Consider the following 288,358-nt stretch of genomic DNA (forward strand, 5'->3'; position numbering starts at 1 on the left):
TGGAAATACTGAAATAATGCAGTGCAGCTCGAAAATATTTTCTAAAAATCTAAAAATACGTATTAAATTTGAGGCAATGAGAAACAATGGGATATACGTGTTTTTTTTTTTTTTTTTTTTAAGTTTTGGATAAAACTTTTGAAAAGTTTAAACTGTAGGAGGAATTCATTCAAATGTGTTTCTTAATCATGCTGTATAGCAGCCATTTCCAAAGTTCTTATTACCACTTCTTGTCCCAAACAGCTGCGAACTTTTTCTCCTAATTATTCTGGATGTGTTCAAATTTCAAATTTTAGATCTTGCGCCCCTTTGCTTCTAGGTGCTTTATCCCCCGTTGTGTTACATTAAAAAAAAAGAAAGAAAGAAACGGCCTTTTGTTAGTTTTTCTTTTCAACATACCGCACCCTATTATGAGTAAGCATATCATCATTTAGAAAAATACACGGAACATTTTACACCAGAATATTTTCAAAACTTGAAGTTCAAATGAAAAGGGGGAAAAAACGACTTTATACATACAGCACAAAACAAATCTTTGCAAGAAAAGTCTTTCCGTCGCCAACGACTGTTGTTTAGTACCAGGATTTAGAGTTTTTATGGCTCAACTGAGATTTAAAAGAGCGAAAATACCTGAATATAAAGACCCTAATGTCTTTTCATAGTACCACACTAAATCCTACTCCATGAAGCCAGACCTTTTTATTTATGTCTTTTAAAACTCGTTTCTCTTCAGATGCTAAACAGTAGAGCTGAAACTCTGGAGTTTCGTTTTGTGTTGTAAAACTTGTATAAAAAAATATCAATCCATCTGGTAGCATGCGCTCCTAGTACTACACAAAGGAGATAAAAGTTAAGCAAGCGTGATATTTATGAGAGGGAAACAGGTCTGAAATTCTCAGCTTTGATCGTCGATAAATAAATACCATTAATAAAAAAAGGGAAATTACCAAAACGAAACCGAGCATATAGTTGGAGTGAATTGCTAACATTAAATTATTATATTTCACTGAGTTTATTTTTTTATTTTGATAAACATCATAAAGTATAAGTTCTTCTAAGAACACACGGAAAATAGATCCATTAAACTATCACAGTAGACCCTCGGTTAAGCAATTCAGCAAGGCAGAACATATTTCAGTAAGTCAAAAAATAACCAAATCTAACAGAACCCATAAAACTAGCTCTCAAGAAACCAAAAATAATTTTAACTCTGGATTTAAGTTAGGCAAACACTCTAAGTATTATTTTCCTTCAACATTCATTGCACCTTTCTAAAACTTAAAGCGATATAAATTACACATTTGAGTATTTATATGTGTGGAATAATTTTAAAGCTTTTTTTTTTTTTTTTTTTTTTTGTAAAAAAACATTCTCTCCAACAGAAAACTACCATTCATTTAACACTCTGAGCGCATTCACTTTTTAATTTTTTCAATGTTTCGTGTCTAATCCTTCGTTACATTCCAGAGAATGATATGAATCTTTGGAGATAATTAAAGCAGGTTTTATGGGTAAAAGTTTTAAAATTTTCCCCGGAAAACGTCCATTGCGCCCCCTAACTTTAGTTGATCATTATTTCAAAACCACATTTTGCATCTACGCAAGTTATTATAGGTTTACATCACTATGTTCAATTACCGCTTTTAAAAGGAGCCGTTTGCGTAAATAAAAACGTCGAAAACGTGGTAATGAGAAAATTTAAATTATCAACAGACTTGAGTTCATTAAATTTCGTCTAGCTTTCTCAATTATTCACCGATTTATAAAAAATGGAAATAAAAAAAAGAATCTTAAAGCTTTCAATGTTTCAAAATTGCCTTTTTTTTAAATATAAAATCAATGTGTTTGCATACCTTAAACTTGTACACGTTCACAAAATGATTTGACTCAAAGAAAACAAATCAAAATGACCTTTACTCCTTCCCTGCCTGGGTCTCGAAAAGGAAGGTCTGAGATTGGTTCCCCTTCTGTTTTTGGACTTTTTAAGCGTCTTTGATCCCATGAAGCTGGTCTAGCCTATTGACTGTACCAATTAGGATAACCGAAGCAACAACAAAATAACTAATAGTAAGGGAACATGGGGTCAAGTGAAATAACGGGGCAAAGTGAAATGGTGAAATATTTACTCTGCTTTTAGCTCCACCTATTTGGTATTATTTTAATTATATAGTAACATATGTCGTCTATTCTAGTCTAGGAAACAATACCCCCGAAGATTAAAGCAAATGACAATATACAGTCAATTTTCAAAAATTGATACTCATATTGTAATATTTTGTCGTAAGTCACTAATTATTTTCATTACTATGAAATGATAAAGTTATTCAAATTAACATTTTAAACATTAATATAGACCTTTTAATATTCAATGAAGTATTAATTTAATTCATATCAAGCTTCTTTGTATTTTAAATAAATAGTACAATTAGTCAAGTGCATGCGGGACAAATTGGATGGGACAAAGTAAAATAGTTTGTTTCATTTACTCACTCAATCATTTAATATATATTACTTACGTTTTCATTTATTAATTTATTTATTAATTCACTTGATTTTCATTTATTCATTTATTTTCGTATTCATTTATTCTTTTATTCTACCATTTAGTTTTCCTTTTTTTTAGATTGATTTATTCATTTAATTATTCGTTTATTGTTTCATTACCTTTTCATTTTTACCTTTTATTTACTCATTCTTTTGATCAAAAATATGTTTTATAATCGAAAACAAAATATTTCATTTAAGAAATATTTGATTTTTCACTTTGCCAAACTAAAAAAAAAGTAAAAATTTTCCACCTTTTTTTTTGGAAGACTCAAATTTACCGCCCAAAATATTTTTAAAAAAATATTGTTTCAACGCAAGTTTTATTATAAAATTCAATGTTCTTTCTTGTACTGTGATTTTCAAAACATTCCGATTTGTTTATTTTGAAAAAACAGTCATCTTAACCATTTCACTTTGCCCCACACTCCTCATCATGCAATATTTTTACTAGATTACTATAATGGCAGAGTGACTGGCACATTTCGGTTGAAACAAACGAAAAAAACCTGATTTTTTCCAATGCTTTGCTTAAAAGTATATCACGTGACTTGGGGTCTTGGCTTCACGTATGAAAGCCTTCACTCCCTCCATTTTATCTCTTCTCAGTGTAAAAACCGTTGCTCATGATTCTATTTGATATTACTGAATAGTTTGTGCATAGGAGTAAAAGAGGCACATGTGAATTTTTTTTTTTTTTTTTCATTCCTTTACTTTTTCAAAAAATATTATAAATTTCTCAACGCAAAAGTGTCCCCATAATTGAATCAACTTTCTTTGTGGCGTAGATTTTTTTGAAAAATATTTCTATATTCTATGGCATTTTTGAAAAAAGTCTTCAGTTGTTCACATGTGCCCCTACAGGGGGGTACATGTGAACAGGCCTGGACACATATGAACACGGGTAAAAAATGCAGGAGAAGCATAATATTTTAAAGGAAAATTCTTCAATATGAAGCATATAAAATATGAAACATACGAGTTGAACAGCAATTATTTCACTTAGCAAATCTTGTTTTCCGAATATATAACTGCTCACTGTCAAATTATAAAGTCTCGTAGTCTGTTCCGATCACTGAATAGACTAGAAAAAACTTATATGACTACATAATACAAATAATTGTTTATTATGTAAGGGTTATTGTACATATCTTGCTTTTAAAATTCATACATTGTTTGATAATGTATTATAAAACGATTTTGAATTTCAGTTTTTAATTAAATGAAAATATTTTGTATCTTTTTATTTCCTCTGAGTATTATATAACAATAAATTATTGATCAACTATTTAGTAACAGAAAAAAATTTTGGATAAAAATAACAAACATAAATAAATACATAATAATATTAGTAACAATTAACAATAAATATACAAACTAATTATAGGAAAACAATAATTATAAATATTTAAACATTTTTTAACGCTTACAATATCCTACACTTATAATATTACGGAGAGCGACTGTGAGAACTGTTCACTTGTGCCCCTAGATGTTGTGTTCACAAGAGCCCCATCGACTATTTTAGAGCTAACTCGCAAAAATAAAGAATTTTTAATATAATTTAAAAAATTTTAAACATTGTCATACATTTACTTGAATGTTCATACAATGGTTCGTAATACTTGCACTTAGCACAGCAGTTAGTTTTGAAAATGTTTTCACGTGAAGAAGACAGTGATAAAATTTTATCAACACCTGCTAAAACAAAGAAGTTGCCACCACAGAAACATAAAATGGCTCAATACTCTAAATGTTTGTCCGAGAGGTACAACTGGTACTGTCCTTATTTGTGAATTTTTCCACATTTTTTGCTTGAAGTGCTCTTAGTAAAACATACCACGTTCACGCTTTCCCGTGTTCACATGAGCCCCCTTTTCCCCTACTTCAAAAACATGTATTTTGTGCGCTATTTTAAGCTTTAATATCAACCTTATATAACAAATGTACTAAAAATTAGCTTCAGTTGTGTCCTTGATAAACATTTTTATCATTTTCGCAACTGACTCTTTTATCTAAGTTCCATGTGCTAAACCCTCTTAACTAAATCATCATCAAAAGCAATTTCCAGTTCTTTTCTTTATTACATCTATGTAATCTCTGGCAGTGCTCAAAAGCAAAGAACAAACTCCAGGAACAAATCAAGTTCCTTTTTCCTCCGTAAATTTGTTACTTTCTTTGTCATTCGGGGGAAAAATTGCTCTGTGTAGTGGCTTTCTCTTTTTCAATCTCCTGTCGTGTTTTCTCCATATCAACTATAAATGTCGCTCTGAATCAGAAGTCCTCGACTTCCCCTTCGCAAGACGTGACAACAAATTCAATAAAGCTTTAAGGCCTTCCGTATGTCCTCTGACAAGAAGATGCCGATGCGAATCAAATTCCATTTGAAGTTAAGATACTGGAGATTCAGCACTACAGATCTTGTCTACGATTTTGATTATTGTATCGCTGGCGAAACTTTTCGTTAGAGTTAGGCTGCTTTATTTAGGTATTTGGACATAGTTTTATGGACTGAAATATTGCTTTTTCATTTTGCTCAGGAAGTAAGATGTGTGCATCTTTATGCTAAATCACTTTCAGTCACTTTCATTTCAAATGTTTGGGGTCAAAGAAGATTAACTTTTAAAGAAGAATTCGCTAAAAATTGGAGTACGAACTTGAATTCGTTAAAACTTTATTGAAGATTCAGCACTACACATCTTGTCTACGGTTTTTTTTTTTTTTTTTTTTTTCTTATATCGTTGCCAAAACTATTTGTCAGGGTTATGCTGTTTTGTTTAGGTTTTCGGATAACGTGATTTAGACTCAAATATAGCTTTTTCATTTTGCTTTGCAAGGAAGATATGTGCACTTTTGCCTTTATATATGATAAAATACTTTTGATTATTTTTATTTCAAACACTTTTTCACATCTATTTGATTTATAACGAATAATTCATTAAAAATAGAAGTTATAAAATGTATTCGTTCCTTACCTTATCATAGATTCAGCCCTATAGATCTTGTCAACGACTTTGATCTTACATTGTTGGCGAAAACTTTTTGTTAGAGTTGTGATGCTTTATTTAAGTCATTGGGCATAGTTTTCTGGACTCAAATATAGCTTTTTTATTTTTTCTTTGCAAGATACGGGCGCTTTTCTGCTAAAAGATTTTAGTCTTTTTTTTTTTTTTTTTTTTAATTTTTCAGGTCAAGAGAAATGCAATTTTATTTTTATTCGTTTATTTTTTATTTCCTATTGATTTATTCATTCTTTTTTTTTTGTACTCATTCATCTGATCAAAAACATTTTAAATAATCGAAAGGAAAATATTTTATTGGAAAAAAAAAATTATTTTCTGATTTGCCATATGAAAAAGTGAAATTTTCCACCTTTTTTGAAAGTACAAATTTACTGCTAAAAATGAAAAGTAATGTATCAGTGCAAGTGCAATTATAAAATACATTGCTCTTTATATGCTGTAATGTTCAAAGCAAAACTTTAAATTTGTTCAGTGTGAAAAAGGAATGCTATTTTTTTTTTTTTTTTTTTTTTTTTTTTTTTTTTTTTCCCCTTTTGCCCCACATTTCTCTATATTTTTCCCATTGTATGAAAAACAGCGGATCAAACACTTTTATAATTTTACTGAATTAATAGTCTCAAAGTTAAAAATATTACTGCGTTATTTGATCAAATATGCGTAAATAATTTTTCAAACAGCATTTTTCCCTAAAAGCTCACACACTTAAAATATTTGACTCTATTGTTGAATTTATGTTGGCTTCAAGTAAAAATTATAATGAAATTGAATAAAGTGAATTCCAGTTCTAGAACACTTTTAATGGAAAGAGAACACAGGTATGAGTTGAGAAATATTAAAAACAATATTTCTCAGAGGGACTACCAGCGCTCATATTTGTTTGAGTAATTGAATAAAAATGTTAAACGTCATTGCATAATAATTTAACTGAATTATTTTGTATAAAACTATATAATTAAACCAGTCAAATGTTCAAAAAAAAAAAAAAAAAAAAACAGAATGAGCAAGTTTAGATCTCATGATACAACGTGAGATAAAAAAAAAATGATTTATACTCAATATATATCCTTATATATTATTTCTGTAGCCTGTTTTTGGTTTCTATGCAAGATTTTCCTCAATTCTTGATCTATTTCTTTGATTTACACCTTATTTTAAAGCTTATCGTGCAGGTTAATGACGAAAAATAGACCCACGGTCTAAAGCTTGTTTTTTCGGGCAAACAAACCTGTTTTAAAGAACCAGAATGAGGTTGTCGGTTAAATTTATAACTTTACCTTGCACTGTTACCTACAGAGCTGAATAGCTTGATCGGCAGAGCGTTCGACTGGTAACCAGAAGAATGCGTGTTCGGGCCCACGTCCGGACAATCTGCATCAAAAAATTAGAAAAATATCGCGCATTACATGAATAACAAATATGAGGGAATACATGAGATAGAAACGCCCCTAGCTGTTATGAAAACTTGATGCAACACGGAGCTAAATTGGTACTCAATTGTAAGGCTTTTTTTTTTAAAGCTATGGCTCCGGTAAGAAAATTAAAGCATAATGTAAGCGAAATTATAAGTATCAGGTTTAACATTTCAGACTACAATGGAATTTTTTTTTTGTTCAGTAAAATATAATAAATCGTATTTGAAATATAGATTCTTCTGATGAGTTTTTGACTCTTTGTGCAAATAAAAAAATTACTACCTCAATTTAAAAGGCAATATATATATTTTTCTTCATTTTGCAAAAAAAAAAAAAAAAAAACAGCGTATCACATTTTTACTACATTTGAAAAGCTACGCTTAAAAAAGAACTTAATTCAAATTATTTTGTATTTTAACCGTGCTGTTAAATGATGAACACGTGCTGCCATCTAAGTCATAACGAATCAAACAGCCTGCGATAACAAATTGTAAAAATTTTCAAAAATAAAAACACTTCTAGGCGAGAAACAAAATTTAAAATTAACCTGTGGTTTTTTTTTTTTTTTTTTTTTTTTTCGGTAGAGCGTTCGACTATAAACTGTCTGAACTTCGGGCCAGTTCGGACTGTCCGACATAATAGCAGATTAACATTAATATTACGCATTACATGTACTCATAACATACAACAGATAACACACGTAATAAAATAAATGCAGTGGGAATGCTATTTGATGTTTTGACTCCTTTATGCAGGCTACAGTTATCATTCAGATAAATTGACTGCTAATCAAAGGGTATTCTTTCCTTTTTTTTAAAGCTTCGACTCCGTCCAGACCACTGAGCATAATGCAAGCATAAAAAAAAGTATTAGATATACCTCAAGGGAATCCTTTTTGTGCAGAAAAATATTTTCATTGTATGCTGAAATGTAGATTTTTCTTCTAATAGCAGTGTTCGAACTTTTTGTACAAATGAAAAAATGTTTAAATGCTTGAATGAAAAATGAATTAACGAAATGAATTAACATTTCGCTTCTGCTGAAGAAATAATGGCGCCTAAGAGTTTTAGAAACAGATTTTTAGTGCAAAACTTTTTCCGTTTTTTAAAATAAAACTAAAAATGTATCTAGAATCTCTGACAATTTCTACAGTTTTATTGCGAAAAAACATATTTAGTTTCATAGTTAGTTTACATGAAAAAGTTTATTTTCTCCGGTAATAGCAGTGTTTTTTTTTTCTTTGTTATTATTATTGTTAAAAATACCCTTGAAATAATCAAATCAGAAAAAAATGTACTTTTGCAGCGTTTGTTCAAAGCAAGCATGGTTGGAAAAATTTCCATAAGACTCAAATTTACCCACAGACAGTTATATAAATTCTGCTTGAACTGCCAAAAATTTCCCAACCAAGATATAGAATTTAGGAAGAAATATCTTTGCCGAAGATCGTTCTACCATTTTATTTTCTCAAAAATTGTTTCAGAAACAGAAATTACATGGACGGAATTGCAGGCGGATATAAGGATGGACGGAACTGCTGACAATCCACCATAATGATATATATTTCACCATCTGATAAACTTACTTTCAAAACTTTACAAGATTTTTAAGTTTAAATATTATAATTATAAATGATTTTTGATATTAGTTTTACAATTCTTCTTTCATGCATTCATTTATTTCTTATCATTGTTTTTTTTATTATTATTATTGGAAAGCAGACGTTTAAAACTAAAAACAAGCTCAATTTTATCACGATTACATCTTTTGAATTGTCGACTCAAATTTGTGCAATGACTGTCCTTTTATAAGAAATTGTTAAACTCTGATTATGCTAAAAGGAAATATATCTCAAGATACGGTTATCCCGGAAAGAAAATAAACACTAATGAGCCACAAAAGCTTAGCGTTCGAAATATTATTCATAAACATAACTAATTTCTTCAATCGTAAAATTTCAGGCTAACGACATTAATAGGCACAAAATTTCAATTTAAATGGAAGAATTGTTTTTAAATCTTATATTTGCATCCATAAAGAAGTTAGACGTAAATTTGTAAATGCTCCGAAATTCTTTCTTTGTGTGAAACATGAGACATAATCATGATCGTTGACTGCGTTCTGTTGTTTTTCACTAAACGAAAAAGACAAAATTACGGCTGAGTTTAAATAAAAAAAAAGAAACAAAATCAAATTAATAACCCAAAAAATAACTCTTAGAAAGAATTTCGGAAAATTCTGTTTCAAGTTACGTAAATATCATTTGCTTTTTTAAAGCAATAAGGAATTGCTTGTTATTCTCATGTGACCGGTTTAGGCGGCCTTCAGTCTTCCCTTTATTTCTTGGAGGTACTCCACCTCGGCAATCCTCTCCCGATAACGCTCTTCCTGGGAGCACCATCTCCATGTTGCGTCCATATCCTACACAAACATATGCCAACACACACATGCCTACTCACATACATACAGACACACATGCCTGCACACACACGCGCGCGCGTGCCTTCACACACAGACACACACGCGTGTGCCTTCACATACACACACACACATGTCTGCACCACACACACACGCATGCCTGCACCACACACACACGCATGCCTGCACACACACATACACACACATGCCTACACACATACACACGCCTGCACACAGATTCAACACACACAGACGCAACATAAACACACACAGGCGCACACACACCGCACAAGATTGCAAAAAACATAATTTGATTTCAAGACGTGAAAATTCAAATTACTTTACTTTATTGATTTATTAATTTTTTGAAAATAAATAATAGTTTCAACTGCACCTAGAAACGCTTAAACAATGAACCTCTTGCATTTTATTGCTATAAACTGAGCAAATTGCTATCTTAAATGTACGAATTTCACATTTTATCAAATAATAAAATCAGTATTGCAGGTGAATTGCTTTGTGTGCTGCTTTTTTCTTTCCTTAAATCTATTCAACGTCTTAAGAAAAGAAAGAGCTGCTTTTGATATAAATACCCAGCACCTCAGAAAACTGCTGATGGCAGAAACAGCTGTGCTAGCAATTTCAAAGCGATGTGGAACTGTTTCACGGGAAATAATACTACTAAAAATCGGGTTCTAGAGTAATCGTGAAAGCATGGCCTTGTAAAGATTCTAAGGTATAACTTTTCATCCTTTTTTGCAATATTGTCACTATAATTCCACAAAGCATTATCAGCTTTTGGGTTTTACAATATGTGCCTTTCAATTGTTTGAAGAGTTCCTTGGAAGAAATTTACTTATTTTCACCAGATATTTTCACTTAGTGTTTATTTGTACCTTTTAGATTAACTTGCTTTTATTTATTTTTTTTTGGGGGGGGGGGAGTGGGTACGAAATGTGTCTATCCATTGCTTCAAGAGCTTTTTAGAAGAATTTTACTTATTTGCACCTGATATTTTTACTTTGTTTTTATTTGTATCCTCTAGATTGATACGTTTTTATTAAATGCTGCTTTCGAAAATTAAAGGGGAAAGAGGAAAAGTCATATTTTTGAACTAAAATCTTTTAGAGAAAAGGACTATGTACCAATGCAGATAAATACAGATTAAACACAATATTTAAATTTAAATGCTAGCGATAGTTTCTGAAAATTACGTTTGTATCCACAAAGAAGTTAGACATAAAGTACGTACGTAAATACTCCAGAATTATTTTTTTGTATGGAATATATAACATAATCATGATCGTTGGAGATAAGCGTTATCGCAAAATCACCACAATAAATTTCACCGCTAGACATAATTACGTAAAATCTGTAACTTCTTTTAGCATTTTATCTGTACTTGAAAGCAAGACTAACGTAAATCCTAAAATGGCAATTTTCAGGTCATTACTGCAATATATATGGAATCCTTTTCCACATTGATGTATGGAAACGTAGTCTTATTTCCAGAAATAAATCTTTGAAAATTATTTACCAGTTCTGTGAGAGCTCGAGCCCCAACCTTTGTATGAACCATGCATATGTGTTCTCGCTCTTCTGCAAAGTGGTGATGATAAGACTTAAGTTAGTCTAATTTTGGGGTACAGGTATAATTACTTGAAATACATTTATGTAAATCCTTGCACTGAAAAAGAAAAGTTTTAAAAGGAAAAACCATTTTAAGATTTTTGCATAGTTCTATTTTTATTCTGATCCTTCTTTCATAAAGATTTTTATCCGTCAGTACAAAAACAGCTAAATTTACGTAGGGAGCGCTAGCATCGAAAACTGAAAACGGCGTCTGTGATATCAAAACCTAGCAGGGATGCCGTACTGTTGCTCATGAACCTCCATAATGTTAGTTCCGGCTTTGCTAGTGCCTATCGTGAAGTCAAAAATCGTCTAAATCTTCTCAGAGCTACGAAAAGTGCATGCCTCGAAGTGTATTAACACCTTGATAAAACCTTTTTGAGGTAAGGATCAAAACAAAACAAAAAAAAGGTTGTCTAAATTTAAAGAAGTTTTTTTTATGATATTTCTTTATTAGTTCAAATCTCCATAAACTCACTGTACATATAAATTTGGGCATTTCTGATGTCAATAGCGGTGTAATTAATTTTCTGGTAACAATAATCGAATGATATTTCATAGGTTTTGAGTTTTTGTTTGCGAAATTCCATTTTATGCCCTATTCACTCAGTTTAAAATGTCCAATTCAAATTTCAGAAAGTTGACATATTTGCATGGGCTTGTTTCTTATTTGAACAGTATTACAAATTTGAATTTTCTAAGGTATATTGCTTTCAAAATCGTCTTATATTTTGCGCTTTTTATGCTACTTGAGGCCCGTTCCGATTTTGTTCGGGTTTTAAAACTATCTACATTGAATAAATAATATGCAGGTACTTTTATATTTAAATTTAATAATAAGCAACATGTTTTGTTTCGTTTTAATGACTTTTGAAACAAATTGATTAATCTTATTTCCTGATCAAGAGAGATCAATATATAGTTCCCACTGAACAATACAATCTTCCCGTATGTAACAGTGTCCTACGTATCGTATAGTTTTACGTTTGAACTTCAGGTTTGATGATGGTGATGGCATAAGAAATTTTCATTGGAAATTGTTATCACCTAAATAGGAAAATGATGTATGCAGAGCCCTGGGGATGCAAGAAATATGAGTCAACTGATCTGCTGCAGGAACTGTAAGAATGATACTCTAAATCATATTGTTCCGTAGTGAATTTAACTGAGGTCCAATTCCATTGCACAGATTAGGCAAATTAAAGTTGCGCAATTTTATGCGGATATCGCCTCTTGCTTTCAAAGCATGAATAGAAGAGTCCTCTCGCCCATCCATTTCGGTTTTACATTTATATCAATAAAACGGTACAAAACATAAACTGGTGTCGAAGACAAACTATTGGTTTAAAAATCAGAATTACATACATATATGCATAATTTATAGCCTATGTCACTCAGTAAGAATGCACCTTTCATGTAGTAAAAGAATTTTTCAAATAGTCGCAATGGTTCCAGACATATAAACATACAAAAATCCGCCCTCTCTCTTTATAATATTAGTAGTATAGATTTAATTATAGCATCAACGGTCTTTTCAAAACCTGATTTTATTTTCAATTCTTGGATCCAATAAATCATTTAATTAGAAATGGATTCATTGGTGCCCTTAATTTCTAAAAAAAATTCTTCAAAACCAAACTAGAGTCATTTTATGAGTTCGATTTTATTCATTTTATTAACGGATTTTATAAGACTCACGTGACAAAATTCTTATTATTTTAATCCACGTGAGCATGTGACTACAGTGATACAGTTATCGTTTAGTTATAAACACCACAAAAAAGCTTCCTTGCTTGAAATATTATTTTTCCACGTGGGTTTAGATTGCAGTAAAATTTAAAGGCTCTTCGGTTTTCACATGAAAAGCAAATAATAAATGTTAACGCTAAAATATGTATTGCAGTGATTTTTTTTTCTGGAATAGACAGAACATGAGAAAACACCCACAGTAATGAAGCTTCTTTTGAACCACATCTTGCCACCCAGTCAAAGTTACTGCGAGAAGTGTGTTAACATGTCACAGTTTTCAGAAGTGAGTTTGGTCGCTCTGGGAGTACCCCTCTAAACCCTACACCCCTCCCCCACACACACCCTGACACACAGAAAAAAAATATTAAGAACATGATGCAGAAATGCAAAAAGTTAGGATGTTCTACAAGCTCGATGATTGTTTTTCTTTAGTAACTGGTCAATTTTCCACATCATCTGGATGCCATTAGAGTACAGATAGGTATTAGATTTAATCAGGACATCAACTAAATACATCCAAGATGCATCATAGTGTCCAGCGCTTTGTCAAGTAGTCAGAGAAGTCTGACCGTGGATGGGGAGATTCTGGGTTTGAATCCCGGCTCGAGCATGGATGTACTTTTTTCTGCACCTGTCCTATCTTTGTACGAATACGTTGTTGTGCTGTAAATCGTATGCCTAACATAAAAACGAGTATTCATGGCATGTGGGCACTGTGGAGGCCGGCCTTCACACCTAATTACGATACAGTTGGAAAAGTGAAGCAGTGCACTCCATAATTGTCAGTCTAGTTGGCACAAGATAACACCAACATGTATCATGGAAAGTGTACCACTTCGATGATAACTCTCGATTGCTGAATGTAGCCACGAGATGATCTTCCTTGATGAAATAAAACAAGAAACGTCCGACACAGTATCATAATGTTTTCCCAAATGAAATAAAATTTTTAAACTTTGCACGTTTCTTTACTAAAAGTGAATGATTCTGGCGTACCTCTTTGAAAATAAAAAATGAAAACATTCATTTGAAATACCCAAAAAACAAAAGACTTCCTTCAGGTCGATTTTTTTTTTTTTTTTTTAGAAATCAAAAGGTCAATTAGCTCCTAGCTTTCTTGTTAAGACCCTTCATCTGCTTGGCATAATATAATACTTAGTGTAAGCCAAATGAGAATACATTGTCAGAAAAAAAAACTTAAAGTATATTTAAAGTCGCTTTTTGTCAGTTTTTGCACCTTTCGAAATTAGCGATTTCCGAAAAATACAGACGAGGTGGTGATTTTTTTTTCTTTCGAAATCAGAGCTGAGAATAATGAACAGGAATAATTCATCAAGCGTTACAAAAATTAATACTGCCCGAGTTTTACAGATTGTTAATTTATCGATTTATTTATTTCGTTCCTACTTTTAGCACTAATTTTTTCTTGTTGGCAATGAAAAAAGCTAGCAATCTGCTTTTTATGAAATCAACAGTTACACTTTAGTTACACATTCCTTAAAAGGGTAAAGACGTTTGTAAAGTAAACAAATATTGTTTTCATTTATTGTTCTTTTCGTGTAGGGTCTGGTGGGGTAAAGTGGTCATAAAATCGTAGGTTTTCAATTTAGGTGGATAATAAATGCAACAAATTCTTTAAATACTTCAACTTTTTTTGTTGTTATTTTACATTGCATTATTAAAAAACACGGTACATTGAATTTTATGAAGAAAAGTATTGATTTTAGTAGTTTTATAGAACTTTCTTTTTCCTTTGTTTTTATGACCACTTTACCCCATGGGGTGGGGGAAAGTGGTCATAGCATGGGGTAAAGTGGTCATAGTTAAAAATAGATACAAAACCATTATAAAGAACCCTAATACTTGTATATTTCAGTTGTTTTTATAGTTACAAGTATATTCACGAGTACATGCGTGTATACACGAATATATAAGTGTCGTGTTATACACGAGTAAACACGTTCCTATATGAGTAGATACATGTATACATCGGTGGTATGCATGTATCTACTCATATAGGAACGCATATAATGCATGTATCTACTCATATATCTACACAGCAGATACATGTATACATCTGTCGTGTTATACACGAGTAAACACATACATGTATACATCGGTGGTATGCATGTATCTACTCATATAGGAACGCATAGGAATGCATGTATCTACTCATATATCTACACAGTAGATACATGTATACATCTGTCGTGTTATACACGAGTAAACACGTTCCTATATGAGTAGATACATGTATACATCGGATACATGCATGCATGTGCCTACTCAAGTATATACGTGTATATACGACTTTATATAAGCATGTATACGTGATTACCTACAGGAGTGTATACGTGTCTACATGAGTACATACGTGTCACATGTATATACGTGTTACGTATATGTACGTGTCATGTGTATATACGAGTATATACGCGTATAAACGAACATCATATGCGCGTATGCACTTGTATCTCGAGAAAATACGTGCATACTTGAGTATATATGTGTATAGTAGACGTATATACGCATATATAAGTGTACATACGTACATATACGAGTATACGTATATACGCATATATAAGTGTACATACGTACATATACGAGTATACACGAGTTAATTCGTGGATACATCCAGTGCGTCTTTGTACGTGTCTACTCACGTATATATAATATGGAAGCACGAGTATATACGCACGTATACGTGTAAACACGATTATATACCTGTATAGACGTATATACGTAAATTTACGTGTATACACCGGTATATGTATGTATTCACAGCTAAGTGGTGGGGTGTGTGCGGAGAAAAGTACATGTATGTATACACGAGAATATACGCTTATATACATGTCGTCCTACAGAGTGAATCTAAGCTCTTGGGCAAAAATCAAAGGGGTGTGAGAGGGGAGGATAAGAAGCAAAGAATCATAAGGAAGTTATAATCACTGACGCGCTACATGCACACGAAGCCTGAAACAGATGGATGCAAAGCAGGGCACAAATTTGTTGCACAAAGATGATTTCACCGAACATTTTAGTTTTTAAGAAATATTTAGAGTAGTTGTTGAAAGTTACGGTCTGTAGTAGCTTTAATACATGTATCGCAAAAAAGGCGCAGCGGCTGATGGAAGTTTTTCAAAAGTCTCGTTATTGCAACAGAGAGGGATCTGTGAATGCGACGCATGTATTATAGCTGAAAAAGGCCGCAAATTTCATCAATCGCTTCAAAACTTTCTTAAGTCCTAAAATGTTGTGTAAAATTGTATTTGTGTTATATATATATATATATATATATATATATATATATATATATATATATATATATATATATATATATATATATATATATATTTGTGACTTTTTTTGCATCCATCAATTTCTCACTTTGCGTGCATGTAGCGCGTCAGCATTGTGTTTGTGACCATATTTCCTTATTGATTCTTGTTTTTTATTCTCTCCTCTAACACCTTTTAATAATTTGCTCAAGAATATAAACTCACCCTGTATACCTTTATATCACATGCTTGTATGTATATGTCTACTCGAGTACGTACGCGTATATGCGTGTCTACCTGAGTATATACGTGTATAGTAGAATGTATAGCTGTATGGATAAAAAATACTTGCAGATACCCAAATACGTATTTATTGGCGCATTTATGTGAATACGTCTATGTACATGTCTACACGAGTATATATGCGTATATATACGCATATATTCGTATATTTAACCCCGTTTACTGTAAAAAAAATACATATTAAGTAAAATTAATATTTAATATGTATCTGCCTTATACCTAAAGATTAAGTGACATTAGAAGAACAATATTCGGTAAGCCTAATATTATGACCACTTTACCCCATCTTACTTAAATTGTTCTAAAAAATTATCTAAAATAGATTCAGCTAACTGCTAATGAGTAAGAGTTCTTGAGACATGCAGGAAGCTTCATGTACAGTCAATCTGTTCCAAATTCTAACAAACAAAATTTCCCAAGAATGTTAAAATAGGTGTTTAGATTTTAAAATTTTTCATGTTCACGCAAAATATTTTTTTTTCACCGAATTAAATTTTGCCAGTTGTAAAATTTCGTATTCAAAATGTAGTTTCTAACTGCCTTACTCTAAAGTAAAATTTTTACATTCATTTGAACATTTATTTCCAAGCTATAGCCATTTATTTGACGTATGACCACTTTACCCCATTGACCACTTTCCCCCACCAGACCCTATTATGTAAAGAAATTTTATACAGGGGGGAGGGGGTTCTGTTATTCAGTCCTACATTTTGTTTTCATTCTTCGGTAGGTGTTAAAGTGTTGAAAAAGCGTTTTAAATATGTTTTAAATATTCCACTTCAAAATGGCTAAAATTAATGGATATAAAATATTCAACAATTTGAAGAAATGAGTTTTCATATTAATTAATTATGTTCTCCTCTACAAACATATTGCTTTGTTTTGAAATAATTTATTTTTGAGATAATAATGGTTTTCATCTTGAAATGACACGTCTGAAATATTTTGGAATTGAACCCCTTAGTAAGGAAGGCATCTAATATAACAGAAGCAATGCTGGAAAGTAATATTGTTTAATCTGGACATTGTTAATAATTCTTTTTAAGTGATTCAACTCTTTAATTAGAAGTGTTACTTAGAATAATCTGAGTCAACAGAGTAATATACTGAGTCATAAGGTATGCATTGAAAACAACAAATGTGCTTGTTATTTGTAGGGTTTTAAAATGAAGGTTTGTTTAATATGATGTTCGAGACTGTTTACAAACTATGCCACACATTTTTCATTATGCCCTCTCTTCCCCGTTTGTCAAATTTTTATATTTCACCTAACACTTCCTTCACCCTTGCCACATGTATACGATATAGTGCATTAACATTTTATGATTAAAGTGAACAACCGATGTAAATGAAGCACAAATTCACAATTGAGAATTTATGCTTTATTTATGTTGGTTTTTCACTTTAATAATATCGTCGCTAAACAGACGAATGGGCGTATCTCACTTTTAAACATTTTTCAGAAAACCGATTTAAAGATTTCCAGTTTACTGTGTCGCTTAAGAACCGCCAACAGTGTGAGGGATTGTAACTTTATTACTATTTATTGTAGAGATACGCCCATTGTTCATATTATAAAATGGATTTTGGACATTTCTGTGGTGATCATAACTCATTTTTCGATTTTTTTCAGATACGCCCATTCGTCTTTTTAGCGACGATATTATAGCACAAAGCTTATTTGATCATTTTCCACTTAACATAAACATAATGTTATCAAAAATGTTTTTATGCCAACCAAAATTTGCTTTGCCACACCTTTTTTTTACGTCCTCCTTCTTATCACAATTTACTGAATTACATTCCCCTCGGAGCGTGACGTCATTTGTGGAAGACCCCTTTGGATTTTTAATATTTTATGACAGCATACTTTAAAATTTTTAAAATCACTTTCCTTAAAAAAGCTAGCGGTCACAGTGTCCTTTAGCTCCCTGTAAAAATAAAAGCACACTTTAGAAAATAATTTAAGTCACTCAAAAGAGGTTTTGTATATAACGCTCAATTACCTCTTCAATTTCAGCATCTTTTTTTTTTTTTTTTTTACAACTACTCATCTTACTGAGCAGTTAAAATGCGATGAAAAAAATGAAACATGGTGTAGAATCGCGGTAAATACTTTTCAATTTTGTTTCTGGAAAGCATTTAAGAAGGTGTTGTGCATCCTTGAAATCCGCAGTGAAAAGGAAATTGAACCTCTACAGCGCTGAATAGAAGTGAAAATCTTAAACGATTTTCCATCAACGACACTCAACTCTCTTCTAAAAGTCATTCCTATTTAGTACTGAATTAAACTTTCGATAGAGTCATCGATATAAAGTATCTAGCGGAAATTGGATTTTTCTCCTACTTTGAGAGTGCTTCTGGATTTAGATATCTATCTGAAAATTTATTTGGAAATATCTTATATTTTGGCACTCTGAAAAAGCTTTTGGATTTTTTTCCGCCTCGAACATACTTTCAATAAATTGAAAGTCTTACATATTTATGGAATTCGTGAATTGATACTTCATGAGAAATAAAATAGCTTATTTGATATTTCAATTTCCTCCCATCGAAATCTTAAACGAATATGATTTTAGAGCAAATAGAGTGTGCTGCACTTCTCGTGAAATAAACTGTGGGTTCAAGACTGAAAAGTTTAGCCTTAATTGAAACTGAAACTCTGAAAAAAAAATTTGAAAATGAACTTAGTTTGTATTTTTGTTTCACAATCACTATATTTACTTTGCGATAACCTTACATTATCAACTAACTGCATCCAATTAATTTATTCAATTCTAAACAATAATCTAAATACAAGAAATACACCGCCAGCTCAGTCATTTCCAGCCGAGGACTGCAGTTTCGTGCTTATTAGCACTCATCAGCCCGGCATAGGAAAGTGACTGAGCTGGAGATGGAAAACATCTTAAGGAAGCCAAGAGTGCGAAACAAACTGCGATTTCTGCTTTAGCCCTGGCTAATGGGCGGTAATTTACTGAATATAAATAATCTGAATGTATCCATTTTTTTCGGAACGTTATATTAAGCTTGATTTAGCTGCACTCGACTTCTGCAATTCCTCTTTGATAATTGAATGTGTTAGCAAAATTTCTCGTTGGTCATTTTAAATTTCAACTAACGTAAGTTCTTTTCTTCAGTGCGAAAAAAAAATCTTAGTAGTGTTACTTTGATCAAAGTCTGATGCCTTTGTTTTCTTTGACGTTGGCAACAACTTTGGAATTGGTTGTGCTTCACTATGTGCAATGGGGGATTGGCTCATTCTATTCAGTTTGTGATTGGTAGATAGTGACTCGCATGTTCTTTTCAAAAAGCAATTGTTTGTGTATTTGTGTTATCGCCTCGAGAATGGCAGGGACTTACGCGTCAAACCAAATATTTAAAAAATCAGTTTTTCGAGGAACTAATTTTGCCTGGTATGATCTTTATAGGAATATTATCAACGGATATATGAGTTAAAGATATAATTAGCATTCCATGTCAAATTTGGTGGTGACAAAAAGATGCCACAATTAAAGTATTGATGCAAATTGAACGAACAGTTTTTTTTTTTTTTTTCGTTTGATAAAATTCAGTTGGAATTTCTAAAGGCCGGCATTCAAATCATTAATATGCTATTTTTCTTTTACAAACGTTATCAATATTTTCCGTCTTTCATCGACAGATCTTTTGTTTTAATCATTTTTCAGATAAAAAACTTTTAACATCTTATCGATTTATGTATATGTTTCCATATTTAATGCCCATTAATTCCCATTTTTTTAAATCTATTTTAGCTCCTTCCGAGTTTAAACTTTTTTCTTCGGATATTTTAATTTAAAAAAAATATTTTCGACTTTAAGTGTTTTTCTTTAATTGTATCATAGTTGAAGCTCACTCTTTTTTCGGAAAAAAATAATGTATAAAGGTATATAGTGCCTGATCGTCCTACAGTTAACATTAATTTTAAAAAAAATCAAGTTTAACAAAATTTTTAAATTGCTAGATTTTTTTACTTTTTTTGTTTTTGTACTTTTTTTTTCGTTGGGTTTTTTTCTTTTCGTTTTTTTTTTTTTTTTTTTACTTATTATTACTTTTGTATTTCCCTTACACAATAAATATGAATGATTGTTTTTCAAATTAGGTCTGACTTCAAAATTTCCAATGTCGGAAAGAAAGAAATTCAAACCTAATATAATTTTCATTCTCAGTCTGTCTGCTTTAAATCAAGTTTTTTTGTATGTAAAACTTTTAGAAGTATATTTCACTTTTTATTACAATTGCGCACATATCTTACTGCGAAGAATTTTTTTCTTGTTAATTGCTTCTTGTAGTATGGTACGATCATTTAAATATTACAATTTATAAGTACTATTTTGGCATGATTACAAATAAAAAAAATACGAAAAACAAGTTTAAAAAAATAAACAACAGTTTAGGCAAAATTATAACTTTCAAAATCACGAATTAATCTCTACAGAGCGTAGAAAAGAATAGAAATTTTCGAAAAATACTGTGTTTCAAAGACAGACTGCATTACTTAATTTGCTGTAAACACATACTATGTTTTACTTTTGAGTTTATTTGCTAACTGGTAAACTATTAAGGAAATATTTTTTTTTTACTTTTCGTATTAGAGCACACACTTCATAACATTTATTTTGACACAAACAATCTTGAAAAAAGCACTAAAATTACTAATAAGTGTAACCCAAAAGCATATATTGTTTGCTTCTGGCCTTCATACGTGCAAAGGTGGCTTTAATGTAAGCTTGAAGTCAATACAAAAAAAAACGCTTTTTTTTTTGATTAACTAAAGTGTCAAGTTCCATATTCTTTTTAAGAAAAGAAAAAAAAAATGCATCGTAAAATTTTTATTAGCCTCTTACAACTGTCAAGATTTAAAGCTTAAGGATAAAAAATTTTCATGCTGAAATCTCATTAACATTTTTTCACAATTTTCCGAATCCTTTTTTTTCCCCGATCTAGTACGGATTTAATTATCATCAATTTATTTTTGTAAGATCTTTAAAGTGTTTTTTATACGGAATATGTTCATTTGAGAATGAAATCCAAAGTCAATTACTCAAGCAGCTGACACAGTTTTTTTTTTTTTTTTTTTCTAAAAAACTTGCAAGAAATGAACTATTTTTTAAGCAACAAACAAGTTTCGAAACTTTAAATTTTGAAAAGATTCTTTTGTTACTTTTCTTCTACGTTATTCTTACAATGAAATTCTAAAAAATTGATTTTCAAGAACTGCACTGTTTTATAAAAAAATTTAAAGTAGCAAATCTATTTTTACATTTTGTATGCGGCATACATTTTTACTTAGCACAATGAATTAACACATATTTTGGAGCTACCGTTTGGGATGTTCATTTAGTTTGATAGATAGCTTTAAATTCTAGATATATCTATCCTATCTATAGATTGATACAGTCAAGTATTAACTTACGTGAGGGATCCTTTCCAAGACCCCTCGCGTAAGTGGAAATGACGCGCTGTGAAAAAGGGTATGCATGCATCTTTTTCTGTTAACATGCTCAATTATTTTTTACATTTGCAAACACATGTAAAACTTTTTAACCCATTTCTTGACTTTATATTACCGTTCTTTACCAGGGTTGCAAGATTTGCCGGAGGCGGAAAAAACCATGGAAAAAAAACACGGTTTTTACCGCCCGGCAAAAATAGGTTTTTGCCAGTTTTTGCCAAAGTGGCAAAAATAGATTTTGTGTTAACAACTTACGGAGTTTTTTTTTTCCTTTTATATAAAAGTAAAAGCATGAAAAGATTTTGATAAAAGGCTTTGCCATTTTCTGTAGAGTGAGCTAGTATCAATAAAAAGTAGAGTGAATATAGAATGCACATATTGATCAGCTTTTTTTTTCTTCTTTTTACATTCTTCTCTTGGTTATCCATTTTCCCAGTAAGTGAGAAAAAATGCATTATTTCTTTAGTGAGGAAAGTTAATATTTTTCTATATTCAAGTAAATATTCTGTTATTAATTATATAGCTTAAAAATCTTAGTTGGATCAAAAAAAGTGATCAATTAAATATATGTATATATATAATTAGAATTCAATTTTTTTATTAATTTTAGCATTGAAGCATTTAGCATTTGTTTTAGCATTGAAGAAATTGGCTCATTCTAAAAAAAACAAACATTTAAAATCTTAAGTTTTGCAATCCCAACATTTGTTTTTTATTTATTTTTCACCTTATAAATTAGAAGTAACATGGAGAGACATAACTAAAATATTAAAGTGCATTATTTATATTATATTGTCACTATTTCTTGATTAACACTGTAATGCTACTTTATTTGCAATTAGGTTTTTGCCGTTTTTTCCATTTTTGCCATGGTTTTTTCCACTGGCCCGGCAAAAATACCTTTTTGCCGGAAAAAAACCCAACCCTGTCTGTACTTAAATTATTGAATTGTTACTGTATTTTAAAAAAAAAGCTGTATTAATAAACATAAAATATTGTTACGATGCACACAATGTAGGGGATTTTCTTCGTAATGGAAATCAATCAACGTAATGCAAATGATATCAGGACTGAAAATTTCTTTCGTTGAAGCGTATATTTCGTTCTGTCGGTATTCGTTGTAACGAGATTTCACTGTAATTATAAAATGCAGCACTTTTTAGTTGTTCACACATATCGAAAATCTTAACCTTTTCTTTAGAAACGTTAAAAACTTTCCCTTTTTATTTCCATTTTCAAACTTTAGGACAAGCAGCATGCGTAGGTGAAATTATATTTCATCGACTGCTTTAAGTTGTGAACAGTGCAAAAAGAAATTAGCATTAGGCACTATTTATCAGAAATTTGCTTTACTAACTTTAGTTTCGCTTTACTTAGTTGTCATTTAGTCTGTAACATGTATCTCTGTGTGTAGGTACCAAGTTGAGTGGTGAATTCTTTCTATGAAATAAATGGAAAAAAACTGATATTTTAACCGTGACCAGTAGAGTGAGGCCCTAGGTCTCTTACAGCTTTTGTTTAAGAAACATATAATACAAGTCATAAAGAGGTACCTAAGTAACCCATACATTTCAAAGTTACTGTAAACGACTAGTTATGAAAGAGTAATTTTTGTTTCCATAGTGCCTAATGCTAAGCATTTTAACTGTTCGCATTCTTTATGAATAAAACAAGGAATATACATGTGTGTATTTTTCCTATAAAAATCCACAGTTTACGTCGGACCTCGACCACATTTGGCGGGGATGTAGTTCAGCACACGAGAAGGAACGTAGGGGGGTTTTCCAACGCCAGAAAAGTACCGAACCGTTCGAATTTTAATTTGAGGATCTGAAAATGGCGTTTTTTAATATAAGGACGAAACAATGCTCGCAAAAAATTAGAATAAAATATCCGTGTAAACCCCTAATTTTTCTGGGTCAAATAAAATTTGTTCCACTGCTCCTAGGTAAGTAGAACGTGAATTATAACAATGTTTAACTAATTTCTTGCTAAAATGTCGGTAAGCCTTTAATTAAAAATTCATTGTTGATCACCGTCATTGTTGAACAATGTTTTTATTAAAATTTGTAGTGTGAAGAAAATCATTGAGAAGAAAGATCTGTTGCCATTTTTCTCGAATATGAACTCTGGCTTTTGTTTTGAGACTTTTCCTCTGTGACCAGGGGATTTAAAAATTTAACTTTTTGGTTACTTTCCCGCAAGCTGTAGGGGAATTTTACAGTTTTTTTTTTTTTTTTTTTTTTTTTTAAGTTTCATTGTTGCACACGCGTTACTAGACATAACTTTTGTTTTCAAGGTAGAAAAATTCGGGCGACGCCGCTAGTTTTATAAAAGGAAAGAAAAGCTTTTCTCAAATTAAAAAATGAAATTATTAAAAACTCATATTTTCTGGCAAATACTGTTCAAAAAAATGTCTGACCCAGTTTATTCACACAAAAGCTATTAGGAGCCAGATAGACAAATATACATGACCATTTTTCACTTATTTGCTCCATTTTTTTTCGTTAAATTTTTGTTTTATTTAATTCTATTTTATAGGTATACATAATTAATTCACTTCCACAAGTTATGAGCTCTTTCTTCTAAAAAGGGTTGAGAACTTGTTAGCTAAAAAGCGAGGAAGAATTTTGTGATCATCTGAGATAAAATTTGAAGTAACAACGTTATAATTAATTAAAAGAATTAATCAAGAAGCTGCTTTTTTTAAGAAACGTAAAACAAAACGACTTCTGCTTAAAACAATTCAAGTTAATCTATGAAGAATACTTCAATGCATGGTGTGCCAAAATTCAATAATAACATAGTATATTTACTGCTTATAGCATTGATGAAATTGCAAGTGAATACTGCGTAAAATAACATTTAAGCATCATAATGGATTTATTCTGATCAAATTCAGCACAGAATAACGTCTGCTTTCTGATATTTTTAATGCTAAATTCAGTAATTTATTTTCTTTCTAATGAGGCTGCCTTAGAGATTCTGTATTTGCAGACCTAGGACCCTCTGAAATAGCATTTAGCCTTTTGTGAGCTACCATTAAGGTCAGTATGTTAATGGCAAAAAGAATTTTGTCATCGAGTTTCCCGTCAGATGGACGCACCTGTACTCTTTTCGATGCAAAACTGCACTAAGATTTTTTCCGAGAATACTCAAAGCCAAAAAAATCCCCAAAGGATTTGCTTCATGCCGTTTAATCATACGACATGGGTACTAAAAATTTTCTGCACCTCGAAAATTCACTGACTGGACACTTATACCGAGGGTTAGATCCTCGGGATGAAGCCAACTCCTTACCCCCATGCAACGAAACCAAAAATTTATTTATTTTTTTTTTTTTGGCTCACCATAGATTAAAGCAGTAAGTAAAATTTAAAAAAAGATAGACACTAAAATTTTAATAGCTTTTAAGAAAAGTATACAAAGAAAAATCTATTGAATCGATGACTATTTTACGGATTTCTTTGAAATCTTTTTGATTTGATAGTAGCGGTACATGTCAATAACTAATTCAAATAAATTATCTTTATGCTTCATACTTAAACTACTGCTCTGAAATAGCTGTATTTAAAAGAGAAAACCATGAATTGAAGCATACAGCCAGATTTAGACTTTATCAAGCATATATGAAACATTCAAAAACGTAATAATGATAGACATTTGAAAACTGAAACAATCTTTGCAACAACAAAAAATGATGATCTCAAATATATTGCAAGAGAAATCTTAAAATAATGTTTCGAGAAAATGACCTACAATGACTCACCAAAGTATGGTGAAATGGCACTTTTTCAACAAGGGCAAAATTGAGTTACTTATTTTAAATTTATGATGTCATTTCTTCTTCTAGCTCGTAAGTACTCTTCATATATAACATATTTTCCGTTATAAATATGCCAACCACGTGAATTCCACACGCAACTGACATTTTTCTGATATTGATTTTGTATAAAAGGAAAATAACAAATGTAATGTCATATGTTGTCAAGTAATAATACCATAAAAGAACTCTCATAGTACTTTATATGTAAAAATACTCGTCTTGTGTACAAGATGGGAGACATTTTATTCTATTTTTTGCTTTGGTTACCTTTTTTTTAAGTGTTATACAGGGTGTTCGAAAATTTCTTGACATATTTTTAAAATGTGCAGAAAACCAGCACATTGTCATACGAATATGCGACAACTCTTCACAGGTTCAAGATTTTTTTATGGCATCGTAGAAGAATGGAAAAGGAAGTAAAAGTTATTATAAATAATCGCCGTATCGTCACAGTAAGAAAAACAATCCTCTTGGGTTGAAGGTGTTCAATCATTTTATTAAACACAAAGTAATATCTTACATTAGAAGAATTCTATGTGTGCACCATTTATTGTTCAAACCACATTTAAAGGGTTTTCAAGTTCGTCCCATGTCGACAAACGGTACACACATTGAACTCCGGTAATGAAAAATATTGCTTTCTGTTTAAAATGACTAAACACCTCACATGAAGACGTTTTTTGTGTGTGACGATACAGCGATTACTTTTTTCACTAATAAGTACTTTTTTCGATGATGTCATGAAAAATTCTTGAATCTATGAAGTACTAAGGCGCAAACCGCATATTCATTGCTTTTCTATGCTTTTAAAAATGTGTCAAGGACTCTTTGGACACCCTGTATATTATGCACGTAAAACATAAATACAATCGTGATTTGAACAGGTAAGCGGTCTCTTCTAAAATGATACAAAAATTACACCGTTATAATTATTCCTTTTTAGAAAAGTAGATTAGTCATCTTTATAGACTTTTTAAATATAGTATTCATATTTATGCAATAGCGACCAAAGATGACTATTGTATGGCTATTGCATGAATAAATACTCTAGACACAAAGCTTAAGACACAAAAACAAATCAAAATAATCCCACCCAAATGAAGCTGGGCTAAGAGCAGTGGTTTCCATCACACCAATAGTGGCTAGTGCTTCAGTAGTGGCCACTTCAAGTTTGCATATATGCTTTAAAGAAAGAAATTAACAATAATAATCTGATTAATATATTGGAACGTAATGTAACCATCATATTGAATCAATTTTATTCATAAGTTTTTTGGAATTTAAAGTAAGTCATGTAAATGTTTTGAATGGGAGAATGCCAGATGACAACTACTGAAATTTACAGATTTTGGAGTGGCCACTAATGAATCAGATTTGAGGTTTGTCAAAAAAATTTATTAAAAACATGCACAAATATAAATTCTGGAATTTTTAGAAAATGGGACGATTAAAGAAGAGTTGAGCTAAAATGCGTTCATTGAGTTTTGGGAGAGGTAATTAATATTGTACCGCAGTTTAAAAATATACTTCACTATGGTTACTAGGGTAACCTTACCAGTACGACACGGGTCTATTGACAAGACTGTTGTAAGTTTGGATTTTAATAATAAGAACTTTAGGCGGGTAAAATTAATGTTGCTGAGACCCATGACTACGGTGCAACCATCTAGTGTTAATCTGAGTCAATTTTATAAGCCTGTTGGTACTTACAAGGCAATAGTGGAAGGTTATAAATAGCCACCATGAGGTCTGCCGGTGTTCCGTGTTCATTTGACTTTAATAAGGTTTTAGATCTAAAAAAAGGAACTGTTGACCATTTTAAAGGGTAAAAGGGAATTTTGCTCATTACTCATGTCTGTTACTGAGTATCATCAGAACTGTCGGTGTCTGCTACTACCTAGGTTGGACCTATTTTCAAAGTTAAGCAAATAAAGATGGAATTAACTAATTCAGAGGATCCAGAAGCATACAAAGGTTAGACGAGATGTAGTTGCATGAGAGAAAAATAGTTTTAAAAGTCTAAATACATTAAAAGGCTCAGAAAATTGATTTAACCTGAGAGCGATGAAATTAATGGTGCCATTACCCTACTAGTGTGTTTTAAACCTTGAAGTGGCCACTACTGAAGCACCGGCCACTACTGGAGTGTTTACCTTATTTAAATATTTACTAGATAACATAGAAAATTAGGAAAAGGTGAAAAAGTTAAATTAAAACTTATTGTTATCACTACTACTGCTAACTTATTTTGATATGCCAAGTTAACATCGGTTTTTTGAAAGCCAATTTCTGTCTATTTGGCTCCAAATTTGAAACAACTAAATTTAATATCGAATGAAGATAATGTTTTGTGGTTGTTTAAGAAGTTTAATTGTTTTAGAAGGTTTCAAAGCAAATTTTTAGAACTTGAAATACACCGCCAGCTCAGTCACTCCAACCAGGACTGCAGTTTTGTGCTTATTAGCACTTATCAGCCCGGCATAGGAAGTGACTGAGCTGGAAGTGGAAAACCTCTTAAGAGAACCAAGAGAACCAAACAAACTAGTAGTTAAAATTGAATTAGTGTAGACCAGACGAGTGAAAGAAGCAATGGTTCGGTTCAACTCGAAGATTGAAGGCAAGTCATGGTATTTTCAGTAAGTTAAATGTATGTATTTCAGGTACTTCTGCCTTAGCCCTAGCTATAGGGCGGTAACTTACTGAAAACAAATTTTTAGATTCCTAATATTGAATGTAGCAATGAACCTCGTGGGTCAGCTTTGCTGGCTACATCTCGCCAATGTGAGAAGCTAGAAAAAAAACTTTAAATACTAGTTATGATCAGAAAATTGCTTATTCAACAACATTCAAATTGCAAATTCGAATTTGTATTTTCAATTGTAATATTGAAATATATCTTCGAGTAATCCTCATACATATCATTGCAAACTCACTGGTTGAGGGAAACTCACTGGTTGCCCCTAACGTCATCAACAGTGAAACTCGCGCCACGGCATGATAATTTGATAATATTTTTTCGCAAAGTTTGGCATGCAGGGAAATGCTTCATTTTGACAAGGTTGTATCTGAACTCTTTACTGGTAAGACTGTAATTTAAGGATAATGACTCTATCAGGGTTTATCCACTGGTGTAGTGTTCAAATTTCATTTATCAAAATTTTACCAAACAAGGCACTTGCTTCGTTCAAATGTAGAAGCAATTTTCACCCGTCATACGTTGACGGGCAATTTTCTAGTACATAATAATGTTCAAAATCACTTTGAAGGTATCCTTTCCTTCTAAGCGTTCTTCTATCACCAAAGTAGAAAAATTTTCTTTTTACCAAAGTAAAATCGATTAACTAAAACTAATTTAACTACCAAACAGAATCAGCTAATATTTAGAGAAGAATATATAAGAATTGATTTCAAAGCAGACATTATACTTCCAAAACTAATTTCAGCTACAATACTCTCCCACATTAAATAAACTAGTTTTAATTTCAGTCCATCATTCTGATGCTAATTATTTACTTTAAGCATGATGCCACTTTCAGTTGGATTAAAATTTCCCTTTATATGGATACTTTGAGTCAATTAAAAATATTAATGCATCAGTAAATTTATTAAAAGACTTCTCCCGAGATAAGAGTGCACTGAAAACACAAGATGAGATGAAATCTTTCAGCTCCACTTTATGTTTCAAATACGAGCTGCAGAAGCTTTTAACGCCTTAAAATGAGTAAATTTACTAAGTAACGTAAGATAAGAGTCAAACTGTTATCTCTAAAATAAATTATATTCATTTAATTTCCTCATGAACTGATCTCTTAAAAGTTTACAATGTATACGCTGCTGAAAGACGTTTATTAGATCTAGTTAAAACAACTGCTGATTTAAACCCGAAATTTAAATAGGGAAGAATTGAAAGGTGTCGGACAAATACGATGTTCTGGCTCTTAACTTTTTTTCGATATCGAAAAATGATAATGTTATGCAGTTAATATGTAACTTTAAGCTTATTTTGAAAAAGCATTTGAAAACACTCTTTTATAAAATGACGCAGGAATAGAATTATGAGCCATAAATATCTATAACGTTTGTAAATGTTTGAAACATAGAGGGTAGTGTAGTATGGCTATGATAAAAATGATTCAAACCATTTCCTACCCAATTAAAAAATAAATAAATACCTTTGTTCCAAATATCCAACGTTGTTTAGCACAAATAAGCAGATTACTGAATACATGTGTTTCGGGATATCCAGACACTCCTTTTTCAGTACAAAGTTGTGAGTTTTTGGATATAAAGGCATCTGGTAAAAGATAAACATCCGGGACCGGATGTCTTTACCGGATGTTTACCGGATGCCTTTGCAACTAAAACTTTACAACTTTGAATTTAAAAAGGGGCTCCTGGAAAGCCTGAAACACATGTATTCAGTAATCTGTTTATTTGTGTTAAAAAACGTTGAATACCAACCCAATTATTTGAAAATACGCAAAATTCTCAGTATGCCCTCTATACGTTACCTAGTCGTCACTCACTAAGAGTTTAGTTTTAGGAATTACCACAGGTGCTGTAATAGAGTTTGTTTTCATTTACCCCACGTTTCATCTTACCCCAACTAACCATACTGCATATTTGTTACTCACACATTAAATACATTTATATTAAAAATGAAAGAAAAAAAACTACAAAGGACGATTTTGCTATGCATTTCCTCCCAACATATTTTATAACACGAGTCTAAGATGTTTAAATACGCTGTTTAGAAGTCAGCAAAATTCTTTGATTTCGTCAGTTATCCGATGTCATTATCACTGAAAGTTTAGGTTCACGAACTTCGCTTGATCAGAGAAGCAAAATATTAAAGCTCTATTGATAACAAAAGAAAGTCGTAATTAAATATTTATTTTACCTTATTGAAAATCAATAAATTGCTTTCTATCATTAACCAGACATTTTAAACGATGTCAGATTTTGAAGATGCTTAGAATGTGAACTCGGTTTTAGCCGATTTTGTAACTAAAGTATCTAAGTTTATCTATTGTGTTATTATCGTAAAAATGTTCATTGTTATCACAATATTATGAGATTCAAATATTTAAGTAATCAGTTATAGTATGATACCGTTTAAGAATAAAGATTTGAAGAATATATATATATATATATATATATATATATAAAGTTTCAGCAGATAAAAAGCTTATTATTTCATCTTAAATCACTATGATGCTAATGAAGATTTTTAACTTCGCTTTTAAGATTATTTGAAATATTTTTTGCAATATTATTTGCAACATTAAAATGACACTCCGATATCCTATGCTCCAATATTGTATTTTCTGTTGCTAGCTATTCGTCCTCAAAAGCAAAGTTCATACTGAAAAGAAAAAAAAATACGCATAAAATTATCCCCCAAAAATTTTTTTTTGTTAATGCTATATTCTGCACTTCAAAGCCAATCTTATATAAGCCAAATTATCACTACTTTACTGGAGAGCATAAAACTGTTTGTATGGTGTATACAAGGGTTTGAACTCACGCTCTAACAGCTCTTGCATTTTCTTTTATTTAATTTTTTATAGCATTGTTATGGCTGATTGCAGAATAGAGTTCTACATACAAAGCAGTAATAACCTAAAAATGACCATTTTCGGACAAATTAATCTGGCACTGAGAGGCAATATTACTAAAAAGTAAAAAAGTTTTGAAACTGGATTCAATGAATCTCAATAGCACCCATATTAAAAAGTAAAATTTTCCAATATTACATCTTTATTTTTAGTTTTATTCACCGTAAAACTGTTAAGTTTTTCTCTTGATACTCAAAATTTTTAGTACCAGTTTTCTATTGATTTTTCAAATAGCAGCCTTGTAAAATGTTAATTTGAGATAGAAATATCCATAATGAAATGAAACTTTTTTGTGAAAATATCAATAACCTTACTGATGTTTCAACTGTTTTTGATATTTTAATGAAAATATGACTTTCTCAATAAAAATTGCAATAATACTTCTAATTATGTTTTTAATATATTCTGAGTATAATTCGTTTTGTTTTGATTATATTTCTTTGCAAATCGGAATTGTTTTGCTAAAATGAATTTCGCCCTCTTATTGTACTTCTATAACCAGAACTTGATTGGTTCCAATCTATACACAAGACCAATTTATTGAAAACCAAATTCAAAACTAGAAATTTTTCATATACAAGAAAGCTTAAAGTTAGCACTAGCTACGCTGCTTTGGCTAATAATGTGTCTAAAAAAAACTTTACGATAAAGATAAAAAAATAAATAATAATAATTATGTATGACTATAAATTAACGTTTTTATTTTAATAAATTATTTTCATCAGTGCTATACTTTATAGGTCCCTCTAAATCATCAATGAGAACTATTCAAACTTTTGGTGACAAGTAAATGCTATTGCGCAATGCTACAACTGAAGTAAGAATTGAAAACAAAAATCCTTTCCATCACGAAACACATTAAAAAAGTTTTATATTTGAGTTTATTTGCTGAAGATGCTTCGAGAAACCAAAAAATAGGCGTGCTTGTATGCATGCGTCGAAGAGGAAATTACAGTTTTTGTGAGAAATTCAGCACTAACATGACTTCAGATATTTTATCAATATTAATGTAAAACTTGTTAGTTGTTGATTTTGATTTTAAGACTGTATTCGATCTAATTTCAGAGCGATAAATTATTTTTTATCGCTCTGAAAATTTAAGCTTTCTGCTATTGCATTTGTATATAAAACTGCTAAAATGCAAAATTTAAAAATATGACACTGATTGGTACCAAGTTTTTTTTTTCTCTCGCGTTTTTGATCGGACTTACAAGTCTTGCTGAATTTGCATAAATAGATACAACTAGTAGACCCGTGCGGAACTCCACACTGTGCTTCGAATCGTTTCATGAGGCATTTCGCTCTTTAAAAATTTCAAGGAAAGAACATTATGAAGAAGAACCAAAAAAAATAAACGGAAAAATGTAAACGCACAAGAGAATGCATTTAAGTTGAAGACATCATTAACAAAACCTCGTTAAATACAACGTTGTGATAGTTTGATCATTGCTCACCTTTTGGTTGTACGCATTTTCAATGCAAACACAAATATCATTAAAATTGTGGCTGTGTGACTCGTAAAGAAGTAGTAATTGTGCATGTGAAAAAACAGGTTGTGGTAAATACAGTCCTGCCCATGTGAGCATCTGACGGGAAAAAAAGAAACATTAAAGAGATATTTATTGGCACGGGTTCGAACTGTCGCCATTCTGATTAACAGCGCGACATTCCAACAAACCTAGCAATTGCGCCTCCCTTTTTGAATGCTATTCATTGAAGGAATGCGTAATAAAAAACAAGCAAAAAAGCAAAATAAGATCATGCCTCTATGTTTTGTCATTAGCCAGTATGATACGATTTAAAATTATTCGTAAAACATGGAATTTGATTAAAAAATGGGGAAGATCCCCCGTAGCGATTGAAACAAACATTCTAGAGAAGTAATAAATTAGATTGAAAATTAGTGTTTTTATTTTTGTTGTTTTTATTTTTGAATACTGAACAATTTCCCATAGCAGGCTGCTTTAACCGTTACGGCTTAAACGCCCGCACATGTTTTTCTTTTATTCCAGCACTTAAAATTCGAAACCAAAATCAGTTGAACTGAGTCCTTTTTTTAAGTGTGATTTTTCGAACGTAGACAAAATGTTTTTTTTTTTTTTCCAGCCGAAAGCAGAGGAGTAGAAAATGATTTCTTACTAATGAAGTTGATAATACTTTTTATGTTTTATATCGTATTCAAATAAATAAAGGTTTACTGGGTGAAACTCGTAATTTCAATTTGGCGTAGTATTTTGTCATTTGTACAAAAGGTCGAACACTGTTATTAGAAAAATCTACATTTCAGCATATAATGAAAATGTTTTTCTGCACAAAAAGGATTCCCTTGAGGTAAATCTAATACTTTTTTATGCTTACATTATGCTTAGTGGTCTGGACCGAGTCAAAGCTTAAAAAAAAGGGAGCGGGGACGAACACCCTTCGATTAATAGTCAATCAATTGTAATATAAAGTAATATAATTAATAACAATAAATTATATTACTGTATATTACAGTTATATTAACTGTAGCCTGCATAAAGGAGACCAAACGCCAAGGAGCATTCCCGTCGCTTTTATTTTATTGCCTTACGTGTGTTATCAGTTGTATGTTATGAGTACTTGTAATGCGTAATAATAGTCAAAATCAGCTTTAATGGCGGACAGCCCGGGCTTGCCCGAAGTTCAGATAGTTTATTGACGAACGCTCTATCGAAAAAACTTATCAATTTAAACGAACAACTAAGTCCAGTGCTTTTAAGCTTTAATTACAAAAAATAGATAAAAAATAAAGAAAAATTAAAGAGGAAAAAAGGTTAATTTTAATTTTTTTCCCTTGCCGAAAGCGACGCAAAAAATTGGAAAATTGTGTTAGAACTTTTCTTTAAGAAAAAAAGTCTGCATAAGAACTACAGGCTGCATCAAAGTTTTGCAACAGCAAGGGGCCTTTCCGAAAACTTGATTTTTAGACCGTAAGTATATTTTTCGTCATTAGCCGGCCTGATAAGTCTTAAAATGAGAGGGGAATTTCTTTAAGAGATAAGAAAGATCTCGCATACTGACAGAAAAATAATCCACAGAAATAATATATGAGATAAGATATTGAAGCGAAGTGTTGTTATTTTTGAAAATTTTTACAATTTGTAATCGCAGGCTGGTTGAACCGTTATGGCTTAGATGGCAGCACGTTTAACAGCACGGTTAAAATACAAAATAATTTGAATTAAGTTCTTTTTTAAGCGTAGCTTTTCGAATGTAGTAAAAATGTGAAAGACTATTTGCTTTTTGCAGAAAGAAGAAAAAATATATATATTACCCTTCAATTTGAAGTAGTAATTTTTTATTTTACAAAAAGTCAAAAACTCATGAAGAAGCTATATTTCAATATACGATTTATTATTTTTCTCTGAACAAAAAACGATTCCATTGTAGTCTGAAATTTTGAACCTGATACTTATATTTTCGCTTACATTATGCTTTAATTTTCTGACCGGAGCCAAAGCGTAAAAAAAGAACCCTACAATTAAGAATCAATTTAGCTTGCATCAAGTTTTCATAACAGCAAAGCGTTTCCATCTCATTTCTTCTATTCCCTCATATTTGTTATTCACTGTTATTAAGTATTCATGTAATGCGTGATATTTCTCTAATTTTTTGATACACATTGTCCGGACATGGGCCGGAACACTCATTCTCCTGAAGCTTTAAAATAAGGTGTAAATTAAAGAAATCAATCAAAAATTGTGGAAGATCTCACGTAGGAACAAAAAACAAGCTACAGAAATAATATAAAAGGATTATACTACCATGCCGCATCTGCACTTTTTATCGAAATTGAGTTACGTTCACAAGGTGGTTCTTTGTCACATATTTCACCTAAATACAATATTTTATGCTCATGCAATTTTTAAAAGTCTGAAAAAGTACCATTTGAATCAAATACATGGAGACACAGAACATTAAACGGCAGTTTCTCATTTTGAACTTGGCTGCAGATACTTTTGCACTAACACATCAACATGAAAATACGTTCTATAAGCTTAATTGTGGTTGCAGCAAACTAGTGTTATTATTTTATTTGCAGAATATAAAAATAAAAATTTATAATAGTCTTTATTGTGTCTATGTATATGTAAAATTAGTACTTAACTCCTAACAATAACCCTTAAAAACTCTTCTCTTGCTGTGTTCTCCCAGCGACTTAAGAGTTGCCTTCTAATAAAAATAAGTTTACCTCTGGTAAATGCTTTTAAATAGTTGTATTTACTGATTTATTTTTTATGCATGCATTGTGAACAGTTTTTTTTTTCTATTATTATTATTATCTACTATTAATTAACATACTTTTAATTTCTTTGATATAATTGGAAATAACATAAATAATTCGAAAAATATTGGAAATCGTTACTATGAGAGGGAAGAAAATTACGTGTTTTCATTTTTTGAAAGTAAAACTTTGTAAACTAGTAGATCGAAAACCAACGTAGTACGGAAGTTTTCCAACAAAAACTCTATTCGTTAGCTTCCCACGAGGGTAATAAATTTGATCTATGTCATTATGCTTATATGATATAGTTTCTTTTCAAAATCCTACACTTAAAGTCAACCTCAGTTACTATGATATGGTTACACATTTCCCAAACTTAAGCAAGACCTACCAAAAATTCTGCTTGATGTCAATGGAATAATAACGATTTCTTACAATGTAAGCATATTTGGGGGGATATGCTCTATTATAGCCGAAAAACGTTACATGTTTCCAAAATTATTCCTTTTAGTAAAATTAAATAGATCACATTTTTCATTTGTCGGAATAGAGCATCTAAACAAATAAAAAACGTTACAATCCTTGCTTTATGTAAACACTCAATAAAGAGACAATTTTATGTCCAATTCATCTTTATTTAATTCAAGTTTGATTGTCTTAAAGATTTAAACATAGTAATGGTTTCCATAAATATCTGTTAAATTGGATTTTCAAATTAATTAAAATTAAGAAGGATATGTCTTTTGCCAAATAAACAGCCGATGAACACTTTTCATAGGATACTTTAAACAGTTTATCGAATGCTCGTATTTTCCTCTTTCCAAAATTCATTATTTTCCTTTAACTCTGAAAACGTGGAATAACAAACCTGTTGCCATTTCAAGCGGAAAGTTTTCTGTTGACTATCAACAGCAGTAAAGTACTAAATGCGATTTCGCTATCCAAAAGTTTAATTACTAATTTCAAATCATGTGAAACGACATTTAAACGTGATAAAGATGTGAAGTGAAGACAGCTCACTCTAGGTCCTTATCAGAACGTCACGCACTTGATAAATGCTCGTATGGGCTGGAATTAAAATTTCAAATTGAGGAATTGTAATATTGCGAGGCTGACATGCTTTGATATGCTGTTGCAAGGTGATTTATTGTCCAATGTTTTAACTATTGCAGTTTATTAGTTATGAAACAGTGAGCAATGGGGATGTTTCCAGCAATCAAAAGTACTACTTTTATTCACGAAAGTTGATAGATGGAGCAAAAAAAAAAAACATGCAGCGAAAAAAACTTTTATTTTCAAAACCATTCATTTTTAGATATTTTTTAAATGTCCGATTTCTTAAATAAGGCGTGGTCTTTATGACGTTGCAAGTGACGAACTTTAGCTTACTACTCCACTGGCGCACTGAATTTTTGTGTTTGATGTCTGCCACGTTTCCAGATTATGATAATTACATACTGCTCTCTATGCCTGCTATCAACCATATCGTTGCCGGTACACGTGAGTAAAAAAGTGAATTATATATTGTGCTCTGCGCTAATGGCATCAGTGAATAGCATTTCATCACTTGTGGTGTCATGTGCAGAAGCGTGAAAAATGAAATTGAATCGGCATACTGAATAAAATAATTGTTAAAAAATATAAAACTTTGTCAAATTATTTTTAAATGATCAAATCCTATGTTTTTAAAACCTGCTCTTTCAGAAAAAAAAACACTTTTAAAATTTCGGAAACGACCCATTTCTGCTAAAAGTGTAAAAAGTGTTCTTTCGTAAGCAGTTGAAATTAAAATTAAAGTCATTCTAATAAAAAGTAGGTTATTTATTATTTAGATAATAATTTTTGTAATTTTAACTGGCCTCTTTTTCCTCTAAATTTTGCAAAATAAGTAGTAAGAATATATGTACTAAAAAAAGTTCTTTATTTATCTTACCTTTCAACATTTTTATTTTCTAGAAAACAATGGGGAACACAAATTTTTATCTTAACTTTTGTATCTGTGGCACAACTAAGCACCAACAACAAAATGCAAATATGTTTAATTAATTTAGAAGTTTAAAATTGTTTTTGCGAAAGTTTCCTCTTTATTTTAAACGCACTTATAAAGAGTTCTTTTGCAGTATAATGGCTCCACTCTTAATGGCTACTGATGTTTGAAAGCTTTGTAGAACGTTTTGTTCCCTTTAAAGAATTTTTACTTGAGTTTCAGAAACCTGACTTAAATGTATGCAGATTTTTTTTTTTTAAACATGCCTTTAAAAGTGAAAGTGAATTAAGATTTTAACACTCTACGATTGAAGGAGAGAAGAAATATTCAGCAGTGATTTTGTTAAGGGGGTCCGGGACACATTTTGAAATTTTTTTTATTATGTACTTTAGAGTTTTGAAATTTTTTGAACTGATTCATCATTTATTTAATAAGCAAAATCATAACATAAATATGAAAAAAAATTATTTTTTTATTTAAATTTAATTAGTTTTTCTCAAAAAAAATGGGGTTGCTTTAAATTGCTATAACTCAAAATATTGTTGGTCAATTTTCAATTTTTTTTCAAAAAAGTATGCACAAATATCTAAGCTTTATTTTTTATTCGGCGATTTTAAAAATATTGATTCAATAAAAAATAAAAAATATTTGAAGAAAAATTTCGCAAAATTCGAAGATACTTTTTTTAAAAAAAATCATAATTTTTGCAGTAAACGTTTTTTTCAAATTCGCCGAATAAAAATTAAAGTAAATTGCTTGAAAAAGATATGCTCCAAGTTTCATTACTTTATCTCTATCGGTTCCTGACTTATAAGAGTTTGAATGCAAGAAATCGGGAAAAATTGCATCATGGAGAAAAACGCGTTTAAAGTTTTAAAGTTATGTACACATTCGTTAGATGCATGCAACAAAAATAACTATAACTTTCGTTCTATTTAAGGTAGAAACAAGATTCAAACGTCCTCTTAAGCAGAAAAAAAACGGAGCAATTTTTCAAATTATAAAAAAAATTGCAAAATTTGAGGATTTTTGTGTCCCGGACCCCCTTAAAACAATTTTATTCTACTGGAAATTCTCTTGGGATATCAATTTACCTTTTATATATAAACGCAATCTTTTCTAAAATCTAAATTTTTAACTAAGCAATTTTTCATGGAAAAAAAAAGGTACTGAAATATCCTGGGTAAAGTTCTCAAAATATTGGAATTTAAGAAAAACATATGAAATGAAAGATTTTGTCTTATTTAATTAATAATTGATAGGTTTTCCTTTTATAAAATTTCTATTATGGATTACGATTTTAAATTACTAAAATAATATCTAAAAGATAATTCTCAGCTTTATGACTCTTTATATTATGCTCAAACGTATAAGACATTAAACAAAGCAATTTTTAAATTCCTTCTTTGCTTAATACAGCTTATTAGTCCTTCTCTCACTTCACATTCTATTTTTAAATATTGTTTACCTCGAAAATCGCCCGTCAAGGTATGACTTTTGAAAATTCTTCTACATTTGAACGATGCAATCCCGTGTTTGGTTATAGTTGAAATTTGAACCCTAACTGTGTTGGATTAATCCTAACTTCAGTAGATAGCGTTCATTGCTGACCACTTTTCGTTTCTTCATTATCCTTAAATTACAGTCTTATCAGTAAAACAGTTAAGTGACCGGATTCAGTTCAGCCTTGTCGAAATAAAGCATTTCCCTGCATGTCAATCATTACCGATAATTATTACCAAATTATCATGCCGTGGAGAGAGTTTCATTGTTGGTGACGTCAGTAGCGTTACTCGGTCAGTGAATTCGCTATTATCTATATGAGGATGTATCAAATTGATGGGATGAACATGATTTGAATTCCGCATGGAGAAAAATATTTTTAAAATAATAATAATAAGTTAGAATGGTTTTCAATGTGCTCCTGTTACTTCACAATTTGAATTCCAAAAATAATACAGAAAAGAAAAATTCTCACCTTTATGGTTCTTTATATTAGAAACTATAACTAACTCAAAAAGTATGTAGTTGTAAAGCTTTTTTTTTTTTTTCAACGAATTATTTTTTGTAAATTCCAGTTGTGCAACAAACGTACAACATAGATGTCCATGACGAGTTTGTGATACGTGGTACTACGGCCGTCCTAAGGTGTCATGTTCCAGCCATTGTTCAAGATTACGTCACCGTTACATCGTGGGTTCGGGAGGATTCCTTCGTTATTCGGCCAACAGCTTTGGCTGGTAAGTATAAAATTATTTTGCACCTTCCGCAATGTAGCCCTGAAAATCGAATCCATTTCAAACTAACTCTGAAGCTTATCGTTGGTAAATGATAAGCTAACCGTTGGTACGATGTCTATAGGTCAAAATTAAAATTAATTTCTTCTAGCCCAAGACCAGTGTGATAATTATGATAGTGAAAAACATAACTAATAGTTTCTGTAAATATAATAAATAACATCTTATTTTCATGTATTGATACGAGAGAGAATTTTATAATAATAATTTGTTGTATGACTTTTTTATTAACTGTTATATATATATATTTCTTTTTAAAACACAAATAACCATTTTTTAACAAATCTATGAGCAAAAAAAGTATATAGTTGTTTGCTAATACAGGTTTTACCTAATACAGTTTTTTTTTTTTTTTTTACAAAAAACGATACATTTCCATTAAGTACCTGTAATTGTTATTTTAATAGCTTCATACTTTGCTGAATTCCAATAAATTGCAGAACATTTAATGTACTTACACTTTTTAAATGTATATGTCAACAGTATCCGATTAATTTATTTCCAAATTAAATCAAGGGAAGTTAAAATGACTTTTAAACCCCTTTTTAAACTTTCTTCAGTTTTAAAGGAAAGATTAAAATTATTTTTAGCTACTTTGGGATTGTGCTTGTTAATTCCTAATCAACCTGAAAAACTAACCTAATTGCTAAGACTAAGGTTGTGTACTTTCTTCAAACTCCTCTTTAAGGTCATTTTGATAGGCAGACACATTTGAAATCTGATAAAAAAATCCATAAACTATACTGCGGACTTTAGTGTTTCAATATTAGGCTAATTTATAAAGGTGTTCTTGGGATGGGATGAGTGATAGTGTCCGCTTGAGAAAAAAATAGTTCTTTAAGTTATTTCTGCTCAATGAACAAACTGAAAAGATCTAGAATATTGAACTTTTCATTTTTCGTTCTGCTTTTATAAGATAACCTCTATTCCTGCAATCATGACTTGGTGTTACCTTACTACAAAGCATAAAGATGGATTTAAAAAGCAAAGAACATCTTGAATGTTTTTTTTATTATTTATTTATTTATTTATTCATTTATTTTTTTACTATTTTTGCTTTATTTTACTACTAAGAGCAATGTTAACATATCGCTACTTGATGTATGTTCAAGAAGCATTTTCTTGCGGTTGCAGAGACCTGCTTTATTGTTTGAGATCACAATTAACTTGTCTTCATGAAAATAAAGAAGATAAGTTTTTTTTAAACGATTGGTGCACTACGTTTCTAACGATGAACTTATGAATTATTTTTTAGAAAAACTTCATTTATGTTCAAGGGACATTTTCTTGTGGTTGCATAGAGTTACTTCATTATCTGAGATCACCTTAACTCGACTTCAGGAAAATAAGTAAGAAGAAATGGTTTTTAAAACGATGGGTGCGTTACTTTTCTCACGATGAACTTATGACTGACTTTTTTTTTTAAAAAAAAAGCTTGATTTATGTTCAAGTGGTCTTTTCTTACGGTTTCAGAGATTTACTTCATTATCTGAGATCACCATTAACTCGACTTCATGAAAATTAGTAAGAAGAAATGGTTGTAAAAACGACTGGTGCGCTACGTTTCTAACGGAGAACTTATGAATGACTTTAAAAAAAAAAAAAGCTTTATTTGTGTTCAAGTGTCATTTTCTTACGGTTTCAGTGATCTGCTTCATTATTTGAGATCACCATTAACTTGACTTCATGAAAATAAATAGAGAGAAATGATTTTAAAAACGATTAGTGCAACTTATATGAATGACTTTAAAAAACAATTTAGACGAAATTATTCTTCCATTTTTATTTGTTTGTTCCGTACATTTACTCTTATTTCTAACGTTTTATTATTCAGTTATCAAGCCATCACGTATTGCTTATTGTTTTCACTGGACCGTTGAATGACGTCCGCGTTCGCCCGCGTCCTTTGATTTTTATTTTTTTTTATGCTTATGATGCAGAAGTTCATGTGCCTCAGAATCGAATTATTTTTAAACGACTTTTTGACTGCATCATCAGTCGACTCCATTTTATGCGGAAACAGTACCCAGCACATAACATCCAGCATCCGGCCCCTGGCATTCATTTCAATTTTGACGTCTTGAATTCAAATTATGGTTGCGATATACACCATTAATAGAAACAAAACACCCAACAAGTAGGGTACTGTCGCTAAAGTTTTAAATTAGCGGTCGCTAGTCGCCAATGTGCGACCATATCATTGAAAATGGCTACAAAAAAAAATAGTCTTAGTCGCCGAAAGTGACTATTATGTGCTTTTTTATTTGTTAAAATTCATGTCGTACATTGTGCTACGACAACATACTTCTAATCTCAAGAGACGCCCAGTGCATCAGTCGACTCCATCTTGGCAACTTTTAAGGTTACTTGTTTTTTACTTTAAATATATTTTTTTTTAAAAATGGCTACCAGAAGTCAAAAGTGGCTACCTTTGTTTGCGACTCTGGTAGCCAGTGGCTATTATTCAGACTTCGTAGCCTAAAGCTTGAACTGTCGTAATTCATAATTGCGAAAAACAAAATTTCAATTTAAGATCTCAAAATTCAATCTAATTTTGGTTACACGTTTAAAGTTTTTATTTCAATAATGTGCTCCCAATCTTTTCCCACAGGAGAAAGATTTAGCATATTCCCAACGGGAGAGCTTCACATACGAAGGACAGATCATGACGATGGTTTGCACAAGTACAGATGCGAAACCAGGAATCGTCTGACAGGAGAAACTGTACTCAGTTCCACAGTTGGCAGATTAGTTATCACTGGTAAAAAATGATTTTACATTTAAAATTTAACCGAATTTCCTTACTCGTGACTTTTCTCAAATTTAATTTACGGCATTGTGTACTAAATATTGTCCACATCCACTATATTCACAAAACACATTGACGGACTACCACAATCAATCGAAGTTTTCATTCTGATATTCTAAGATATGAACCAATCGAACATTTAGTAAAAACATCAGTAAACCTACTGGTGTATTTGGATGCTTGTAAAATATTTTCAGTATTTTGAAGTGAAACTTTTTACGCGAGGGCTTTGAAATTCTGACCCACAAGCTTTTTGTGTGACGGAAATGACGTAGTTGTTTTTTAATTCTTGCCAAAAACAATGGAAGATAACAGTAATCATAAAGTTCAATTACTTTCGCTCTGAGATTGCTAGCAAAAACAATGAAAAATAATAGTAATTATGAGGTTGATTAAAATGTCAGTAATCCAACGTTATTAAGCACAAAACTTGCAATTGATTGCAGACACGTGTTTCGGTGTTACAAGGAACACCTTTTTCAATGCAAAGAAGTGTGAGCTTTTGGATGAAAAGTCATCCGAGAAAAGCAACACGGTGGAACAGGAGGTAGTATAAATATCAAAAAATAGAAATTAAACAAAACAAAAAAGATAAAATGACACATGGAGACAAAATTTATTATATAATTCCATCAGGAAAAAAAACCGTTAAGTAATAAATTTTAAAAGAAAACCCATAAACAATGCAAAAAGTCCAAAAATGAAACCACTCTGAATAAATTAGCAATAAATTTACCAGCGGGAAAAACTATGTATGGAAGCAATGTATCAAATGGAGAAATGCAGAAAAAACAGAGTGAAGGATAAACATATTGGAATTAGTTAATCACAAAACGAAATAAGAAAGCAAAAAATGAAAAAATAAAAGTAAGAAATGTACGACGTTTCCATAAAAATAATAGAAAATCTAAACCAATTTTAACAAAGCAGTCCACACAGAGGAAAAATAGGGAATTGCAGTAAGATCGTTAACTAAATTAGAACGGTTCCTCAGGATGTGAAAAGATTCCCAAAAATCAAGATCCAACGAATTGGGGCATTTTTGGATAATTTGATAAGAGTTAAAATCAAAAGAGTGATTCGATTCCCAACAGTGTTGAGCAATACTGGATTTATTCAGCTGTTGTTTTCTCACATAGCTTTGATGTTCTTTTAACCGAAATTTCAAAGAACGGCGGGTCTGTCCGATGTATCCGAGTCCGCAATTGCAAACAATTTTATAGATCCCACAGCAATTAAGAGGGTGAATAGAATCTTTAAGAGAAGAGAAAGAAAGTTTATTAATAGGAGAAAATACCACTTGGAATTGGAATCGCTTCAGAATCTTAGCAACCTGAAAACTGATACCAGGGAAGAAAGGCAGAACAACTAAATTCTTAGTGTTAAAAGTTCTATTAAGAACAACATTTTGAGATTTTTTGCAAAGTTTTTTATAAATGGAATCAACTAAGGTGGGCGGATAGTCTCTATCAGCAGCCACAGCTCTTATATAGTTAAGTTCCGCATTAAGAAGCTCAGGTGAAGAACAAATATTCATTGCACGATAAACATATGTGTTGAAAGCTGAATATTTTTGATTAGGAGGGTGAGACGATAATCTATGTGGGGGTAAGGAAACAGCAAAAGGTTTACGATAAACCGTAGTTTCAAAACCGGACTCAGTTCGAGAAACGAGAACATCCAGAAATGGAAGGCAATTATTCTGTTCTTTTTCACAAGAGAATTGAATATGAGGATCAATGGAATTTAAAATGGATAAAGCATCATCAATGCTTAGTTGACCGTGGTTCATAAGAACAAAACAGTCATCAACATAGCGAACATAGAATTGAAACTGTAGTTTCTGAAACAACTTGACCTCAAAGTAATGCATGTAAATATCACTAAGGATGGGGCTAAGTGGGTTTCCCATTGCCAAACCATCCAACATAGTATAAAATTTACCATTAAAAACAAAGGAACTTTGCCTTAGACAAGTATGAGTAAGGAAAACTAAATCCTCAATTTCCTTAGAGGTAAAATGAAATTCAGACAGTCTACTCTGAAGGCATAACAATGAACCCTCGACCGGAACGTTCGTAAATAATGAGTTCACATCAAAAGAAACCATAAAAGAATTATTTGGAACGCAATTCTGAATTTTTTTGACAAACTCGATAGAGTTTTTTACAGTGAATACATTATTACTCATAAGAGGAGAAAACACAGAGACTAAATATTTTGCAAGTTTATAAGAAGCCGTACCAATATTGGAAACAATCGGTCTGAAAGGAATGCCAGCTTTATGTACCTTGGGTAAAGCATAAAATCTAGCGCAATTAGCAATAGAAGGAATAACAGAGCGTTTAACATTTATTGGAATAGACTGAACAGACTTGACAGCCGAAGAAATAGTCTTTAACTCATTTTCACTAGGATCTTTAGAAATCTCTAAGTATGGACCAGAAGAAATCAAATCATTAGTTTTGTCAACATAAGATGATTTGTCAAGAACAACAATTTGACCACCCTTGTCAGCTTTAGTAACAACAATATCTGAATTAGAAGTTAAATTCTTTACAGTACGCCGAACAGTATTAGTAAAGACGGGATTGGAAATTCTAGAATTAAAGTCCACATTAGAAGCAATAAGATGCCTAACACAATCTTTTTGATTGGATGATAAGGCACTAAATTTAAAAGCTTTCTCAATAGGAGCAATAAGCTTAGAAAAAGAAGGTTTGCTGGCCAGAGCAAAGTTATCATTGCATTTTAGAGCATTAATTTGAGAACTATTTAAAGGAACACTTGAAATATTAACGACAACATTTTTATTTACCACTGGTAAATTTTCCGAAGGAACAACTTTCGAATTTCTACAAAGTTTAGCTAATTTCTTTTTCAAAACAACTTGATGATTCTCCGTAGAACGAAGGGTTCTAGACCAAGAAGTTCTATCAACATAATCAAAATCAGAAATAGAATTTGAAATAGAGAGATGCAAATCATAGAGCTCACGTTCAATAAACGAGAGGCGTTTCCTAGTTTCTTGGATCGAAGCTCTAAGTAGAGCCAATTTCGACCGAAAAATAACTTTATCAATTTTTACAGAACGTGGTAAGTTACATTTCAAAGAAATAAAATTCGGAATAACTTTCCTGCGCCTACATTCTTGAAGAAATTTTAAGTGGTTCAAAAAGCGAAACTTCTTAATACGAAGATTGCAAAACCTATTGATTTGAGACATTCCAAAAACAAAATAACAAAGTACATAAGAACAAATTATTATCAAAAATACAAATCAAATTAAAACAGTAACAAGGCAAAAATGAAGCAAAATTCAAAACTACCAAATACAACAAATACAACCAAAATTCAAGGCAAGAAGAAAGAAAAAAGAAAGTAGAATGCAAACGTACGGCCCGTTTAAGCCAACTAAATAAAGAATAAATACCTTTGTGCTGAAAAATTAAAATGTCAGTAATCCAACGTTATTAAGCACAAAACTTGCAATTGATTGCAGACACGTGTTTCGGTGTTACAAGGAACACCTTTTTCAATGCAAAGAAGTGTGAGCTTTTGGATGAAAAGTCATCCGAGAAAAGCAACACGGTGGAACAGGAGGTAGTATAAATATCAAAAAATAGAAATTAAACAAAACAAAAAAGATAAAATGACACATGGAGACAAAATTTATTATATAATTCCATCAGGAAAAAAAACCGTTAAGTAATAAATTTTAAAAGAAAACCCATAAACAATGCAAAAAGTCCAAAAATGAAACCACTCTGAATAAATTAGCAATAAATTTACCAGCGGGAAAAACTATGTATGGAAGCAATGTATCAAATGGAGAAATGCAGAAAAAACAGAGTGAAGGATAAACATATTGGAATTAGTTAATCACAAAACGAAATAAGAAAGCAAAAAATGAAAAAATAAAAGTAAGAAATGTACGACGTTTACATAAAAATAATAGAAAATCTAAACCAATTTTAACAAAGCAGTCCACACAGAGGAAAAATAGGGAATTGCAGTAAGATCGTTAACTAAATTAGAACGGTTCCTCAGGATGTGAAAAGATTCCCAAAAATCAAGATCCAACGAATTGGGGCATTTTTGGATAATTTGATAAGAGTTAAAATCAAAAGAGTGATTCGATTCCCAACAGTGTTGAGCAATACTGGATTTATTCAGCTGTTGTTTTCTCACATAGCTTTGATGTTCTTTTAACCGAAATTTCAAAGAACGGCGGGTCTGTCCGATGTATCCGAGTCCGCAATTGCAAACAATTTTATAGATCCCACAGCAATTAAGAGGGTGAATAGAATCTTTAAGAGAAGAGAAAGAAAGTTTATTAATAGGAGAAAATACCACTTGGAATTGGAATCGCTTCAGAATCTTAGCAACCTGAAAACTGATACCAGGGAAGAAAGGCAGAACAACTAAATTCTTAGTGTTAAAAGTTCTATTAAGAACAACATTTTGAGATTTTTTGCAAAGTTTTTTATAAATGGAATCAACTAAGGTGGGCGTATAGTCTCTATCAGCAGCCACAGCTCTTATATAGTTAAGTTCCGCATTAAGAAGCTCAGGTGAAGAACAAATATTCATTGCACGATAAACATATGTGTTGAAAGCTGAATATTTTTGATTAGGAGGGTGAGACGATAATCTATGTGGGGGTAAGGAAACAGCAAAAGGTTTACGATAAACCGTAGTTTCAAAACCGGACTCAGTTCGAGAAACGAGAACATCCAGAAATGGAAGGCAATTATTCTGTTCTTTTTCACAAGAGAATTGAATATGAGGATCAATGGAATTTAAAATGGATAAAGCATCATCAATGCTTAGTTGACCGTGGTTCATAAGAACAAAACAGTCATCAACATAGCGAACATAGAATTGAAACTGTAGTTTCTGAAACAACTTGACCTCAAAGTAATGCATGTAAATATCACTAAGGATGGGGCTAAGTGGGTTTCCCATTGCCAAACCATCCAACATAGTATAAAATTTACCATTAAAAACAAAGGAACTTTGCCTTAGACAAGTATGAGTAAGGAAAACTAAATCCTCAATTTCCTTAGAGGTAAAATGAAATTCAGACAGTCTACTCTGAAGGCATAACAATGAACCCTCGACCGGAACGTTCGTAAATAATGAGTTCACATCAAAAGAAACCATAAAAGAATTATTTGGAACGCAATTCTGAATTTTTTTGACAAACTCGATAGAGTTTTTTACAGTGAATACATTATTACTCATAAGAGGAGAAAACACAGAGACTAAATATTTTGCAAGTTTATAAGAAGCCGTACCAATATTGGAAACAATCGGTCTGAAAGGAATGCCAGCTTTATGTACCTTGGGTAAAGCATAAAATCTAGCGCAATTAGCAATAGAAGGAATAACAGAGCGTTTAACATTTATTGGAATAGACTGAACAGACTTGACAGCCGAAGAAATAGTCTTTAACTCATTTTCACTAGGATCTTTAGAAATCTCTAAGTATGGACCAGAAGAAATCAAATCATTAGTTTTGTCAACATAAGATGATTTGTCAAGAACAACAATTTGACCACCCTTGTCAGCTTTAGTAACAACAATATCTGAATTAGAAGTTAAATTCTTTACAGTACGCCGAACAGTATTAGTAAAGACGGGATTGGAAATTCTAGAATTAAAGTCCACATTAGAAGCAATAAGATGCCTAACACAATCTTTTTGATTGGATGATAAGGCACTAAATTTAAAAGCTTTCTCAATAGGAGCAATAAGCTTAGAAAAAGAAGGTTTGCTGGCCAGAGCAAAGTTATCATTGCATTTTAGAGCATTAATTTGAGAACTATTTAAAGGAACACTTGAAATATTAACGACAACATTTTTATTTACCACTGGTAAATTTTCCGAAGGAACAACTTTCGAATTTCTACAAAGTTTAGCTAATTTCTTTTTCAAAACAACTTGATGATTCTCCGTAGAACGAAGGGTTCTAGACCAAGAAGTTCTATCAACATAATCAAAATCAGAAATAGAATTTGAAATAGAGAGATGCAAATCATAGAGCTCACGTTCAATAAACGAGAGGCGTTTCCTAGTTTCTTGGATCGAAGCTCTAAGTAGAGCCAATTTCGACCGAAAAAATTGATTTCTGTAAAAATTGATAAAGTTATTTTTCGGTCGAAATTGGCTCTACTTAGAGCTTTGATCCAAGAAACTAGGAAACGCCTCTCGTTTATTGAACGTGAGCTCTATGATTTGCATCTCTCTATTTCAAATTCTATTTCTGATTTTGATTATGTTGATAGAACTTCTTGGTCTAGAACCCTTCGTTCTACGGAGAATCATCAAGTTGTTTTGAAAAAGAAATTAGCTAAACTTTGTAGAAATTCGAAAGTTGTTCCTTCGGAAAATTTACCAGTGGTAAATAAAAATGTTGTCGTTAATATTTCAAGTGTTCCTTTAAATAGTTCTCAAATTAATGCTCTAAAATGCAATGATAACTTTGCTCTGGCCAGCAAACCTTCTTTTTCTAAGCTTATTGCTCCTATTGAGAAAGCTTTTAAATTTAGTGCCTTATCATCCAATCAAAAAGATTGTGTTAGGCATCTTATTGCTTCTAATGTGGACTTTAATTCTAGAATTTCCAATCCCGTCTTTACTAATACTGTTCGGCGTACTGTAAAGAATTTAACTTCTAATTCAGATATTGTTGTTACTAAAGCTGACAAGGGTGGTCAAATTGTTGTTCTTGACAAATCATCTTATGTTGACAAAACTAATGATTTGATTTCTTCTGGTCCATACTTAGAGATTTCTAAAGATCCTAGTGAAAATGAGTTAAAGACTATTTCTTCGGCTGTCAAGTCTGTTCAGTCTATTCCAATAAATGTTAAACGCTCTGTTATTCCTTCTATTGCTAATTGCGCTAGATTTTATGCTTTACCCAAGGTACATAAAGCTGGCATTCCTTTCAGACCGATTGTTTCCAATATTGGTACGGCTTCTTATAAACTTGCAAAATATTTAGTCTCTGTGTTTTCTCCTCTTATGAGTAATAATGTATTCACTGTAAAAAACTCTATCGAGTTTGTCAAAAAAATTCAGAATTGCGTTCCAAATAATTCTTTTATGGTTTCTTTTGATGTGAACTCATTATTTACGAACGTTCCGGTCGAGGGTTCATTGTTATGCCTTCAGAGTAGACTGTCTGAATTTCATTTTACCTCTAAGGAAATTGAGGATTTAGTTTTCCTTACTCATACTTGTCTAAGGCAAAGTTCCTTTGTTTTTAATGGTAAATTTTATACTATGTTGGATGGTTTGGCAATGGGAAACCCACTTAGCCCCATCCTTAGTGATATTTACATGCATTACTTTGAGGTCAAGTTGTTTCAGAAACTACAGTTTCAATTCTATGTTCGCTATGTTGATGACTGTTTTGTTCTTATGAACCACGGTCAACTAAGCATTGATGATGCTTTATCCATTTTAAATTCCATTGATCCTCATATTCAATTCTCTTGTGAAAAAGAACAGAATAATTGCCTTCCATTTCTGGATGTTCTCGTTTCTCGAACTGAGTCCGGTTTTGAAACTACGGTTTATCGTAAACCTTTTGCTGTTTCCTTACCCCCACATAGATTATCGTCTCACCCTCCTAATCAAAAATATTCAGCTTTCAACACATATGTTTATCGTGCAATGAATATTTGTTCTTCACCTGAGCTTCTTAATGCGGAACTTAACTATATAAGAGCTGTGGCTGCTGATAGAGACTATCCGCCCACCTTAGTTGATTCCATTTATAAAAAACTTTGCAAAAAATCTCAAAATGTTGTTCTTAATAGAACTTTTAACACTAAGAATTTAGTTGTTCTGCCTTTCTTCCCTGGTATCAGTTTTCAGGTTGCTAAGATTCTGAAGCGATTCCAATTCCAAGTGGTATTTTCTCCTATTAATAAACTTTCTTTCTCTTCTCTTAAAGATTCTATTCACCCTCTTAATTGCTGTGGGATCTATAAAATTGTTTGCAATTGCGGACTCGGATACATCGGACAGACCCGCCGTTCTTTGAAATTTCGGTTAAAAGAACATCAAAGCTATGTGAGAAAACAACAGCTGAATAAATCCAGTATTGCTCAACACTGTTGGGAATCGAATCACTCTTTTGATTTTAACTCTTATCAAATTATCCAAAAATGCCCCAATTCGTTGGATCTTGATTTTTGGGAATCTTTTCACATCCTGAGGAACCGTTCTAATTTAGTTAACGATCTTACTGCAATTCCCTATTTTTCCTCTGTGTGGACTGCTTTGTTAAAATTGGTTTAGATTTTCTATTATTTTTATGGAAACGTCGTACATTTCTTACTTTTATTTTTTCATTTTTTGCTTTCTTATTTCGTTTTGTGATTAACTAATTCCAATATGTTTATCCTTCACTCTGTTTTTTCTGCATTTCTCCATTTGATACATTGCTTCCATACATAGTTTTTCCCGCTGGTAAATTTATTGCTAATTTATTCAGAGTGGTTTCATTTTTGGACTTTTTGCATTGTTTATGGGTTTTCTTTTAAAATTTATTACTTAACGGTTTTTTTTCCTGATGGAATTATATAATAAATTTTGTCTCCATGTGTCATTTTATCTTTTTTGTTTTGTTTAATTTCTATTTTTTGATATTTATACTACCTCCTGTTCCACCGTGTTGCTTTTCTCGGATGACTTTTCATCCAAAAGCTCACACTTCTTTGCATTGAAAAAGGTGTTCCTTGTAACACCGAAACACGTGTCTGCAATCAATTGCAAGTTTTGTGCTTAATAACGTTGGATTACTGACATTTTAATTTTTCAGCACAAAGGTATTTATTCTTTCTTTAATTATGAGGTTGGTTTTTTTTTAATAAATTTAACGAACTCAATGCTGCCTACATTTGTGGATTTTTTGCATTTTAAACTTTTTAAGTAATGCAGGTTTACGAAGATTTCTTTGAATCATACCAAGTGATCAGTTTAAAAGCGTAATCCACATTGCTTTAGTTTAGCCTTGAAATTAGTCTGTTAACTTTTATTTACAAGTTAAATTTTTATCACTATTTTTCATTGTTTTTGGCAGCAATTAAAAACGGATTTAAGGTATTATTTACTTTTCTATTTTCTTATAAAAAATATTTGTTTCGTTAAAATATACAATTTTGTTGTAAATATGCCTAAGTCAGGCACAGAAAGAATAAGAGCTTGGCGAGAGAAAAAAAAGGTACGGGTGAAGGAACAATTCAGAATGTAAAAAAAAATAAAAGTTCAACTTCTATCATGTTTCTTTACGACAGACATTTTTTTATAACGATTCAAAAAGTTAAAGTAACATAAGAGCGCAACTAAAAGAGGTTCCGGAGATTACAACTCACTTCAAATTTCCCTTACACTTAAATAATACTGATAATCCTAATATGACAATAAACACTGCAAGGACTGTTCTAAACCAACCCCATAAAAATTCTGGTTATTCCACCGAAGTAACATACGCTCTTAAACAAAATATTTTGCATAAGTAATTTTTGTTTGACAACGATGATAGATAGATTTTTATAATATTTATTAGAAAATCGTCCGTCAAAATATGACGGGTGAAAATTGCTTCTACATTTGAACGAAGCTGTTGCTTGTTTGGTGATGTTTTTATAATTGAAATTTTAACCCTAACTCCAGTGGATTAACCCTAAACTCCAGTAGATAGCGTCCATTGTTGACCATTTTTTGGTTATTTCGTTCCCTTGAAATAACACTGTCTTATGAAAACAGTTCAGTTACCGCATCCAGTTCAGCCTTGTCGCAATAAAGCCTTTTCCTGCATTTCAATCATTACCCACACAAACAATGAAATTATCATGCCGTGATGCGAGTTTCGTTGTTGATGACGTCAGGAACGTTAATCAACCTTTGGCTATTATATATGTATATGATTATTTAAATATTTGAAGGGTATAGAAGAAAAATGCTATCAGTAGTTTTTACAAGGAAACGAAATAATGATGCAGTCTAGTGGTTACTGACTGGTATACTTTTCGAGTAGTCTATCATCTTTCCCTGGAACTCCATAAGTCAAGCTGAAATATTTGTTTGACAATAGGTGGTACTTGGAAAAAGCCCATCAGTCCAACATTCCAATAAGTTTTATTCAAAAATAACTTTTTTGACTGACGGGGTTATTTCCCCGTACCCTTCATTTATAAACTTCTTAAAGAGCTATTATGACACTTATGCGTCTAATTGGGTAAAGGCTGTCTAATACACTGTTAAATTGTTGTCCATTGCACGTAATCAGTACACATTTCGTAACATTTCTCCTCCTGTAACTTATCGTTCCAGATACGTTTAGAGATGTCCCCCCTCGCATAACAGACAGCAAGAGATACTTGAAAATACCGGAAGGTGAGACTCTGGAAGTTCCTTGCGCTGCTCAAGGATTCCCTTTGCCCACGTATGAATGGTCCAAAAAAGAATCACGCGACCGCACTTCGCCCCTTCAAATCGGCGATCGTTTCTTGCAGCTGGATGGAACTATGGTGATGAGGAAGCCTCGAGTTGAAGATTCTGGATTATACATTTGTAAAGTTCAGAACAAAATTGGCACCGACTCTACTGAAACAGAGATCCTGGTTACAGGTAATTGTAGTATATAACTTTCTGTTAACTAGTTTGGGAAGTTTTCTTCCTGGTGCTTTAATTGATGGATGAAGTTTTTAAATACCGAAAAATAATCTGTTTTATTATTATTATTACTATTTCTTTGATAAGTAATAATTTTTTTATCTACCAAAGATTGTTGTCTTTTTTTTTTTTTTTCAATTCGCTGAAAATGTGCCAATATTTTCTATTGTGAACGGTGGAATATGAAAGATATATTTAGAAAAAACTATTCGAAAGTTCTTAGTTTTATTTACAAAATTACATTAGATGGAAATTAAAGTCAGAATAAATACACACAAATGATGTTAGTTCAGTTTGACGTACTGTTTCTACAATACGACGAGTTTTAGAAATGGATTATATACATTTACATGACACTCTAGGTATTTTTACGCACATTTTTTAGGTCTTGATAATAGCTATTATACAAACTCACGTCAAATTATTCTGCTTAACAATTTATCCGAAAAAAACGTAACTACTATGCACTGTAATAAAAACTGCAGAACTGCTTTAAAAATCCATAGCGAACTGGACTTTCTTAAATATTTCTAGTAACGTTGTCAAGATTACTTAAGATGGAGCTGTATCATTACCAGAAACCTTCTGGAAGAACAGTTCCCGTGACATTTACTAGCAGTTGTGCAGCTCTTTTTTTTCTTTAACAGTGAGCTGCGGTTTGTTAACTTTTTTAATTCGTTAAGTTCTTTTTAAGTACCAAGTCCTTAATTTTGTGAAACATATTTTCACGATTCGAATTCAAGATCTTTTTATATAAAAACAATTCTATTTTGCAATAATGAGTAGTCTAACTCTTACTCGCATCACGTTGTTTCGTTTTTGCATTGCTTAAGCTTCCATGTTAGAGTCTTCATTCAACTCTTTTAGTGCAAGGTCATGACATGAGTTTTGACAAGGTCTGTATCGGTTTCAACATTGCGAACTATTTGAACAAAACTATGTTTAGTTTAAACTAAAGTTTAACATTTTGCAAATAAAAGGAAAAAGTGGCACACCCAAATCAATGGATTGAACATTCCAGATTCCGTTGCATAGCCGTCTTTTCTTCTAATAGCAACTTCTTCCTTTTATTATTAAAATTGTTGCTTTCTTTTTAACGGTGATGTAATGACCAGACCAGATAAAAAATCTGAATGCTCTATAAAATAGTAAAATACATTGATAGTAAAATACGTGATGTTAAATCAAAATTTAGGAAACATTTTGTTTTTCATTCAGCGATGATGCTTTTTCACAGTAAAAACAAAACAACAGTATTACAAGAAAATATCAAGAAAATTGGGATTGCCCAATTGTTTTTAGTAACTATACAGGTTATTCCCAGTAACGTTGTCACCACTGTTGTTGTCTTGCACCAGCTAGGCAGGCAATGCCGGGCGCGCTGCTTCACTTTTCCAACGGTATCGTAATTTCGTCTGATGGCCGTCTTTCACAGTGCACACATACCATAAGGACCCGGGTTATAGAGCATAACTCCATACACAACACATACGGCAACCTTTCTCAGCACCACAAAACATACACGCAGAGAAATGACCAAGACAGGACAGAGGAAGTACATCCATGTGCGAGGCGAGATTTGAACCCAGAACATCCCAATCCACGGTCCTACTTCTCTGACCACTAGACAAGGAGGTTTTTAGCAGTGCATGGAATAGCATGTAACTTTCCATTGCAGATCTTTGACCATGTGAGTCATAAAACTCAAAAGATGATGCCAATAGTTTTAATGTCTGAAATAAAACTATTATTTTCAATTAACGTGCTCAATAAAAAATACTCTAACAAGCCTCATTTTACTTTCACTGAGCTCTAAATCACTGAAAATATCTTTCCATTAATATCTGTATTTATACGTTCCATAAATATTGATTAGACGTGAATGCAAGTTCAGACTTTAAAAGTAATAAATAAAACATTCTAAAACAGCATTCAACCGAAAATAACACAAGTCAACTGAATAAACTTTGCAGATTTCTCAGAAATATTTTCAACTGATGTTCTGGAATGTAAATACCATCGTTTGCAATATTAATTTCACAGAAGGCCGTCAATGTAAAATAGCTTCACACTTTCGTAGTATTGACTTGAATATGCAAATGGAGCCGTAGGAGCAAGATATTCGCAAAACATATGTTACCTGCTCTGTGTATGTAATTAGATGCACATGAAATCCAATAAGCTTGACATGATTGATAAACAGAGTTTATGCTTTCTACAAGAAGAGGGAATTCAGCCTCGGAAAATGGATTTCCGATCAGACGCAAGGCTCGCATCTTACGATTTAATGAATTTAAGAAAATTATCACCAAATTACTAATTACATTACACTGAAATCTAGGGACTTCCTGTTCAGGCATAATTTGTGTTGCACATATCTGTTTTTGATGATAAACGTAAACAGTAGAGAAGCATCAGGTGCAGTGAAACTAAAAAAAAAATTAAACAATACATTAGCAAAAGTTTTATTTGGTATTCTTCCTGTTTGCAAGAATTTATTCTTATAACAGTTGGCAATAGTTATAGTGTCGTAATAATACAGGATTATTCATAATCCTGTATTATTACGATGTATTATTACCTCATGCCACCTGATTCAAAAAAAAAAACTGCGTGAATGGATGAAACATGCGTCAACATAATAACGTCGATCATGCGTTGTTGAGTGGAGTGCGGCATAAAATTAACTACCACATTAACCAGAGCTTAACTTGCATATAGAAGCTCACGGAAGTTCATTTCCAGCCCTTATTTTCAATTTAAGGTAATTCAAAACGGAATACGGATTATTTACTCATTGAAATAGGTTTGAAAAATCATAAAGCTCCTGCACTTCTTTCTTAATTTCTTTTGTTTATTTATGCCGTGCTAATAAGGTAACTCATTAAACACCTGTAAGATGCAAAAATAAACTTGTATTCTTTCTTTGGTATATATCATCGAAACGCCGAAGAAGTAATCCTGTACTGTAGTATATGCCCCGCAAACAACAAGAAAACACGCTTTTGCATCAAAAATATGCGATACACGGCCGATTTTAGCACTATATAAAAACTCAGTTTTATGTAATACTGAAAGGAAAATCATTGGTCATTTACAACTGAAACTTTCTATCATGAAAAAAACCAGGATCTATAATATTTCTAAATGTGTATGCTTGCATTTGCATCGCTAGCTGATAAGGCCTAGATATAAAAACCTTGGAAAACATTCTTCTGTGATAATACGCTCAAAATACCGTCATTTCAGTCTTTTGCACACACTAGAGCCGCTATATAAGGACCTTATGTAGGACAACTCCAACAATTTTCATTATAAAGCATGTTTTGAAGGAGCTAAACTGAATAAGTTTTATAGATAAAACTTTTATTTTTCATTATTGTGATAATACTACTTTTTGTCACACAGAATAATAACAAATATACAGTAAAAATAGGATTATGACTTTGAAACTAGCATTTATTCACTTACTTCTTCTGCAAATGAATATTATTTTGAAGCCTTCATTTATGTCATAACCACTTTACAAAAAATGAAATTTATCTACACTTGAAAATTAAAAAACATTTGGTGTGGAAACATACTACCACTCAAAGTCTAGTACAAGATTTCTCCCTACTTTTTTTAATTCTTATTTCCTTTTTATTGCTTCTGTTACGCAAAATTCTTGAGCAGGAGAAGCAATTTCTGGACTTCATCCTCTCATTCAGATTTGTTATACAAGTTGTTAATAATCAATCAATCAGAGCTGTCAAGACACACTTCGATTTCATATATGTTTATGGTCGCTGTTTCAAACTAGTACGCGATCCAAGTATTCGGCATTTCACACGGTATCAGCATATGTAATAACATCGAACGGTCGCAAAGTTTTCCTGTCACGAAAAGTTAAAATTAATGACGCTTTCAAAATCATTTAAATTTTAAATCAGCATTCAGATTGCTACACCAATTCGGTGCATTTTGACACTTACGAAAAATGCATTAATCAAGCTTTTTAAAATGTCGTTTGATTGTTTATATTTCTAAACAATGTTTTAGGAATGTATTAAAATCTTTGATATATGGAAAATTTTCAAGTATAAAAGTTATTCCATCAAATTGCAGCTTGTGACAATATGGGGGATTTTCACACAGGGTCTTTGAGAAAATGCTTCAGGCTGGAAATGTGTACATTAAAAATATTCCTTACTTCATTTTTTTTCTACTTCTGTTTTCAGCTGATTCTTAAAAAAAACAATAAATATTACAAGAAACTTTCGCGATTTTTTTTCTTTTTCGTCATCATTTAAAGCCTATAAAATAGTACACTATGTATGAAATTTATTTCATGATAACGATAGGGCAAAACGTCAAAAAGAGTTGTTCCCCTAAAAACCAAACATTTTTTGGGCAAAACTGTTTTTCACAATTCGTTTGTAAAAATTTGCAGACAATCAAGAAGTTCAAAAAAAAAAAAAAAAGGACAATAAATGAAAAAACTTGAAATTTTTTTTCCGCTTAGCAAAATGTCATCTACTTTTTTTTGTCTCATTATTGACCATTACTTACTTACTAATTTTTCAGAAAGAATGAATGTTCAAAATATAACTTCTTGAGAAATTTCTAAAATGTTACCATTATGCGAAGACTACCAGCTCAACCGCCAAAAAAGACTTTCTCGTTAGGTGAACTCCCAAAAAATAAATAAATTTTCTCAACGTCAGACATCATCTAATTGTAGCAGTAATACAGGAAGTCCATTGAGTGTCACTGAACTTGCAATGGCAATTAATAAACCAGTACAAAACTAAAAACTCAAATCGAATGAAATTTTAAATGCTATATACAGTCGAGCCTCCATATATCGAACTTATACATATCGAAATTTTCTATATATCGAAATCCCAGCAAATTTCAATGTTCATTACATAGAAAAATTGTTTCTATATATCGAAAAAATCTCTATGTATCGAAATTTTTTTCGAGACATTCGTAGATTTTTCTTTCCACTTTAGACTGTTTGTCTCATGAAAAATGAACGTTAGGGGAGAAAATTATGTTTACTAAAGGTTGCTAAGAAACTCATAAGAAATCTGGGTTTGAGGGGTGTGTAGATAGGTCGTTGTTCCCTTCCGGAGTTCTTATATTCCCTCAAGTTTATTTCAAATCTTAGTTGTAACCTGTAGCACTGTAAAATCAGTTTCAAGTTATCCTTTTTGTCTGTTGATTATCATTCTTAGTCTTTTTAGCTTCAGTAAAAATCATTCAAGTTATGTAGATTGATTTTTTACTTTTCTCTTGATTACATTGTCAAAATGAAAATCCCCTCATGTTGCGAATCAAGTTGAACTGCCGAAGAATGAAGATGTATGAAAGCACAAAAATGTGTAATCTCTGTTAATTTTTCAGTTATTAACTTTCGTTTAATCCGATGCTCGTATAAATTAGAAATTGGGTTTCATGCACGAAAATTAGCTTTGATTTTAATGTTTTAAGAGATTTTTATGATAAAATAAGATTGTTTCTATATATCGAAATTTCTATTTATCGAATTTTTTTCCGGCAATTTGCTACTTCGATATATAGAGGTCCGACTGTATTAAAACCCAACAATACAAAATACTGCTTAGGGGAAAAAATCTTTAAGTACGTTCTTAACGTCAACATTTCTTTACATATCTGATTATGAGAGTTCCAGAAATAGCTTCTATTGTGCAAGAACTCTGGATAACAGAAGCATGAAAAACAAATGATAAAAATAGCATGGAGAAAATATTTTACCAGCCTTCAAGTGCTAGTTTGTTTTCAAAGGAATTTTTTTTTTTTTTTTTTTTTGCAAGGTTAGTTAATATTTAATTATTTTAACAGGTATTTTATTTTTACAGAAATAAAAGCTTCAAAATAATATTCGTTTGGAAAAGAAGTTTGTGAATAAATGATAGTTTTAACATCATATGTAATTGAAAGGCTCGGGACAATAATGTGATGTGCCTCACGATGTGAATTTTCAGTAGGCCAATTTCAAACTTAAAAAAATTATTGTAGAATTTTTTCAAGGTATTATACATTCTGTATTCGACAATACTAAAATTAGATATGTTTTTCTCCAAATGACCTAATCCATTGTCACGTTTATTTCACTTTTAGTTACGATAAACAAAAATTTTGATCGAAAAGTCCTTTTTGTGGCTTGTCCATTTCTGCCCCGAGCTATTTAATTCTATTTTTCATACTGCTGTAGAAAGGAAAAAGGCATTATCTGAGATTTTACATTTTTAACGTTTTTTGCATTCTTGTCATCAATTGTACTTTAGCTTTATTGTACAAGCTTGCTTATTTGGTTTCCATTAAAAATAAAGCACGGACTAAACGTAAAATCCCAGAATTTCCCTATTGTTTGTATGGAATTAAAAACGCTGTTTTTTCAACAATTTCAAAAAATAATTTCTCCAGAAACTGCCCTTTACTTTCCATGGTTGTACTTTGTACTTTTTGCCCACGGTTGCATGGTACTTTGTAATACGAAAAAAAGGTTTTATCATATTAATGCACAATAAAATATTTACTCGTGTAACTTATTCAACTTGCCAAAACCTGTTTCTCGATAGTAACTTGCAGTGTTTGAAAATTAGTATAAAGATTGGATGAAACCTGCAGCAGTACTTAACAATTTCATTGGATTTTTCAGCTCGTTTAAAGCGTGTTTTATTGCGAAAATGCAGGAGTTGTCCTAAAGCTTGACCACGAAAAGAAGGCGGCTAACCTTGAAGCGAAACATCATTTGCATCATTTGTAATATGTAGAATCTGCCAGAAAGCACCGAATAGTTAGAGTCATGGTCTCACTAATCCTATCCAAAATAATAACAAACAACCTATTACAAATGATACAATGATGTTTTTGCTTCAAGGTCATCCGCCTTTTCGCGGTTAAGTTACACACTATGTGTAGAAACTAAAATGCCGGAATTTCGCACATACATGTGTTATCATTGAAGTATGTTAGTCATGATGTTTGTACCTAGGAAATACTAAACAAACTGGGTCATTAGCAATGCGTTTTTAATCAGTAGGCGAACACCTAAAATATTTTTTTTCAATATTCTTTGCACCTTTCTAAAATCTTGTTCGGTTATGAAATATGACATGAACAACACATTTTGACAACTTATTTTTTTTTTTTTTAAATCTGTAGGTCTTTTTTGATTAAAAAAATGCCATATTTATAGCAAAAAAATGCCATTTCCTTAACACTTCCAGTGCATTCACTTTTTCATAATTTTTAAAACCTATTGTGTTTATCTCTTCGGTAGATACCAGAGAGTGATATGACCCTCCAATTTTGAAATAATTAACAAAAAACAGGTTTTATGAGTAAATGTTTAAAAAATTCCACCGAAAAACGTGCTTTTTGCCCCCTAAGTTGAATTGATCATTGTTTCAAAATTACATATTGCATGTACGAAGGTCAGTCAGAAAGTTAGTTCCACTGCTGAAGAAAACAAAAAAAGGATTGAAATTTTACAATAACTTTTGTTATCCTAAATTTCCATTCAAAATCTACTTTTTAACGTAACCACCTCCGTTATTTAAACATTTTTCGAGGCGTGGTACAAGTTTTTCGATGCCTTCTGCAAAGAAATCCCGTCCAATGTTTGATAACCATTGGTGGGTTGCAGCTTTCACTTCGTCATCCGAATGGTATCATCGCTTTGAAAGTTCCTGTTTTATGGGACCAAAAACATCGAAGTAAGAAGATGAACGGTTAGGTTGACTAGTGAAGGCGATCCCACACTTCCCACCTAAACTTGGTCTTCCTTCGCGCTCAGCGTCGTCAATATCTGTACGTCTATTTTCAAACGTGTTGCACCAGTTCACGATATCTTAACGTGACATTGCATTTTCACAATACACTTCATGCTACTGCCCATAAATTTCTCTCAGTGCAGTTGCACCTTTTTGCCTACAAAATTGAATCACTGCACGCATTTCCAATTTGGATGCTACTTGCAGCTGTCGAGACATGTTTGCGACTGATAATCAGAAAAACTGAGTTTGTCTTGGGAAAGCCGCTACGTCACACGATAAAGGTACGTGTCTGAAGTATTACCACAGAATTTCATCAAAATTGTCTTAGACGGAACAGATTTACGAAGAAAAGCAACTAACTTTCTGACTGACCTACTTACATTAACTTTTCGAGGTTTATATCACAGTAATGTGTTCAATTACCATTTTTTTTTAATTTTCAAATCTTTAGAGTTAATACTTTTTTCGCTAGAGCTGTTGAAACTTTTAAAAGTGGTTATGAGAAAATCAAGAACGAAAAAGTCAATTTCAGTAATAATCAGTGCATTTGAGTTTAGTAAATTTCTTCCAGTTTTCTCAATAAATCATCGATTTGAAAAAAAAAATGTGGATTCAGAAAGAAGAACACTGGAGCTCTCTAAATTTTTCAAAACCTAAAAATCGATTTTTTTTTTTAATTAGTATGTTTGTTTACCTTACAAATTTGGTCATTCATACACATTTTGAAATGTTACAGAGCCTGGTTCTATTCACGAAAGAAAAATTTCAACTATAAATAAACATTGATTTTCATTTCACTATTGCGTAAAATGAGTTACTCTACTAATAAAAGTATCAATTAGTAATAAAATTCAGTTGCATGAGTCTGATTTCATGCGGCTTCAGCACTTGGTCTACATTCAACTTATTAGGACAAAATACACAAAGTTTAAAACCACACTGATAATATATAAACTGCTCTTGCAGAAATACATCTGCACAAACACAAGCCCAATATTTTCAACATTTAAAAGCATGCAATCGAAATATCTAAAGCGTATATAGTTTCCAGTCTAAAACTATTGTTACGTAACTCAATATCTAAAGGATAGTTGTCCAATAATAATGATTGGAAAGCATTTTGAGCTATGATCAGTGCAAATGCGAGCGCAGCGATTTAAATTTCAGCGTATTTCGTAAAACGATTTAGCTAACTTTTAATTGCAAAAGTTGGAATTTATTATTAAATCTTATGTCTAGGACGTGAATTCTCGTAATATTACTTTCATGGATATTGTATTGTTGTTTGGGTTATAGAAATGGGGTCGATAAACTTTGGTACGCACTTTTCTGTAAACAACTTTTAATGATATTTGCATCGTGTTTATAGCTGAGTTCTTTAAACTTTTAAAATGTTGTATTCAATGTTTACAAATAATGCTAATAAACTTAAAAGGCTGTTGAATTCAAAAATTTGGAAACTGAACACAGTTTTATAGCTTATACAATCCAAATTCAAAATAATAGAATACTAGACTTGTTTGAACAAAATGAACGCATGTAAAAGAGGAATACTCGTTATTCATCAATGGGAAAATCAATTTAAACAACTTTTCAGATATTAATTTAACAACTTATGGATCATTAACATATTGGAAAAATAGATGGATTTTTTATATGGGTCAAAAATTTAGAATAATCTATTCATTCGTTGTGAATTTTAAAAAGTAGGGAAAACATTTGTATACCTGTTAACCGATAATTTGGAACAAGTATGGAGCTTAGCGCCCCGGGTAATTTTACTCTCTTTTAAAAGCCTTTTATTGCTCAAAATGAATCTTCAAGGTGATAAATAGGAAAAAACGAAGTTACATATTGTATCCTTTCGTAAGGTTAGAAAAAAAACTTTCCAACTCAATTCAAATGAACGTTTTACTATCTATGGTATGTAAGACTTTAAAGGAAAATAGAAGGACTGACCAACTAAAAAGTAACCGAAGTAAAACGAGGTAGAAAAATTGTAACACCTGGCACAGATGAACCCAAATTAAAGTAAATCTTCCAACATAATCGTTGAAAAATGCTTCTAACGTCCATAAGTATCGGAAAGAATATATAGTAATCTTATCCACGTCAACTACACATGGACGATTGCATAAACTGCAGTTTTAATTGCGGATCTATGAAGTAAGACCAAAGATAAATATGAAGCAGAAGCGTGTACGACTCTGCTGGAGCAAAGAGAGGCTCACACAGGGGCAACAAGGTTGTTAAAGTATTATACTCAGTGATGAATTTTTTTTTTTTTTTTTTTTTTTGAAATATCTGAACAAAAAAAGTCCTCGGGTTTTACGTTTAAAAAGAAAAGCGTATGCAAATTCTTGTGTAAGACGTTCTCCCCAATTTGACGCATCCTTTTTGGTTTGCGGGGGTTCATAAGAGCTGCCGGAATTGGGAAATTATATATATCTTAATATAAAACAATGCATGACTTCCACTGTTTATCAATAATACTGCATGATACTTCATCTGAGACACAGCAGTTACACATTTAGTGACACATTTTATCTTTCAGCAAGATTCTACCCCGTGTCATTTCTCTAAATCGAATCATAGATTTTAAACAGAAAGAGGAATTTCAGCATTAAATTGGTCAAGCAACTCTACCAATCTCAATACGATCAAGAATTTGCAGTACCGTCAAATCTAAAGAAAGTGGTTCAAGAACTGGTGCCCGCCAACAAAATTGAGTTCGTTGCCGTATTGAAGAGGGTATGGAAACAGTGTCAGAAACGATTAATAAAAAGAGGTGGCCGAATCCGTGAGTGAAAGGATTATCCAGCAAAAAATAACGCATTCTAGTATTAATATTGTTTTTTTTTTTTTTTTTTTTTTTTTTTTTTTTTTTTGAAAGTGTCCCCCCCCCCCCCCTTTAATTTGAATATTCTAATTTTTTGACTCAATGTAAACCTTCATCACCATAATCTTTTGGATTATTCTGTCTAAGATTATTTTTAATTGAGTATATTTAAAATGCATAAACACTTTCAGGTCTAAGAAAGGTGGCACGTTCATTTAAATACCTAGTTTGCACTTATATTTGGTTAGAATTAACTTTTTTCCAAAAGTGAGAAGTATTCCATTATTTTGAATTTGGGTTGTATATTACGAAACTTTCTTGATAAGCTAAATATTTCAGGTTGTCTTTATTTTAATGTCCCAATTTTGGCCAGGTTTCTTCTCATCGGAAGAAAATTTTAGGCATGCACCAAGCGACCTCAGTTCTTTCCTCCATCAAGGAATAGTGTAACAATTGAAGTAACCTACACAGTGTGGAGCACATTTTGATACAGATTGGGATTTTTAAAGGCAGCGCTGACTTTATTTTAGAACTCCTCATTCATTTGAGGACTACTGTTCTAATTCAATGGGCATTTTTTAGGGACTAATGCTCTAATTGCAATGAGGTAATTGAAAATTGGTTGCCATTATTGAGAAAAAATGGCTTTCTGCTTTATTTTTCAATTATTTTCCCGAATCCATTCACGAGAAATACACAAATAAAAAAGGAACAATTTCTCTCACAATTTTTTTTTATACTTTCCGAAAAAGAAATTTTTCACTCCAGATGGTAGTCGACCGACGGTTGAAGTTCGAAGTTTCTATCTCAATTAGAAAAGTAGTTTACAAGTGGTTGAACTCGAGTTTAAAAGTGAAGCACTTTGTATTTTGCAAATGCCATAACTACCTTTCAGTCTCATCAGCAGCTCTCCTTATTGCTTTTGTTTATCTATTTTTTATTTACTTTTCAAGCAATAAAGCGTTTAGCTTTTTTTTTTTTTGCCTACGTTAATGTTTTAACGGGTTTTTTTTTTACGATGTACTTTTTTTCTTTATTTTTTTCAGAAAGATTAATTCAAATCATTAGTGCGTATTCTAGGTCACTAGTTTTTTTCAGCAATTAACAATGAGGTCGTTTTTGAAATTTTAAAATTATTTTTTTCCAAAAGAGCATGCTTTAAAAACATAGGATTTGAGCATTTTTTAAATAATTTGACAAAGTGACAACGTGCACTATTTTTAAAACATTATTTAAATCGGTGCACAGACTCGATTTCATTTTTTACTCTTCTGCTCATGACATCACAAATGATGAACTGCCATTCACTGTTGCCATTAGCTCAGAGCACAATATTTAATTCGTTTCTTTACTCATTGGCAACGATATGGTTGATAACAAGCGTAGAGCGCAATATTAAATTTGCTTCTTGATTATCATAACGTGGAATCGCGGTAGACAGTAAGCATAAGCATTCAGCGCGCCAGTGGAATGCGTTACGTGCCTATGTTCATCATTTGTGACGTCATGAAGACCACTTCTTGTTTGAAAAATAGGACATTTTAAAAAATTGATTAAAAAATAACTGTAGGAAAATGAATGTATTTTCTGGGTCCATTTTTTTTTTTTTTTTTTTTTTTTTTTTTGAGCAATCACGATTGCTTATTGTTCTCATTTGACAGTTTTTATGTCCTATGATTTTATTTTCCCCCCACCTCCCTCTGCAGTACCACCGTCGGCCGACCGCCTCACGATGCTGCTCCTTTAGCCAAAAAAGTCTCCAGGTTGCTTCACTTACTTGCCTTCCTTTACACATAGGGAAATACACACACATACTACACACATACACACATACGCATACATACAGACACCTACACATGCACAAACACATACACACAACTACCCAAACATACACATACCCCCCACACACATACACATACCCCCACACAAAAACATACCACTCCACACAAACAAACACGCCTTCATACACACACACACACACTCGTGATTGCGAAAACAATAATTTGAATTCCAGATGTCAAAATTCAAATTTTTTTTTTTCTCATTCTATCATTTTTAGTGACCAAAACAAGTACTTTTGACTGAAGGAAACAACCCCATCCTCACTTGACCGCAATTGATGTTCCTTTAATTTAAATAAGTGTAGCTGGTATTTTATGAAATAAAATGGTTTTACTACTATGATAAATAATTTTGACCAGAAATGCATTTCAGCGTAACTTTACACCGAAATACGTATATACAAATAAAAGAATGTGTTCATATATTAGAGAATTCATATGAAACTGGCGCTTTACACGATTTCATTAAATTTGTTGGGATTCTGTTATAGTTGTTCAGCAAACTGAATCAAATATATCAACTGGATGTTAGCTTGCTCCATTTTATTCCTTGCGCTTCTCGGTGCTTATGCGAATACTTTTAGTTAAATTGATAGCGTTTGTTGGAATTACTTTGCTTCGTATTTCATAATTGCTCTGTGAAAATTTGATTAGGAGAGAAATGCATTTTGTTTAAGTTTGTGATATTTTAGTTAAGAATTACTTGTCTTTTTGACCTGCCTTAACTGTTCTATTAGATTTGTTTGCAATGAGAGAAGTTGCATTTGATTCTATACAGATTCAAACTATTTTACTGAATATTTAGAATAAGAATATCGTTTAAAAGCTTTATTGTTTTGTTTCGGCATTAATTTTAAATTTTTACTCAGAAAATGCATGTGAAAAAAGTAAACTGAATGACTGATGCAAAAAAAAAAAAAAAAAAAAAAACTTCTTAATTTGACAATTGAAAGAATTTCATATTTGAACCAAAATATACATATATTTTAACTTTCAAGTGCATTTCGTTTATTTAAGTAATGATTTATCAGTGATATTTTTTGCATGACTACATAAAGGGGAGTGACATTTAGTCAAACTAAAAAGGAAGAACTAGAGGTTCTTTCTAAGGTGAATCGTTCATTTCTATAAAAAATGTTTTAAAGTCGCATTAGTGTTTAAAATTTATACAAGAAAATGGGTAAATTTCGCGCTTACCATCAAATATCTTATGTAAATCTTTCATTGATTTCCCTTTTTGATAAATATTTGAAGCAGACCATTTTCTCTTGGTAGGTGTTGGAAACATTTCAATCTAATTGTTCACTTCACAAATAATCAACACCCAGAAGTACAGGAACTTGAAAGAATGTTGCCTGATACTAAATACTAAATCTTTCGTGCCTCCAGCAACTCCCAAATTAATGGATGTTCGGATTACAAAAGCACGAATTGGTGACACAAATCTGAGGATCGGACAAGGAATCCAACTCTCATCTCCACTAAAGTGACACATAATTATAAAGTGGGGAAAAATAAAAATTAATTAAGAGCAACCGATTGAACATTATCATAGACCATATCATTAGTCACCCAAAATTAGCTTATAAATGCAAACCTCTTGTCAGATATCTTTACGAGAAACGTCTTTTTACAATGAAAAACTGGTTCCTTGTATTCCCGAAACATGTGAGGATTTGTGCATTTTTAACGTTGTTTATTTCGCTTTTACTATGATGCGTGATGTTTAATGTTTTACACTGGTGTGCAAAAATTAAGGACGAAGTCGAAAAATTAGCATATCAGCTGAACGAAGAGGCAGAGCGGACAGAAAGACCAATCAGGAGATTAAGTAAGGTGAAGTACGGTAGCACATGCGCAGATATGCAGGCAGACGTAATGGGGGAGTGTCTGAGTAGTATAAAACTTGCTCTCGGTGTAAGATCAGTATTTCTGGCAAAGATATTGCACGCCATATAGCAGTTAAAATCACACCGAGTTGCTGCGTCAGCGAGAAATGGCGAATGATCAATCTGTTAAACGACATCTGGATGCTTTTACCCGAGGTCGAATCATTGGAAAGTTGGAGGAAGGCCGCAATGTGACAAGTGTAGCTGCAGAGTTCGGAACTCACAGCATCGTTTCACGACTTTGGAGACAATCCGGGGGTTCGGTAGTGGTCGTCCACGAGGAATCACACCCGCAGATGACCGGAATATTGTCTTACAGGCCAGAAGAAACAGGCGGCAGACAGCGGGAGAAATCGCTAGACACACGACACAGGCGACTGGACGACCGATATCGCGTTTTACCGTGGCCAGAAGACTGCACGGTGGTGGTCTGTTTGCACGACGCCCTACACGGTGTGTACCTCTAACGCCTGCCCATCGGAGAAGGCGTTCTCTGTGGTGCCGGGAGCACCGGAATTGGAGAGACAATGAATGGGGACGAGTACTCTTTACAGATGAGAGCAGATTCAGTCTGAGTAGCGAGTCTCATCGCATACTCATCTGGAGAGAGCGGGGAAGCCGCAATCTTCCCTCGAACATCATTGAAAGGGAAGGGACAGGTATGGAGATCGCGGTGTTCTCGTTTGGGGAGGCATCATGCTTGGTAGTCGTACAGACCTTCACATATTCGCCGCAGGTTCAGTCAACGGGACCCGTTATTGTAACGAGATTCTTCTTCCATATGTGCGTCTTTTTAGAGGCGCTATGGGTCCGCAGTTCCTTTTCATGGACGGCAATGCACCATGTCATTGCACAGTAGCTGCCGAACAGCTCTTAGAGAGTGAGGATATTGAACTTATGGATTGGCCGACACGATCTTCGGATCCCAATCCCATCGAGCATGTATGGGATTTTCTAGGCAGACGCTTGGCAGCTCGTATCTTACCACTAGTAACGATTCGGGAGCTTCGATTGGCGCTGCAAGACGAATGGGCAGCAAAGCCTCAACAACTCATTGACAACCTCATTCTCAGCATGGGCAGACGCTGTGAAACCTGCCTAGCAGTCGAGGGAGATCATATCCCCTACTAAAGACCGGATGTTTCTTGCTAGACACCAGGGGCGGCAAATAGGGGGAGCGAGAGGGGGCGGTTGCACCCCCAAATATTTTGCACAGAATGATAAGAAATGGGCAAATTCAACTTACGTAAATCGCAAATCATTGACCATATGCACAAGGAAATTGTTGTTACAAAAAGCGCCCTCTGATTCTCAATAATAGTGAATGAATCTTGGGACATTTTTATGCACAAGCGTTTTTTGGCTATTTGGATGTAATTTAGAAAATTGTGAATCATTTGCAGCCCTTTTCAGAACAGAAAAAAGTGATGGAGAATCACAGTTTGTTTCAACTAAAGAAGTAATCTCCTCATGTCAACGAAATATTTCATACTTGTGTGCTTAGTGTTATGATAATGTATCCAATGTGAGAACACCGTGTAGTGGTGAGGCAAGAGATTTCTTGGTATTTTGCGTACGTTGTTACGCTCATATTTAAAATATATGTTTAGTTAGTGAGTGAACAACGATTCCTTTTGTTAGAAACACATTTCAGCAACCAAATACTTTAGATACATTCATAGAAAATTATAACATAAGACACGCTTTTTTTTTTTGAAAAAAGTCATGCATAAACAAATGCCTTTTCTGGGAGCTCTTTAACTTTGTCATTTCTGAGTAACACAAGATAGTCTTCAAGAGTCAAAATAAAAGTTCCCCTTGTCAATTTTGATTTGTTTGGAAGCGATTCTTTCAATGTCGGAAAAGCTGACGCCTTTTTACATGTATGACTTTGTTTTAACGTTTATTCGCTTTGTTTGTATGGTGGGGAGTTTTTAAAAAAAAATCTGTACTCTATCAAAGCGTCTTCAATCCGCTAACCTTAATTTTCCAACTGTCCAAGCTTCAGCTAAATCTACAGTTAAAACAGTTTACAAAATTTGCATGGATGTATATTTTAACCAAGAGCGAAACTTTAAAAAACTCTTACTGCAGACTAATTGTAATAGAGCACAAAAAAAAAAAAAAAAGAATTTAGAAAGCGACAAAAATCTAAATGATAATATACAGCCATAACATTGAATTAATATTGTTTTATATAATAGATTCAGTTTCTAATGAAATTAAAACAAGATATGATGATAAAGATTTATCTGTACTGTTGACCTTAAGCTCAATGTTATATTGATAGGTTATTGAAAAGGAGAAATAAAATGTTTCAATTATAAGCAAAATTTATAGTACTAAGTAAGAAGAATTGTTTTGCGAATTGGAACTATACTAATCAATAATGAAAAACGAAGACTGGCAAAATTTTCAAGGTTACCTGGGCTATTTTAAAGAGAAAAATCTAAGAGATGTGTTTTCTAACTTAACTATCTCAAAAGGTAAAAACTGTAATATCAAAATATTTGTGCTATAATTTATGATTAAATAAATTAAAACTATAGTAATTAAAATTTACATTCTTTTAAAAGGCTTTTTTTTTATAAATATTTAATCCATTTTATGATCCCATTTTGTTAACCAATATGTATTTTATTCCAAACTGAGGTAACTCATACTTAAAAAACTCGACCCCCCGAATGAATTGTTGAAATGCCGCCCCTGCTAGACACCCATCACAGGGATATTTCGGCCTTCAGTCGCATTGCGCTCCATGCTACTTTTTCAATAAAGCTTCTTTTTATCCCTCTGATTTCTCTTTTAGAAGTGTTGCTTACATTACACATGTCCTTGCATATTGGGGATCTTACGGTATTAAATGTGTTGATTTTGAAAGCTATTGTACAAAGTTATATTGAAAAAACCGTCTCGTCCTTAATTTTTGCACACCAGTGTAGAAACAAATCGTGAAAGGACTTACAAAAATTGTCATCCTAAAAGTTGTAATATTTACTATAAAAAGAAAAGGTAAAGCATGAAATTCAAAAAACAGATAATTCTTATGCAAAATCAAAACCAGAAATTTCAAACGTTTATAAATTTTAGTCAACAAAATATTTTTACAAAATTAAGGAGAAAAATAGACACAAAATTAGGAAAACGTTTTCGTTATTATTACCAACCATAAACGAATAATAAAGTAAAAGTGTCACTTTTACTGAAAACCCATTGAAATATAAGCTTGTCGTTGTAAATAGGTAAAGAAACATAAAGTTAATTAATTTCTGACAGATTGGTGTAGTGGTTAAGGCACTGACCTCTCACGCCCAAAGATGTATGATCCAAACTGGCTTCAGTCAGTGGATTTTCGAGATGCAGAGAATCGACAGCGTCCATGTCGAATAATTATGCAGCATGTAAAAGATCCATTGTTTGGCATTGAGTATCTCTGGTAAAATTTTAATCCCTAGTGCTGTTTCGTGTCGAATAGAGCCCAGATGCCTTCTTCTAGTGGGGAAAATGGACGTCAAAATTTTAGTAGCAATGGCATCTCAGCGATAGTGGGGACACGTGAAAGAGTGGTTACTATGCACCACTCTTGTTCTACGGGTGTCGCACTACGTCTGCAAAAAGCAGTGCCTCTACTGCAGCCCCATTAGAAAGAAGAAAACATAAAGTTAATTGAGAAAGTTTTATAGAATTTTATAACTTGATCAAGGTTATTAGAAAAATTATCTTTGTAGCGCAAGTCGTAAAAATGTGTTTAAAAAAATATTACCATTCCAATTTCTGTGCATGCATTTTTAAATTTAGAGAATTAAACATTAATTTTTAATCATATGAGGCGGTGAGAAGCAAAGGGATGTAAAAACATTTTCAAGTTTTGAGTAAAACGACTTTAAAGAGGTCCTAGGTAGGCTTTCATTGATATTTTTTTCTAAATCATGCAGCACAGCAGCACCTTTCAGGGCTATTAGTACTATCTCCTGTCTCAAGACAGAGGAGGGATTCGCCTACCATTTGTACTAGTTATCTCGAAATTTTTGATTTTGCCACTTGCATCCCTTTGCTTCTCACTGCCTCATATCATCCATACAAAAAAATCGTTTCTATTATTTTTTTACTATTAATGTTAATCTTATAAAAGCAATGCTGTAAAAGAAAGAACAGAAATATAATGTATTAGGTAAAAAGAATTTCCTAAACCAAACACAAGAGTTAATTAAAAACAATTCCAACTACTACATAAACGAATAAACTACACTCCTAGAATGGTAGCTACACCAAAAAGAAGTAATATTTTTGTAACATTTAGACAAATTCTAACAAAGAGGGAAGCATAATTTATACTCAAAGAAAAATTCGCTCCCACTACTAAACCAACTTTACGCGGTCTAAATCGGAATTTCAAATTAACTAAATGTATTAGCATATACAACGGCGGACCAAAATTAAGAACAGAATTCTAAATTGAGTCAGTCTTCGGTGTTAGAGTGATACGACAAAGATGTTGAATAAATCTGGCACTATCCGTCCCCATTCTTAAATGAAAATTGCGAGATTAAAGTCTGCAGCATATGAACTCGCACGGTGTTTTCTTACCGGGCTGTGTTTGATTCTAAGGCTCGTTTTAATTCCTTAGAAATACACTAAATAATTCTGAATTAGAGCGATGTAGCAGGAATTTTTCTGAGAAGTGAATCCAGTGCACCGCCTTTTCTAAAGACAGTAAAACTTTGTTAATTTATTGTTTTGACAAAGTGGGGTAAAATTAAGAATTACTGTTTTAATTACTTAGCGAAAGAAGAATCGAAAACAATCTTTTTAAAACTCATACATTGTTGATTTTCAAGAGCTAATGAGAAAATTATGCATTCAGAATGTAGCACTGTATTTGAAAGTTGACGATTGTTGATCCTTTAAAACATTAGATAAATTTAATAATTGATGCATTTGCATGTGTTTTAGAGACCACTTTCCAAAAAAGGGTTTTTGCCATGTTCATCTTTTGAGCTAAGGTACTTACTGTTCGCAAATGTAAGTCACTAAAACATCCAGTTTCCAAAAAATTTCTCAGTTTTATAACTTAGTTCGTAATGAGTGTTCAACGTTATGATAAATGTCAAAGAAACTATAATTTAAACTGACGTCGTATATTTTTTAAGCACAAAATGTAAAATATCGTATTAGAAAATACGTTAAACTATTGAGAAAAACGCTAGTTGGCAATACAGGTAATTAACATGGAACAAAAAGGAACTTTTTTTCAAAGAAATACAAATTACAGTAGAACCACGTTTTTGCGAAACTGTTTAAACCAGAACCTCGTTTAGTGGGCGATTTTTTTTTTTTTTTTTTTTTTTTTTTTTTTTTTTTTTTTTTTTTTTTTTTTTTTTTTTTTTTGTAGGTAGACCATATCGATCCAGGCTCACCGGAAGCATTTGTTCCTACTAGAAGCACCGAGTTTTTCATGAATTTCTATCGTTTTTGTCCCTCCCTTCCCTATTCCCTTCCTGACAATATTTTTTTAGAATACAGTAATTAACTGCAGTTTTCAAATTGCTATTGAATTCGAAAACAATCGAATCTGATAGTAATATGATTTTCCTAAATGATTTTTTAGATACGCTTTTATGTTTAAAATTAATGATAAAAAATAAGGTTAACTGCTTACTATTAACACATATTGAATTAAAATTTAATATATCATGTTGTATCATGAGACTTTAGTGAGAAAAATGCTTACAAAGGAAGACACCTACGTACACCACAGTAAGTACAACTATGTAGACATAGGTTCCTCCATATAAGAAATTAAGCTAAAACCTGGTGCAGCCAAGTCAGCATTTTAGAACATCATGCGACGGACAATTTTTGAACATGGACACGTGCTCCCTTTTTTTAGAACACTTTGAAGAACACTTTTTTTAACAATTTTCGGAACAATTATTTGACTCCGCACACTTTTTAACACTTTTCGGGACATTTTTTGATCACTGAACTGTAAATTCTTTAAGAACACTGTGTACCACACTTTTTATTGCTCTAATAGAGCTCTTTTTTGATTATGCCAGTAGCTATCTCTGTTAACGTTGCAGCAACCTTAGGCAACCGCAGGGCCAACATTCGTGGAGGATGGCGTGCTTTCGATCAAAGATTCCATAATTTTTTATGGTTCTTCGCTACACCAGCAGCAGCAAAAGATCTAGTGGTATCATATTGAGAAATTATACTTACTGATAGTTAAAAGAAAACTGTTAAAAATTATTTTTGTACAAAAAAAATCATTTCACTGCCTTATACAAAACGCAAGTTTAATTTTAACAAATATACATTCACAACACAATTGGAGCCCATTTCAGTACACCTATTTTTTAATGGAGCACATTCGAAACACGTTTTTATGCACATTTACGCAAGTCTAACTTTCCTGAATTAAAGTGTTTTAAATGTGTCCAATGTGTGCTTGGAATTTGCAGAGTCATCTTCCAAATTACAAATGTCAAATATTAGGTTTTTCTGCTATTGTTTAAAAGTCTGCTTCTAAATTCAAACCTACCACCCTCTATGTTCCCCTCCTCCTCCACTTCGTCCGTTTGAGACAAGAATTTCAAAAGCCTCCAAAACGTTTAAAGTTAAATACACGAATTGCTGTTACTGTGCTCCAAACAATTAGGCCTAATTTTCTTCATAATCGTTTTCTGAGCAAAGTTACAGTATAAATTTATCCATAGCACGATAATGCATAAAACTGTTCAATGATTGCAGTATTTTGGTTTGGGAAAAAGGCATCGCACTTTGATTTTTCGTTTTGGAGCAAAAATTCATTATAAAAATACAGAAGTGAAAAAAGTGTGCAAAGTGTTTCAACATACTTTGTTGTGCAATCTACTTAGAATTAAACGTGTACAAAACCCGGAAATTGTTTCACATTGATAACTGTTTCGAAAGTGTTACTAATACGACTAACACTTTTTATTTGATGTAGGGATACTTTCCCGGAATTTCTCAAAAATATTATTCCAGTTGAACAAAAATTAAAACGTTTAATTTGTTTAGATTACATTCAAAGTTGACCAAAATAATAATTTTTGAAGATTTCCCATATCTTTTTTCGTATTAAGATGATTTTTCAACTTTTTATTTCATTATCATCTTTAAAATATCTACAAAATTCATCAATATTTGGTATGGAAACCTTGTAGGGTCATAAGAGGTTAATAGGAACAAAGTTTTAAAGTCTTTTAACTTGCAATCTAATTTTTCTTTTAGATGAATTGAAAGACTTCTGCACATTTTATCCACAGCTACTCGTTGAGAGTAACTGAACATACAAATTTGACCTTATGACTGTTTGTTAGTGTATGAAACAATGTTTACGTTTACCCAGGGTGTTTTCTATTACCCCAAAGCCAAGTTGGTAAATGGAAATAGTGATTTTGGAAACAGTCATCCCCACAAGGTTGAGGTAGACTGATAATTGTAGTACATACAATTAATTTAGAAGTTTAAGAAGTTCTGCAACAGCGATGCTAAATTTGTGGCTCATTGGTCACATTCGGCATGCTGAATCTTCCAAATGTAACTTAACATTAAAAAATAAAAATCATGCAAAAAAATTAAATTTTGCTAAAAAGTTATGTGAAATGTATCTACGGGCGTAATTTACATCAAAATTTAATAGTTCGAAAAAATTGGAAGAATGCCACTTGGTTGTTTCAATTTTCCCCAGAGTACAAAACGTACAGAAACACCTCAATGATATTTTTATTTAAAAAAATGCAGGAAAGGTGAAATTGATAACCAACTGCTTTTATTAAAATTCCATATGACTTAATAAAAATAATTGAAACCAGTTACTCCGGAATTCTGGTAGCGATAAAAATGTGAGATCACTCAACTTCAAAAATAAAAAACTTTTATTCAAAAAGCTATCTACAAACAAGGATTGCTTTCACACATTTGTTTGGAAACAAAAGAAACTCTAAACAAGTCTTCTTTATGTTGCCTTGTTTTCACTGGCAAATAGTTTAGTACTAAAAATCACCACAAGGTTGGTAATAGAGTTGGTTTCCATCCATCCTAAGTGATCCCACTACACTGCCACTGAATAATGAGATATTCTGTGTTATGACCAGTGTTGGAGAGGAAGATTAAAAATTTAAGAAATAAATCTATGTTGTACATATTAATTTCGACATCTCGGAGGTATTTCAGATTGTTTTAGTGATGATTATGCAGAAACAAGTTTTTCGGTTAGAAATATGACTTTCTATTCTAAGGTATCAGCAAAAAAACTTTAATTAGAATGAAGCCTTTCAACGTATTGCAAAACTTATACTAACCAGTGTCATTTCCTCCCACTTAAATAAATTTATTCATGTTATTCATCTCAATCAAATTTTATCATGCATGACTTCAAGGTTTCGGAAGTTGTTGCAAACACATGTTCCCTTTATTATTCTCTCAGCGGCTCAAGTGAACAGAAATTGCATTGAATAAATTTACATCTTAAAAGATATCTGAAGTAGTCATTTAATTGAATTCTTACAAACAGGTTTAAGGAGACTTCAAAGAGTGTTGTCAAATGTAAATAAATTAAATCACGATACTATACTGTTCTTTGATGAATATTCGCATTTTGTACGTATCAATTATTTTTCCTATAACGAAATATATAGTATATTAATGTATGAAAAAGTAATAGATTGCTTTGATTCTTTACATTCACATATCATTGGAATTTATGTGATAATATTATTATTCAGAACATTTTATCAGATATTACGCATTAGTTATTTGGAATTAAATATACATGATGCAGTTAACCATATCAAATTGCTACAGCAACCCAAAATGCGAAATATGTTTTGAAATTACAAGTTATTAAGAAATATTTGACCTTTTGTAGTTCTTATAGTACGTTGCAAAACTGCCATGAATTTTTAAATGCTTGACTTGACATTGGGTTAATATGAAAACATGATTCTTGCCCCGTATAAAATAAACAGATTTCATACACGAAAATTTTTTTTGCTTGTGGTGGATCTTCGCCAACAACTTAGACAAATCAGATAAAACCACCGTAGGTGCAATAATATGTTAGTAGGGGAGACCGGGGATAGTTGGCGAACTTTTTAAACTTTGTTTTTTAAAGGTTCTAAATAAAGTAGAAAATTTTTTGTTTATTGCTTGGGTAATCTGTGTGGTATCAGCAATAAAGTCGCATTTTTGTTTTGACAGTACTAAGTATTGGCTAATTTTTACTTAATGTTTTGTGAACCTTTGCAGAGTTCGCACACTTTCCCCGTCACGGGATAAGTTGGCGAGCTCTATGGGGTTAATATGAAGGGGAAGAGGGACTCAATTGTGGACGAATTGGAGGGACGAATTGAGAAAGACTCATAATAGACACAGAAATTTTCACATAAAGCCTCAATAATGTTTTAAATAAGCAAGTAAAACTTACCAATGAATGAAAAAAAAAAGCGAAATTAGTATTGTAATTTCTGTAAAATTAGGTATATTACACCATACAAAAGGTTTACCTGATTTTAGAAGTAAATGCTGAAAAATGCAAACATTATTTGAAATGAATTACTTTATTTGTCTCCGTTCTTCTCTTTTATGTTTCTTTTGGGTTTACATTACTTTTTTCTTGGATTCAGAGATTTCTTGTATGTTTTTGGGACTTTTTATAATGATTTGCTTTTTCTGATAAGATACTTTCTTCCTAAAGAACCTTTTTGACTGGAGTATTGAAGAGTATTGCTGTAGATCTCTTTCGTTTCATCTTTTTTGATCTGATCCTCTCCAGCTTTAGGATAAGTAATGCTCAGAGACATATGTGGGTTTAGCTGAGACATAGCGCTATCTTCAGTAAGAAACTCTAAATATGAATTATTGAATGAAGTAGCAACTGAACCTGCTCCAGCACAGGTACAACCAGTTTTATTACTTTCTTCCTAATATGGTTGCTGCTGGGACGAGCAGATTCACTCATAGATCCAGTAGAATGAGAGTCTGACCGATCAGTGATATAATTTGGCATGAAGTCAGTCCTAAAAAACATTTGAATTGCAGGGAGACACACCAGTTCTTTTGAAACCATTCATAATATTTATGGGACTTGCTCCTGGTGGAAAAGCAACTGTTACCACCGTTGGTACGTCGTAAATTGTCATTGGCTTTCCTGGATTATTCCAAGAGTCACAGGCGGAATTAACATACTCTTTTAATGGGCCATGTAGACTCTTATCAAGAGGCAGCAACGTATGACTACAATGTGGTGGGAAAGAGAGTAGTAATATTATTATTTTCAGTAGTGTAATAGATTCCTCACAAAAATCAAGCCTTTCTATTGACGTGGGAGTCGTAAATGTCTAGTAAGAGAATCAGAGGTTTTCTTTGAACATACAGTGTTTTTAGCAAAATCCTTTAAGAAATCTGGAAACATTTCAACTGTCATCTATCTACCCACTAGGGAATGTACCATACGTGCAGCATTACATCGGGTACGGTTTCCCAGTTGTTGTTTTTTCTCTCGTATTTTCTCATTTCCGAAAAGAGCACGTATCTTGGCAATTGTATAAGCATGTCTATAAGAAATTATAAGTTCAAGAATAGTGTAAAAAATGCAATTACTTCATTAAATTGGCAATTTACAGAAATTAAATTTCAGTTGTTTAATGTTTTGACTCTAAAAACTTAACTTGGGGCAAGTAGGCGAATTCGCACACTTATCCCGAAAAACGTTCGCCTACTAGCTCCAACTCGCCGTATTGAAATCAAGTTACACTGGTTTAAAAATGGTTTCATAAAATAATCGAATAAGACGTCTATTGTTTCGTAGAGGCATGGGCTATTCAATATTAATAAGTTTTGGTAAATTACTATACTATTATATGTTTTATAAGAAAATAACTAAGGATGAAAAAAATTACTTAACACTGGAAAAACCAACTTTCTCTCGTGCAGCACGTTTGGTTTGGCAGATTTCACTGAAAATACACTGACGTTACATCTACGTGGTTACGTGACAGCTCACTCAGGGCTGTCAAACTAAAAACTAGAAAATTATTTAACATTCGCACATCACTTACCCCTTCGCGTACTAGTCCCGATCTCCCCTACTTCTAAATGCATGAAAGCACTTGCGGTAAAAGCACAGCTCACAACATGTGAGCCTCGGCAAACAGCTCACTGACTACATTATGCAGGAAATTTTCAAAAATTTTTGATTCTGGTTTGAGGTTTTACTTTCTTTTTCTGGAAATCCGATTTGGCTGGCGTAATACTGTTCGAGATAGAAAAAACGGTGTCTGGGTATCGAACGTCAGAGCCACAGGTGTACTGTACTGAAAAATAAAACGCCTGGTCAACCTCAGACCTTTCCAACGCTGAAAATGCGGCACTCGTGAGAGCGTCCATTCAAGAATCTCCAAAGTATTTAACACTTAAACATGCAGCTAGATAGCTATTTTCTTATTGGAATGTAAGAAAAGTCCTGTACAGTGATCTCCACAACTCGAATAGTTTTTTTAGTCGAACAGGATAGGGTTGCCGAAGTTGGAACTGGATGCGAAAATCTTGCAGAGTAATCAAAACACCACCATTTTGAATATGCTCCTTTACAACACATGACGATGCTTACCACGCCATGACATTGCTGATACTCTAAATGGCACATATACTGCTACAGTGCGACGCAAAATTTTAAGCACAACCGAAATCTTTTGATAAAAAGAAAAGTATACACCGAATTGCTTTGAAATTTTTGCTGTATTTAAATAATCAGCTTACAGATTCGTGTTTCGAATTTGGAAACAATTCATAGAAATTAAAATAAGATTTCACAAAAAAATCAACGGTGTTACCATTGCATCTGATGAGCTCGAATACGCGTTTTCCATTGATAGAACGAGATATTGGAATGTTTCGGGATTGAGTCTGTATCAGGCTTCCTCGATTGATGATATAAGCTCTTGTACAGAGGAATACTGCTTCCCATTCTGGTATACGTCACGTGAGAGAAGTCTCCCGATGTTTTCAATGGGATTGAGATCTGGGCTGAGTGCAGGTCAGTTCATTACATTAATATTTTGAGACGCAAGCCATTCTTTTGTACTACGGGAAATGTGTATCGATGCCTTGTCTTGCTGAAAAATCCAATTAGTACCCCCTAAGACTTCACCAAATGGCAACAAATGTTCGCTTAGAGTATTTTGATACGCTTCTGAGTATTGACTGCCGTTTAGAAAGCTAAGGGAAGTTTGTCCGTTGAAGCAAAAAGCACCTCATACCATGAGAGATCCACCACCTTGTTGCCTACTGAGTATGTACTTCGGATCTTTCCTCAAATCACACCAATAATATGAGAATCCATCTGGACCGTCTAAATTCCACTTCTTTCTTTTTTTCCATCTGAAAATATAACACTAATCTATTCGTCACTGTAATGCATGTGGTGTTTTGCCCACTGCAGTCTTGCTTATTTGTGAGTTTCAGAAAAGGTTTACGAGCTAACTTTTGTTTTTTGATAAATCCTGATTCGGTTATTTGTCTGCGTATGATGTCACGTGATATTTTTGATCCAAGTCGAGTTTTTGTCTGATTAAGAGACAAATTTCCAGTTAGAGCCATTCTTTTAATTCTTCTATCCTCACGAAAGATAGTTTTTCTCGGCATTCCAGAACGATACGCAGGTTTGAATTCTTTTCCACCTTTCAAAACATTATAAATACCACGTTTAGCCCAATTTAAAATCACTAAAAATTTCCATAACGGATTTACTTTCAGCTTTCAGAGTTTCGTAACTTCTTCAGATAAAAACTGCAGAGACTTCGGCATCTTGATAACACGTTTGAGTCATTGCTACATTTGATAATTCGTTGAAAAGAACCGCACTGGTACTTTACACATCACGTTTCAAGAGATATTTGCGTAAAATATGATTCGTGCATAACCTTTTGCGACAGCCAAAAAAATATCATTTGTACTTCCTGATTTTTGTTACGGTTATATTTTTCGAAATTTCAGACACATGTTTAAGATCATGCTAGCCATCTACAGCAGAAATTTGAAATCATTCCGTTGAATAGTTTTCTTTTTATTCAAAAATTTGCATTGTGCTTAAACTTTTGCGCCGCACTGTATCTGTCGATTCCACTTTCACCATATCCCCACCACAACTCACACAGTGCCCCTTCCAAATTTGCCGGATCCTGTATTGGAATTGATATAGCTACCATATACCAGAACACACAACAGAAGTAAAGAGTACTGAAAAAATATAGTTTTGTGATCCACAAACAAGTATGTGAAATTTTCATTCGAATTAATCTGTTATTTTTTCTCAAACAAAACTGAAATACTTAACTAGAACCAAAGCAGCATATTTATTTCAATATTAGCTACACTGCCCGACCGTGCCCGGTATACCTCGAAAATAATAGTTATGTCAAGTGACGCATGTGCGGTAATCCAGCTTAAATAAAAGAAAAGTCTAAAACTTCCTGTCACATTAATGACAACAGTCCCTAAAAATCCCTTAATTTGAACATTAGTCTCCATAAATGCCCATTCGAATGAGAATACTTCGCAAATGAAGTTAACGCTCCCTTAAATATTCTAATACTCGAATAAATAAGAATAAATTTAGCTAAAGGGTCATTAAAATAAAGGCAATAGTCTCACAATTCTGTCAGCAAACATTGCAAATCCTCATTTGAGTTGGGAGAAGAGTCCTCAACAATTCCCAATATAAACTCGACATCAATCTCTAAAAAATTCTTACTTATGTAAATACAACAGTTTTTAAAATTCCGATCAGAATAATGACAACAGTTGGGCATGTCCATGAAACTAGGGACACCACAGTAAAAAAAAAATATTGTATCAGTAATTTTTTTCTTTTATATGAGGTAAAAAAGACTATGCGAAAAAATTTATAAACAATTTTTTGTACGTTTTATAGGCAAATTTTGACAACACTATCAGTGCCCATGTGTCGTCGCATTAGCGATTCTAAAAGTTAATCTTTTTTCTTTTTTTTTTCACTTAGGAAATTAATTGCTTTGTCTACAATCTTATTTTTTATTGAAATGTGGTTTATCTAGAAAGAGATTAGACCAACAAAGAAACTTTAAACTGTTATAATTGTCTTGCAGCAATTGTTTTTAAACTAGGCTTCATACTAATGTTACATCAGTCACAAAATTGTATAAAAGTTTACACTGCTTAAACAAAAACAAACCCGAGTTTATAAAATGTCATATTTTCTTCATTTATGATGAATATCTTTAATATTGATCCTTTAAATGTTTAGAAATAGTTGAATTTAATTATTTAAAATTTATTTAAAATATGTAACATCAGTCACAGTAACATCAGTCACATTTCTCTTTTCGTTAGTAAACCTCAAACAAATTGCACAAATAGCATTGACTGCTGCAGAAAGGCAAAAAAAGGAGGCGATATAAATTAAGAAATAAAGGAAAACACGAAAATTACAAAAGGTAAAACAAAGTAGAAGCTGAAAAGAGCGGATGATAAAAAATAAAGTAATTTTTAAAAACTTAGCATAATTACCAAAGTAAATTTACAATAAAATTAAAAAGATAAATTAGGTGAAGAAATAGAACACGTATAGAACAAATTTAAATTATTGAAGTCCCAGGTTCAAATTAGCAGCTGCATTGTCCCTCTTTAAAATAATGAAACCTTGGTAAAATCTGTTAGTCATTCAAAGCACTCTTTGCTATATCTTCACAAAAGAAAACTGCTGCTGTAAAAGTTTTTCTGCCATGAAATTTGATAAACAGATACTCCTAGTTCTCCATATATTACATTTGAATAAAAGTGCTACATCATCGATACAGAAATATTTCTAAATGTCATAACTTCATGCAAATTTCATAGCTATCACCATCCGACTTGCAGTCATGTTATAAAGAGTTATATTTAATTAATGTTTTTTTTTTTAATTCAAAAGCTGTATTAGGTGTTTAGCAACACGCCTTTTTTTACAGTAAAGGAGGGAATCACTTCCATCAGAACATGTTCCGAAATTGTTGGCTGCCACTGGAGAACGGGTTCTTGAAGAATATGACATACAATTGAATCACGAGAAGTTAGATGCATTGAAATTGAAAACTAGGAGTATTTAGTAACTGTCAAAATTCAAGCAGTAAAACACTAGAAATAGTCTGTCAATGAGGATTGGAAATAGCCTGTCAATGAGGATGAAATTTACTATTCACATGAGAAAGGAATAAAATATTTAGCGCACTAGATATAGTAAAGGCAAGAGGACTTTTTATTTTATGAAATACATCAAAAATATAACTTTTAAAACTTTTTAAATGAACTTTTCTAATATTTTAAATGCAATTTTACAATTTTATATGCTAATTTTATTTTTAAGGAGAAATAATTTATAATTACAGCAATTTATTGCAAATGTAACATCAGTCACAAAATAATGGTGTTATTTTGTGACTGATTTTCTATTTTAAGGGTAAAAAATCTGTTTAGGTTTTACGTTATTAGTTTGAAGAGAATTTCAAATTTTATCTAAGTCACTTTTCTCAATGTCTTTTCTGCGTAACATCAGTCACGTTTTTTTGTTCCCCTTAATTTCATACAATTTTTTTTCCTCAAGTCTGAAAACAAGTGTGGGGGCAGTGATGTACTACATCATGATATTTTAGATCAATTTCAGAAGAAACAAAATTTAACTTCAAGACAGTGCTGAATTTATAAGTTAAAATTAGAGTCAAATTGTAACGTCAGTCACCGTGGACACACACTCAGTTGTATGCAAAATTTGATGATGATTGGTTGAGTAGATAAGGCGTGAAAACATTATGAACAAACAAGCAAATTTACTTTCGCATTTTAATAATATTCAGGATTTTTAACAAATAAAATGTCCTCCTAAACGAATCAAATGATGAAATAAAACTACATAGTAACTATTCTAAATAGGCTCCTTTCTCAAATCTTCACTCTGTAACTGTATTACTTCTAATATGATGTTTTCAATGAATCGAGGTCAATACATTTCTCTTCATCAAGCTAAGATACAGTTTGTCGAAGAATGCATGAGCTCCAGAACTGAAATTGTGAGTTTAATTACACATCTCCGAGAGAATATTTAGTGATGACATGTTGGTTCTTGCAGACAGGGACGCGCCTCATGTATATTAGCAAACTTAGTTCAACTTTTGAATTTGCTCATCTCTCTTGTCGGCAAACATATTAGACATTTTGATGGCCATATGAGGTTTATTAACTTAAAATTTTCATGCCGGAGCACTTCTCTTTCCCTATCTTGAACTTGGTTCTGTAGTCTGCACAAAAATGTATGTGTGCAGAAATTTTACTGAAATATTTAATCAGAGGTCTGAGACTTAAAGCTATGCCAAACATGTTTTAAAGACATTATTTAAATGTTGATAATGTTACAAAAGATTAAAATATTGTTATTTAATGCTTTGTGAAAAATTTTAAATTCAAAATTTATACGTAGTACTTTTAGTTACGTGGCATTTAAGTAAATTGTATGTACATTTTTAAAATTCGTACATTTAATAGCATGTTGTGTTTACTTGCATAGATTATTTGTATGTGTAATGTTTTCAAATGCATTAGGTTTGAAAGGCAGTGAATAAATTTCAAGAGAAAACATATCAAATACATTTTGTTTAAAGAAATACTGAACACTTATTGTATTTCTTTGACTGGTGTAGGAAGAATTAGAGATTAAGAGAAGGGAAACAAATCGAAGTTTTTAAAGTTTATCAGCGATCTAATGAGCCAAATTTGATAATGAGCACAAATAATCCGTTCTTATCATGAATCACTCTGCAACGATAACAGGGAAGTGTTTCCGGTTTGCGAACGACCCCTTACCATTCGTCGCCTATCCAAGAATCATAGTAATTTGGCTCATTAGATCGCTGATAACTTTTTAAAGATATCAAGGTGGAATTTTTTTTTGTGAGTTGTAGGATCTATCTGGGCTTTCGATTATGAAGGCTATAACTTGTTATATTTTGCACATGCGCAGAGAAAAATTTAATTGCTTTAAACGTTCACATTTCAATTAATTTTCAACATTTTAACTTAAAATTTTAATATGATGTTTCTCTGATATGCTGTCAAATATTCTGAAAGTTTAGTAAAGTTTTAAGGAAAACTCTGCGTTATACGAGCCAAAAACCTTCAAAAAAATGTATTTTTGAAAGAAATGCTTTACTTTCACGAAAATATAAAAACAAATTCTAGATAGTCTTTAGACTTATTTCTGAACTGTATTGCTTATTGCCAGCTATTTACAATGAAAAATGATCAAAAACCTTTTTTTTTTTTTTGTTTCCTCAACTTTTTCTGGTCCTCCAAATGAACAGTAGACTTATTTTTTATGAAATGGAAAATGACATTTGGAGTGGACCCATTAGGTAAAAAACATTACACAGCAATTGCTCTTTTATTTCTCGAGAAATCCGTAAAAATGTGATTTTTTTAAATTGTCCCAATACTTTTGGTCATGTAGTGTATGTGTGTATGTATGCATGTTAACAGATGTTGATAGACTAATCTGCTCAAAAATTTGAATTTTTTTTAATTGCAAATAATAAAAAGCGAGCGTTTTAACTTATCAAATGAGTGTGAAGTTCTAAAAAGAAAGTTTTTCGTGAGATTAGGTACTTAGAAAAAGTTTAAGACATTTTGTTCTAATGATACCGTCGCAACACATCAAGACTTAAAGATTTGAATGACGGGCTCTGGTAACGAATCCGATGCATAATAAATAAATGTTTTAATTTATTATAAAACAGCTGCCTTTATTGCGAAAGATTTAATTTATTATAGAACAGCTGCCTTTATTGCGAAAGATTTAATTTTATCAGGGAAAGGATTTAATCTTGTTCTAGAAGCTGCCTGAAATGTTTTTTTGTGAGATAAGAAATTACTATCAATTTTTAAAATCGTAGCTGCATTGACTTTGTAACTTAAAGCTCGTGAGAGCTGGGCTAATTAGTGCCTGCAACCAAATTTAGGAGAGCGAATTTTAAAATAGAAGCCTAGGTTTGTAATACTTACATTAGTACTTCTTGTAGATTATGCTAGAAATAATAACTGCAGTTTAATCATTGCATGATAAAATAATATAGTCGAAATTGTGATCAAGAATAATAAAAAATATCTACTTTGTGATAGAATATTTAAAAAATAAATTGGTCACAATTTACTTCAATATTAACTTTAGCAAAAGTTTGTATTTCATAAATTTAGCTGGCTGAAAGTTCAAACACAGAAAAAACGATACAAATATTTTTTCAGCTCCAGCCAGTAAGGAGTAACAACGAGGATAAGGAAACGGCGCTAAAATCGAAATTAATGCAACAGGAAAATGTGATAAAAATGTCCTTTTTTTTCTTTATTTATTCCATTTTCAAGAAGATGCAAGTTTCCACACATTTTATAATTCTGTCTTCCAATTTAAGTCTTATTTACATTGATGAATTTTTAAAGTCTTGAAGTATCAAATAAAGGTAAATATGTACTATTTGTGCTGAAGCAATTTTAAATAGGTGCTCTTATTCCAAATACAATTTCAAAAAAAATTAAAAATAAAACTAAGGGTTCTAAAAATTTTTAAAACTCTTCTTTATCCGAGATCAAGGCAGAATAGAATTAGAAAAATGATTTTCTTACTGTCTTTAGTCTGTCGCTAGGCCAAGGTACAACAGGTTTTTGTGAGGTGGTTGGCAAATTTGTTAACAGTGTGAAAAGTACAAATATTACCTTTTACACCTCGAGTGAAGGGTACCTTGATTTTAATTTCACTTAATGGGCCATTCCACCGTCACGTGTAGGACAAAAAGACGATTAAATTTCATTAATAGTTTCTCATCTCTCTTAATATTTTAATTAAACAGGGGTAAGCAATTTTTTAATTGCAATATTATATGCAATAATATATATTGATTGCAATAACAATCGATACAAAAATTCTCCCGACACAGTTATATTTTTATTAAACAATTTAGTTATTTAAAATTAAATTTATTTGCATGCGTCACGTGCGAGACATCCAAAGTCGACGTCTTGTAGCTTGCTTATGAATTAGTTAATATTTTTGCTCCATTACTATATTAATGCGAAAATAAATTGTAGATTTTGGGAGCAAAGGTTTCCGCTTTAAGGAAACATAAGTCATTTGTTGATAAACAATAATTTAAACCATTGAAAAAAAATATGCATTGTGCCCTTGCGCGAAAAAGTATTTTCTTGAAACTTGGTCCGGCACGTAGCGGTTCATACATTTCATTAAAAAGTAACTATTTAAAAAAGGAATGACGAAATGTTTTTCTTAAGGAATCACACACTCATTTGTAATTTGTTAAACAATAAATTTTTTATCATCATTACCTTTTTAAATTATTATTTTTAATGAAATATATGAGGCGTAACGTGCGAGGCAAAATTACTGTTTTTCGTGGAATGGCCCATAACATAGCGCAGAACTTATGCTTATTTTGAGACAGAACTCATACGTCAAGTTCAAAAACCTTTTTTCGTCCACAGGACGTAGATTTCTTTCCTGCTTCATTTAATCACTGTTCTCATGTAAAATTAAAAGTAATAAAAAGCTTCTTTGAGTATTATACATATGAAGTAGTTAAAAATTTTTTTAAAAAATGCTCAAACAGTGCACACTTCTAAACTCAACAGGAGATAAAACAGAGACAATTTTTCCACTTTAAATGAACAAAACTGAAAATAGTAAAAGACAACTTACAAAAACAAATGCTATATTCTTGACTAAGTTAGTCACAGTTATTTTCCTCAAAAAGTAATTTTATGTTTTTTAAAACCCTCAAATACTTATAAAATAAATTTTATATATCCCTCCTTCACAAAGAGATATTCTTCTTGTTTATACTATACATTTTTCCCGTTTTCTTGTTAAATGCGAAGGTCTTTTACCTACTTCATTTGATTACTAAGAGTAGTAAAAAGGTTTCTAAGAGAAATATAACATGTAAGTAGTAAATGTGCTCAAACAAGCACTCAATTCTAAACCAAAAACAAGATAACTTGGAAACGAGATTTTCTAGGATATAAAAATTTCAATAAATAAAACTGAAAATAACAAAAGAAAACTGCAAAAACAAATGCTTTATTCTTACTACATAACTCAGTCTTTTTAATCAAACTTATTTCATTTTTAAATCCCCCATAATACTTATTAAAAAAAATTTAATATCTCCTACCTTCTAAGAACTCTTTTTGTTTATACATTTCTCCTTTTCTTATCTTTTTTTCTCGTGAGTCGTTTAATAGTCGTTTATGAACTGTGTGCGTGAATGCGTGTGTGTGTGGTTGCTTTAAAGTACGAAGTAGGGATGCACCGATTAATCGACAGTACCGATTAATCTTTCATAATCGACCACGCCAAAATCGGCGGAAAAATAATTTTCAAAATAAACTTTTTTAAGCATACCTTCAATAAGAAACTACGATAAATACATCTGCGAACAAGAAATTAATGAAATTTGCTGCAAATAATTCTAATAAAACTATAGTGTGAAAGTGTGCAGAGTAAGAACAAATAGTTGAGAAAGTGCGTAAAACTGAATGAAATATTAAAGAATAATTCTCTCGTCTTATATTCACTTGACACTACTAAAAATAATAAAATTCCAGGACCTTTGAATTGGAATGCGAAAAATATTAATCTCCTCTATCCCCCCGCCTCCCCACCTCCCCTTCACTTTTCATATCACCTGCCTTGCAGCTACTTTTTATACTTATGTTATTAATGTTAGTTCTATTTATCTTTTGAAGGACAGAAATGTAACAAAAAAAAACAAATGTGCATATGATCCCGCTGGAACCTCCCCTCAATTCCTCCAAAAAAAATAATAATAATAAGAGTTTCCAAATGCTTTTGTTTCATTTCTTAATGAAAATCAGAATCATTTTCTAAAGTGTGCGATTATACCCTAGCTTTTGGCAACACAACTTGATTTTTTTTTCAATTATTTTGACCCTTGTAACTATACATTAGGGTGGAGTGAAAAAACCTTTTTTTTTTAATTCTTATAAGCTTGTATGTGGAAAACATGCCTTTTGTGTATAGTAACAATTGTGCATAACCACAATATTTTCTAACAATTTTTTGATCTCGCCTTGCCTAACTGAAAAACTGATGGCTTTTTTCGCGCACGCATCGCTTCGTGAGAGCTAATGCCCAAGTTTGAGCCAAAACATGAATTATCACGTTTCCCTTAGTAAATATTTTTGCATTAAGTATTTGTGATATTTTACTGCATTAAGTATTTTCGATATTTAATGCATTTCGTATTATATTTGATATTTTGTTGTGCTTAAAAGTGGCTAAACTGAAAAAGAGTTTGCCTAATGCATAGTCAATTTTTCACGTAACGTCACTTGTCAAATTAAAGGTTGCGAAGGGAAATCAAAATATTTTTTAAAGCTACTGAAAATTTCACTGTTTTAGTGATCAAATAGCACATTTTAACTCATCAAGCTTTTTGAAATTCAAACAAAAAATTCGGCCAATTTTACTCCACCCTACTATACATATTATTACACTACACATTTTACAACTTACTATTTGATTTATCAATTTTTATTCAACAAAAAGAAAATTATTTTTTAAATATTATTTGATGTAAAAAATGTGCATTATTATTTTTTTTTACAAACTGATGGTTTAGAAATATTTTTTTCGTTTATTCTTTTTTATTTTGAATAAATAATGCACATATATACAATGTTGCACAATGTTCCATGAGTCAAAACTTTCCTTCTTTAAAATAGTGCTTTTAGATAAAATTATAATTTTTTTAATATTTTAAAAAATGCTCCTAAATTTGCCTGCAGACCACAGGCTGCCCCGTAATATTTTTAAATTTTCATGCCTGGTTACCATTATGTAATTATATTAACATTAATATAAAAATTTGCTGAAAGAAATTGCATAAAATTTTGAAATTATTTTTGTAACATCAGAAAAGAGGAGAAAAAAATCGTCTTTCAGAAATAAACTGTTAACTATTTTTAAACTGGAAAGAGAAATTGACAGAGGAATTGGTAGCATTAAAAAAAATCATTATGATCATCAATCGGCCAAAGCCGATTAATCGGTAATCGGCCAATTTGCTTATCGGTGCATCCCTAGTACGAAGACATTTACCTACTTTGAGTACTAAAAGTAGTAAAAAGGTTTTTAGAGCAATCTTTACATGAGAAGTAGTAAAAATAATCAAGCAAATACTCAAATCTAAACTAAAAACAAGATAAAATAAAAACGAAATTTTCCATGAGATAGACATTTAAATAGGTAAAAACAGATAAAAGTAAAAGAAAAGTGCAAAAACAAATGCTTTATCTGACTAAGCTCAATCTTACCACAGTTGTTTTCCTCAAACTAATTTTAACTCTTTTTTTAAAAACCCCAAATACATATAAAATGAATTTAATATCTCCCACCTCCTGAGAACTCTTCTTATTTATACATCTCCCGTTTTCTTGTCTTCTTCTCTGCGTGCATATTGCTTTAGTCGTTTTATGAATTGTGCAAGTTCATTAGAAATCGCATCTGCCGTTGAACAGGCCCATTACTGAGCGAAAATGAGGTCTCCCAAGCATCTCAGTTTCGAAAATGTCGAATCTAGGAGACCATGATGTGTTTGTATGCCTCGTAGAATAAACAGTCTGCGAGGCGCTCTGGGCTTGTAAACAAGCCATGTATGCTATTAGCTATCTCGTCAGCTCGAGCGTTAAATGAGCATTTCGCGTATCGGGCGCTGTGCGCCACATTCGTGACGAAGCATACTTGGGGAGGAGAGTTGATTGCGAGTTGGGACGCATTCATTAAATTCGATTCTGCTTCTTAAATTATGGTGAAATTTCTGAACGTTGTGGTGCTCCAAACTCATTGAATGGGCGTCTAACGCGCGGTTCGAAGGAAATAGTCGGTGATAATGGCATGACTCTGTCGTGAGCTTAGTTTCTGTTTTGAAACACAGAAGGAGTATGTTTTCTGTGTTGGATTTTGTCGGAAATTATAGCTCTGGTAGTTGTTACACGCTTTTTTGAATAGTTTCAGAAAAAAACATTCTGATCAAAAACCATAAAAATTATTATTTTAACTCTTTTAAGACAATAACCCATGCAGTAGAATATGGAATTTTACGGTGTTTTAAGTAGGGGAGGATATATATATATATATATATATATATATATATATATATATATATATATATATATATATATATATATATATATATATATATATATATATATATATATATATATAAATTTTTTATGCCATTATTAGATGTCTCATTAATCAAACAAATAATTTAAAAGATATTTGTATTTAATAATTTATAAAATAAATTTTTATTTTGGTCCTTTCAGAGTCTACAGAGTTTCAGTGCAAAAGGAATTTTGCACGCTTTAAATAACTTAAACAAGAGACTTTAAATACTTTGTGAGAAATATCTGTTCAGCCTACTTTCCCGTTAAAATAAAAGAAAGGAAAAAAAAGTATGATAAAAGGTATATAATCGCCAAAAATATCGCTAAAAAGGTTTAAAATAAACAAAAAATAATATTGAAAAAATTGAAAATTGTAAGGGTTTCAAGGTTGGGGAAAAAGTGGCTGTCGGTTGGTCTGTTGGTAAATTCTGTTCAGCACTGGTAAGAATAGCTGTGTGGAATCAACACTACTGCTTTGATATAATTTTCGATATTTCTCCTAAACTAAAATGTGTACAATTTTAAGTAAAAAATCAAGTTGGGTGGGGGTGGGGTGAAAAACACTCAAAAATTACAGTTTTTGGATTTTATCGCAACAATTTCGGTTTTAGTTTCTAGCAGGGTTCTTGAACTTCAAAAAAAAGTGGCTTTCGTATTATTTCAAACCCAATATTTATTTATTATCAAACTTTACAAACACTTGAAAAACCCGCTTTGCTCTGCCAGGGAGCCCAAAGCGGATAAGCTTAACTAATTGTGATTTGATACATTTGCCAATCAAATATGAATTTATAAATGATTAAGATAATTGACTAGCTACCTACCATTATAAAAAATATATATAAAACAGTTGTACTTATCCAATTTAAAGTCAGCACATTTGTTTATAAAACATAAAGAAATAACTGACTAAACTAATAAACTAATTAACTGCCATCCTAAAAAATAACTTTTTAAAGTTATACTTATCCTATTGAAATCGAAAATCTAAATCGGCAAACGAATTAAGAAATTATAAATAAATATATGATTAAATCTTGTACCCACTTTGCCCGACCCGCTTTGCCTAAAGGCAAGTTTTTTACTTGAATAATTATAACCTTAAATTTAAAAAAGAAACAAACGAAATGGCCATTGTAGTTTTTAGTTGAATGGTGTCAGAATAACGTAATATTACTGACAATCAAAAAACTAAGCAAATCTTAAACTAACCACAAGTTACAAAACTTCTTTTTTCTTTTCTTTTTTTTTTTTTTTTTTTTTAAGAAATGCATCATTTTTTAAATTTTAAGCCTGATTGCGCCATGCCGCTTCGCCGGGACTGATTAAAACTCGGGGGTGTTCATGCAAACACGACATACGTATGCATCGCTGCTTACACACCATGGGGGGGCATACGAAAGCCTACCCGCTTTGGACCACCCTCCCTAAAATCCAGAAGAAGATAGATTGCAATTTGATCAGTAATTGTCCGGTAACTGTGTGATTCCCGCTCAGATTGAATTGTATAAATATATTTGTATATGTTAATTAATACATTAAGTCAAATTACGTTGTATGTAATGCATATTAGCCAGCCTGGTTTAATTTATTTTACTTTATATTTTAATGGTGTTGGCTTCCGAAAACATTTTAAACACGATATATCTGCCTGCAGTTTTGTATGTGTAAAATTTCAAACATTATTTTTTAAACTATTTATCCATCTCATTACATCTTAGTAGAACTGTGATGACAACACATGATTATGAGATTACATTCATTCAACAATAACTTTCAAAGATCGTGAAAAAGTTAGTCTGTAGTAGTGGGCTCGATTGAAAGATTGTGATCAAATTTTAAGATTATTTAGAATCATTTGAGAGAACAAGTTTTTAACATTTCGGTTTCAAATTATTCTTACTAATTATAAGATATCAAGTAATCCTAATGCTCTAATAATTGTCAAGTCTGAAATCATGTATGAAAATCGTCCAATAACAGATCATTCCAAAGACTCAATCAGTAGATGGTTATTCAATTTATTGCAACAGCAGGAAACCCTTATATTCGATTCTGATCATCTTCCAATTATGACATCAAAAGTACTGTAAGTAACTGCCAATTTCCAAACATTGGTTTATATAATCGAAACGATAATATTGCAAGGGTAATATACTCGTGGCTTTTTTAAATATATAGGCACTGGAAAACGTCATATCCTCCTCACACCATTACCTGGTTAACTTGAGCCCTTTCTTTTCCAACAGCTCCTCTGTCAGCTCAGTTGCTTCCAAAGATTCAAAGTGTTGATGTGGGGAAATCCGCAATCTTCAACTGTTCTTCTTCAGGACATCCAGTCATGAAAGTCGATTGGATTAAAGATGGTTTACCCCTTAGACCTGGTTCCAGGGTCGATTTTCCAGCACGGGACATCTTGCGAATCAATTCCATCCAACGAGAAGACAAGGGAATGTTCCAGTGCTTTGTTTCAAACGATTTTGATTCAGTTCAAGGAGCCGCACAACTAACTCTAGGAGGTAAATTTTCTCTGTTCACGTCATTTTTCTGAATGAATATGACTTTTCAATTTCTTAGTTCTAAGACTCTCTTTACGTAACTGTTATTTTATTACTATTACACACTGCAGAAAATTAATAATAGAAAGTGAATTCCTTTCCACTTTTGCCCACCCTTTTCAATAGTTATAAAAGGATAAATTTAAATTTTCATTTAAAACTTGGTTTTCATAGTATGAGGACTTTAAATGTATTTGAAAAAGCAGTAAAGTTGAGGAAAACATGGCTAAAATATTTTTTATACATTTAATTATACGCTGAGCAAGCAACGTTTTCAGTTAGCTGAGCGAAGAGAAAGTATGTTTCAGCTAATTTTGAATAAGCTCAAAAAGAGTGAAAGTACCTACGCTGCTAAATATGACTGACAGTTTTCATTAACAAAAATCAAAATACTGATTTTTTACAAATAGTTAACACCAATGTATATTAAAATTTTATTTGTTGTAATGAAAACTGGTTTTATACCTCATGAAGTAAGAAAGTGTAGCTGTTTGAAGCTACACTTAGTGGAAAGTTACAAAAATGTGATATTACGCATTTCCTACATTTATAATTTGTTTTACACAATACTCAATCATGACTGACTATCAATAAAAAATTCAGTTGCAACGGGCTTAAGACGACATGTAATGCATTTAAACCTGTTCACATTATTTATTCCTACGCTTTATGCATGGTACACTGTAAGGTTTTTTTTTTATTTCAAGTTAAAATATCTTTGAATGGACTTAAAAGCTTAACTTTAATGTTGAAAAGCGGTTACTCATAGGGTAATGCCTAAATTCAGTCACTGCTATGAATACTTAATGATATAATAAATCCGCTAAACTTTGCTGCCTGAAACTAAACCAGTTCATTTTTCGTCGAGTAACTAAAATTCTAATATTTCATGCAAACGCTTCACACTCGAGATTAAACTTCAGTTCCAAACTTTTTAAAACAAACACTGCACAAAGTTTGCGCAATCTGCTTCATAAAGAGTTCGATTATTTTTTTTTTTTTCATATCCCCTTAATGCATAGCTAGATGCGTTAAACCAGACACCCTTTGCTATCAAAATACCATCTTGCACTCTTGATCATCAGTTCAATCATCTGCACTCGCACTCAGGTGATATAATGACCTTTTCAAGGATGGATGCACTCGGATTAGCTGTGATGGATGCCCATGATTTAATCGATATTATCTATCATAAGTTTTTATCGGCCCATTTTGTGCTTCCAGATTTCATATGGTAAACTGCCCAGTCGATAAAACTAACTGCCTCCTAGTAACTGAATATATGGACAGTCGCTTTTATTAATGGTATAAAAAGATACATTTTTCTTTATACCTTGTCTGTTATTCAGGCTCGAACTTTTTTATTTATTATATTATATTGTACTTAATAAATAGGATATGCAACGTACGGTTCAGCTATAAAAAGGCAATGTAATCGAATGGAAACAATTTCATGTTCCATGCTTTTAAGTATTACTTTGGCTAGCAGGTCTTATTACTGCGCAGTGTTACCATCTACTTGTTTTTTTATGGATTACTTATTGCTCACAGGTGAACATAGTGACACATTTCATAAATTTAAAAAATTCTTATTGATTTCAAATATTAATTTAATGCTCCTTTTTGTCAAAAAAAATCACACCAAGTCGTTTTACATAGCTGGTGTAGGGAGGAGTATAAGCATTATAATCGATAGTGGCTTATCATTATGTGTCATAATTTAGAAGAAAAAGTTTATATAATACATATTTTTTTTCTCGCTATATAGCCTTTAGCAGACCTAGTGCGATCCCCCGATACGGCATTCAGTCTTTCATGTGCCACCATTAAGTCGCAGGATGTCAATGCCACGGATAATTTGGACGCCCAGTTTCCACCAGATGGGGGCACCTGGACTCTCTTTCGATGCGAAATTGCAATAGAAATTTAATTTAGCCGAGGAATATTCTAAGCCAAACGAATACCCAAAGTATCTTTTACCTGCCGCATAACCATACGACATGGGCGCATCACTACCTAGTATTTAGATTACAAAAACCAGCAAGTAAACATAACATCATTATTTTTTGCGCGTATTCTAATATTTGAGAAAAAATTCGGTAAAAAGCAGCATTACGTTTTTCTTTTCTGAGATGTAGTACTATGGTTACCAGTGAGTGATAGTATTTTTAAGAAATTAACAGATCCTTTTTTTGAAAATTATACACGTTTTAGGAAAACTTAAAAACAACCATTCGATCGCATTCACGAAGATTCCATATTTTAAAATTATAAGTTTACAAACTGATACTGAATTTAATGTTCTGCTAATGTTTTTTTTTAACATTTTGAGTTATTATTTGGTTAACTACTTTTACCTCAAAAAGCTAGTTTTGTTGAGAATTAAGATTGTTAACAGCAAACAAAACAAAACTTTTAACAGCAAATAAAACTTACTTGTTACGCATGTAAAAATAAGAAATAACAACACATAATAGTACGAAATTACAGATTACTGCAGAAACGTGTTTCGGGGTTACAAGGAACACCTTTTTCATTGCAAAATAAGTGAGCTTGTAAAAGAATAGACATTCGATAAAAGCAAAGAGGCAGGCAAGCAGCTTAAAAAGTTAAAGTAACGGATTAATCAAACACCAATGGGAAAATTATAACCAATCAAGAACCAATAGAGAGGCAAACAATGAGCAAGATCTTTTTCACAGATACGCAACAAGTACAAGAAAATATCAAAAATCGAGCAGCTTGCTTATCTATCTCTTTGCTTCTGTCTGATATCTTTCCATCCATAAGCTCACTTATTTTGCATTGAAAAAGGAGTTTCTTGTAACACTAACACGTGCCTGCTGTAACCAGCAATTTTGTGCTGTTATACGTTATATTTTTTTTTATACTTTTGTCACGAAAAGGTATCTATTTAACTTAATATTACACAGGGTTAATTTTTATTTTGAGTCTCGTGGCGAATATCACTTGTCTGTTTAAAAAAAAATCAAGGTCATCTTTTTGAAGTGTGGGAGAGTTATAATTCAAAAGTACATAAGAAATGTATTTAACAAAATTTATGATTTAAGGACCGTGAATAAATTTTTGTTCTAACTCAATTATGATTAATTTTCAGGAAAACAGATCTTCGAAAATATTTTTTTTTTTAATTTCATGAAATGATATGAAAAAATGAAAGAAATTTCACGAAAGCCGTTTAAATGGTCGCCCTATGCAAAATGCAAAAATGCGTACCTATTTTCTCATTCTTTTTTTTTTTCTTTTAATAAATACAAAAAGCGCCGCTGTTTGTTACAGCATAAAAGCTCCGAATTATCACCTTTCATGGCTGTTGTTCAATCAAAAGTTAATTTTACCAACACAATGTACAATAAATGAATTAAACAATTCATTTTACAGAAGCTTAATTGTTCCTCAAATATCTTAACACCTGATTTATATAATTTAAACAACTGAATAAATACTAATCTTTTGAACCATAAATATCGATGCAATAAAAACACTAAAAAATATATCAAAGATTCAAATATCATCACTTGCATTTTCCAAAATCGAAGCACATAATCTCCCCGCCCTAACACACCAATAAATAGACACTTGCATGCGCGTGATCCATGGCTGGCTGACACCAGAGCGCTATCAAAATACCATCATACACGTTGATGGAGTGCGTTGATGGCCGTTCTCATCCCCAGCCTGGCACGCAGGTAACGTAATGACCTCTTTTCCGGTAGTAGACTCATATGAGAGATGATGGATCGACTTTGAGCAATCGATACCATCCATCATAACTTTTTGTCCTCTGCTGTTTTTTGTTGATTTTTGGTTGTCTATCTCTCTTCTATTTTAAGAAGTTGTTTCTCTTTAATCTTTGGCAATTTCAAGCAAAAGTTTAAACCAAAGCTGAGGAGTCGGAGCGAAAATGACCGGCTCCGACTCCGGAAATTTCAGAGCGTTAAACTAGGAACCCTTTACCTTAAAATTAGTCTGACTCTGTCTCCGGCTTTGACCCTACAAGCACTGGCAGAGTAGCGGACTTTGTGGGAGAATGACAGACTCCGACTCCTGAAATTTTAAACCTTTGACTCCCAACTCCGACCCCTTTACTCCAAAATCAGTCCGACTTCAACTCTTGGATTCCGACTCCCGTAGCTCTGGTTTAAACCTACTTAGCTAATTGAGTCTTCCATTGTGAATTTAAGTCAAAATTCTGAGTTGAGATTCAAAACTTGTTCCGCAGTTGCAAAGAACTTCTTTTCCCTTTTATATTTCTGACCATTTCATGACACAAGTTTATATTTACTTTGCTTATTGTATTTCATTGATTATATCTGCATCACGACGAATGTTCGACTTTGCTCTATGCTAATAAAGGATACCATTCATCATAACTTTTTTTTTTTTTTTTTTTTTTTTGCAGTATGCCTCTCGAAACTGTCTATCTTAATCTCTGGTGATCAGAAGCTAAAGCCTGCACAAATAGTTAATGCCACTTTTTGTGAAAGTATTTAAGCCAAAATTTGACATTTTTCCCAAAACGTGGTCAAACAGTTACGAAGAATTAACTCTTTTACATACATGGAGTTGTGTGATAAATTTTGGAAGGGTAGTTTAGCACTGAAGAAGAAATATCTATTTCAACTCAATCAAAAATAAATGCATGTTTCGAAGAACTTAGGTTGTTGTTTCTTCAATTCCTCCTTTGGTTGAACTAAGAGCTCTTGAGTTTTCCCAACTCCCGCGTACGGGAAAAATTTGCATTTGATTGTCTGCATTGCGGTTAATGTCCGACTTTGCTCTATGCTAAGATGGGAGATGTTTTCCTACAAAAATAAATGTATCAACGTTGTGTGAGTTTTTATCATGTAAACATCACTATCCTTTAGCTTATTAGTGCAATATCTAAATTCGTTTTAACTATAACTTTAGCTTCTAGATTTCCAAAGTAACATCTGTGATGTAGATGTTTCAGCCCAGGTTGTGTTGTTGAAAACGATATCCGTGTGCTGTTTTAAATAAATAGTGTTATTTCACCTTTTACTAGTATTCTACAGAAGTTATGAATTCATATTTTTACAATAACGGTCGTAAAATGTTTATGATGGAATATAATTCGAAATATACTTTAAAATTATTATTTTCTCATGATCTCAAACAATCAATTCAATGTTCATTCGAAAAAAGCATTAAGGCAACTTTTTCTTCTCACGTATAGTATCTATTTAATTTATGCATAAAAATACTAAAATGTAGTGTCCATTTCTATTAACTGAAATATCCTCATCTGCGATCGTAATAAAAAACCAATTTGTTCCGTTGTTATAAAACGCCGTTGCTATTAAAATGTGATCAAGCAATATTCTCTTCAAATGTCTTTCACATTTTTTGGTGCTTAAATGATCTTTTCAGGGGAAGAACGATAGAGATGAGAAGTGATAAATGGTAGTTTATGATGCGAACCATAAAAGGTTTACTGCTTTTTTTTCTTTACTTAAATTTTTAATGCTAGCGTTTTCATTTACTTCAGCAATATCCTTCTCTAAAAGTATACATGCAGTGATACATTTTGTGTATTTACCTTTCTTTCTTTGTTTTAAACAGAAGCAAATGTTCTTGAAAAATCTTTTCTAGTAAAGATCTAAAATATTTGCTTTGTTTGCTTCTGTTTGCAAAGAAATCTCCAACAGCAAAAGATGCAGAATTGTTTAAAATTTGGCGATCCTTTTTTTTTCGCATAAATATTTCAACTTTGGACAGATTAGTTTCTTTTATTCAATCCCAACTAACTTGTACATTCATGTTTCCTTTGATGCTGGCAATTTTTTACTAGGAAATTTGCACATAATTATTTTATTCAATTTATTTTATTCAATCCCAACTAACTTTTACATTCATGTTTCTTTTGATGCTGGCAATTTATTACTGCGAAATTTGCACATAATTATTTTCATAAATAGTATAGTACAAGACATATTGCTGTAAATTTTTAACTTTGTATCCTAATGAACATGTTACAAAAGAGATCTCGACTTAGCAAATTGCACAGACCGATTTGTTTTTTTTTTTTTTTTTTTTTGGTGTGTGTGTGTGTGTGTGTTTTGAATTATGTCCTTAGCTAACACGAGTACACTGATTCTGAATATGAATTTGGTTTTAACCCATTACGTCAAGAATTTTCATAAAATTAAAAAAAACCTTATGAGATATTTTGTACTAAAGCCAAAAAGTACCTCATTGATATTTCATAATTTGCATTGGAATTGTTTCTTTAAAATGTCTTACCGCCAAGAAAACCAAATGTCGGCGACCAACAAAAGCAAATATCCACCCCCAAGAAAGACGAAAGAAAATAAACACGCGATTAAGGACAGTTTACATGACAGAACAAGTTGGGTTTTTCACTCGTTTGTATCTCAGTCCCATGAAGACCCCCGGAGTTGATTTTTGGTATACTCAATCTCTAGTGAACCCTGACGAAACCTTGATACATCGATTAAAATATTTTAGTAAATTATCATGTTTATTTCATTTCAGTGGCAACACTTTTTTATTTTCACAACTGCGCTTCATCAATAGGCGCTAATGTTAAGGGATTTGAACTGTTCAAAATTGAACGGAAAATTGTTCAAATTAAAGAAATATTTTATATACAAGTTTTTTATCAAAAGCGTTTTCCTACAAAGTTTGAAGCAAATTCGCCTCACAGTTTGGAATTGCTTGAATTTCCCCGTAGGCGCTAATGTTACGTTTTTTTGAACTGTTCAAAATAGAACAAAAAATAGTTCAAATCAAAAAAAATGAAATATAGGATAGGTGTCATATGAGGTGAAATATAGGAATGAGGAACAAAAAAAAATGTGTTCGAATCGGACTATTCACTCAAAATTTATTAGGGGGAAGAGGACAGACAGACAGACAGACTGACCGACAGACATTTTTTCCCCATCTCAATACCCTACTTTCCAATTTTTATTTTTTCAATATTTATTTAAATATTTTTTTTATTTTTGACTTTTTTTTGTTTTTTGTTTTTTGTAATATTTTCAAGATGCATTAAGCCTTCTTTCCTGCTTCTGTCGTCTTTCTCTGACTTTTACTGGGAAAGTAGGCTAAAAAGGATAGCCCATTGTTATAAACTGATTACACACACAAGCGAGCAAATCGTGCAAACAGAGTAACTGAAACAGATCAAGCAAGGTTACATGTAAAATGCATAAAGAGGGGGGGGGGTCGAATAAGAATGGTTCGGTTACTTGTTTACACGCTTAAGTACTATAGATCGAAAAATCAGTTAGTACACTGTTAAAAATTCAGGAAGATTTTCTGGTAATTGTTACTGTAAAATTGCATCGCCGACGCATCGCTGATTTTTACGGTAATTTATACCGGAGAAATAAGCGATCCCAGCGCCAACTGGTTGCTGTGGCCTACCGAGGAAACCGTAAAATTTTACAGTAACATTTGATTTTTACGGTAATAGTTACTGGCAACATGGATGCCAGTAACAATTACCGTAAATTTTCCGGAAAATTTTTAACAGTGTAGTACAAATCTAAAACGGTAGAGTAGCGTAATCTAAGATTATTACGTAGAGATTATTAGATATTACGTAGAGTAGTAATCTAAATCAGTAACTAGTGTAGTTTTAAAAAATAGTTTTCAACCACTCAGATTTAAGTGACCATGGAAGGTTTGATGTCACTGGAAAGGTGGGAGAAGAAAGAAAAAGAATTGTCAAAGAGAAGATTTAGCACTTATTAAGTTGAAATGTGGTTACATCTATCTATATTCAGTTAATCACTGCCAAAAAAAAGTGATAGGACGCAGATAAACCGCTCGCGGATAATCGGGAATTAATTGTGTATGATTTTATTAGCTCCAGAAAAATACAGTGCTGGCCAAATTATTAGACTAAAGAGGTTTTTTTTGTACACTATTTGTACTAAAATACTATTTATTTTACTGTTAATGTACAGTACATACTGTACACTGATTATTACATTATTTTAGCATAATTTAATGTTTGCAGGTGGCAGCACTGTCTGCTTTGTTTATGTTCTTTGTTTATCTACCTACCAGGAACATAACCTCAATCAGCTTAAACAGTTTACTAGCTCTTTTTATTAGTGTGTTCTGTTATATTTAAAGTTAGATTTAGGTTATTAGTGAGTATGTGTATGTAAGTATATACAATAGTGAGTATAAACAATTTTTTACCTCATTTTTTAAAAAGTTAAGAAATGGTGTAAACCTTGTGAAAAGTATGCCAAAAAGACTTAAAATGCTCATCAAGAACAAGGGAATGCATACTAAATATTAGATATTTATTTCACTGTTCGTTAATGTGTTTATAGTTACGTAATCATTAAGGAATTTGCTTTTAAAACAGTCTTAGTCTAATAATTTGGCCAGCACTGTATTTCGATAAATTTTGGGATTTTGTTCTATATTTCATGATAGACAAAATACATTCACAAAATCACCATACAAAGTACATATCTACATATTTCGATATATAAATAGATAATTCGATAAAGAGAAGGATATACCACAAGCGAGAAATATTTTAATAAGTTTAGTAAATATATCGCATGAAACTCTACCTCAGAGAGTTTTGTTTCTCCTAGCATGTATCTCCAATTAAACTAACTGAACTAGACATACATTGCATGTAATACTCTTCTTCTTTGAGAAAAAGTCTGGTACGTAATCAAGTTATAAAAGAGATAATGTTCAGACTATAGCAGCAGGTTTAAGACGAGTCAGACATGATTAGAACGACCAAAATACATGTTACTTGAAATAAATTAAATACGTTCTGATAAGAGTGTTCTCTAACAATATAAATTAAGATATAACTGGTAAATTAACAAAAGAGGGGGGGGGGGCAAAAATAAGATGAGATAAAAGAATGGATTAGTTTTGTTTATCTAGTTCTACCTCCCTTACTATCTTCTACTACTATATATTCGTGAAAAGAAATATTGAAAATAAAAATTATATATAACATTAAAGCAGTAAAACATTTCTAAATTAGAAAAATACAACTAAGTTCAAATAAACATTGACTGGTGACCAATACTAGTTGTGACATATTTTTCAATATTTCTTCTTGCAATAACTAGAGCGACTACTTTGTGGAACATCTTATATAATTAAAAACTGAGCGTATGTATCTATGTATGTATGTCCAAGTAACTTCTCCCGAACGCCGATGAACTGACCATCGAGTCAGATATCGATGGATTCGTAATCTTCCCGTCTTCATGTTTGGCTATTTAACATAATCCTCCGATAATAATTAGCAGAGATATCAATTAAAAACTATTAATTATGACTCTTAGGTTTCAAAATAAAATCCCCATTTTTCGAAGGCTTTCCTCCATTCAAATCATTATTCAGTGCTTCATCTCAACTTTCCGCAACAACGCTTTTATTAAAATTTGTAGTTTGTAGCGTGAAGAAAATCGTTAAATGAAAGATGCTTTGCCTTTTTTTTTTCTCGAATATAAACAAATAAAATTTTGGTTTTTCTTTTGAGGCTTTTCCTGCAATCGGGGGATTTAAAATGTTTACCTTTTGGTTATTTTCCCGCAATCTGCCGCAAAATTTTACTGATTTTTTTTTTTTGGTTTAAGCCTAATATTTGAATACGCGACACTATACATAACTATTATTTTCGAGATACACCGTGCAAAGCCGGGCGATGCAGCTAGTACTTAAAAGTTTTCTGTAACTATTGTAGATCCCTAATCTATTTTTTTAACTAAAGGATTTCGTAGTATAAATAAACTGTATGCAGAGTGTTTCGTTTTATCCTGCAAGACCTTTATTTTACCAACCGTTAGTCCTAGATGTATACTTCTATTTGCAAAAATGTTCAAAATCAGATGCAGAGTTCAGATATTGAAAGTTTGAAGTAAAAATTAAAATGAGTCAAAAAACACAAAATGTTACTTTTTATACGGGCCTCAGGTCCCTTAACTTATATTTAGGGAAATAATCTCAGTTGAAAAATAATTCCAACACAAAAAGTTTGAAAATAATACGACCAATACTCACCGAGCTATGAAACACAACGTTTTGTGTCTTACACATCTTTTCGCTCCCTGTCAATAACACCTTTTGAGGGAAAATATAGCAGTTCACAAGTGTTTAAAATTATATGTGTGTATAAAGTGTGGTGTTCCAAATTGTTCGAGGTTTTGTAGTGTATTTTTGCGTATCACGACATAACATTTGCATTTATTTTTGAATAGCAATGAAAAATATTAATATCTTGTTTTTCTTACTTTGACGATCTGTCCCTGTGGTCATTTACAATATTCTATTTTACAGGAGCTTTAGAAAAATGGTTGCAGGGAAAACTTTGATTGCAGACAAAAGAGATGCGATTCTTTAAATACAGAGCCTACAATGCTCAATAAAACAATCCCCAGATTAAGCACATTGTTATATAATTTTTCAGCAGCTGCAGTTTTGGTACACAAAGTGACATGCATTTTACTTAACTTTAATATTGGAAAAAAGTAAAAACTAATTTTGTGTGACCTCCAATTTCCCTTTTTGGTTCATTCAAAACTAACAATTTCGACAGGTGAAAGTACTTGCTTGTTCACATATTAATATTAAGCGCACTGAGGCCCAAAATATTCCCTGTTTACACACTCAGACTGATCAGGAATAAAGTGTGTTGAGTTAAAATAATCTTTTTTTTTTCAAACTCACGCGCAATTTAGTTCACTTTAAGTCGAACATTTTTGCTTTTACTGATCAGCATAATTTAATTAAGAGAGAAAAGCTTATTCACTGAACAAAAGATAATGAGAAAACTGGGAACAAAACTCAATGAAGCATGGAGCTTGAATGAGCAATGAAGCGACTGTAGGATGTTACACTCCCCAGAAGAAAAAAAAAACCAAAGAAACCCTAACTAACTCCAACTGCATTTAAGAAAGTCGGAAGATCTTGATTGGACCTATTCCTTTTTTGTAATCAACCTCCCGCTTAGAACCGACCTAAAATTGTTGTTTGGTTTCAAAGTTTATATAACAGCGAAAGAGAAATGTCGAATTCTGTTGTTGAAAAGAATTGTTTCTTCTAGTTGCGGCGGAAAAAAAGAGATGGAAAATCTAAGGAATAATCTACGGATTTCTTTGGAACGGCTAAGTCTTTGTTAAAAGAGGAAACCAGGAGAATTTGTGGTAGCTTTGTTCGAACGTGTTTCATCCTTTTCTTTATTTATACCAGAATCGTAGTATTTTTTTCGGCAAAAATCCCTCTACATTGTAAATAAAAGTATTTAGTATGCTCCTGAATAAAGTGAATAGTAAACATTAGTAAAACACAAGAGTTTTAATAAAAAATAGAAGACAACCGTTTCAGATCTGTTATTAAACTTCGTCATTTAGTTAAGAAAGAACACATTGCACTTTAACTCATAATTTAAGAGTTAATAACTTAAGTATGCTTTGTGGTAATTAAAAACTTCATTCAGTCATAAAGCATTTTTTTTTAACTTGGTATTTTTTAATTTAATAGTATAAATTAGGCTGTGTTTGGCGAATAAGCGCTTAATTAATTTTTTTTTCAGGTGTACAACATAACGTGGTAAATACTATATTGTTGATACACTAGAATTTCTTCTTGAGCTAATATAAAAATTTGGTAATTTCTAGAACACTTAAATAAATGAGAAATAAATAAATACTTTTGTGCTAAAAAGAAATATGTAAACAAAGTTAAAAGAGCAAAAATTGCGAGATATTCCAGTCACATGTCTCACAGCTTGCATAATCTCTTTTTAATTACAAAAAAGATGTGAACTTTTACAATCATAAGCATTGAAAAGGGGTTTATTGTAACCCTGAAACATGTGTCTGCAATTTTTTGCAAACTTCTACTTTTTTAAGGTTAATGCGTTTATTTTTACTGAAATAAATGGTGTCTTATTTAGTCCTTTAAAACCCATTTCAAAAAAGGTAGGAATGGATTTATCAAAATTTGTTTCGATAGCTTCTAAACAAGTGTTGCTAAAAAAAGGTTTTTCAAAGCATTTTAACTAATTTTTTCGAGTTTCTTTAAAATGTTTGAAATTTGCTCATTTTTAATGAAACAAATATTAGAAATCCGTAAGTCTACGGCTATAATTGCATTGTATGCGTATTAGGGTGGAGTAAAAACGGCCGATTTTTTTTTTTTTTTTAAATTTCAAATAGCTTGATATGTCAAAATGTGCCATTTGATCACTAAAACAAAGTGAAATTTTCAAGAGTTTTGAAAAATATTTTGATCTCCCTTCGCAACATTTTATTTTACAATAATGAGTGACATTGCATTAAAAATTGAATATACATCAATCTTTTATCACAAACACTAAACAATAAAATAGCATAAATGCTAAATACAATGAAATATCAAAAATATTTGCAAAGTGAAATGCGAAAATTCACGTTTTGTCTGAAACTTGGGCAACATGATGTTTAGAATCACCTCCGTTGTGACGAGATAACCAAGTTTAGGGTGTCATATCTTTGACTATGGGAGGTGATGAGATACGGCATACATCCCAATCAATCATGTCGAAATATTCGAAAGCGTCGAAGTTAAGCTTTTCAAGAACTTTAAAACTCCACATTTGTCTCTAGGGTTTGTAGAAGCTCTGACTTTCAAAACCCGTCGCAAGCCCACTTCACGTACGTGTGACCAATGGTCCGTCATCATCGCTATGAGAATATTCTCTGGGTGAGCAAAGAAGGCATTGCAAAGAATGACAAAGTCAAAGTGTTTTTTTTTTTTTTTTTTGTGCGTGTGTGTGTGTTTTAGACTAAGGTAAAGTGACCTGAAAAGCATCTGGTGAAGCAGCCTATCTCCATCTTTGCATGACGAGTGGTGTTTTACGACAAACCATATTAGGGCACACACACGAATGATGAATTTAACTAGCATTTTCGAATTTTCCGACGGTTCCAGGTCGCTAACATATAATCTTTGAATTTGATTAGCTGTAGTGGCCACCACGAGTGATTTAAGCAACCTGGGTTTCGATTTGCTATGGTAAAGATACATTTACTTTTGCTGATGCTATTGCACATTTCTAGAAGATAACGTTGATCTTAACTTGTTTTCTTCGGGTTCACATTAGACATTTCATCGGTTAAATGTATGGGTTCAAAGGAAATAACAGGTTGATTAGTACACGTCAAGAGTTCTGGACGTCAGACGTTCTGGAGATATCGGAAGCCACTTTCCGATATCTCCAGAAAGCCCCCGTGATCTTGTAGCTTTGCCATCCATCGCATGGAAAAGATGGCGTATGGGCAACATATTAGCGAGGAGCTGACATACTAGTATTCGATTGTTCTTCCAGTCGTCGTATAATGCCAGCTCTGTAGCCTGTGTTCACATTTGTGCCCCCTCCCCCATCACACCCTATAACTTTAATGTTCTCCATTTATGCATTCGGCTCTATGGAACTAGAGACTATTGCCTTAGCAATGTCTTTGCTGGAGTTTGATATTGGAGAACTGTGACAGAAGTAAGAAGAACCTGGCTTTGCAACGATGATTATATTTTTTTGGTAAAGGATTTTCTGTGGTACTTGCTGTCATTACCGACTACTGGTGTCAAAGTGTGATTCTTTCGACTATCAAAATATATTCCCTCTATGAGACAATGAGCTTGATCAATCTGATCATCATTTTGTTGGAGTTCGTTACGAGTTTTGCTTTGTTCTCTGCGGATTTTGCTTTAATTGATTACTTTAGATCTGTCGATTGGCGGCACGAGACCAACATCGTGCAGAACTGAAGTTACTAATATAGCAGCCGATCTATCCGAGACTCCGATCCGATCGCAAGTTTTAACAAAAGTGCATAGAGAGATTGTCATTGTCCTATGCTTCATATTTTTCTTTCCCTTAATCTCAACTGGTTTTTCATCAGGTATGTACGCATCATCTGTCACACTGTCCAACGAATGAGAGTCATCTTTGACACTGTCTGCAAAATTGATAGTAAGCTTATTTACTCAACTGAGAACGGTTTCCTCTCTTTTAACTTTTCCCTGAAATTTCGCCGTCTCCTCCTTATCTATACTACCGATTATCATTTTTCTTGATCCCCTTTAATCTTGCAGAAAAATGCGTTCCTTTGCTGGAACTTTGAATTATTTTGAGCACTTGCAATTTGAAATCATGTCGAAGCACTTACATTTGCTGGTATCAAATGGGCTGTTGGCTACGTTACGAAAGTCAGTTACTCACCGTTGGTAGTTGAGATCATCTTTTTTTCCTTTGTAAACCATCAGAATTGTACTGCATTTGCGGGGGAATTTTGTTGGTGGTCTTGCTTGTCGTAGTTGCATATATTTCTTCATAACATTGGTGTAAGTTGGGAGAGTATTGACCGGGAGGTTGGGAGATTAGCGGAGGGTGGGAAAGTATTGGAGCGCAAAATATCACTCATCGTACTTGATCTCTTGTAACTGCCATCAATTTGATTTACATAATAAATATAATGTTTATTATTTAATAAATAATATGTTTTTAATATTATTATTCATACGGTAGGAAACCTCTCTCGGAAAAAAACATATACGAAAACCAGATAACTGAAATTAATTTTCAGCTTAAATAGTTTGATCCCATTCGAATCGAAACCCGAAATACTTATGGCTTCGTACTGTAACTTAATAAGATATGCTAAATTCAGGATGAAAGTGGCTACAAAATCATACATGATAACCCATTAAATCCATAGAACAAAACTAACCTTTTAATATCCCCTAAACTCACCGGATGGTTGCTGCAAAACTAATGATAAAGGCGGGAAAATTACCTTTTATTTTTCCGATAACTACTAATGCCATCTTTGGAAAATAAAATGAAATATTTAACAATATTAATTTTAATAACCATCGACACAAAAAATGAAAAAAAAAATAATTCTAGGACATTAAAAGTGCCCTACAAAGCCTTTAATGTAGCATTTCGATATAAAATCTCAAAATGTCAATTTTTTAGTAAGGCGAAGTGAGATGTAAAAATTATCAAAAAATATTGTGATTTTTCAGAATTGTTACTTTACACAAAAGGCACGTTTTCCACATACAAGCTTATAAGAATTTAAAAAAAAAAAATTTCACTCCACCTTAATGAGTATGCGGAGCTTACCTCTATTGAAAGATATAAGATGTAAGTTCCTACCTTATACATTCAAAGACATATTCCACGTAGTTTAAGTATATTTTATAAATTTATCGATAAAAATAATTTTTAAATGATCTTCTTTTTATTTATTTATTTTTTTTAATTATTTTTTTAATGAAACTGTGACATTAGAATCTTTATATTAGCAAAAAACGTTACTGTTTAAAAAACTATAATGTTCTTTTTATTTATTTATTTTTTAAGCTCTGCTAACTTAAATAGTTTACTTCAAAGCTGTATTGATCATCCAAAGGGTTAAATAAAATTTAAAGATCATCATTAATCTAACTGTTAATCGCTCAAAGGAGAACCTTCATAGAAAACATGGTTAACGAGGGTAACTGACTTGCTGAAAATGGGTCTGTTTACCTATTAAAACTTTTTAGTTTCTCATTAAGCAACTAATTTATTACCAAATGTGCGCCCTTTTAGTGAGAAACCTTAGGATGTTCGAAGCTCTGTTATATCTCGATGCTAATTATTACCATAGAAATACACCTGTCTATTAATATTCGCTATAAAACCATTAGGTATAGACTAAATAAAGATTCAGTAAGTTAATAAAGATTGTTTGCCGGCGATCTAGTTTAAAAAAACTGAAAATAGTGAATGATTTGAAGATGAGGCAGAAATTTGGACAGCAATAACAGAAGTTATAGTTAGTCAAGTTTACTGTTTTACAAAATTTATACATTGAAAATAAAACTACTATATTCGGGGATGGGTGTCTGTGCACGTGAGAAAAACCATTTAGGACTGAGTGGCGGCAGTTACTTAAAAAAAATTATTTATTTATAACTAATTGTCTTGCTCAGGAGGAAGTAAAGTAACAAATTTTCAACTTATGTCTAGCAATCTGTTAGTACGACACGACTTGAACCTAGCAGAGGCTTCATAGTTATACAAACCTTATTTCCAGATGTTTGGAAATTTCTTGCCCTTCCATTATTGAATCATGCTTGCGTTTAAAAAACATATATATATATATATATATATATATATAATATTGTAGCAAATATTATCTTAAGGCTCAACATTGCCGTCCCTTAATATTTATCAACATGGAGTAGTACGAATTACATTTTTTATCCAATGTAAAAAAAGAGGATTGATTTTTCAAATAAACACTCTTGTAACGTTACTGATGACCTATCTGTAGCTTCATAGTCGAACCTTAATCTAGCATTTGAAAATTTCTAACCCTTCCTTGATTGTGTCATGTTTGCATTAAAAAATATCTATGTGTATGATATATACAGAAAATTTTTCCTTAGAGCTTAACATCGCCGTTCCTTCAGCTACATGGAATGGTACAAACTGTATTTTTATACAATGTAAAAAAAGGCATGATTTTTCGAATAAACGCCATTGCGATATTGCTGATGACTTAGCTGAGGCTTTATAGTCATGCAAACCTTAATTCCTGAAACTCGAAAATTCCTTTCCCTTCCATCATTGCATCATGCTTGCATTTGAAAAAAAATTATTAAAATAGAAAATACTCTCTTTGAAATTGTCATCTCATAAATTACTCTTATACACTGTCGTTCTTTAACATTATCTACACGGAGTCTCGTGAAATGGATTTTTATCCAATGCAAAAAAAAAAGGAATGATTTTCCTTAAAAGCTCGTAAAATGTTACCTGACAATCTGTTCTACAATGTTTTATGAGGGTTTTTTTCTTTACACACAAGGGTTTTTCTAATAAATTCTATAATCCAGAAAACGTTAGTTTTCCTTCTGTAATAATTTCTTTTGCATTAACAACGTTTTTTTTGCATACTTTTATTTAAACAATTTTATGCATAAAAATAATTGCACAAGCACAATACTAATGAACTACATTTTAATCATGTTTTTTGGACCCAATTAAAAGTTACGATGTTTTATTTCAGTCATTACATTTTCATGGAAGCTATTACAATGCTCCAGAAGAATTCGGAAAAAAAATCTAAGGAAAAAAGTAATCATTAGAAATGATGTTTCATTCTTCAACATTTCTAAAGAAGTTTTTCCATAAATAATTTGTTTCACATAAATATTTATGAAAAGAACTTCTGCCCCTTAACTTTTCATTCGAATTATTTTTAGAAGATACATTATTTTGATCATGTATGTGCATGGGTGTTTTCAATTATTTTCTAAGGAAATGTTTTCGGCGGAAAATTATTTTTCTTAATTGTAATGCTTTCTACTGCACCGTGAAATCCCTTAGACTTGTTTAAGTTGTTTCCGCAGTAATCGAACTTGCTGAAGCATTTCTCCAGCCAAAATGCACCGTATTTCTTATTGTACTTCTTAATTCATTTATATTTTCTGCAGTAATCTAATAAAAGAATCTGTCTAAATTATATTTTATTGAAAACTATTTTTACCTCAATTATGAACAGTATAAATTTTCCAACCTGAGTTTTTCAATAACTCTCTCTCTGTTGTTAAATTTAATTAAAAACGAATTTCATTTTTGGGTTTTATTTCATGAACATAGACCAGCACCAAATAGTGACTCGGTGATGTATCATTGGCTTTATTTTTTTATTTAAAATGTGGTCCGAGATGATGTTGTAGTAATAACACACAGAAAGCTTGTGTGTTTGAAACAGTCAAAATATAGAGATATATGTCTTTAAATCAGAAGTTGACAAATTCTTCAAAACAAGGTCCTTGCAGATGTTATGGCCTGATTAGTGATATATTGTCACCATAGAATGTTTTCGCGAAATCCGTCGAATTTCAGTGTTTCCTAATGCAGATGTTTCTCTTTAAATGATTCGAATTGAATTCCCTGCAAGGGAAATGTACTCAGCTTTTTTTCTTTACTTTAGTTCTGAGACACGTGTTCTTTGTTACTTAAGTTTTCAGTTACATCAAGTTAAGTTTTTAGTTACTACCTGCTCAAATAAACGAGTTGACTCAATTCTTAGTTGTCATCTGCATTCATTTTTTGTCTGAAATCGATTGGTAATCTTGGTTTTCCTTTCAAGTTCATTTATATTTCACTAGAATAGTCTGAGCATAGTAGGTCACATCATCAGTCATAGCTGACGTAACGGATAGATAAGTAACTGGAAAACTTAAAATTAATGTACGGAAAAGTGGTGAAAGAACGATGGGGGGAAGAAAAAGACCAAGGCTATAGTTTAAATCGAATTGTATACAGTTGAAAATTACTCATTTTCGATAGAATACAGACTTCAAATCAAACTTTATTAAATAATTACTTTTCTTTCTTAACATTTAATCGCTTTTCTATTTAGTTATTTGATAATTTATTAGCGATTTATTTACTATCACTACAACTATTTTCACACCGGGAGATCTGAACAGATATGCACTATGTCCACTATAACATTGTAGTGAACCTAATACTTGCTTGGCGGACATTCCAAAATAATGGGTCCGACTGTATTTCATCAAACTATAAAAAAGTTGCACTCCTTGTCAAGGTTTTCTTTTATAATAATTGCACGGTATGCATCTTGAAATAACTAAGTTTTAAGCATCAATGTGCAGATTAAAACTTGTGTAGAAATGTAAGCATTTTTTAAACTTTTTTTTTTTTTTTTTTTTTTGTTACTGTAGATTATCCTCCATCTTTGCTGGAGATTTTCAACGATCAAACTCTTGAACCTGGACCTTCAGTGACACTCAAATGCGTAGCACAAGGAAATCCACTTCCTCAAATCACCTGGACCTTGGATTCTAATGCCATACCTGAATCCACAAGGTTTCGCCTTGGCGATTATGTTCGTACAAGTGGAAGTAATTCGCCGGAAGTCGTAAGCTACGTCAATGTCACTTCCGTTCGTCCTGAAGATGGCGGGCTGTACGAATGCATGGCTTCGAATGAAGTTGGACAAGCACAACATTCCGCAAGAGTAAATATATTCGGTCCTCCTTTTGTTCGATCAATGGTTAATATGTCTGTCGTGTCTGGGGAAATGATGAAGCTTCAATGTCCAGTTGGTGGATATCCAATTGAGAATATTAAGTGGGAAAAAGGTAAGTTTCATTTATGTTTTTGAAAACTGGTTGAAATGTACGGAAAATTTTCATTTTACAAATGATTTTATAATGTTGCTGTGTTTTTATGCATTTTATGGAACTGAAATTAATTATTGAAATGAAAAGTGACACTATAGTTACGGGAAAAAAAACGCTATTCATTTGCGCAAAATAATACTATATACAGGTTGGCCTCAAAAGAGTGATGGCCCACCTTTTATCAGATACGACAGAGTCCTCCAAGCACCTAAACCTTCTCCACTATCCCCTCCCCCCTCTCCCCCCCCCCCCAAAAAAAACAGTGACACGTTATGTTTACAAACTAAAAACTGTATCCGCAGATGTGGCGACAAAGAAAAAATAACTGAAATAGAAAACGTGGCTAAGGTTTCAGCAGCCTGACTACTTAGCAACTTTAAATAAAAAGTGCCAATAATCATCTTACATATATTTTTCAAAATTTACTATTACATAGTCAGACTTCAAATATCTTGACTACTCATCATACATAATAACACATTGCATAAATAAAGGGGAAGAACAAAGGCACCAAAAGGGTAAAGGCATCTAAAAGTTCAAATAAGGCAGTGGGCAAAAGTTCAAATAAGGCAAAGGGACCTAAGTGAACATTTTCAAGTTTTTAGTAAAACGCTTCTAAAAATAATGTGCTAGGTATGGCTTTCATTGATTTTTCTTTCAAATCATGCTGTATAACAGCACCTATCATGGCATAAGGCTCCTTGCCTCTCAATGTCTAGATGTGCAGTCCCTCCATGGATGGCAGTAAAGGAACGCAGGTGGTCTCTATTCAAATTTTCATTTTGTTCAAGAATGCCGTCGCGGTTAAGATAAACGGAATGGTTCTTAATCAATGGTTCAATGCTCTTCAAAGTGAATTCAATGGTTTACGGATGGAGACAAATTTTCAACTGCAAGTTTGTCTCAGCCGAAATAATTATGTAAAACTGATTGTTCTAATAGATATTAACTGACCACTCGATGCCGATAGTCGAGTATTTCTATAGTTTTTAGCCAGCAGACAGAGACTGAGTACTTTATTCGATAATACTTTGAGTTCAGACATAAAATCAGAAAATTACGAATATATTTTCACTAAATACTTTTTTTTTTTTTTTTGAAAATGCACAATATTGACTATAACTTGATCGTATTTACTTCGTATAACTTACGAGTGACTTTTTTTTTAATCGTTATACCAAACGTAACTAAAATATTAATTTCTTTTTGTGTAGTTAAACTTTTGTCGTTATTTGGTTTTTATAAAGACTAGGATAAAAGTGCATTTTGCGCTGCTTTTCTTTTGTGCAAAAACTAATTAAGTTAAGCTTAAAAGCTGTATTTGTTATGGTACTTGAGATAATTATGCCGGTACTTAATCATAAAACTTTACACTGGGGATTTCCTCTGTAGTAACTTTCTATTGATTTACTAAAATTAGCATTTTCTTATAGCTCATAACAAATTTAGAAAATGTACAGAACTAATTTAAAATTAATAATTATTTTTAAAATTCTAAAATTTGAAAGGGATCTAAATTTTTCTAAAATCCAAATATAATATCAAAAACTAAGCTCAAGTAATTTTCTTCTTATTATACTTTTTTCTAATAACAATGAAAGACATTTTTAGTTCTAAATTTATTCAAATATTTTTTCCCTAGGAATAATATTGTCAGATAATTACTTAAAGGAAGAATTTTAATTTCCCGAATGTTTGTTTAAATCATATATATTTTCATAACGACGAGGAAAACTTCTCATTTGCTTTCATATTTTACTATCATAAGGCATAATTAGATTTCCCACAGTTGTCTGCAGTTTTTTAAAATCTAAACTTTTTTTTCCTATCTTCATTACGCATTAAAATTACTTTTAATTAAAAGAATTTTTTCATCATCAATATTCGAGACACGTTTACGTATTTCCTTTGATTTTAAGATTTATATTTTTGCCTGTTTGCCAAATAACTCATTTTTTATTTCTTTTTGTTTCTTATATAGTTTTAGCTTTACTAAATTTCGAATTAACTTCGGAATACTATTTATGGTTTATTGTATGCTGAATTGGTATTTAAGAATTTTAGTACTGATCCTTGAATGCAACACATTGTTAAAAACATCTTTGGCGTCCTAAGATTTTTTTTATGTATTTATTTATTTATTTATTTATTTATTTTTGAACAAACGAGGATTGATTTTTTATTTTATTTGCATTTTGACGAGCATTCATGAAGTGTGTTCATGTGTATAGAACATTTAAACTTTTTTCAAAACCAGACGACTTTTATCGCAGGCGACAGTTAAATTCATGAAAATTAAGTTATTGATAAAAAAATATTTTCCCGCATAAGGTAATAAACAACACCGTCTTTTATTATTTTCTCCTTTTCTTTCGTGTATGAAAAATACTGTTTCTTTTTGATGGGATCAATTTGCCTTGTACTTTGATATTCTTTGTACTTGTTTTTTACTTCTGCATATTTTGGAAATATTACTTAACTTTAAATGCCTGCTTACGATAATTATAAATTACTGTTTTTTCAATCATATATAAATTCAGAATTTATTTATAACAATATTATTTAATGGAATTTAACTAGAATACGATTTTTATTCTGCTAGTTTAAAAATGAAATTGTTTTTAAATATTTTATGATAGAAACAGATTTTTTTCTGAGGAACTTTCCGCAAATATTACCATAGGTTTCCTTTGATCTCTATTCGATCCCATCACTTCGTTTGACGACGAAACATCAAACAATTTTCAAACCGTGTAAGTGCCAATAATATGAAAGGGTTTGGTTGGCAGAAATGTCATTCGTTTTTTGGTGGGAAATGCCAAACAGGGATATTGTCTGCACAAAACTTCCCCAAAGGTGTTGCTAAAGTTCAAAAACATCATCTGAAAAATAAGTATTTTCCAAACCTCAAAAACAATGTTCAACGTCAGAGATTGTTCTCGGAATTTAAAACACTGCTCTTTGTAATGGTACAAATATTAAAAATGAAATATTTTCTTGCTCGTAAAATGTTTTTTTTTCTGTAAACGAATTCAAAATCTTTTATTTATAATTAGTTATTTGAAAGACAGGCTAACTCTTTAGATCAATTTTCATTAAATATGTTTTACATATTTTAGTAATTGAAATTTGTTAAGCGTGGTTGAAACATCGGTTAAGTGAAAATACTTTTTTATTTTTTTTTAATACTCCTTAAAAACGACAAAATTTCATAAATTTTAAAAACTTCTTACACGCAAAAATCACACAAAAATCTCCAAGATTTTATGCTTTTTTATCAGTTTCAAAAAACTACCAATTACTATTCTTTTTTATTGATATTCCATTAATTGGGTGTAATCAAGTGGCAATTGCTTGAACACGAATAATTTATAAAGGAATAAAAAATATATATTTTTCCTTTTAAGAAGAAGAAAAATAATTCGTGGCAGTGCTTTAAAATATTGGACGTAAAATTTCGATTTACGATTGTACTGAAATGCAACAACAAAATAAATTATCAGTTATGGTATATCTGTTGCGTTAAAATTATGTCTCAACACTACTTAAGAAAGAAGAAAAAAACATTTTTCCCAAAAAATATGCGTCTTTTTTTTTTTTTAAATATCCAAGCATTTTCTATTTTTTGCATTGTCTACTCAGCTACAGCCGTTTAGAAAATTAAATTTCAATTACAATTAATCTCTGATAATATTATTGAGAAAACTAAGTAAGTATACATTAGTCGCAAAACTTCCCTAGTTAGTTAGCTACTCTTAATTTTAGTCAACAAACAAGGTTAGTCTACTTTTTTTCATTACTAGAGGGCTCCAGCCCCTGCTCGTTGACGCTCACCAACTCCCAAAGATTGCTTCGCAATCTTATTTGATTCACAAAGATTTAAATCGTCTATTTCAACAGAAACAAATTAAGAAACGCGTTACGAGTTCCGTTTCGAACAAAATAAAAATCCCTCAATTCCTCCTGTAGAAAATAGAATTTAAGCAAAGAGCATATATAATTAGAAACGCAATCCTGTTTCCACCCGCAGACAAAAGAGCTTGATAGAAATATGCATAACTGAGATACAGTCGGACTCGGATTTAACTAATCCACTGGGACCGAAACTTTTATACGTTAAATCGAGGTTATTCGTAATATCGATGTGTGAAAAAAAATTTAAATGCACTTACCTTACGTAAAACTCCTGATAAGCAACTGCTCAAAAATATTCATTAATAGAAAGTGTGCACTTTTTATTCACTATGCCACAACTTATTACACGCTAGTTAATTTGAAATTCTAAACTACTGAGTAATAGATGTTTGACAATTTTCTTGATACTTGACTCGAACGAGTTATCTTTCAACTTTATGGGGAGAAGAAAATACTGTGTCTTTTGCAGCCTGCTGCATGAGATATGTTTTTAGTTTCCAGGTCATGTAAAGCATTTGAAAAAGTACTTTTTAATGGGAGTTTCACCATCGCTTTCTGCATCAGAATCACTATTCGTTGATTGTCCCGTCGCCCTCGCCCGTCAAAAAATGGCTGATTCCAAGAAAAGTATTTTTTCTGCTTAGGACAATATGGTTGTAACATTTCGGAACAATACAATGTTCCCTAACTGAAATCAACAGCAAAAAAAAATTTCTTCCGGCTCTTAAATTAATTCGTTATTTCGGGGTTTATTATTTGCTAAATAGGAGTTATTGCCTTCATTTCAGTCGGGGGGAAAGAAAAATTCGCTAAATCGAGAAATTCGTTAAATAGAAGTTCGTTAAATTGGGGTCCGACTGTATTTTTTTTTTTTTTTTAAGCGCTTTGAAGAGCGCAGCTTTCCCGAGCTCCAAACTAACTTGTACCAATTTGCACAGCTATAGATGCTAAGGGGCTCCTGAGCATTTCAAAACGACAGTTTTGTACACTTGAAATGGCGCATTCAAGTTCGTGGTCTCTCATAATATATTTTGCTCTTTGAATTGAGGACTTAGGAGCTTAGGACTGTTTGCTAAAATAGAAACACTCTAATTAATTGATAAAACTGGAACGAGCTTTATTTGGTGAAGAGAAAAAAATCTCTTTCGAAAGACATAGCATGTTAAGGGGCGTGAGGAATCTTTAATCTCTTTAATAGGCTATTTACATGAAATTTTAGTTAAAAAAATAATTACAAAGACACTAATTTCAAAACTTAAATAAAAACCCCAGGTGCAAGCTCTCGGGGCTCGAATTCATTTTGCACAGAATTTCAAGGCTGCAGGTGGTATGGGGTGTCCTTTAAGCAAACCCGCCACAGACTTCCTTTCACAATTTCTTGGACGTTACTTTTTTTTAATATATAGAGATAATTAATTAGAACTGTTGAATTGTTCTCTGTTACATTTGTATTAATGATTTTATTAAATATTATTTTTCCTACAATTAAAGGCCAGATTAAGTTTTACAATCATTTCTTCATTTTTTGCTTATTCTGTAACTAATTTTTCTTCGTGATTAGAACAATTTTTTTAAAGGCTTATTTGTCCACTCTGCTGTACAAAGTGGTCAAAACAAATTAAAAACTGTTCATAAATTACCTATGTTAAACTCATTCATACTTTATTACACAGAAATTAATGAAGAATCAAACAAAAATATATGATTTTTTATAATAACAATTAAAATTGAAAACCCAAATTCAAAACTGTTGGACATGATTCGCAATTTTTTCATGAGAGTGACCCCATAATTGTTCGATAGAAATTACATCGAGAAAAAAAAACTGTTGATGTATCATTTAATGAGAAACACATTAAATGGATGCCTCAATCACCAAATCGATTAACTCCACTTTAAAAAAAAAACCCTCATTTCTGCTTTAATAGTGTTTTAGCAATGCTTAGCATGTGAATTTATATTAAAGTTTTGGTTCAGTACATTTATGACCATGGGATGGCAGAAAATGTAACACGAGTGCCTATTTACTCCTATGGATAACACCATCTTCTTTATAACAACTTTTCTCTACTTTTTGTTTTATGTAGTTAGTCGATTTGGCAAGTGAGGCATCCAAGTAAGGAATATATAAATTTTGAAAATTTTAGATAACCATAATAATAAACAAAATAAAACCATAATTCTGCGCAGTTCAAAATTTGGAAAATACTTTTCCACTTTTTTTCTCTGCGAAACCATCATTCTCCCAGAACTCTCAAAATTTCACTCTGACCATCGATTTTGGTGCAAAGTTTTGTCCCCCATATTTTTCTCCTGGGGTCTCTAGTTATTGCATACATGGAAGGAAGAATAAATTCTTGACTGATGTCAAAACCGGAGCTGACGAAGATAAAGATGGAATGCAATGGAATGCCGAGTCGGGTAAAAATACTGGTTCAATAGGTTCTTCCGCGAAATGCGAAGTAAATGCTTTCTTACGACATAACACGTGATTTGAAAAGATGCTTACTTTGCTTTTCTCCCAAGTTTGGAAAACATTTTGAATGCGACTTATGACAATTCTACGCTTTCACGATTAAGATTAATGTTTCATTCGTTTGAACTCATAGCAGACAATTTTGTTCCCCTTTTTTCTGAGCCGAGTGCAAAAATTAAATTTCGTATGCAAAAGAATTACTTTGAAATTTTTATTTCAAGTTTTCATAAATAATAAGTAACTTTTTTAAAAATAAAAGAAGGTAAAATATAATAAAGTGCTAAAATATATATGTTTATGTTAACGCGTTTATTTAACCCATTACTGCCAAACTTAATGTAAACAAGAAGTTCTGTCTAGAACTAGACGAGCCTACTTTCCCGTATAACCATACTACTTTCTAGTACCTGATCAATATTCTCAAAAATAGCTAAAATCGCAAATTTTTTCAAACATATTTTTTAAAATATTTTAAGCTGATTTCTAGGAATAAAATATTCCTTACTTTTCTTTAAAAAAACGAACAAATAAAATAGCAGCACCTTTTAAACAAAGCAGCTAATACACTTCTTTCCATTAAAAAAAACAGCTTTCAAAACGAAAAAATAATAATAATAAGTTCATTAAAATAAATACATCATATAAAAAAAATCGTTTCTTTTTCCCCTGTTGCCAAAAATAATTTTTTAAACGAATTAATGCATTTACCAAAATAAATAAAAACAATAAAATGTCAACTTAAAAAAGTAATTTTCATTGTCAAAAAAAAAAAAAAATCGTCTGCGCATATCTTTAACATAAATGACTTCGAGTTTATTCGCCGAAAATTGAATACCTAAATTAAAACTTTAGCGTGAAAATAAAAACGAGTCATATCAACAATAATTATTTCACAATTAAAACCAGAGCAGCGGAGTCGGAGTCGGAGTCAATCTCATTTTGGGATAAAAGAGTCGGAGTCGAATATCCAAGAATCGGAGTCAGTCATTTGTCCTCCGTGTATAAATGTTTGCCAAAGTTACGAAGTCAGAGTCGAAGTCGAGGAGTCGGAGTCCGATTAATTGTCGGGCACAGGAGTCAGAGTCGGAGTCAGGTGCCCCTAAATTCTCGGAATCGGAGTCAGGAGCTATTTCCAACAAAGTTTGTTTGAAGTAAATCCGCCTTTAAGTTCGGAATCTATATTGACTTTCAGTTTCCCCTTAGGCGCTAATGTTTAGTTTTTTTGAACTGTTCAAAATTGAATGAAAAATTGTTCAAATCAAAAAATGAGTTATAGGAATGAGATGTCCACTCCGAGATCTTTCTAACAAAAAAAAATTGTTTGAATCGGACTATTCATTCAAAAGTTATTAGGGGGGGACAGACAGACAGACCGACAGACATTTTTCCCCATCTCAATACCCTACTTTCCAATTTTTAATTTTTCAATATTTATCTAACTATTTTATTTATTTTTGACTTTTTTTTTTTTTGTTTTTCGGGATATTTTTAAGATGTATTAAGCCTTCTTTCATGCTTTTTTCTTCTTTCTCTGATTTTTACTGGGAAAGTAGGCTAAAAACATAGACTTAGTAAAATATTTTTAGATTATACTTAAGCTGAGATAACTATGTCGTGGTGTTCTAGTCCAAATGTGGTGCAGAAATACATTTACTCTAAATATAATTTGCAGAACAGAAACATTTGTTGTCTCATTATAGTAAAAATCTGACGTAAATATGCTCATGGATGTTAACAGACTGAAGACTTGCACATTGAAGAATGCATTCACTAAAATCACAAAACAGCATTTGTATTTTAATTTTTTATTTATTTATTCACTTTAATTTCTATCAGTCAATTTTTTAGAAACTAATTTTGTTTTCATAATAAAAAGACGGCATAACCTTATCTTCAGTTCACTTTCGTAATTTTTCTTGCATAATTATACACAATGCTGTAGTTGGAGAAAATTATTTGAGGGAATACACCACAAAAAACTGTAGTTTGAAACCAACCAACTTACATTGCCTTTGCGTCAGTTTTACGATAAAGAATACACAATATTTCGTAGGCCACCGTCCCCACGCTCCCCCGCCCCTTCCCCAACTGCAGCACTGATTGTGCACAAATCTTTTATGTAATAGAGAAGACATTTTTTTCGATGAGAATGATTTTAATAATTTCCTCAATGCTACTTTAATAATGCATTCCTAATGCTAAATGCTATACTTTTAGATTTTTTCTTCAAATGTTCTTAATCTAATTATCAAAATTCTGGAAATAAATGTACAAATGAAACTATTTGAGCTAAAAATTGAAAAGGAAAAGCTTATAAGTTTTGAGAAAAGTTACCATTCAATTTAAATTAACTATTGAATTTTTCCCTCATCTTCCTCTCATGAAACTTTTGACCATGAAACAAAACATATAGTGAAGTTACAATTAATACAATTTAAAAGCGTTTGTTTTGGGGGGGGGGTGCTAAATGTTCAACGTTTGTTACAGCAAAACACATCAATTGCTCATTTGCAACAAAATACTAATGAAAGGAATATCCATGAAGAGAAACATGCGTAAATATAGGCTGAATATCTTGAATTCCTTCAACCTCAGATTCAAATTTTGTAACTTACAGCTAAATTCAATTGTACTGTTTAACGATTTTGTTAAGACATACCCTGTGTATCATTAACTCATTACATGATACACAGTACATGATACTCTTATTAGTACCTAAAATACATGTACATGGTAATAAATAAAACTTAAAGAACAATTTTTTTTTTTTTTTTTTTTTTTTTGCCAAAAAAAAAAAAACGGTTTGGTCATTCCTTAAATCTTAGGAGCAGTCAATCAACCACAAAATATGATTCAATCGAGCTTGAAATCTTTGGCAGTGCACATATTTTTCGTCTCTCTCTCTCTCTCTCTCTCTCTCTCTCTCTCTCTCTCTCTCTCTCTCTCTCGTGTCAGTAAAAGAGGTTGAATGAAACTTTGAAAGAAGTTTCACATTCAAATTAATAACGTAAACAATTGAAGAAAGTATAGTACCTACAATACCTTACATTCCATGGTAATAAATAAAGCTTGAAGCGTTTTTTTTTTTTTTTTTTTTTTTTTTTTTGCAAAAAATCCGGTCAGTTCATTTCTTAAATCTCAAGAGCAGTCAATCAGCCAAAAAATATTATTCTATCGAGCTTAAAATCTTTGACAGTGTACATATTTTTCACCTCTGTCTCATGTCAGTAAAAGAGGTTGAAAAAAGCATTGAAAGAAGTTTAACATTCATTGTAAAAACATTAACAGCTGAAGAAAGTATAGTACCTACAATGCATATGCATATTAATAATAAAAACTTAAATCACTTTTTTCTGAAAATAATCTGGTTAGGTCATTCCTTAAATTTTAGAAGCATTCAATCAACTACAAAATATGATTCAATCGAGCTTGAAATCATTGATAATGTACATATTTTTCGCCCTCTCTCATGCCAGTAAAAAGGAGTTTTACCGATAATAGTCTTCTTACCATCGAATCACTTCTGGTAAAATTATATCAGAAAAACTTATTTATTTTTCTTCTTCTTCATGCACCTGTCCAGAACTTTCCCCAACTTCTACCAATTTCTTGGAAAACTTTCTTGTATTTTTCCCCGCGAGATCTGAAATCATCGATTACGCGACAGGAAAAAGAATATTTTTGACTGATCTTCAAAGCGTAAGTAAAGAAGATGAAGATAAGATTTGAAAAATGTAAGGTTAAAGGTGAATCTCAGAAAAGTTGTCAATGCCAAGCGTTGAGATCCCTTTGAGATCATAACTCAGTGCATGTTTAGAGAAATCCAAAATCTTTTTAAAGAAAAATGTCGTAGAAAAACTTACTTGAAATTAAAAAGAAAAATTCGATACAGAGTTGTAGTTTTGTGCTTTTGCATTGAGGAAATATTTTTCTAAGTCGTCGCAGTGTCAAATATTTTGGATAAATTTTATAAAGGAATATTAATTGCATGTTTTAGATAACATTCAAAAGTTTCATTTTCGGTACACAAAATAATTCACTTTTGAGTAGTTTCATGAAATTACTTCCCACAGTCCTTATATTTATCTTCAATAGCATCTTAAGAAACTTCAGTTGAAAAAATCCAATTTATCAGTGTATTTATAAAATCACGTACAAATACTATGGAAAGAGCTATTTTTGAACCAAATGTATTTTTGGTGTTGAGTAGTGTTATCATTCGTACCTTTAAAAAAATAATAATGCATTGGAAAATTTCAAGTAAACTAACGGAAAATGCAAAAAATATTAGAAAATTGTTAGAACTGAGTGATAACAACCGTTTCATTGACTTCTTTATTTAAATGAGAAATGGTTCAAAAACTTGTTTTCTTTGTACATATCTAAAATTAATCAAAAGTACACATTATTTACTCTTCATAAATTAAATAAAAAGTGCAATAGCTAATTTATTTTTCCAACAAAACTTTATAAGGGGTATTTACTAATATATATAACCTGTTTTATGGGTTTATAGCCTTAAAAGGTTGGGAACTGCTGGTCTAGAGCAAATAGTGGCAACTCTCCCATGGATGTAGTAAAATTGTCTAGCATAGCATACCAACCTCACCTAGATCCTAGATTACCTCAAAGTAATTTATATTAAGTTCGTTGTTTTTTGAATTTCATGTGTCCTTTTTAAAGGAAGTATTGTAGAATATTTTTTTTTTTTAGAAGTAATGCAACTTACATTTATAACCTGCTTAAGCTAATTTAACCAGCTATTGTTTCAATTCCGATTGGGCAACTTGTATTGACATATATGGTAGTAGTGGTAAGAAGGGGAGTGGGGCGCGACTTCACATCAACACTCAAAGGGAGGAGCAGATTCTGAAAGGTAGAGAACCCATCCTCTAGGTTGAGAACATTTAAGTGCAAAACGTTTGCGGGGTATGTTCATTACACGGAATTTCCAAGGATCATTTCCTTCAGGGGTATCCAGAGGGTTCACAATACTGAAGTCAGTAAGTACCATTCTTCGAGTTCCTACAATACACAACTACTTCTCTGAAAAAAATTCAGACCTGCCGATTCAGTGTATAAAGACTATACTTTATTGTATGGTATGTCTTACCTCAGATTGTTGTTATAGCTCTTCCCAAGAAAATTTAGAGTCCAGAGATAAATTTATCTGAAAAAGACTCCGCCGAATTTTTGTTAGAATTGCTCTCTTGCTCTCTTTTTTCAGTCACGTCATATTTTTTATGCACATCTCCTCTGTATAGAAAAGCAGCAGTTGATTTAGGGAAATGTTACTGAAGCTCTCCTATAACGAATTCTTATGAATTTGGTTCTTAAGACTGCGTTCTTATAAAAAAAAAATTTCGAGTTTGAATGAAACGGTAATGGTGTAAAAATGTCACAGAGATCTCAAAATTTCGGTACAGTACTGAAAGGAAGAGTGAGTCTCTAGCACCCTGTACTCAAGGTAAATCAGCCTCAGTACTTTTGAACCCACAGAATTTTCCAGAACGTACTCCTTATGTATTTGGTGGGAATTCGGCAACGCTGGGCTCCGAACCCGGAATCCGACTGCAGCGCTTTATCCACTAGACAAGATTACCTATGGTCAGTTACTTTCAACTGACTAACAACTTTCCCAACTATTCAAAAGATTTCAATAAAAATCTGTAACATTTTATATTGTTGTACAGGAAACCAGAAGCCTTTTTTTTATAAATTCGAGAAAAAAAAGAGAACCATTGAAATGCGAAATAAATATTTTATTAAAGTAATTCTTCGCATTTCTTGTTCGAAAATATACTTTCAACATCAAAACTTACAGTTTCGAGATTATGTAGCTCCTAAATAATCCATATTGTGAATATTATTGTCCACATATTTATAGGTCTCACAAAGAATAAATATTCAGGCTTAATATTAGCCAGATATCATAACACTAGATTCTTATGCACTTAACTTCCTATCAACACAATCCCAATGCATCGTACTCCATCAAATGACAACCAACTGCACAGTGAAAACTTTTTATATTTCGTTCACCGTATTTCTTTCCTAATTCGACGTTTCAGAAGAAATTATGTGACCTTTATCTTTCCCTCACCATTGTCTCTCATTGATTAAAACCGCCAAAAAAAAAAAAGAAACAAATGAACAAATGTAGTACATTTGGCCGGATGCTTCGTACCGGATATTTAGCCGAAAAAACAACAACAAAAAGCTAAAAGGATTTTCATATTTTTTTTCTTTTTGTCTTCTAGGTTTTGATTTACATCTTTGCTTTACTATTATTGAACACAAAAAGAAAAGGGAAGAAAAGAAACATATGCCATAATACTTTTTTCTTTTTACCCATTATACATGAAACTTTTATTCATGAGAGATTGATACACCCTGTGGTTTATAATGCTCAGTTCCTCTTTCTTATTTCTTATAAAAACATTACTAAGTAATCAAAGTCCATAAAATATTATTTTGTCCTAATTTTTCTAACATTTTTTTTTCCTTTTGTAAAAATCGGGATATTTTTATCATGAAATGAGTAGGGTAGACCGGGGAACGTTTTACGCAGTGCCCTTTTTTCTAAAACGAATTATAACTGGAGAGTCAACAGTCATAACATATTGATGCTGCTCTCTAGCAAATATCCTCACAAGTTTTCGAGTATCGGTCGAACTTCGGTCTAGCATGCAGAAAGAATAATCTATTTTCTTCCAAGTCGAGTAAATTTTGAGTGGAACGTTTTGAAGCTTATTGTGAATAAATAATTCTTAGTTAAGAAAGTACAAATGTATAAAATTAGCAGAATTTTATCTTTTTCTTTTTTGAGAATTGCATTTGTATGGACTGAAATGATATTAAATTTTTTGTACGTTAAAATTAAATCCAAACTTGGCGACGGGGCAAGTTTATGCGTTGACGTCTGAGCACCTTTACGCACGTTCTTACTGCGTCTTACTTCTAAACTAACCCTGACGCTGTTTTCGCTCCGAACTGTTTCAAAATCTTTTAGTATTTTCGGGCTATTTAATTTTGAAACTTACCATTTAATTTTTTGATAGAGTTACAAATTCGTATCTTATAGCTTAAACTTGCAACCATGTAGTGCTGTTCTTCATGCCCGTTTAGCTTTTACTTAATAAACAATATTGTCTATAATAAATTTGCTTTATTTTAACGATGGTAAGACATTATGTTCAAAACACTAACAGAACCACGTTAGGTGTCAAAATAAATATGCGTAAACGTGCCCTGTTTCTGGGGCAAGTTTACGCAACCGACTTGGACTCAGAAATAATTTTTTAACGGTTAAAAACACAAACTGAGCAACAACTGAATATACCAATTTTGTTTCCATTAAATGCTTTATAAAACCGCAATGTCTAAAATTTCCTAAGTTGAAACATGAAATTTAGAAAATTCATTGAAAAAAATCCGCGTAAATGTTTCCCGCGTAAATGTTTCCCTACAATATCAGGATGTTTTTCCTAGTTTTTACTTCCGAATATCAAGTACAAAGTCATGAGGCCTTAGTGAAATATAATCTACTACTATATTAGAGGCAAAGTGAATAGGGCAAATGGAATAGCTTATTACATTTACTCATTCATTCAATTGAAAAATCATTTGCGTGGTCGTTATTTGGGTATTTCTTAATAACTTCTTAAACATTTATTTATTAATTCATTCATTTATTTATTTATCATTCAATAATTTATTCACACATTTTTTAAGTATTCATTAAGTCATTTATTTTTTATTCATTCATTACTTATTCCTTTATTAATTCTTTTAGTCGTGTGCTCATACGGTTTTTTATTTTTCTCAAAGAAAAATATTTTAATTAAACACAGAGCATTTTGCTCCATGGAAGAGGGCAAAAAAAAAAAAAACTCCACTTTTTGTTGAAGGTAAATACTTACTGCCAGGAATAAAAGATAACATTTCAATACAAATTCACTTGCAGAGTACACTGCTCCCTCTTTATGTACTGTAATTTTCGAGTTGAATTTCCAGTTTGTTCATATTGAAGAAAATGTAGTTTATCTTAACTCTTCCACTTTGCCCCACGCTTTCCGACCTAATTTTTGCTCCAACTGATGTAGAACTTAATTTTGAAATATGTGACACCTCAAAGTCATCTGTGTCGTGTAACAAATGTTTAAAAATTTTTATTATGCCTCGAATTAAAATATTTACTGTTAGAAATTTTTCAAGCTTTGTCCTCCTAAAGCTTGAACTGGTCTTAGTTGCGAGTTCTAGATTTCATTACAATATTTATCCTGTCTGTAGGACTGTCTATAAACGATAACACATTTTTCTCTATTCCATATTTGACCCCCACCCCCCACCCCTCCCTTCCTTTGTTACAAAGTCTCAAACTTTATTTTTTTCACTCCTCTCCCCTCTTGTCTCATTTCAAGTTATATTACATGAAATTATTGTTATGAAAATGTGTGATGTCACTCTTCTTGTTACCCTCTTATTCTTCCTTGACACAAACTGTCACAATTTTACAAAGCCTTCTCCCCCCTCAAAGCGTCACATCACTTGTAGACGACCCCTTTCGACAGTAAAACGTTTTCTAATGTTTCCTTTTTTTTCTTGGATGTGCGACAACAGGCTGATCTGTCAAAATGACACCATAGAACGAAACCAAAATTCATGCTTTTTGTTTTGAAACTTAGCGTTAAAATTAAAGTCAAATGTACCAAAAAATTATATTTTAAATTTAAAAGTTCAGAAAACTGGAATCTCTACAAGTTACATCTCTACTACACATATAAAATGGATGACCTCCAAACAAAAAAAAAACAATAGTATTCATATTTTGTGTTTCTTGGAAGTTTATTGACAGTGAACTGAAGGGAAAAAATAGATGCTTACAATCTATTAAAAATTGTTCTTAAAACAACTTAAGTGTCATGCATACATCATCAAAAATATAAAAAGATTAATTATTTAAAATAAGCGAAAGAACAACACAGTTCCTTTAATCATCACGGATCCTTGATCTGAAGTGATCTTGCACTTATTGATTTTCCTCAAAACCTTGAAATTTTTTCACAAAAACTATTTAAAGTTATTGCGCAAAGAAGAGCCGAAAATATGTTTTTGACTGACGTCAAACGCAGAAAGATAATGTGTGCGGGAGTGTGAGGCTAGGTGAAAATTTGGTTCAAAGGGTTCATTGAGAAGCAGAACGGTGCTTTCATCTCCAGATGACATAGCGTGTGATGGAAAAATTTCTGCCGCTATATCTAGATCGAATTTTCTTTAAATTCTCTTAAGATGAATTCTTTTTAGTAAAACAAATAGTCCGTTACGTACTTTTATACCTTCATTGATTACATTTCGTGATCATTAATATCCCATATTTTGTCTTTTTATATTCATTTCTTGAATTTTTCGCTATTATTTTTTTTTAACATTTTTATTTCTTTAGTTTTTACATTTTTGTCCTTTGGTAATATTTTTGGATGCATTTCATGCATCTTAATAATGTTTAAAACTATTTTTGTTCCATTTCATCAATGGAATTAATTTTGTATAAGTTTGTGAGCAGTGCTACTTGTATTTTGAAAGCTCAAATTCTTTTGTTGTTGTTACTAATACCACTCGAATGTATGCAATTGCTAGTAGTCCATTTTACGCAACGAGGGACGGCTTCCGTTTTAACGAAGACCATTTAGGTATAAGTCCAAATTCGTTCAGACAGCATACGATGGATGGAAGCGCCATCTATCAACATTTCTAAGTTTAGAACCAAATCAGAAGTCGAACAACTCCTAGTTCAGCAGAGGTATACTCTCAGAGGTAGTGATTTGGGTGGAGGACTTTATGACCACGACATATTCAACTTGACCCCGTCATCATGAGTGAACACGCAGGATCTCCGACTGAATGGCATCGAATCCGGAACTGTCCCGTAACTAGCCCGGCTCCTTACCGATCAGACCACCTCCACTGTACAAGTTATTTGCTAGTTTCCTAATTTACAACAGTCCTCGCATGTATTTGACTTTGGTGTAAGTCATTAAAAGTTTCTTTAAAAGAAGTTGGGGGTAAATTTTGGTTAAGTTGATTTAAAAAAAAGAATGGATGGTTTTCAAAAATATTTTTACATTGTACGCATTTTCTCAATTGCTGAACGTATGAAAACTGAAACCTCAAATGAGAATACCAATTCATTCTGAGAAAAATATACTCTATTTTTATTGTTTTTTTAAATGGTAAATCCACAGCTTACTTTATGAGACACAGAGTTTTTCTTGCTCTTCCTGCAGGTATATGAGGAAGGTGATTCAAACTTCAGACTTCAGATTATGCTTGTGAAAATAGTCGTTTTATGAGCGTCAAAAGTTGGAAAACGTTTGAATGGAAAAAATTGTGGGATCAGAAATCCCGCGGAATTTTGCTCTTAATCCCGCGGGACTGATCCCGCGGGATTCGGAATCGGGATTTTGGGACTGGAAACCCTAATTTTTATGTCCGTCCCTTTGCTTTTTTATTCAGTTTAAAGTTTTATTCAGTCTTAAGTTCTTATAACATTTACTCTAAGTCTTGTAAGTTATGCTTAGTTTTTAGGAGGGTTACATCGAAAGACACAATCCCCATCTTAAAATCCCTCTTTACGTTTCAGTTGTAGTTATTTTGAAATCTATACCATTAATTTCTGTGCGCGTCTGTCTGTGCGTATGTAACCCTACTACTCCGGACTGACAATGTCTACCAAAGCAGTACTAGTTCTGTTGGATGCAGATTGCAGAGCATCCAGAGGAAGCCATTCCGTTTTGTCTCAGCCCTCTAAGCCCTGGTCGGAGATAAAGGGCCGGACATTCATGGGTAAAAAACATCTCTAATCATCAATTATCACCAGTCATCAGGCGATCGAAGTGAGCAGAGAACGGAGCCCCCAAGTATCTATTTAATTAATGTATTTTTGACTTTTTTTCCACATTCAGAGACCCTTTTTTACGGTACATAATGATTTCTTTCATGCTTTTATTTTTACTTTTACGGAAGAGTAAATTTAAAAAAAAGCAATGGGGTGGTTTCCTTTAGTCAAAAGTACTACTTTTAGTCATTAAAATTGGTAGAATAAGCAAAAAAAAATAACATGGACCCAGAAAATACTTTCCTTTTCCCAACAGTTTTTTTTTTTTTTTAATTTTTTTAAAATGTCCGATTTTAAAAAAATCGGACATTTTAAAAAAATGCGACAAAGTGCACAAATGATGCACTTTGCCGCATCTTTCTATTACATTTCCACGTTATGATAATCAAGCAGCGAATTAAAATTGCGCTCTACGCTTGCTATCAACCATATCGTTGCCAATATACGTGAGTAAAGATGCGAATAAATATTTTGTTCTGTGAATGGCAACATTGAATGGCATTTCATCATTTGTGATGTCACACGACAGAAGTGTAAGCAATAAAAGCGCACCCATTTAAGTCATTTTTTAAAAATATTAAACTTAAATAAATTATTTAAAAAATGGTCAGATCTTGTGTTTTTAAGCATGCTCTTTCAGAAAAAAATACTTTTAAAATTTTGGAAACGACCCCATTGGTACCGGTTGAATCGTATTAGAGTATATGAAATTCAGATGACTTATTTTTTCAGGTAGTACAAGATTACCCACTAATCATAGGCAGAAAGTTTTTCCGAACGGCACTCTTCTTGTTCACAGCGTAGATAAAACTGCCGATGCTGGGATCTATAAATGTTCAGCATCTAATATTGATGGTCTGTCTGCTGAGAATTCTGTGTATGTAGCAGTTCTTGGTAAGATTTCTTTCAGTTCCAACTTCTTTAATTCCATTCTACTTGCATTTGACATTACATCAAGATATTAGAGATAACTGATTTGTTAAAAATTAATTTGGATTTGGAAAATGAAATTAAAGCGTTATTGATGCTAAATGCAATTGAACTGTAATTTTTAACATTTATGAAAACAATGATATCTTAAGGAGTTAAAATGTAAAAAGCTTGATTTTTAAATATTTGCTGTGCTTAAACTTTTGATGCGCACTCTATGAATAGCCTTATCAATAAATCAAAGAATTCGTTAATTATTAGTCAGACAAATATAATATTCTTGGTCTCAAAAAAGAAAAACCTCAACATTTTCAAATTTATGTGCACCTGAATTACATCAGCAGAGGTGAAAAAGTATTTCGTTTCATCCGAAATTAGTACGAATTTTTTGTACATTTCAAAGTTTTTCCTTTAGTAAATTCTGCTCCTAAAAGTTGGTGTAGCTTCCTAAATATGAACAATTGAAAAGATTTTATGAAACCATGAAATTTAACACTGTCAAACTGAAAACTACATAGAAACAAATTATAGTAACTGAAAAATGCAAATTTAGCTCTCTATAGTAGGGGGGCAAACCTAACCTTATGAAGGCTATGCAGATCCTAATCACAGCATTACGAGGCTGCCGGGTTAGGTTTACCCCAACTATAGTTTGTGTTAGTATATGAAAGTTAATTGAGAAAGTCATATTAACTCTTTTGTTCATGTGTGTGTTATGCGTGTGTGTTTTGTTCGTGTGTATGTGTTGTTGTTTGTGTCATTGTGTTTTTGTGTCATTATTTTATATGAACGATATTTAACGCTCTCCCTCGTCTCGTCTCCCCCGAAAAATATCATAGCCTTATCTTTTATCTGATTACTAAGCCAATTTTGATTACTGATCGGTTAAATGTGGTGCCTCTGCATCAGTGGTGCAAAAATTTGGCATTTCTACTTTTTATCAGATAAATACATTTTTTAAATACAGTAGACGCCGGATAATCGAATCAGTGCTTAATTGAATCAACAGCTTTAATGAATCAAATCCTCAAAAACAGAACAAAATCCAGATTTTTTGAATCAGCAGCTTTATGGAATCGAAAGTGTTTAGAACAAATGTGATTCATATAAGCGGCGGCCACTGTATCAGATTTAATAAAAAGTTTGCAATTTTCAACTTGAATCCTTCTTTTCCTTTGCAGTACGTCCTGTTATCGATCCTTTTACGTTTCCACAATCCCTCCAGCAAGGACAACGCTACAGTGTCCTATGTACAGTCACGCAGGGCGATCCTCCTGTACGCATGCAGTGGATAAAAGACGGAGCTCATTCGTTCATCGCCGGCTCAAGTCATGCTTCCTCTTCTGTAGCAGAAGGAGTTCGCGCCTTAGCGGTCACTCCTTACTCCTTGACTTTGGTATTCGAATCTCTCTCTCCGGAACATCGTGGCAACTACACGTGCATGGCCTCGAATGCAGCAGGGTCCGTCAGCCATACCGCTACAATGGTAATTCACGGTATGGCTTACCAAAATACAACGTGCCTAAATGTTTTTTTAATTTATCGGTTAAAAAGGTAGCAGTCACACTAAATATGCACATTTTTGTTCAATTTGGAAAGAAATACCTGTGCTTATACTTTTTTTTTTTTTTTTTGGTATCAAGCTATTAAAATCCCAAAATTTTATGCATTCTAATAGGTTAAAAAATGTATTTAAAATGTTTCTTCTCTCTTCGACAGTTTTATCAAAAAAAAAAAAAAATTTTTTTTGCTTAATGTTTTAGAGCTCTATAAGATTCCAAGTTTTTGTCTTTATTATTTATTCATTTAAATTGCTTTTTCTCATACAATTTTATCAAAAAATCTTTTGCCTAAAATTTAGCTATAAGGCTCCCAGTTTTATATATATATATATATATATATATATATATATATATATATATATATATATATATATATATATATATATATTTATATATATATATATATATTTATATATATATATATATATTTATATATATATATATATATATATATATATATATATATATATATATATATATATATATATATATTTATATATATATATATATATATATTTATATATATATATATATATTTATATATATATATATATATTTATATATATATATATATATATATATATATATATATATATATATATATATATATATATATATATATATATATACATTGCATTGCACCCCGAAGCCTCCCGTGCCTATATATATATATATATATATACATTATTTTCCCATGACAACTGAACCATGGTTGAAAAATGTCTTCGGAACGAAGCATGTCTTCGAAAAAGCAAAAACATGAAATTAAAAAACAAAATCTTGTGATAAAGAATTTCAACTTGAGCAGCTATTGTCTTGACACAATGATACTGTGGAAAACTTAAACCGACATGAGGGAACGAAAGAGAGAAAGAAAAAGCATACAAGGTTGTTTATAACTAAATTGGAATTGACCGAATCCAGTAAAATTCTCATTTATTTGATCGCGTTAAGGATGTAAATTAACTGTGTTTCACTACAGTCAACACAATTTGATTTCTTATTTTGATTGATGATCATACTGTCATTTTCATTGAAACCGCAAACATAACCATATACTAACTAAGGTAAACACACCAGTAGTGGGCAGTGCTTCAGTAGTGGCCAATTCAAGGTTTATGTTGGAAAAAATAGGGCTCCAGGTTTCCCAATGGATTCAAAAGTGCATCACATGTAGAAGAAGTATTACCTCCTGCACGTTTGAATCCATTGGGAAACCTGGAATCCAATTTTCTCCAAATATAAACTTTGAAGTGGCTACTACTGAAGCACTACTAAGCAATGGCCACTACTCGTGTGTTTACCTTGCTATAATAGCATCTATATTTAATACCATTTTTAAAAACTGCTAATCATTGATTGTGTAGACGCAAAAAGAGATCATGAATAAAGAAGCATATTTTAAAGAGTAAAGCTAACAATCGATAAAGAAGGTTATAAGAATATTTCTTTCATTTCAAAATTGCCCAATGATTTAAAACAAACTGATTTGCATATTTTAAAACGTCTTTTTGCGAAAAAGTTTTACAACGGTAGTCTAAAAATTCCTTCCATTTTAACAACAATGTAGTTTCTCTAAACGGTAACATAAATAATGAACGTAATAAAAGTGTTTTCCGTAGCGAGGTTCAAATTTCAATTCTGCTCAGAACAATTATTAGAATGTAAATACAAAATACGAAGAAACTGCATCGGACTACGCAAACGCCATTAGTTAAATAATCAAATTATGAAAAAGGCATTAACGGTTTTCCTATGATAAAACCGCTAATAATAGTTATCGGAATTGAAACGATGCCTCAAAATGCCTCCGGCTTATTAAATAGTAATGGCCCATTGCTTAATATAAAACTGAATCAGCAATAAACGATCATTTTCATATTTTCAATTATCTCGAAATGTGGAGAATAAAGTAATCTCTTAAAGTATATTTACACGTTTTAATAGAATCAATCTGCTGTTTGCCGAAGCAGTGAAACGATAAAAATGCGTTTCATTGATTCATTAAGATTTTGCGATGAATACACATGTTGAGTTTTTCATCTTCTTCAAGGTCTTGTTCTACTATATCGAGGAATGATAGGTGGGAGTTAAAGGAATTTTTGTCCCTCCAGAACCCCACTTACCTAAATGAGATTATCTCGTGGGACATATGAGATAGTGCACTGAGTGATTTATGGCGGCATTTACCTTCCTGGACGATTTCAAGAAACAAGTGCATTATATTTTCACATTAGATTTACAAATAGAAGATAACTAGAAAAGCTCTTCAACGAATTCGATGAGAGTTGGTTAACCAATGTCAATTTTCCAATAAGACAAAGTTGGAAACAGACGAGGATGGAAAAAATTTTGTCCTTTACTACGGTTTTTTTTTTTTTTTTTTTTTTTTTTTTTTTTTGCACAAAAATTATTAATTTTAGTTTACATTGTTCAGAAAATGTCTAATCGCTACTGTTGTGAATAAATAATATTCCTAATAAATTTGGTGAACAATTTATTTTCCATCAAAAACCACTACATGATATCAATTTCTTATTCATCTTTTTTAAAAAAATGTATCAACAGCACCTTTTTCTTGTTATTAAATAATATTTATCTTCATCTGTCTCAAGAAAAGGAAATATTTTCCAAGTAAAATGACAAATTACTTCAAAAGTAAAGGAAGAAAATTCAGTTTAGCCTTTAAATGGATATTACGGAGCTAAACTCGAGGCTGTAGACAACATTTCGTATAATCATCTTCTAGTTTCATTTTAAGTGGTGACTGCAACTCAGAGATAAAAACAAAAATCCGAGTGTTGGAGAAAATAATGTGAGCACAGGAAATATAATATGGAGTAACTTAAAAACTACTGAGCAAATGCTTTTTAAATTTTGACTATAACAGAAACATGCAAAAAAGTCTTAAAATTCGTGTTTTTTTTAAATTGTGACAAACGTTTCGCTCCTTTAAATCTGTCACAGAAAAAGGTTGCAAGTGTTGCCCACCCCAAGAGCCGCACCATCAACGACTCGATAATATTCATTAAATCATTATTTGATTCCTCATTTTAAGCAAACTAAGTCGATGATACACGTGCTCCAGTTCAATCCAACTGAAGTTGCTTACTCCTGTCCTCTGACACCGTAGTATCATAAAAATGCGCGTGTAAAGAGCAACTTCTGGCTCGCCCTCCCCCGCCCCCCATCCAGCCCCTGATTAAGAATTTACAACTGTCAATAAAAATGAGCGAAACCATTAATTAATTTTAATATTTAGTAAGATGGCCACGATCAAGTCGGAGTGCCAACTAAGATTTTCAACCTCTTTTCAAATTAAATTTTCATAAAATAATTTTCACACTTTATTTTTTGCATATATTATATTTCTAACGCTAAACACTTAGAGTGTTTTCCCGAATTTCTTAGAATGAATCTATTTCTCCAACCTACAGCACCACACTTGAATTTTCAGCCCCCAATGGAAGTGCCTAAAGAGCCGCCCCATTTCGCATCTCCTTTTGTACTGTAACAAGGCACCCATTGATCATTGCTGTCGCGAATTACTAAAACGTGTCAGAACGTGCTGTCATACAGCTCAATAATTGCTTTTAAAAAGAAGGAAAGAAAGAAAGAATAAAAAAGTAAATTAATTCGAATTCTGAAATTTTTAATTCAAATTATGTGTTTCGCAATCACGAGTTGTAACAGGACCCTACTCATTGGAGTTATTGTTTCTAGAAACGGCTTCTGTCCCCTAAGCCTGCCCCTCCTCCTGAGCGGTTACGTGTGTATAGTTGTGTAGGCGTGTGTGTATGTGTATGAGCGTGCGTGTGTGCAGGACATGGACGCCACCGACCAGAAGAAGCAGATTCTGGGGGACAGTGCTCAGAACCGGAGTAGCCGGGGCTGCAGAGGACGGTGGTTGGTAATGCTGCAGAGGGAGGCGGGGTGGGGGGTAAATAAAATCAGCGTAACGTTAAAGACAGTCAAATGAGAACAATAAGCAATCTTGATTGCTCAATAAATAAATGAAATAATGAATAAATAAATAAATGACATAATGAATAAATAAAATTTTAAAAAATAAATAAATAATATATTAAATAAATTAATTAAATAAATCAATTAAAACTAAAAATTGAACTTTTAATAAATTTAAATTTAAAAAAATAACAAAAAAAAGTGATTTAGATGCGGGTGCACTCCGTTGTATGTGATTCTGCCGTCACCCTTGGGTACAATAAAATCTTATTGGAAATTTAGCTTTTAAGCTTTACTTCATGCTTCTTGAAACTTTAAATTCAACGCTGTTCGTAAGTTATAAATTAAAGGCACAAACACACCTTAAGTGACGGCGGTCATAAATGAATTTGTAATCAGATGGATTTCCAGAAAATAATTTTAACTGCAGTACGTTAACGATGGAGCCCATGTTAATTACCATAATAACTGCGTCGTAAAGATACTGAATAATGTTTTGGATTTTTTTGCCTCATTTGCCTAATTACGTATAATGTGCTAGTTTAACTTCGTTACCATGTTCATATTGAATTTGTTTTGCTCCAAGCGGTTTTGTTAGACTCATTACATACAAAAATTAATTTTCCTTGATTTTTCATGCATCCGTAATCGAGTAAACCATACTAATGTCCATTATTTAGCAAAAGAGTGTTTAAGACTCTAATTACAAAGCATTTTTGGGCATCTAGTTATAAGTAATGCAGAGTTATAAGATCTTTTGTTAGTTTATAATTAATTTCAATATGGGAAATATAGCATAATTAGCAGCCGTTTCCCCCCGAAGGTACGTATCTGAGTGAATTTTAATTTTTATGAAATTGTAATTAAAGAAAATCGATAATAAGCAGTTACCTTTAAAACGATTAAGTTCTAAGGCAGGAAATAAAATATGAATTTAGTTCGACATTCAATAATTGACATTTAGGAAAAGATTTTTCATATTTTAATTAGTAATTTTTTTCACCAATTCAAATCATCAGAAGAACGTTAATATCATTTTATTAACAAAATTACACTGTTTTAAATATTTGAAAGACGATAATGTTGTTTATATTTTCCTTACATTACCAAAGTACAATTAACTCCCGATTATTTGCGAGGTGGTTATCCGCGAGTCAATCAACAATCAAGAACATGTATTTTTGCAAGAAAAAGCAAATACTGGTCTTCTTTTTTTTTTCCTTTGTCGAACATTGTAAATTTAAACTTTTGTTTATTTATTTATTTATTGCGCTTTCTTCTTCGTACATACACTCGTTCTTTATTGATATTAGGTTCTGTTGTGTAAAAATACAAAACATTTTTGTTGTTCTACGTATATTTTCACTGTTTGTAGAAAATTATGCATTAATATATACAGCTAAATATTTGAGAAAGAGCAATTTTTACTTATTAGTCCCGCATTTAGCCTTTTTGTGGATTATTCGCTATTTTTTTTAATCTGCAGCACTTCTGCCCAAGAATATTGTTGCTTCTGATACCCAGTTCCGCGAATAATCGGGAGTTTACTGTAGCATAATATCGGTCGTATATCCTCGAAATGTCTCCCATTTACATAGAAAGTGGAAACCAGTTTTACCGCGAATCTTTACAAATAATAAATAAATAAATGATTTAACAAATAAGTAAATAAATAAATTATATAATAAATAAATAAACGAAATAATATTCGTTATACCGTGGATGCTCTCATGTCTCTCGTCACTTAAAGACATATATTGAATAAATCTTTTTTTTTTCCCCTTGTCAGAAATCTATTTAGTCTATCGCGTCTAACTTCTCTTTTACTCAATATCTTCTTATGCGTTCTAAGCTCTTTGCGTAGAGGAAAATGCAACTACTTGCACTCTAGCCTGAGTTTCTGTTGTACTCTGTTCTCTTCTGCTGTTCGTTTGCGCATATTTTTATGTAATTACTGTTGTTTAAATTCTGTTACATTCAGTAACACGTTATGTAATTTGATAAACACTCCCAAACTCCTATTTATATCAACGTCTATTCTCCTTGTCCTGTAATGTACTGCTGTTGTTAAAGTTAAATTCGGTTACAATTTGCCACGCTTATGTTGTAACGCGGGTGTGAAACGTATCCCCATATCCCACATTAAAACTTTGCTGTACTGCAATGCGTTTTCTGAAGTGTTGCTACAGATATAAGGTTTCCAATTTTTCTTTATAAAGTTTTTGGTGTGTTGATACATTTATGTGGTAATATACGCATGAAGCAATTTGTGGTGAAAATCCTTTCCTGTTTTTACACCTAAAATACATTAAAGCTGGGTCAATTTTCCATTAACTACTCCTTAGCTCACAATTCAGTCACTTGACATCAACAATAGATATGCATCAAACTTTCGTTAAAAGTACCTTAAATGGAAGAAAATAGTTAAAAAGCACAAACATTTTTCAACTAACAAAATATGTTGTAACGTGATACATTGTTTTTCTTATAGTTCCTCCTCGTTGGAGAATCGAGCCTGGAGATACAAGTGCCACAAAGTCTCGCTCAGCTGTCGTGGATTGTCAAGCAGATGGATTTCCTATACCAAGGATACGATGGACTAAAGCAGAAGGTAATGAGAAAAAATCCTACTATACATTAAATAAGCTTTGGATGCTAGAATGACGAATGATAAAATGTGTTTTCCAATTCGATTCTTCTTTGCACGTTATTTAATACAAGAGACGTAAAATTTTCCCGAAAATTTGAGGCAGTGGGAAAAAAATTCCCGAGGTTTTTCAGGAAAAGTTGGAGAAAAAATTGAATTTTACGAATTATGTATTAAAAAGCTATATTTTCCTAAAAAACATAAAAAAATTTAAACATCCGATCCATGTTATGGTATTTTTCTTTTTGACAGGAATATACACTCCTGTTTGTGAAAATTGCAACACCACGAAGGACTAACGCGAGTGAGCTGAAAATTGCAGGAAATGTAAGGGCATGATATGCAAATGATTTGAATTGCAGACCGGTAGCGAATGCGTATGCTGAGCAGCGCCCTCTGGACGGCGGATCGAACCGAATATAAATACACGGCTGTAGCAAGGCGTGTATGATTATCGGTGGTTGTATGCTAGAGTAAGCATTAACTGAAGCTTTACAATGCCTCTTCGACAAAAGCGAAATTTGAGCAAATTTCGAAGTTTGAACATGGAAGAATCGTCGGCCTTCGGGAAGCTTGATTGTCTTATCATGCAGTAGCCGCTCGTGTGCAGCGTAGCAGCAGCACAATCATTCGTAATTGGAAGCAGCGGACGGACGAGGGTCGGATAGCTCGGAAATCCGGTAGTGGACCCCGAAATGTGACGTCAGCTCGCGATGACAGACACCTGGTGTGTATGGCGCTGACAGACCGCACAGCTTCTTCTAGACAATTGGCAGCACAGTGGTCAACAGCTACAGGTGTTTCATTGTGTGCTTCATAAGTTCGGAGATGTGTGCTGCAGCGTGGGCTGCGCACAAGAATTCCTCTATACAGGCTTCCACTACGCAAAACATCGCCGCCTGCGGCTACAATGGGCCATTGTGCATAAGAACTGGTGTGCTGATTGGCAGCAGATCGTCTTTTCTGACGAATCCCGCTTCAATTTGTGGCCCCATGATGGCCGAATTCATGTCAGGCGCTATGCCGGTGAACGGCACATTCCGGAGTGCAATATCGAATGCCACAGTGTTAAAAAACACCAAAAATTATCTAAAATAGTCAAATCACCAATCGACTATTGATTTTGAGTAAGATGTGATTTTTGTAAATTGTTTAATCATTTTTTTCCCCGATTTTGAGGTTTTACAGAAAGTTGCCCTTTTTTTTAAGTTTGTCACATGCATTTATGAGTAGGAATTAGGAGTACACTACATTAAATGAAGATGCAGTAATTTTTTTTTAATACTTCCACTAATTGGTAGTACTGATGCACTACTTATGTTCTGTCCACACGGTTAATGAGAAAGTAGCAAGTAACACTTTGGTGTACAGGGGAAGTAAATTACCTTAAAACTTGCATCATACATATTAGTGTTTTCATTTGGGATGCTTTTTTTCTTTTTAATTCTTCATTTAGATCTCGGAAAATTAGCAGCTAGAAACAGGACAAAATAAACGACAATAAAGTTGGTTTTAAAAGATAAATTTGTGGCTCGATCGAATTTGGAGCCATTGGACAGTTCCTATTTTCCTCAGGTGATAGTAAGGTCCTGTGCCAAACGTAAAACACACTAAATCAATTAACTAATTTTAACTTAAAATGCCTGCAATGAAACATTTTGCGCGAATTAATTTCTTCTCATTTCACATTAGCCTACATAATAAATGCACATTAAACTTACAATTCTTATGATTAGAAGCTTAAAGTTTAAGACTTGCTTGAAACTATTTTAATGCATTTCAAGACCGATCTGAAGTATTTACGAAAAGTTTCTATCTAGAAACAAAGTTCTTTTATTTTAATTCTACTTTTACTCATAAATAACAAAAACTTTTAACGTCGAACTATGTTACCCTTTTTAGTTTTTACTCCATATCACTTTTTCAAAGTAAATCCAAAGTGTTTCTTCCAAAATAAAAAAAAATAGAGCTTTCAAATTTTTCCATAATCTAAAACTTCACCGTCATACTTAACAAACCTTCAAGTGCTCCTTTTAGATTTCTACTTTTTTTCCCTTGCCGATGGTGCGCATTAGAAAAAATGGCGATTGTGTAAAGGAGCTTATCTTAATCTTTCCTAAAGTACTTAGACGCGCACAATAAATCAGAAATTAAATATTTCCAAAAGAAGAAGGTTTTGTGTTGTTTTATTATTATTTCAAACGAGATTATGAAAAAACACTTAAAAGTGTTTTGATAGATGGAACTTCTTCTGAAGCTAAGTATCATTCAACTTTACCCTTCAATGCCAGTAAAAGCTAATTTTATTCTTGATTAAATGAACAAATTCGTTTTCCACAAAGCAGTTACATAATAAGCTGTACTTTAGTTACCAAGAAAAATTATACAAAGACGGCTTTTTTCTGTATATGCATGGGCTTGGATTAATTATTTTTAACTTATGTATCAAAACTTATATTGTTAAAGATTTTTATAGTTGTAGTTTCTTAAATGTACCGTAAATGCGGGCTACTTTGGCCTTATTGTCCTTCTTTGGCCCAAACGGATAAAAAGATACAACGTCCTCTGTCAACCTTCAGGGCGCAGTTTTTTCAACATATTTTGACATATTCTACTAGAGAGCATCCCCAATCACTCAGTTATGTATACGAAGCAGTTGTATAGCTATGCTCAAGAAGCAACACTAGTGGTTCTTCATTCCTTGTACTAACATGTGCCTTCATAACCTCTCAAACTTCTCCATGTAAAATCAGTTCTACAACAGCTAAGAGTTTTATAAGTACCTATTTACGAGCACTTTTTAATACTCTATGCTGTAGTATAGTTGTACTCCGGAGAGCACGATGGCCACGGAAGAAGGTGATGTCAACATCAGAACATCGCCAAATCCAAATACTAGGAGGCTCGTTATTGAAGAAATGGGGGACGTCTGTCAGATAATGGGGGAAGGGGATGCACCACCTTGTTGGAAAATAAAAACGATCATTGATCGTGACATGTTACAGCGAGTGACAGATGAATTAGTTTTAAGACTTGATGTCTGCCATATTACGAAAGTGTACGTATCAAAGATTTGGGAAACCAAACTTGCAAAGTTTCTTTCTGTAGTCAACATTGTTGCTTTATTGGTAATATTTTTCTCTAATAAACCTTCCAAACCCTGGATAGAATTGACACAAAATTCGGATACTTCACGGCACCCTTCGCCAATTCTTACGGCACCCCGTGGTGCAGCTGGATCCAGTTCTTCTTCTGGGACACATTTTTTCAGAGTTACAAGGACCAACTTTTCTTTAATGAGAGCCAATAATGCTAAGCAAAAAAATTAGTCATTGAAGTAAAATTTATGTACCTTTCTTGACCACGATGCCACTTCAAATGATGTAAGTAAACATTTTATCGCGAAGTAACAAAATCTGATAGTGATATCATGAGTGCAACGCAAATCACTCTCTATAGTTTTAACCCCAAAAAACATGTCATCAATTTAAACTGCCTGAAATTCGATTATTTTTCATATATTCAAAAGCAAAATGTATGTATGTGTGTGAGTTGAGGACCTGAGAGCTCAAACAAGGGTCCTAGAAACTCGAAATTTTAACTTTGTTATTAATTATGAAGGTCCAATCCCTACTTTCCAAGACTATTTTTTCGCATGCTTTGACAATGTAATGCTTTTCATTTTATTGCAGGAGATGTAGCGTCAGATTTCCGACCAATCAGTAGTAGCTCAAGACTTCACGTTTTTGAAAATGGTTCTCTTGTTATTCATAGCGTCGAAGAAGATGATGATGGGCATTACTTGTGTCAAGCAACAAATGGAATCGGACAAGGTCTTAGCAAGGTTATACAACTGTCAGTCCATGGTAAAAGAAAATTGAGTTAAAAAAAAAATTATTGATAAAATGTATCCAGTAAAATGTCAACATAGTTCTTGAAACGAAACTATGTATGTTTTGTTCGTATTCAATACAAAATATTAGTTTAAAATAAACTTTTAAAAAGCTATAAATAGCCGATCTCATTTCCAATTTTTCTTTTTTCACCTTGCCTATATTCTAATTTAAAAACATGTTTGTATCAAGTAAAACCTCCCAGCAAAGAACATGAAGGGTTGTTACATTTTGTCCCTTAAATCGAGTGCACCTTTCTCCTTTAATTGACGCATGCATATACAAGGTTCTTACTTAGTTTAACTTAAAAGCAATGATTGCATCTTCATTTAAATACTGAAAAAGTTTTATGGATATTATAAAGAAAGAAAGGGGTATTCTCCTCAAAACAGTCACTTTGAGCTTATTAAGTTCGGAAAAATTAAAGTGGGGGGAATCAGATGAAACCTTTTATATAGATAGATATACATATGTAAGGGCTTCATGAAAAAGATATTGGTTCTGTGAAACAAAATTATTTTTTGAATAGCATTATACCCTCAGCATTATAAACTCATTTAAGTATCATTCCCTCACTCGAGTGAGAATATTCATTAAATTTGGAACTGAACATACATTTATCCATATTTACGAATATATTTCTTGAAAACTACGCTAAACAGCAATAATTATTTCATACCTTTTTCTGTTGCTGTTATTTTTCATATTTGAAAATATAAACTTTGAAATTTTTTTCACTTTGTTTCTTTGACAATCAATTTCACTATGAGAAGCACATACCATTGTTACAAAATGACGAAACAAAATTTGTTGTATTTACGCTTTACACCTATGAGTAATGTACATCTAGTTTCAAAAATTTCAACTCTTTTGAATGAAAGTTAAATACTATGTAAATATACGTTCAATTGTACTTAATCAATGAATGATTATTAAATGTCTCGCATAAAAGAAAAAGAAAAATTGGTAATTGAATATTAGCAGTTTCTTTTCTTATGCCCATTGAGTTTTTTCACAGCAGTTTCTTGCTGTTTCAGCTAACGTTCAATTATCAGTTTGTTGTACATTGAACGTTAATTATTTCACTTTTAACGTTGAGGATTTGCCTTTTACAAAACTCAACCTTTGAAAAATTGAATGCTTTGGTAGAGTTGCAACCGTTTCAACAAAATTTTTAATTTTATCTTTAAGGATTCCCCTGCGCCATAACTCTCACGATACCAATTTCTTACAAATGTTTTCACCAATTAATGTACCTCTGGTAAATAAATTCTAAAATTTCAGGCATAATAAACTTTAATAAATTTTGGAAACTTAAAATCCTTTTAATGGAAAATAACTGTGGAAAATAATATGAAACAAGCATGTTCAAAAAAAAAAAAAAAAAGTTTTTTTAGCACATTTTATTTTTTTTTTTCCAAAAATTTTCAATTTTAATAGTTTTTTCTTTTTTATACAGTGGCAGCACATTTCAAAAGCAAATTCAAACCTGAGACTGTTCGGAAAGGTGAAGATGCTAGATTAGTTTGTGAAGCGATTGGCGACAGACCTTTACAGATTACATGGCTCAAAGATAAACAAACTTTTGAACCACAAACAGACCTAAGGTATGAAATATTTTTCGAAAGTCGAAAACTCTTGCTTTCCCAATAAGTGAAATATTTGACTTCATTTCAATTCTTGACAGTACAGAGCAGTGACGCAGCAGGAATTTAGCTTTACGGGAGAGGGGGGTGGAAGTTTCAGATCAGAGTAAAAATTCAAAAAAAAAAAAAAAAAAGCCTAAAAGATCCTTAGTGCATGGGAGATAAAGGAGCTCTGCGCCGGAAAATTTCAAGAAATCGCCCTCTGAATTTATCATTTTAAGTTCATTAGTATATTTAACACTTTAAGGACCATAGGACATGCCCTAAGGTAACAACCTACTTTATAAAAATTAGGGAATACAAATAATTTATAGATTAAATTTTTCTCATGGCTTTGAGATATGAGGATGATAATCCTCATATAAATAATGGCCGATGATCGAGTAACCCGCGTGATTCAACAATGAAACTCGCGCCACGGCATGATATTTTGATAATATGTTTTTGGTAATGTTTAACCTGCGGGGAAAGGCTTTATTGTGACAATGCTGAACTCGGTTCGATCACTTAACTGTTTTACTGGTAAGACTGTCATTTCAGGGGATTTTTTTTTTTTTTATTTAAAGGTTGAAACCTCCTCGTGTACCACAAAGTATGCCACGAGGCTTACAGAAGTAAGTGGAATAAACAAAATAAATTAACAAAAATGCTTAAAAAATTAAATTGTTAATAAAACCAACAAAGAAGACAAAAGTCTCGGATCTTTTAACAAGATCCGAAAGAACAGGGGGCCAGCGAACGGAAAGGCTATCCAAATTCTTCCTGAAGGCTGACCTGGGGCATGCATGCATGCAAACTTCAGTGCAGAAGAACGTGTTTTACGCTCTGCTCACCGGCACCACAGCTGCAACGCGCACCAGGTAAAATGCCAAACTTAAGAGGTAGCTTTTAAAGTTCCCGTGGCTACTAAGAACTTGAGTCAATTTAAAATTGGTCGAAAAATAGCTGCACTTTAAGCGATGAAAAACAGTATGGAAGAACCTCCTGACCCACCGTGCATTGGAAGAGGTCAGGTACTCAGTGTTCCATTCCACAAATGTCTTTTCACTAGCCATTAACTTTAAGTGCGATGAAAGAATACTCATCGAAAGATCAATTCCACGCTTTGTAGCTCTTTTAGCTAGTTGGTCTGCTCTTTCGTTGCCGAGTATGCCACTATGACCTCTAACTTTTCAGGGGAATGAAGAAACGAAAAAGCGGTCAACTATGAACGCTATCTACTGGAATTTAGGGTTAATCCACTGGAGATAGGTTTGATCACCAAACAGGCAATGGCTTTGTTCAAATGTAGAAGCAATTTTCACCCGTCATACTTTGACGGGCGATTTTCTAGTATTAACTAAACAATATAATAGAATACAATATAGTTATCACGAATAAACAATATAGTTATCACGATTGATGATGGTTCACTGCGAGCGATTATTATTGGCACGTGAATTGTTTATTAAATAAAATATTATTTTCTGCAAATTTGGCGAAACCCGACACTTTGCTGGGGTAACCCTACCAGCGCAACAATGAAAAATCCGATCCAAAATGGCTAAACTTAAGCTGATGCGCCGGCCTGTATATCGGCTCTAACAAGATGTTTTCATCAGTTTTCATCAACCGATAACTCTATCAGAACGCGCTTGGTAAGTCACCGGTTGATCGGTTACTCTATTCGAACATAACCCTAAATGTGTTAGATAACATGGTGTAAAAATTTCATCTCGTCATTGACTAAAACGTTGGATGAGCCTAGATTTGGGCCACGAGTGAGGTGTGTAGCTAATTATAGTTACAGGGTAACAGCACTGTTACCCACTTCTAGAATAAAAATGCAGAGATTTCTACTAATTAAAATGAATTTTTGATAATCATACTATAAAGTTATTTTCAAAATTTAAAGTCAAATCTGCAAAAAATCACATGCAAAAACATTGCATAATTTGGACACACCTAAATGCATATCCTGATAAGCTGATTTGTTATCATCTTAATAATAAGTTTCCAAAATTACGAACATTCGGGTTCTTTATTCCATGATAAAATACGACCTTTCAGTAAGATTGATGATATGAAGGAGGTTACAGTAAATAACTTCAAACTGCTTTGCCATTAGACCTTTCATCCTGATTTGAATAATGTACTAAATTAAAGACCAAGAACAATCAATATGTCAACAGTTCGACACTGCCTATGTTTATTGAGGCTGAACGCCAAGTCTTGATAAACTGATGTTTTGAGTTTTCTGAAGCATACTTATTGCAAACGTTTTTTCTTATAAAACATTGGAAATATTTCTTCACGTAAATTTTCTCAAAAAACGAATGCAGTAACATCTTTAATAACATTTATATGTATTAGATATATCCAGTCACTAAACTGCAAGGTTTTTTCAATATCTAGAAAAAGTAAATCACAGTAAAAGAAAAAAAAATGGAAAAAGAAAGAGCTAAGTTAAATGCATATAGTGGAATTTAAATTTTCCCTGCTAAATTGCTTGGTTTTAATGTTTTATATCATTTTCTGTTCTGCTCTGAATTTCAGGTACGAATTAACTGACACTGTTTTGGGTAGCGGCACCACCTCCGAGCTTACCATTAGAAGAGCTGACCGTAGAGACTCTGCTCTGTATACGTGCATAGCTGCTAATACCTTTGGACAAGATGATACTAATATTCAACTAATAATGCAAGGTATTTTACTTTATTAAGAGTAATTTTTACGGTTGAATTATTGAGTCAAATTTTAAAAATATCTTTTTCTCAATTAAGTACAGGTGTAACGCACACATATAGTGTAAAAAAATACGCAGATACTTGTTAATATAAATTTACTGTAATTACAATCATATTATCATAAGTATTTATTTCAACGTAATATGAAGGATTTTGGTTTCAGAGATATTGATTCATCACCAAATTTGACAAAAACTCTGTTATGGAAGTTTACCCTATTAACATCTTGCGTTTTCAATTATATGCGAGGTGTATTCCAAAATAAAATTCAGAAACCAATATTTTACTGGTGGACCCGAGTAAAATTTCACGGTGCGCTATTTATCGTTACGAAATTGCTCTATCGTTGTTTGAATTCATGTGTCCTCTGCCTGTCGGTGAGAGCAGATTCCAATGAACGAGACAACCATAGATCCACCAGTTTTAAAGTGGGCGGTTTCAATTTTTGATGGGGCAAAAGGATCTTCAGCTTTTGAAGTCCATTTTGAGATATGCCAAGACCAACAACGCACGCTCTCAGACTACTACAAAACCAAGGAGAAGATTAAAGATTTTCGTTGGCAATTTGCACAATCCCGACCTTTCACCAAGTGACTACTTACTCTTATTGCATCAGAAAAAACAATGGCTTGAGTGTCAATAATTTCAAAATGGCAATGAATTCATGAGTAGTTCGACCACCTGGATCAATTTCCAAGTGGAAGATTTCCATGCAGAGGAGTTAAGGAAGTCGCAGCAGCTTTGCAAAAACTGTATAGATTTTAACAGCGGTCTCGTGGTAAAATACGCTGTAGTTTTCGCAAACCTAACCAGGAAACATTGTGAAAGCTATGCAAATCCTAATCACAGAATTACGGCGTTTCCAGGTTAGGTTTGTCCCAACTATAGATATGAAGCGTATGGCTGCAAAAGTAAGGATCTCCAAAAAAAAAAAAAGTTAGGAAAAATTCACATATCTGTCGCTGCAAAAAGTTATGAATTCCAATAACTTTTTTTGTTTTGTCTCAACTATTTAGAGGATCATTTTGAAACTCTCTGGATGTCTCAGGTTGTTGGTCTACCTAAACATTGCACTGAAAAAACTGAAAAAAAAAACTCATTTGTAATTGAAATTTTAGATACCTACTTTTGCAGCTACACGCTTCATGTGTGTTAAAATATTGCTGGCAATAAAAATCTTTTCTTGTGAGCTTATTTTGTTTTGACTGAAAGAACCTTAGTTTCTGGAACACGCCTTGTGTGCAAAGACACATTTTATTACAGTCGACGCTCGTTATAACAACCCCTGTTGCCCAAACGAAATCGGTCGCTATAACGAGAGGTCGTTGTAACGTATTGCGTGATATTTTATCATTTTTTTAAATGCAAGAATGATTGCTCAAAGTTATGCTTCGTTTCAAAAGAGGGTAAAAAAACAACTAAATAATAAAATAATTTAAAACATGTTTAATCAATTTCTATCTCTTTTCGAAAATTTTATAAATCAATACTGTCCATAAATTACACATAACTTTAAAATACGCTCAGCGACAAAATGCACTGAAAATAACCGAGAGAAATCAGTTATTTTTAAAAGTAGATATTTCTCCTTTTAGATTTTTTTTTCTCTGTTTGAGATTTATTCCAAGTGTATTTTCTCCTCTCAGACATTGTAGAAGTTTTCCGTATGCAAATTTTTTTTCAAAAAAATAAAATTCTAACCGTTTATGTTTGGTTTTCAACACTTGTTTAACCATATATCAACAAACAATTCCTTTCATTGGAAATATTTTACCTTTAGAAATATAAAACGTTTTAATATTACTTTTTGAATAGTTAGTCCTGGGGATATTTTAAAAAAATGAAACTTGATTTTGGACCTTATATTGGAATGAATTGCTCAATTTGGTCTTTATAATGGATGTTAAAAGTAGCATTGCATATATTGAATAGGGAATGGGACCTTATGCACCAGTCGCTATAATAGCAGTGTCACAGAAATAGGGGGTCGTTCTATAGAACGTTGACTGTATTTATTAAAGAATCATATGCAAGCACTGCTATGTTTTCAATGTTTATATGTTATAGAGCCTCCTGATGCTCCACAAGATTTAAAAGTTTTGGAATTTGGAAGCCGCACTGCAAAACTAGGGTGGTCTGCCCCCTACAGTGGAAATAGTGCGATTTCTCAATACATACTTTTCTATAAAGAAGAAGCAGGTATCTAATGAAATCAATTCTTTGTTATATATTTTATTATTAATAAATATGAACATTAATGAATATCAACGTAATACAACAAAATAAGAATTTGAAAAATCTTATCTGAGTTATAATATATAACACTATAGATGACAGGTGCGAAGTAGTCGAACTCGAATAGGCTCCGTTTCTGAAAGGCGTACAAGAAAAAACCCTCGAGAATTATATTGTAGAACCGTGACTAACCGAAGTGATCGGGACCAGACTACTAGACGGACTTTCGGACGACCGGACTACTAGATTTCCTTTGACCTGACTACTTTTCGGACTCTTTCGGTGAATTAAAAATTCTGAGTAAAAGAAGTACTGACAAATATCCATTAAAAGACTTAACTATGATTTTAAACATGTTCACACTTACAAAATGCTGACGACATATGATGTTTTCAACAACATTACTGTAATTATAAACAAGTTTGTCAAGTCAGAAAATGCAATGCGAATTTAATAAGACAATATTGTTAACTTCAATCTTTTTTGTGTGGTTAACTGTACAGCCAAATTTATTTTTTTGTTCATTAACTTTAAACACAATAAGTGGTTAAAAAATAATGACAAAGTCAAATGATACTTTTATTTTCCCATTCAAATGCGTTCGAATTGAATGACATTTTAAAAATTATAATTATTTAAAGTTCAAATTTTTTTCCGATTGGTTTGAGAAAAAAAAACCGGAAGCGATAGAAATGCATGGATAATTTGTTTGCTGTACTCAATTGACCATAAAATATTATTTACTTCCCGAATAAATAAATAGAAATTTGGTAAAAGACGTCGGTTGCTTAAGCGCGGTTTCGCTTAGAAGAGTTTAGGACAATCAAGATTTCAGGGTCCATGACAATATGTGATTTAAAAATGATGAAATACGTATTGAGATTATTTAAATAAAATTAACCTAATTCTAACGCAATGTTATCGGTATTTCAACTATCAAGAAATATGAAACCATTTCTTTTGGATGAAGCGTCACAATAAAATACTTTTTATTGCAAAATGATCACAAGCTAAACAAAAACATTTTTCTTAGAGTTCGTAATGGATTGTTGAGTGGATGACATTAGTTTAGATTTTTACTCACAGATGAGAGCACCACTCGTTCAAGTGAGGGATGGCTAAAAGCAGAAATTCAAAAATGCTGCTTTTTTGGGCTTCTTTTTTTTTTTTTTTTTTTTTTTTTTTTTTTTTTTTTTTTTTTTACCGCCAGTAGCTGGCGAAAGAATCTTTAGAATGAAACCTTACTTATAAAATTTGCTAAAGTACTTAAAAAGTTATGGAGTATTCACAAACAAAAGACACCTTTGAGAAATATTATGTGATTGTTTGCTTATTTTTCGCCACTTTCCCGGAAAGGAGTCGTCTTTAAAATGATGTCTTGTTTATAAAATTTGATGAAGTATTTAGAAAGTTATGCCGTACCCACAAAAAAAAAAAACTTTGAGAAATGTTATGTGATATTCTGGATTTACCAACTCTCCTACTTTAGTGCAAAATATTTTCTGCTTATGGAAGCAAAGCAACAGTCACAAAGAACTAGGACTTTTTTTTCTTTTCATCTGTTTAAGCATGTAGTCATGTTAAGCACAGTAATTGCATTTACTTAATCATATTGTATTATTCTCAGATAGGTGGCAGCAAAAGGCTTGGAATGCCACTGTCTCCGGAACAGAAAGTACTGTCATCGTGCGTGGCTTACACCCAGTCACCTTTTACCATTTTCGTCTCTATGCAGAAAATCCCCTGGGTAGAAGTGAGCCGAGTAATGTGGTTCATCTCAGGACAGATCAAGAAGGTAGATACAAACTTTGTATGTTAAACACCACTGTATATTGAACACTTATAGTACTACATCATGCATCAGTGGAGGCATGAATATGCAACGTTATCTAACATTAACGAGTGAATCGTAACTATCCTATATATATATAAATTTGAGAAATTTCTATAATGTAATAAATTTATATTACAATTTTTAAGTCTATTCCTATTTCTGAGCAAGCGAGTGAGATAGAAAGTGGACGGGGATACCCATTTGTACATATTGTCATGCGCACACAATGATACATAGGCAGCTGGTGCACCAAAAAAAGGGGTTAGTCAATGGAAGTATGGGGAGGGGGCAGGTTAGGTAGGCAACGCAACTAAGGCTGACTGCTTTAAAAACAAATAGCGCAACTGAATTTTAGCGTCATTAATTATCATAATACCTTCTTTAAAAAACTCAGGATGGCCGAAAATCGTAGGGGATAGCCACAGTAAAACTCCTTCCTTTCAGTTAAAACCCATTTTTATTTTTGTTAAATAAAAATACACATAACACATGTGAGAAGAATGTAAAGCACGCTTCTCAAGTCAGTTCTTTCATTCTTTTAAACACGTGAATCGCTCAGTTTCTTTTTTTTTTTTTTTTTTTTTGGACGAATTGTTAATTTCGAACTTTGAAAAGTAGAGGGCTCCCCTTGCTTTTGAAAGTGAGGGGGCAGTTCCTTTCTCCCCCCCCCCCTTGCCCCTATGTACCAGCCGCCTATGCAATGATAAATAAAAATAATTTTAATAATCGTATAGCCTGTTTTTTTTTTTACTTTCAGCTCCAGGTGGAGCTCCTCAAAAAGTGAAAGTTCGAGCTACTGGTGCTCATGCAATCAAAGTTACTTGGAAAGTGAGTACTTGAATGAACCATAAATATGTACATGTATGGGATACGACTAAAAATCAATTCGCAATTTTTTTTATCTCTTGTGGTCGCTATAAATGAACTTTTGTGTCTTGCTTTTTGTTCGATGTAAAACTTTCCAATTTAGGTATTACCGATTAGAAAATTAAAAAGTTGATTTGTTATTGAACAACACTTTAGGTTTATTTTTTGTCAGCTTTGACTGCCTGTGCAATGAAGTGTTCAGTTTGTGATCGTTCTAACTTGGAAAGTGTACTAAACACAAAATGTTATCTAATCAGAGGAAAATATTGTTGGTGTTCCTATTACTCGTTGGTGTTTTCAAAATCATCCAAACATAGCTATGGTTGGTCCATGATGAGATGGTACCTGTCAAACATGTAGGACGTAGGCAGAAACAAATCCATTACCTTAAAATCGATAGAGTAGAAATAAATAAAGTTTTCCGTATTTACGAGTTTAGCAATATTTTGGAAACATGAATGTAATTTTTAATTAGTTTTATAGAAGTAGAATTTAAATCTTTTGCTATCGTCTGCAACATGTTTTGATACGCCTTAATTTATTTCAGTTGAGGTTGCAGTAAATTTCTTGCTAGATTTTTTAATTTTTCGTTTGCTCATTACAAAGTTAATTGATGTTTGCTATAATAAGAAAAAATAAAATGCGATGTTTTTATCATTAATACTTAAGATTTTCAGAATGAGTTGAATAAAAAACATTAAAGACATCCAGCATCCGGTCTCTGCATTCATTAGAATTTTGACGTCTTGAATTCAGATAAAGTTTTTCTCATTTATGAGTTGCGATATGACCCTATTCGTCCGGTTTCTTGTTTCTACAAATGGAATAGAATAGACAAGGAGAAGAAATTCGTACCCGTATATTATGACTGGTGATGGTCTAGATTAGATAACTCGAGGCATATTCAATAAGAAGCAATACTTTCAAAAAATTAAACCAATTCTTACCTATATTCAGTAAATTACCGCCCAATAGCCAGGGCTAGAGCAGAAATACATGAAATACACCGCCAGCTCAGTCATTTCACGCCGAGGACTGCAGTTTCGTGCTTATTAGCAAATCTATATTAGCTACCAGTTTGTTCGGCACTCTTGGCTTCCTTAAGAGGTTTTCCATCTCCAACTCAGTCACTTTCCTATGTCGGGCTGATGAGTGCTAATAAGCACGAAACTGCAGTCCTCTGCAGGAAATGACTGAGCTGGTGGTGTAGGGGAAACCCGGGTAAAGTGAATACCTTAAGCTTTTCTTGATTATTGTCGTTTAGTTATAACTTTAGAAAATGAAACACATGTTTATAATCAGTCTTCATTTAATGCACTTGCGTAATGCAATAACAATTAATTGTCCTTAATATTAATTACTCTATTAGATATAAGGCCAGTTTTCAACAATGGCATGAATATCCACTTTGCCCAACACCCCGGGTAAAGTGGATTTGTTACTAGGGCAAAGCGAACAACAATATTATTTGTCATGAAACTAAACATTGAAAATAAAATAACCATCGAAAATCAAAGGAACATATCCAAAAAACATTTTTTTGCTACAATGCTAATTATTGTAGTTATTGCAAACAAAGAAATTAAACTTAAAAATAAAATAAACGTAGAAAATAAAAAGAACACATATAAAAACATTTTTTTTTTCTGCTGTGCTAATTGTTGTTGTATTACAAACAAAGAAACTGAACTTCAGAATAAAATAAGCATCGAAAATTAAAGGCTTATATTAAAAAGCATTTTTCTACAACATTAATTATTGCAGTAATTATTGTAACAAGCAAAGAATTTAAAAAAAAAAAATGTCAACATCCAAAATTCAGGAGCATATTTAAAAAAAAAAAAAAACATTTTTCTACTACAATACTAATCACTGCAGTTATTACAAACAAAATCATTACCATTTTCGAATGCTGAACAGTATGACACCACTCAGTACAAATATGACATTGTATCCTGTTTTCAATTGGTGATCAGCTTCTTCAATGAACATTTTATCACAGAAAATGCACCTTACATCATCAAATTTCTTTACTTCCTTCTTCTTATCATTCTTTAATGCAGTCCTATGTTTTGAAGCAGAGATTTTTGATTAGTCTTTTTGGTACTTGGTCTTTTTGATAGTCTTCTGAGAAGGTTTAGTCGAAACATCATCTAGTTACTTCAGTCTAGTACTAGAAAGTCCTTTTTGATTTTTCAAATTTTTGTCTTTGATTGTCCTTTACTGGAGTACTTACCTGGAGTGTAGATCTCTGTAGTTTTTATTTACGTGTTGTTATTGGTTTTACAGGATGAGGAATAGGTAGTAAAACGGAAGGACTGTAGTAGTTCGTAGAACTTTCAGGTTTGAGTGAAGCGGCGGGAACATCATTGCCTTGGAATTATTCTGTTGTTTCAGATCCCATGGGAGTATAAGGACGGTCTTCAATGGTAGTATTGTCTTGAGATCTTAATATTGAAGGACTTTCAGGCTCGAATGAAGTGACGTGTCATGACCGGGCAAAGTGAATATGGTATTCACTTTGCCCAATCCGCTTTGCCGTTCAGGTACATTTTTGAGGTTACTAAAAATTACTAGAAAACCAGAGCATCTAAACTCGTCATCTACGGATAATTGAAAGCTACATAATCGTACAATAAGTCCTACGCATAACAATGAACATGTCACAAATAGTATTAAAGTTATAAAGGAAACACTAATCTCTGTAAGCTAATATTTTTTTCTCCAAAACATACTTTGTTCGCTCACTGGCGTTGTATTAGGTAAACTTGTCCCGACGTGTTTGCCGCACGCGGAGCGGCAACAGGCGACCGTGGCTATGACAACGCGGCTGCTGGCCAACTAATTATTTAGGAGTTATAGGCACAATTCGCTTTGCCCAGGGTACCCACTTTAGCCGGGTTTCCCCTATTTCATGCAATTCTGACCTAGATCAACAAAAAATAATAATTTAGTAATATACTTTCTATTAAATAACTACAATTAATATGAATATGTGTATACTTATGACTGAATAACAATATTAAGTGTCAAAATATAAATTTGGTTTTATTAATGAATTAATGTTTGAAAAAACTGTATTAACACCAAGTGTCATCACATCTTCTACAAGTTTTGTAAATGTATTTCTGAAGTGGATGAATAAAAAGTATTTTAGCAACGATTGAAAATTTGAACAAGATGCATAAATATATATAAAGAGAGTGTGAGCTAATAGTAGGGGAAGGGGTTATTGAAAATAGAAATGGTAATTAGGATGCGGTTACAAAGATATGCTTATTATGCCCGATTTGCACTCATACACTTATTAGAAAGATTATATTTACAGCGAATACCGTTATGATGTTTTTATTTGTAATTACTCTTAAATGAGGGGGATCGGTGATCTAGAAATTTTGTTTTTAGATAAGGTTTTGCTCTTTAAATTCGTCTATATAAATGTTTTTTCTGAAAAAAACATGATTTTAAGCAAAAACAAAACCCGTTTCTTAATGAAAAATCTGCTTGAGTTATGTCTTTAAAAAAATGAACGTAAACCGCAGACACATCATAACAATGACGACGAAAGTTAGTCTCTTTAATTAAATACTAAAAATTGCGAGCTAGACTTGTTCTCGCTATCATGGTGATCTCAAAAGTCAAAGAAGTATCAACTACAGTCAAGTGAGGAATAATAAGCAATTCGTGATTGCTCAAAAAAAAATAAATAAATAAAAAATCTGGATATGTTTTCGTTATGTCTCCGTTATTTGTTCTTAATAATGAATGTTCAAGTTTCGGCAATAACTGCTTTTAGTTGGCGAAAGAGGAAAAATTGACTGCATCTTATGTAGTACATTTTTATTTTCCCCATTCCGTTTTTCATTTTTTGTTTCTCTACCGGTCCTCATGAAATAACCGATATATTTTATGTTTTACAATATTTCATTTAGCCTCCCAGACAAGATCTTCAGTATGGAACAGTTGAAGGCTACTATGTAGGTTACAAAGAACTGGGTTCAAAAGAAGCTTTTATATATAAAACCTTGAGAGCCAAAGGGGCGGAAGGATTCATAGAAGAAACACAGTTGTCAAGTCTTCGAAAATTGACGGAATATGCTGTAATCGTTCAAGCCTATAATGCCAAAGGAGCTAGTCCACCATCTGATGAAGTTATAGTAAAAACTCTTGAAAATGGTAAGAATTCACTTTAAGTATTTTCATAGTTAAGTGGAGTTCCAATTACAGGAGATACTATACTTCACTAGGTCTTCAAGAGGGAAGGCAAGCCTGTGAATTGCACAGTGGCCCATGAGAAATTTGGGGGGGGGGCGAGTTTTCAATCTTCCTAATTTTATTTAAGATGAGAAATTCTGTTTGTCCTTATCTGTAAAGATCCCTATCGACGTCATCAACCAAAAATGAATATGAATCTTTCTTTCTTTTTTTGCTTGAATTACAAGGATAACTCCATGTTTGCTTATATGATTGAGATATGTTAGTTTAGCAGAGAGACCTACAACAACGAGCAAACAAAAGAAAATCCTCTTACTCAAATAACATTTGATATTTGACCAAAACATGAAAAATAAAACTGAAAAAAAAATGCTATCTGTAAAAGTGATACGAATTGTCCTAACTGCTTTAAATCAATCTTCTTTTTCATCATAGAACTATAAAAAGGTTTCTATATTTTAGTATACTACCATCCGATTGTTCTCAGGAGCTTTTTCAAGAATGAAATTCTAACAATTAAGTTCCATTAATTTCTAAAAAGATAAGTTGTTTTAAAATTTATTTTCTTTTGGCGCACAAAAAATGCTTGTAGTAACTTTAAATTTATCTTTTACCTTGAAAGTTAAATTCATAAAATACAAAAACGAGTATACAGTAGAATCACGTTTATCCGGCTCCCATTCATCCGTATCTCCGGATTATCGGGATCAAATTTGTGGGACTAAAAAAATCATATTTACATAAAAACAATTTAAAATCATGATAGCAAAATGCGTTACTATAAGTACGCCAAACAGTCGATTTTTATTTTAATCAAACGTACAGCTCTTTCATAGAAGTTGCAGTAAATTACAGCAATCTAACAAACATCGTGGCGTACTTGAACCGTAAGCCCCACACCACTCTTATTAACTTTAAAGCGTCAGCTTGAATATGCGTTATTCAAACACCAAACTTGTTTGAAACAAAAGACAGTAGACCAATGCTTTGTTATTAAATGAAGTAAAAAGTATTTTATATTTTTAAGATCTTGTTAACATTTCAATGAAATTTTGCCGCAATACATTATTTTAGTGTAATAAAAGGTAACTCTGCTTATTTAAGGATTTTTCCCCTTATTACCACAATTAACTGGATTTTCTTTCAATTATCCGGATTGCTATTGGTCCCAGCTAGTCCGGATAAACGAAGTGGTACTGAACTAGCAAAAGCCTACTTATTGGAGGTTCTAATTACACTTGCCTGACTTACTACAGCAGATGAGCTATATTTTTACAAGAAATCCCACAATACTTATAAGTAAATAAATAACTTTTTTTTCTTAGAGTTAAATTCAAATGTTCTTCTTGAATTCAGTAGTCTATTCTATAGTCTAGGATGTGGTGTTGAAACAATTTCACCAACATCCTCCTAATCATTTCTAATAACCACAACCAGAAAAACAAAACTAAGAAAAATAATTTGTTCTTGGGAGAACAAGTTTAAAATCTAATCATTACCAATAATCTTTTTTTGTTCCATCTGTTAAGAGTTTTTAAACTAACACGAAACGGTAACTTTCTCTTTTTATCCACATCCAGATCCACCAGGAAGTCCAACCATTAAAGTTGTATTCAAGAACCATACATCCATAGGAGTTGCCTGGGAACAATCCGAAATTGAAAATCCTGTCCAAGGTAAGAAGCACTTCAATATACAGTCGAGCTCGCTTAGTGGAATAGCTAATTTGCCGTGAAAAATGATTCTAATAAGCGGGATATTCCATTATGGTTTGAATGGTCTGAAAAATTCATTATATAAAGCGGGATATTTTTTGACCGATATTCCAATAAGCGGGCTCGCCTATGTATTTATATTTGAGAGCAAAATGTACACTGTCATACATAAAGTTCCATGTTTCCCCAAAAAACGGTTAAATCCCATAGATATAGTATTGACTAAGGTCACTATATATACGAACCGACGCATCAGCTTAAGTTTAGCCATTTTGGATCGGAGCGCGTGCTTGTGTGGTTGTCTTTTCTGGCGAGTTATCGCGTTTGGTGATTGTTCACTGTGAGCAATTATTAGCGACACGTGAATTTTCAGCAAATTTGGCGAAATCCGAAACTTTACTGTGGTAACCCTAGCTCCGCAACAATGAAAAATCCGATCCAAAATGGCTAAACTTAAGTTGATGCGTCGGCGTATCTATACAGCGGCTGTAGTATATTGACTAGAAAGACAACGAGAATCCTGTTCCATGGGCAATTGAATAGACAAGCAAGCTTCCGAAAAGCGTACGGGCGCAAGCAACTTTTGCTGAAGAAGCAATCAGCATCATTTACTGGAGATCAGTGTTGTAATTGCATCCTGGGTAGGTTACCTCGTTTTATCCAAGATCCGCGCTTTCAACGGCAGCCCAGTGGCTGCTACTATGGAGTTAAAGTACGGAGGCTGCTGTTAAGTTGTGTATATAGTAATACCAGATTTATGTTGAAATCCAGCAGCAATTTAGATGGGGAATTTCTCTGAGGAAAGAAAATGAGGTTTTATCACTTTCAGAATCAATATAACTGATGGACGCCGGAGTGTAATATCCGTTGAGCTCCATCACTTATCAAGTTTCCGAAGAAAATGTATAAAAGCGAAATACGGGAGCTGGGCTCCCGTGAGTTCCCATTCAAATAAAGTCATAGGTAAAAGTAAACCAAAAAAAATCATTCTGTTCGGTCAAAAAACTAGAACTTTTTCACTGAATTGAATATTAAAACATGTAAGATAAATAAATACATTTGTGCTAAAAAGTAAAATAAGATATAACAACATCAAAAAGTATAAATTCCATATTACTGCAGACACGTGTTTCGGCGTTACGGCCCTTGGGCCGGATGTCTTTTCATCCATAAACTCATTTCTTTTGCATTGAAAAAGGCGTTCCTTGTAACGCCGAAACACGTGTCTGCAGTAATCTGCAATTTGTGCTTTTTAGCAGTTATTTCTTATTTTATTAAAACATGTGTTTCTTTTTCATTTATTCAAAAAAAAAATTCATTCTAGGTTACATTCTCCATTACAAATGGGAACTTGGAGATTGGCAAGAAATCAGGTTGTCTGCCGCGGACACAGATTATGTAATTTACGACCTGAAATGTGGATCCAGATACCAGTTTTACGTCACTGCTTTCAATGCAGTAGGGGACGGACCTCCCAGTGAAATAATAAGAACACAAACAGAAGGAACAGGTAACTTGACATGAAATTGTGTCTAAACTGGTTTAAATATTTCTCTTCGGTGAGACAAAACAAAATAAGTGTTTTCAAACTTAGTCTCAGGCAAAAATAAAATGTTTCAACTCGTTGGAAGAAAAAAAAATGATTTTTTTCCCTTCTTCTTTAAGCGCAATTTCAATTATGATTTAAAGTAAATCACTTTAGTTGGCGCTTAACTTGAAGTTCACACAGACAAAAATCAACAAGAGAAACAGGCGCTAAAAGATTAGGCAAATTTTCATTGCCAAGCTTCATAATTGTGTCAAACTATCGGTTAACAGGTATGCAAATATTTTCGCTACTTTTTAAAATTCACATTGAATGAATGGATTATACTAATTTTTTGACCCATGTAAAAAATTAATATAGTTTTCCAATGTGTTAATGATCCATAAGTTGTTAAAATAATATCTGTAAAGTTGTTGAAATTGATTATTCATTCATAAATGGCGCATTTTATTCTTTTTAAGTTGCATGCAATCATTTTTTCCGACTCAGGGACAAGTTCTGTTTAGACAGTTCAGATATTCTATTATTTTGAATTTGGGTTGTATTTTATTATAAAAAATATATCACTTTTTTCACATTAAGTTTAACTGTTAAGAGATGAGTTTATTCGTTACGTTAATAAAATGCATTGTATTGAGAAATTGAATGGTTAGTGTTTTTTTTTTTTTTTAATCTGTTATCATCATCTACAGCGCTCCACTCTTCTTTCTGTCAAAGATTTCATCCCCTCAAACTTACAATACAAACTAAATTTTTTAATTAACAACTCAAATATTCACTAGAAAATATTTATATGGCGGAACAACGTTTGCCGGGTCATCTAGTTATTTATAAATTTATGTTAGATTCTTCAATGAGTTGTAATAGCGCAATACTACTTTTATGCGATCACGAAATGACAAAACAAAAATTATTTTAAGGTGATTAAAGAAAAGTTTTATGTTCCAATCTGAGTGAAAACATTTTAGAGGGATACAATGCTTCCTTTACTTCTTATTAAGAAGTTGAAAGAAATCAAACCACATGAGCACTCTGTTCTCATAGATCAGACATATAGAATGAAAGAAACACTTCTTCAATTGGATAATGAGGCTGTTTCCTTCAGGCAAAAGTTCTAGTTGTAGTCACAGAAATTGATAGAACAAGCAAACAAAAATAACATAATGACAGGAAATTATTTTATTTTCAACTATTTTTTTTAAATGTCAGATTCTTAAAACAAAAATGTTTCACCGTGTGACGTCACAAGATCGCATTAAATTGCAGCACGTGGTTGTTTTTTTCTGGCAAGATATCGCCTTTTAATGATTTTTCACTGCGAGCAATTAGTTAAGTGAAATATTCATTTGGTGAAGTTTGGCAATGTCCTGAAACTTTATTCTGGTAACCCTAGCGACTTGCTCACTTGTGATGTCAGCAGTGAAAATGAAAACAACGTCTGGACTTTTTTAAGTTTATTTTTTCAAGAGAGAAAAAATAAGTCCAAATTACGCAAAAAAGTAACTTACCATATGTTCTCGACCATGTTCTTTCCAAAAAAATATTTCTGAAAAATGGGAAAAAAACAAACTAATAATTATAAATGGGAGATTTTTACCTGACATTTCACAATTCGACACATTGATAAGGGTGCTCCATTTAACACCGTAGCACGTGTCACCAATGTCATTGCTTTTATTTGCTATTAATTCCTTTCGTTTTCTATTTTAACTATTATCAAGTAAATATTTAATAATTGCAATTAACTGTTATTCTGAAAGAAATAAGATGTTTCCGTCTGTCACAACTCTACATTTTGCTTTATCTTAATATAGATAATCAATACATTAAACCTTCTAACCTTATCCATTCTGAGCTCATATGCTGACGAGAAATCAATTGCACATCGGGGAGCCTGACAGAAGGCCTTTGAGTGATGGCCGAATTGCACCTGCTCTTATCGCATTAGTTTGAACTGGGTGTTGTTCCGGACGCACTTGCAAATGCCGGATGGGTCGCCTTACCGGATATTTCGCCTGATATTAGCAAGAAAACCTTCAGACTCTCGAAGCTTTCAAAAAGTTACATTCTGAAGTGTAGTTGAGTAAATGATGAACTGCGTAGTTGATTAATTGTACTCTTAATTAAACTATATGAATAAATCTCAATAATTGTATTCAGCGGCCTTTAAAAATATTTAAGCATTCTATTTTTAATTACTAATTTTTAAGCTATGATTAAAAGTTTTACTTAATGTTTTCTTTCGCAGAAATATGTGGTATTTATTTGGAAGTAACAGTAAAAAATCAGAGTGTGCAATTATAAAATAATTTCAACTTTGATTTAAAAAAATCTGATCTGCGCACCATATTTTATTCCTAGTACGCTAACTAAATAATCTGTATTTTTTAATTACTAAAATGAAATCGGTGTGTGTATCCGCAGTTGCTGTTATCAGGGCGTGCGCAGAAATTTTGGGGCCCGTCACAAATGACTTTTCCGGGCCCCCCTCCATATTGTTTACCCTATATTTCACCCCTAGTTTTAAAAATATTGGGCCCCCTTCAGGCTCGGGCCTGGACCAGCAGGTGTCCCTTCTCACTCCCTGTGCACGTCCCTGGTTGTTATCGTGTCCAAAGTTAATAATCACTCTGAAGAGATGCGGTGCGATTGCCTCGAGAGACTTCTTTGTTTGTGTTTTTAACAACAAAAACGTGACAAAAAAAACTAGTCAACTAGTCCTCCCAGGGTACTGGCGGGAATTGAACCCACAACCTCCGGCATCCGAGGCGAAGCTTCTACCTCATAGCGACGGAGACATTTGTTTGTACTCATGTACGAGTGTCAAAAAAAAACTTTTTAAATGCATTTTTTATGAGTTTGAAGTTTTGTTGTGAATCTTTGGAACTTTCCTACACGCATAATGTAGTAAAAATAATGGCCATGGTGGCCTGATCGGTAAGGTGATGGGTTCGTAACTAGAATGTATTGGCCCCAATGCCTGCCAGTCAAAGATTTTCCGTATAAGCTGATGGTGGCTGGTACACGTTTAACTTGTCGCGTGGTCACGAAGTCCTCCGAGTTCTTTTTCCAAATCAATACCTCTGAGGGGGGGTACAGTTATGGCTCGGTTCCTGGTCTGATTCAAAGAAGAAAAAAAAAACGAGCTGTCTTTAGGGCTCCAGAAAATTGATTAAACCACGTGTAGTGGTAGGTATGGGAATCCTTGGAGTGTGCATGCTTGTGCAGTATGGTCATTAATTATGCACAGGCAGGTTAGATTAGGTTAGAGGCAGGTTATTATGGAGAGTAACTTTTTCAAATTTAAAGAAACTTCATGCTTTTGTTTCCATTTGAAATCTGAATTGCATCAGCAAAACGTAAATGGAATGCATAAAAGAAGCAAAAATATAATGTGAAAGTGCCTTACTTTACTTTAATACTTAATTACTCTAGGTTATTGCTCACCAATTCAGGATAGACAGTTTTGCACAGACTCATAATTGAACTACTGACAATGTTTGACACAGGAATATCGTCAGTATTACCAAACTGACACTACATTCGATAATATTTTTCAGCACAAAATTGTTCATCCACTTGGTCATATACCGCCTAGTAGCCTCCAATATTTGAAGTTACTTAAATTTGCATCAAAGTTAACATTGATTTTCCGAAAAATACGAGCAAATAGTCTATCTGGATCATCTAATTGCAACCAAAAAAAAAAAATACGTAACTAAATCCTATACAGACACTACATACGATATTTCAGCCGTCTACGGCATAAAGTTTTTTATTTCTATATATACATAATACATATGCATGTGCAGACTTCACCACAAAACTCGTCGTAATCAACTCAGAAATGGACAAAATTTATTTATCGATCGTCTTAACGTTCGCACGCACAGATGGAAGTACAAAAGTGACAAAAAAAAAGATTCAAAATTTGTTCAGGAGTAGTTTAAATCAAAATTCGAATTGAAAATTTTCATGAATGCATTACAGTTGAGTCCCGAACATTCGGTTTAATACTGTGTCAAAAGGTTGGCCAAGTTTATGAAAATGTCGGATTATCGGGGATGCGCAGCAATGGATCAACACATTTTTTTTTTATTTTATTTTTTTTTTCACTTTTTCAAGTTGTGGTCGAATGTTTGAGTTGAGGGGGCTGCTAGGAAAGGTGCTTACCGACGCCGAGTTTTGGGAACTTAACTGTATTTTCTTTACCTCGTACGAAGAATAAAAATGTGCATTAAAACTAATACAATCCCCTTCACAATACTTTTTTCTTCAAAAACTACCGCTAAGATACGAGTTATAAAAGAATAATTATAATTTATCTCGAAATTAAACTCATTAGTTATTTCGACCATACATTTTGGAGCTGTATGCTTAGAGACTTTAATTACTTTCCTATCCTTTCAGCTCCGGTTGCGCCAGACAAACAGTCCATGCTTACTACGAACCAGACCACTGCTACAATCCATTTGGACGCCTGGCACGATGGTGGATGTCCCTTGAATTCTTTTGCCGTCAGGTACAGACAACAGAGACAACAAGTTTGGAACTTAGTGACCGAGGGAGGACCTGAAGGCAGCACCAGGTCTCAGGATCCTCTTCGGCGGCAAGTAGTGTTCGATGATTTAGTGCCTGGCACCTGGTACAGACTCCAAGTCACTGCTCACAATGCAGCCGGATCCACTGATGCGGAATATACATTTGTGACGAATCCAGTGATCCAAGGTAATGATACAGTTCGTTCTTATAGCAAAGCAGACACGAATCCTCTTCAGATTTACACCCAAATTTCAGTTTTATTAGCAACAAACTTATTAACATTTCTTAATGTGAACTTAAAATCGTGTTAGCAGACGAGTCATTTAAGGGGATCAGTGATGAGATCAAAATTGATCTGACATGGAATTGTACGTATGTGGACATAAACAGGCATTTCAGCTTTGGTAATATGTGTTAAAACCAAAAGTTTTGAAAGGTTTATCCTCAAAAGTCCCCACGCGGTGCCCCTGCGTGTTTTTTCTTTCACTGACGTCATTTTCAGTTTTCGATGTTCGCACCTCCTACATGCCTTTAGCTGATTGTACCAAACGGACAAAAAACTTGATGAGATATGGATCAAAAAAAAATTATTATGTATGAATCTTAATTTTTTTTTTTTTTTTTTTTTTTTTTTTTTTTTTAATTTCTTCATCAGTGCAAGACTTTTTGAAATTTCAGTCAGTTTCAATGTCAGTTATGGATTCAAAATCATGTCCCTATTGCTTTTATCCTCAGAAATAATTCAATCAAAAGTACTCCCATGACGTTTGATTTAATATATTTCTATTGTTTCAGATTTCACTACGCATTACCCACTGCCAGAAGATATTCATCATGACCTTCCACTTTATTTAGACATCAACATTCTTCTTCCAACTGCTGTTTCATTAGCAGTCGTAGTAGCACTTATCATTCTTGTGTGTGCCATCGTTTACAGAAAAAACTCGCAGGATACAAACCATGCAGGTGAAAATGTTTTACGATATCCTACTCTTTAACAGTTGTCATATCAATTTTAAGATAAAATAATTTTTCAATTTGTTTTAGTTATGTGAATCAATATTACATAAGTGCGAATTATTTCCTTTTCAGTGTGTGTGTGTGTGTGTGTGTGTGTGTGTGTGTGTGTGTGTGTGTGTGTGTGTGTGTGTGTGTGTGTGTGTGTGTGTGTAAAAGCCAGTGATTCCAGTCCCACAGCATCTTTGCCCTTTGTAATCACTTGAAAGGATAGCTTTGAGTGCGTTTAATCATCTAGCAAATTTTTAAATGAGCCGTGGTGTCCCTTTTACAAGGTGAAAAATTGAAAAAAGTCGCTTGCGCAGTATTCTAACAAAGTTTAAAATCAGCTAGATACTTGCGAGATAGCAGTGTAAAGGATGCCGCGGCATTGAAATTGAACCACCTAAAACGATCCTAAGAAACTGGAAGCGTGTGTAACCTAGTCTCTTCCAGACTATCGATGTCTACCAGATCAATACTGTCCGTTGAATATAAGACATCCAGGGGAAGCCATTTCGTCCTGTCTCACTCCTCTAAACCTTAAGATGCCAGAGATCCAGGATGTACTGGGGACATCCAGGGGTAAAAGCATTAAAACAATCGTCACCCGGCGCAGGTGCAACTGAGCAACCGCAGATGACGAATGGGGATTGGCGAGCGAAGTGAGCAGGGGGCGGAGCTCCTAGTGCGGGTATAAATCAGTTAAAAGTGGTGTTGAGTAAAATCTTGATTTTCTTCTACTCTATTTTGTATGTGCCACTATTGTTGCCGGTCAGTGAAATAAGTGTTGTTCAAGGCGAATCTCGTATCAGTCAAACTTCTCCCCTGCCATTTTCTACCAGTCACTTGACAAACTCGAATCCAATTCACAAATCTGATATCAAATTCGACTCATAGCTGAGTCAAAAACATCATCGTAAGTTAATACGGAATATACAACAATCGGACTGATTGTGTGCTCCAACAAATCGTTTTTACATTCGTTATTTTTTGCACTACAAAAAAAATCATTAATTCAATTCTTATTGTGTAGGAGGAGGTAGTGATACGTACAGCAATCGCAAATGTCAAGTCCATGAAAATGTGCAAATGACTGAAGTCGAGAAAAGTTCTTTGAAAAAAGCCTTATCTGGTCCTGTACCCAGAGGAGATTATTATCCTACACCTTATGCTACGACGCGCATAACTGCCGAAGAACAAAAAGAAGCTGCAGCGAGGCAAGTAAGTAATGAAAAATAGTGATGAATCTGTACTAAATGCGACCGATACAAAATTTTAATCAAGTAAACTTTCTATTTCTATGTACATTATTGGTTTTACATAGTTTAATTAATACGTTCATTTGTTGCCTATTGCTTGTTCGTGTGCATATTTTATCTCCAATCCTTCAGAATTACTTTTACCCAGAGGCCCATGATTTGCTAATAGGGAAGTTTTCGGTTTTTCAATTTTATTTTTATATGATAGAGTAACATGTATGAATATCATAGGTGAAAAAATTTTTGCGATACGATAAGTAGTTTTTTTGAACTAGTTTTTGAAGTTCAAGCGCTTGTGATGTCAATAGGCACAGGAAGTGACGTCATGCGCTCTTCAGCCGCGGGAGAAGCCGAAAGACGTGCAATTGGCTTCGAAGACGAAACGTAAGGCTTACCTCCTCGCATTTAACTCCTCGCGTTTCTGGAACATTAAACCTCTCATCCTCCCGGAAATATTCGAATACCATCATTGATGTTACTTGAGGAAGGTTATTAGATTGTACTTTAACGAATCCGGCCTCCATAGTGTGTTCAAAAAGATTATTGAACTTCTAAAAAATAAAAATATCAGCGCGCTCAAAATGTCCGTAGCGAAAACAAGGGATCTTCGGCGGAAGGCTGCCCATTAGTGCTCTGTGAAGTAAGCTCGTGACGTTTCAGAAGAGCGCACTTTTGCGCGTGAATTTTTGAAAATTCATTAAAAATCAATTACGGTGTTTTAAAATTCGGCGATGGTGAATTTTTTAGTTTTGAGGGTCAATTAACAATGTCCAATAGTCAAAATATGAAAATTTAATAGGTTGCAACTTCCCTAGTGTGTGGTGTCATTTAGAAAATCTTCATTGTTAAGGTCGTACCTGTAGCGACTCCAAAACGGGAGGCCTATTTAGTAGCTGTGGCAGTAGGGTGAAATCCCTGCATGTTTTTCGCGTTTAATATCAATCCTACCATTGTGAGAAATTCATAGACTTTTTAAATATACTTCATTTTATGTACTCTTTAAGCAGTCTTACACTTTATACGATGTGAGAAAAACAGAATAAACACTAAATTGTGTGATGTAACAAACTGAAAGAAAACTTTATACATTGTCTGCAATACCTGAAGCAGTCTCTAATACTTAATAAAATACTTCAAAACAGAAATCACAAAAAATAAAATACAAACCTCAAAGTCTGTACGTGTGTGTGCGCATACGTTTTTCATTGCAAAAAGAAAAACCAACTCTTTGGACAAGGAATATTCAATCATCAAACTTAAATTCACTTCGTTATTGGTGGTGGTTTTTTTCTTCACATTGCTTTCTGAGAGGTTTATGTAGCTAGTCTTAGAATTATTAATGGTTTTGTTTGTCATTTAATACGGTTTTATGAAAAATCTCTGGAATTGCAGGGCAGTGGTAAAATACCTTCTAAAAAGCTTATGTTCTCTTCATTCCTATACTTTTGGCACCTTTATCCGGTGTATAATTCAAAAACTACATTCCACTACAGAAGGGTATTATTCAATGAGAAAGGTGTTCAGGAAACACCGTAGTAAATATTTCTTTAAAAGGAAGAACAAAAACTTACAATACTAATATCATAAACTCAAGTGTAAAAAAAATATCATCATTCTCTTGAAATGTCATACGTATTCAAAATGATCTAATTAATTTGAAAAAAATGTCTTAAACGTGCAAAATGTCATTCTAAGTAGGTCTGATCAATAAAGAATGAACACAAACTAATAAAAAATCATTATGTGAACTAATCGTCCAGTTTTGGAGATGGGAAAGCAAACATTCGATTTGCAGGTGGAAACGTATGCATCTATATTAGTTTGCTGGGATGCCGTTTGCCGAACTCGAAGCCCGGATTCTTCGAAATGAACAAAACACGGGAGTCATACTTTTCCTCTTACCTTGCTAGACTCTTATTGAGCAATCACGATTGCTTATTGTTCTCATTTGACCGTTTTTGAGGTTCGTGCCTTTTTCAGCTTGGACCAGAAGCCTTTGCAACCACCGCCCACCGTTCTCTGCAGGCGGCGCGGCTGCTCCGGTCCTGAGCTATCCGCTTCTCATGATCGGAGGCGTCCATGTCCTACACACACGCACGCTCACACACATACACGCCTACGTGCATACACACAGGTCTACGCACACACACAAGCCTACACACTTACACACACAACTATGCACACGTAACCGCCCAGGATTAGGGGCAGGCTTGGGGGGGGGGGGGCTGGAGCTGTTTCTAGAAACAATAACTCCAATAAGTAGGGTCCTGTCTCAGTTCGTGATTGCGAAAAACATAATTTGGATTCAAAATTTCAGAATTCAAATTAATTTTCTTTTTTATTTATTTATTTCATTTAGTCATTAAATTCATGAAATTTTGCTTAATTTACAAAACTTTCTGAGATTAGTTGGAACAGAATTCTTAACTGAGTAACATTCTAATACAACTACATTTCTTATTAGTGTGAATAAAAAAATCAGTACTGAAGAAGTTTAATTATTATTTTTTTTTTCATTTTTGATAGGCAGCGATGGAGGAACCTCTTTACGCAACAGTAAAAAGAACTCCAAGGCCACCACGCTCAGACTTCCATGTCTATCACTATCCAGGTAAAACACGACTTTTGCAACTAAAATGCAATTCTATTGGTATTTTTAAAAACATCAATATAATTAAAACTTATTATTACTCTAAATCAGTGGTTTTCAAACTTTTGAGCCTATCGCCTCCTCTAGAGGTTGACCGACACCTATCGTCCCCTCCCCCCCCCCCTCATCTTCTTCCAAAAGAGAACTATAAGTTGGCGCTAGTGAGCAGCGATATTATATCATCATTGTATATAATAGCCAAAAATCGAGAAACGCTCCTGATGTCATCTTCAAGGAAACTCGCGCTACGGCATGATAATTTGATAATATGTTTTGGTAATGTTTAACATGCAGGAAAAGATTCTATTGTGACAAGGCAGAACTGAATCCGGTCACTTAACTGTTTTTCTGGTAAGACTGTATCATTTCAGAGGAATGAAGAAACGCAAAAGTGGTCAACAATGAACGCTATCTACTGGAGTTTAAGGTTAATTCACTGGAGTTAGGGTTAAAAGTTCAACTATCAAAATATTATCAAACAGGCAATTGCTTCGTTCAAATGTAGAAGCAATTTTCACCCATCATACTTTGACGGGCTATTTTCTAGTAAAATATAAATACCTAGTTTATTTTCAAGTAAAATGTATGTAACACAAAATAGTAGTTTTGCCCAATCACTCTTAAACTAAAAAAAAAAATTGATCAATTATAGTACTTTTTTAATGTTTCTTCTTTAACTTTTCTTAAAAAATCGGATAGGTATTTGAAGGAAAATACAGAACAAAGATCATTGAAGTACTTTTTAAAAACAGTAGTACATTTTGCATGAAATTGTTTCTTTTTTAAATTGTATTCTGAGAGAATTAAAAACACTGGCAGTTAAAATTAAGAATAAACAAATAAATAAATACATACAATTTGAAAATTTATAAATTTGACGATAAATGATGAAATATTCCTTAAGATTCCACTTAGGTATGATTAGGAAACTCCTAAACTTCAATTTATTATTTTTTTTAACTTATGATCAATTGTCTGATCTCTTAACAATCACGAGTTGGCTTTTTATTATTATTATTTTGTTTTTTAAATACTCATCGCCCCTCGCGAATTTTCCGTACTCTTTAAAAGTCAACCCCAGGATGGGAACCACTGCTATAATTCATGTTCATTAAATAACGATATTTTGAAATTTTGAATTTCATACTTTACATATACGAAATAAAGATCTAAAACTTTTGTATTGAAATTCCTTAAATGAAATTACGTGTATTTTTCATAAAGATAATGATAGCTTGGTAGGCAAATATGGATCAAATTGAAGTGGTAAAATATTTCAGTGTTTGCAATGCCACCAATCTAACAAAATTTTAACTATGTTAAAATTAATTATTATTAATGTTATTAAGCGAGCAGATCAATCTAACAAAATTTTAACTATGTTATTAAACGAGTAAATGAGTCCAGTCAGAAAATAGTCATCTCTGAAGATCAAGTTACATGATAATGAAGGCCATCTTCACAACTTGTTTCATAATATTTTGTGGTACTTCAAAAATAATTTTTGTTGTTTTAATGATAATAAAGTTCGTGTTATTAACAATTCAATTGTTAATTAAACCTACTAATGTTCAGTACAGTATTTTTACTTCCTTTTACCAAAAAATAAGTATTGTATTCGCTGTAAAAACTTTTCACTCAAAAATCGACCTTAATTTAAATTTTGCTGTCCCCGAATGAATGTTGAGTGTTTTTTTTTTTTTTTTTTCCGACTCGACCACGCGTGGATAAGTGCCTAAGAACGTATAGACACGCGAAATATCCATTTTGACGATTCCCTGTTAGTTACAATGAGTTTTCTCGTGACATCTGTATGTACGTATGTATGTATGTGCGGATATGCATATGTACGTATGTATGTCGCATAACTCTAGAAAAACTTTAAAAAAAAAGAAAAATAACATTTCAATATAAGTTTTATTATTAAATGCACTGTTATCTCTTAATGTACTGTAATTTTCAAAACAAAGTTATATTGTTCATTATAAAAAATATAATTTATTGTGACTTCTTTTTTTTTTTTTTTTTTTTTTGTGTGACTCACCTTTTAAGTATTTTTCTCGATATTCTTAAAAACGTTCGTTCTTGTTCTTAATATCAAAATTTGCACACTTAAAAAAAAAACTAGAACTTTGACAATAAGAGAAATTTTCAATCGATGATTGACTTCAGAACTCAAAAATTACATCGAGCTATATATATTTTTTTCAATTCTTCAATCCTAATGAACTTTAAAATTTTATATTATAAACAACTGAAAGCAATATTTTATTGCATAGTTCTAAAATTCTCTTTCATCACTTTTTTTTGGTAGTTTTACTCAGAATTAAATTCTAAATTTTCTTTTTCAGGTGAAATGCCAGAATTTTTACTACAAGGTAAGTTAATATATTTTGACAATGATAGTAAATAAATGTTATGTATTTGTTTATTGCAGCCACCCCGTCGCATATTCTGTAAAACTGAAGACGCTTATGCCGAGAAACCAATTTCAAATCCTGGCGTAAGGTACCGACAAGTTGCACTTGCGATAATCAAGAATAATGAACCGGATGATACTTGTATATCTTCTCCCACGTTCATTCAACTCTATTATATTCTAAACTGCAGTACTACTAGAATCTATCTTCTTGGAGGGACTCTTTGGTTATGATATTCCTTACTTTTAAAGGAAATAGCGGACCAGGATAGGCAATGTGGTTCAATGTGGATAACCAAAGTTTTGAAGCAAGGACGGATACAATGGAGGGGCAATCGCCCCTCCCTTGAAGGTCCCTCTGCCGACAATTCTGTAAAGCTGAAGTTCTAAACGCAAGTTTAGGTCATCTTTGACGACGTGAAGGAAAAGAATGGTTTTCGGATCCCCCTCCCTGACACATTTCGGAATTGAAGTTTCCAAAATGCAATTGCAGACGATCTTTGCTGATGTTAGGAGGCTTCCCCCAGGCATTTTGAAAAATGCGCGTCTTAAAGATGCAGTTGTAGACATCTCAGGTTGTGTTATTAGGGAAGGGAATGGGTTCAGTGACTTTCCTCTGGTAATTTTTCGAAACTGAATGTCCAAAAACGCAATTTTAGTAGACTTTCGATCATGGTAGAGGGAAAGAGTTTCGAAACATTCCATGGAATTGCTACGAAATTGAAGTTCTAAAACACAATTTCACCACTTCCAACGGAAAAGAAAAGGAGTAGGTTCGGGGATCTGCTCGGAAAAATCTCTTTATTTTAGCTGTAGTAGATAAAAATGATATGGCATCCCCCCCCCATCCTCATAAAATATATGCAAATCAGATACATAGTAAGAGGTTAGTTAAAAATCAACCGCCCACTCCTTGAACAATTTCTAGATCCGTCCATGGTCCTCGTGAAAAATTGATAATTGTGACATTTCTTTCACATAATAATGTAATTGGGAATGTATTTTTATTTTTAGTCATTTATTTTTTTTTTTTTAACTTTTTTGTATGCTCAGTATGCCACGTGAAAATACTAACTTTGATAGCTCAAGATTTAAGATAATTTAAAATTCCTGCACACCAAAGTAATGTATGCTACTTTTTTCAATAAAACTAAGTGTATACAACACAGGGCAGCATTGTATCAATAACATCAATTAGTGGAAACGTTTAACTTAAAATTTTAAATTTAGTTTTATGCAATATGTGTGTCTACACATGTATGTAAATGCGTGTAACAAACTTTTATAGAGAAAGAAAACCAATGTCTTATTTAACTGCTCAAAATTTACAAAAAAATTGATTTAGCAGTTTTAAAAATCCCATCCTACTAAAATTAACTGCAGAAGAATTATTGGATCAATTTAAATAACTTTTGGCGTTTTTGAACATTGAAGTCAAGAAATAGAAAGCTTTTTTTTTACAGCAAAAGTTTTATGCATATTTCTCAGAAGGAAAAACAATATGGACGCGCACATTATTCAATATTTTGCCTTTTTCTAGTTTTTAAGCAAAAAAAACTATAAAACTGCATTTTAGCTGTAAAAATTGATTTTTCCATTTTTTTCAACTTTAAAATTAAAGAAAAAAGGAAAACAAAATGCTTTTTTCCATTACTTCAAATCTTCCGGAAATTTTACATCTCTTGCCTTGCAGTTATTTTACGCTTAATTTTGTTGGTATTACTTCAATGGAAATACAAATTCAAACACTTAACAAAATTTACGGGTTATAATCCATCAAAAATTTAAATTATGTAAAATTTGTATAAGAAATATTCTTTCTGCTTGCTTTTTGAGATTAGAAAACAAACATTTATTTTAAAAATCATGAATGTAGGTTCATGAATCTATGGTTACACTGATTCCTAGTTCCTAATCACTCAGTTTCGTTTTAGAATTAGCATCAGGAAAAGCCTCTTGCTTAGAAGATATAGGAGCTTCATCGAGCAATGTTCTTTGGAAAGAATCTATAGAATCAAAAGTAAAAGATGAATACCACATGGACCAGCCACTTCAAGGTACAGTTTACTGATTTTAATAACCAAAAAAAAAAAGTTTCAGTTTTTTAAATTCTGAAGACGCATGGTGTATATCTAATGTTCAATAAAGTTCTTTTCAAAGTACTGGCATTTATCCATGATTAAAACAACAAATAATTCCGTTTATATATCGTTCATAGCTTGACGATCACGAGTCTGCTTTCAATGTTATTTTTCGCTTTCTTTTTCAGATTGTAATCGATCTGGGGGACAAAGAAAATCCTATCGATACTCACAAAGGTGAAGACGCGTAATTTATGAATGAAGAAGGTGAGAAAACACATTTTATCAGTACAACATAGTAACCACAAAATTTAAAAGGGTTAGTTTCCTAAAATTCTGTAACATCGTTATCTCTGCGCATAAATTGCATTAGCCATCAAGAATCTTCTGTAAATAAACCTACTGTTGAAAAAATTGACTCTTTTTTTTTTTTTTTAATAAACGTTTGCTTGTTTTTTAATAAAGCAAAAAAAAAAAATAATGAAACACAAACTTAAAAGACAGTAATATTATCTTACAACAGCAATCAAGCCAAACCAAAATCAATTCCTGAGCAGAAAAATACAGCTTCAACTTGAGCTTATTTACCTCTTTTCAACTAATGGACAACTCTTGTCTCTTACTTGAATATTTAATAGGGCAAAGATCTCAAGGAAACGCTCGAATATTTCATCAGAAAGGTATTTGTACCTAAAGTGTTTTACGTGTTTGTCAAAACTGGAATTTGCACGCATAATTTTTAAGTAAACACTAGGGAACAGTTGAGGCCTTTCGGTTAATTTTCGACTAAGCTCTTAAAATATTCATTCCTATTTCCTTTTTATTCATATTCATGCACTTTCAAGAACTCAAACACATTAGATAGAAACTATGGGAGCTTTTTTTTTCTTTTAACATTTCCCGGCAATCCTGTGTTAAAGCTTATTAGTTAAGAAGACAATAGTAGGAAATGCAAAGTGCTTCTCTTATTAAATAAACTAACAGTAGTGAAACTATTAAAAAGAAAAAAAGTATTAGAATGTGAATATGTGTTAATGTGTAATGCGTATGTATGGGCTGGTTTTTACATAATTATTAGATAAAAATATCGAGTAAATATTCAAACAGTTCTGTTTGATCAGTTTTCATTCATTAGTTTCCGAACCTTACATTCAGTATTGCCCAGAGTATTGCCGCCATGCGTTTCACCCGCGCACCTACAATCACCCACTTATTTTCTTCAGTTTTAAAAAATTGAAAGAAATTAGCAGAAAAAATGCAGTAAATTCTCAACGATCCGTTTTAATGGAACGGAAAACCAAACCTGAAACAAAAATCAGGATAGTCCATAGTTCCATGTAAATATTTACTCACTTCCTACCCTGCTATGGTATTAAAATTAGATGTAAGATAAATTTGATACATATAGTTGCAAACTAAGCAAAACATTAACGTAAAACGTGTGAAACATATGTAATCAAATGAGTAAATCTTATTTAGCTATTTAGTTGTTGTCGAGACTTATGTCATTTTTTTAGAATATATTCTACCACTCCCCCTTTATTACAGTTCACCTTTACTCTCCCTTCCCAGTGTCACATGTCCCACTTACATTAACATTGTTACATAAAAAAAAAATTCATCGCCACCTCATCTGCGAAAGTAGCTAGATTCTGGGCAAGATGTCCCTTCCTAAATCAATTGGAAGACACTGAAGAGCTGTTCGGAGGATTCTATTCTTTTGGCACATAATTGACTCTGTTGGCTTACAGGAACTGAAGTGTCTTTAGTGTGAAGGTGAAGTATCTAAATCAACGTGCTGTGGCAAGATCGGGCAGAACAGAGTAGGACATCCTACTTTCTCACAAATGGCAGAAGACTCTTCTTCAGACACTCTTTAACGTAAAGTTCTTTCTTGGTCTCTCAGGAATGAAAATTGAACTTATATCTTTGCACTCACAAATCGCCTGTCATACAAGATATGTCTCATCAAATTTACTACATTCAGCTGGTGTTTCCGAAATAGATAGTACATGAAAGACAGCTCTTTCTGCATTAACTACCAAGTGCTGTATTACCCTCTTACAAGAAAACGTCATAGTTTCATGTTTTCAAGCTCGTGTTTTGGGGGTTTCATCGTACGTTTTCGGGACTTTTGCCACTTTCTTTCCTTTTCTTATCACTCATCAATTCTACGAGCAAAACTGTTTTTGGGATCACCCACTCATTTGTGTCTTCTTTTTTTAGGGGGGAGGGATCAAGATGTCTTTATGCTTTGCGAATTCACCTGAACCAACTTTTATGCAGACTAAGATTATTTGAACTAATTTTTCGTCCACTGCCAAGCTTTCTTGTCAATGAACAAACATTCCTAATATCGCTTTAAAATAGAATCGGCTAGTTCTCGAGGCATTTTGTGATTTTTGGCGATCACAGGTGTTGCACTGTTTTCATTTATAAGTCTAAAATAAATTTATTACTTCATTTTTTATCAACCGCTGTGAATTAGTAGTACTTCCGAATGAATCAGTTATTGCTCCAGAAGTTAAAAGCTCTAGAGGCTAGAAAATCTAAAAGTAGCCAATTTTCAGAAACACCAGCTACAATGCTTCAAAACTGGCAAATATATTTTTATTTATTTTTTTAATCATCTATTTATTTCATTAGTCCTTGCAGTTTATTCATTATAAAACTTACCCCCTTTTTTTCCTCCAGTTCATTACAGGTATTTGATGCCATACTCTCCTGATAGAAGAATTTTGTGAAAGAACATCGTCTCAACGCTAGAATGTTGTCAAGTGCTCTTCGGTCAATATTGTGAGACACAACTATTAAGTTTGTGGAAGTTAATTGTTGAAAGTTCTGAACATTGGCGTAATTATTGTTGAGTTTGTGATGCTTTATTTGATGTACAAATTTTTATGCATCGCAGAAACTTCGGGTAACACATAAAGTATATGTTTGTTAAAGCATATAATGTCATAAAAGAAAGAAGTCTGTACTGAATATGTAATGAGTTTTGCATTTATTTTCAGTCGTTCTCAAAAGGAGAGGAATTATAAACAACGAAAATGAACAAAACCTTTTTGAATAGCATAATTTTATGCATGCTATCTCCAGTCAAACTTCTCTAAGGTCATCTATTATTTAAGACAGTGAAAGTTTTGATTTAAAATAATTATATTGGTACAAAGTTAATTTTGTTCAGTGAAATCAGTTAAATGTGTTTTGTTTCATCTACGGACAACTTAAAGACCTGTCCTAAAACGAAAAGTTACGGATGAACTTAATTTTTCTTGATTTTTGAGCTATGACGATATAGAGACTTCGAGTTGAACGGAAAAGTTTGATTTATTAACACTAACCAAAAGTAAATGCAAATTAATCACTTGTCAATTTTCAGTGATGAAAATTCAGTCATAAAACATCAACCACAAAGCAATATAATGTCCAAAAACGAAAAATTCAAGACAATTTTACGTTATGCAGTACCAACAGTTCAAAAGTTTATTTTCTATTTTTAATTCGATCTTGAGATAAACTTCATTGCACAGAACATGTTTAAAATCAAAATGAAAAAACTCGTTTTCAAAAAAAATCTTCTTTGTTTTGAAATTTTTTTATCCATAATTAATTCAATCAAATTTTACTGCGCACTAAACAATTCGTGCAGCACCAAAATTATATCGACTATCGTGCCAGCGTCGTTGTAAAAAATAATCTAGTCAAGGCAAAGGTGAAAGTGCAATATTATACATAGTATTAGAAAAACGAGAAGGTGCAGGGCCCGATTAAGAGATTGGGAGGCCTCAGGCCTGATACTTTTTTGGAGACTCATCTGTAGTCAAACCTAACAATTTTAGTCACTGACTAAAATATTTTCAGCCATTTGGTGACCCCTAAAGAGGCCACGGCCTAGTTGGCCTATTCAGTAATCAGACCTTGGGAAAGAGTAACTGAAAACTGAGCCCTTTACGAATGTTGAAAAACCAGGAGTATACCGGAAAATCCATAAAAGTTTGTCATTATTAAGTAAACAAAAAAAAATATTGGAATAAAAATAGCAATTTTTATTTTTTCTTTTGACATGATACAATTCGATAAGCAGAAGCATAACGATGTGCTTGCGTTATCATGGTCTGTTAAAAATATTTGAATTGCTTACACACAAGTTTTGCGGTCTGTTTAAATAAAGTCCTAGATCGTAGTTTAAGTAGCGACGCGTCCGCCATCTTGGGGCTAAATACCGTTTTCTTCCTTTGCTAGCTGTAATGAAGTAGCGTGTTTTGCTTCTTGATTGCATAGGCGCCCATATGCAAAATTGTAAGGGGGGCGCAAATATTTTAACCATGGTTTAGCAGGATATTTTCCCCATGGAAGCTGATTTCAGGACAGATTAGAGTCATTAAAATTTAACATTTTTAATAACTTATTCATTATAATGGCTGGAGGAGAAATGTTTTTACATTTTGGCAAGGAAAAAAGTACTGAAAGCAAGGAAGTTCTCATTCTAGGGTGGGGCTAGAGCCCCCCCCCCCCCTGCCCCCTACATGGGCGCCCTTGCTTGATTGTAGATTAACATGAAGTTAATAAGAAAATGCAATCAAGAACACGCTACTTCACCATAGCAGACATAGGAAGAAGGCATCGTTTAGCCCCAAGATGGCGGACGTGTCGCTCAGTATTCTACGAGTCAAGGTTTTACGCTTAAAGACTTCCATTCTTCCTTTTACTATCAGGTTAATAGAATGCTGAAGCAAGTTGTGATACTACAATGAAAAATATTTAAATATTCAATCAACTGCTGAATATTTCCTGAACTTACAGAGGTCAAATTTTCCGCCAGTTTACTGCATTATGTTTTAAAATGCAAATAAATGTCAAGGGGTACAATTGTATGATAAATTTGTTCCCCTTTACAAAATGTCCCCTTTACAGAATGTCCATTACATGAAGTTAGCTTCTGAACTAAAAGTTACATTGAAATGGTAAATATTTTTTAAAATTAGCACAAACAATTTATCTTGTGTTTCATTTATTTATTTATTTTTTAATTTTAAAGTTTACATGACATAAAAAAAAACTGTATTGAAACTTTCGAAAATTACTCTCCTTGTACACTGGGATGTTATATATCTCTCACAAGGTAAAAAAATCTGGAAAAAAATTAAAAAATACTTTTCATGAAATCTATTCTCAGTGTTCCAAACTTTATGAATGAGTTAAATACTACTTTTGTTTATGTATTGGGAAGTTATAGATCTATTAAGGTAAAAATTTGGAAATTTTAAGTGCAAAAATACCAATCAGATGATCTAGTCTCAATGTTTCAGACTTCATGGTCTGATGAAATCTTAAAATCAAAACATATTAACACGCTTGATTGTTTTGTATGTATTTGTTACATTTTAATATGTATCAATATGCATCGATGTTTTGTAAAATAATACTTACTTCTTGAATATTTAAAAAATATAACATGTTGTAAATTTGTATAAAAATAAAACTTTACATTGCAGGTGTCTTTTCATTATTTAGATACACATGGAATTGTTGAGTAGAGGCTAGGTTTGGGTACAAAATAAATGAGGTATCTGAAAGACACCAATAATAGAAGCATGGGCTTTTCGAAATTCTATCACATTTATTTTTTATTCCGCTCACATACCAAGAAAAATTGGTTAATTCGCTTGACTGTTTTGATGTATTTCCGTCCGTCTGTCCGTCCTTTGATTTTATTTCTGAACCCTCTTCCTCTGCAGCAATACCGAGCAAATTACCATAAAATGGACGAGCAAATTACCCTAACATGGAGGTGCAAATTACCATAATTTATTGACGAGAAATTCATCATTAAATATTTTTCATTGAGTTAACCTTAACGACAAATATTCTTGTTGTTTTTCCCTATTTACATTTGGCATATTTAAATTTTACACTATTGTACATTTTGGCAGTAAAAAGATATTCAAAAATTAGCATTTTTTAAACAATCACAAATTACTTACTGTTCTAATTTGACCGTTGAATGACTTCCTTCCTTTGAAGTTTGGACTGAGACTGGACGCTCCTTCTTTAGATCTGAACTGAGATTAAATGCTATTGATGAATTTATCCTTGCCTTGATTAAAATTCTTAATAAAAATTTGAAAATGTTGAGACTTAAATGAGCATTAAGTTTGAAGCTCGAGTCGGTAATATTGCATGCGAATAGCATTTTCAAAAATTTTGTGTCTTACTGATTCTAAAACTTGTCGATTAGTATCAATCGTAATCATCGCATCTCCAAAATATTCAGACTTCACCTTAAAGCAACAATTATGGAATCTGAAAATGTAAAAACGGTGCAAAACCCTCCTCCTTCTCTTGAACTTAAGGAAAAGATAATAGAAAAACCACCAACTTCTCATAAAGTTGTAGAAAAGACTGGATCAACTAAAGGTCTTGGTCGCCTGGTGATGAACGCCATCCGCAAACTACAAGGACGAAAAGGGGCACACGGTACCACTCTAGCTAATATCAAGTCATTCCTCAACAGAGAGAAAAATGTGGATACGATGCAGATGGATGCCGAAATCAAGATGTACTTAAAGAATGCTTTGAATCGTGGCCAACTGACTAGGGAGGCAGGAAACTATAAAGTGGCAGAAAGAGCAAGGAAGAAAAGTAGTGGAGGACGCAAGAAAAGATCTGTGAAGACATCCAGCAAACAACGCTCAAGAAAATCGGTGGGTTCTGAAGCTACGAAGAAATCTGGAAAACCAAGAGCCAAGGATGGCAAGAGAAAAAGTTCAGCCAAGTAAAGTCAAATGTAACTTTCATACAGATTCAGGACTTTATGTTTTGCAAAATTCCGGTTTATATTTTCAGGCCTCGGTATTTGCATTTGTAAATTGTCCCGAAATCTTGTATAATTAATTCTGAATAGAATTGTAGAATAAAATTAATACATAGAAATAATGATTCGACAGAAAATGGAATAAATCCATGTCTCTCTTTTAAAATAACTGCTAAAAGTACTTTTTTTTTTCTTTTTACTCATGTAGGGACTTTTATACAATGAAATTGGTGATAGAATAATTCATCCAACTACAATGAGATCAATGTCGTAGAAAGCAACATAAAAATTTAGAATAATTTCCACGAAAGTTATTTCTTAGTTTGGCGACCATTTTCTGGAAAATTATAACAACGGAAAAAAAATGGCCGAATCGGCGAAATATTTTGCTATCTGTCTGTTTTGCCGTTTTTGCTACGTAAGCTTTCATTTTATGATTTAATGAAATAGTTCATGTCTTTTTCTTACACTATTTTAATGGCAGATTTCAGGCTCGTGACCAGGATTCCATAAAGGGAGGGGTTTTTACAGGCCTGTCATTTCAAAATATTTTTTTTTGAGGGGGGGTGCAAAACATTTGTTTATTGGTCACAATGAGGGGCTTAGCGGTTCAGAGGGCAGAGGGGATGGTTCAAATCCGCAGAAGATTAGATTTTAAGTTATATTCTACCTATTCTATTAATATATTTTATACACAGCAGAACCTCGTTTATCCAGCCCCTATTTATCCGGATCAAATTTGTAGAAAAAAATATATTTACGTAAATAATCATTTAAAATTATGATTTTAAGAAGGGAAGTTTAAAAACGCCAAATACTCGGTTTCACTTCGATCAAGCATACTATTCCTGCAACGGACATACAATAAAGTATAGTACTAATTTAGCAAACAATATGATATACTTTGGATGTCAGCCCATTGCTATTGCAGCTGAATTATAACTGATGAAATAATTGAGAAAAAACGGTATGATATTGTTTTGTTAGAAAACATTGTTTTTTGGTGCAATAAAAGATAAGTCTGCATATTTAAGAATATTATTGATTATTATCAGGATTTTCGTTTTTTAGGATTGCCTTTGGTCCCATCTAGTACGGATAAATGAGGTTGTATTGTGCATACATGTAAGGATCGCTATGAACCCCACCTCCCAGAAGGAAATTTCTGGTTGCGCAAGAAAACCTCAGTACAGTTATCTCTCGTTTATACGCGACCTCTGTTATACACGTTTTTCACTTATGCGCGTTTTTCTCACGGGCCCGGCCAGCGATATAGGAAACAATGTTATAACTCTTATTCATTTGTACGCGAAACCTAAAATCCACCTTTCACTTATGCGAGATAATTTTTTTTTCAAGCTTTAGTTTAATCGCTTATTCACGCTTTGCTTATCGGAAAATTTGTACCCTTCTTGTTCTGTCTCTTAGAATCCATTCACACGCCTTTATTCCATTGTTCAGATTCTTCCAAGAACGCGTTCTTTTTCGCCCAAGTGTGCGATTGGGGGTGGAATTAGTCTTGTGATTGACACTGAGAGGGGAGAACGGGTTACATACGAAAAGGTTGACGTCACTAAAAGTAGTGATCAAGCGGTAAGCATTGACATAGCCTATCGAGGATCTTTTGCATCCTTGTAGACTATAGCTCTGATCACGCGAAATTTTTTAGGTTTTGGGGAATTCGCTTACGTACTGTACAGTTTATAAAAAATGACTGTTATAGAGAAAAATTACAACCTAATTAAGGCTTTAATACACAAAACTACACTAATACACAAGAACAAGATAAGAGCCGTTATTCAAACGGAAGAAAAAGGAAAACGACCGAGTTGCCATCGAGCAAACAGAAACTAACAAATATAATTATACAACAGTCACTCCTCCTTAAAAAAGTCAGTGACATAATCAGACAAATACTGGGGTTTCCGTTTGAGGCGAACTGGGCGGGGAGTTAGAGTTGGACCTTCGACTGGTGCAGAATGAGGAGCTGGATCTCCAACTGGTTCAGAATGAGGAGCATCTAGATTCGAAGAGGGTAAGTCAGGTAACTGTAATAATGCATTGTCTTCTTCAATTCTGTTCCCAGCAACGTTTGTTGGCAATTCCCCTCTAGGAGCCAGACGTCTGGTTGACACAGTAGATTCACGTCCATCGGGAAAGCGTATATGGGCGTAATCAGGATTAGACTCTATTAGTTGAACCTCCTGCACAAGTGGATCAAATTTACTTGTTCGGAGATTATTTTTCATTAGGATTGGACCTTCCTCCATTAACCAAGTAGGCATTGACCGACCATTTTCAGTTCTTCTGGGGTGGTTGAACATTCGCTCATGAGGAGTTACATTAGTTGAGGTGCAAAGAAGAGAACGAATGGAGTGTAGAGCCATATCCAAAACATCTTCCCATTGATCGATTTTCATATTATTTGATCGAAGTGCTAAGGTTATGGTCTTCCAAATAATGCCATTATATCTCTCTATTTGCCCGTTTCCTTGAGGCTTATAGGGAGTAGTTCTACTAGTAACTACCCCTTTGGAATTTAAGAAACCTCTGAGCTCTTGTGACATAAATGCAGCACCTCTATCAGTATGTACGTAAGCAGGAATTCCAAAAATACTGAATAAGTATTTCGAATGCTTTATTACAGTCGTTGTAGAAACGTCAGAGCAAGGAAATGCAAACGGAAATCGAGAATACTCATCCACAATAGTCAAGAGATATTGATTTCTATTTCGCTTAGGCAAAGGCTCTTTAAAATCCAAATTCAGTCTTTCAAACGGAGCCGTTGCTTTAATTAGGTTTCCTTCATTTCTGTGAAATCTGGGTTTTAATTCTGCACAAATATGACAAGAATTAGTGATCTTTCGTATGTCTTCAACTGAAATAGGTAAATTTTTCGCTCGTATCCAATGAGTCATTCGAGTTATGCCAGGGTGGCAAAGAGCGTTATGCAGAGTTTTAAGGTCACTTATAGGGCTCAAAGACGCACAAATTCGAGAAAATGTATCAGCAGCTGCATTTTGACTTCCTGGACGATAAATTATGTCAAACTTGTAACAAGCGAGTTCTAAACGCCATCGCATAATCTTTTCATTTTTGATTTTGCCAGAGTGTTGTTGATTAAACATGAAAGAAACTGAGCGCTGATCAGTTATCATAGAGTGTGTTCCTATAAGATAGTGACGCCAATGTCGCAGAGATTCCACTAAGGCATATGCTTCTTTCTCAATCGAAGAATGCCGTTGTTCTGACTTATTTAATGTCCGCGAGAAAAAGGCTACTGGTCTGCCAGCTTAACTTAGCGTTGCTGATATCGCGAAATCAGATGCGTCTGTTTCAACAGTGAAAGTAACGTCATCCTCAATAGCATCCATAGACGCATTAATCAATTCTGTTTTTAATGCTTGAAAGGTTGAAATTGCTTCTTCAGATAGAGGAAAGGGTTTTTTCTGAATTAAAGGTCGTATCCGCTCCGAAAATCTGGGTAGCCACTTGCTGTAATATGAGAACATTCCTAGGGCTCTTTGCAGAGAAGAGGTATCTTTGGGAATGGGTAAATCTAGGAGTGGCTGTAAACGGTTTGGATCAGGTCTAATGGTTTTGTCAGAAATTATATAGCCCAGTAATTTGACAGTTCGAACAGAAAAGGAGCATTTGTCATTGTTCAACGTTAAATTATATTTCTTAATTACCGATAAGAAATGTTCCAGGTTTTTGTCGTGATCTTCTTGATTTCTCCCGCAAACTGTGATATCATCTAAATATGGAAAAACGCCGTTGAGCTTTTCTTCCTGAATTATCTGATCAATAACCCTTTGAAAGCTGGCGACACCATTAGTGACCCCGAATGGTACACGAGTAAACTGATAAAGTTTCCCAGAGGCTTCAAAAGCTGCATACGGTTTCTCTGTCTCCAAAATTGGTATTTGATGATATGCGCTTTTTAGATCTATTACACTAAATACTTCAAATTTTGACACTTTAGAAATTATTTCGTCGATTCTTGGTAGCAGATAAGCATCTAACAAAGTGAACTTATTTATAGTTTGAGAATAATCTATTACCATTCTAGTTTTTTCGTTCATTCCTCTCACAACAAAAGCCTGCGCACGCCATGGAGAATTACTATTCTCTATAATTCCTTCACACAGAAGTCTTTTAATTTCTGCTTCCATATTACGGTTATCCGCACTCGAATGTCGTCTAGATTTAGTTGCTATAGGCGTACAATTCTGGGAGAGATTGGCAAAAATCGAAACGGGTATAACCTTTGCAACCGCTAAATTGCAGATTTTAAGTGCTGGTTGAGAGCCACTAAATGTAATTTCAACGGCAGAATGGTTTTGAAGTACGTCATGTCCAATTAAAACATCCGAACAAAGATTTTTCATAATTAATATAGAAATATTGTAAACATAGCCTTGCATTTTAATATTCACTTGACCCTGACCAACGACATCAGAAAATAAGGATGAATTAGCCATGCAATTTTTCCAAGGTATGGTAAGATCTGAATGCCACATTTTTTTCCGAAGGTATGATCGATGAAACTTAGAGAGCTTCCGGTATCAATTAAAGCATTCGCTTTGATACTATTTATTTCGATTTGAATTATAGATTTTACGAAGACAGTAAAGGGATGCGGCAGAGACGGTCGCGATACAATCAGTAGATGCAACTGGGTATTCTTTAGCTGATACAACCCGAGAGAGACAAACACGTTGAAAATGTCCTCTTTTTGAGCATAATTTGCACAAGGCATTTTTAGCTGGACATAAGTTTCTGGAATGGCGATTACCGCCGCAAAAATAACACTGACCCTTTTTTGAAATTGGCGCAGCAGTCGTTGTCGCAGTGTCAAAGGCTTCATTCATTTTATCGTGTCTGTTGGTTGCAGAACCATCTACAGACGAGGACTGGCAAGCAGCATTTTGGTTAAACGTGATAGAATAATCCGCATCTGAATAATTATCCGCTTGTACTTTCGCCAACTCTAAGGAACGAGCTTGGTTGTAAGCACCTTCGAGAGATATAGAAATGTTTTCCAACAGCCGTTGACGAATTTGACGGTCATTTAATCCAGTAATAAATGAATCTCTGATGTAATCGTTTTTATTTTGGTCGGCAGTGACGGCTTCAAAATTGCAGTCCTTGCTCAGTTGTTTCAAAGCAGATAGATATTGATCAATAGATTCTCCAGACAATTGGCGCCTTGTCGCTAAGCGATGTCTTGCGAAGGTAACATTTTTAGGCTTAACGTATAAGGCATTTAAACTATTAACCGCTTCTTCAAAGTCTTTATACTATCTGCTATGTACAGAAAAACATTTGGAGAGACATAATTTGTAAGAAGTTGCATTTTACCTGTATCGGAAACATCTTTTATATGCTCTAAAAAATTGTCAAAAGTGCTTTTCCAGTGTGTCCATTGTTTTCCGCAGTTGAGCTGGAAGGATCCAAATCTAGCCTTTCAGGTTTTAAATATTTTTCCATTGCGTTAGGGGGGGATGGGGTTTGGGATTCAAGAGTTCCGATTCCGTTGAGCTAGAAGGCTCCAAATCCAGACTTTCAGGTTTTAAAAGTTTTCCATTGCGCTAGGTATGGGATTCAAGAGTTTTGTGTATTAAATTGTTATAGAGAAAAATTACAACCTAATTAAGGCTTTAATACACAAAACTACACTAATACACAAGAACAAGATAAGAGCCGTTATTCAAACGGAAGAAAAAGGAAAACAACCGAGTTGCCATCGAGCAAACAGAAACTAACAAATATAATTATACGACAATGACAAAACGTGCAACTTCAAATTTTGCATTTTTATTAAATTACAATGCATAAACGGAAATTATGTGCGTATTTATTCATTAGTATTAGTTGTGTACTATTAGTGTTAGTATAACTGATGTTAACTGGATGCATTTAAGCTTATTTTTGGGTTTTTCACTTATGCGAGAACCTCACTTGTGCGCGAAAATTTCGTTGTCCCTTTTGGTCGCGTATAAGTGAGAGGTCACTGTATTTATCCACTAGCAAAAATACCCGGCGTTGCCTGGGTCAGTAATAATTATGAGAAAAAATCGTTACTTGCTTTTGTTTTCTGGTTTAAGTGAAAGAATTTAAAACACATCTTTTTGACGTGATTAAAAATCGAGTTTCTTCCTTACCCATAAAAGTAAAATAGCAATAAGTATAAAGAATAAAATAGTATTGATTTAGAAACGAAAGCACTATATTTAAGCATATACAAATTTCCAAAACATGAAATTACTCTTCTCATGTTTAAAAAAATTAATCTGTTGATACTTTTTTTTTTTAACATGGAGTCTAAAACCTTCTCTGTATTGCTATTGAAGTTGCTCGTAATCCCCTTATATTTGCTTTAGTTATTTTGGGAAATTTCAATCATTGTGGGCTCTTGGTGCGTTTTTACCGAATTTGCGGGAATCGTTTTGGGATACCTTCGATGATGCTCCCTTCTTCTTTCCTCACTTTGTAAAACGATATGATATTATTTTTCGTTACAAAGATATTATCGCCAGGTGCTGAGATATACTTTTGGTCACCATAAAATGGCGCTGAAGAGTTTCTTCCAAAATGTTTCCAAAATAAGTAGTAAAATTTGGCGATTGTTTGAAATTGTGCAAAAAGGAAAATTAATGGAAGTTTTTGTGCTGTTTATGTATTTGCCTAATTTAGTTGCTGGATTATTTAACACACAGTAAAAAAAGTTTTTTAAAAATTCTTTGATTTACGATATTTTGTTTACATGGTGAAAGCTGAGAAACATTATGACGTAGTCTTCGGCTTCAAAAACAGCGACGTTGAAGAAAACTGCCAAATGCATCAGCTACAGAAATCTTTCTGCAAAACGTTTGGCGATCTGCTGGTTGATTGGATAATGAGTAATTGTTCAATCAGCATAAATAATAATAAAAACCATCAATTACATTAAAGTTCCGTTTAAATGGAAAATGATCAGCCAAATCATATATTATTTGCCAATCTTGTGCAAAAATCTTACTTCAAGATTTGACTTGAGAAAAGCCTTGAACAGTCACGAAAAGCAAAGATAGTCAACAATACAACAATTGTCGCTATCGACAGGGAGTTGAGATGATACACTAAACACTGTATTGAGTTTAGGAAAGCCTTCGAACATGGAACTAAAAAGCTCATTACTCGTTTTTTATTCCACTTAGAAATTTTGAATAGGGGCCATCTTCAGCAGAAAAATCAGAGCTTTCGATGGACATATAATGTAAATATGTGCAAGTATTTTTTCATCCCTATATTAGAGAATTTATACGAAAATTGTATTTTATTGCTCCCCTAAGGGGGGTTTGCCCCCCATAACGGGACGAAAACTACCCTATGTGTTATTCTGATGCATAAGCTATATTATTGTAAAGTTTCATCAAAATCCGTTCAGTAGTTTTTGCGTGAAAGAGTAACAAACATCCATACATCCATACATCCATACAGACAAACTTTCGCATATATAATAGTAGTAAGATTTTACTGCTTGTTTAGATTCCAGCCTGTTATCTGCTTAATGTGCATTATATTGCAACAAATACTGAGAAAATTTCACAAATTCTTTTATGACATCTGTTTTCAGGTTTTAATATTCTAAGATAATGCTTAGCAAACTAAATAGGAAGAGTTTCGATGCAGATGTAAATTACATAAACAAACCCAATTACTATGCATCTACAGAGCGGCAGCACTCATCGCTTTTTGTGACATGCCCCAGATCAAAACCCCTTATGAGAAGCAATATTAAACGTGTATTGACAGCTTATTCAACCATTCCTAAATCTCTGTTTTTCCAAAATATGATTTTAGTTGATTAAGAGAAGACAATCGCAAGTTGCCTGGCAACTTCAAAGAGAATGCTTTTTAAAAAAAAGTTCTGCACAAAATTTCCACATTAAAGCTAACTGTTAAACATGCACAATTCATTTATTTTCTTTTATTATTTTTTCTCCAATGGGAGGGGACTAAAACCCTCCCCTTGGACACGGCTCCGGCAGATTTAATAATTTCGCTGAATGATTTTCCTGTGATATTTCATTGAAAACTCATCGATTTTAACGGTTTGGCGATATCTACAAGTACAATAGGGCAATCGTAGAATTTGCTGGAAGTTGTTGAAAGCAGCCAACACCCCTTTCCCGGATTCCAAACTAACTTGCACCAAAACTTGCTCAGCTATAAGTGCTAAGGGTGTCATTAGCATTGCAAAACTGGCAGTTTTGTACGTTTCAAGTAATATGTTATGTTCTTTAGCTCTGGGCTTGAAATGAGTTGAGCCTATGACTTTTCATTAAAAGAGAAAAGTCATAGGCTCTAATAGACTCGCTGCTGTTCTAATTAATTGAGAAAATTGGAACACGCTTTATTTGATGCAGGTAAAGAAACTCTTCCGAAATACATGGAATGTTATGCAGGGTGTGGAAAACCTTTCATCCCTTCCGGCAATTTACGTGAAATTTTAGTTTAAAACATTAATTACAAAAATAAAACTAATTCAAAATTTAAAATAAAAAACCTCAGATGCAAACCCCCCGGCGCTAGAAGTAATTTTGTGAAAAATTTCAAGGTTGCAGGTGCTAATGGGCGTCCTGCACACAGGTCTGATACAAACATCCTTTTACAATTTCTTGGACGTTACTTTTTTTTAATAGAGATTCAAAAAAAAATTTCAGCAAAAACATATGTGAAAACTGATCAACGTTATTCGGAGAAATCATTCAATTAAGCGGGTATCTTCAACAATTCTTCTATGGGGATAGGCGTGCCCCCCCCCCCTAAATGTTGCGAAGACCCTCCCAAATCAATAGTCCCCACCCATAAAAAAAAGTTTAAAAATACCCATCAAAACAACCCCCCTAAAAATGTCAATGGCACATTTAGCGCCATGACTTTCCCTTTCCAATGAGTTCCCAGAGAAGATGTATACACTTTCAAACTTAGAAACAAGTTATTACATCTGAATTCTTTAATAAATTTAGAAATTGAAGCAACCGTCAATTATTATCATTATTTTTTTAATTCTAAATATTTTTTTATTTTCGAAGTTTTGGGGGGGGGGGGGGGTGAGCTGCCCAACCTTGCCCCCATCTGAATACGCCTATGCGTAGAGCTGGCTGTCGCCATCCCTGTCGAACGAATATCCTTGGTAAAGCGCTTTCATTCTAAGCAATCTTTAACAGCTCGCAACCCCCAACTTGCGGCCATTTTTGCATAGGCAACTTTAGTTTATCACGTTCAGAAAAAAATTAGCTTTAATTTGATATATAAATGATGACTATACTTTATGAGTGCATAAATATGCACCAATAGTATCCGTTTAAATGTGGCTGCGAATAGGTAGCGGCCAGTTGCGCAGCGGCAACCATAATTTTTCAAGTTTTTTAGGTATATATTTCTTTGGAATAGAGTATAGTTTATTTCAATGACAAATGCGTCATTTTAACCCCAAAATGTCAAAAAATATTAATTTGATAAAAAATACTTGCGGACACTTCTTGCTAGGTAACCTAGGCAAAACACATTGTCCCTTTCATATTGTAATATAGAAATTTGATTTTGACTTTATACTCTACTAGCAGTACTCGCACAGCGATGCCCGTGCTAAAAATTTAATGGAAGTCCGTTGAATAAAAAGAATTGACGCCCTCTCCGCCTCTGATGTGAAATGATCGTTTTTCTTTGTATAAAATGCGTACACACCTTTTCAAAAAAAAAAAAAAAAAAACTATTTAAGTTTCTTTAGAGTTTAAAACTTTTCGTCAAATCATTAAATTAGATTTACAGTTGCTTTAAAACTCTATTTAGCGAGTAAAGCAGTTTTTATTGCAATTTAAAATATTTTGCCAAATAAACAAAAAAAGACATCAAATATCTTTCAAATGTAAAAATAATTCTGCAGCTCTAGTGTTTATCGCCAAACTTGCCTAGCAACCACATTATCATAATCCACATGGGCGGATTTATGGGGGGGGCGAGGGGGGTCAATGCCCCCCCCAGTCTTGGGAGGACTTTATACATGGTAACAACACTCCTTCAAAAATGTGAAAAGAAAAAATCATGATTTTTTTTCTTTTTTTGAAAAGTTCAGAAGTGAAAATGACGAGAATAGCGACGGTCCTTTTCTGATGGGGGGGGGGGGGGGCACCGTACACTGGTATTACAAGAGTAAAGCTGTCATCGGGTTGTTGAAATGTGTTGAAAACGACTACTTTGAATTAAAAACCATTAGAGCAAGTATATGAGTGAAAATATGAGTAATCAGCCGCTATACTTAAAATAACCAACAACTGTTTCAATAAATTGGAAACTAAAACAAAGATTTAAAAAAAAAACGGATTTACCTATAAACTAAACAAGCTATAATTGAGGGCACCCGCTTTGTTGAAGGCCCCCAACTCCGGAAAATTTCATGATTTGTTCTTTAAAGAAAAGAAGAAAAGTACTTGAAAAAATAAATTCCATTTTAAAGTGCTCGAAAACCTTGAAAATTTGGAAAAGTGTGGATACAAACCATAAATTTAAAAATTTATAACAAATGATGGGAGGTGGAGGGAGAAATGCCGAAATGTGTCAAATTTAGCTCTTTGCCACATCCTGCATCAAAAATATAAAAATCATGGTTCTCATGTTTCAGTAGCATATTAGTTGAGATAAATTTTTGTGACTCACATGTTTCATATATTGCTGTTTATTTAATCTCGAATGCAGTAATTTTAGAAATTATTTTGTATTACGTGCGTTTATCTTACTTCTTCTGCATATTGTTATTCTGTGCAGCCCAGAAGGGGGGGGGGGACACTACCTCTATTTTTTTTTTTTTTTTCGTTTTCTGCATTACTTGTAATTGAAAATAAAAAGTTGTTGTATTGAGAAATCAGTAGTTTTTTTTTTTTTCTTTTAAACTTAAAATGTTGTTGCTCCTGATGCCCCTTGGAGCACCCAAGGTAATGAATAACGAAGGCGTTAATCCGCTTTTGAGTCTAATATGAGAGGCTTTCGTTTGATTGAGCCCCATTTTAGGTGGAAGTCCGACTTTTGCTCAGACACATAAGACAGATAGCACAATTCAGATTTATTACAATACAAGGAAATCAGAAGAGCACCCAAGGCAGTAGGCGGGAATCAAACCCGTGCCTCTCTGCATGCAAGCAGTTGCTGAGCAATACCGCTCGGCCACCGAGTTCCCAAACTTAAAAAAGTTGTTTCTTACAAAGTTAAAACAATACTGTAAAACAGTACAATCAAGTACTAAATTTTAGAGACTGGAAAGTACAATTTAAGTGCCTTAAATAATTTTAACTGTTCTCGAGTCCTTGAAACGGATTAGATGAGTCTTTGAAACTCCTAAGCAAAGTGTGCTTCAACTTTATTTCTTATCAAGTGTATAAATTATGAAATGTCCAAATGGGCCTATTTTCTAAATCTATACACCATTTCTTTTAAAGCATTTTTTTACTATTCATCATTTTGTATTTAATTCATTGTTGTATTTGTCGGTGGGTTGGAGGCGTGATCAAAAACTGATTGAATTGAACCGACAGCCAAAGTAAGCAAATAACAATGCATAATCTTCTATTCTTTCTCGCTTTTTCTCTCAGAACTGCTGTAATTGATTTGTCAACCTGAAAACAATTTTTACTGAGTATTATCGTAATTTGCAAAAGAGTGTTTTGCTATTTGTCTCCGAGATTTTAGTAGTTAAAATTACCCCTTCTAAGGCTTCAAAATGCAGAATTTCATATCTATTTTACAAAAATTTCCCCGAGGTAGAAACCCCCGGACCCCCTAAAATTGGAGATATTCTATCCCCTACTTAAAAGGGACTTAATTTTCCACCTTAGACCTTATGTATAATAGATGGGGAGGGGGGGCTTTAAAAATGGCCTTTTTTCGCCACCGATAGAAAAGTTGACCACACTACTAAAGAGATCCAAACCCTGAAATAGCTTAGGGGCACGCTAAGTCTAAATCCAACCAGTTGTAATCAATACAACTGATAGTGCTAAAAAAAAAAAAAAAAAAATGCTGCCCCCCCCCCCCCAGGAACTCAGTTCTAAATCCGCCTATGATAATCCATCCGTCTAACGAAAAAAAAAAAAACATTCCGTGGAACATTCAAAAATCATCGTCAGAAAAAAAAGAAGAAAATGTCGCACATTTCACTCGGATGAAAACAAATCAAAAGTTTATTTTCTTTCAAAACAAATCGCCAAAACAATGAATTACATTAACGGTTGCCTTAAAACAATAATCCTAGACTGAACCCCCCCCCCCCCCCCTGCTCAGCGCCTAACGTGCGAAGCGACCACGTTACCGGAACCCAGCCCTTTTGCGAGTGAAGCGGATGTTTTTTCCCTGGCAATAATAAATGTTTCGCCAAACAAACAAAAAGGAATGAAATCACATTAACAGTAGCTTTCAAATCTTTTTATATTAGGAGCTGCTTTGCCCGGGCTACCTTGAGAACAAAAATTGTGTCAAGTGACATATATTCAACAATTAATTTAAAGAATAACTCAATAACTTTAAGAATAACTTAAATAAAAGAAAAAAAATCCATGCAAAATTACTCATCCTAGCAATGACGCCAGAACTTAAAATGCGAAAGATGGATTTTAAAAGCGTAACCATGGAAACATGAAATAAAATAAGTTTAAGAAATCAGATGAAAATTCGGAACTCCAGCGCTCGAATACGCTACCTTGCAGAGATTTACAAAACTGCCGACAAAACTAAAACATTGCGTTCCATGTGTTCATTTTGGGCAAAACAAATAGTTTGCTATGTGTATTTTTTTATTTGCGTAATTCATCATTTGGAATCGTCATCCGCAACAGCGTAACATCAAAAATATCTGATATAAACTGTGAGTACACATTTTATTTATTTTGTTCTGAGTGAATTTGAATAAATATCAGTTTTTCAATTCGATGAAAAAAAAAAAAAAACGAACTTAACAACATTGACTGGATCCCCTTTGTTACTACAGTATCCTACTGAAATAGACAGTATGCAAATAAATTTTCTTGAAAATATTTATTGCAGAACAGATTGAAAAATCCAGAAAGAACGTTAAGAATTTGAACAATAAAAAATAAAAGTTCGCCAAAAATCTGTTTATAGGGTTATGGTTTTAAAATTGTGTGAAAGAATAATGTATCTTGACAAGATTTCGCATATCAGGTAAATCATTTCCATGACGAATGAATTAAATGCATGATTTCTTTTGATATCCAATCATATAGTCATAGAAATAAATTATCTAGTGTTAAACGTTACTCTTGACAGTCTGCCACGTATGTGCACTATGTGACAAAAATGTCAACAAATGCCGGAAGTGTCACGAAACTGAACTTAATATGTACTAATGTATAGAAAAAACGGTACAAAATGAAAATGCCGTTCGAAGCGAACCAAAAATTTATGAATTCCGAATTCAACATCGTGAAAATGGCTGCTTCAGAACAACTTACTGTGTGTTCTGCATAATTTTTTACTTTCGTAAAACTTTTTGATTTCTAATCTCTTTCTACATGGGTCAGAATAACCAAAAGACTTTGAAAAATCTTTTCAAATGAATAAAGAACAAAAAATCATACATGCGAACAAAAATATCTATCATTTCCTAAGTTTAGAAGCAATTTATATGTTACAGCGTGCGTTTGTTTTAGTTTTTTCATCGGCCTTTAGACAGTGGCTGCAGCGCCCCCTATAGTTTGTTGGAGTTACGAATAAGAAAATGTACAGTGGATTCAAAAAGCGTAACCATGGAAACGCGAAAATAAAATGGTTGATAACCTGAATCAAAATGACGTATTTCGAAATTGATATAAAAACGCTTGTAACTTTTTTTCCTTTGAATACAGAAGCTAATTTTTCGACCAAAGGTCGAGAGAGATCTATAGTAAAAAATGTTGCTTTTCCCAATGCTGTCAAAAAGAAAACTGTGGGACAATTTCACTTTTTGTTGATTGATTTAATAAAGATAGTGCCTAAATTTCAGCTAAGCCTAAAAAAGTTCGAGCTAAAACCGCAAATTACTCCCGCCGTAATTAAGTTAGAGCATTGAAATAAATTGTTTAGAAAGCAGAAAATTCTACCCTTTTTAACTATATATAATATTAATATGTGCAAGTAATTTTTTACCCCTTTAATAGCCAATAATAGGGAATTTACGTGAAATTTGGGCCTAAATTTGAATAAAAAAGGGACTATTTATTGGATTTTTTTTCGAATTATAGCCTATGTTACTCAGTAAGAAAGCACCTTTCATATAGTGAAAGAATTTTTCAAATAGGTGCAGTGGTTCCGGAGATTACCTCGAACATATAAACACACAAAAATCCGCCCTCTCTCTTATAATATTAGTAACTAGTGGCACCCGCACGGCTTCGCCCGTAATAGAAAAATTAAAGGTCTTTTGGTTCACTTGTATATTTACAAATAATGTATGGTGAATTTTCTCGCCAATTGGCTTGTACCGACGTTACAGTTCCACGTTATGATAATTTCGTTGGATCTCGCCAATTGGCTTGTGCCCATGTTACGGTTCCACGTTATGATAATTTCGTAATTTATGATAGTTTTGTTCTTAAAATTGGAATAAAAAAAGAACTACATCGAATTTTCGAAAAATCGCTTCGAGGTGCACACCCCCATGCTGCAAACTAACTTTGTGCCAAATTTCATGGAAATCGGCCGAACGGTTTAGGCGCTATGCGCGTCACAGACAACCTACAGACATCCTCCGGACAGAGAGACTTTCTGCGTTATTATTAGTAAAGAAGATGAGTGCAGAAATCTGCAGCCGGATGTCGTACTATCTATAGTAGGCTTGCCAGACATCCCGGTTTGACCGGGACAGTCCTGTTCCCGGCCGGTTTACTTCACGTCCCGGAAAAAATAAATTTGATAACAAAGTGACCAAAAAGGTCTAACAATCGTTAACTGAATACCTATTTAGGATAAATACTTTATTATTTGTATCATTGACTTGTAAAGTTAATACCGGATTAGCTTGCGAGGATTTTTACAAGATTAAAACCAAAAGAGACTAAAAAGGTCCTCTAATAGGAAAAGTAGATCTACATATTGTTCAATATTTTATTCCTCATTCAAAGTGTTTTCATGGCATTGAATTAAACTGCCCTATAAATCACTCCAAAAATCAGCCAGGGATGTGTATCCCTTTGAATACTAGGGACGAGAGGGGGAGGGGTGTTCCGGTTGAACATTTCTGAAATCTGGCAAGCCTATCTATAGCAGGGATTCCTAAACTTTTCTGATTCGTGACACCCTTTGAAGAATTAGAATTATCTCACGCCATGCTACTCGATCCCTGTTATATATGCTTATCTGATTTCTGAAATGTTCAACCACGACACTGGAGTGCCCCCCCCCCCCCAGTACCACGAGTATTCCAAAGGGCACACCCCAGTAGGTTTTAAGAGTGTTTTAGAGGGTAGGTTCTTAATGCTATGAATAAACGGTTACTAAACCAGGGGATAACATTTTACTTCTTACATGTTAATATTTATCAGTTACTTTACTAAGAAGAAACACTTTGAATGAAATAAAAGTTTGAGTAATATTTGCATGTGCTTTTCATTCGCTATGACCTTTTTCAGAAAGTCTTTTTTGGTTCAAATCTTGTAAAAATCCTGATAAGCATGTTTCATATGACAAGTTAATTGCTGAAAATAATATTTCATAGTAAATTATCTTTAAACTTTCATGGGCATCTGTTTTCAAATTTATCTTCTACCGGGACATGAAATCAACTGGCTATGTCACCAGGATTTTAGCTGAAAATCGGGAATGACTCGTTCAAACTGGGACTTCTGGCAAGGCTATTGTTACATATATGTATATTGATACAATGAATAACTCCCGACACTCAGTTTGGGAACCCCTGCACTATAGTCCAGGCGTTCCCAACCTCTTTGAACCTATTGTTCCTTTCTAAATGTTGACTGACCACCTATCACCCACCCCTCTCCTCTTTATGAAGAGAGCATCAATTGGCACCAGTGAAGGTCGATATTATTAAAAATACAAATACCTAATCTCTATACTTCAGAGCCAGACTGACATAAGCCCAAAAATTGTGATTTTCTGTTAATTAGCGGATTGTATGCAAAAGCTTATTCCGCATCAAGCCATGTGAACGAGATTCTTTAAAAAAATACTTTTAAATTTTTTACCAGGGTTAAAAGAGTTTGCGTTCTATCCTTTGCATGCACCTGAAAAACTGCATTTCACGTAAGTAAAAGTATGTTCTTCAGATTTTTCTTTCCAAACCAAATAGGTGGGCATTTGAAGGCAAACCTAAGATGATTCACGTACTTTTCAAAATCGATAGTACATTTTTCATGATTTTTTTTGGGGGGAATCTGAGGGGCTGACACTTGAAAATTGAAAAACAAAAAAGAAAACTGAGTGTCATAAAGACACTCAATAAAAGCGAAACTTCTCTTCTTCTTACATCTTGAGCAGTCACTTGATCCACACATTTTCCCTCACACCATGCTCTTGTTCTTTCTGCACCTGACTTAGGCATAATCACAACAGAATTGTATATTTTAATGAAGAAAATATATAATAAACAACAAAACTGAACAATACTCTAAATCCGCTTTTCAGTTATTGCCAAAAATAATGAAAAATATTAGCATTGTAATCATAAAGTCAACAAGAGGGCTCCACTACCTGCTCACTTCACTCACCAACAACTGTTTGCCGCCTATCGTGGCTTAATGGCGCCTGCGACGGGTGACAATTGATATTCAAACGACTGCTGTCAATTGAACATTAGTTGTCACCCTATCTACGTTGAAAATTGGTTTGCCATCAATTTTGTGTAAGATATACTGTCGCCGAATGCCGAGATACTTTTGATAACCATAAATACAAATTGGTGCTAAAAAATTTCATCCAAAATAAGTAGTAAAATATTGTGATTATTTGAAACTACAAAAAGACAAATTAATGAAAATTTTTATGTTGTTTAAAGACTTGCCTAACTTAGTTAACAAATTATTTGACATGTTAACAAGAGTTAAAATGATTTTTTTTAATCGCAATATTTTGATTACATCATGAAAGCTGAGAAACATTATTACTTAATTATTTCATCTTTGACTGCAGAAACAACAATATTTTGTTTCTTTTTTAACTTGCGATTTCTCCTTTGAACTCTGAACAATCAGTTTGTGTTTGTTTGCGATTTCGTTATTCTCTGACTTTTTATCATGTTTTAAAAAACTTTTAAATACTCATTGCCGCCTTGAGGAGCGTAATTGCCCCTTTTGGGAACAACTGCATAGTCCATCTATTTAGAATCAACGAGTCAAGGCCAAATAACTTTCCCACTCTCCACTGGTTTCTCTTGATAGTTGTCATGGTAACAGCACTATGAACTTTTTCCACAGGTTATTTTAAAATGTGGAAAAAAAATTCATAGTGCCATAACCATGACAACCAAAGGGGAAAAGGGTGGAGTGTGGGAAAGTCATTTGGCCTTGACACATGGACTACAACAATATTTACCTATCTTTTATAAAAGCAATAGCAAAGTACAAAAAAGCAGCAGCATATGAAAGGCCAAAACACTTCATACTTTAAAAAGGAATTTATTGAATCATTTTAAACATTTTTACTTTATTTTACCATAATTTTGCAAGATACAGTATATAAATCTGCTTATAAATACTTCATTACATATATAATTTAAATAGAAAAGTTTTCACAAAAAACTTTACAACTGTTATTAAATATTGAATTAAAAATTAACTGTTTCTTCATGTCATTCAATGTCAATTTAAGTGCATGTTTTTGATTAAAGAAGTTTCAATACAAAAATATTTTTGTCTGTGAAAATGTTCAAGTAACTTTTGATATAATGCTTGAAACTGGTTTCAGACGCTTATAATTTTTTATATAAATGCATTGTAAAACATAAATTTACAATGATGAAATGATTTTGGCATATAATGAAGTAATAAGAAAAAAAACGAAGAGATTTTAATTGTTTTAGAGATTAAAAATCCTACTTACAGAAAGTTCTTTAAAATTTCATGTATGTATAATGTGCTTGAATTAGTAGCACAAAACATAAACACAGTATTTTTTTAACAATTGAAAAAGCTTTGGTGAATACACAAGACTAAAAATTATGGATAATTATTACAATCTTATAAAATTAATGCATTCAAATAAACGTAGATCAATTTAAATAATTTATAATTTTTAAGTTTACTCTGAAAAATAAATTAGTTTGTGTATCTACTGAAATAATTGAATATAAATTCATAACCATTACAAACAACTAATTACTATAGTTTTTGTCATACAGTATAGCTTATAAGCAACAAAAGTTAGCAATAATAGTAACATACATACACAAGGTGTAGAAATATTTTGATAAGTGAAAGGATATTGTAATTTAATTATACAAAAACTTATATGCAAATGCAAATATTAATTTTATTTTCAACTGTTGTCGACTGCATCTTAATGAAATTTTTACCTTATTTTATTCATGCAGTAGCTCGAAAGTTTTAAAATTTAAGTGAATATACAAATTACTAAAAAGTAAAAGTGGAATGATTTTTAAACAAGGAAAACATATACCAGTCAGAGATGTTCCGAAATTTTTTTTAAAGGGTGCAATACCCAGCATGTTTTTCTTTTTGATAAATGAAATCCTTGCTTTTTACTCCTAAATTTGTCACCTTTTGATCAGAATTAGAAAAAAAAATAATTTACATGTCTTTCTCACTAAAAACACATTTGAATTGGGAAGGAGAGGGGGAATGACTAGAGAAGTCCCGAGTACAGTAATTCTTTTAAATGCTTTCTTAAAAACGAAGCACATATCTGATTCATGTTTATAAAGCCCTATCTTTTAATAAATAGTTCTTAGCTATCCCTTCTCTTAATTAGAATCTGCAGAAGCAAAAAAAAAAAAATCCAAAATTTCAACCTTCTAGCAGTTAGCATTTATGAAGATAGAATTTAATTCTGGTCAAGTAATTAAGTGCTCATTTGAACAAAAACTTTTCTTAAGTGCCCCCCCTTTTTTTTTCTTTCTACTCCTTAAATATTATTTCATTTCTCCTTTGCATCATTTTTTTTTTATTTCTCTGTCAATCATTCAATCATTTATCTTTGCAAATGAAAGGCAAAATAAAAGGAAAGAAATATCATTCAATTGCTAAAAATCCAATCAATTTTTTAAAAAAATACCAATGACTGCACACAAAATTTTATAACTGCTCTTTTTCCTTATCTTTAAACAGGACATTTTCAGGACCTGAAGACAGTCTGAACTAACACCTCCCCTCTCCCTCATTACAGAATTGAAATATGAATATCACTCTAATTTCTAAAGAGAGAAACATCAAACATGAACATGTATAAAAAGAATAAATACAGGACAAAGACTACCTCATGAATTATAAAACAGTTCATTAAAAACCAAAATATGCCATTAAAACCATGACAAAATGATATAAAATTAATGATATCTTTGCTTTTTACAATATTGAGTACAAAAAAAAAAAAATAATAATAATAAAATAAAAGAGCTATGTAAACTCTTTTTATAGCTACAACTCTTTTTTTTCCTTGACTCGTAGTCCTAACGCATGGTTAGGACCTCCCAACATGGTATATTGCTGCAACCAGTTGTACTTGTCATTTAAAATCAAATGGCAGGAACAAGAACGTATTCATATGAGTTAAGATTTGAAGAGATAGTTAGCTCAAGATCCTGTAGGAGAATCACAAACTCTTAAGATAGGACCAGTCTCCAAGAACTCACGAAGTTCAGTATCTAAATCTTGGTGATTCATTCTGTCGTCAGATGATACATCCGGAGGAGAGTGATGATCTAGAATAGTTTCATCTCTAAGAACTGATACATCACCAGCAAGTCTGTCTGCATCATTGCTTCGCACATTTGCTTCAGACTTCTTAATGTTTTTCAAATTCGTAGTATTGGGAGAACGATATGTTATACCCATTGCCTTTCTAATTCCTTCGACACTGACAATGTTGTCTGGAAGAAGCTGCAAAATGTATAAATGAATAAGAATTGAAACATTTTAAATTACTTTTTTCTGAAATCATAATGACAGAACTAATGCAATAAATTTTTTTCTGGATGGAAAAAGAACATTTGATTCAAATTTTAGTACAGTAGAAGACCGTTACAATACACAACTTGGGACCAGAGCTTTTGCGTTGCACAGGTTTTGGCATTATATAGATCATTTCACAAATTTTGAAAATAATATTAAGAGTATATCTGTATATTTGCACTTTAGTACAAGTTTCAACTGCAATGAATATAAAAGCACTAAGTATACAATGCTCGAGCACCGGAGCACCCCTGGAGTTGGCGACCCTGGTGAGAACCCTCGATAGGTGTTACAATAGGCCTAGCAAGCGATGTCGAAACTATTTACATTGAGTCTTGCACATTTATACAAGCCCCTTAGCAACCATACTGGTTCATTGTTAACTCTCCAAAAAAATTTTAAAGCTTAAAAATTAATATTTCAAAAATGTATTCTATCATTCACTTTAAAGCCATTCAAAACAAGATTAGTACATGTCCAGCGTTTAAAAGAAAATATTATTTATTCAAAAAACAGAGGGAAAAATAATGAAATCATAGAATTCCTTAAATTTCTACAGAAAAGAAAGAAAAACATTTGCAGAAGCTTACCTGAGAAGAGACATCTGCAAGCTTTTTTGTTACTCTGTCAGCTGAAAAATTTAAAAAACATTTATAGCATAGCGTAACGTATAATACACGACAAGAAATGTATCATTAAAATTTGAAGTCAAAATTTTTATTTATTAGACATAATAAAATTAACTGCTTTCTTTAGAAATGCTTCTCAGCTTCATTAAAAGCTATACTAGCTCTATATTTTAGAATTATATGAGAAAAGTAAAATCATCAATATTTCAAGAAATAATGCTCATATTTTTGCTTTGTTGTCTGAAGAGATGTCGAAAACAGTCTTAAGCGTGCACGAAAATTTTCCAATTAGGGAATTTAAAAATAAAATCCAAAATAAAAGTCAGCAATGTATTGCTATAAATACTGTAGGCGCCGCTTAATGTGGTCACTTTGGGACAAATACAATTTGATAATAACCCATTGATAACAATAACAGAAAAGAATCCAAGACTAGACACAACATGATTTTTTTTCAAATAAGAAACATTCATTTTTACAACTGCAAATTAAAACAGCAATGAGTCAACTAAATGCAATTTTAAATACTAAATTAGTAAATTAGTAGAAAGGAAAAGCAGTTTTTTCCATGGATTAAAATGTCTGTCCGAGCCTTACAAAGCCTTTTTCCCCATTTTTCAAGCAAGATTGTCTTTTTTTATGCCGTATTACACGGCTGTTGACTTGCGTATCCTTTTCCCTGACATTTGTAAATCAGTTTCAAAGCAAATTCAGTTTCACCATCTTTTCCAGCATGGTTTTGCTTGTTGTTTAAACTTTTATTCAGCTTCACTTCATTTTCAATCTCATCGCAATTTTTTAGTAATTTACCAAATAAAGACTGAGAATTTTTTAACTGTGCTGCAGCATTTCCTTGATTCATCATGGTGAAATTGTCAAAGTGCTTAAAAATGTCAGTCTTTTCCTTGACAGTTAAATCATTGCGTTTTTTTGTCTATAGCAGGGTTTCCGCTACCGAAGATAATAGAATACTAGTCAAGATTGGACACTCGAGGAGCGATTTTTAGGTATGGCAAGGAAAACAAGTGTAAATAGAATGAAAACTGGTGCTTCAAAAAAAAAAAAACTGACATTCAGAGCTATGGTCGCCAAGTTGAACTGGAAATTCTTGGAACTGACGTAGGGGTTACAACTAGGGGTGCGACATCGATGTTGATGTTTCGGAAACATCGATGTTTTTGTTAAAACATCGATGTTTTTAACATCAATGTTTTACTTTCGAAGTTTTCGGAACTCCAATTCTTAAACAAAAGGATAATCCTATATATTACTACGGTGAATATTATAACTGTACAAATTCAGAACTGTTAAAAGTTGTGTCGAAGTATTTGATAGTGATGGCGACTTTTGTTTTTTCTCTGCCTGGTGGAATAGTCAGCGAAAAGAGAAATGCGCTTAAACACCAAATATTTGGGGTTACTTATCGCTTACCAAGGAGCGGATACAGACTAACATTTTAGGGGGGCTCATGCTAAAGAGTGACCCTCACCCCTCCTCCATGAATAAACTTATGGTTTTTGGTAAGAAAAATTTCTGAAACTGCTTAGGTGTTTAAAAAATACCACATCGGTCAGGAATATGGCACCGAATAAGACAAAAACTTCACGAATAAATTTTATAAACAATTAAAAGAAGTAGTATTTCAAGTATTTACTTTCAAAAATAATTCAAAAACTGAAACAAAAACTGAAATCATTTACATTTTATCAATAAAGTGTTTGAATACAATGTGAACGGATAATATTGTCGACGTTTTGGGGGGGGGGGGGGGGGAGTCATGACCCCTATGACCCTCTTTTTGTATCCGCCATTGCCTAGGTGGGCACCCCTGCAAGAACCTATGTATAATGAGGTTTTGCGCTAACAAGACACTCAAAAGTTTACATTTCTTGCACGATAATAAATCCTAAACACTGATTTAAACTAATTAACTATTTACAGCACATTTAAAAATAAACTCAGCACGACTAAAAACTGAAATATCTAAAAATTATAACAGAAAGAAATTCTAATCTAAAGAGACTTTACAGAACAAAAAATATTTACGGACTCAAATGTTTTATCGATTGAAGCGATGCCTGTAGCTTTGGATATGGTTTTACAAAAACTATCGTTGATTAAATTTGTTGCTTATAAAAAGCAAACGGGCGTCAGACACTACGTTATTACTTTTCATTATACTGGCTCCCGAACTCAGCGCCACAGATTAACTGTCTCAAGAAAAGCTATCTTTATTGTCTACATATTTTAAATACATATGCTATAAATAGAAAAGTGACAGTTAATACCCCTCCCCCCCCCCCAAATCAAGAACTATTTACTGTTTCTTATTATGGTTTAGGTCCGGCTTTTTTTTTCAAGCAGTCATTTTCACTACTCAAATACAATGAACCTTGAAACAGATTACTAAGTATTGCCGCAGATTTTGATGAGAGGAAGGGATTCATGATCCCCATGATCCCCTCTCCTCCTTGTATACACTTATAGTTTCGTTCAAGCTTTTTATTTTTTCGAGCAAACATTCAAATACTGTTGCGGGTTGGGGGGGTTATGACCTCCTCACTTGTATCCGCCACTGCGTCTACCCTCAACAAACCGTCCCTCAATTACTCACAATTTGTGTTTAATTATACTGCACTAACAGTTCAAAACATATTTCTTGCTCTTAATAATAATTGTTAGAATTAATTTTGTACTTTTAATATAATTTACACAACTCTTTCTCATCATACAACTGACTGTAAGTGCTATGATATATTTTTTCCGCAGATTTAACTAGTTTGTATTAATTGTTGCATGTCTTATTATCACTTTTTGTCTTATTATAGTACCAAGATGTTGCGAAATTATTCCTATTAAATTGTATTTATGATTTGCAGTTCAGTAGTTTCAATATATTTGTGGCGTTCGTATTCTTTTGTATTGCTTAAATTAGACGCAATGCCAAAAGAATTCCCTGATCCATTAAGAAACATTTGTTAGAGATTATCATCTATGCAGGCCAAAGACTGCTGATGGCCTTTGAAAAAAGTGAGAAAGGTGACAAATTTGAAAACAAAGGTGACTAAAAGGTGACAAAAAAAGTAACTAAAAGGTGACCAAAAGCAATTTGTTAAGAACTCAGAAAACAGAAAAGGATTATCTCTTTTTACTGACTTTTACCAAAATAGCCTATATGCTTTTTGTAAAGATTTCTACAGTTTCACTTTCAATAGATGTTTTAATATATTTCCATTTTCTTAGTTTCTTCTTCACAATCCTTTCTTTTTTGCTCTTCTTTTTGCTTCTGTTTCAATTCCAAATCCTTTTTCCTTTTACATTCCTCCATGTATGTTGTGTAATTTGCGTGTGCTTGTTGTGCACATTTAATCATTTCTGGACCAATTGGTAAAGAAAGCAAATGAGGATATTCTTTTACAGCGTCTTTAACTATAAGTATGCTGTTTAAAAATCTATCAGTCCTTGCTGTCTTATTTTCACCAAAAAGATGCTTTGAAATGGAAAAAAGTCTTTCAATGTCAGCATTACCATGTGATAATGCAAGTGAAGCTTTTATCACCTTAGAAACATTGGGAAACTTTAGAACATTGGAAGTTGAGTCCTTTTTTGAAATGTGCTGCTGCCAGTAGATACCAATGGTTTTGTTTTTGGATGCTTCATCATCTTTTTCCAGCTGCAAAAGTTTCCATTCATCTTGCAACCTATCAAGTGGAACATTAAAAGGCATGATTTTGGTAATCTTTATCAAATCCTTACAGCTTCTAGATTTACTTCTCTCTTTTGGATCCAAAAATTTGAAACTTTTCAGTTACCCGTTTGATATGCAACTTTTTTCTATTACATACTTGCATGCAGTCACACAATGCTTTTTAACACCTCTTAAAAATTTAACCTTTTCATTTTCTTTCAGTTTTGACAGTTCATCTGTCACCTATCCACTAACAACGAGATCTTCAAGAGGTAGTCTGTTACCAACTGCAAACAGTTTAACCGTGTCTACGTTTGAAAAATCAATTTTCTTTATGACAGAGGCTTTTATAACTCGAGCCATAAAAGTTTGAACAATGGTCTCTATTTCTTGGTACAATTTGTGTATCATAGGTGCTTGGCATTGAAAGTGTTTCGTGAACTGCATAAACAAATCAGCAGATGAAAAGATAAAATGCAGCTCAGCTTTTATAGAAGGTCTTTTTAAAACATTTGCAACAGCTTTATATGACCTGCATTGCATAGCTGAATTCTTTTTCAAAGGCACATGTTTAAAAAAATAATACTGAAGAGCATCCCACTGTTCCAGTAGTCTGTTTGCTGCAGGTCCAAGAATAAGCCAATGGGTAGTTGTGTGTTTCAGGAACTTGTGATGAGGTGTATTTAGTTGAGCTTGCACTTCTTCGAAGTCCTCATAACGGGAAGGCCAACCATCAAAATAGCAATAAGTACTAAGAAGAAGTTCAGATGCTTCTTCACCTAAATACTGCAATGCTTTGACATAGGCATTATGCATTGTATGAATACTGCAAGTACCAATATTTATTAGGCTTTTTTCTCGTGTCTCAAGGATAATAGTGTCAAACAACCTAAAAACCTTTTTATTAACATAAGGACCATCCAAAGGAAAGCATGAGACATTTATTCATGGATAATTACTCTGGGTAAGTGCTTCACATAGCTTCTCAATCGAAATTTCACCAACTGCCTTGCCCAAGAAGAAAGTTTTGAGATGCCTTCTTGTGATGCAACATTGGCTTTCAGACCAATATTTTTTTGTTCGTTGCAGTTCTTTTTTGTCTTTGACCTTGGTAGTTTCATCAAAGCTCAAAGTATAATAGGGTAAACATGCTTCTTTTAACATACATTCCCGAAAATAAGGAGCGAGTCGATCTGTAGAAGGGATAGAAAGACTGGTTCTGCTCATAGGGTGCAATTGCAAGCGATAAAAAAATTCCCCGATTTCCCGATAGCATAGCTATTTTTCTTAAACAACAACAAGGTGTGGGGGGGGGGGGCATATTTAAGGCTATTTTTTAAATTTATTTCACTGTTAAAGCTACCATTCAGATACTTATCAAAGATTTAATTATTTAAAAAAAAAATTCCTAAGATGCATTTCAAAAAAGGTGAGAAAAGTGACAAAAGTTGCAAAAGGTGACTAAAAGTAACCAAATTTTCAAAAGGTGACTAAAGGTGAGAAAGGTGACCGACTCCTCGGCCTGTCTATGTAAGTTTGTAGTGTAGTATTCTAGAAAAATGTATGTTGAGTCTTGACAAAAAGATCGATGTTTTAAAACATCGATGTTTTTTGGTCGATGTATCAATACCATCGATGTTTTAATTTCCAACATCGATGTTTTGAAACATCGATGTTTTGCCATCGATGTCACACCACTAGTTACAACACTAAGAATTCTAAGAAAAAGTAGGGAGCAAGGACGGGTATACTAACCACCGGTTTCCGTTCCCGCAACCATGATAACAAGACCTAATTGATTTCAGATATTATCTAGTGTATTTATGGAATCTTGAAACTCAATTTACACCCTCTTCCTGCAGTCGGAAGATTAAGCGGCGACGTGTGTTTTCGTAATGCCATGGAGTCCCGAAATTCAACTAAAGTCTAAAGCACAAATACATTTGGAATGGGCTATCAAAATCTGAAACTAACAAAATTATTTTTCGACATGCCCCTTTAATTCCAACGCTTTTTCTTATTAATACTCTGAGTTTATGCAAAAAAAAAAAAAATGATGTGAACTACAAAGAATTTTTCAATTTAAAGTTCACACTTTTTCTTCTTGATCAATCTGTTTTCAATCTGTGCCAAAAAAAGTTGTACTAATAGGCCTATTGTCAAAACATATTTTAAACAAAAGTCTGATCTTTTGTAATGTTCATGAAATATTGAATACAATTTGGTAATAAAAAATTATGTTTTTTGCTGTTTCTAATTTAATTTCAATAGATATGGCTTTTATTTTCAAGGCCCTATGCAAAAAGTGAGGGCTCCTCTCTCAAAACGTTTTTTGGGGTCTACTTGTATCCTTCCGTTCATTTCTTTGACATTGGAAATAACTGACTTGGATACATTAGATATTACACAGAATAGAGATATTTGAGAAAAAGACGAAATAATATACCATAAAGCAACACTTATTGTCAATTATGGTTTTTAAAAGATAAACTACATTCACCTCTACAATTGTTTCCAAAGTAAATGTCCTAAGATAAAAACTAGCTGAAACCCAATGTAGAAATAGCAGAATTTCAGCTATAATGTTCTCAGAATAATGCATCAAGAGATACAGGTGTTTCAGAAAGAATAACCCGAATTGAAATGCGTATTATATGAAAACTATTGAAAATAGACACTTTAGATGAATTTTATATTACATGGATAATGATAGTTTTTTTACATACAAAATTAAAGGTGCTCAAACTGTCCACCTTTGGCTTCACGGAATATGTAAACCGGGACCGGCTCTTGGGGTAGGCGACCTAGGCGGCAGATTTTAGAGGCGGCAAATTTTGAAATTGAAACTTTTTTTTTAAGTATGAATGTCTGTTTCAGCACCTTAAGATTCACTGCTTCAATGCTAAAAAAATAATTTAGAGTGTGTACCAGTGCTAGGATATGCGAAACTAAGTTCAGAATTTAACTGGAAATTCAATTTAATTTTAGAGGCTGCAAATTGCCTGATATAAAAATGTTTTGAAAATATTAATATCTGTTTCAGTGCCATAAGATGCACTACTTTAATTTTAAAAAAGGTAATAGAAAGTGTATCAGTACTTGGACAGGCAAAGCCCAGTTTGGAATTTAACTAGAAACTCTAATTTTAAGCACTTTCACTATTATATTTATTTTATTAATATATTATTATTATTGTTCAATGGGGGCGGCAGCACTTGTTAATATTGCCTATGGGGGCAGAACTACTAGAGCCGGCCCTAATGTCTACACAATAGTCAAATTCTTCCCAAACTTTTGCAAGCATGTCTGCTTCGACTGCTTACGCAAAAAACCTGTGTCTTTGTTGTTTATACCATCCTTTAATACTCATCGGGGCAAGCGGTTCAACACCAGGTTATTCTTGACGAAAATCACACTGAACAGTAGTTACGGACTTGCACTTCACAACGTGTAGTACTCAATACGATTTTCGTCGTGCAGTGGTCATTTTCACAAACACTGAACTGGTGGGCGAAGAAAGAGAGTTTACAGTGCTGTTACAAAAAAATTGCATCACCCTTTCATTTTCACATCAATGGGATATGTGAGAAGTTTTGGCCGACCGATAATCGATGAATGTATGTGAAATTCTGCAAAACTTATGAAATAAACATTTAACAGCAGGAATCCGATAATTGTTTACTTTATTTATGGAAATACATGACCAAAACTGTAACAAGTACAATGTGAAGTGTATCCACGTTGCCAAGTGGACGACGAAAAAGTAAGTAGAGGGTTTGATTGTAACTCTTTCTGTTCAAAAATAAACAAAAGTAACATGGAATGTTTGGACAATATTTTGTTGATCCACTTCTAGCTTTAATGACAGCTTGACATCCGCAGGGCATTGAACGGATGAGTGATTGAACATATTCTTCTTTACTGAGTTCATGGTACCAGACACGAATTATTGATTCCCGGAGTTTTGCAAATGACGTTGGCGCTTATGTTTCATCACTTCTACACCCATTCTATTCCAACAATTTTTGATCGGATTTAGACAGGGGCTGTTACCGGGCCAAGGCAAACTGCTGACCCCATGTTCATTTTTCAATTCCTGAACCTGCGTGTGAGTTTAGAGAAAGAAAAATTACTTAACCCCATGTCAATTTAAGTCTAATGGCAGGATAAAGGTTTTCAAATTGTTACTTACCAGTTTTGCCCTATGGCACCGAGCAAAATCATCCTGAAAAATGATGTTTGGAACTGAAGTAAAGTGATCCCGCATAGTAGGAAGCAATTTCTCCTCCAAAATACCAATATACACCAGAGTGTTTACTGTTCCTTGCACAAAGTGAAGCCCACTAGAGATGAGACGGGCTCGGCCCAGGCCGGACAGACAGAGCCCGAAGTGGGCTCGGGCTCTAGAACCAAAAATAGGTTTTGGGCTCGGACTCAAGCAAAGATATTCAATTATCAATCTCCAAACAAATTCACAGAAAATAAACATTTTCCTACTGTGAGAAAATGAAAGGAACATTTAAATTTTCATTGTGAAAATCCCCCCCCCCCCAAAAAAAATGCTTAATAATAGTGTCTTTTTTGCGATTACTATTGCAATATGTCATAGAGTAATACATTTGGAGTGGAGCATTTTGAGAAAATTTAGGAACTTCTGCTACTGAAGAACATTTGGCTTAACATATTTCATTAAGAGAGAGATCATGTCAGACTGTAGAAGGCTCGGGTTTTGATACAAGAAAGTTTCCTTCGGGTTCGGATTTTGGTTCGAGACAATATCACTCGGGCTCGGATACAAATTTTCGAACTCGGGTGGGCCCGGGCTCTCAAAAATGAGCCTGAACTCATCTCTAAAGCCCACCAACTCCTTGATCAGAAATACATCCTTTAATTATCTGGGATACTGGATGCTTGACTGTGTGTTGAATGCAGTTGGGATGATATTCCTCTCCTTTGCGGCGCCTAACTGTGCTGTCCGTCGGACCCATGCAGATTGAATTTGGACTCGTCCAAAAACACAACTGATTTCCATTGATTGACAGTCCTTGGTGAGATTTTTCCAAGAATAGACGCTGCTTTCTCTTTTTTTTTTTGGTCAACAATGGCTTCTTTCGTGGTCGATGTGTCACCAAACCCGCACCACAGAGTCGTTTTCGTATAGTAGACGTGGATGTGTGAGCACTCGATTTGTTTTCCCATGCTGTTCTAAGATCTGTGGAAGATGGCTGTCTGTTCCGAAGACTGAGTGGTATCAAATACCTGTCCTGTGCTACATTGGATATTCGTGGACGACCACTGCCACTCTTTCTTAATGTGCTTCCGGTGCTCTTTAGCTTATTGTAGTCGAATAACAGTCGATTGCAAACAGTTTATTCTTTTTGCTATAGAACGTGATGACATTGCAACGTTGTCCAATGCAACGACAACACTCTTTCTTTGTGGTGTCAGTTGAACGTATTTCGACATACTGCAACTGATAAGTCCAGATTGTAAATGAATGCGTCGAACGTTCAACTGGTTTTTTTATACAGTTAGAAGGATGATGCAATCTTACGCAGTATCTTGCGTCATGTACCGCTGCCAATTTGTGTTATATGATGCAAGAACCGTTAAATATTTCATAATTTCTTATAAATGCTAAAAATATTTTGATTTCGCAGGTGATGCAATTTTTTTTACCACCACTGTAGAGCCACCTGTCGGAAACTCCGTGAAACTCAAGATTTCCCCCATTCTAACAATGCCTTTATTTAATGAAACGGATTCAAATCTGAATAGATATGATTTTTTTAAAACTCAAATCATTCTTTTTGAAACACCCTGTATTTTAAATAATATAATAATAATTTTCAAGCACATAAATATTTTGTATTACAAAATTAAACACTTAAAATTACAAACAAGAAATAGTCTTAAAGCGTACCTAAATCATGTTCTATATTAGACGGTGCTCGAACAAGTGCCATATGAGGAGGAGGATTAGAACTAAGGCGTTCATTTTGAACTTTTCTTAAGTCCTGAAGAAGCTGAGTAGCATTGTCTAGCTTTTGTTGAATTGCTCTCCTCTGAATGAGCAATTGCTTGTGCTTTTGCAAAATGCGCTCAGATTTTTCACCACTTTCAACTCTTTTATTTTCGTCATCTCCTAACGAATTCTCTGAAGAAAAATTTTCAGCATTAGAAACTAAATTTTTAGGAAAAGGATAGCACAAACACCATATCAATTAAGGTAACCAAAAGACCAAATGTTAAAAGAATGATGCACATTCATACAATGTCATTAAATACTAACTATAAACCACTATGGTTCAAGGGGGGGGGACCTAAATCTGTATGGATCTAAGCAATTAAATCAAAAACAACTATTTTGCCAATAAAATATTTTCCATTGAATTATTATACTTCCCATTAAAAAAATGAATTTTGTAAAAATAAATTTAAAAATTATTAAACAAATAAAAAGTTATGAAAAAAATAAATTTTAATAACAAACAGAATAGATTGGATTTGATTCAATTTAAATTTTTAATTAGAAGAAAATTTGACTTTTAGAGTCATTTTTAAAACAAATTTTCTCATTGAATTAAAAATGCACTCTTTTAATTTAAATAAAGATCAAGCCTTAAAAATTTTTGAAGTGGCCACATATATGTCATTCATGTTTTATGGATACAATCCATTCCACAAGAAGCTAAAATGTACACATACATTGAAACTAAAAGCACACATTTGACCAGAAAATTAAATTGAGAAATTTGAAGGGTTTTTTTTAATGACAAAACCTCTTTAGCTTTCATTTATCAAAATCTATATCAAGATACACATTATTTAAATCAATCAATTAAAAAAATAGTGACTGATTTTAACCATTTAATAAGATCATAGATTTTAATCACTTTATATAATTTGATGACTAATAATTATCATTAATTTTAAAACAGACACAAATTATTTCAAAAAAAAAAGAATATAAAAGGACCATTTAAAATAAATAAACTAATAAAACATTGTTTAGACAAAGTGATTGATTTTGACTAAACAAAGATTTTAAATATCAGTGCAATGAAAAAAAATCTTTAAAAATCCCCCCCCCCCCAACTATACACACAATTTTCAAAAAACAAGAATAGAACGTACAAGAAAAAAAAATAACCAACCTGCTCCTGCGTGTTCAAGGCGAGATATTTCAAGATCTATGTCTTCCAATGTTTGAAAAGATTCAATATCACCATTGCTATTGCTGGATGGTGAATTCTTTCCTATTTCATTCTCATTTAAAGGTTTTAAAGCCTTCCTTGCTTGTGCTTCCTCTTCCCTAAGTATTTTCTTCTAAAAATATTAAACTAAAATTAACAAACATAAAATACTTTTGTGAACAAGATTGGATATAATGGTAAGCATAAAATAATTATAATTACCATAATATAATGATGCAGAAAACAAATCAGTTTTAAAGAAATCAGTTTGTCAGGAATTTTTTTGTCAACAGGCTGAGATTTCTCACCTACCAACCTTACAGTGGCAAGCTACAGTGCAGTGCTTCCCAGGGTATATAATAAAACTGTAAAGGATATTCAGGGCTCCCAACACATTTTAGCCATAGAAAAGGGTAAAAGAGGACCACTTTCAATCAAAAAGGGGACTAAAGAGGACCAGTTAGGATTAAAAAGTCTGGTCCCTGAGAGGACCATTCATAGTTAAACCCAAGGAAGCACAAAAAGCAAATTAGCTGCCTGCTGCTAAAACCGTGAAGATAATTTGTTAATTAACCATAATAATAAAATGTTTAATTATACAATTCCTTATCATCTTCTGTACAACTGAACTTTTTAACCATTGAATTATATTATTTACAAACATTTAGATGGGGGGGGGGGGGAGTGACAGCAAGCACTTAACTAACAATCTTATAGAGTTCTTTTAACTGAAAAGTAAATTTTCTACTCGTTAACAACTGAAAACTGGCTGATTATAAATTCAGCTAAGAGACTGATAAATCAGTGCATGCCTAGTTAAAACCTTTTAGATCCAATTATTACAGTAAACATCTAAGCATTTACAAAAAATTTCACGTAACCAGTTCGAATAGAATTCATTTTGCTGTAAGGTACTGCAAGATCAGAAAATATAGTTTAGAGCAGGGCCGTACACAGAAATTTTGGGGTTCGTCACTAATGATTTTTAAGGCTGTAGTTTACAAATACGACTCTACATATATTTCACCAATCTTGGGCTCCCATTAGGCTCGGGCCTGTGTCAACAGGTGTCCCTCCTGCCCCCCTCCCCCTGCACGCCACTGGTTTAGAGGCGAGGATGGAGGTCTCCTCCCCCCCCCCCAGAGCCCTAGGTTTTTACACATATATCCAACCCTAATGTGATAGTTTATACACTTATGAGAGTTTATGACCAAACACCCAAACCAGGGGGTAATTTCTGGCTATGCTACTTACTAAGTAGTTCAAAAATATTAGAGGTTTGCCACATCATTTATTAGTATACTTAGTACCCAAATCATTTCTTCATGTGTATGTATTAGTTGTTCTGTCACTAAAGTATTGCAACCGTCTTCAAGTATATATAAAAATTAGTAAGAAAGAAAATATTCATTGAAGTCGCCACACCCAAAAATATGTTAATGCTGCTTAAGTGATAAATACACTGAATGTAAATTTGAGTCTGATTCACTGAATAACTTAATGTAATCAATAAATGTGCAAGTTCAGATTCATAGAGCTATATTTTTAAATTACAAATACTCTTTATGAGTAATTTTGATAATAAATAAGGATACAAAGAAACAAAAGTAATTCAGTTTTTAAAAATAACAAATAATATAATGCATGGTAGTACACGTCAAAATAGTTTCCAGTTTCCAAAAATATTTAAAAAACTTCAAGATGCAAAAGGATTGAAATCTCGAACACGAAAATCAAATTTTTGAGAAGTACGTTGGCTGTCGGCATGTTTTTGAAAAATAAATTTATTTATTATTTGACTAACTATAACTAAAATTAAACACAAAATATGCTAGTTGAAAATAGAATATGTGAAAATAACATCCAATTGCCCAAAATATCGAAATATTTACAAGATGTAAAGAGATTGAAATCTCAAACACAAAAAGCAATTTTTTCCAAAGTTTGAGAAAGTGCAATGTTGCCATGGTTTCAAAAATAAGAAAAATTATTATCTATTAAATTTAAACATAAAATAAGCTAATCTAGGGTGGCGCATGTCAAAAAAATTTCCGATTGCCAAAAACATCAAAATATTTACAAGATGCAAAAAGATTGAAATCTCAAACACAAGCAATTTTTCGCGAAGTTCAAGAAAGTGCAACGTTTCCACAGTTCCAAAAATAAGAAAGTTTGTTATCTATTAAAATGAAACAAAAAATAAGCTAATTTATGGTAGTGTATGTGGAAATAATTTCCGATTGCCAAAAATATCAAAATATTAACAAGATGCAAAAAGATTGAAAACTGGAACACAACAAGCAATTTTCGGCGAAGAGCAAGTAAAGTTTGATATTGCCATGGTTCCGGAAAAAAATAATTGTTATCTATTGAAATTAAACATAAAATAAGCTAATCTAAGGTGAAAATGTCAAAATAACTTCTGATTAAGAAAAATATTAAAATATTAACAAGATGCAAAAAGATTGAACTCGGAAACAAAAAAAGCAATTTTTCGCGGTGCTGCATATTGAATACAAGTTCAGAAAATTGCACTGATGAAATATTCTTGAAAAATATTCAAGCACAATCCAATGACTTTCTGCCAATTTCAAGCACTAAAAAAACTTTCACACTTTTTTCAAGGTTTTAAAACTTTTTCAAGCACTTGAAAAGAAAAAATTTTTTTCAAGCACTTTTCAAGGTTTTACAAGGGCGTACAAACCCTGGAGAAATATTGGTAGCACCCTGCTTGGATTTGACATCATAACTCCTCCTTTAAACCTCTCCATTTGCTGGATTCCAGCTTTTGAAGGAGAAGTAACGATATCAATCTGAAACCGTGAAAGTCAGATTCAATAGAAAGAAGGCGCCGCAATCGCATGTTTGGGCATAAAACTTCAGCACACAGTATCTTTTAATATAATGAAAATTTTTGAAACTCTGGTTTTTAAGTAAAATCAGTATAAAAGCAGACTAATCAGACCAAAATGTTAAAAGCGGTATAAAGCGGACCTTTACTCTAGAAAATGGACTTTGGCGGGAAAAGCGGACCATTTGGGAGCCCTGGATACTTTGCCAAAGTTAACAGCAGACATGCATCTCTTACAATGATGATGAAATTGTAATGGAACTGAGACAAGATATAAGAATGAAAGTACAGTTGATTCTCTGCTAAACGACTTTCAAGGGACCACAAAAAAATCATTCTTAAGTTAAATGAGTCCTTAAGTAGAATGCTTCTAAAACTACAGAGGAGCATTCGGGACCGTGAAAAGCCGTCTTTAAATAAGACGGTCATTAAATACAGCGTCCTTAAACAGGGAGCCAACTAATTACAGTAAACTCTCGATTATCCACGGAATTAGATGGCACAAGTGCCGCAGATAATAAAAGTTGCGGATAAACTGCAAAAAGGTTAAAATGAGGGATAAATAAGATAAATATTGTCCTTTCTCAAAAAATAGCTATATTGATGCATAGCACTTTCTTCAAACAGTGAAAATATGTATAGTATATAAATAACGTTTATTTTTGCACAACAGAACTTGTCAATTAAGAAATAACTGTGCATATGATGAAGAAAGTGCAATAAATAAATAAAACAAAAACAACTGAGTTGAAATTTACAAATTTTTGACAAAAAAAAGTTATTGGTATTTGCTTTTTAATGCAAAAATATCTGTTTCTGATTGTTGATTCAATCGCGGATAATCAGGAGAGAGAGAGAGAGAGAGTTTACTGTATTATAATATAAATCATCCACATTAACTCAAGGCTATCAATGAACAACAATTTTCTTTGCTTTTCAAGTTTTGAAATTCCTGAACATTTAACGCACCATCTGTTTTCCTTCAAAAAATGAAAAAAAATATCTAATTTTGAATGTTATACCTAACCTAGTTAATTTTAAACTATTCAAGAAAAAAAAAAAAAATATAAACTTTAACAATTAATCATTTACAAAAATAAAATACATGCACAGAAATATACATATAAAATGCATCAAAATATAACATTCATTACATTAACTAAACTATATTTATATAAATGTATACATTTCAACTCAACTATTTTTGAGTTACCTCTTCCAACAACTTAACAGTTTTTGAGTGCTCTCCATTGGTAAGGGAATCCAAAAGATTATCCACCATTTTCATAACATAATCAGAATCTTTTGCAAAAGTAGTGATGCTATAAAATAATAACAATAATCATTATTATTATTCATACATTTTAATACATATATACAGAGACAGAAAAAACAATGCAACAAGAGTTATACATATGTAATGAAAATTGGAAGATATGATGCATGTGCATTGAAATCAAAACATACACAGTATCCCAAATACTGAATATTTTATTCACAAAACAGAGCTAGAATAGCAAAAAATAAAAATGTGTAGACCCACTCCTAACCCAAAGGCAAGCTATGATCAGGCTCATAAAATTAATGTGTCTTCTAGTGCAGAGTTTCGCAACCTTTTTTCACCTGAGAAATGGCAACACTTGAAAAATTATGACGACTGCGCGAAAACAGTTAAACACAACCATATCACATTTAATCCCTCATTTAATCTGAACCCTGTTCAAGGGTCTGGCCAGATGAAATGTAGGTCCTTTTAATGACCCTTCACAAAAATCTAATTAGTTAAAAAAGAACCTTCATAAAATTCAAATTAGTTAAAAAAGAACCTTCACAAAATTCAAATTAATTAAAAAAGACCCTTCACAAAATTTCGACTGAGCAAATCAGATCTTTCATGGACTTATTTTTTAATAAATGAATATGCAAACCAGAAATCTAATCTATATTGATGGATAACTTCTGGTTTGCATTTTGAAACTTCACAAAAACATTTGGTTTTTCAAAAATTTTATAAAATTCACAAAAATAGGACCTTATGAAAAATCCTTGACAGACCCCTGCTATTATACCATACATTGCTTAAGATGGGCAGCTATTTAAATGTACATACTGCATAAATAAAAGGAGAGTTAATGTAATAGTGCATTTGTATTTTTCCCTTATGAAGTTATGTATTTCACTCTTTTGAATTCAAAATAAGATTTTTTACTGTGTACAGTTGTTAGTTTATATACCTTGGCTCGGTTTATTGGCCATTTTGTATACTTCATACTTATATTAATTCGGACGGACTGGATCTCCTGTTAATCCAAATTAATGAGGTTCTATTATATGATTTTTTTTTTCCTTTTAAATCTTTTTCTTTTGAAAAATCATATAATAGCGAATTTAAAGTGTTGATTGCTATAAAACAAAACTAATACAGTAAAACCTGTAAAGTTGACCACCTTTGTAAGTTGACCACCTGTCTATGTTGACCGCTTTTGTCGGGAACGGAATTGGACCTATCTTATATAATGAAGGAAAACCTCTGTAACTTGACCACCTCTCTATCTTGACCACCTGTCTATCTTGACCACTAATGTACACCAAATTTGGTTCGGAGTATTGTAAAAAACCCTTTGTAAGTTGACCACTAGGTTTTTTTTTTAACTTAAGCAAATTATTTTCTTTTATTATTATTATTTTTTATAGCTTTCCAAGAATAATTTTGATGCTTTAGACCAGCATTTTACCAACTAAATAAAACAACAGCATTAAGCTTATGCTGCTCCTAATTCTCCGAAACTTGTTTTTCTTCTGTTGTTCTATTTGAGATTGCTTTTTGTACTCTCTGTTCAATGAAAATAAAAAACTGTGGTCGGTAGAAAAAGTACAAAGTCTTTTCTTCCAGTAGCAATATTTTGAGGCAACACTGGAATTGTGCTAAAGAGAAAAGTTACTTTTTTCTGGTGCAAGGGATTAAGAGATAGGATATTTTCATTTTCAACTGCCTTTATGAACTAGGAGAGTCCAGCTTGTTGCTCTTTGTGTAAAAGTTTTACATAAAATGATTTCAAAAAGAAAGTTAGTTGAACTTGAGATTGATAAAAAGTATGAAATATTAAAATTAATTGAAAAGGGAGAAATCCAGAGAAAATTAGCTGACACATACGGAATTTCTAAAACTACAATGTCTAATTTAGTAAAAAACGAGGAATAAAAGCAAAAACATTTGAATAACTTTTTTAATTATTGTTTCAAAGTAATGTTAAACAATAAAAGTGACTTAAACAGAAAGAGTAAGTGGCAATGATTCCAGAAATGAATACATGGTCCATGGTGCAAGAAAATGACAAAAAAAAAATCATTACCACCCTTTATAAGTTGACCACCTGTCTAAGTTGACCACCAAAGTACTGCACCGCAAGTGGTCAACTTACACAGGTTTCACTGTACTGATTTTTGGGGGAATTTTGTATTAACTAGATCAATAACTGAAACAGTAAAAAATCATATAGTAAACTTTTAAAATTTTCCAATAACAAGCATGAGCTGGGAAGAGAAAAAAGCAACAGCTCATGAAAAATATAAAATAAAATTTCAAAAAAAAAAAAAAAATATTTTTTCAAGCATAGACAAGAATAGTAGCTAATTTTATCGAAATAACACCTACTGACTTATTAAAATTACAGCTTTTGGAACGATCTAACCTTCTACCAGTCCTTTTTGAAGCTATGTTTTAAAAGCTTATATCATGCATGTGTCCAAAGTAAGCTCTAGCATTAAAGTTGCTCAATTCAAAACAATGTGCCCTGCTGTCAGGGAAGTATGATATCAACCTTAATAATGTAAAATAATTCAAATTTAACCTAAATTCCTACACTGCATCTTTTCAAAGAAAGAAGCAACCCAACTCACATGGGAAAAGCTTCCTGCTTGTTAAGTAGACCTATTTAGCTATGTTCTTGCAAACTTGGCCTCTACTTAGATTGCCACAAGCTCCTTCAGAATATTCCATTTCCCAGAAATAAAAAAAAGTTACCACAATAGCAATAAAGAAAAATATATTGCAACAACTTACTTAGAAAATAAGCGAGTTTAAAACTAGTTACATTTTATATTGCCTATTAAATTGTATTTACATTTCATTTGTATGTCTTTCTTAGCGCTTGTGTTCATATTTATAACTTTATTTAACTTAATTTTATAGGTAGCAGATTTTTTTATTCATTTTCCACCTAGAACATTTTTTACATTCAGCAGAACACTGTCACAACTCAAAAATACACAACTTTGGAACAGAGAAAAATGTTTTAATCTTGTAAAAGCAACAGATTATCTCTGAAGGCTTCGGTTCAGTTGTATTTTGTATCTATACACGGTGTTCTGTTTTAACCTGCAAAACCTCTATTTTCGCAACTGTTAGTCCAAGATGTATGCTTCCAATTGCAAAAATGTTCAAAATCAGATGCAGAGTTAAGATGTTGAAAGTTAGAAGCAAAGATAAAAATGAGTCAAAAATACAACATTTAACTTTTAAAACGGACCCTAGGTCCCTTAACTTATATTTAGAGAAATTATCTCCATTAAAAACTATTCCTGACATTAAAAACTTGACATCTGTGCGACCAAAACTCAGAGATATTCCAATTCAAAGTTTTAAGGGACCATACAGAAGATCATATAGGAACTTATCGCCCTTTCAGAGGAATGACAGGTGGACAACGTAAAAAAAAAAAAGATATTTATGCATTTCATTGCTATTCAAAAATTCATGCAAATGTTAAGCCGTGATATGCAAAAACACACTGCAAAACCTCAGACAATTTCAAAAATCAAACTCTGCACAAATATAATTTTAAAATCTCTTGTTAACCACTATATTTTCCCCTAAAAGGTGTTACTGACGGCTAGTGTAAAGTGGTGTAAGTCACAAAACACTGCTGCTTTTCATTCCTCGGTGAATATTGGTCATACTAATTTCAAACTTTTTGTGTTGGAAATGTTTTTCAATGGAAATTATTTCCCTAAATATAAGTTAGGAGACATGAGACCCATATAAAAAGTTAAAGTTTGTATTAACTTTTTATCTCATTTTTTTCTTCACTTCAAATTTTCAATATCTTAACTCTGTATCTGATTTTGAACATTTTTGCAGTTGGAAGTATGCATCTAGGACCAACGTTTGCGAAAATAGAAGTTTTGCAGGCTAAAACAGAACACCCTGTATATTCCTAAAACAATCCCATTTTATTTGTATGTCAAACATTCTTGAAAATTCAGTATTAAAACCTGAGTCAATTTTTTTAAATACATCATGGCTTAAATAATTGCATATCATTCATAGAGAGGTAGCAGATTTAGAAGGAAAAAAATCAATATTTTTTTCAATTTCGGGTTTGATAACATTGTAGAGAGCAATTCTGTTTAAATTTAATTTATGAGTAATTTTCATTTTAAATGTCAATGACTTCATTTTACCATTCAAGAAAGAAACAATGATTTGTAACTTTCATTTGATTCATCAATGATTTCATTTTGCTAATCAAAAAAAAAAAAAGATCTTAAATAATATTTAAAAATTTACTCAGAAAAAGTTTAAAATATTAAGTGTTGGGTGAAGCAAAGAAAATTATTAGTTGTTGCAATGAACAAATCGGAAAATATCTTTCATTATTAACTATTTAAAAATAGTTTGCAAAGTTATAGGACAATTTCCTCTCCCAAAATATTTTACCTTATGTGGAATTTCCACTTCTTATGAGAACAAAAGAAAACAAGATCTAAATGAATATGCAAAACTAAATTTAAACATTGATTTGGATATACAGTTAGATATAAAATAAATTTAAAACCATATTGATGAAATTTAATTGATTTTACTAACCTCTCTGCATACTGTAAACCTAATTCATCTCCATATGTAGACAGAACAAGATCGGAGTCTTCTTTCGATAAATTTGAAAAGGTGGAGTCAAAATGGGGAGCATATGAACTGTATGGACCATAATTGGTGTACTGAACTATTTAAAAAATGTGATATTTTGAAATAATTATATAAATACATCAATAAACATTTTTGTAAAAATTTAAACACAAAATTTTTAGTAGTGGTTGCATAGAGTAATATATGCAATCAGGAAATTTTATTTTTTCAAGCAACTTATCCTCGGATTCAGAAAATAAGGGTAGCGAACACTGAATTAGTTTTTTGACTCATATTTATGCAATTACATCTGAAGGAAATTGAATGTAAATTATGAACATTCAGAAAGAGATTTTTCCACGATCCTTCAGTTTAGTTCACAAATATGGATGTACATCAAGAAAATACTCAGACGACATACAACCACCTTTAGATACAATCAGAATGAAAGTTTGCTTACCTGGCTTAATAATGTTTTTAGAATCTTCCTTAAAGCCAACAATTGACCCAGTACCTTGATTAATTTTCCCTGTTAACATTTCCAAATTGACTTTTACATCTCTGTCACCTAATAATGAAAATTACATCATAAACAAAGAAACCATAAACATTAACTAAAACCTACTGAAACTAATATAATTAATTCTGATATGTAAAGGAAAAAGAACAAATCTCACCAGGTTTTGGATGCACTATTGAAAGAGTAGTAGTCCCATTTTCATTTTGCCTTAGAAATCCAAACTATAAGATTGAAGTACAGTAAATTATTTTGAACTTCAATACTGAATGCTAATAAAATATATTCTAGCATAATGCATAAATTCAATTTTCTTCATTAATACACACATTCATCATTAAAATACTGTTTGCAGAGCTTCAAAATACAAATGTAACAATACCAGTGGGTCTAGATGCATGAAAATTAATTAAAATAGTGTATTTTCCAAAAACATTTCAAACTTAAGCTCAACATTTATTACTACTCACTTTAACTTATTTAGTGATTCAAGTAAATTTATTCCTTCTTGCAGCTAAATCACACATTATGCTGCTGTGTTTGCAGGATTTGCCCCTTGTTTCATAATAGGCTAAAACTAAAGGTCTCTGCCTGTGTGGTGTACTTATTTCGCTTCTCATTGGCTAACTCTGGGGCTGCTAATCTAGTTCAAAATGATTCAATCAACAATTCTAAAACTAACAAATAGGGATGTGTAAAGCCAAGGACAATCTAGAATTTTCATTTTAATGCTGATTTTCTTGAAATTTTGATCCCAACATCCTATTTGTGAAAACATTTCATCAATATCCAATTTTTATGCTAAGTTTTTTCACCAAATTTCTAGTGTTTTTTAAAAAGAAAATTTTAGTTGAACAGCGTTTTTTTTTTTTTTTTTGTCAACCTTTTTTGACCTGCAAACAAACAAAACCATTTCAAAAAAATTTTTAGATCAAAGATTTTTTTTTTTTTTTTGAGTGTGTGTGTGTGTGTGTGTGTGTGTGTGTGGAAAAAAAATGAGATTGCAGAGTGTCAAAAATGTATGCAAAAAATAAATAAATAAAAATTGAAGGTGAAGTGCACTTCACCCCCAATTTTTCTTCTTCATATGTATTTAATTATTTATTTATTATCTACTAACTAATTAATATATAAACTTTCGACTTGAGGACTGTTGTGGATTAAGTTGAAAGGCCAGGGAGGATTTTTTATTTAACAAATTAAATAAATAAAATAAAAGAAAAAAAAGCACAAAAAAAAGTGCATATAGTACAAATTTTTGGCTAAATTTAGAAGTATGAGTTATGATCGATGTTTCTTTTTTTAAAAAGCTAATGCAGAATATTTTCTCAGAACCTATAAGGCCAATATTTTTCATTTCCGGACCATTTGATGATTTTTACAGGGCTTTTGAAATTTTTTAGCAATTAATAGTTTATTAACGTCCTAGCAATGGCAACAACAAATTGCAGCTGGCTTCACCCCAAAAAGAATGCAAATAATTGTATAAAAATTGGCATGACACTATTAAGATAGAAAAAAGATACCGTTGCAAATTTAAATGTAAATAATTAAAATCAAGCATGTTTTATACCTTGCTATTAGGACGCTTTAGAGTTAATCTATCAGCTGCAGCTTTAGCAGCTTTTTGTGCTTGCAATAAAATTTCTTCTGGGCTCATTTCATCATCATCATCATCAAGCTCGACAGTATTCCAACTGTTTGGAAAATATTGAAATGAAAATTTAATTAGAAAAAAAAATGTTATGTGAAGCATTCAAACATACTTGCATTTTATTTTAATAATAATAATTGGCATTAAAACATAAAACTATACATGCCATGGAACAACTTTTGATTTTTTTGCTTCAGGCTGTGCTGTAACACTTGGATCAGCAACAATTTCAGTTCCTGGCAATGATTCTTCACTTTCATCATTAATATCAAAGCCTAATTCTTCGACAGTCAAATCCAGCATATAGGGAAAACTGCGCTTCAAGCTCATTAACTGATCCTAATAAAAATAACACTACTATATTTCTAATTTTAAAAATAATATTAAAATAAAATAAAAATGATAAATTAGTAAGAAAAAAAAAACACAGTTGCACATCATTTTTGCTAGTAGTTCGAGATAAGACAATGAAACAGAAATAAATATAATATTCATGGGCATCCATGTGGGGGCAAGTGAATGCTCAAGCCCCCCCCCCCCCCCCCCCTTCTTAGAAATTAGAACTTACTCTCTTTAAGTACTTTTTTCTTTGCAAAAATGTAAAAACTTTTTTTCTCTAGCCATTAAAGAATAAGTTATTAAAAATATCAAATTTCAATAACTCTAATCTGTACTAAAATTGGTTTCCATGGGGAAAATATCTGAGCCCCCCCCCCCCCCTTAAAATTTTGCATACAGGCGCCCATAATAATATTTTAAGTATTACCTACATTTTAGAAGAAAATTATAGTGCAAAACTTTGGGAAAGAAAGTAGTGATACAACAAAGATCATAGCTACTTTTTCGTACACATTTATGTTAATTTTTGAGGTAGCAAAAGAGAAAAAAAAGAAAGTAAACTGTTGATGCACAACGTTTATATTACTGATATTTTTAAAACTTCAATAGCAGCATTTTATTTATGATATACTTATACATTCTTTTTATTTAAAAAAAAATCCAGTATGTTGTGGTCATCATGAAACTTTCTTTTGTATCCATGTTATGAATTCTTGGATCTAACGCTCATGCAATCGCTAGTACAAAATTCTGCTATTTTGAAAAACTTTAACATTTTGATAATTGAGAAATTGGCAATCTTAATGTATTGCCGTTAAATTTTGGGCACCTGTACTTGTGCAAGGAATGTTTTTCCTTTGAATACGTAAACAAAGAATAGGGAAATATCATTTGCATAGGGTGACCATAAAAAAAATGAGGGTACCAAAATACTCATGCAAAAATTAGACAAGGGTGCCAATATCCAAATTATCGAAACACGTCCGCAATGGCAGAATCAAAGAGCAAAAACTGAAAAAATAATTCAAAAGCCTTGCTTATTTTAATTACAAGTACTTTATTTGTTAACAAACAGAAGATGGCAGCGGATAAAAATTAAAAATCATCGAGACTATTCCGATCATTTTCCAACATTTAAATCCAATCCAACATTAGCGGTTTACCTGTGAATCAATATTTTTTTTATTCCGTTCATTACTTCTCGAGTAATAGCAGTCACAAGAATAAGAAAAAATGTTCCAACTGTTCGACCCCCATTTTTCCTATTGGCACCATAATTAAAATTAGCACCTGCACTCCCAAAGGCCAAAATATAGACCACATTTTTTTTTTAATTCTTCCTGTTGCTTTCCCAGATAGGCACGTAATGGAGAAAAAGTTTGATTGCACCATCTACCTTGAAAGAGTTGGCGTAAAGAATTAATGGTTATCAGTTCCCATGGTATAGATCATATTTTGTTCGATTTCACACAGTAGTTTTTGCTCTAGAGCTGCCACAAGAAAACAGTCAGACAGATATTTTCCAAAAATGGTCAAAATGGATTCAACACACCTCAGAGTGTGCAAATCCAATACTTTTTAAAGTTTTAAAAAAACATAAATAAAACCAATCAAATTGCTGTAAAAACTTGGCATTAGCTTTGTAGTGCTTAAGTTCACAACAATTCATAAATTTAAAAAAAGAGAAGAATTACCAAATGGAAATTCAGAATTATGATTAATAAAATTGAAATACGTGATGGTAAAACTATTTAAAATCACTGTAAAAGTCAAACAAACATTTATTGTTCAAATTCCTCACAGAACAAAACTAATTAAGTATGTAATAACAACTTTTATCACACAATAATTACCCTATTCATTAGCTTCTGAGCAACATGCCACAGTCTTCGAGCAGACTTATAATATACAGTATCAGCTCTATTGTATGTCATAGCATTATCACACATAAGTTTGACATCACTCTGAAAATAAATAAAATGCACATCATATACATAGAAGAAGAATATGAAATGTATGTAAATGTTTCAAATATGAACATTCAAATTTAAAAATACAATCAAAATGTCACAGCTGTCATAAAAAAACTCTCAAGTAAAAACATTAACAACCTCATATTTATAGCCCTGAAGCCATCACAAGTAATTTTTCATAAGTCATTTCAGATTTAAAACAACAACGCTCATTTTGTCACAGGAAAAGACCTGTTCATGTTACAGAGAAAGCCTGATTTTACGTATTCTGTCAGACTAGTGATAAAAAACCGACTAAGTGGGAAAACGTAAAATCAATGGTGGGGTAAAAGTCTTAAAATATTGTTTAAAAATTGACAATTACTCAATGAACTTGTGGAAAAATATGTAATGATTATTGTTTTTATAATTTTCTAAATTCGCTTCCTGGTTGGCTTAAGCAAATAAAAATTGTTTTAGAGTTTTTGTGTCCTTGAATCACTAGGGACATCCTCATTATTACTTTTTCGTCTTCAACACGATCATCTAAAGTATTAAATTGGATGTTGAAGGAATTCGTGATCTGATGAGACGATACATGTGACTTTGACCTCTGTAAGAAGTTTAAGAAGAGCATTAGTAGCTTTAGTTTTCAATTGTGGAAAAGGAAAATCGGACGATAGGAGTAAAACCCTCTCACAGACAAAGGACAATACCACAGAACAAAAAGGATGCTAAAGCGGCTTCAAACAGCTATAAGACAAACTTATTTTGAAAAAAAAAAGAGAGCCAAAGAAGAGGTTTGTAAGAGTCTTCTAGATGAAAAATGATTTTGATCTGTATAGAAAAAAACACATTAAAGTTTTAAACAAAATGTCATACTTAAATTTTTCTCTAATTAACATTACCTTAAATTCTGAAACAGATTTATATTCTCTATCATCTATTTTCTTATTTATAGTACTAAAGTCAATTGGATTTGCAATAATACTGGAATAACCAGGAGCTATTACATCAGTAACAGGCCATGCAAAGAACTCCTGTGGATCTTTCCTATATTGAAAAAAAAAAAACAATAATTAAAGCTATTTTTCATTTTTACACTTAAAAATGTTAGAGATAAAGCAGTTTATTGGCTTACAATTGCAATTTTTTCAGAAGATAATACAACAATATTTGCAGAGGACACTTCTGTGCTTTCCTTTTTAGTGTGCACGTTCGAGCATCTCTCACCGGTTTGTCAATCGGCACTGAATGTGGTTCCATTGCTCTGATTGGTAGTGAGTCTCGAGAATCATGAGCTTCAGATAGCAATCTACTACTGTCAAGCTCCTTTCTTCTCTTTTCCTATAATAGTTCAAATCCATTATTTTACAACATGATACGATCATAATACGATAGGTAATACAGTATGAGATCTCAAACCCGGAACACTTAGAACCGCAACGTTTCAGAGTTTTAAAGATTTCCCAACGCAAAAAAATAGAGAAAACTATTGTACTGAATGGTATTTGGCACTTTTTTTTCCAACTTTCACTAATGTCTGCGCTAGATTTCGTTTCTAGTCGACAGCAATAAAAGTATACTTCAATACGCTAAAAAAACGATAATTTACTATGGCGTATCATCCATGCCTTACTTTTTATTACTAGGCAATGTGCTGATCAATACAATAAATATTTATACTAAAAATAGCTTTGTATTTTCTATCAATAAGATTCGTGTTGTATACATATGAGAACATAAAAAGAATTGTCATCAATCAAAAGCTGATGCTAAAAGATTGCTTCACAATTACAGCAAAATGCTAATTTACGCATGACACTTAAGGGGTTTGTCCAGGATTTTTCACAGGGTCCATTTTTTGTGAAAAACCAAATAATTTTGCAAAAAATAAATAAATTTTGTAAAAACAAAATTTTAGAATTTTGGGATGGCACAAACTGCATCATTGACATTTAAAGTTGAGTGTTTTCCCTCTTTTCTGTTGAGAATATCATTCTTGAGTGTTTCTTGAATATTCAGGGGGTGAGGGGAGGCGGCATTGCTCTCTGAGAGATGGGCACCAGTCAAGAATCGATATTTCTTTACCATTCTACATTATGTTAAATTATACTAGAAATATATGTATAGTATTTAAAGTAATTTTAACAAAGAAATTCAGGCAAGCATTCAGCATTTAACTTTTTGACCAAGACTGTTAAAGAACACAGATTTCCATTTGAAACTTATAAACCATGTGATTTTTACAAAAATCAACAACAAGCATTATATTTATTTGGCTGTAGTAGTTATTTATGGTAGCAGTTATTTATTGTAGCAATTATTTATCGCTTGCAGGAGCATTACAAGAGTCCCATTTTTTTTTTCTTTTGCAAAATTAGCAGATTTTGTATAAGTTGATCCCTCTAATTTTCCTTTAAAAAAGGTTCCAAACATTATCATTTTTATACACGGAAATGGAAATACGCTGCGTTATTTTGATTTGTTCTTTCAATAAACAATTTGTGATAGATCCGTTTTTGTTTATTAGAATTTTGTGAAGGGTCCGTTTTGGTTGATCGGGATTTTGTGAAAGGTCTGTTTTGGTTGATTGGATTTTTGTGAAGGGTCCGTTAATGGACCCAAATTTCCTCTGACCAGACCCTTGCACTTGGCATCAAAGAAGCATAAAAACAAACTGCAAGTATTGTGCATTTCCCATGAAATAGGACTTTGCTCTGCCTTCTTGAACTCAAAGTTCGGTTTAGCACGGGTGTGATCAACGAACATTCATGTAAACAACACAATCTTAGCTTTGGCGCACATTTAAATATGTGTTACATCTTAGTGTCCTCTACGTGACTTGCTTTGTTAGTATGCTGTTACTTTCATAATTCTTAAATTTTTAAAAAAGCCTCTTTTACGACAAAATGCTATGATCATTAGCCTTTTTCCGAAAATAGAGAAACGAAATTGTCGACTATCACCTGATGAAGGTGGAGTCAAGTGCCTTTTCCTGTTAAACGGACAACACTGTTTTCAACAAGTAATTGCTGAATGCTAACAATTTTAAACATTTAAAACAAATATTAAAAATTTAAAGTAGTATCTTTTTTTATTTAAGGGAAAAGAATCTGTGTTCCAGGTCTTTCTTTAAGATTGCAAAACAGTACTTATATAATTTGAACACATGCAGAGATATTCAAGACCAACAATAAATATACCTTTCTTTCATGAGAGTGTTCTCTGTGATGATGATGATGATGATGATGTTGGTGCTTTCTTTTTCGATCATGTCTTTCTTTGTCTTTATCAGTAGATTTCTTCTTCTTTTTCTTTTTGGACTTTTTATGTTTTTCGTGTGAATGACTAGTTGACTTTTCCATTTTTGGCTCTTCAAAAACAGGAGGTTTCACATCTGGTGAAACACGTGGCACTGGGTTTGGAGCAGAAGATGAATTTGAAGAATGCACAGGTGATTGAACAGAGCCTCCGACTTTCAAGACAAGTTTTAGAGGCTTTTCTTGGCGATCTAAAAGACACAAAACAAAGTGGCAATAATTCAGAGCTAAATATTTTATTTTAAATTTAGATAAATAAAAGCCAAGAAAGCTATCTATGGAGCACAAAAGTTTTATGTTCAAAAGATTCAATGAAACACAGAAAATAAAATACAACAAACTGCAGTAACCCAAAGCTTTTTTTAACTTGAATATTCCACGATCTAAAGTTTTCAGTGGGTCTCAAACTCTTGTGGAGGTTGTGGGAACTTCCCGTCAATCGAATGTTGTAGCCGGTGTCTTAGGACTTCAAGAGTTAATTGTAAATGAATTTAAAAAAATTTGTTTAAAAAAAATTTTTTTTTTTAAGAAAATATTTGCTGAAAAGGGAGGGAGGAGGGAACAAAAGGAGGTTTATATAAAGGGCAATATAAAATCAAGCTAACAAAAAATAGACTCAGGGTAGAAAGAAGGAATATTTATTATAAAATAGAAAATTAATGATTTTTCCTAAAAATATGAAATTTTTGGAAAGAAATTTAAAATAAAAATATTGAATACGTAGTAGGGTATAAAAAAAAGTTATGTCAAAACAGGAAACAAAAATATCATGATTTTAAAAATCATGGAAATTTTCAAGAACCTATGAAAGAACATTCCTCATAAATATGAAAATAGTATTGGCAAAGTAATAGCCGAAATTGTTTCTGCATTTTAATATGGCTTTTTTTGTGAAAACAGTGAACATAATTACTAGCAATTTTTCAGGATACAAAAATTAACTATACATTTATTGAGCTAGTCTATAAAAAAAGTTTCTCCCGCTCGTCATGTCCTTTTGAAGTAATATGCTTGCAGCAATCATCACGACCACCATGTTCAACTGAAAAATCACTATTGCAAAAAGTACATCTTACATAAACCGTCTTTAAAAATGAAATATGAAATGACCAAGTGCTTTTATATTCTTCACAATATTTTTGGCAGTTTTTCCGCTTTTTTTGCCGAAGAACCCATAAACTGCAGGAAAACTAAACCAGCAGCACACGTCTAGAAGTTTGATTTTCTGAACTTACCGACTTAGTTTTCATGCAGTTTGTGATTTTGGGGGGGGGGCGGGGGGGGGGGGGGGTTCTTGGGTTATAAATAAAAAAATAGAAAATCGTTATTTTGCGACCTACTTTTGTAGCGTCGTAGTTTTAATCTGTAGTTCGTAAAAACTACGATTTTTTCGTAGCAGTTGGCAGCTCTGGCTATACCATTAAATTTACTTGAATCACAGGTCACTAGGGCGAGAAAAACATAACTGTGCTCACTGTTCACATTAAGAATTAAAGTAATTTTATCAATTTGAAAAAAAAAAAAAAAATAATGTAATTCATAATTTCATGTAAATAAAGAAATTTCTCAAACAATTTATTGTTCAATGCTGTGTTATTGTATAGAATAATTGCATGTTCTGTAATTGGGTATTTATTCGTATATCAATACCAATTCTTCCATTTTGAAACAACTATGTCTAATCAAGTCCAAAAAAAAAGATTATTGCACAACAAACTTTATCAATAAAATCTACTCTGAAATCAACAAAAATCCAACACTTTTAAAGTAAATTTTCAAAATTTTTTGTAGGACTCCGAGACATTTTGCTGCAGTGGTGCATCCAGGGGGGGAAGGGGTACAAGATTGGTGACCCTAACCACAAAATGCCGAGTTAATGTTTTTAAAAAAATATTTTTAATTACTGAAGAGAAGAAAAGAACTCATTTTTGGGAAAAAGCAGTTATTTTAAGGGGAAAAAAAGAACGTTGGGAAAAAATCTTAATTTCTTTCAAAACGAAATATTGACATTTAATTTTTTTTCAATAGCTTCAGATTATTGACTGCGAATTGTGGGCCTCCTCCTCCCCTCCCCTCCTCGCACAATCCTCTTTCTTTCATATCTCTCCCCCTCCCCCTTTTTTTCATTTTTACTATTAGTCCTCAAAAGTTTTCTTCTCTGAAGCCCTCTCTCCAGCTAAAGATATTACAGAGTATCTCAAATTTTACTTCTTGGGCTTCACTTTCGCAAAATTTCGCAAGGAAGATCCTCTAATCCCCTGAAAACATCGAAAATTGTTTACAATTGCATTTTTGGAGATTCGGTTTTGAAAAACTGCAGTGTCCCTAACGTTACCAATTATGGTCTTACACTCATGTGTTTAAGACATCAATTTCGGAAAATATTCGAACAAAGGCCTCCGACCCCCTTTCTCTAATATCATCAAATTTTACTGTATATTTTATTTATAAAATATTAATATTTTTGTTTTAAAAACTACTATTTCATAATATTTAAGTGGGAGAATCTTTTGGGACAGTAGCCTTTGAAATCCTTATTTTAATACCATAGAATATTGCATAAGAACTTCGTTTTTAGGACTTCAATTTCGAAAATTTTCCAGGAGAGATCTCCAGAATACCCTGTCGGTAACAGCAACAAAAATTGTCCGCCATAGCGCTTTTGGAACTTTAATTATGAAAAACTAAAGAAATAGTGGGGGGTGGAGGGGGGGAATATGTCTAACTGTTTTTCAAAAAATCGATTGGAGGCAGTTTATGAGTCTCATTCCTAACCCAAACTATAAGTACTTTTCTTGCCCCTAACATATCACCAACTGTAAAACTGCGTTTTTCAAAACTACTATGCCACATTTTTTCTGGGGCGTGAATCCTCATCCAAACTAGAAACTGGATTCACCCATTGCTAATCAAGTTTAACAACATGCTATCTAACAACAACAACTTTCGTTTAAGACTTTTTCTCCATTTTGAAATGCTAAGAATTGCCGATCCCCTAATGTTACTAAATATGGTTTACATCGCGTTTTTAAGATTTAAAAGTGCGCCCCTCCCTAAAATTATTTTCACTGCCTTGTCCCCCCCCTCCAATCCTTGTTATTGTTGCACCCCCAAAATTTTCGGCCTAAATCCGCCTATGGGCATAAGTTCACCGAAGCCTCATTACCATGTGTCACAGTAGCCCCATCACCGTGTGTCCACTCTAACCCCATGGAGCAATTTTTTCTTTAAAGTCTTTTCATTACTAAATAAAACTATACACAGCAGAACTGAATAGCAAAATATATATATTTAATACATTTATTTATGATATATTATCTCCTTTTACTTGCAAAATAAATTTAAATAGTCTAAATAATTAAAAGAAAATCCAAAATTTACTTTTCCACTATGAAAACCTTCTATTGTAATTTGCTACTGAACTATCAAATGTGTTGTCATGAAATTACACATAAAAGTGCATGTTGGTGTTGTCATTATGCATAAATTAACAGAGAAATTTTGAAAAAACAAAACAGAATTCTTCCAGATGTCCACACTAATTCCTTGTCCACACTAGCCTTCTTCTCACCTACCTATTCATGGTAACTTTCTATTTTAATCCCCTGTCATCTTTTAGCTGAATACCAATTTTTTTTTTCTTTTTTCTACACCTCATTTGAACCATGTTCATTAATATTACGACATTTGTACTCCGTTGAGAATGGAATATACTGAACAGATAAAATTTTAAGCAATATCACATGAAAAAAGTGTAAAAAATAATAATTTCAGTAAAAATTATAAGACCTTAAACAAAAGAGACTTAAAATTCAGCAACATTCAAAAGAGCATTGTTAATCTTTTAAGTGATTTTAAGGCCCTTTAACTACTTACCATCGAACGAAGCATCCTTCTTTTCCGACTTGTGATGCTTCTTATGCTTTTTGCTACCCATATCAAAGAAAATAAAATCTTTGATTTTCGTAAACTGACTCTATAAAAGATAAATCAATATTTTTTTCGTGTCATGAGATCTAGTTCTCATTACTGTAAAGTATTTCCTTTTACAGTTCAACTGGCAAAATCATACAGTATTCAAAACGAAGCACATAAAAACAAGTTTCAAAAGCTAAAAGAAAAAAGATTCTCCTATGGTAAATACATTCATGATCTACGTGAAATTTTTATTAACATACAAAAGTCACCTCCATTTTAAATCCAGCAGCTGCACACAAAACAAAACGGCAGCAGAATGCAGAAAGAAAGCCATAGTCGTTATTATTGACCCGGCATTCTGGTTTAATAACATGTCATGTCGGTTTGCTAACTTTGGCGATACATTAACCTTTGGCATAATTTGCATGAGTCTCTTCTTGGCAAGTTTTCCACAAATGTTTAAAATACTAAAAGCGCTTCGAGAATGTAAACAAGGGATTTATCAATAAATGTAGACAACGTTTTATATTAGCTATGCTGCATAAATTTAGAAATCTATCAAATATTTATGCCATCAGATATTATAGGTCCAAGCAACTACGCCTTTTTTCTCAAAACGTAAAAGTAAGAGATTATTTTCAAGCATGATTTTAAAATGTTCAAAATTTTTGTATCATAGATAAGGTGACTATATATTACATACTTTCCTCAAAAAGGGACATAAATATTTGGTTTAAAAAGACTTATTTTTCTTCGGAATGTATAATTTGAGTTTAATTTGCATGGAACAGAAATAAAGAAAGAAGAATAAGAAATATAAAGGTTGTTTCTAAAGATCTAATTTGCTTTTATTGGTATTAATTTTATTTAGACATGTTAATTCTTGGTAAAATATCTTGCAACTATTTTGATAGCAATATTGCTGTAAAAGCTGTGACTCGTTCAGATTAGGAAATCCCTCTAAGCAGTGCAGTATTTAAGTATGGGCTCACTGGGCTATAGCCCAGGGCAGCATGATTGGAGGGACGGCACTTTTTCCCATATCAAAATTGTAAGTAACAATCTTTCTTTCTTTTTTTTCTTCATAGGAGTTGCCACGTTATTTCTTCTTATAATAAAATTAAATCCTTATTTATTTATTTACTTATTTAGTGATAGGGCGCAGAGATGAACGTGGAGAAAGTTTAAAAAAGTGGAAATGACCCAAGAAATACAAAGACCTGACCACACCAGATTCTTTCATTTGATAATTTACTGTTATATCTTGTTAAGTTAATAACACGCAAATATAAGTCTACTTGTATAGAAAACAAAGAGGAAACTCCTTCCAACGTGAATGATTGAAAACAAAACACATCAATGTAGAAAAACATCGACCCTCTTAACATCGATGTTTTGGCAGACACATCGAAGTTTCGAAAACATAGACATAGATGTCATCCCAGAAAGTGCAATCGCTGCATCTGTTGAACTGGTGTATTTCATGTAGAACAGATTGTTTTATTATTATTCTTTTAGTTTATTTTAAATTGCAAATTGTTGATAAGGCTTCAAAACTTTTCGTTTTCATTTAAATCTTTAAATATGTTTTCAAATTATTTTAAGTTATTTTTGAAACAAATATGTTAAGATTATTCATTTCAAAACATAGTTCTTAATCTGTTGGGAATATATTGATTTATTATAATGTAAGAATACGTTTTTAACAGTGTGAAAGATGCGATTTACTAACTACCAATTTTTACCGATTGGTTGGTTGAACAAACAACCAATTTTATATTTACATATTAACTGCATATATAATTGCCTTTTTCGTACATTCAAATCAATTTTAAATAGAAATTGTTAACTGTATAAAAGTACATTTGATTTTGCAGTACCTAAAATTTTAGAAACTTCTGTTATTGTTAAAGTTTGACATTTTTATGGATAATGTTAGAAAATAAAAATGAGTCAATAAATTAATTAAGTTAAAATATCATTAATTAAAAAAGTAAATGAAGTTTAATGAACAGCTTCTAGACGATAATTATTATCACATAGAATTAGGGCAATTCCATGGTGTCGGACGTAAAAAATGAAGAAAAATTTCTCAGTTTTAATTCCATTAACCAAATATAAACTGTTCCAAAATAATCAAATTTATTTACAAGATACTTACTACATCCCACTGAATAAAAAATCATGTTAGTTTTTCAAAATAGATCCCTAAAGTATAAATTAAAAAAATTTAAAGAGTTGGTGTCGGACGTAAACACACAAATAGTAAAATTGATGATTCACTTAAAAATGATTAAAAGTCTGTGAATTGGCTTACATTTTAATTTTAAAAACAGCATAATTCTAAAGTACACTAATGATTGAAGCATATATTACAGTTTTCAAATGATATTATAAGGAATAAAATTATTTAAAAAAAATTTTTAGCTTGGTGTCGGATGTAAATTTTCGGTGTTGGACGTAAATTGTTCATATTGGATGTAAACTATTGCTCTTAAATGTAAATACATAACAATGATTACAGTTATAAATATATGTAAATTATAGGTTACATATACTGAAACAAAATTTACCAAGTAAATTCAAAAGTAATGTTGATTGGGGGAAGTGGGACACTGAGGTAAGTGGGTCACCCCCCAAAAACTGAAATATCCATATGGTTTTTATACTTTTTTACATTGATCATGTCATGATAATTAGTTTTGCATATACAGTGAAACCTGTGTAAGTTGACCACTCGCGGTGCAGTACTTTGGCGGTCAACTTAGACAGGTGGTCAGCTTATAAAGGGCGGTAATAATTTATTTTATTTTACTTTTTTTTTTTTGGTCATTTCTTGCACCATGTATTCATTTTTTGAGGAATTCACCCTTACTCTTTCTGTTCAACTCACTTTCATTGTTTAACATTATTGAAAGTGAAACAATAATTAAAAATACTATTCAAATAATTTTGTTAGTTTTTCCTTGTTCGTAACTATATTAGACACTTTAGTTTTAGAAATTCCATATATGCCAGCTAATATTCTCTGGCTTTTTCCATTTTCAGTTAATTTTAATATTTCATACTTTTTATTAATCTCAAGTTCAGCTAACTTTCTTTTTGAAGCTTTTTTATGTAAAACTTATAGCACAGAGAGCAACAAGCTCGACTCTCCCAGTTCATAAAGGCAAAATCAAAATATCCTGTCTCTTATCCCTTGCACCAGAAACATGTAACTTTACTCATTAGCAAGCCCAGATCTGCGTACCCGCAGTGTGATAGGCCCGCGTCCTTAAAGGGGCTAACGGCCCTAGAAATTGAAGAAAAAAATAGAAAAAAAACTAGCACTAAGACTTATTTACTTTACTAATAGACACTGCTGGTCACTAGGGAGAGGCCCTACATATTTTGTTGCAGGGGAATCAAAATGTACAAGATCTCTTTTTAGCACAATTCCTGTTTTGTCACAACATATTGCAACTGAAAGGAAAGACTGAACTTTTCTACTGACACCTATTTTCATTGAACAGAGTACAAAAAGCAATCTCAAATAGAACAACAAATGAAAAACAAGTTTGGAGAATAAAGAGCAGCATTAAGCTTTATGCTGCTGTTTAGTTAGTAAAATACTGTTCTGTCATCAAGGTATTAAAAACGTTCTTGGAAAGCTATGAAAAAAAAAAAATAAATAAATAATAAAATAAAATAATTTGCTGAAGAAAGTAAAAAAAATAAATAAACCAAGTGGTCAACTTACAAAGGGTTTTTTAGAGTAGTTCAAACCAAATTTGATTAACATTAGTGGTCAAGATAGACAGGTGGTCAAGATAGAGAGGTGGTCAAGTTACAGAGGTTTTCCTGCATTATATGAGATAGGACTAATTCCGTTCCTGACAAAAGCGGTCAACATAGACAGGTGGTCAACTTACAAGGGTGGTCAACTTTACAGGTTTTACTGTATTTGGGTTAAGTGGAATTTTTTTCTAGGTCAGAGAACTTAGTCAAAAAAAAAAAAAAAATCTGAACAATATTTTTTGGCGAGTATAAGCAGCATTTTTCAAAGAAGTGTTTCCTGGTTAGCATTTATTTTTTTATGATCATTAAACATTCATGCACAGTTTAACTTAAAGTGCATACTGCAGTCAGAATTTTTGAGTAAAATATTATTAAAAACTGTTTTAGAGGAGGGGCCCCACCTACCCCATAAAATTTTGCTATAAAGACGTCCCCACACTATGGGGTAAGTAGTCCCCCCCCCTCACAGTGAGGATTTGAAAATCAAAAGCAACTTTGATGAAATATTTGTATTACTGAAATACAAGACAACTATGATGACTTAGTAAGAATTGATAGTTCAGCTACAAAAGCTGGTGATTAGTTATTTGTGAAACTTACATGAAAGAAAACCATCAAGATTTATATGGGTTGAATGTTGATAATGGTTCTTCCTTAGCCAACTTTACATAGATGCAGTCATTTAGTGTTTTTAATTTCTTTTTACACTTATAGTTTTGGCAAATTTGTCAAAATTGATCTTAATTAACTGTATTACGTTCATTCAACACACCTTTTCTCAAAAGGGGTCCTACTTACCCCTATCAACCCTAAATGTATATACAATAAATTCACTAAGTTGTTTTTTATGCATGTTTCACTTTAACTTTGAAATTAAAGGCAAAAAAAGGAGAAACACAGTTGAAAACATATGCTATTTAAAGGAATGTAACAGTGTCGGACGTAAATGGTGTCGGACGTAAAAAAAAATTTACGTCCGACACCTAGATTTTATTAAAAAATATTCACTTGTTACAAAATGAAAATTGGTTACATCAAAAAGATTGAAATTCTTACTTTGTACCCAAAAATACATGTATGTAGCTTTAAAATTATTGGCTCAGCATAATTAACTGCCCATTTTGGTGTCGGACGTAAAACACTTAATGTATCCCAGAGGAATTCTTTTACAAATCAAAATGAATTATATTTTGACGCATTTTTGCAACATCACCAGCAACACTCTGTATCTTTAAATGGTTATTCATCTCAATTCATAATATTAGCATGAATGTTTTGGAAAAAACAGAACTTCGAGAGAGTCTCCAAATATGGTTTGAAAATACTCAAGATGTTGACCTTGGTTTAACCTGCTGTAACGTATTTATAACTGAAGTGATCAATTTTTAGACAAGCATTTCAAAATATACAACTCTTTACCTTTAAAATGACACCTCATTTCTTTACATATTTTAATTTTAAAAATTTGATCATCTGGTTGACCTTATCATTGAATTGCCCATTAGCAATTATCATTTTATTAACCTAAAATTGATTATTAATGCATTTAAAATTTGATTTTAATCTATTTTTTTTTTAAAAATCTGCTTTAAGTATTTTTAAAAAAACATGATTTTTTTTTTTTCCAACTCTGTGTGATTCAACACCCCTATAGGACGGACAATTTCAAAAGCCCAGGGCGGCTTCACATCCAAATACGGCTCTGCCTCTAAAAGTGCATTAGTGTCAGGCAAGTATAAAATGTATCGAAACATTGAGCAATAATAATAATGAGGGAGTTCACATGATTCAAATTATTTCCAGGAGTTGGGTCTCGAAGTTCATGAACAGTTCTGTTTTGTTGCTCAACTCTTCTCTAGGTTACTACTCTCTTTCAGAAATCAGGTTATTTTGACATCCTAAAGCTGACAGTGCTTGACAGGCTTGCACAAAAGGGGGGGGGGGTATCCTGTTCAAAACAGGATGGTGACTTTGATCATGGATAATCATGGTCTAGAGCTTTTAGGTGTGTGACAGGCGAACGGAAACACATGGGAAAAATTTTAAGTGATAGTAACACTAAAAATAGATACCTACATACAAAATATATATTTTTCTTTTCGGAATAATGTGAAATAGAAAATGAAAACTAATGGCAGAATACGAGAAATCCTTAGAAAAAATATTTTTTTTAGTAAAACATGTTTCCTTAAATCTCTTACATGTACTTGAATGTCATCAACAGGGCCTGGCAAGGGCCAAACAGCGATAAATCCAATCTTTTTGACCATAGAAATGGACTAAAATTTACCATATGGCCCTCTGAAATTGTAATCTGACTACCTTTCTTAAACAGCTATAATCTCAAATATGCACTAATTCCAATTGTTGTTTTATGTTTCAATCACGCTCATTGTTTCAATTTTTTTCCAACAGAGAGCTAAAGGTGCATATATTCAACAAAAATGGAATAACAAGAAAAACCATGCTCGCATACATGTAAAAACATTTAATTTCTGAAAGCCAGGGGAAGCTCTTGACCCCCTAAATGAGTCCAGTTTCAATGTGTAGGTTTAGTTATAGTAGCATTGTATAGTTAAATTCAATATTCTTAGTAATCTTGTTTGTTTGTTTTTTGCAGCATAAAAATGTTACAAGTGATTTAATTCAGAAAATAGCATCCATTGTAGGACAAAACAACATCAGCACCTCTTTGACTGTACGAAAACAGTATGGCACTGATGAAGGCTACCACGGGTATACAATTTCTTTTCTGTAATTTCTTTAAATAATATTTTTCACATTCCTAATAATAATAAAGTAGAAAATGTGAATGGTATGTCATAGAACGTGTATTTGTATCTGTATCCGATGCCAAAGATGTAGATGGGATCACAAATAGTTTACATTCAAATCTTGAGACAGTATCACTAGTGACTGAGCATGAGCTCATGAGCATTCCTTTAAACTATTTTATAGTTTATACTTTTTGCATTTTCTTTCGTCCATTTCTGTTTTGATTAAAATTAAATTCCCTTTTTCTATAGCTATTTTTCTCGCTAATCTTTGAGCCTCTATGAAGATCCGTTCGAGCAAGTGAAATCGTCATGTAGTATCGCATTGGCTTGTTTCACAATTTGTGCACTTATAAAATGCGATGTGGCAAAACTAGGAAGTTGTTTCAATAAAAAAAATTTCTATTTAAGTTGGTATTTATCATTCCATCATCCTTTGTAGAACTTTAAAGGATTTTGATATTTATCACGATTATTTTCTAATCTTTTCAATACCTTTTTAATGAGCTGTATGAGAAATAGACCATTTAGTTTGTTTTTTCTCAAGTTTTTCAAATCCACTTCAGAAATTTCAACTTTTCTCCAAAAATTAGCTTTTAGCTCTTTGTCTTGTAATGTTTCCATTTCATTTCTTTCGATATTTCTTCTGTTTATAAACATTAAATTCTTTATCTTTTAACTAAGTTTTATATTTTGTTGAATGTGATGAAATCAATATTATAACAGAGACAAATAGTGTCATATTCCTTCAAACAAAGTATGCGACAGTAAATTTACCCCATACAATGTTTCTTTTGTTTTCATAGTGATACAAGAGTTTCCCACCACCACCCACTCAAAGTCAAAATTGTTCACTTATTAACTGAAAAAAGAATAGGGTAATGGAATCACATGCATTGCTCAATTAAAGTATGGATTTGTATTTTTAGTTGAGATCAGGAAGCACTCTCCGTCTTTGAAGTAGGTGTACATTGTGCTGCAGTATGAAATATATATTTAAAAAAAAAGCTACAGAATCCTGAATATTAGTGCTTGTAAATTTATACATTTTCCATTATTTAAACTTTCCTGTTCAAAATTAGCATAAATATTGGTTTTTGACTAATATTTAAATTCTTTTAGGGCACCAGAAAGAATTAATTGACGTTGAAATAATTTTTCATGTGTATGTTCTAAAGACAACTTTTTCACCCTGTGTTAATTCTTCTTTCCAAATTTCGATTTTTTGCAGCCACCTATTGTATAATTCTATTTTATTTTGGGTTTGTGTACCACTTTGTTATTCATGGCACAAAGTATTATATTTTAATCTTAAATCTTGAAATAAAATACTGCCCGTCCATGTTGTGCATAAAAAAATTCCTCCATAATTCATGCTTGTCCCGCCACTAGTAGTTGTATCTTGAATGGATAAATTTAGCTTTTAATATTTTTCTGTCTGTTGCTTGTTAACTAGGTATCAGCAATTTTTAAAATATTTGTTTTTAATTTTGCAAAATCTCGATATTTTTGTTTTAAACTCTAAAAATATTTTCAGTAAGTTACCGCCTTGTAGCAAGGGCTAAGGCAGAAATACATGAAAGACACCGCCAACTCAGTCATTCCAGTCGAAGACTGCAGTTTTGTGCTTATTAGCACTCATCAGCCCGGCTTAGGAATTGACTGAGCTGGAGGTGGAAAACCTCTTAAGGAAGGCAAGAGTGCCAAACAAACTGGTAGCTAACCAACTGGTGCCAAACAAACTGGCGATGTCTTTCATGTATTTTTGCCTTAGCCCTGGCTACAGGGCGGTAACTTACTGAAAATACCATGCTTTGCCTTCAATCTTCGAGTGAACTGAACCATTGCTTCAGTCACTCGTCTGGTCAGTGCTAATTCTTTATTAGCTACCAGTTTGTTTGGCACTCTTGGCTTCCATAAGAGGTTTTCCACCTCCAGCTCAATCAATTCCTAAGCCAGGCTGATGAGTGCTAATAAGCACGAAACTGCAGTCCTCGGCTGGAATGACTAAGTTGGCGGTATCTTTCATATATCTACAAATGTTGTTTTAATAAGTTATTTTCTAGGTGCTCTCCATCCGATGTTGTTGTTTTTTCCGCAATGCAATAAACATATTTGTGAGGTAGTTCACCTATGCCAGAGCTTCAATGTACCTATAATCCCTCATGGAACAGGAACTGGATTAGAACATGGAATTGGTGCAATAATGGTTTGTTTTATTCTCTGATTCTTCTTTTTTTAATTATTATAATTACACTTTTACATTAATGCAAGAAAAGATAAAGCTAAATTAATATTTCCTTGACCAAATTCAAAGCTGTATGAAAATCTTAAATATGAAAGCTTTTGGAGAAATTTTACACTGATGCATGAACGAACTATGAAATGATATTATTTTTGTTTTTTATTTCTCTTTTCTGTTTTTCTACTCCTTTTCTTTGAAAGATAAATTTAATTTTGTTTCCCTTTGTGTATAAGTTTATATTTTAGAGATAGTTTAGTATAGTTTCTTGCAATGCACTTTATATACTTATCTTTAATGTTTTAATAATTTTATATAGTTATACCTTACCTAAATTGAGTGATGTTTTGAGTGGGTTTCCACAAGGATCAGTTTTAAGATCTGTTTTGTTTATTATTTTTTTATGAATGATATTCATGAAAATATTTCTGGAAACATGAACTGTTTTTCTGATGATGTCAAACTTATGGTGGTTGTAGAAAATGACAGCTGGGAGCACTGTTTTCAAACAGAACACTGTTTTCTAGTACATATACTACTTTGAAAGTATTGTTTCTATTAAGGGGGACATCTCTCCACTTTTATGAGGTCCTGGGCATCATTTTTTACTTGATCAAGCCCTGGGCTTTTGAGTCTTCAAGCTTATATAATCATGAGATAAAACTACAAAATCTTTCTGCTTTCTCAGATCAAATCTATTGAGTAAAGGAACCTAACATTTTAATGAACCTGGTTAATTTGAGTGCACTTAAAATTAATTACTACAATTGTGGCTCTATTGCTTTTTGTCTATTGTTTTTCGAACAAAAAAAACTACAGTTAATACGAATTGGTTTTAAAGGTCACTTGAGCTCTTTTAAACACGGTTTGTTTATTCCCTAAGTAAAAATAAAAGTTTGCCTTTTTTCTGTTTTAATAAATAAAAATATGCAATCTGCCACCAGACATCCCCAGGGAGGAGTGGATCCAGATAGAGGGTCATCCCTTAAACCCCCCTCCCCCTTAAGTAACCAAAGATGTCCTAAAACTGCATTTTGGGATCTTACATTCCGGAGAATTTGCCCCAGACCCCGTATTTATGCCTCAAAATGACATTTGTGAGCACCTTTTTAGAAATGACTGTGACAAAGCTAGAAGCCTTGTCCCTACCCAAATAAAAAATATATACTGAGCAGTAGTATAATTTTTGTTGCCAATGTGCATTACTAAAACTCTAACCAATGTATGATGTTGTCAGCATTTCAATCTGTTACATGGGAAAGTTTAAGCTTGAATGAAAGAGCTTATTAAGATGGATCTTATATTTTACTTTCAGGGTGGTGTATGCATTAATCTCTCCAACTTGTCATCTATAGTTGAAGTGAATGAAGATGATTTTGACTGCACTGTTGAAGCTGGTGTAACTAGGAAAACGCTAAATGAGTACTTAAAACGTACAGGCCTAATGTTTCCTGTAGGTAATGTTGAAATATAAATCGCTTATTGAGCAATCACGATTGCTTATTGTTCTCACTTGACAGTTTTGAATTCCTGTGATTTTATTTTCCCCCGGCCTCCCTCTGCAGCACCACTGTCAGCCAACCGCCTCACGATGCTGCTCCTCTAGCGAAAACCATCTCCAGGTTGCCTCACTTACTTGCCTACACTTACACAGACACCTACACACACACATATACACACACATACATAGACACCTACACACACACACACACACCTACACATACACACAACTACCCACCCACAAACACATACCCCCCCCCCCCACAAAGAAACATACCCCCCACACACACACACAAACACACACGCATACATACACACACACACACACTTGTGATTGCGAAAGACATAATTTGAAAATTCAAGATGTAAAAGTTCAAATTAATTTTTTTATTTTTTTATTGCACTCAGAGTTCATAATCATAACTTGAGATGTAATTTCTTCCATATAGTTGCATATTATTGAGGCTCTTAAATATTTCATACAATTTCAATATTGTCAGATCATCAAGTGCAAGACAGAAAGTAGTGCATATTGATATTTTGGGATCGTTTTTGAAATTTAATACAAGGATCTATCTTATACAGTGACTGCCACTTATTTGAATCATGTTTGTCTCAAACAGTTTTGATTCAATAAAGCAGCTGATTCAATAAAGTGAAAATGTGTAATGTGTGGAATTTTACAAACTATTTAAGAGAACTTTATTTTATTCTTAGTCAAACAAGATAAAGTATTATTAAAATTTTGCTGTTTACTCAAATTTTTGATTCTTTTTTTTTTTGAAGAACTTTATCATAAAACAGTATCAAAAAGCAACTACAAAATTCAAATTTTAATTTATCTGCTTCACACGGTCGTGCTTAGGGGGTGGCAAACTGTGCGGCTGCTAAAATATTTTGAAGTTAAGCCGCTAAAATATTGTGACAAAATATCTTCTTTCTAATGGTACCAACAAAAAAACAATGCAGTGGGACAAACTTGAGCTACAGCGCATTAAAAATAAGCTGTTTTTCATGTGAATGATTTTGACAGCCACTTTGGATGCCTATATCTTTTAGAAAATTAGTATTTACGCTCTGCAACTATAAACCATTAAAAGCATGTATGTTGACAATAGAATTACAAAGTAAGAGCTTTTGAATCATTTTTGTTCAGACTTTATGACATTCTAAAATCCAGGAAAAAGTTTCTCCGCTGCATTTTTCTTGCAACTTAGCATGCATGCAACACAAAAGTTAATGAACTCAAATTCATAAAAATACTAGAACATATTGACAACCAAAATTACTTTGAACTCCTAAAATTTCAGGCTTCCAGTGTGATAAAATTTCCCTTAATCTGAACTTAAACTTGGCAATTCATTACGACAGACAGAATTTCAAACTCATTTTTCTATCCTTATTCGAAAGAACACCATTGAAGAAAAAACTTACTTTTAAAGGAAAAAATCTGTTTTTTCTAATGGTATAGTAAAACCACTCCTAACGGACACCCCTCAAATGCAGACATGCCCTCTTATGCGGACAATTTTTAATTCCCCGATTCCAAGGCAAATAGCATTTTCAAACCCTTGTCCTGCAGACACCCCTCTACTGCAGACAAAAAAAAATTTTCCTGATAGTGTCTACATTAAAGGGATTTTACTGTTAACGAAAGAAGATGCAAGGTGACAAATTTGAGCTACAACGCTTTGAAAATAAGCTTATTTTTCACTTGAATGGTTTTGATAGCCACTTTGGACGACAATATCTTTTAGAAAATAGATATTTAAGCTCTGAAACTGTAACCCATTAAAAGCAACTATTTTTACAATGTAATCACAAAGTATGAGCCTTTGAATTATTTTTGTTCAGATTTTGTGACAACCTAAAATCCAGGAAAAAATTTCCCTGTCGTGCTTTTTCATGAGTTTACATGCATGCTATAAAAAAATCTAATGAGCTCAAATCCCCAAAAATACTTGAATGTATTGACAGCTAATTGTACTTTAAACCTTTAACATTTCATGTCTCCAGCGTGATAAAATTTTCTGCAAACTTAGGCTAAACTTAGCAGTTTGGCACAAAAAGCTGCTCCGCCATTTTGGATTACATTTTTCGGAGTTCCTAATCTTCAGGATTTGGATCCAGGAAGCAGAAAATTTGCATAGGTTAGTTTCAGAGGCATCTCTACACCTCTATAAAATTTCATTCAAATCGGAGATGGCGGAAGGGCCATCTCCGATACCATGTCAAGTGACCCCTAGGTCACTTGACATGGAATGACTCTTTTATATTTGCTAGTAGTAAAAATAAGTAAAAGGCAGAAAAAGGTCAACATTTTTCATTCTTTTTCCGAACGTTGTTTTGAAGTTAGATTTCAATTTCGTATTTCATATCCCCCTCCCCCTTGGGGCTAAAAACAATGCGATTTGGATGCCAGTCTTTATTTCATCAATTTCATTCTCATTTTTTAAATGATTCCAGAAATTTTCTTTGCAACCATGTTTTGTGTCATATTTTTCACATTAATTTTGTAATTACTTATAAAAACCTCAAACTAACTTATCAAGCTGAGTGATACACTACAGCGGGTTATGTTTTGGGAGAAAATAAATAAATAACAAAAATGATGATTTATCGACTATTAAAACAAATTTTGCACTTGGCCACTAAAACTTAAAGCACACCCCTGCTTCTTCAAAAACTATATATGCTGTTAATTGCTGAAAATAGGTAGTAATTAATTTAGGCACTCCCAACATCATTAAACTAACAAAAGCATAAAAATTTTTACCTCGTCGCCCAAATATTAACACTATCAGTGATTAAGTATAGAGCACAGAGGTAGCATCGATACAGTTCCTCTTTCCATCGTACTGTTTTTTTCCCCCTTTTTTGAATTTTCCCGAGAAAACTGTCTAGAAGTTTACAGCACTCTGCCTCCCCCTCTTTTCACTGCTTACAAAAAAAAAAACACATTTTAATAAAAGAAGGCAAAGAAAAAAGAAAGTGCCCTGATGCACCATTTGTTACTGGGCACATACTCTTGATTCATTTAAGCGATGTGTTTGATTCAAATATCTAGCAGTTATCAATGTTAAAGCTGGATTGTGCTCTGTTTTTGAGGATTTTATTTGTTAAAGCCAATAAAGATTCAATTAACCAATGATTCAAATATCCGGCGCTCACTGTATATGCAAAATTTTGAAGGAGTTCAGTGTATCATGGAGAAGTTGTTTTTCTTGCATTTACAGTGTATCGACAGTGAAACTATTTTTACGGCGTTTAATTTGTTTTCTCAAGATTTAGCATGTGATGGATTTGAGATCGAAATTGCTGGTTGTTGGCTGCTTGCAAAGCTCATAATTGCCCTGATGTTCCTGATTTTTTATTTGAAAAATATTTTGTTCTGATTTGGCGTAAATTTTAAGCTCTTTGTCCTGATATTCTCATTTTTTAAATGATTTATTTATTTCATTTTTTTTCAAAGGATCAAGGTTGCTGCAAAACACATTAATTTTCTAAAAAGATAATTATCTGAAATGACTGCATCAACTTTTAATTCTGCTTAAGTTCTCCATAGACATTTCAGATCAGACAAAAATGACATTTTGATGTGCAATTTTTATTTACTTTGTCAAATAGCTTGTAGCATTTGACCATCAATACCCCCTCCTCTCCTCCCCCCCCCCCAGATTCCTGCAATCAACTACATTCAAGATATATATAGAATTATTATTTATATCCTATTTTAAAAGCAAAAAACAAAAGTATTTAAGGAAGGTCATGGCTGGGGGCCATTTTTAATTTCACTTATTTCCCCCTCATATACATGAGTAAGAAAGTTGAGATACATATGTATGTAACAAAATAATAAGAAATGCTTGAATTCTGCTTTTTTTTTTTTTTTTTTTAACTTCCATTGATAGCATAAATTCGGGAAAGAACTATTAATAAATTTGCAGTCGTTGTTTAATAAATTAAATGTGTGCGTTTTTGAAATTACTCTTACTTACAATATTTTTCTTAATTACAATACATTTCATTCTGAACATTTTTGATTCATTTTGAACATTGGAATATATTTCTCTTTCAAAATCTCTTGCACTTTAGCTCAAGTTCATCATTTCTAACACTTGCATAAGCAAAAACCAAATGTTTTTAATAAACATGCTAACATTGAACACGTCCCAAACACAAGATTGCATACCATGTTTGAGTTTTCTATTTACATTGTGTTAGTATTTCAGTTTGTCTATTTAAACCATGTTTGTATGTCAGAAAAGGAGTCTTATTTCTTTCTCCCCATTGGCAACAAACTAAGTTATATTTCTGTACCTCCGAGGGATACAACACTATGTCCACTTTTTTCCAAAATGACATTACAGAGTTAAAATCAGCTTTTCTCATATTTCCTAGAGGCATAGAGCACTATGTTCAAAACCAATTATTAATTAATGGATATAACTTATTTTAAAAGGAAACCAAGTTCACTTTCACCTAGCGGGATAGAACACCATGTAGTTAAAACTACTCTCCTGTGAAGTTATGAAAACCGACATAGTGTTGTATCCCTCCAAGGTACAGATTTAATCATTATCGATCTTATATCATCATTTTACAATAAGAATATATTGCGGTAAGCTCTACGAATTTACATGAAAAATTTCAATTTACTATGTGGCAAGAAAAATTAGATTTTTTTCCCTGATAGCAAAATGATGTATTTGTTGTACTAAAGCAGATTTCACGTCCTCTCCTCTTATCTTCATAAATTTGAAAAATACAGTAGAGCGCCGATTATCCGAACTCCAATTAACCGAACTTCCAATTATCCGAACTGTGTTTTTCGCCTTTTAAATTTTTTTAACCGAACTTCCAATTATCCGAACCGTGTTTTTCGCCTTTTAAAAATTTTTTCCGAACTTTATGCGAACGGCATATTTTTCATCCAAAACCTAATTTTTTTTTTCTGTCCCTTCCAACCAAGCCTTCAATTACGTACGTACTCTTTTTTTCACCCTGTTATCAATCTTTTTTCTTTTCTTTCTTGGCATACAAATTTTAATCCGGAAACTGCAAGGTATTTTTGGGGAGTTTTGTTAGTGGGAAGAGAGAACACAAAAGGTTTGAAGAAAGGGGTTGAGAAACCAAGGTCAAAGCACAAAATTCCTGTTTGCATTCTTCTCCCCCCACCCTCGCTGTGGACACGTGGGGAAAAACTGGTTTGTGTGACGTATCTACGTTGACAAAGTGAGTTGCTCAGAATCATGTGCTCTGCTTTTTTTAGAGTTTGTTATCGTCGATATCGGTTGCTAGCCGCTGTTAATTCTTGTTGTTAATAGAGTTGTTAGTGGTTGTTACTAAAGGTTTCTTGATAGCGGTTGTTGATTGCACCAGCGATCTAGCTCATTTCTTTTTCTGCAACGAAGGTGAAAAGATGTCTGGAAAGCGAAAAAGAGTTGTTCTTTCGCTAGGAGACAAAGGAAAGATATTGAAGAGGCTGAAAAATAATGAAGCCGCTTCAAAATTAGCAGCGGAGTTTGGTGTAGGAAAGTCTACAATATCAGATATAAAAAAGAATGAAGAATCAATTATGAAGTATTTAACGGGACTTGAAAGTGAGCAAGGAAGCTTAGATAGAAAATCGATGAAAAAATCCTTTGATGATAAAGTAGATAAAGCTTTGCACATGTGGTTTTTGCAGAAACGCTCATCTGGTCATCCCATTTCTGGACCCTTATTATGTGAGAAGGCACTATTTTTCAACAAAAAGTTGAATGAAGAAAATACTAATACATTTCAAGCAAGCTCTGGGTGGCTTAGAAATTTTAAGCTACGGCATGGTATACGCGAAATCGGATTGCATGGTGAAAAATTATCTGCATCTACAGAGTCTGCTACGAAATTCGTAAAAGAATTTATTGAATTTGTAAAATCAGAAAAATACGAAGAAGAATTTATTTACAATGCAGATGAGGCCTGTTTTGGAGATCTTTACCCCGAAAAACATTAGCATCTGGGTTCGAAAAAAGTGCTTCTGGAACTAAATTAAGCAAAGAAAGAATCACAGTTCTTAATTGCGCAAATGCAACCGGTAACCATCGAATACCATTGTTCGTGATAGGACATTCAAAGAAGCCTCGATGTTTTAATAATTGGAAAAATCTGCCAGTAATTTACACTTCTCAAAGGAAGGCTTGGATGACATCAGAAGGTTTCATTGATTGGTATGATCACACATTCATTCCTAAAGTTAAGACACATCAAGAAGATATGAAGAAAGAGGGCAGAGTACTCCTACTTCTTGATAATGCACCTTCACATCCGTGTGCAGATACCCTTGAACGGGAAAATGGGAAGTTCCGAGTAAAGTTTTTGCCACCTAATGTTACATCACTGATGCACTGTAAAAAAATTCCGAAACGTTACAGGTTATTTCCATGGAACGTCTCGGGATTTCACACGTTTTCACCTATTTCCCTCTAAAAACAAGTATCACCACAAAAAAGTTTCCTGAATCGCTACAAGTTGCACGCGTGCAGACTTTTCACTGTTGTGGAAAATATTTTTAGCAACCAGTTTAAAGATTGAATGAGCGTGTTTTTTAAGTGTATCGGCCTAAGGTTGCTTACGGCCTGTCCAGAGTGACTAAGCTCCCAATGAGAGCGAAAATGTCAATGGATAGCTACAGCCTTGCAAGGCAGGAATTGCAGGCAAGAGATATGCTTGGTTCCCTCTTGCATAGCCGTGGTCGCTCTGAGTTTTATGGAGCCTTCTTGGAAAATTAGGAAGGTTCTAATCAATTACACTAAAACTTAATTTTTCTAGAAGGTTCAACAGACATGACTGGTTCTAACAGGGCAGATTTCGCACGCCTTCATAAAGTTTCAAGGTTCATTTCAGAAAGGTTACTGACTTTTAGCGGAAAGCGTTCGTGGTTTTTCCAAGATATGTTCCTGGAAGAAATTGGGCACATCAGCTGCCCATTATTTTCCAGGAACGTTTCTGAATCGTTTTTACAGTGTGCAACCCATGGATCAGAGTGTAATAGAGACATTTAAGCGCTTTTATAGAAAGCAAATGTTGAGAAAGATGCTTCTATCAGAAGACACTGAAGAGCCTGATTCCCAGAATGCCAAAAACATTAATTTAAAAGATTGTTGCATTATGGCTGCCGATTCCTGGAAGCTTGTAAAATCATCAACGTTAAAAAATGCCTGGAATAAAATTTTAAACAGGGAAAAAATTGATACTGGAGCAGAAGCATCTGATAAGGAAAATGAGGAGTGTAAAACTATAAAAGAGATGGGAAGAATCCTAAATTATGAGGAAAAAGAAATTAATGAGTGGCTAAATTGTGACATGCAAGACCCTGGATATCAGATTTTAAATGACAATGAGATTGTGGCTGAGATTGAAGGCGAAAATGAAGAAAATAAAAATGAAATTGAAAATGAATGCTCTGAAAATGACCCAGGTCCATCACATAGCGAAGCCTTTGAATGCTTGGAAAAAGCTATGAAATGGCTCGAAAGGCAGAAAGACGCTGATCCTATTCAAGCAATGCATTTAAGAAGCATTAGAGATATGGCAGCATTGAAAAGAATGTCTTCTTTGAAGCAAGAAAAAATCAAAAGCTTTTTTACTTAAATTATAATCTTTTTAAAAAAAAGTTTAAAAAATGAAAAAAAGACAAAAAAAAAGTTTAAAAAATGAAAAAAAAGAGAAAATAAAGTTTAAAAAATGAAAAAAAGACAAAAAAAAGTTTAAAAAATGAAAAAAAGACAAAAAAAAAAAAAAAAACATTTTTAAACACGCCAGCACTAACAGTGTTGCCAGTCCTAAGCCTGGATAAAGTGTGAAGGTTTTTGTATAGATAGGGATATCCTTTAAATTGTCTGTCCAATTATCCGAACTTTTGCTTATCCGAACTAGGGTCGGTCCCGACGTGTTCGGATAATCGGCGCTCTACTGTATAGTGAAGATATATATTCGAAAACATTTTTCAGATCCTGGAGCTGATGCATCTTTAGGTGGAATGGTGGCGACTTCTGCTTCTGGAACTAATGCAATGCATTATGGAACAATGAAGCATAATGTATTGAATTTAGAGGTTGTATTGGCTGATGGTAGTATACTTCACACTTCAGGTCCCCAAATGCGAGCTAGGTATTTCAAACGTTTTACTTTTCATCCAAACTTCTTGGACTAATATTTCATTAATATTTTAGTTAAATTAATTTTCAGTTACTTTTATTGCCATATGCTGCAAACCATGTTTGCAATTATTCATAAAAAGCAAAATTTTCTGACATTTTTGTGAATTGTTTTAAGAAAATTAGCCATTACAAGAAATTATTTCCATAAAATAATTTCTTAAAATGGCTAAATAAGCTATTTGCATATTATTTTAATGAAATATGAGTATTTCATTAAAGAATATGGAAAATTTTAATTTCAAAATTCCGTTTCGCTGCCATTACTGGTGTAAAAATTATTCCAATCAATGCTCAGAAAATTAAAATTGTAAAAAACGGGGTACAGAAAAGAAAATTTAGAAAAACTCAACTTAGGATAGAAGAAAAATAATTCAAGCTGCTCAAAAACTAATGGCAATCAAATAAATATTAAAAGAATAAATCAGCAAGTTATTAAAATGTATGCTAAACAGAAAAAATAAGGAGTGAAAATTGAATCATTTATGATATTTAAATTATTTTTGCAGAAAATCATCTGCTGGGTACAATTTGACAGAATTATTTGTTGGCTCAGAAGGAACATTAGGTATCATCACTAAAGTCACACTTAGACTGCATGCTATACCAGAAATGGTCTGTAAAACCTTACTTTTGTTGATTAAATGAAATTTTATGTTGAATAAAAACAGAAAGATATTTTTCCCCCCTTAACTACAGCTATTGAGAAATTTTATGTGTAATAAAGTTTAAGTTTTGTGTGTCGTTAATTTTAAAATGCTATTTGGCTGCAACAATTAATTCTTGGGAAACAAAATTTTAATGCTCATAATTGGTTTTGTAATTTTAAAAATATTCACAGTAGGTAACTAAAAATTTAAATCTTCTCTGAGCTTCACTTCTTATGAGGTAGCTCAATGACAAAAATAGAATAAGTTTAAAAATAAAATAAGCCCCCTCCCACCAATGTTGATTGATATCTGTCAGGAGGTTTAATAAGTTGCAAAACTTGTTTTAAAGAAATAATAAGTATTTTTCATCTAGCAACAAAGACAGCAATTCTTGCATATTACCTAATAAAATATCAGAAAATATGTCTATTACCACAGCTAAAGTTTTTTACAAAAGAGGAGGGGGGGGAGTGAAGTTTTGAACTTATCATCCTATAGCAAAATATTTTTGGTAGCTTTTTTGTTTGGACATTAATTTGAGCTTTATTTACTTTTTCTTTAACAAATCCCACTTTTCAACACAAAACCTTAAGATTGTCATATAACCTAGAAGGTGTGATAGGTTTCTCTAGGGTCCAACTATGAGTTTTGAAGACACAGGACACAAATTTAATTTAGTATCCCCTGACTTTACAAATGTGTATGTAATTCTTTTATTGGTACATTTTTACATAGCAAAATCTTTATGTAATACATCTTTTATCTTTTAAAAGATGGTTTCTGCTATAAGTTCTTTCTCATCTGTTGAAAATGCAGTCAATGCAGCAGTTCAAATGTTACAGTGCAGTATACCAGTTGCAAAAATGGGTCAGTAAGTGTTAATAATTGTAGATGTTTGACTTTATTTTGCATAATTTCTATTATCTAAGAAATAAATTATACAGAGGGGTGGTGGGGGTAATGTTTATATCATGTTTGTTCATTTTAATGTTTGGTTTTTTAATGTTAGTAAAACAAAAGTCATGTATTCTAGTTCTATATGCTGTAGAACTAAGATTTTATATATTCTGTTGGATTAGTGATTAAAAACACAAGCAGGAAATCGTAAAGTCAGGGGTGGAGTTGAAAATCAAAGTTTATTGTTTAAAACTTGACTTTTTCAATAGACTTAAGGAAAAATCTGCAAATTTTTACTTTTTTTTTTTAGATGCAATTGCATTTACCACACTTTCTATATTCCTTTTTTTTTTTTCAAATTTACTTTGTGGTTTGCATTTACAATATGCTTTAGATTTTTTATACTTTAACAATAAATACAATAAGACAAATTGGAAAGAATGCCAGCTTAAAGCTTTAAACATCTAAGAACCAAATTTATTTTGGGAAAAAAGACCCACAAGAAAACTTTATGTGAGCTTTATAGAGAAAATATGACTTAGATTTGTTTCAAGAAAAACGTATTAAGCAGATTTTCTGAAAAAAGGGCAGCTTAAAATTTAAAGCATCTTGATATTTCCGGTAAAGCATATTTTTTGGACCAACAGAAAATAACATTGAAAGCGGGATTATGTATGAAATGAGCAATGTAAAATCAGAGTTCCACTGTATTAGAAAACTTTGATTTTTATTATTCATTTATTTACTTTAGAATTGCTCGATGAACTTTCGATGGAGATATCCAACAATTACAGCAACTTGAATTATCCAGTAACTCCATGTTTGTTCTTAGAATTTCATGGTTCTGAAAAATCTATCAAAGCTGAAATTGAGCAAGTTGGTATGTTACTGCTAATATTTCTTTTATATACTTTCTTATTTGAAAGCGAATTGTTTAACTTCATTTATAAAACTGCTGTAACTTTTTAATGAGTAAAAATCTAGTTTTTAGTATTATTCCTGAAAAGGCTGAATAAAAATTGAATTAATACACTAAAATGCATTTTAGCATAACCAATGTTATCTGGCACAAATTTTCAGGGATGAATTCTCACCTATGTTTGGAGTTACCGTATTTTCGGGAATAAGCGCTGCATCGCAATATATCTCAAAGAATTTTTTTTTAATGTATACTCTGCACCCGGTGTAAGCGCCGCATGCTCCATAAGCTCACACTCAACATTAAACAACTTAAAAGCACAATCAGTAGTAAAGAAAGCTGGATTAAATGTAAATAAAAAATATTTATTTCTCGTTAGTATTTTTAATTAACAGTAATGAAATTTTTTAAAAATCCCCATTTTGCACTTTTTGCCTCTGATATCCCTCGATTGGCCATCACTTTCGATGGTTAATTTATCCGATTTCCAACAGCAAACACATCTCTCATCAATGCCAAATCCTCTGGCAGCGAGTCGATTTCCAATTGCTTCTGTCTTTATTGCCTTAAACTTAAAGGCTGAAGGCTGCAGTATAATTTTTCAATTGCTTAGGAGGCATTTCAAAAGCAACTCTGAAAAAGTTCTGCAAAAAAAGATAAACCACGAATGCACAAACGACTAGGTTGCTTGACTACCCCTATCAACCCACTTTTGTGAGGTGGGTGGTAAATTCCCTTTACAAAACTGGACATTCATCCCCCTCCCAGGGGTGATTGTGTTCCGGTATTTACGTCTTGATTTCCGGTATCTTCATCTTCGAAAATACCGGAACCATCCTATATTTTCAGAAAAACCCACTTTTGTAAAATTTAGGTCGATGTTTAATGAAACGCCGAAAGTCCAAATTGAAGACGTTTCGTTTGGTATAAAGCGTAAGCTACCGTCATGTTTTGCAATCTCTATGGTAATTATTGAAGAACAGCTGGGGTGAGAGATGGAATAAAGGCTAGATAAGAAGAGAAAGGAGCGTTACTTGATATTTTTCCCCTTAATATTTTCCTTTCAAGATGTCTAATATTGTTTCTCTGTTGCATATCTTAATATGCAGATGATGTAACTAGAGTTGCCCATTCCCCCGACTGCAATGGCACCCCTCAATTTTACCAAGCCCCCTTTTCCCTCAAGAATTGCCCCCACTAATAAAAGACTTAAATTCTTCTAAATTATTTCTCCAAAAGTTTCTGTGGTATAATCTGCTTCATGACCCCCCCTCCCCTCCCGACACAAACACATGAAAATCCTTGCTATAACTGTATTATTAGATGAAATTGCTAAAATATTTATTCACGGAGATGACCTATGGCTTTTCTCTGTTGTAGATGCTTATAATTATGATGTATGGCTTTACAGTCCCCCCTCCCTTCATTAAATGTTGAATTTAACGACTTATATATATCGAAAATATTGATATTTGGAGAGCGATATATCGTGGCATTAAAATTCGGATATCGCCTAGCCCTATTGCGCAGTGATCATAATACATTCTGCCCCTTTTGCCCCAAACTTATTTAATTCTGAAATATTTATGCACTTTTAGAAAATGAATGTAATAAATGGTTAAGGATTCAGATACAATGGAGGAAAATAAAACATTCTTTGAAAAATTTTTAGAAATGAGAAAAATTAAAAGAATTTAATTCTCTCCATGGACATATTAAGTCCAATTAAAACTTCGAGTTTTAGCCCCAACAAATAATTATGTATATAAATAATGTGTGCATACACGTAATGTGTATATGTATGCCCATCAAAACACTTTTTCTTCTTGGAAAAAAGGTCAGGTATTTTTTCATGGAGTCACAATCACCCCTGCCCCCTCTCTTACTAGTACTTTTGCTTACAATGCTCTTCTCCCTGATCCCTTCCCTCCAATGGATGGGGTGCAATAAGGCTTGCGGCTTGCTCTCTCACAAGGATCAGGGTTTCTCTCCTCAGTTCTCTCACAAGCAATCGCTTACTCACCTTCCCTCCCCCCCCCCTTCTTTTCTTTACTTCTTGCCCAAGGTTGAAGGATTTCCTGACCCCATGGTCCGATGCAATAAGGCTCACATGGATCAGCATTTCTCTCCACAGTGAAACACGTGCAATCGCTGACTCACCTTCCCTCCCCACTGTTTACTTTACTTGTCGCCCAAGGTCGAAGTATTTCTATTTCGCAAATTGAAAGGAAACAATGTGGTGCCATCTATTAGCAGCATTTTCAACTTTTTTTTTAAATTTAGATTTTTTTTTTTAAACTTGAAAATAAAAAAAAAGGCGCTGTATCCGCCTCACCGGCAATTTTTTCCCTTTTTTTCTTGTTTGCATCGCAGTGCTTATTCTCATAAATACGGTACATGCATTTTTTATTTATTTATTTATTTATTCATGAAAACCAAACTATGTGGAGGAAATTGAAACTTATAGAGAATCACCTTAAAGTTGCAAAAGTTGATAAGAAAAACTGTTAGAATGAAATCTTTGTTTAAAAACCTATAAAATGTTAGTAAGTCGACAAGGTGGCTCGGTAGCCCATTAAACCAGAAAATAAAAAAATAGTAAAAGGGATTTATTAAGTGCTAAAAAGAACATTTTTTCAAAAAAGCCACAAAAATGAAGACTGATTTTCGTAATTTTGTGGTTAAAGTTAGACTTTTTTTCAGGTGGTATTCACATAGTAAGATGAAAATATAAAATATCTGCTCACACAACTCAAAATTATCTGCAGGTATGAAAATCAATATACAGTGGGTTGGCAAAAGTTTTAGCAAGAATGCCTTTTGCTTTCAATCATGTATCCATAAAAGTAAAAGGTGAACTGTTTTCATTAATTTATTTACCTTTTCGTTGTTTATTATTGATATTAGGGATGCACCGATTAATCGGCCATAATCAGTGAATACATTTATGAACAATTGTTGCAGTTTGCTGCAAACATTATTTTAGAACTGCAGTGTCAAAGTGTACAGAGTCAAAACTATTAGTTTAGAAAGTGGGTAAAACTGAATGAAATATTAAAGAATAATTCTCACAGCTGAAATTCACATGACACTACAAAGAATAATTGAATTACAGGATGTTTAAATTGGAATGCAAAAGTTATTGATATGCGTGTGTGTCTGTATTATCCAGCTATGGTGACATAGCTCATTTTGTTGCTTCTCTTGTGATTACAGTTCTAAAAACCCTCAATACAACATTCCTAACCATTTTTTTTCCTTTTAATATGAATCAAAGCACCAAAAGCAAAGGGATGCAAGTGCCAGAACTAAAAATGTGGATATAACTAGTTCAAATGGTAAAAGAAACTCTTCTAATTTGGGGCAGGAGATGGTACTAGTAGCCCTGAGATGCCTACACAGCAAGTTTTAGAAGAACTTTTCAATGAAAGCCTACCTAGGTTTGAGGTTTGCACTTGACTCAAAACTTCATGTTTTACTCAAAACTTGAAAAAAATCCCTTTGCTTCTCACTGCTGCAACTTAAATAATATTATCTCCAGTAATAAAATTAAAAACTGTTGTCTTGCCTTTTACTATTTTTAATCAATAACCATTTTACCCTACCCATATAGTAAAATATGTTTAAAATGTTTCAAACATTTAGCATAAAGAAAATGAAATAAATTATATTAGCACTAATTTTATTTCACTTAATAACAATAATGAGTATTTTGAATAAATAATATAAAAATGTTACTTGCTTTTAGCTTTTTAAGATGCAGAGTTGTGCTGAATAAAAAACCATCATTTTCTCTACTAATTTTACCCTACCTTACCTTAGTAACTGCAGTAATTTCATGTGCATAATGTAACAATTTTCACAATTCCAGAGGAAGTCATAAGAGAAAATCACGGAGGTAATATTATTTGGGCAGATAATTTGGAGCAACGAAATCTAATTTGGAAAGCCCGTCATCAAATTTACTATGCAACACTTGCACAGAAACCAGGACATAAAGTACACAAAAGTATTTATTTTAAAGTCATTTATAAACTTCTGTAATTTAATGGACAATGCTCTAATACAAATGTTTATTTTTAGTGTGTTGTAACTGATGTTTGTGTTCCTATATCAAAACTTACCAAAATAATTTCTGAAACAAAAAAGGATATTGATGCATCTGGCATACTGGGTAAGTTTTTCCTCCTGAAATTTTGAGCTTGCTTGTCACCTTAATTAGTTTTTGAATCGTTATGATGCTGTTTTAACTGTGGCATCAGTAAAAGTTCCCTTTTGAAACCTTAGCATACATTATGAGTGAGGTATTGAACTACAATTTTTTTCTTTTACAGATTTTTTTTATGTTAAATGATATGACTGAAATCCATACATCAATTACCATATAACTGTGCAATTGTATGTTTAATCAAAAATTTCCTGCAGTGTTTAAAATCTCAATCTTTTTGTTTTAGGTACAATCATTGGACATGTGGGAGATGGAAATTTTCACACGCAGTTACTTTTTGATCCTAAGAATGAAAGAGAGTTCGAAATCGCTCATCAGCTTGAAGATAGAATTTCTAAGTAAGTACCTTCAAAATTAGGATTCATTTTGCTAAATATGATTTTATTTTAATGATTTTAACTACAAAAAAAATTATCTGGGTTACTTAAAAATACAAAGTGACGACCATCAACAGGCTCTGGGCCTAGCTAGGCTGGTCAATTTATCCGTCCCCAATGAAGATCAAGAGCCTTCTTAAAGCTATTCACCCCATTGCAAGTAACAGCTGCATCAGTAAACTATTCCAAATGCTTACTACAGCCCTGTTGAAATAGTTTTTTCTTATTTCAAGATTAGCTTTGAGCTTGAGAAGCTTATTACAAAGTGACTCATGGATTTTCCATCTGTATAAAAATTTAGCACATAAATGTTCTCCATTTTAATGAACTCAAATAACTGGATCATATCCCCTCTTACGCTCCTATGCTCAAGACTACACATTCTATGTCTAGAATTTCAAAGACATTTAAAAAAAAAGTCTTTAAAGGTAACCATTCCTTTTTATAGTTGAAATCTCATTCAATATCAGTGTGTAATATATTTTGCAAGTTTTATTCATGTATGTCAAACAGTTCTATTTGTTGCTTATCACTTTGCTTTTTTCAAATGATAGGCGTGCTCTATCCTTAAATGGTACTTGCACTGGAGAACATGGTATAGGAATAGGAAAGATGTCATTTTTGGAACAAGAGTATGGTGATGTTGGATTAAAAACTATGCAGTCAATTAAGAGGATTTTAGACCCTAAAAATATTATGAATCCTGGAAAAGTAATAAAATTACCTGAGGAAAAAAATGCATGTTGATTTTAAAAAAAGGTAAGAAATTTTTCAACTTGATCAAGCTGCATGTGATCTGAATTTTTTTAAATGTATTTATGAAATTTATAAAATGTATTATGATTTAAAAGTCATTTAAATTCAAAGCATTTGTGCTTGAACAAGAATTCAATTTTTTTTTCCAAATATGCTAGTTTTCCGAACTTAAAGTTAAGTCTATGACATATTAAATGCAAAAATGAACAGTAAGAGAACTCAAGTTGTTGTTTCGTATTTGATTGATAGATAATTTAATTTTAATGCCATTTTTAACTGAATAAAAGTCCTATGGCACCAAAATTAATTTCCTGGTTTTCCTTGGTGACCATATAATAAATGCAGATAGAAGGAGTTGAAATTGCTTTAAAAAATTTAAACATTTCAATTGACCTTTCAGCTTTAAACTATTAGGCTATGAAACAGTCAAAATATATAAATAGTTTATATGAACAAGTAAATAAAAAAAATTGAAAATAATAATTAAATTTTTGAATCCCATTTTTCTGGAATATTTCTACAAGAATCTACCCTGGCTTTTTTTTTCCCTGGAATGAAAAAAGTGACAATTTATAAAACAACGTTTATGTCTTGCTTTCTAATAGCAGAAATATTTCTATGTTTTTCAAAGCACTCTTGGAATGATTACCTTGTTGCTCTGTTTGCGGGGTCCATTGAAAAAATAAGTAAACCGTCTGGAATGCCCGAGAGAGTCCAATCAGTTAAAGTTGAATCCGCTTAGTGTTGCCACATTCATGCAGATCAGCTGATTTCAAAGCAGTTTGTACATTGCAAATGCAGTCTGCCCACTGTTGCTATGAAGTTCGCAACAGCCAGTTAAGATGAGTCTATCTGAATGAGAGGGAAAAGGAAAAACCTGATGTACATGTTTTGTTTATTTCGTATATCATTACTGTGCTTAATTGAGAAGACGACAAACCTTTGCAAAAGCTGGTATCCCTACAAACTACAGGTGGAAATGGATGCGTCCATTTCCACCTGTAAACTGAATTTTCACTTTTCCATCTGATTGAGAGTCGATTATCCATGCAAGTATTTGTAAAGTGTTTTTTTTTTTCGTTTGGCAAATTTTAAATGAGTGATTTGAACAAGCAAATGAGTGGCTGTAAAATTTTGCGTTAAAACTCGGCAAATGTGTCAGTGAAACTTTTGATATGCTCAAGCATGGCCCCATTTAATTCTTATAGGCTGTGACAATCGATGAAAGTCATAGCAACAAAGAGGGCAGTACAGGTAACCCATGTTTCCATTACGTTGCCATTGATTAGTGGATGCAGGGATTCCAATCAAAAATAAACAAACTTTGAAACGTTGACATTGATTGGTGGATGCATGAGCAGATCCTAGTTGTATCGGCTTAATACAGAAAAGTCAGAAATTGTTTAGGCCTGTTAAGCGTCAGAGCCATCTAGTGGGGGCCATAGCTCAAGACAGCTTATAGCGAAATTGTTAAAAAGTATATAACAGTTTTTAAGTGAAATGAACATTTTAAAGATGGTCGTCAGTCATGAAGAGGATAAGCGTCCTGAACCTCCTTTCACTTGAACCGCTGACTCACAGGTAGATGAAATCAACATCCTGGTTTGGCTGACTATTAGACAGCTTCCTGAAGAGTGGAATATCATTTGTATGTCGTTGTGAAATTTTAACCAAAAAATTCAAAATGCATCTTACTGCTGCTCATTCAGCCCTCAAAACTTCTGAGTTTTTGACCAAGCACTCAATCATTGTTCTTCTCCCTCCCTTCGTCCCTGCCCTACCTTGTACCCTTGTTAGGTATATTTTTATTTCTGTGTATCAAAAAATATCCATAATAATCTTAATTTCAACTTATTTTTAAGTAGTAAAAGTATTTCAAGTGTAAATCAGTTTCATAGATTAATGAACAATTTATTTAGAAATTAACTTAGAAAATAAATACATCAAATGAAATACTGCTAATATATGACATTTTAAGGAAAACACAATAAATTGTTATAACATTCAATGATTTGATACATATTATTCATCACTTATTAATACAATACTGTACATTTATGCCATATAGATTACATTAACGATGTTCCACTTTTCAACAAAGCTGTTAAATCAAGAAATTTCAGGGAAAATTTTTACTCTCATTTCAACACATTCGAAGATCTCTGAGGCAAACTGGAACGTGCCATATTTTATCAAATTGGAAAATACTTATAATATTTTTAAATGCATTGAGAAAGCAACAATTTGTTCCAGAGATCATTAATATAAAGCTGAAAAGTATAGCTAGTTTTCTAAATTTCATGTCAATTATCCACTTTATTGATGGTAAAATATTTTCAAAAAGCTATCTAACAATTCATGCGATAAAAAAAAAAAGTTTATTCATGTTAAGCATGTTAATATTAAAATTTTAATGTGCTCTGAAAATTATTGAAAATTTGTAATGCACTCTGAAAATGATTGAAAAGTTTCAATGCAGCAGTTTCAAATTTTTTACTTTGGCACCTTTGTTTATACACATCCACATTGCTACTCCTTATCCAACACAATGCAAAAATATTTAGAATATTATGTTTAAATATACATCTTTTTTGAATACATCACCAGTTATATTACTGAAAACCGTTTTAAAACTTAATTACTTCATTAGATATCAATTTGTTAACGCACATTTTAGCTGCAATGTTTTCAGGCTTCTGTGTTGAATGAATTTCTTTTTTAAAAAATTTATAAAATGTGAGAAAATCTTTTAAAAATATGCAATGTTTGTATAATATTCAAACTAGATTTAAGGGTTAGCTTTGAAGTTATGACAACTAACTAATCATAGATCTTAAGGCCATTTCGTATTTAATATTTCTCTCTGTGTTTTCCCAATACTATCTTAATTTTTACATAACCCTGGAATTTTTATTTTATTTACTTATTTATTTTTCAACAGCTTGCTCATGTATTTTTTTCCCTCTACAATAAGTATATTGAACTAACATTTGATAACCTTGAGTACCATTAATTGTTTCCTTTTTTAATTATTTTTTTTATTAAGTGAAATTAGGACTTGAGTAAGATGTGGCCTTTGTTGTTATGTATGCTGATTATTCATGCTATTTTGATTATGCATATCTTAGCGGAGATGTAATTTGTTATTGATAGATGTTAGAAATAAAAATGTTTTTGTTTATAAAAAAAATCATATGAGATTGTATATAAAGATCAAATTATTTTGTTTTAAATTTCCTTTTCCAGAAGAAAATATATATATTTTTTAACTTTCTTACTTTTACATGAATTAAACTGTTTTTTTTTTTTTTTTTTTTTTTTTTAACTTAATTGGGCCAATCTATTTTTTTTGTACTTTTTATTTATTTTTTCTATTGTGCCACTAAAAAAAGTTTTTTTTTTTTTTTTTTTTTTTTTTTTTTTTTTTTTTTTTTTAGTACTTGATTGCTCTTCAGCTCATACTGTAAGAAAACCAATTAAAACAAATTATCTTTTTTTTTGGGGGGGGGGGGGTAAGTGGAGAAGATAGTTGCAAATCATCACATCTTAACAAAATATTTGTGGAATAAAATGTATAATTAAAATAATTGGTATATTTTTGAGGATTTCACCTTTCTTTGCTTCTAGTAATAATGCAATTAAGAATCTTCTGCTAAGAAATCAGTATTGTAGAATAATTATATGTTTTATGGAAAAAAAAATAATTTTTATCCAAATCAGTGATTATCCGATTTTTTCTTGGTACCAGAGAACTACTAAATAATGTGATTTTTCCTTCTCAAAAAGCAAAATCAGAATGAAATTTAACATACTAAGTGATCGTTTTTGCTTGACGCCTAGGGAAAGATTTACATTTCTGAACATATCAAGTGTCCTTGTAATTAGTAGCAATTAGAGCATTTTGATTGGATTTTCAGGTTAAATATCACGTCCTTTTTTATGTTAATATTAATAAATTCAAACCAAAAAGTAATTTTTAAATATGGTAGTAAAAAAATGTAATGTAACATAAAATATAAAAATTGATGTGTAAGCTTTTTCATACTTTTTTTTTCATTTGTTATAAATTTCACTTCAAACAATTTTGTTAAAAATGTATTTATAAGCTTTTTTTTTTTTTTTTTTCAACTGAAAATGTACATTCATTTACATTTTAAAATTAATATGCAAAGAATATTTCAATCTAAGCAACAAAAGAAACTCACAAAATATTGCATAATTTGTATGAATATTTCATTCAATAAATAGTTTGTTAAATCAATGCAATGCATAGAGTTTCCATTTAAATGATGTATCTGCCATTTTAAAAATGTAGGAAATAATTTAATATAGCAAAAATATCAATAAATTCTTCTGTTCTTTACACAACTTAATATTTGTAGAAAGGTTACTTGAGTTTATTATGTGTCGTTGGGCTTGTCAACATTTTTTATCTTTACTCAGTTAAAAGCAACGTTTTTTTTTTTATTGTGCATTACTTTTGTTCAAGATAAATGTATCTGAGTCTTTAATTTGCCGCACGTCGATTCTTTTGAAATGTTCAAGTTAAAACTGTGGGCGATGATTCTGTTACTGTTGTACCATTATCTTTGTCTTTGGAGTTTGCAGGAACACTCTCTTGCCACCATAAGTAGTCAGTATAGTTCAAACCAATCAAAATTAAAAACAGCACTATTGAAAAAAGCTGCAAAAAAAGTAAACAATCATTAAATTTAATTTTTATTAACATAGGTATTTTTTAATTGTAAAGACTATGCATTGATTTTTTTTATTTATTTCCTTTTACAGTTTAAAAAAAAAACATATTTCACACTATGTATTGAAAAACATAAATTCTACAGCAAATAACTGATATTTTAAGTGAAAGTGTTTTAAGTCAAGCTGAAAAAGTTTGGTCTTACTACAAATGCAAACTTTTTTGTGGTAACGTGTTGAAATGCTGTGTTAAACAAGCTATCTCGAATTTGTGAAAAAAAAAAAACATTTCTAAACACTTGATGACAAATTTTTTAATTTGTCACAAACAAGTTCATCTTTTTCCTCCTTTTGTCTTTTTCAAGATAAGCAAAAAACGCTACGAACGACAGCAAAAGATACAACGCGACGTTGTGAGTGAATAATAAAATTAAGAGCTAGGAGACAAATTTTCCATTAGGTTGCTTGACCGAGCAACACACTTTTGTGAGAGGCGTGGTAAATTGCCTTTACAAAACTGGACCCCCCCCCCCCCTCTTACTAGTACTTTTGCTGCCTCCTCTTCCTGACCCCTTCGCTCCGACGGGATAAGGCTTGTTTGCCCACGTGGATCAGCAATTCTCTCCTCAACGAAACACGTACAATCGCTGACTCACCTTCCCTCCCCCCTCTTTGCTTTACTTGCTGCCCAAGGTCAAAGAATTTCCTGAACCCTTCGCTCTGACATGATAAGGCTTGCTCGCCCACGTGGATCAGTGTTTCTCTCCTCAGTGAAACATGTGCAATCGGCGCCCCCTCTTTGCTTTTATTGTCGCCCAAGGTCTAAGAATTAAGGATTTCGCACAATGAAAGGAAACAATGTGGTGCCATCTATTAGCAACATTTTCAACCTTTTTTTTTTTCAAACTTTAGAACTTTTTTTTTTAAACTTGAGAATAAAAAAAAGACACTGTATCCGCCGCACCGGCCAATTTTTGTACCTTTTTTCTTGTATGCACCACGACGCTTCCCGAAAATACGGTAGTTCTTTGCTTCTTTGATTTCATGAATTCTAATAATAACACGCTAAAATAAAGTTATATGTGTAGCAGTAATATATATACATTTTGCATACAAACTTACTATACTTTCACTTAATAGCCTGCTTCAGTTTCAAATTCTGGTTTTCCAATTGACCAAATAAAGTTGAGGTAATAGAAGGGGGGGGAGGGATGCGTGAGACCAGTGACGTAGCTAGGAGGGGGCGGTTCGCCCTGGGTGGCACTTTTTAGGGCGCCAAATTTACCTCAATATGAGGGAAAAACAAATATATTTTCCCCAAAAGGATGGTATATTTTTAATCTATATTTGCAGGCAAAAAGAAAATCTCTTAAAAATGTAAGTCTTTCGTATCACCACCAGAATAAAATTACTTAGATACCAAACAAGGATTTTTCTTGATAGCATGTCAGTACAATTCCTTGTTTTTCTCTGAGGGAATGGCAGAGGAAAATCATGGAACCAATGTTTTTTCAAATGTAGAAGTTAACTCGAGGAAGAAGAAAACAATGAAATTTTCCTAAATTTCGCGAAAAGAAAAAGTTAACACATGATTATGAGAGAGTTTCTTAAAAATCTCCTAATGAAACAAAAACTTCCCTTTTTCAACATCAGGAAAATGGTGGCAAGAGTAAGCAGGGCCGTCCAAAGGGGAAGGAGGCGATCGGGGCAATCATCCCGGGTGTCACGAAATGAGGGAGCACCGCAAGGCCCCGCCTTATTTCGTGTATCATGGATAAACAGTCACACAAAATAGAGAATCATTGCAATGATTCTCTATTCTTTCCTAGGGCATGAAAATATGCCTCTCTCTGTCTCCAAAACATTCGTTTCCTCTGAATCATTGAACAAATACAATTTCTGAAAATATAACCGTTTAGAATTAAACAAAAGGCACTTCTCCTTTGTCTAGTTCCCACCAAATTTCTTGGAATTTTGCCCCTGCGTACACTGCGTACAGTGACTTAACCAGAAAAAAGTTTTCGGGGGGGGGGGGGGGGGGGTACATTAAAAGAACAAAAAACAAAAAAAATTTTTTTTTTTTTGATCTGATAGGGAAAAAAAGGAAGGAGAGAGGAGATCCAGTCAAAATTTTGAAACTTTTAGTTTAAAAAATGCAATTTCAGACTTTCTTATGCTATGGGGGGGAAATGGTAGTGGTCTCAGCGGAAATTTCTAGAAATTGAAGCCTTTAAAATGTGATTATAGGCCATGTTTTTTGACGTTATTGAAAAGGAGGGTGCCTAGAGACTGTTTACAATCGATTTTTTTAAAGGAATCAGTCCTTCTCCCCACTACAAGTTTTCGAAATTGAAGTTTCAAAATCGCAACTTCAAATAAACTTTGAAGATTTTATGGAAAGAGGGATCTGTAGCATTTCTCTGGAAATTTTTTCGAAATTATGATCCAATAAATTCAAGTAATGTTTTACATTCAGGGGCTGCTCCACTTATCGTTTAAAAAAATCATTGCTTGTAATATTAAAAAAAGGTGGTAAAGGTAAAGCCCTAGATTGTAGCTTAAATAGCGACACGTCCGCCAACTTGGGGCAAAACAATGCTTTCCTCTATGTCTACTACAGTGAAGTAGTGTGTTTCTTGATTGTGAATTAACAGGGAGTTCATTTGAAACCACAATTAAGAAGCAAAACACGCTACTTCACCGTAGCAGACATAGAGGAAAGCATCGTTTTGCCCCAAGATGACGGACGTTACCCACCCAATCCTATTGTGCTAAATTAGTTGTAGCTACCAGTGTGAAGGTAATCTGAGTTTTAATGAAAGGACATATGCCTCTAGCCCGTTTAAGACTATTCAAGACTGATTATCCTTTAATAGCAGAGGAATTGCAGTGTTTGGATATCATAGTCAGGCCATCAGTATATACTTGTGATTTTATTTTGAGTTCGTATGCGTTATGCCATGGGATCCAAACTGGTTGACTCCATTTTGGGGATTGTAACACCTAAAATGGATTTAGTATTGATGAAAAATACATACAATCACTCCCATGTAAAGAGAAGTTGAAGAAACTAAATTCAATATAGCCATAATTTTGTTATAAAAATTTAAATAATCCACAGTAAAACATGTGGCGAATTGAAGCTATTACATTATAGCCGTAACTTAAATTACTTCATACCACTTTTTTACAAATGTGTGGGACAAAATATGTTAATTGTGTGCAATACATTCAATATACTTTTACTTAAAAAATTGGTTTTTTGCTTTTTTTTCCTTGATAATTGTTTTACTTATTTTCTTTACTAATAATAAAGCAGAAAGTCTCTCTGTCCGGAGGATGTCTGGATGTCTGTAGGATATCTGTAGGATGTCTGTGATGCGCATAACGCCTAAACCGTTCGGCCGATTTTCATGAAATTTGACACAAAGTTAGTATGTAGCATGGGGTTGTGCACCTCGAAGCGATTTTTCGAAAATTCGATGTGGTTCTTTTTTTATTCCAATTTTAAGAAAAAAACTATCATAAATTACGAAATCATCATAACGTGGAACCGTAACATGGGCACAAGCCAATTGGCGAGATACGAAATTATCATAGCGTGGAACCGTAACGTCGGTACAAGCCAATTGGCGAGAAAATTCACCATACATTTTTTGTAAATATACAAGCGAACCAAAAGATCTTTAATTTTTCTATTACGGGGGAAGCCGTGCGGGTGCCATTAGTTATACATAAAGGGCTAATCTCTGTCCGGATGTCCGGGGTAAACTTCAAAACTAGTAGTAAATAAAATGCTGTCTTCTAGACAACAACTGCAGCCAGGATTTCATAACTACTTAATTTGTTTCTGAAATTGTGGACAAGGCCAGATCAGATCCAGCTTCTGGCTTTTCAGGGTGTTGTATTGAAATATGAATATGCTAATCATAAGGGGGGAGGGGCATATGGCCTTGAAATCATACACATTTTTGTATACACTTCAAATACCAAGATAATCCATCGATAGAAATGAAGCTGCCGATTTGTATTTTTGTATGTCTATTCTAAGGGTCAGTCTTCAAAAAGTAACTTTTCTGTCACACGCCTTTTACAGTAAAAACTTTAAGGAACAATTCATTTAACAATGATTTTTAATTTCATCAAAAATATAACTATTTAAACCTGCCAACAATTTTTTAATAATAATTTTTATTTTAGTATATTTTTGTTTCACAACATGTGAATTCTCACCTCCGTGGCATGTCACACACCTTGTGTAACTGTTTATGTTACTTATTAAGCAACTTGTTTAATTAAACAAGTTGCCTGACACTTGTGAAAGGAATAATAAATAAGTATATACCTTTCACAAGTGTCTCAAATACTAATTGTTTAAGTATTTTTAATTTTTTAATATTGTGTTTTAGTTTGTTTTAGCAGGACAAGAAGTCATGTCACACAATAAATTCTCACCCATTTCTCATTAACACGTGGCAGTGATGACATCAAATTTTATTTTCCATCCTTGTTCATTTTCAGCCATAAAGAAGTTGTGAGATTCTTGTCGAAAAACAAGAAGATAGATTTTGCTTTAAAAACTTAGTCTGGTTATTCTGACTTCTCACCTCTGTGAACTTGAATATCAGTGATGTAAATTAATGTAAAAAACGAAGTGAGAAAGAGTCTCATCTTTGTGACAGACCTTGTGAATGCAAGGGCACCCATATGGGGGGCAAGTGGGGGACTCAAGCCCCCCCCCCTAGACATTAGAACTTTCTTGCTTTTAGTCCTTTTTTTCTTTGGAAAAATGTAAAAACATTTCTTCTCCAGCAGTTAATGAATAAGCTATAAAAAATATCAAATTTTAGTTACTCTAATCTGCACTAAACTCAGTTTCCATGGGGAAAATATCCTGCTAAACCATGGGGAAAATATCTGAGCCCTCCCCCCCCCCCCTTACAATTTTGCATATGGGCACCCTTGTGTCGTCATTATTTCTGAGCTGAAAATAACTGATGGAGGGGAAATACATCAATAATAATAGGCTTTCTACCAAAATTGTCAGTATATCCTCAAACTTAATAAATACTATTTTTAACATACATTTTGAAACTACTAATTAAGCCATACTTGAATTAAGAGAGCTTAATATTATATTCCCACTAATCATTAAAACAGCTGATTGTTTGCACACTTAACAAAAATTACTACTTTGATATTAAATTGGCCTTGATTTTTAAATATTTAAAGTTTTTTTTTTTTTTTCCATTTCTGTGAACAAGGCATTTTTTAATTTTTTTTGATTTATGAGTAAAATAATTAGAACTTAGCTGGGGCATTGTTTATGGTAACTTCTAATAGGTAACACTTTCATGTAAGAATGAAAAAAGAAAGAATTCAATAGGTTTCAAAATTGAAAAATATTTGTGTTCAAATAAATTTTCTGGATAATGACCCGTAAATGTATGTGCTTGAGTTTTTTAAATGTTCATTGTGAATGTGTTTATTTCTTGCAAAATTATTCTTTAAACTTTTACAGATAAACATTCCAAACAAATTACCATTGCGAAGACTCGAGCAATGAGGTCAGTTTGACATCTTCCTATGGAAAGCATTGCAAGCATGCAGTTGATGAAATAAAATATGATTATGATGCAGTCATTTAAAAGAAGCTGTAATTGAAAAGAATAAGTTTTATTTTAGTATGTACATATACATTTTCCACCAACATTTCCTTATAGAACATGTGATATATTTTTGATTTTTACGGTTTACAAAATGTTTTTACTTTACTTTCATTATTCTAATGCAATATTGAATGCCAAATAAATAACCTTTAATACAAGTTTGATCATTGTAATAAGTTATCTAATAAAAATCAAGTTGTTTGTTTTAATAAAAACTTATTTCCTCGCCAAATTTTTTTTCTATCGTTAATATAATTAAGATAAGTGTACCTACAGTGGATACACACCAGAAGCTGGTAATGTCATTGAAAAATAAAGATATTTAAGACTTTTCCCTAGCTAGGTGGCCCTCCTAAAAAATTAAAGGCGTAATTTTTGGCTGCCCACCTAGCTTGGAAAAAGTCCTATTATCTTTATTTTTCAATTAGCCACGTCTGGTGTAGTATCGTGCATTTACACTTATAGTTAGAGACGTACCGAGTACTCGACGAAATTCTGGTCAGATACTCGGCCAATACCAAGTAGTTGCAAAAAATTGAATATTGTCCAAGACAGATACTAAAATTTATAAAAAAAGAGCAAGCATTATATTCTGCAATCATTTACAATTAAAATTTATAAGTCAAATTTAAATTTTGAGAAGAATGAAGTTTGTAATGCTTCAGTGGAATAAATCTTTATTTTAATGTCCCCAAAGTATAGAAAATATGGAATTTTTATATTAAAAATGTATTTTTGTTACAAACAAAAATTAGTTATAAAAAATATAAAAATACCTTTGCTTAAAGAATAAAAGGAAATAAAACAATGTTAAAAGCACAGTGCAGGAACACTGCAGACACGTGTTTTGGCGTTACAAGGAATTCCTTTTTCAATGCACAAAATGGGAGCTCGTGGATTTAAAGGCATCCGACGAAAGTCGGATTTTTTTGTGGAATGTCTTTACATTCTTAAACTCACATGTTATGCAATGAAAAAGATGTTCCTTGTAACGGGGGGGGGGGGACAGAAACACGTGTCTGCAGTGTTCCTGCACATTTGTTTTATCTGCTTTTAAAAATTATTTATGTTTGGCAGACTAGAACTATGATTGATTGGTATACAGTCGAGTCCCGACTTACGCGAGGGAAGACATCTCGCGTAAGTCGGAATTTCGCGTTGTGGAATAAGGTATGTTTAGTAATTTTTTATAAGCATACCCAATTGTTTCAGACGATTGTAAACACCCCTCATATTATTTCAAACCATTTATTAACTATATATTGCAGTATCTTTTACAAAGAACCAACTTTTTCTGTATTTTAGAAAAAGCGTTATTATTTGACATAAAATTCTGTATTTTAGCACAAAATCAATGATTAATGGGGGAGAGAAACTTAAAATAAAGCAGTAGGGTACTTACAGTATGTACACTACAGCATTATTATAGCACTTAACAGCATAGATATACAGTCGAGTGCCGACTAACAGGAGGGATGCGTTCCGAGACTCCTCGCGTAAGTCGAAATTTCGCGTTGTGGAAAAATATACGCGTGCAAATTTTTTAGAAGCATACCAAGTTCTTTTAGACACTTATAAACACTTCTCAAACTGCTTTAAAGCATTCCTCAACTATGCACTACAGTTTCTTGCATAAAGAACTGAACTTTTACTGTATTTAAACAATAAAAAACTTTTATTCAACATGAAATACTTAAGATGCACAAAATGAATGATCGATGGGAGGGAAAGACATAAAAGAAAACAACACTGTGTGTACGTACAATATGTAGTAGTAATAAAATGCTTCACTATAATAGTACTGTACAGTAGATATAAACTATCAATATTTAAGAGTTAAAAAATGAAGATAGTGATGATTTATACTCCATAATCAAATATTTATTCTTATCTAATGCATTTTTAAATATGGTTGCTTCTATTTTTCTTTTATTACCTTTCAATTTGTTGCAACAGCCCTTCTTCCTGATCTCTTTATTAATCCACGACACAGGAGCAGTTTCCATTTTTATAATATTTACTTTGCTAGACTGCTCTGCAAGCTTCAATATTGAAACTAAATTCTGAACTTTTACAGATATCTTTTTGTTTTGACTTTTAATTGTACGTAATGGAAGATTCGCTCATACATATTGTCGCGCTATACCGTCGACGTTTTGTAGTTGTTCAAGCATATCGAGAATCTTTGCCTTTATTTTTTTAAATCAGAAATCTTCACAAACTTAAGATGCCACTAAGCTGCCATTATATTTCATCAACTTTAATGTTTAGAATAAAAAAAATAAATAAATGACTGGAGCTGCGAGTGGTTATTTGATGCACTAACAACGCAATGCATAGTCTAGTAGTAGATTTTGGTGTGGGAACTTTCGCTGTCAGTGGTGCTCAAATGGATGTAAAAACATTCACAAAATCAATATTTAGTAGCCAATAACAAAGCCGATATTTCCTTCAAAAAAAAAACTCGTGTTGTGGACGAAAAATTTGCGTCAGCGCAAAAATTCGTTACTCCTGAAAAATTCGTGTTATAGCCATTTCGCGTAAGTCGAATCACACTGTAGCGGGAGTTGACTGTACAGCGAAACCCCTCTTAACAGACACCCCTCAAAGGCGGCAGACACCCCTCTTATGCAGACAATTTTTAATTCCCCAGTTCCAATACAAATAACATTATTAAACCCTTGTCCTGCGAACACTTCTCTGTTGCGGATAAAAAAAATTGTCCTGTTAGTGTCCGCATTAGAGTTATTTTACTGTAATTTGTTTTAATTCCAACTTGATTATCATATCTTTTATTTATTTATTTTTAAAATAATTTTGTTTTGTAAAATTTTTGACACAAACAAAATTGTTTATGTAATGCATAATTGAATTTAAGCAGGAATTTAGTTTTAAAAACTATTATATGGACAAGGGGGTTTATACTACTATTCCAGTAAGTTCAAAATTCATCACATGTGTGTCTGGTTCTACTAAAAACATAATTGGAACTCGGTAACTCGGCAGAGTAGTAAAAGGTCGAGTATTCGGTAACTCGGTACTCGGCCGAGTAGTGAAAGGCCAAGTACTCGGCTACTCGGCCAAAGTGCTACTCGGTACGTCTCTACTTATAGGTGCACTAAGTTTTGACATGCAACTTTAGTCTAATAATCCATTACTCAAGGAGAAAATTAATTAGCCTTCCCCTTTGGTGAGGAATTGATGTTCCAGTTGATATTTATTTTATTCTTACATGCACACACATACACACATATTTATGTTAACTCACAGATGTTTACCATATTCTATTATAAAATAAAGGAAATATTGCCACATAACATTATGTACCCATACTTTTTCATATGAAGTTTTCAGTTTAGTAGAAAAAAAGAATTTTTCTTAGCTTAACAGGTCCACAAGTACCATAGAGAAACTTAAGAGGAAAATAGTACACAATGGTGACCTACAAACTTTGTCGACTCAAGTAGCCATCAACATTAAAAGGCTTTTCTTGTAGCTTATGTGAGAATTCAAGAAAAATGGTGAATTTTATTTACAAAAAATTGTGAACAATTAATGTAAAATAACATTAACTGCCTGTCTCCAAGTGCTACTTACACTTGCATCATGTTTGTTGACTAGGATTTGTTTGCATTTTTTAAAAAACAAGTGCATTTTTTTAAATACGAAGTGTAAAAAACTTTGTATTTACGTTTCAGATATTCATTCTTCATGTATTTTTTTTTACTTACTTATGGCTTGTGATTAAGTGTTAGTGCTGTAAAAAAAAATACATTTTCAAAATTTTATTTTAACTTGATGAACTTCAGAGATGTATCACCAAACACAGCTTGAAGACCAATGGTGCTTAGTAAATAAAATTGTAGACGTAAGATCTAAGGGAGATAAATTTTAGGATAGTACCTAACTAGAATTCAATAATTAGTAATTTTCTTAAATTCCAAACATTCAACTAACATATTGTCTGTTCGACTATGTTTTGACCCAATTTGTCTGCTAAAATAAAAAATAAAAAAATCAGTTATGATTAAAATAGTCATGCTACCGAATATGGCTGTAGATATAGACTGACTTTAACAGACTTTTACTGACCAGTTTTATGCCCTGTCCCTCGTTATGTCATCTGTGCAGAAGATAAAGAGACCAAATAAAACAGTAAATTTCAAAAATGGTTGTACTAAACTTCTATTTTAATGTAAAGCATCTTCCTTAAAATAATATGAAATACACACTCATAGTAAATTTTTATTCTGCCCACTGCTTAAACTTTTTATACACTCTATAACAAAAAAAATCGACGCATCAAAAAGGAGTGATCTGATTGAGATGAAAATTGGTGGATATGAAGACAATGCACAGAATAGTAAATGATTAAATTCTCAGAACGATTGAATAATTTATGTCAGAGTTACAGTATCAAGTTCAATAAGGGATTGACCTGCCTCTAGCCTGGATACAAGCTGAAGCACGGCATGACAAACACCGATAAAGCTCCCGAAAGGTGTCCTGCAGTATTTCCGGCCAAATTCGCTCCAAATGTTGGACAAGGTTATCAACATTCCTTGCCAGATGCAATCCTCATCCCATCATATCCCAGATATGCTCAATGGGAGAGAGATCTGGCGATTTGGTAGGCCACGGAAGAATTTGACAAGCTTGCAGGTGGTTCATAACAGCACGTGCCATATGTTATCTGCCATTGTCCTGCTGAAAACCAGTCGAAGGTACTGCAAAAGGAACGGCAGCAAAACAGGTCTTAGGATGCCGTCGACGTACCACTGTGCAGTAAGTGTACCTCTAATTACAACCAGAGGGGTTCATTTATCAAAGGAAATGGCATCCCAGACCATAATGCCTTGTTGAGGGCCAGTGTGGAGAGCAAAAGTGAAACCAGAATCCCCCCTCTGCCCTGGATGTCTCCAAACATGTCTTTGATGATCGTTATGACATAGTTGGAAGCGGGATTCATCGCTAAAGACTATACGTCCCCAGTCGGCACCATTCCAACCTGATCGAGCCATGCACCACTGTAATCTGGCTCGGCAGTGTGTAGGCGTCAGTGACAGGTGGCGTAACAGTTGGCGCGAGCGTAGATTTCGTTGGCCCATCGGCTTGTAAATGGTCATGATGTGCACTGGTGTTTGGATTGGACGTCTGATGGTTCATAGAGATGAAGAAAGCGCTATGACAGCGGATCGGACAATCACTCTGTCATCACAATCTGTTGTGACCCTAGGTAGACCGCTACCATCCTGACGCTGAACTCGGCCATTTTCCACCCATCCTTACCAGCATCTTCAAATCTACGGATTGCTTCGACTCAAATGAGGAGCGATTCTCCGATTTTACCAACCGGCCCTCTTTCAATCCAATGACACGACCTCTTTTAAACTCTGACAGTTGCTCGTAATGAGCATGAACCATGCAGCGAGTCATTTTTAAGTTGTTAAAAGGTAATCCGAATCGCGATCAAACAGAAAGTTTTAACAACTGCTCTTTATATACATCTCATGGATTGGCAATTTCGATGCGCTGGAGGTCAAACTATTCATTGTTTGGACGCCAAATTTTAATCATTTGTATATCTGCTCAAAACACTCATGCATACAAAATTTCAAAGCAATTGGATGATTGCTTCTTGGTGCGTCAATTTTTTTGTTATAAATTGTACTTGGTTTTAAATTTAACTTTTGTTTGATTTTCATGAAATATGGGCCACCTAAGTAACATAGGCTATAGAACACAAGGTTTCTCTCGTGAGGGACCCAGATTCAAATCCCAGCCAATCAATGCATGGATGTGACTGATTGGATAGCTCTCAATACATTGAGTAATCCTAGGCTGTTAGCATCATTTGCAGCAACAATCGCTTACAGATTTCAGAGAAGTGTACAAATTTGAGAAAAATAGCTTTATTTTTTTTTTCATATATAGTTCATTTTCTTGTTCTGAAAAAAAGGTTTTATGTAACCTTGTAAACTAATCATGAACATGAATAACTTAATTTGTCCACCAATCAAGGATGTTATCTATTCAATTGTCCATAATACAATCAAAATGAAAAAAATAATAAATAAATAATTTGTTTTAAACTCAGAAGACCAAACTTGAATTGTCTAGATACATTGCATACAAATTGCAGAATTAAAGTTTTGACTTAGTTATGAGATTAAATGTAAAAAGAGTCGAATTTGAGTTTTACTTACTGTTAATGGAACATGAATGAGAGGAATTTTCTTTTCTAGTTGCAGAACAAAAATACAAATGATGCAGATTGATTCTAGCATTGATACAATGACTATAAATAAAAAAAATCCATATCTTCCAACATCATTTTCACAGTAGCCTTCAACTGAACTTATTAAAGCAGCCAAAGAAATCACCTGAAATTTAAAGAGAAAAATCCAATCCTTTTTAAATGCATTTTCATTAAATTTAGCAAAAGAAATGTTACATTTTTGTAATAACTATAATTTGATAAAATAAATAAGAAAACTAATAACTTTAAAATTTTTATATATGCTTTAATTTAAAAAATTTTTGTATTTCAAGACAGTATCCTCCAGAAGGTAAACTCTGGCTGAGCTCTAGTGTGTCAACTGATGTATTGTAGTTGAGAGATGAAATCATTCAAAATGGAGGGACGTTTTAAGCAGGGTTACTCAGGGTTCAGTTTTAGGGCCTCTCTTGTTTATTATTTTTATGAATGACATCAATGATAATATTTCTGGAAGCATGAATTGTTTTTCTGATGATGTAAAAGTTATGGAGTTGTCAAAAATGAAGAATCAGTAAAACAGCTTCAAGAGAATTTAAATCATATTACTAAGCTGTCGGATAAATGGGGTATGGCAGTTAATGTAGGGAAATGTCAAGTGCTACACATAGGGTCATGAAAATAAGCCTACGAGTCATCGTTTACAGGGTTCAGTCATTAGTCAGGCAGAAAATGTTATGGATCTGGGTATCTTAATAAATCAGGACTTCAAGTTTAGTGAACAGTGCAGCATTGCAAGTAACAAAGCCAACAGAATGCTTGGGTTTATAAATAGATCAATTTCAAACAAATCTAAGGAGGTTCTTCTGCCTTTATATAGGAGTTTAGTAAGACCTCATTTTTGGAGTATGCTGTTTAGTTTTGGTCGCCTTATCTGAAGAAAGACATTTCTGTATTGGAAAGGGTTCAAAGAAGGTTAACTAGACTAGTAAGGGGTCTTGATTATGATACCAGGCTTAATGGGCTTAATATGTATAGCCTGGAGCAAAGGAGAGTCAGAGGGGACATGATTCAATTATTTAAATTTATCAAAATGAAAGATATTAATGGATTGAATTTTTGCACGGAAAGCAGGACGAGAGGTCATTGTTTTAAGCTATTTAAATCTCAGGCTAACTTGGAAATCAGGAAAAACTACTACTTTAGGGTTGTGGGCACTTGGAACAGCTTAAAGGAAGAGGCGGTAATGAGCAAGGGGGTGAATAGCTTTAAGAGGGCCATTGATCTTCATTGAGGACTAATTAATTGACTAGGACCAGCCTAGCTGGGCCCAGAGCCTGTTGCTGGTCATCACATTTGTATTGCATTCATTTTGTTTTATATAGATAGTGAAATTGGGCTTTACCTTTTCAGTCTGTAAAAACAGTGGGCACTTTTGTATGTCTTTGCCTATAGGTGTAACACATGAAATAAGACCTTTTTACAGTCGAATTTAAGACATTGTTAAGTGCAAGTGCAGATACATAGAGCAGTTGTGTGATCCCCTCCACTTTCTAAGTTACCAAGTGTTGCATAAAACTGCATTTTGGGGACTTTTATTTCGAAAATTTTCCACAGACCCTCTATTTGTGCCTTTAAGGTGGCACTTTGACCCTTCTCCTTTTGATATTGACCCGTTTCAAAATCAGAAACTAGATCTGCCCTTAGTTAAGTGATTCATGTTGACATGTTTATGTGCACACAATTAAATCAATTTTTACCTTTTCACATACAAAAATCACAGTGCACACTTCCTGGGGAAAAGGGGGGGGGGGAGTCCAGACCTTCCTAAAATTTTTATTAAAAAATAAAAATTGACAATATTTAATTTGAATACAAAAATTGTATTACAAAAAATATAGTTCAGCTGGCTATCTGTGTTTATTTACCATGAAAGGAAATTACAGATCCTATACATTTAGTAGCATAAATTGTACAAATTCTGGAGAATAGAATTTCATCAGATTTCCACAATTCTTAATGCCTGGACATGTGGTTTCCTCATTTGTATATTTTCAGCTTCAAATATGCATGCAAAAAAGACCCTATTGTAGTCTACCAAGGGATTTGCAATAAGTCCCAGGAATTCATGAATACCTATAAATATCTTTGTCGTTTGTTACCCGTTATTTATAAATTTTCCTGGAGAGTCAAAGGCAATGAAATTGTTAAAGGCATTCAGAGGGGAAAAAACATATTTAAAAACTTTTCTGTCAGAAATGTCCATTAAAGAGAAGTAGAAAATTTTAATTGTTTCAGTGTTAATCGATTCGACCAGCGATTCCCAAAGTGGGTGCCACAGAACCCTGGAGTGCCGAAAGGATAGGCAAGGGGTGCCGTGAAGTGTCCATGGTATCAACTTGTTGCAAATAATTTAACAAAAAGGTGAAACAGTTACGCATAAAAATCTCACCCTGCTTCAGGTATTTTACTGTATTATAACAAACTACCATTCATCCACTACATTAAAAACCATTAAACAAATAAAAATTGGTAACACTGTTTCTACATAGTTTGGTTTTTTTTCTCTCAAAATCATGCAAATATATTATCATTATGCTTGACCATCTCTACTTACACACATGCAGTTTATAGATGTATAAATAAATATAATACATGAAATATATCGCCAGCTCAGTTATTCCATTTGAGGACTGCAGTTTCGTGCTTATTAGCACTCGTCAGCTCGGAATAGGAAGTGACTGTACCAGTACTTCCTATTCCGGGAAGGAACTCTTGGCTTCCTAAAGAGGTTTTCCACCTCCAGCTCTGTCACTTCCTATTCCGGGCTAAAGAGTGCTAATAAATACGAAACTGCAATCCTCAGATGGAATGACTGAGCTGGTGGTGTATTTCATGTATATCTTCCTCAACCTTAACCCTGGCTATAAGGCGGTAACTTACTGAAAATATAATAGATTTTATGGATAGATAATAGAAACATGATTAGGGTTTGATGAGAAAATTTTAGCTGTTCAAATGGTACAATGACTTGGGAAAGTTTGGGAACCGCTGGATTAGACAGTGTGATTAATACTAATGAATAGATTCATTATTTCTAAAAAACTAAAAAGATGTTATAGTGATTGTTAATTTTACTATAAATACTGCGCGTGTTTGAACATGATGCTAAAAGTTCATTTGGATTTCCTTCACACTTAAAATGTTTTTTTATTTCTTTCCCATTTTTCATATAACTTAACATGTTCTTTCTTTCCATGAAGGTAGTGTTCGTTTGCGAAAATGACAACAGATGGCGCTGTTCTGCATCCGCCAGTGTCTTGATCGCAAGCGTGTCATCTTCTATGGTTGCTTTTGTAACTTGGCTCCGTGGATTGTCGCCAAACACTTAGCAAAAACATATTTAACAGTAGTAATTTCTATTCTATGAAAAAATTTGAAAATTTCTTTAAACGTCTTTTTATTCGTTGTTTTTTGAAAATTTCTGGTTCACTTATCAAAACGCTATGAATCCGATTTAAACTGTAACTGTAGCTTAATATACGAACCCTACAACTAAACTTAAAATTTTTGTCAACAACGCAGAAAAAAGCAAACAACATGGATGCACATGTTGATGACGATGAACCAAATTGCAGTTTTCAAGATCTAGGTTTAGATAATCGGATATTAGAAGCTATAGCCCAATTAAAATGGAAAGAACCGACTCTTATACAAGAAAAAGCCATTCCTTTAGCAATGGAAGGTAAAGATATATTGGCTCGCGCTCGAACTGGCTCCGGTAAAACTGCAGCATTTGTTATTCCCATTCTACAACAAATTTTACAGCGTAAAAAAAATTCTAACGAGAAAGAAATTAGTGTGCTTATTTTAGCACCATCTAAGGAGCTTTGCAAACAAATTCATAAGAATATACTGGAATTGAGTATTTATTGTTCACGGGATGCGGTTTGTTTTGATGTTTCGCCTCAAGTCGATTTAACTGCTCAAAGACCTTTATTACTTGAAAAGCCGGACATTGTTATTGGAACACCAATGCGAGTTCTCGCACATCTGCAGGAAAAGAATATTGTTTTACAAGATTCTTTGAAAACTCTTGTTATAGATGAAGCAGATCTGCTGTTTTCTTTCGGGTGTGAAAAAGACATTACTTCAATCATTAACTATTTACCTTCTATATATCAAGCGGTACTAATGTCTGCGACCATGTCAAACGAGCTGAAAACTATAAAGAAACTTGTTCTCCACAATCCTGTTATTTTAAAATTGAAAGAACCAGAATTACCTGAAAGTGATCAGCTGACACAGTACCACATAAAATGTGAGCAAGAAGATAAGTTTGTGCTAATTTATGCACTGTTTAAGCTAAATTTGATTCAAGGAAAATCATTAATTTTTGTCAGTTCAGTTGACAGGTGTTATCGACTTAAATTGTTTCTTGAACAATTTGGCATCAAAAGTTGCGTTTTAAATTCAGAGTTGCCAGCAACTTGCCGTTGTCATGCTGTCAGTCAGTTTAATAGTGGAATTTATGATATTATAATAGCATCTGATGAACGAGTGACCGAAGAGCCTGGACCAAGTACTTCAAAAAAGAGATTCAAGAAAGATAAGGAATATGGAATATCGCGAGGCATAGATTTTCAGTTTGTATCCAATGTAATCAACTTTGATTTTCCAGCAACTGCAGAAGCATATGTGCACAGAGTAGGTAGAACTGCCCGTGGAAATGCGGATGGTACAGCTTTGTCTTTTGTAAGTGCAAAAGAAATGCCTTTTCTACAAGCTGTAGAAGAATATTTTGTTGATGAAGCAGGTAACTGTAAAGCACAGTTCAAGCCATATTTGTTCAAGATGGATGAATTGGAAAGCTTTAGATATCGAGCACGTGATGCATATCGAGCTGTCACAAAAATAGCTGTCAGGGAGGCTCGTCTGAAGGAAATTAAAATTGAAGCATTAAATTCAAGAAGCTTGAAGCCATATTTTGAAGATAATCCAAGAGATTTACAGATTCTAAGGCATGATAAGTCTCTTCATACTGTAAAATTACAATCGCATTTGAAGGATGTTCCAGATTATATTATACCAAATATTTTGAAAAACATCGTTCCTGTTAAGAAGGAAGAAAAGAATACGTTAAAAAGGAAGGGACGGGGGAAGAATACAGGAAGTCGTGCAAGCAAAAGATTTAAAAAGCAGCAAAAAGACCCTCTGAAAAGTTTTCAGTTTGCTGGTTTAACAGAACTGGAGAGTCGTAGGAAAAAATAAGTGCACATGTATCTTTGATACTATTTTTTGTCAGTAAAGCAAAGTATATATAAATACTAGTTTTTTCTTATTTTTGTGCTTTTGTTTTAAAACTGAATTGTAATTGATTTATTTTATAGAAAATTTTTCAGGGTGGCGACAGGAACTGTGAAAAAAAGTTCCCGGACTTTTCCCTGATTAAGTTTACCAAATTTCCCTGATTTACGTTACCAATGATAATGGTTTTCTTTCTTTACTCTACTTGAAATCCATTGTATGTTTGTATAAAATGCAGTATTTTAAACGTTTTAAGTTGTGTAAAGTTGTTGAACTAAAGATATGTTTTTAAAAAATGCTACTTTTTTAATAAAATGGTTAAAAAATAATATCAAGTCAATTTTTTTGGGAAAAAAACCCTACAAAACAGTATATTAATTTTTTCTACATGGAGAGATTATAGAAAATTAAAAAAAAAATACTCCAGAAACCACTTAGCATAAGAATTTTAAGAAACTATTAAAATTTCTCTTAAAAACATAATGTGTATTTCTGATAGAACTAAAAAGTAATTGAAATTATTTTGAACTAAGTTTTCAAACAGTATAATAATTGTTGCAAGAATAACAAGTAATAGTGAAAGAATAGAAGTAATGTAGTTATTCTTATATAACTAATTGACATATTTATGCAAAACAGATGAAACCATTTGACATCCATTCATAGGGAGCTTTTCTCTAATCAAGAACATAGGTTTTAATGAATGAATACAGCATTTTAACAATAAAAAACTAAAGATATTTACTTAAGTACACAAGTTAACTCTATTTCAAATGATTTCAGTACGTAACGAAAAAAAATCTTAGATTGCTTTTGTAACAAACAACTTTGAAATGCAAGAAAAAAAAAAGCAATTAGTTAATTTCAAAATAAAAGAAGAATACAACTTGGTTATAAAATTAAAGAATCACTTCAGTCTGAAGAAAAGAAAACCTTTATAATTTGCGGCGACAACAAATAGTATAACGGCAAAAAGCAAAGTTGTTTTAATTGAAAGTTCAATTTTAGCAATTAAATTAAAAACGCCAAGAAGTAATAACTTTTAAGCTTTTATAGTATTAATTCAAAAACCAAAGATTTCTTCTTGAAATCGTGATTACAGTACGCTAATTACTTCGAGACAATGGAATAAAGGCAAAGGAGCTAAGGCATTAATGAAGGTTTCCTCTTTGCCTGTATGGTTGTTTATTTTACATAGCATTGAAAGCGTAAAAGGAAATTTCAAGCTAGGTAAAATAAACAACCTAACAGACACAGAAGCAATCTTAGGAAGTCATCCTGTGGTTAATAAGTAAGATTCAGTACTTTGATGGGGGGGGGGGGAGATGCACAAATATGCGGCAGTGTATAATCGCACCTCATTAATTTTACTTTTTGTTTGAACAGATAATTGGCGGAAAATGCATAGGGAATTAGAGTACTAAATTTTGTAAAGCAAAAAAAAATAAATAAATAAATAAATTTTTTTTCTTCATAAAATAAATTTTCCCTGATTTTTTGTTATTTTTTCAAAATTCCCTGATATTTCCCTGACTTTTCCCTGATTCATAAAGTTCCCTGACTTTTCCCTGATTTCCCTGATCTGTCGCCACCCTGTTTTTAAATCGATGTACGAAACCAAGAAAAGTCTGAAATGGTCAAAATTAGTAAAAATAAGGCTTTACTTACTACAGTGCAGAACCTTTTATACAGGAACTAGAAAACCGGCAACTTTTTGCCGTTTTCCCCTCTATTTTTAAAAAATATGCATTTTCGGCAATTTTTGAAAAACTAAGGTTTTTTTTTTTGAAGTACCTAAAAGAATATGAATGGTTTCATAATAAATACCGTACTACTCACGTATAACTCGGGAAAATGTTTACAAAAACGAATTTTAAAGGGTAAAACCTTTACACCAGGCAAAATTTCCAAAATATTTTCTTGAATTAGTACACTCGTAAGTCTGATATTTTCGTGTTTTATTCCAACTGAAAACTAAAGAAATGAATATTGTTGCATTCTAATACAATATTTTATTGAATGGCTTTTAATTAAAGTCGTTTAGAGCGGGAAACGGAAGTGCAGGAAACGCTGAAAACCAGATTCGCGAATTTTATATACAGTTGATTGTGGAAAGTAGAAATTGTTTAACACAAGACTGTAATAATAATAAGGCTGCAAGAACTCTTAAATCAAATTTCTATCAATATTAACTTAATGCAAAAGCAACAGTTGTCACTAACTACCGTAATTGCAAAACAAAACCTTTACAAAAAAATTTTTAAAAAAATAATAATAAATAAATAAAATAAAAACACATTCATAAAAACTAATTCTTTCATACACAATAGTAAAAAAAATCGCACATTTACGTTCAAAAACTTGTTTCTTGCCCTTTCCTTAATTTTCTTTCGTTTTAAAACATCAAAAAGTGGAGGGTTTTTTTCTTTTTCAAACTGAATGAGAGGGTCTCTAGTTTTTTGGTGTTTAAATTTTTCTCTCACTAGTAGTTTTTAATCTTTCAATATTTATAAGCATATCTGAACTGTTTTCTTCTTATTTTAATATGTATTACTATTTATAATAATAATTTAAGTTTTATTTTAAAAAAAACGGTCAATAGCACTTTTTAGCGATTCAGATATCCGGGATAGCGATGGTCCCGAACTTCCCGTCTAATTGGTTCTTTACTGTACTGTATAAAAAATCTGAGTGAACAAAAAAAAAAAGCTTCTTATCACCATAATCATTTAAAATATGTCAAACTCAAAATTTATATAGGATATCAAGTGATAGGTTAAATATAAAATTATTCGTGTATTTTTCCCTTCTAAATGTAAGATAAAATCTTGTTGATTTTTTTTCTCAATTGTTTGTCACACACTATTCAGAGCATAACTCTTTCAGCTTTTAGTTTCTAGAAGTTTTCCATGTGTCTAAAAGAGAAAACTTCTTCAATACGGAGAAAAAAAAACTAAAATAAATTATTCAACATTTCATCAAAAATATCTATATATATTTTTTTTACATTAAATTGTTGACAAACAGGGTTCGCCAATATATATCAGGGGATATATATCCGATATTTAGTTTGAAAATATCATGATATTTCCTAGATTTATTTTTTCAACCGCAGTATTTTCAGTATAAAAATTATATTAATCATAGTAATAATATTGTTCATTTATTTTTGAAAATAACCATAAGTTATGTATTATATTTTTAAAGATGTATTAATACATCATTAATATAACAAAGTAATATAGAATTCCTTTTTTATTTTATATTCATAAAATTATTAGTAATGTAACAATTTTAATTCTGATTAAAAGTGCTTAATTTAATATTAAACATTAGTCGGGGGAAACAAATGTCCTATAACTGTGCACCAAATAATACATTTCTCAATCATATTATAACTGTAAAACTAGCTAAAAGAAGAAAAATGAATAAAACAGCTAATGCTAAATTAATTCCATTAAAATTGATTAGAATGTCAAATGAATAATAAAAAGAACTTGAATTTTAAGACTACATAATGAAATAACAATATAAGAAAATAAAGAGTGTTTTGAAGATGTATTTATTATTTTGAAGACTTGAGTTTGGGCTGATTGAAAATATCGGATATATATCAAAATGTCGGATATTTTCGAACCCTGTTGGCAAACGAAGTTATGCTAAAAACACTCAATGTATCAATGTATAATATATATATATACACTCAATGTTAAATAAGGAATTCCTTTAAGATCATCGTTCTTTCAAATAGTAAATTCAACTGTAGGGCTCGAAATATACGAGTCCACTGGTCCGAAATCACAAAAATATCCTTTGGACCAGCAGAGTCACTTTTCATAGTCCACGGAACCAGGGAAGTTTTATTCTTGTTTTTCCTTTCAAAAATCATAAGCATAGAAATTGTTTTGTATCTTCTGAAAGTTTTTGCCTTTACTTACAAATATAGGTTTTATTTGCAAGAAAAGGTAGATAGAGAAATTTCTACTACGTACTAACCAGTGGTGTTCCTATAAGGTATATGTGCTGTATACTCTCAACGTTTTTTAGACACGTAAGCATGTACCCTCAAGCTTCAAAAATTTTCATATTAAGACGCATTATGTATATGATCACATACACATATTGTGCGTAATGGATTACTGGGAGTATACGCTCATAAAAGTTGATGGGAACATCACTGCTATTAACGCATGGGCGGATTTACGGAGGTACGCAGCACCCCCAACATTTTGGTCGAATTTTTGAAAAAAATTTAATGAAATATGAGTCATTCCATGTCAACTGACCTAATTTTTCAAATCAACCCCACTCCACCATCTACGATTTGGATGCAATTTTTAGAGGCGTAGAGATGCCTTTGAAACTAACCTATGCATATTGTCAGCTTCTTAGATCCAAATCCTGAGGATCTAGGAAAAAAGTAATCCAAGATGGCGGATTAGATTTTTGTGCCCAATTGCCATATTTACATCAAGTTTACAGGAAATTTTATTACACCAGAAGCCTGAAATTTCAGGCGCTTAAAGTATGGTCGACCTTTAGTATATTCAAGTATTTTTGTGAATTTGAGCTCTTTAGATTTTATGTAGCATGCGCGTGAACTTGTGAAACGTGTGACGCGAAAAATCTTTCCTGGATTTTATGTTGTCATAAAATCTAAACAAAAATAACTCAAAAGCTCGTACTGCGTGATTCCATAGTAAAAATGTTTGTTTTTAATGAGTTGCAGTTACAGAGCTTAAATATGTATTTTCTGGAAGATATTGTGATTCAAAGTGGCTATCAAAACAATTCAAGTGTAAAATAGCCTATTTTCAAAGCGCTATAGCTCAAGTTTGTCACCTTGCATCTTCTTTTCGTTTATACCATTAGAAAGAACACTTTTTCCTTTCAAAATAAGTTTTTTTTTTTTTGTTTTTTTTTTGATGGTGTTCTTTCGAATAAGGATAAAAAAACGAGCTTGAAATTATGTCAGTCGTAAAGAATTGCCATGTTCAATCTCAGATTATGGGACATTTTATAACGCTGGAAGCCTAAAATTTTAGGAGCTTAAAGTACTTTTGGTTGTCAACACGTTCTAGTATTTTTGTGAATTTCAGTTTATTAACTTTTGTGTAGCACGCATGCAAAGTCTTGACAAAACACAGCAGAGAAACTTTTTTCTGGATTTTACAATGTCATAAATTCTGAACAAAAATGTTTCAAATGCTCGAACTTTAATTCTATTGTCAATATGCATGTTTTTAATGGGTTATAGTTGCAGAGTGTAAATATTGATTTTCTAAGAGATATTGGCATCCAAAGTGGATATCAAAATAGTTCACATGAAAAATAGCCCGTTTTTAATGCCCTTTAGCTCAAGTTTGTCACCTTGCATCTTCCTTTTGTTGGTAACATGAGAAAGAACATATATTTTTTCCTATAAAAATAAGTTTTCTTTTCGATGGTGTTCTTTCAGATAAGCGGGAAAAAATGAGCCTGATACACTATTTGTCGTTAGCGAGAAAATCTCGTTCTTAAATAAACAAAGAATGGTGAATGCCGTGACAACCGACTTATAGGGATTTTGCAACTGTTCTAAGTCGGAAATAGTTTTTTATTAATCATTTAAGAAGTTCTTTTGTAAATGAAATATGTTAGAATCGGAAAAATATTTTGTTCAGGATGCGGACTGATACACTTGAAAGAACAATATAATTTTCTTTTTTTTTTAATCATATTTCATTTGCAAATTATCTGGCTAACCCCCAGGGCTGCCACTTAGTTGCTTTAGTAGCCTATGAAAAGTCTCCAAAATAGTTACCAGATGCATAATATATATATGTATATATATACAGGGGTGGACTGGCTACCTTTGGCCTGGTCGGTAAAATCACATTTTGGCCCACCATTGTGAATTTTAAAAAAAAATTGCATACTGCTTCTATATGAGCAAAACTACTTTGGCTCTATTCCCACCATACTTCAAAGCTTAAAAATTTATGACAGGTTAGAGACACATATGAAACAATAAGAACTCAAATTGAAAAAAAGAAAAAAAAACAATACTTGGCCCTCACAAAATACTTTAAGTTTTTAATCTGTATTTAAATTGCATACATATGGTACATCACCATTCCACGGAAAAATGTATATTTTGTCAAAAGCATGACAGCTCATATTAAAAATAATAATTTAAAAGGGTAATGAACAAAATTATTGTGCTTAAGGAATCGCAAACGTGCGGGACAAAATTGATGTTTTTTCGTGGAATGTCTCAAAGAGGTTGAACTGTAAAATTAGGGCATTGAAATAAAGAAATTGATTTCCCTCTAGCGTTGAGCAACCGATATAGTTCTGCTGAACTGGAAGCTATACTGTCAATCACTTTATCATAGACGTTATTAAATGGTCGTTTGACATAAATCAGCATGTAGTCCACAAGAAGATCTTGTCCAATGATTGAACATAAGCGATTTTTTTTTCTTCTGTTAATTTATTCTTCAGATAAGAAGCGAATTCACTCGCCTTTTTAAGAATGGAATTGAAATTCCCTCGTTTTGTCTCAAGTTCTAAAATTACGGTGTGAGTTTTCTTTGTGGCTGTCAAGTAGTTGTAGTAATTTGTTTCAAAACTAATTGACAATTTGTTGATTGTGGCTGAGAGCAGAGCAATGACTAACATGAGTTTTGAAACACCAAAACAAAGTAATGTTGCACGTTTTTGAAATTTTCATCGAATCTTCGAATAAATACATAGTTTTACGAGGTGAATGTTTTATTGGAAAATAAGTCAAATTAAAACACGCTGCTTTATTTTCAGTTCGAGAAAAGTTGGGCAAAACCGTACCTTAAGGCTTCGAAGTGAAATTAGAGCATTTAAAAAGTAGTCAACTAACTATATTTTACTACTGATGTTTTGTGAATCTTTGTAAAATGACGATTTTGTAACATGGGTAGGTCAAAGTTATCATTTTGCCAATTATAACCTATAGCGCTATATTTGCCGTGGGCAGGAAAAGAGCAGCCACAGCAAATTTTAATTTTTTTTTCATCTATTGTACAAGCTTGTGTATTTGGTTTCCGCCGGAAAAAACGTTTAATTCCAGCATTTCCCGATTATTTGTAGTGAATACAACACGCATTTCTTCAACTGCCTCAAAAACTCATTTCTGCAGATACTGCAGTTAACCTGCCCGCAGCAGTATAAAGCACTTGATCTCCGGAAAAATATGTAAAGTATGGACTTTAATAAATTTATTCAAATTCTTAACTCTTCTTTGGGGGTGCTGACTTCATGATTATTTGTTTTCATTCAGAAAACATTAATTATCTCTTTACTCCCGGCATTGAGGATGCAGCATTTCAACACTTCTTCAGCTGGAGTCACTAATTTGGGGTTT

The 288,358-nt window shown here is 32.5% G+C and overlaps 5 protein-coding genes across 7 annotated transcripts in view; 3 read left to right on the forward strand and 2 right to left on the reverse strand.

The window, feature by feature from the left end:
• The first annotated feature begins 27,595 nt into the window (after positions 1–27,595).
• Positions 27,596–174,063, forward strand: LOC129216410 (cell adhesion molecule DSCAML1-like). The gene is made up of 25 exons (XM_054850625.1): positions 27,596–27,635; positions 39,591–39,752; positions 42,421–42,570; positions 52,972–53,268; positions 93,211–93,480; positions 112,315–112,734; positions 130,797–130,958; positions 132,176–132,490; positions 139,014–139,140; positions 142,854–143,035; positions 144,522–144,669; positions 147,244–147,392; positions 149,502–149,633; positions 151,297–151,464; positions 152,261–152,331; positions 156,303–156,546; positions 158,166–158,261; positions 159,625–159,810; positions 164,257–164,574; positions 165,184–165,354; positions 166,427–166,608; positions 169,173–169,257; positions 171,648–171,674; positions 173,650–173,772; positions 173,985–174,063. Exons 1-25 carry the CDS (start codon positions 27,596–27,598, stop codon positions 174,035–174,037), a joined length of 4,278 nt encoding a protein of 1,425 aa, XP_054706600.1. The 3' UTR covers positions 174,038–174,063.
• A 24,258-nt stretch (positions 174,064–198,321) lies between these two features.
• LOC129217156 (bromodomain-containing protein 7-like) lies at positions 198,322–233,086 on the reverse strand. The gene is made up of 15 exons (XM_054851417.1): positions 232,727–233,086; positions 228,734–229,041; positions 226,669–226,874; positions 226,436–226,580; positions 225,429–225,539; positions 223,403–223,575; positions 223,156–223,279; positions 221,743–221,806; positions 221,526–221,633; positions 221,027–221,162; positions 216,371–216,479; positions 212,268–212,439; positions 211,034–211,267; positions 201,384–201,424; positions 198,322–200,721 (listed from the first exon to the last, which is right to left on the reverse strand). Exons 1-15 carry the CDS (start codon positions 232,785–232,787, stop codon positions 200,416–200,418), a joined length of 2,298 nt encoding a protein of 765 aa, XP_054707392.1. The 5' UTR covers positions 232,788–233,086; the 3' UTR covers positions 198,322–200,415.
• Positions 233,087–233,256: 170 nt separating this feature from the next.
• Positions 233,257–269,663, forward strand: LOC129235277 (probable D-lactate dehydrogenase, mitochondrial). 3 transcript variants are annotated; one of them, XM_054868995.1, is made up of 13 exons: positions 233,257–233,392; positions 239,166–239,281; positions 241,386–241,528; positions 242,877–243,018; positions 251,056–251,215; positions 251,772–251,877; positions 252,686–252,779; positions 253,561–253,689; positions 257,600–257,727; positions 257,812–257,902; positions 258,183–258,294; positions 258,888–259,092; positions 269,306–269,663. In XM_054868995.1, exons 2-12 carry the CDS (start codon positions 239,257–239,259, stop codon positions 259,078–259,080), a joined length of 1,323 nt encoding a protein of 440 aa, XP_054724970.1. In that variant the 5' UTR covers positions 233,257–233,392; positions 239,166–239,256; the 3' UTR covers positions 259,081–259,092; positions 269,306–269,663. The 3 variants fall into 3 exon arrangements, with proteins under 3 accessions (XP_054724970.1, XP_054724972.1, XP_054724971.1); XM_054868997.1 differs by lacking the exon at positions 269,306–269,663 and adding an exon at positions 267,593–267,647; XM_054868996.1 differs by lacking the exon at positions 233,257–233,392 and adding an exon at positions 233,658–233,819.
• The window catches only part of LOC129235278 (uncharacterized), a 55,090-nt gene continuing 30,020 nt past the window's right edge, over positions 263,289–288,358 (reverse strand). The window contains exons 2-4 of the mRNA XM_054868998.1: positions 275,660–275,836; positions 269,328–269,438; positions 263,289–263,773 (exon numbers count right to left, since the gene is read on the reverse strand). Of these exons, the coding sequence (XP_054724973.1) occupies positions 263,630–263,773; positions 269,328–269,438; positions 275,660–275,836 (432 nt within the window). The 3' untranslated portion in view covers positions 263,289–263,629. The remainder of the gene's footprint in view (positions 263,774–269,327; positions 269,439–275,659; positions 275,837–288,358) is intronic.
• On the forward strand, positions 279,221–281,294 carry LOC129235276 (probable ATP-dependent RNA helicase DDX56). The gene has a single exon (XM_054868994.1). It carries the CDS (start codon positions 279,271–279,273, stop codon positions 280,939–280,941), a length of 1,671 nt encoding a protein of 556 aa, XP_054724969.1. The 5' UTR covers positions 279,221–279,270; the 3' UTR covers positions 280,942–281,294.

The sequence above is a fragment of the Uloborus diversus genome, chromosome 2, assembly GCF_026930045.1.
Source record: "Uloborus diversus isolate 005 chromosome 2, Udiv.v.3.1, whole genome shotgun sequence".
Classification (NCBI taxonomy): Eukaryota; Metazoa; Arthropoda; class Arachnida; order Araneae; family Uloboridae; genus Uloborus; species Uloborus diversus.

What these genes read in the sequence shown, in the direction of transcription:
- LOC129216410 (XM_054850625.1), top strand. Translation starts at nt 27,596, where the DNA reads ATGGAATTAACTAATTCAGAGGATCCAGAAGCATACAAAG. An exon ending in GGATCCAGAAGCATACAAAG is followed by an intron (nt 27,636 to 39,590) that starts GTTAGACGAGAT and finishes TGTAAATTCCAG; the next exon opens with TTGTGCAACAAACGTACAAC. An exon ending in CGCTACAATGGTAATTCACG is followed by an intron (nt 132,491 to 139,013) that starts GTATGGCTTACC and finishes TTTTTCTTATAG; the next exon opens with TTCCTCCTCGTTGGAGAATC.
- LOC129235276 (XM_054868994.1), top strand. Translation starts at nt 279,271, where the DNA reads ATGGATGCACATGTTGATGACGATGAACCAAATTGCAGTTTTCAAGAT.
- LOC129217156 (XM_054851417.1), bottom strand. Translation starts at nt 232,787, where the DNA reads ATGGGTAGCAAAAAGCATAAGAAGCATCACAAGTCGGAAAAGAAGGAT. An exon ending in CTCAGAAGCTAATGAATAGG is followed by an intron (nt 223,576 to 225,428) that starts GTAATTATTGTG and finishes TATTTTTATTAG; the next exon opens with GATCAGTTAATGAGCTTGAA. An exon ending in TTGCAGATGTCTCTTCTCAG is followed by an intron (nt 200,722 to 201,383) that starts GTAAGCTTCTGC and finishes TACATTTTGCAG; the next exon opens with CTTCTTCCAGACAACATTGT.
- LOC129235277 (XM_054868995.1), top strand. Translation starts at nt 239,257, where the DNA reads ATGGCACTGATGAAGGCTACCACGG. An exon ending in GGTCCCCAAATGCGAGCTAG is followed by an intron (nt 251,216 to 251,771) that starts GTATTTCAAACG and finishes TTATTTTTGCAG; the next exon opens with AAAATCATCTGCTGGGTACA. An exon ending in TGCATGCTATACCAGAAATG is followed by an intron (nt 251,878 to 252,685) that starts GTCTGTAAAACC and finishes ATCTTTTAAAAG; the next exon opens with ATGGTTTCTGCTATAAGTTC.